The 288,358-nt window shown below is 36.9% G+C and overlaps 2 protein-coding genes and 1 long non-coding RNA gene across 4 annotated transcripts; all 3 read left to right on the top strand.

The window, feature by feature from the left end:
- The first annotated feature begins 87,082 nt into the window (after positions 1-87,082).
- CRIM1 (cysteine rich transmembrane BMP regulator 1) lies at positions 87,083-239,010 on the top strand. Its single transcript, XM_058164607.1, has 17 exons — positions 87,083-87,888; positions 104,905-105,075; positions 176,339-176,581; positions 181,779-181,899; positions 186,852-186,973; positions 191,262-191,444; positions 198,965-199,162; positions 212,621-212,749; positions 214,083-214,239; positions 225,174-225,295; positions 226,911-227,120; positions 228,327-228,542; positions 229,914-230,135; positions 232,569-232,763; positions 234,026-234,148; positions 235,168-235,355; positions 236,224-239,010. The coding sequence occupies exons 1-17, from the start codon at positions 87,534-87,536 to the stop codon at positions 236,398-236,400; spliced, it is 3,132 nt and encodes a 1,043-aa protein (XP_058020590.1). The 5' UTR covers positions 87,083-87,533; the 3' UTR covers positions 236,401-239,010.
- Positions 130,479-136,082, top strand: LOC131188931 (uncharacterized). Its single transcript, XR_009152868.1, has 2 exons — positions 130,479-131,001; positions 135,973-136,082. It is a non-coding gene; the product is annotated as an uncharacterized LOC131188931 (long non-coding RNA).
- A 6,328-nt stretch (positions 239,011-245,338) lies between the features above and the next one.
- Positions 245,339-271,168, top strand: FEZ2 (fasciculation and elongation protein zeta 2). Of its 2 annotated transcripts, XM_058164587.1 has the most exons (9): positions 245,339-245,706; positions 248,405-248,513; positions 249,944-250,060; positions 252,896-253,040; positions 254,552-254,820; positions 260,804-260,884; positions 265,822-265,897; positions 267,887-267,952; positions 270,277-271,168. In XM_058164587.1, the coding sequence occupies exons 1-9, from the start codon at positions 245,432-245,434 to the stop codon at positions 270,291-270,293; spliced, it is 1,155 nt and encodes a 384-aa protein (XP_058020570.1). In that variant the 5' UTR covers positions 245,339-245,431; the 3' UTR covers positions 270,294-271,168. The 2 variants fall into 2 exon arrangements, with proteins under 2 accessions (XP_058020570.1, XP_058020578.1); XM_058164595.1 differs by lacking the exon at positions 260,804-260,884.
- The last annotated feature ends 17,190 nt before the right edge of the window (positions 271,169-288,358 follow it).

The following is a 288,358-nucleotide window of genomic DNA, read 5'->3' as shown; positions in this document are numbered from 1 at the left end:
TAATTGCTGCACTTTTTTAGGAAAAGAGGAAATTAAATTTAAGTGGGTTCTGTCCATGCTAAGGATTGAAAAACCTTCTAGAATAGTTGAAAAATCTAATTTGTTCAACTAGTTGCTTGTCTATATACCAGTAACGATAAAGTGTTGTTAAAGAAAATCATAATTTTTGTTTTTGATCATTAACATTCACTTTAATCAGTCCAGCTTGAGTCTAGACTCTAGGACATTATATCAGCCACATCTTCATAAATCATAAGATTCACAAGTACTTTTTCATTAGACACTGTAATCATAGCATTGATGTGATAGCATCACTGTTTGTATCTTGTCATTTCGGCATTCTCACAGTTTGCTAAGGATGCCATTGAAGCTCTTCTTGGCCTGAACTTGAACTCATGCTTTTGAGGCATGACTTTGCCTGGGATTATTCACTTCTACTCATATTTGAGCATGAACTTTGGATCATCTGCTGATTACTGCACTTCCTGAATTCTTAATTCTGGGTAAGGAGATGAGTTGACATCAGTTTTGAACTTGACTAGACTCATTTAATCACTGCATCTCATATTAATACACAAACACTTCCCTAAAGATGCTAAGCAGAACATGTCAGTTTTCCTTGGCAAACCTAAATGTACTGTGTTCCAGATGTGTGCTGTAACTTCCAAAAGGCACCTAAAACTGTACTCATTTACACAGGGCACCATCTGCAATCACAGCACTCTTGTAGCTCCGAAACTTTTTTAATTATAATAAAAATCTAATGAGGGCCCATGACAAAGAAACATTTGCACATGATAGAGATGAACACGGTCTCCAGTTCTATATTTTTGAAAGGGATGGATTAATGCCATCATAAATTAATTCAGGTAGTATGAGGGGGAGAAAGAACACCAATTACCTACAGTTCTTTGTATCTCATCCATCTTTTTTGGTTTTGAAAATTCTGCTCTATTGCAGCAATTTGCCAAGTGCCACTTTTTTCAAGTAAATAGGAAAGCTGTTCTTGCTTAGTAACATGACTTTTTTAATTATTAAGAGGCCAACCAATGTCATAAGTTTCAAAAGAAATATTTTGTTCCTGCAGACCTGCTGTCTTTTGTATGATTGTGATTGATGCCTACTTGATGTTAAAAATCAGTTTCTCTTTGGTCACGGAAAAGAAGTGAAATTCCACAATTTAGGAGAACTTGGGATGAAAGTTTGGGTTCACACCTCAATCAGGCCTTGAATAAGAAACATTTAGGAAACACTGCATGGTTAATTTTATTTGGATACATCTAGCCTTGCTCAAGAAAGCGTAAGAAGCACTCATAAATTATAGATAACTTAATGTGGCTCAGCTGATTTAAACACACTGATGTTGAGACCAGGTTTCAGAAAACATACTTCCTTAATCTTGGCTTGTTTCCACTGGCTTGCAGTTTGCTTCCAGGTTCAGTTCTAAGATGGTTGCTATTAACTTAATACTGCTAAGTTAGTAGATGTGACTTTATTCTTTTTGAAACATTCTGCCAAGAGCAATCCTCGGGCTTTAACTTCCACTAAAGGTGTCGTTATTTTTATATCATAAATCTTTGCTAGTGAATGAAAAGGAACAGATTTACTATTCAACTCTTGGTGCTGCCATTTGATGTCTATTATGTCAGAACTACATAGTGCTTTTATGAAGACAGCACTATGTATCTTTACACAGGAGCAAATCCTGTTAATTTCAATAGGATTTTTTTCTGTGGGTGAATTTGGAATTATAGTTTTCATGTTCTTGAGGACTTTTTAAAAATAATTTCCTCTACCCCGAAATACACACACTTATTAGATTCACTTGGGTTACTTTTCTTTATAAGATACTTTATAAAAAGGCATTAATTTAACTTCTATAAATAACCCATGACATTTGTTTCTTTCTGTGCTGTCACAGTTGATGAGCTAAATCCCTTGTCCCTTAGAGCATTTACCAAAATACCTTCCTATCTTACAAATGAGTCTTTCCATCATGGAGTTTCCACCTCTTAAAAGAATCTGTCCCTGGTAGATACTCCAGTCCTTCTCTATCAGGGGCATTCAGGGGAGGAATCCTAAGAAAAATTTTAAGGTCTGGATTTGTATGTATGCGTGTCACACACCTTTCAAGCCAAGCTGGTGTCTAGCCAAAAGGGCAGCCTGATGCCCTCCAGATATTTGAAAGTTCATTTCTCAAGGGTCAAAATCCATGGGAGTTGAATTCAATTCAAATGAAACTAGTGAAGGTTTAGCTCTGCCTGGTAAGGCCTGTTATTAAGAACACAAAGCCTGCAATTACTGCAGGTTCGAGCCCGGCCCAAGGTTGACTCAGCCTTCCATCCTTTATAAGGTAGGTAAAATGAGGACCCAGATTGTTGGGGGGGCAATAAGTTGACTTTGTAAATATATACAAATAGAATGAGACTATTGCCCTATACATTGTAAGCCGCCCTGAGTCTTTGGAGAAGGGCGGGGTATAAATGTAAACAAAAAAAAAAAAAAAAAATAAACAAAAAAAAAGCATAGCATAATGTGCCAGACTTAAAAAAATATTCCATTATTCTGAAGTAACCTTCATTCCAGTTTAGATCTTGCTCTACAGCTGGTGAAATTATTCTGAGTTATTGCTTGTAATGGAATTGTATGTTAGTGAGCCCAGCTATGTAAAAATGGGATGAAGCACCATCTGCCCTTCAGCAACGGGCAACCTTGCACGCCATGACATTTTGTGACTTCGGTATAAAGTTAGCAAGTAATCCTGAGTAAATAAACCTCATCTAAAGTTTAAAATACCAGGGGAAGGAATTAAATGGGTTTAAAGAAAACCTCTCTCTTTACTTCTGTTCCTTACTCACTCTCTTTCTCTCTCTCCCTCCCTCCTGTACTGTATGCATTGTTTAACTATAAGTCCTCTTTAAAATATTTGGATTGCCTTTTAGATAAAAGGGACAATCTACTGGGATAGAAGAATAGATATGAAATTAAAGTCATTTGAGATAGCATAAATTAACAGAATGAGATGGTGATAGAATGATTGCATTTGATTCCATAGAAACTTCTGTATTGAGTTGATTAGGTGTATAATAGCCCATCTGTGCCAAATGGGAAAGGGGGGAGCTATTAGGTAATAGTGAATCATTGGGAGGGGGATTGCTGCCATTTGGGAAGCAAGGCGTGGGTGCAAATACACTGAAGGCTATTTTAATCACTATCAGTTATAGATATTCTCTCAAGCTGAAGTCAACCCTCTCAACCTATTGTTGCTTGTTTCTTTTTACTAACCAAATGCATTGTCTTGTTCTAATGGAAATTGTTTTTCTTTAATTTGACTGGGTAGTTATTAGTTTATAGTTTTGTTATTAACATATTAATATTTTTAGGCCCTTAATTTATCTGGTCACTAAGTGATAACCATGACTTGATGGCATATATTAATTAATTTAGTTTTGAATATTTAAGTCTTTTAACTTTGCATTAGTTAAGTTTAAAGTTAAGCTTTTTAATTTTTAAAATGTTTTTAAACACTTCTATCAAATTAGATAGTAAATTTCAGTATAAATTAAATTCTGTCATTCCCTTAAGGATTGTACTAAAGCCTTAGTTTTCATCTACATTTCTATTGAATCTTCTTTTCTTGATTCTTAATTTTTCTTGTTATGGAATTGTATTAGTCACTAGTCAGTGGTCATAATAAATTTGATTGATTGATTGATTGATTGAAAGTGTTGCCTGAATTTTCTCCCTGTTGAAATAAAATACAAGGAAAAAAATGGAGTATTTTAAAGTAAAGTACACAGTTGTGACAAGGTCCTTGCTAATTCATGTGGCCTTCTTACTCCTAATAATCTATTTTAATCACATAATTCTGGTGCAGATTGTTTGGCACGATGTGTCATAGTTTCATAGTATTATTTTCTAATTATCTTGTCTCTTATTCCTTTCATACTCTGAACCATGCCCAAAATAAATTCACTACTTCCTTTGTGTCAGCAGACTAGCCACCCACTTGCTTCAGAAGTGCTTTTCCACTGGAAACGCTAAACCAAAGTTTTATGCATCTACAGTAAGTAATTTTCTGGGGTTTACTTAGTTTTCTTCTACTAACTATCCTATCATCACATTTGGAGGGTTATGAATTTGATTTAAAAGAAAAGCTCCATTATTCCATTTAATAAATGCATATTACTGTTGCAAGGTGAATAGCAAACCAGCCTGTGTGACAGCAAGTTGATATAGAATAGAATAGAATTTATTGGCCAAGTATGATTGGATACACATGGAATTTGTTTTGGTGCATATGCTCTCAGTGTACATAAAAGAAAAAGAAAAAAATGCCTTCATCAAGGTACAACATTTACAACACAAATGATGGTCATAGGGTACAATTTGACCCCTAATGATAGCAACAAAAAGTTACAGTCATACAGTTACAGTCATACAGTCATAAGTGGAAAGAGATTGGTGATGATATTCAATTTGATTGATATCAAAGAATTAGTAGAACTATGTCAATTTCTGCTTCTATTTCTACATCTTTGAGTTTATATGTTATGGATATGGAACACAAGTGGCAATGTATACTTAAAACCGACAACTCGACTTACAACCACAACTGAGCCCAACATTTATGTTGCTAAGTGAGACACTTGTTAAGTGAGTTTATCCCCATTTTACAACCTTACTTGCCATACTTATTAACTGAATCATTGCAGTTATTAAGTTAGTACTATGGTTGTTAAGTGAAACTGGCTTCCCCATTGGCTTTGCTCAGAAGGTCACAAAAGGCGATCACATGACCCCAGGACACTGCAACCGTCATTATTATTATTATTATTATTATTTATTAGATTTTTATACCGCCCTTCTCCCGAAGGACTCAGGGCGGTTCACAGCCATAATAAAAATAGAACAATATACAAATAAAACAAAGATTAAAAAACTTATTATATATCGGCTAAAATATAAAAACAATATCCCATTAAAATTAAACTCACTAAAAATTTTAAAATTATAAAATTTAAAAATCATGAAGCCAGTCCCGCGTGAATAAACAAATAGGTCTTCAGCTCGCGGCGGAAGGTCCGAAGGTCAGACAGTTGACGTAATCCAGGGGGAAGTTCGTTCCAGAGGGTAGGAGCCCCCACAGAGAAGGACCTTCCCCTGGGGCCAATGTTTCGCCCCCAACAGTCAGCTGCAACTGCAGCTGGCTGTACCAGGGTGCTGGCATCCACAGCCACTCCGTCTTGGCGGGATTGAGCTTGAGCCTGTTTCTCCCCATCCAGACGCGTACGGCTTCCAGGCACCGGGACAGCACTTTGATAGTTTCGTTGGGGTGGCCTGGGATGGAAAAGTACAGCTGCATATCGTCAGCGTACAGTTGGTACCTCACCCCAAAACCACTGATGATCTCGCCCAGCGGCTTCATGTAGATGTTGAACAGGAGAGCCGAGAGAATCGACCCCTGCGACACCCCACAAGTGAGGTGCCTCGCGGTCGATCTCAGTCGCCCTGTCAACACCTTCTGTGACCGGTCAGAGAGATAGGAGGAGAACCACCGATAAACGGTGCCTCCCACTCCCAAACCCTCCAACCGGTGCAGCAAGACACCATGGTCGATGGTATCAAAAGCCGCTGAGAGGTCTAATAGGACCAGGGAAGAGGAACAACCCCTGGCCCTAAGCCATGGAGCGCTTTAAAGGTAGTAACCAACACCTTGAAGTGCACCCGGAAGACCACAGGTAGCCAGTGCAGTCTGCGCAGGAGTGGTGTTACATGGGAGCCACGTGTGGCTCCCTCTATCACCCGTGCAGCCGCATTCTGAACTAACTGCAGCCTCTGGGTGCTTTTCAAGGGGAGCCCCATGTAGAGAGCATTGCAATAATCCAGGCGGGAGGTAACAAGAGCGTGAGTGACTGTGCACAGGGCATCCCGGTCAAGGAAGGGGCGCAACTGGCGAATCAGGCGAACCTGATGAAAAGCTCTCCTGGAGATGGCCGTCAAGTGATCTTCAAACGACAGCCGTTCATCCAGGAGAACGCCCAAGTTGCGCACCCTTTCTGCTGGGGCCAATGTTTCGCCCCCAACAGTCAGCTGCAACTGCAGCTGGCTGTACCAGGGTGCCGGCATCCACAGCCACTCCGTCTTGGCGGGATTGAGCTTGAGCCTGTTTCTCCCCATCCAGACGCGTACGGCTTCCAGGCACCGGGACAGCACTTTGATAGTTTCGTTGGGGTGGCCTGGGGTGGAAAAGTACAGCTGCATATCGTCAGCGTACAGTTGGTACCTCACCCCAAAACCACTGATGATCTCGCCCAGCGGCTTCATGTAGATGTTGAACAGGAGAGCCGAGAGAATCGACCCCTGCGGCACCCCACAAGTGAGGCGCCTCGCGGTCGATCTCAGTCCCCCTGTCAACACCGTCTGTGACCGGCCAGAGAGATAAGAGGAGAACCACCGATAAACAGTGCCTCCCACTCCCAAACCCTCCAACCGGTGCAGCAAGACACCATGGTCGATGGTATCAAAAGCCGCTGAGAGGTCTAATAGGACCAGGGCAGAGGAACAACCCCTGGCCCTGGCCCTCCAGAGATCATCCACCAACGCGACCAAAGCCGTCTCCGTGCTATATCCAGGTCAGAAGCCGCAAAGGCACAACACGGTCTAAAGCCCCAGCGCGGCCTGTTCCCAGGCTGCAACTAGTTCTTCAGCCGTGCCATGGGCCAGATCCTCAGGGAACGGCCCAAGCTCCGTCAGCAACCCCTTCGGGTCCATCAGGCGCCTGGGACGGAACCATCGTATTGGTTCAGTCTCCCTGCGGTGGTGGGTAGCGATCCGAAAGTCCAAGCGAAGGAGATAATGATCTGACCATGACAAAGGCTCTGTTACTAAATCTCCTAACTCCAGATCATTTAACCACTGACCAGAGATATAAATCAGGTCCAGCGTGCCTCCCCCAATGTGCGTAAGGCCATCAACTACTTGGATCAGGTCCAAGGCCGTCATGGAGGCTTGGAACTCCCGAGCCGCCATTGAGGACAAGCCAGTCGATGGCAAGTTGAAATCCCCCATGACCATCAGTCTGGGGGTCTCAACCGCCACCCCTGCCAATACCTCCAACAGCTCGGGCAGGGCTGTAGTCACGCAGCAAGGAGCCAGGTACATGATCAACAAGCCCATCTGACCTCTATGGCCCCACCTCACAAGAGGATTCACAACCGGCTATCTGAGGCACAGTGGACTCCCTTAGCTCCTCGGAGAACCAAGGGGCTGGTTGAGATCTACGCCGGGTCAGAGGCCGCAAAGGCACAACACGGTCTAAAGCCCCAGCCGCGGCCTGTTCCCAGGCTGCAACTAGTTCTTCAGCCGTGCCATGGGCCAGATCCTCAGGGAACGGCCCAAGCTCCGTCAGGAACCTCTTCGGGTCCATCAGGCGCCTGGGACGGAACCATCGTATTGGTTCAGTCTCCCTGCGGTGGTGGGTAGCGATCCGAAAGTCCAAGCGAAGGAGATAATGATCTGACCATGACAAAGGCTCTGTTACTAAATCTCCTAACTCCAGATCATTTAACCACTGACCAGAGATATAAATCAGGTCCAGCGTGCCTCCCCCAATGTGCGTAAGGCCATCAACTACTTGGATCAGGTCCAAGGCCGTCATGGAGGCTTGGAACTCCCGAGCTGCCATTGAGGACAAGCCAGTCGATGGCAAGTTGAAATCCCCCATGACCATCAGTCTGGGGGTCTCAACCGCCACCCCTGCCAATACCTCCAACAGCTCGGGCAGGGCTGTAGTCACGCAGCAAGGAGCCAGGTACATGATCAACAAGCCCATCTGACCTCTATGGCCCCACCTCACAAGAGGATTCACAACCGGCTATCTGAGGCACAGTGGACTCCCTTAGCTCCTCGGAGAACCAAGGGGCTGGTTGAGATCTACGCCGGGTCAGAGGCCGCAAAGGCACAACACGGTCTAAAGCCCCAGCTGCGGCCTGTTCCCAGGCTGCAACTAGTTCTTCAGCCGTGCCATGGGCCAGATCCTCAGGGAACGGCCCAAGCTCCGTCAGGAACCTCTTCGGGTCCATCAGGCGCCTGGGACGGAACCATCGTATTGGTTCCGTCTCCCTGCGGTGGTGGGTAGCGATCCGAAAGTCCAAGCGAAGGAGATAATGATCTGACCATGACAAAGGCTCTGTTACTAAATCTCCTAACTCCAGATCATTTAACCACTGACCAGAGATATAAATCAGGTCCAGCGTGCCTCCCCCAATGTGCGTAAGGCCATCAACTACTTGGATCAGGTCCAAGGCCGTCATGGAGGCTTGGAACTCCCGAGCTGCCATTGAGGACAAGCCAGTCGATGGCAAGTTGAAATCCCCCATGACCATCAGTCTGGGGGTCTCAACCGCCACCCCTGCCAATACCTCCAACAGCTCGGGCAGGGCTGTAGTCACGCAGCAAGGAGCCAGGTACATGATCAACAAGCCCATCTGACCTCTATGGCCCCACCTCACAAGAGGATTCACAACCGGCTATCTGAGGCACAGTGGACTCCCTCAGCTCCTCGGAGAACCAAGGGGCTGGTTGAGATCTCGCCGGGTCAGAGGCCGCAAAGGCACAACACGGTCTAAAGCCCCAGCGCGGCCTGTTCCCAGGCTGCAACTAGTTCTTCAGCCGTGCCATGGGCCAGATCCTCAGGAACGCCAAGTTGCGCACCCTTTCCGCTGGGGCCAATGTACCGCCCCCAACAGTCAGCCGCGGCTGCAGCTGACTGTACCGGGGTGCCGGCATCCACAGCCACTCCGTCTTGGAGGGATTGAGCTTGAGCCTGTTTCTCCCCATCCAGACCCGTACGGCTTCCAGACATTGGGACAGCACTTCGATAACTTCGTTGGGGTGGCCTGGGGTGGAAAAGTACAGCTGCATATCGTCAGCGTACAGTTGGTATCTCACCCCAAAACCACTGATGATCTCACCCAGCGGCTTCATATAGATGTTGAACAGGAGAGGCGAGAGAATCGACCCCTGCGGCACCCCACACATGAGGCGCCTCGCGGTCGATCTCTGCCCCCCTGCCAACACCATCTGTGACCGGTCAGAGAGATAGGAGGAGAACCACCGATAAACGGTGCTTCCCACTCCCAAACTCCCCAACCGGTACAGCAGGATACCATGGTTGATGGTATCAAAAGCCGCTGAGAGGTCTAATAGGACCAGGGCTGAGGAATAACCCTGGCCCTAAGCCATGGAGCGCTTTAAAGGTAGCAACCAACACCTTGAAGTGCACCCGGAAGACCACAGGTAGCCAGTGCAGTCTGCGCAGGAGTGGTGTTACATGGGAGCCACGTGTGGCTCCCTCTATCACCCGCGCAGCCGCATTCTGAACTAACTGCAGCCTCTGGGTGCTTTTCAAGGGGAGCCCCATGTAGAGAGCATTGCAATAATCCAGGCGGGAGGTAACAAGAGCGTGAGTGACCGTGCACAGGGCATCCCGGTCAAGGAAGGGGCGCAACTGGCGAATCAGGCGAACCTGATGAAAAGCTCTCCTGGAGACGGCCGTCAAGTGATCTTCAAACGACAGCCGTTCATCCAGGAGAACGCCCAAGTTGCGCACCCTTTCCGCTGGGGCCAATGTTTCGCCCCCAACAGTCAGCTGCAACTGCAGCTGGCTGTACCAGGGTGCTGGCATCCACAGCCACTCCGTCTTGGCGGGATTGAGCTTGAGCCTGTTTCTCCCCATCCAGACGCGTACGGCTTCCAGGCACCGGGACAGCACTTTGATAGTTTCGTTGGGGTGGCCTGGGATGGAAAAGTACAGCTGCATATCGTCAGCGTACAGTTGGTACCTCACCCCAAAACCACTGATGATCTCGCCCAGCGGCTTCATGTAGATGTTGAACAGGAGAGCCGAGAGAATCGACCCCTGCGACACCCCACAAGTGAGGTGCCTCGCGGTCGATCTCAGTCGCCCTGTCAACACCTTCTGTGACCGGTCAGAGAGATAGGAGGAGAACCACCGATAAACGGTGCCTCCCACTCCCAAACCCTCCAACGGTGCAGCAAGATACCATGGTCGATGGTATCAAAAGCCGCTGAGAGGTCTAATAGGACCAGGGCAGAGGAACAACCCTGGCCCTAAGCCATGGAGCGCTTTAAATCAGTAGAACAAATTAATCCTAAAATATTTAAAACCAGCTAAAGCATAAAAATCCAATCCAGTTCAGAGAATATCTCCTTATAGCTTCTATAACCATATAACCATATAATTTCCCCAAGTCCTTCTTACATAAGATCTTTCAAGAATATTCTATTTAAAATTCAATACAACAGATTATAAAATTATAAAATTTCAATAGAGAAAATTACAATATTATTTAATTAATTACAATATCTATTCAACTTTAGTCCTTCCTCATCAAAATCCAGTATATCCAAATATCTAGTCTCTTATAATCACAAATTGCCTTTCGGGACACTAATATTTTGTCTATTAATATTTTAAAAACCCTTTTCTAAAAAACCCCAAAGATTCTTCCTTGACGCATGCCACCTCTCTGGGTCCCAAAACCCGTCAATAAGGCCGGCCCTCGGTAATGTGGAGGGCCATTCCTGCGAGGCGGGGGTACCTCGCAGGCGAAGAGTTCATGTGGCGAATAATGCATGGAATCAACCGACAGCTGACTACATCCCCTTTAGCAGCTGAGATGTTTTCCGGGTCCAGTATCAGATGGAAAAGGTAGAACAGGCAGTCCTTCCTGGATAGATGTAAAGTCCATGATATCCTGGTGAATTAACAGACAAAAGATCATGAACTGTCTTTTTTTTTTTAATTATTCAAAAAGTTTTACAAAAAATTTTTCCCAAAACAGCTGGGTCCAGGGAAGGCTTCTTGAGGAGGGGCCTCACCACCGCCTCTTTCAAGGTGGCAGGGAAAACCCCTTCCAACAGAGAAGCATTGATAATCCCCCGGAGCCAGCCTCGTGTCACCTCCTGTGTGGCCAGCACCAACCGGGAGGGGCACGGGTCTAGTAAACATGTGGTGGCATGTAACCTCCCCAACAACCTGTCCACGTCCTCGAGAGCCACAGGGTCAAACTCATCCCAAATAATCTCGACAAGACGAGTCTCCGTCCTCTCACCTGGATCATCCCAATTTTGATCCAGACCATCCCAAAGCTGAATGATTTTATCGTATAGATAACCACTAAACTCCTCGCCTGTCCCTGTAAGGGGTCATCCCACACCTCCTGATGAAGGAAAGAGCGGGTCACCCGAAACAGGGTGGCCAGGCGGTTATCTGCCGATGCAATGAGGGAGGAAGTGTAGGAACGCTTCACTTCCCTCAGTGCCACTAGGTAAGTCTTAGAATAAGACTTAACTAGTGTCCGGTCAGCTTCGGAACGGCTGGATCTCCAAGCACTCTCTAGGCGTCTTCTCTGGTGTTTCATCTCCCTTAGCTCCTCGGAGAACCAAGGGGCTGGTTGAGATCTACGCCGGGTCAGAGGCCGCAAAGGCACAACACGGTCTAAAGCCCCAGCTGCGGCCTGTTCCCAGGCTGCAACTAGTTCTTCAGCCGTGCCATGGGCCAGATCCTCAGGGAACGGCCCAAGCTCCGTCAGGAACCTCTTCGGGTCCATCAGGCGCCTGGGACGGAACCATCGTATTGGTTCCGTCTCCCTGCGGTGGTGGGTAGCGATCCGAAAGTCCAAGCGAAGGAGATAATGATCTGACCATGACAAAGGCTCTGTTACTAAATCTCCTAACTCCAGATCATTTAACCACTGACCAGAGATATAAATCAGGTCCAGCGTGCCTCCCCCAATGTGCGTAAGGCCATCAACTACTTGGATCAGGTCCAAGGCCGTCATGGAGGCTTGGAACTCCCGAGCCGCCATTGAGGACAAGCCAGTCGATGGCAAGTTGAAATCCCCCATGACCATCAGTCTGGGGGTCTCAACCGCCACCCCTGCCAATACCTCCAACAGCTCGGGCAGGGCTGTAGTCACGCAGCAAGGAGCCAGGTACATGATCAACAAGCCCATCTGACCTCTATGGCCCCACCTCACAAAAAGAGATTCACAACCGGCTATCTGAGGCACAGTGGACTCCCTCAGCTGTAGACTTTCCCTAATAACAACCGCCACCCCCCCCACCCCTACCTTGGGCCCTCGGTTGATGGAATGCTCAGAAACCCGGGGGGCACAGCTCAACAAGGGGAACACCCCCTTCCGTGCCCAACCAGGTCTCCGTAATGCCCATAAGGTCCGCGGACTCCCCCTGAATAAGATCACAAATCAGGGGGGCTTTGTTAACCACGGACCGTGCATTGCATAATATCAACCGGAGGCCCAAGCTCTGAGGATCCTGGCCGCCCGGGGAATGGGTGAAGTCTGAAGGGCCGGAGCACGCGATCGCTTTTAAACAGCAAGCACGTGCTCCCAAAGATCAATGCGGCCCCTCGCTTCCGCCATACCTGCCTCTCCCACTTACCGTACAGATGGAACGACCCTCTAAACCAGGAACATACCCCTCCTCCCCTGCCTTCGGACCCGATAAAGTAACGCCGCGAGCAGGCCCGGGAACTGGACCCCTCCCCAACGAGTTACCCCCCACACCCGTCCTATCCCTCCCCCCCTTTAAAAAACCCTTTTCTAAAAAACCCCAAAGATTCTTCCTTGACGCATGCCACCTCTCTGGGTCCCAAAACCCGTCAATAAGGCCAGCCCTCGGTAATGTGGAGGGCCATTCCTGCGAGGCGGGGGTACCTTGCAGGCGAAGAGTTCATGTGGCGAATAATGCATGGAATCAACCGACAGCTGACTACATCCCCTTTAGCAGCTGAGATGTTATGCTGAGATGTTTTTCCGGGGTCCGGTATCAGATGGAAAAGGTAGAACAGGCAGTCCTTCCTGGATAGATGTAAAGTCCATGATATCCTGGTGAATTAACAGACAAAAGATCATGAACTGTCTTTTTTTTTTTAATTATTCAAAAAGTTTTACAAAAAATTTTTTCCCAAAACTATTATACCAATTCTCCTCTCTAGCTCTGACTTCCTCCTTACATAACCAAATCCTTCAAAAATTAACAATAAACAGTAATAAAATATATAAATCAGGTCCAGCGTGCCTCCCCCAATGTGCGTAAGGCCATCAACTACTTGGATCAGGTCCAAGGCCGTCATGGAGGCTTGGAACTCCCGAGCTGCCATTGAGGACAAGCCAGTCGATGGCAAGTTGAAATCCCCCATGACCATCAGTCTGGGGGTCTCAACCGCCACCCCTGCCAATACCTCCAACAGCTCGGGCAGGGCTGTAGTCACGCAGCAAGGAGCCAGGTACATGATCAACAAGCCCATCTGACCTCTATGGCCCCATCTCACAAAGAGGGATTCACAACCGGCTATCTGAGGCACAGTGGACTCCCTCGGCTGTAGACTTTCCCTAATAACAACCGCCACCCCCCCACCCCTACCTTGGGCCCTCGGTTGATGGAATGCTCGGAAACCTGGGGGGCACAGCTCAACAAGGGGAACACCCCCTTCCGTGCCTAACCAGGTCTCCGTAATGCCCATAAGGTCCGCGGACTCCTCCTGAATAAGATCACAAATCAGGGGGGCTTTGTTAACCACGGACCGTGCATTGCATAACATCAACCGGAGGCCCAAGCTCTGAGGATCCTGGCCGCCCAGGGAATGGGTGAAGTCTGAAGGGCTGGAGCACGCGATCGCTTTTAAACAGCAAGCACGTGCTCCCAAAGATCATGAACTGTCTTTTTTTAATTATTCAAAAGTTTTACAAAAAATTTTTTCCCAAAACTATTATACCAATTCTCCTCTCTAGCTCTGACTTCCTCCTTACATAACCAAATCCTTCAAAAATTAACAATAAACAGTAATAAAATATATAAATCAGTAGAACAAATTAATCCTAAAATATTTTAAAACCAGCTAAAGCATAAAAATCCAATCCAGTTCAGAGAATATCTCCCTTATAGCTTCTATAACCATATAACCATATAACCATATAACCATATAATTTCCCCCAAGTCTTTCTTACATAAGATCTTTCAAGAATATTCTATTTAAAATTCAATACAACAGATTATAAAATTTATAAAATTTCAATAGAAAATTACAATATTATTTAATTAATTACAATATTATTTAATTAATTACAATATTATTTAATTAATTACAATATTATTTAATTAATTACAATATTATTTAATTAATTACAATATTATTTAATTAATTACAATATTATTTAATTAATTACAATATTATTTAATTAATTACAATATTATTTAATTAATTACAATATCTATTCAACTTTAGTCCTTCCTCATCAAAATCCAGTATATCCAAATATCTAGTCTCTTAAAATCACAAATTGCCTTTCGGGACACTAATATTTTGTCTATTAATATTTTAAAAACCTTGTTTCAAAAATAATAAGGCAGAATACAAATTAAAAAAATTATTTTTAAAATTTAAAAATAAAAATGTAATATCTTAAACCACAGTGGAATCTAGGTTTCCAGAAAGATCATGGCAGACATTAAAGTCAATCAAACTTAGTTATAATATCACAATACCTTCTTTCAAAATCTACTTAGACTTTTCCAAACTCATGTCTCTAGTTACCCATCAATGTTGCTTGTATGTCATGGCACCCTATTTAAATGAAATAAATATAAAATAAATAATGTCCTCCTAAATTCTAGGAATTCCTAAATTCTAGGAAACCTAGGAGTTGTATTCTTATATCTAGAAAGTAGTTCTGTACATGCTTTTTCAAAAATGATGAGGCTATGGTGTAAAAACAGAACATCTCTGTTATTGATTAAAGCAGTATGATTTTACAGTCCTTTTTCTACATCATTTTCAAGGTATATAAAACCTTACTAGAAAACATCAGTCTGCATTAAACTCTTAACTCAGCACACATGCTGCCAAAATTGAAAAGGGACATTTTCAGTGAAGATTCTTGTCTTTGTTAAGGTTAAGACTCCTGGGTAATGCAGATGAGTACACTTATGTGTCTCTTTGCAGAGAAGAGCAACTAAGATGATTAAAGGTCTGGAGACTGAAACATATGAAGATTGGTTGCAGGATTTGGGTATGGCTAGTCTAGAGAAAAGAAGGACTAGGGATGACATGATAGCACTATTCCAGTATTTGAGGGGCTGCCACAGAGAAGAGAGGGTCAATTTATTTTCCAAAGCGCCAGAAGGCAGGACAAGAAACAATGGATGGAAACTAATCAAGGAGAGAAGCAACCTGGAATTAAGGAGAAACTTCCTAACGGTGAGAACAATCAACCAGTGAAACAGCTTGCCTTCAGAAGTTGTAGGTGCTTCATTATTGAGGTTTTTAAGAAGAGACTGGAAAACTTGTCTGAAAAGGTATAGGGTCTCCTGCTTAAGCAAGGGGTTGGACTAGAAGACCTCCAAGGCCCCTTTCAACTCTGTTATTCTGTTAAAAACCCCATTTTTCCTAGTTAGCAATGTGATATTACCTCTTCACTTGTGAGGTTACCCTTTGATGGAATTGTGAAAGCAAAGAAATACTGTGGTAAGATTCATATTTTAATACAGAAATAATGATCCTATGTACTATTGAAGCAGGACCTCAATGCTTTATAATACAAGTGCTTTATGTTTATTTGTTAGGATTATAACAAGATGTATTAGAGATAGAAGTCGACGTGTCACATAAAAGTGGAAGTATATTGCTTGGCAGAGGTGTGGTGTTGCAAGCTTTCTGTAAAGAACAGGAATATTTCTACATGCTGTTCTTTGTAACCTGTTCCAGTAACTATATGTGGTAAGAAAGGGGCATCGATAGCAACGTATGTATCAACATAGGTATCCGGATGGTGTATGATAATGGTAGTCCATATATGGGCTTTTGTCTGTGACAACCAAGTAGGATAACTTCTTCTTTTTCTTATGGTGATATCTGTAACCAAAGGTATAAAAAATTATGCTTGAGCCTTGCTCGAGGCTCAGACCTTTGTTTTCCACGTGAGTGGGGGTCTGTGTCCTATTTGCGCAAATAATAAATTAATTCTTGTTTCTCAAATCCTTCGTGGTCTTGTCTCCTCACTTTAAGATGAAAGTTTTCTATTACACTATTACACAGGTTTTGTACCCTTTAATTTCTTAATGTACACCTTGGATGCTTTGAGTTTATGTGTATTTTAACTTTATATTCATGTATAAGCTTCATATAATGGTTGTCTTTAAGTTGATAGATTCTTCCCATACCTTGGCCAGGATCCAGCCTTTCCTACAGATAAAAACCACACAAGTACAACATAATACATTGGTAAAATTGTTTTTGAATCATATATTAAAGTCTGCATTGCAATCCTTTTTTCATTTTAAATATTGTAAACTTCAATACGAAATACAGAGTACATGCTGCAAAAAAAGTTGTTTTGCGCAGATTTTAAGTTGGCATCATGTGGAAAACTTATTGTAACTTTTTTGCACTTCAAAATTTTGGACCTCTGCATACAAGTGGCCTAGTCATTGATCATGTAGGACTTATGTAAGAATACTGTAAGTACTTACAGTACTTTCAAACAATATGGCAATGAATTGCTTGTGTGCATGTATGCGTGTTTCAATAGTATAAAAATCTTACTAGAAATTTATTAAATTGTATAATATTAGTTTTCCTGAATTTTTGGAAAGACAAATGCAAAACTTGAAGTCCACTTCTAAACTTCTGCAAATTAAGTCCTGAATGAAATCCTAGATAGTTTCAACTATTCAAAATTAACAGTTCTGAGCCAACTATAATTTAGCATGTTAGCTAGCCATGTTCCAGATACTACTTTTTTTTTTGAAGAATTTTTTGAAGTTCTTCAAAAATTTGTTTGCTAAGAACAGATTTCCTAGCCCACATTTTGTTAGAAAACCTATATTTTAAAAAAGGAGTTTCTATATCTATAATTGAAGTTGCAGAGTTGGATATTTTCTGAAAAATTTGTTTTATATTATTTGATATAAAATCAGGCAATGTTTTTGTCAATTTTTATTTATTTATTTATTTATGGTGTGCCTCCTTGAGCTGATGGACAAATTTCAAAGATTTGTGCAATATTGATTATCATTATTTTTATTTTTAATGCTGGTGTTCAACAAAGTAACAATAAAGCAACATCAGCCAACCTGTATTTTTTTTATCAATTGTCTAGCATTTTTATCCAAAGCAAAATTTAAAATTGTTCTCATTTTCCAAGGCAATGAAATAAACAGAATGGTGAATTTTGAACCTATGTATCTTTAAAAATCCTAATAATATTCAATACAGCTTTAACTCTGCTAAAAAGACTGTCTGAACACTATAATAAAGAGATGTCATTGGAATGTAAATAAAAATATGTCATAAACAGATTAAAAACAAAATGAGTTATCTGGTTCCCACTATCATGGCTATACCCCTTAGTGTAAGTCCTATTATAAGCCTCAAATGATGGCTAAAGGACAAATAACACTTTGTGTCCTAGATTCATGCAGTTGCTTATCATTATATATTAGTGGAATGGTCATTATTGTGTCCTGCTTTGTTGTTTTCTGCAGCCTTCTCAATGGGGACAGGATACTAGGAAACAAGGCCCTTTAGTTTAATTCAACAAGATCTGTGGTCTTACACAAGTGTCAAGAGGTACTCAAGGTTGCTCTTAGATAATGTGATGGAACAAAGATAAAAAAGCCGTTTCCTTGGTAACCCTCATATAATCAGAGATTTACTATGGTCCTGTTTCTATGTGCATAATTTCAGAGGGGATGATAATCATCTGGAGATCTCCATTATTTGAGTGCACTGACATACAATTAGTAGTTTAAAAGGCCACCGTGTCAGATTGAAGCCAACTGGGTATGTGTTTATATCTTCACAATAAGCTGCTACTTTTCCTCCAGATGGCTGAAGCCAAACCGAGTATGCACTGTATTTCCCATTGGTCACTATATAAATACCTGGGTATGAAAACTGAAGAGCTTTTGGGAACTGGCTGTGAAGGAACATTAGATATTAATCAGATCAGACATTGCTATTCCAGATGAATATCCCCAAGCTACATAATGGACAACCCATTGCTTTCAGTGTACATAAACAAGGAGTTCCTTTTTCATACTATAAATTCCCAATACAATAAATATTTAACCAAGTCTGGCCATTGTCTATCCATTTTGCTAATACTAGCAATTGAAGTTAAATGTTTATGGCTCTAAAATGTAAAGTTATGATATTTATACCCCATTTTTCTATCTGCACTAAGGAACAGAATCAAAAACATCTTGACTCATGAAGCAGCTATTGTAGCTTTTTCCTCTTCAAATTAATGTATGGAAATAGTGTAGGAATGTGTTCTATTTATCATTCATCACATAGAATAGAATAGAATAGAATAGAATAGAATAGAATAGAATAGAATAGAATAGAATAGAATAGAATTCTTTATTGGCCAAGTGCGATTGGACACATAAGGAATTTGTCTTGGTGCATATGCTCTCAGTGTTCATAAAAGAAAAGATACATTCATCAAGAATCATAAGGTACAACACTTAATGATAGTCATAAGGTACAAATAAGCAATCAGGAAACAATCAATATCAATATAAATCATAAGGATACAAGCAACAAAGTTACAGTCATACAGTCATAAGTGGAAGGAGATGGGTGATAGGAATGATGAGAAGTTTTATAGTAATTCAGACTTAGTAACTAGTTTGACAGTGTTAAGGGAATTATTTGTTTAGCAGAATGATGGCGTTCGGGGGAAAACTGTTCTTGTGTCTAGTTGTTCCAGTGCTCTATAGCGCCCTTTTGAGGCTAGGAGTTGAAACAGTTTATGTTCAGGATGTGAGGGCTCTGTAAATATTTTCACAGCCCTCTTTTTGACTCATGCAGTATACAGTGCCTTCAATGGAAGGCAGGTTGGTTTTTCTGCACATCAGGTAATACTCTGAAAATGCATTGTGCAATATTCCCCATATCTTTCTCTGCCCCCCCATCTCATTATGTTTGTTTGTTTGTTTAATTAATTCATATAGCTGCCCATCTCAACAAGTGACTCTAGCCAGCAAATGATGTTAAAAATAAAACCCTAAATTGTAAATCCTTATTTTTGACTGCAAGATATGCTAAAATAAATAGGAATATAAGAGAAAGCAGAACAAATGAAAACTCACTTATTGCATCACGATATGATGATGGTGAGAATGGTGAGCCCAGCACAAAATATTGTGGGCTGTCCCCTGATACCACTAGATGAGGTATCATCGCTAGGACTCGCTGCCTTAGAAGAGTGAGAGAAATTCTCAGGGACGACTCTCACCCTGGTCACCACTTCTTTACCATCAGGAAGGAGATATAGAAGTATAGCCAGCCACACAAAGAGGCTGAAGAACTGTTTTTATCTGTGGGCTGTCAGACTCCTGAATGAGAAATAACATCATAATTGCATAATATGATGGACTGCAGGGCCAGCGCAATGTGTAACATGTTCACACTGGTGAAATAGAACTGGGTGTTTTGTTAATATGATTTATTGGGTTAGGGATTTTCTATCTTCACTGTGAGTTGTATTGTATTGGGGGGGTACACTGAGGGAGCTCAACCAATCTCATTGTACATACATTGTGCACTGACAATAAAGATTTGGATTGAATTTGAATTGAATTGAATTTGAACTAAAATATACAATATGTTAAATATAGCAATAGTACTTATATACCATTCCACAGGGCTTTACAGCAGGGGTCTTCAACTTTGGCAACTTTAAGACTTGTGGACTTCAACTCCCAGAATTCCTCAGTAAGCTTTTCTTAAAGTTGCCAAGGTTGAAGATCCCTGCTTTACAGCATCTCTGACAGTTTAGAATGTCAGCATATTGTCCCCGACAATCCAGGTCCTCATTTTACTGACCTGGGAAGGATGGTAGGCTGAGTCAACCTTGAGACCCATCAGGTTCAACCTCCAGACTCTGGGCAGAGTTAGCCTGCAATACTGCATTCTAACCTTTGCACCACTCGGTTAATCTTTTTTGCAGGATTCAATCTGGGTTGGTCACCAGGACCAGAGATTTAGTCTTCCGAGCTTTTGGATTCATGTTGGAGCCAGTGGTGAAATCCAATTTTTTTTACTACCAATTCTGTGGGCGTGGCTTGGTGGGCGTGGTGTGGCTTGGTGGGCATGGCTTGGTGGGGAAGGATACTGCAAAATCTCCATTCCCACCCCACTCCAGGTGAAGGATACTGCAAAATCTCCATTCCCACCCCACTTTGGGGCCAGCCAGAGGTGGTATTTGCCTGTTCTCCGAACTACTCAAAATTTCCGCTACCGGTTCTCCGAACTGCTCAAAATTTCCACTATAAGTTCTCCAGAACCTGTCAGAACCTGCTGGATTTCACCCCTGGTTGGAGTCCATTCTCAGGGAACTTCTGCTTAACACATTCCAGTAGTCCCAGATTATATCCTGCAACATTATCCTGGGACACATATATTTGCTTTCATTCATTAATCTTTTTTCTTTTCTTTTTTCTTAAGATATATATCAATTTCTATTTATCTGTGCTACATATAAACCATTACTTTTTCCATTCTTATTGTTTCTTTCAGAATTACTATGATATTGCCCTTTTCCAAAATAAGACCACATTTTATTAGGATATCTGCCTTCTCATTGAAATGCTAACTGATTAAAATTTTCAATTATGTAATGAGTCAACTTTCAACTAATTAGCTAATTAATGCTATTCATTAATAAAACACAGTGTAACCTCAAACATAAGCCTATAATATTTTTAAATTCTTTTTCTTAGCTTCTTGTTCATTTAAATGTGTTATTTAGGCGTTCAATTTCACTTCATTTTGAACTCTGATCAATGTACACATGAACATGTTAATTAAGCCAATTTATTAATGCATCTAAACTTCCTATATGCTAATCAGGTTTCCACATTTTCATTTCTTTCATATGTCATTATGTGCCAATTCAAAGAAAAAGAAAAAGAAAAAAGGACATTCATTGGCTATTTCATATAATTACTAGATTTTATCACTATATTTGATCACTGGTCCAGATATATGTCTTCAATCATTTGTAGCATTTTATACTCTCTTTCTTCTGCCAAAGTAACATCCAGAATATGTACAGCATATGAAAACACCAATAAAATTACAATAAAGCAACTGCTAACTGCTATTGTGCTTAAAACTCAACATAAAAGCATGCATAAACAATACTAAAGGCAGTTTTAGAAATTAGGAACATATGTGTGTAAGTCCCCACCTTTTGGCATAGCTCTGAAGGAAAGACTCATATGAAGATATGTATACCATGTCATATATTACATCAAATTACATCCAAATATCATCCCATTGATTCCTGTCCAATGCAGAGCTTAGTCTGATTCCAACCCATTGGCATGAGAGCATCCACATTCCTTCCTGATATACAGACTGCATTTTTTCTGTTAAATCTAAGAACTGGCTGCAGCAGTGCTTATCTATATAGACTAACCAATTGGTTGACTACCCTTCAATTCCAGAATTTTATTGCAAGTTTCCAATCTCACATGGCGTCAGTCAATACTATTTGAGATTGACCCTTGTAGGAAATGTCATAATGGAATCCACTACAAGGAGAAACAGCATCTGAAGGAGATGGGATTGATTAACTTAATCCTTCCTTTCCAAAGACTATTGTTTGATTAGTTAAGCAACATCCTTTTGAGAATCAGTTGAGCAATATCCTTTTGAGAATTAATTGATTATCTATATTCTTTAACACTTGGCCACTTAGTCTAACTCCTCATGACATCCCTACCGCTTAAAGTTTCACATTGTTGAAGGTTTTTTTCTGTTCCCAAACAAAGCACTGGATTGCTAATATCCACCATGAGGCCCAGGTGTGATAAAAAAGAAATAAAGATGATTGATTGATTGATTTGTTTGTTTGTTTAGTTCAGGGGTAGTCAACCTTTTTATAACTACTGCCCACTTTTGTATCTCTGTTAGTAGTAAAATTTTCTAACCGCCCACCGGTTCCATACTAATGCGCCATGTATCATCATCTGTGCATGCCTCTTGCATCATGGATTGGGGGGGGCACCGGCTACCAGCTCTGCTTGTCTGTTACAGCTGGGTGGTGATGGGGGAGATGCGCGAGCTATTCTGGGACGAAGCTCTTTTGTTTGTGGTCGCACTATAGCACCATTTAGTTTCACTTATGTAACGTGAACTAAACTTATGTGCGGACGATACAAATAATATATTTTCAGAAATTTAAATAGTCACGGGGAATTTTATGAAAACCTAATGAAAATGTTTTTAAATAATGCTATGAAAATTTTTTAAGAAGTCAATTAAATTTTAAAAAAGGAAAGCGCTTCAGTGTTGGACAAAACCCCTACTGCCCACCATGAAAGCTGGAATGCCCACTAGTGGGCGGTAGAGACTAGGTTGACTACCACTGGTTTAGTTAGTTAGTTAGTTAGTTTGTCAAGCATATATAAGATAACAGGTAAAAATATAAACATAATTTGAATACATGAAAAGAGTAAGAGTAAAAAGGAACATTAGGACAGGGATGGTAGGCACACTAGTGCACTTATGCACGCCCCTTGTAGACCTCTTAGGAATGGGGTGAAGGCAACAGTAGACAGTCTAAGGTTAAAGATTTGGGAGTTTGGGATGAGACCACAGAGTCTGGTAGTGCATTCCAGGCATTGACCACTCTGTTACTGAAGTCATTTTCTGCAATCGAGTTTGGAGCGGTTTACCTTGAGTTTGTATCTATTATTTGCTCATGTATTGTTGTGGTTGAAGCTGAAGTAGTCATTGACAGGTAGGACATTATGGCAGATGATTTTATGAGCTATGTTTATGTCAGACTGAAGTCGGTGTAGTTCTAAGTTGTCTAAGCCCAAAATTTCAAGTCTGGTAGCATAAGGTATTTTATTGTGGGTAGAGGAATGGAGAACTCTTCTCGTGAAATATCTCTGGACTCTCTCAATTATATTAATGTCCAGTATGCAGTGCAGGTTCCAGGTTGTAAGGACGTAAGTTGAGACAAAAGTCAATCATGCTGTGTTTGCTGTTGGAGAATGGTTCTTTTATTTGTAGTCCATAAATTGAGTTTAAACTGTTGCAGAAGATGAGATCAAGGCAGTTGTTGAGTCTAGTGTTGTTAGTTACTAGTTGATCAAGTCCCAGATTAGTTACAGTATTGTACAGGGTTGCATGCATAGGTTCAGTTGTACATTTGTTAGGGTCCAATTAATAAGTGGTAAATTAAGATCACCAAGAAAGATAATAGGGTGTGGGCAAGAGGCTGCCCATGTTAGTAGTGAAGTTAACTTGTTCGTATGTTCGATGTCATAATCTGGGGCTCTGTAACATAGTAAGAATCAAAATGTGGTATTTAAGGACAGGTTGCAGACGATGGTCTAAGGAAGTGCAAGCTCATGTGTAACTTGAATATTTTTTAGATGTATGAACTTTTTGTAGAAGATAGAAACACTGCCTCCTCTATGGATTTCAAAATCAGACCAGTAAACATGTGGTACTGTGGTAATGGAGTCAGGGAGGGATATATCAGCCATGTTTGACAGAAAAATATAATGTCGAATATAGCCATATTTAGTAAGAGGAGGAATTCAGGTATTTTATTTATGAGGCTTCTTGCATTAAGTAGCTTGCATTTAAGGTCAGTAGTTGTTGTTATAGAGGAAGTTAGGGATGTGCGTGCCTAGTTTTGGATGATGGGGGGTTGGATGGATTATCATTCTTGAGAATGATAACCTACTAAAGTTCACTTCATTTTAAAATTTCTTTAAACTAAACAGCAACAAAATCCCTACTAGCAAATGGAAAAAAAATGGTAAGCATCAATGTTTTGTCTTTGGAATTGTTTTTGCATAAAACAAGATGTGAACAAGTACCTCAGTATTCATCATTAATTAGTTCCAGGAGGTGTGATGAGAACCAAAAAAAAAAGTGAGTACCAAACAATTTTTTCCCATAAAGAATAATATAGTGAGTCATAAGGCTGACACCAACAGGTTCTAGCTTGCTCATTGAGTACCAAACAAACAATGAGTACTGGGGCAAAAATTTCACATCAAAATGCATTGAGTACCAAATCTGATGAGTTTGAATACCAAGGTACCACCGTAATAGCAATTTCAGAGAAGAATATATTTCAAAGGGAAGAAATAAATATATAAATTGAGACTCTCTCCATACAAATGATCTCTGCAAGGTTTTGACTTAGATTTGCAATGTATAATTAATGACAAGAAATATTGGCGAATAGAAAGAATTAATCAATTGGTTGCACCTCTTTGCCCTGTGACTCATGCAATCATATTGTGACAAGAAACCATAAAGAACTAAATGCCAGAAGTGGGCGCTTATTTCTGAAGATATTAATTACCATAAAACAGTGGCTACTAAAAAACAGAACATACCAGAAATAGTATTAATACTCTGTTTTCTTTTACTCATTCCTTCATTTACTCTATTTAATAACTCTCTTTCATTATTACAAAATAATGCCAAACTGGGGCGCTGCACAATGAGAACTATAAACCAAACAAAATGAGAGGGATGTTTTTGACATAATTTAAGTCACCACATCTTAGGCAAGAAGAGGACAAAATGGATAACTTCTTTGGGGACTAACAAAAGCATTATGGGTCAAAATAAAATATTATTTTCCAACGAATGAAAGCTATATAGCAGCTTATGATTCTTTTCTGTGTTTATGAAGTATTTGATGGCACAGATTTGCAGATGGATGCAGAACAGCATTTCCAGGCGAGGAAGAATAAAATATGTGGGCATGGTTTTTTTGCTCCTGTATTGTTTAGATCCATATGTGAATTCTATTCATGGGCCTTGGAGAGAAGAAGAATGCACAAACAGCTGTACAGAGTTAGAACGACAATGCATCTATCTAGACCAGTTTTTATTATTAGTTCCAGCCACTCTTACATTAAGACATCCCTCTCAATGTGAACATGTAACCAAGCCCCTGTTGTTTTTAAATGGATATTCCACAGAAGAAGAAGAGCATGCATTTCCCTCTCATATTCTTTTGATCCCCATGTCTCACATGCAATCTTTTTGTCTCAAACTAGCACTTTCACTTTCTAGTTATTGCAACAAGCTCCTCCTTCCCAGTAAATATAGGGACAACTGCGGAACAGCTTTGGAGCGGGGTGGGGGGCTAGTTGTTAACAGTTCCACAAATTGTGGATAAATAACAATCCTGAAGAAAACGTTCCCAATAATGAACTCATTGGAGCAATTCAGTCTTATGTATGAGTTTAGGAACAATTATTCCTCCTCTCCTATCTGCCCATCTCCTCTTTCAATTCCTATTTTTATAATTCCCAATAGTTCAGATTCAGAAGGACAGAATTAGTGCATTCCTCCATGACGCAAGAGGCCCATCATGTGGAAATTTTATGAACCCAGAAGCATGTTCTTCTCAGTAAACAAAAACAAATGTGGGTGGTGGTAGGGAGGGAACCTCTTCCTCTGAAGAGGACTCTGGAATACATATGGCTTTTACCATCTGGCACGCAGCCTTAAACATAATAAGCATGATAAATCTTCCCAAGTGGAATCTCTTTTATGAATGCTAATACATAAAAACACACATGCGGGAGGTTCTAGGAGGCAGCCCTTAAGCCATAGAAAATGCTTTGCATCATTTTACTGGCACCCAGAATTGGATTGTATTATGGGATGAAATGATAAAAATTGCTTTCGAGTGCACAAATTTAGATCTCTGTCACTTTGGAACCCATAAAAAGAAAAAGGAATAGGGTTGAATAGGTAATATATTGAAACTGAGGAGTCCAAAGGAGGAAAAAGGGAGCGAAAGAGGAGATGGATATAACAGTGTAATAAAGATGAACTTCTATCATAGGTAAAAATGGGGAAAGCATGAATACTCAGTGTGAATGATGAAAAAGCAAGGTCTTTCTGTAAAATTAATAATTTTTCAGTTTTGATTAATATAAAGTTGAAAGAGATTAGATAGCCAATTCATAATTCCCAAACAATCAAAATTCTCTGCAGGCAAATTTACTTGCCTTCAAGGAACAGTAAAGAATTTCTAGTTAAAATAATTAATCTGGTTTCAGGGTTATTCCATTTACTGTCTATACTCAAAATTTAAGTCAAATGTTGTGTATGTGACATGTTCACTACTTTGACTGAATTATTCCTCCTTTTTCTATTATACATCTAATTAAGGTACTTCTCATTCACTCTATTAATTTGCATGAATGCATCCTAATTCATATGCTCGATGAGTCCGTCTGCTCCACAAAGAAATTTGGCAATATTATATGACATTTGTATTAGCCATGAATTTAGAAAAAGAAGAAATTATCAGTACCTATAGATTTCATGTGTTAATGTGGGAGCATACTTCCTTAATTAGGATGAATGCAGTTATAACTGAGAATGTTTGCAAGGCATGCTTTCTAATAGCTTTACGATCTTTCACTTTTACCTGTGACAATACCATAAAACTATTTGATTCAATTGATACAGACTCCAGGATATTAAGAAGGTTACATGAGACGAATACCAAGTCTAATGACAGATGCATCGAAGTGCAAATCTGAGCTCAGTGACTTTTGGCAAGCAGGCTGAAGAATTCTGGCACCGATCAACATGTCTATAACATTCTGCAAGCATAAAAAGAGATAAATATATCTCTTAAATTGTTTTTCCATGCTTCTTGCCTGGGTGCACTCACACAAAAACATGTCTGTGTTTGGGATAGAGTGTGTGCTTGTGTGCATATATTATCCATGTTCATATGTGTATGTGTACTATAGGGGTGTATAATTAAAATTGCATGTGCTAATGTTTTAGGATCTTTCTGTCTATTCAAAAGTGAGTCAAGATAAATGGTACCCTGCCATGTGGAAAATGAACAACTTAGATATTTAAATAATAGATATTTTTGTTCAAAGTTCTATGCTGGCTTATTTTCATTCATTTTCACTACAGCCCTGTGTGAAAAAAATCACTATTATGATGATTCCACTGAAGAAAAACTGAAGGTGTGCACTTTTATCAAATCAAGAGGCACAGAACTTTATGGCATAGGATAAACTTGGAACAGTCACTCATGCACTGATCAACATGCAGATAGAGTACTACAATGCTCTTTACATGGGACTGCCTTTTAATCCTTCCCAGAAATTGCAACTGTTTTGGAACATGGCGGCCTGTGGTTCTCTAACACCAGGCATTGGCAATATATTACTGTGCATCCATAGATTGTGCCCATGAACTGCTTACTGGGTCATTTCCAAACACAATTTAAAGTGCTAGCATTAATCAAAAAAAAAAACACAACTTAATGGCTTGGCACCTGGAGCCATGTTTTCCAACCAGATTTTGCCTATCCTGTTAAAATCATGTCAGGCAGGTCTCCTTGCACATATTTCCCGAGTGTCAAAAGAGACAAAGCTACAAGGCATGACTTTTCCATAGCAGAGCCAACATCATGGAATGAACTTCCCACTGAAATCAGACCGGTCCCCTCCCGTATAGCTTTTAGTATATTCTCAAAAGTGGAGCTTTCTTTTCAGCAATGTTATTTGCACCTCCTGTTATTCATTTTTTCCCCTACTTGTTGTTTTGCATTGCAATGCAGACTGTACCCTGTTTTAATTGCATTGCTATTATTTTCATTGTGACATTGTAACTGCAAGAGTCACAAGACTGCAGTCAGAAAACAATCCAATAAATAAATACGTAAAACTGTCAGAAACACTCCACTATTCTACTATAATCTGATTATTACGGAAAAGCCCCAACAGCCTTTTGTTGCTGCTGTTCCAGGCAACCAAATTAGAACCAAAGGATGGAAATTGCAGAAAGGCAATTTTTAGCTAAAGTTCAAATGAACCTTGTTAAGGCAGGCTTTTCAATTTGGAAGAAACTGTCCTTAGAGACAGTAGCTCTCCTTTGGTGGATATATATTAATTAGAGCTTCCACTACATTCAGTATGATAAAATTCTGGGATTTAAAAAGAATATGAGTATATATTTTTAAGTTTATTTTTAATTCTATAATCCCATAGTTCCCAGCTAGTCTATGCCTGCAATCCTATGTGCATCTACTTGGAGAATTAGAACTAGTAAATTCAGTAAAGTTATTCTGAATTTGATCTGATAGTGTTAAACTAAAAAAAATTCTTAATGGCTTGGCACCTGGAGCTATCTTTTCCAACCAGATTTGGCATATCCTGCTAAACCATGTCAGGCAGGTCTCCTTACACATATTTCCTGACATAAATATGCCATTTGTTTGTACTTCTGTGGAGTTAACTGGGATGGTTGGATGGATGGATGGATGGATGATTTCCTTCTGAAATATCAATCTAGCAACAAATTTAGAAGACAAATAGAATATTTCAAAATATAATTTCTAAATTTCTAACATTTCTAAAATATAATTTTGACAGTTTTTTCAACTTTAAATAAGGAAAGAAAGAGTCACGTGCATTATTATTATGATTCATTGCACAGTCAGCCAGTTGTTTAAACTGGATTGGACATTTTTATCCACCTATCAAGGATCTGGGATAGGCAGGTGTCTTATTAGATTTTTAGTCTATCTATCTATCTATCTATCTATCTATCTATCTATCTATCTATCTATCTATCTATCATCTATCTATCTATCTGTCTACTTGTTTCCCCAAAAATAAAACCTCTCCTAAAAATAAGCCCTCCCCAAAAATAAGCCCTCCCCAAAAATATTTAAACACATACACAGCCAGTCCCCACCATTTCCTCTGGTTAGGGTTAGGGAGACAGAGCTGGAAATCAGGTAAGATGGCAAGAAGAGCCCCATCTTGCTCCACACACCCCAAAATAATAAGATCTCACCGAAAATAAGTCCAAGTGCTTATTTCAGGTTTCAAAAAATATAAGACATATAAGGGTCTTTTTGGAGGGAAACACGGTGTCTGTCTGTCTGTCTGTCTGTCTGTCTGTCTAGCTAGCTAGCTATCCACCTGTGTTTGTGTTTTCAATTCAAGCTGTAAAACATTCTTAATACTCCTGCTTTCTATTTTTCCCACAAAACCTCCTAAAATGGGTTAGGCCCAGGAGTGAAATCCAGCAGGTTCTGACAGGTTCTGGAGAACCAGTCGCAGAAATTTTGAGCAGTTCGGAATACCAGCAAATGCCATCTCTGGCTGGCTCCAGAGTGGGGTGGAATGGAGATTTTGCAGTATACTTCCCCTGCCATACCCACCAAGCCACACCACGCTCACCAAGCCATGCCCACAGAATCTGTAATAAAAAAAATTGGATTTTACCACTGGTTAGGCCAAAATAGAGTGACCCAATCTGCTTTCAGCAGACTGGGTCACTAAAGGACATCTAAAAGAATCTGCTGCTTTCTGGGCCAGCACCTTAATCACTGCAGCAAACTGTAGGTATATTAATATATATTTCTTTCATTTCTTTCTTTTTATTTAGAAATGAAACGTTTTCTAATGGTTAGAAAATTTATTTAACCACCTATGAGGAAAAAAGAGCCATGTCTTAAATTAAGAATCTAATCTTTTTTGCACATAGATAAAATGACTGGCAGTATTTTGCCAGATAACTGATGAAGGGCCTCTGGTGGCTCAGACTGCTAAGACAGTCTGTTATTAACACAGCTGCTTGCAATTACTGCAGGTTCTAGTCCCACCAGGCCCAAGGTTGACTCAGCCTTCCATCCTTTATAAGGTAGGTAAAATGAGGACCCAGATTGTTGGGGGCAATAAGTTGACTTTGTATATAAATATACAAATAGGATAAAGACTATTGCTAACATAGTGTAAGCCGCCCTGAGTCTTCGGAGAAGGGCGGAATATAAATGCAAATTTAAAAAAATTCAATTTAGGATTATGGTCTCCTCTTCTCCAGCAAATTAAGATTCCGACATTAACATTGCATACAATGTCTGATAGCAGCCCAAGAAGAAATATTATCAGAACGGTAAGGATCCTTACTGCCAAAGATGGTACATCCGAAGCCAATCCACAGGCAACACTATCACAATTGTCCCATTTTGGTGACATTGTGGATAAGTGACCATCTCTCCCACTTCTGCAGCATCTTTGGGCGGGGGGAATACTGCACAATTCATCTTTATTTAATCAGTGTAAAATGAACGGGGTTTTGCAGGATGTTGGGTCTTGTTTCAGGTACCCTCTGGGTAGAAGGCAAGTAGAATTGGCTGGCCAAAATAGCTTACCATCTATTTTATATGATGCTAATTAACCTGAACTTAAAGGTGGCGAGGAATCCTAGCTAAGAAAGAAGATTGATTATAAGGAAATCGGTTTTGCAGCTTAGCACTTTGTTTGTGTCACTGCCTTCTATTCTTTGCTTGATAGCAAGGCATTGATTTAAGAGCCAGAGAGTCGTTCTGCCTCTGACCAATTGCTCTTCTCCAGTGCTCCCTTGAAAAGTATTCCCCAACTGGGCCTGCTAGGGGCCATTCATTCTGAGAATGGTACAAATTTTTAAGCGTAAGTCTTGTGGCTCAGATGAGAATAAATGGGCTTGCTGTTTAGATTTCTTGCTAGTATTTGTCCATAAACGTTGACTCTTTAGCTCCAAGATTGCCCTAGTGATCCAAGAACAGCCCCCTCTTTGTTAGCACTAACCTGAATCAATTATCCCTAGCTATCCCGTGGGAAACAGAAAGACAATAAAGAGAAAGAAACAATAGAGAGAAGCTTTCAGCCAGTCCAAATTACACTTAGCACCATCTTGTGGCCACAATAAATATAATGTCTCCACAGCATTATTTTATACACTGGAACACAGCAGCCTTTCAAAGAACTACTGTTGTTCCTGCTGCTACTACTACTACGACCTTTTAGATTTCTATTGTTGCTTTAATTTTCTACCTAGCCTTGAGAAACTAATTTATGTAAAGAAATGACATTTTTGTTAGACAGTGATGTAGTGACAAGGTACTCACTAGTGAGTTCTATCATCTTCTAGCATCATCTAAATATTGTTATGTTGCCTCAGTGATAGCTGAATGGCTATTAAAATATATCCCTAGCACATAAGAAATATCCAGACATTGCTACATTGCTCTGGAGATCCTTTTTCTGATGCATAACGGCCAGAGACTTGATATGCTAAGCAACAAAATTTAAAAAAACAACCAGCTGTTCCATAACAACTGAAAGATTAGGGTTGTGTTTTCAGGGTATCCATAAGAAGATAATCTCCTTTTGCTGGTCAGATTACCTCATTCATCCAGCCCTCCATCCATACATCCCAATCTTATGTGGAAGACTGATAGTTCCTCAAGATCAGGTGACAGTATATTGTTTCCTTCTGAATCTTCTTTCAATAATATATTTCCTGAAGGTTAGATAGCAATGAATATCCCAATAGGTTAACCACCTTAAATATATGTCTCAAAAATAGTCTGGACAGACATTTGATCAGGATCAGTGGTGGGATTCAAGTAATTTAACAACCAGTTCTCTGCCCTAATGATTTCTTCCAACAACCAGTTTGCCAAACTGCTCAGAAAGTTAACAACCGGTTCTCCCGAAGTGGTGCGAACTGGCTGAATCCCACCACTGATCAGGATAATATAAGGTCTCCTACCTTAAGCAGGGGGTTGGACTAGAAGACCTCTAAGATTCCTGCCAACCCTAAGATTCTACATTCTATGTTCTATGTATTTGAATAGAGAGAAGGTATATAAATGAAATAAATGTGGTATGCTCACTGTAGCTGCATTTAATTATATTCATTTTATTTTTACCTTTACTTTGCTGTTTTTGAGAGGGGCACTTTGAAATCTGACTCCAGATCACCATTCAGTGAAAACTTCCAAAAGTTGGAAGTCACAGAAAACTTATTATTCCTGCCCTGGATAATCTTGAGAATTGCAGAAAAGGAGGACTTAGTGCTTGGAAAGAGTTAGATTCAATGTGCATAATGGAGAAAATACCAGGCCTCTCAAGAGCTTCTCCTTAGAAGTGGGGTAAAGGAATCACCTGCAAATTTAGTTCATCTCTGTTTCAAGGTCATTGAGCCAGCACTTCCCAAACACATTTCCATGGTTATGGAGCACTGTCCATAAATACCTATTGGTACCTATTTATCTACTCACATTTGTATGCTAGGCTTGGCAGGAGCTGGGCCGAGGAAGGGAGCTCACCCCATTGCATGGAGCTCAGGTCTCAAACCTAGGCTGCTGGCTTTCCAGCTGACAAATCCAATATCTTAACTAGTGAGTCACCATGCTGCCCTTTAGAGGTGGGGGGGGGGGGAAGAGCTATATTCTCAGACCTAGAATGAATTATTATATGCCTAGCCATTCTTAAAATCCCTTTCCTCAGTTCTTAAAGCTAAAATATGATATGAACATATGTAAAGGTAATGCTGAACACATAGTTACTCTGAACAGGCAGACCTTTATTAAATATTTTTACTTATCTTGAATACAAGTTATACAAGATGATACCATGTTCCTTTTACCAATGATGTCACATCAGACACCCCTAGATAGAGAGTTAGGGAAATGGGTGTAGATATAGACATGGATATGCTCCAATATAATTTAATTGCCTCAGACACTTCTGATGTCTACATACAGTCTGTGTTTCCTAAGAAAGAAAGACCTTAACCAACCCCCCTTTTCAGCAAGGAAGAGGAGAAAAAGCAAAGATGGACCAGATGCTTTTCTCCTACCAGAGAGAGTTCCATCCTCCTGCTAATCCTCATTTGTTAAACCGTTTGCCTAACAATAGATGGCCTGTCATGTAACCACTTGATTATTCCCAACTGATCCTTTACTGTTACAACCCAGTTGTCATAATTCTATATATGAATCATCAGTATAGGAGGAAGAATTTGGGATAATATCATTGATAGCCATGGTGCTGGAAAATCAAGGTCCGGAGGCTAAATCACCTTCTCTTGATTTTGCCCCTAGAGCAAGGGTGCTATTCAGCAGGTTCTGGCAAGTTCTGGACAAACGGTAGTGGAAATTTTGAGTAGTTCAGAGAACTGGCAAATACCACCTCTGGCTGGCCTCAGAGTGATGTGGGAATGGAGATTTTGCAATATCTTTCCCCGAAGTGTGGGGAGGGAATGGGGATTTTGCAGTATCCTTCCCCTGCCACGCACACCAAGCCACGCCCACCAAGGCACACCATGCCCTCCAAGGCACACCCACAGAACCGGTAGTAAAAGAAATTGAATTCCATCACTGTCCTAGAGATTCAAACGTTAGTCATCCAGTTTGTGTAACCACCATAACATTATGGTGAGAAGCTAGAAGACAGGGGTGCACGCAAGTGCTTTGGGGGACATCGGAAGGATGCTCCTGAGTGGCTTCAAGTAATCAAAGGTGATCAACCATCTGTGCTCAGATTGAGACTTGAAACTTCTGACTAAGAGCTCTCAAACACTGAAACAAATTTCTACAACAGCTGTCGTGTCCCACTCCTCCGCTGACGGCCGGGTCAGGGAAATCCGAATCAGGCTTGCCTCTGCAGCTCTGCCCAAAGTCCTAGCAAAGTCCTCAGAGCAGGCAGGAGACCAGTAAGTGACTTCAGCAAAATAAGTTCGACTTTTGCCTGACTCAGAGACTGCCAGAAAGCAGATCCTTTATATAGGCCATGGGGTGTGGCTCCATGACTCAGCACTCATTAAGGCCTGCCCCTCCCTTCCTTCTGTTGCCTCCGCCTATCCAGCCTTCTGATGCGAGGGTCACACCAATCAGCAGCTGTTGGGAATAAACCCTCCTCAGGCTCACATGCTGTGGAGGAGGGGGAGGGGTCTAGCTGCTCCGTTTGCCTGGGCATGGAGTCAGGGCTGGGGCCGGGAGATGCTCCTTCTTCTGCAGTTTGTGTGGGCATGGAGCCAGGACTTGGGCCAGGAGGCATACATTCCTCAGTGTTCGGGAGCAGGTAAGAAGGCCCCGGCTGCTCTGAGGGCGGGCAAGACACAACAACAGCTTTGTTTTGATCTTCCTGTCTAGACCTGGCCAACGCTTTCACCTCAGTCTCTGAACTGAGGCTACTGGTAAGAAACATTGATTTAGCTTGAATTGGATAGGACTGGAACTAAGGCTCTGCTGACTGATTTCATTGGGGGAACCTCCATCACCTTTTATAGCCAGGACATTACAAGAGTTTTGTGGGCCAAGACAAGCAGTTTCTTTAGCAATAAAATGCTTGGATTTACAATTACAAGTCATCCAAAACCTGATTTGGATGACTTGTAATTGTACAGGTCTGCCTGATTTGTCTTTTCTGAGAATAGTGACAACTGTAAGATTTGCTGGGGGTGGGGATGGAAAACCAACCCTGTTGCTTCGGAAAAGTCAAACCCACAAGGAAACTTGTTTAGCCTTAAAATCTGGAACACATTGAACTTCTTCCTGTAAGATGCACATTTGGGATAGGGGAACTATTTGCTTGTGGATACTTCTCAAGCAAGACACTAAATTTGTCAGATAAATTATGTCTCACTTACCAGCTCTCCAGAAATTCCTGTTGAATTGTCTACAGCATAGGTTACACCCATAACTCTATGCAGGAAAAGACCTCTGAGACCTATTGTACTATCCTAGATAGATTTTTTTTTAAATCCCACAAGGTTTGCTCACATTTCTTTCTGTTTCAGTTTATTCTGATGTTCTTTTTCCTAGATTTCATGCTTGTTATGTAGAGTTGGCATTTTCCCTTTCATATGAACACATTACATTCCTTCCTACACAGTTTACTGTGCAGTATGAAAGTTCATTGAAAGATAGATTAGGGGAAAACAACTCTCAAAAACATAAAAATGAATAAAAGCAGATAAAAGCAGGCAAATGTTATTGGTTTATTATTTTGGTTAAAACAAAATACAGAGCAAAATTGACATACTATATAGCCACATATGTTGTCTTGACAATAGAGTGTTTCTTAGTTTTGATGGATGAATGGTCACAACAGGCAAGAGGCTGTCCTTTTCTGTTAACACTGGTCAAAGTAGCAAATGCCACACTATAATTTAACATTTCAGATTTCAGCCTATCTGCTAACGGTTTCGTTTTGGGTCTGGGAGGGCAGGTGTCAAAGCTTTAAAAGAGACGGGCATTTGTTCAGCCACAAAAATTTTAAATGCAAAATATTGAGAAGAAATATTTTAGCTCTACATCAGACTGAAAGATTAGACATAAAAGGCTCGAGTGTAGATAATAAATATAGAGACGAAGAAATGTCAAGCTATAAAGGGTGCACTTGTTCAACAATGGAGATTTAAAAGAGAAAATGGAAAGTTTAACTCTACATCAAGCTGAAAGAGTATTTTTAAAAATGGATGGAATAGCAATAAATGTATTTAAGTGGGAAGATATATAGAAAGTGTACTCAGGCCGGTCTCGCTTATAAATGGGATGGGGAAGTTGTGGCTCTCCATGTGTTAAAGCAGGGGTCTCCAACCTTGGTCCCTTTAAGACTTGTGGACTTCAACTCTGGGAGTTGAAGTCCACAAGTCTTAAAGGGACCAAGGTTGGAGACCCCTGTGTTAAAGTACAGCCTCCAGCAGCCTTTTCCTCCTTCACTGCTTTGGAGTTGTACTTCAGGAATATCTGGAGAGCTACAGTTGCCCATTTCTGATTTAAATCTCTTCCAGTTCTTGCTAAGGAAGGAAGGAAAGAAGGAATCCTGGAAAAATCTTGTGCAATACTTTTGCACTTAATTGGGCCAAAGTAAGAGTTAATATGTTTCGTGAGTGCCATAATTCAGTTAATTATCCCAAGCAGCTAAATCAGATGGAGTATTTTTTATTCCTAAACAACTCCAGGTTGTCAGAGAGTGAATTTTCCACAACCATCCATGTTGTTTAATACCATAACCCAGAATTGGCCTATTTTTTTTTCTTTCTAGTCTGCCAAAGGGAGGGGAGACCCTAAATTTATGAAGCAGTTTAAACAAAAACTTCCTTCACTATTTTGGAAAAGAATGATGAGCAAATGCTGACTGTCTGCAGGCTCCAAGTAAGGTACCAGGCTGCTTGCAAACATGTATCCCACAAATATCACCACAACAGTGATGGTTCCCAATGAGAAAAAAAACCTTAAGATAAATCCCACACACTTGAAAACATTCATACACAATTCCACAGGCTGCCTATATAAATAATGAAACTCTGGCACCAGGTTCATCTGGAAAAGATCACCCATCAGATGTCGGGCAGAGCCACCCTTTATTGTAAGGTACCAGCTGCATGTAGGCAAAACAGCGAGATCTAGCCTGCCTATCATAAATTTCCACCAAGTTAAATTGGAATCTGTATTATTCTTAACTAAACTGGACTGGTATCAGTCCCATCTCGTTATTCAGGCAGACACAATTCTTCAATTCATGGCTGCAACCCTGGGACCATAGCTAGGATGCAAATGACATCCTGGATCCACAAAAACACCCTGACCTTGGTCCCTTCACAGTTCTAGATAACAACTAAGAGAGGTGGCAAGTCATTCATTCCATGGACATCTCCTTGGTTGTCACTTTTCTCCCTCAATGTGTTTTCTCTTGGATCATTTGCAGGTTGGAGGGAACTGATTTGTTGATTGTTGTTGAAGGACAGCAAGGGTGGGAACCTTCTCAGATTATCTTCTGCCCTCTGTGACCATTTTAGGAAAGAGAGAAGAGTACAGAGGAGAGGGGGAAAACTGGCAGTAATAGAGCGGGGATAGGTGCTGGAAAGGTACATAGTCTGCCTGAATGGAAGTCATAATCTTGTGGATTGTTATCACAGACCACAATGCAGCACAGCAGTAGGCAGCGGTTACAACCATCTGCATCTTGAGACATCTGACAGTTAGAAAAGAAAATGCTTGCAAATTCAGCATCCTGAATTATACCAAGACTAAGAATTAGGCCTCTTAGTCCCAATCTAGTCTCGAAGCCTTTGCTGTCACTATTACAAGAGATTGCTTGTTCCAGCACTCCAACACTCCCTCTCATTTTTCCCATCTATTATTTCTGTTTGACCACTGATGAAGGGCTTGTGATATCACATAACACTAATACTGTCCTGATACAGAGTAATAGATTCAGGAAGTGGATAAGAATAGTAACTGAAATAGTAATAGTAAATAGTAATCAATGCTAATGAAGAACAAAAGTAGACTACAGTAAAAGATACTATACATTTAAAGATGTACATAATGTATGAAATAATAGGCCATAAACTGGAATTATGAGATTTGAATTGTTACCAATAGTGGAAAGCTGTAAAAATGGAAATGTGCTTTTAAAACAAAAAAGGTTGAATAAAGACTATTAAAAAAAGAAGAAGAGTAACCTCTGAAGTGAAGACTTTATGGGGTGCCAAAACCACCAATAACAAAAGCTGAGTAGTTAATCACTTACAAATTCACTTGCACAGTGTGTATACAATTTCTGTGTCTCAATCCTGGAAAAAGCCGGTCCCCTTGAAATGCACTCCAACAATTGTTGACGAAAACCAAAAAAAATATTATCGTTTGTCACATAGTCAGCCAGATACTTAAACAAGATATGGCATTTTTATCCACCCATCAAGTCCTTCCCAAGGAGTCGGCATTGGCAGATGTGGATGTCTGATAGTATTAAAGGTATCATCTCAGGATGTAAGCTGTTCCAAGTAAAGCTGTCTTTTGCAATTGACTAATGGTGATTTGTCGAAGCCAATGGTGTTCAAGTGGCGCCTATTACTATTTCCTTTGCTTTGTTTTCCACAGTCATTCTATTTCCATTTGCATGTCTTTTGATTTTGTTGACTTCTCTAGTTCTTTCTCTTCTATTCTACTTTCTCCAGGTATTGCCATGCACACTATCCAGATTTTTTTTCTTTATTTTTCTTTTCTTTTATTTATTTATTTGTCGAGTACGTACTAGATAATATATATAAGTATAAGCATGAATTGAATACATAAAATGAATACAATTAAAGGGAACATTAGGACAGGGATGGTAGGCACACTGGTGCTCTTATGCACGCCCCTTACAGACCTTTTAGGAATGGGGTAAGGTCAACAGTAGCCAGTCTAAAGTTAAATTTTTGGAGATTTTGGGATGAAACCACAGGGTCAGGTAGTGCATTCCAGGCATTGACCACTCTGTTGCTGAAATCATATTTTCTGCAATCGAGTTTGGAGTGGTTTACCTTGCCTTTGTAGTCATTGACAGGTAGGACATCGTGGCAGATAATTTTATGTACTACACATAGGTCAGACCAAAGTTGGCATAGTTCTAAATTGTCTAAGCCCAAAATTTCAAGTCTGATGGCATAAGGTTTTTTGTTGTGAGTGGAGGAGGGGAGGACTATTCTTGTGAAATATTTCTGGACAAGTTCAATTGTATTAATGTCCGATATGCAGTGTGGGTTCCACACAGACTAGCTGTATTCAAGAATTGGTCTAGCGAATGTTTTGTATGCTCTGGTTAGTAGTGTAATATTAATCTGGGGTATTATGTGGCAGGAGCCTGTCTGTTTAAAGCCCAAGAGCACTTACAAAGTCTTGCTAGCAGTCAAAAGGTATTTTTTTTACAGATCTTCCAATCACCATTGTTACTACTTTCTCATGTGTTACTACTTTGTCTGTATGTATTCTTGTAGCAGCTAACCAGGTGGTCCACTGTTTTTTCATTTTCTTTGCAGAGGCACCACTTGCTGTCTGTTGCTGTCTTCTCAGTTGTCATTATTATTATAACATATTATTTTATTTACACAAAATGACAGTATACACAGCAAACGAGATAACTATGCTGGATTTCATATCACAGATCACTAGTCGAACACTTCCCAAGTGTTCCCATAACTTATTATTATTATTATTATTATTATTATTATTATTATTATTATTATTATTATTATTATTATTATTATTATTATTATTATTATTATTATTATTCCCGTTCCCATATAACACAATAGGAAATCACTGCTACTTCAGTTAACGTCTGTTGGCCTTCATATACATTAAGTTCTTGTGACTAGAATGTCATAATGTATCAGCATAGTATACACGCAGATCAATGCAGTGTGTCTTTTTGTAATTGATAGATGGATCTTGCAATAATGTATTGATTTTCAAAGTGCCATTCAAGATTTTTTGGTACGGAACTCAGTATGTCACTAACCGCTGACCACCATGACCGGCTTATGCCATTATCTTTCAACTTTGATTTTCAGATCTTGATAGTTTGTGAACTTTTCCAATTCTTTGCCTTCTATTCGAATGTCCCATAGTATTGCCAGATTTATTATCTACCCTGTCTTTAACTATAGTTAAATCTGGTGTGTTATGTGTCAAGACTTTATCAACTTATGTTTGGAAATCCAATATTTTTTCCTGCTCATTTTCAGCTATTTTTTTCATATCTATGTTCCCATCTATTTTTCATTAGTGTTACATAATAATTTTTACAGATGTTCCAGTGAAATTATTGTTCTTCTTGTTGTTGTTGTAATAATAATAATAAATATTATTATTATTATTATTAAAACTATTGTTTATCAGATCTGAACTCTGGGTAGCTTGCTTAATAATTAAAACAATCATAAGACACAACATAATTAAGCCAGGCAGCCCTAATTAAAAATAACTATTAAAACCAGGCATGATAGCTTCCTCTCCCAACACATGGTAATTAGTTTTTACCTTTCTACATAATATACTGTATTTTGCTTCATTCATAATTGTCTTATGAATTGAGATGAATGAATATAGCAATAATTTTCCAAAGATTGGAAATTTCATAGGTTTTTTCCAGTGAAGGTGAGTGACTTAAAATTATGGACTGACTGTAGAGAATTTAGCTCCAATATAGTGCAATGGACAGGAAAAATTTCCTTAAGTGTAATTCAGCTTCTCTTATACTTCTCTTCAGCTCTTCTGATTCCAAGATCATATACTGCAGTTCTCAGAAATCTAGGAATAGGTTTGTATTGAAATTCAGGCAAGAGGAAGATTCTGATTTCAGAAGAAACCATTCTAGTCTTTTTGTGGGAAAAGCAATAATCTGGGTTTGCTTGAAAGACTAACATGTTTATTATAGCATAGGTTTTTCTGGACTGAAGTTCAGCTCACTAGATGCATGAAGTGTTAGTTCAGTTACAACTATGAATACACAAAGAAGCCGGAGGGTGGGAAACTGTAAATAATGAGGTCAGAGTGAAAGCACAAATACTTATTAAAACTAGTCATTTACAAAACAGCTATTGGATGATAATATATACAACCCTTCTTGGATGTTGGTGGTAGTTAAGAAAGACAGCCTCTGTTTGTTTTTCTAAAGTCTTTTTTCACCTAGGTCTTTTTTCATCCTAGAAGGTGGATGACCTGAGCAACATAATTCAACTATTCTGCATTATAATTGGCCACTGAAAAGTTTTTGCTGCAGAAATACTGAAGACTTGTTAAAGATATGGTAGGCATTGCTGAGATTCTCCCAGATAGCTGAAAATACCCCAGCTGTAGTTTCAAAAGAATTGCTTCTTTAAATGTCAACATCAACTTTTTGGAAACTGTTTTGTATATACCAATTCAGCCTTTCTCAGATAAATATGCTCCAGATGTATTGAGTTATAACTTCCACCATCTTAATCCAACAGCAGGTTTGGAGAAAACTGCTATTAGATACAAGTAATTTTTTTCACATGGGTCAAGTCATTCTTCATTGGGCATTTATCTCAAAGAATTTCAGCCATAATGCTTCTTTCTAGTAACCGCAATTTCTATTTTTGCTTTTGTATGATCATCACTATTCTAGTGAACATTTGCTGTCTCTACAACTCACCACATTTTAAAACTGGTTCCCCCACCCCCGCATATTCTAAACAAATGATTTCTGGAAAGAATAGTTTTCTTTTCTTTCTCTTTTAATTATGAACGTGGATTCTAGTAGTTTAACATTTTCACAAATATGTACAGAATTTGCCCTTTTCATGGGTTTAGAATTAAAGACATTGATTTGCTCCTTCTAGTTAACTAATTAGGAGTGTTTCAATTGATTTTCATGAAAGTAGTAATTGGACTTTAATCCAAATACATTGCAATTGGAGGTAGCAAAGAGGGAGGATTTTCAAGGATTTAAAAGTATCTGGATTTTTTTGAGATATGATGTACTTCTCAGGGTAAAATCTTGTCAGGCATTGAAGATGGTTAGGAAAATCCACATTTCAAGTGTGAATCCAATACCTCCACTGATGAACATAGCCTGCTTAAAAGGCTACCATCTCTGGCACCTGTCTTCAAATATAAGCTACATGCTTTATGATTATTATTATTGTAAAATGCATATACAAACCATTTTGCAGGAAAAACAACAAAGCTATTCACAACGCGTTGCAATTACAATGAAAAAGAAATGACCTTGGCTCATTTTAAAATTCTGTTTTTGTTGTTATTGTTATAACGTTGGAAAACAAGACTCCTTGTTCTATTTTCTGAGCAAATCAAAAAGAAGAAAAAAAGTCAGGCTTGATATCCAGGAAGCTGAACACATGGCAGCCTTCAAAAGTCCCAAGTCTACACAAAACTGAGATATAGAGGTAGTGCAAAATACATCTAAATGATCAGAGAAAAGGAAAAGTAGCATGCACCAATATTAATCTTAAAGAAAATGGGAAATTTGAGTTCCAGAACATTTTCTCCTGGGAGAGTGAAAATACTAATGCCATGATATTTTCACATCTAAAATATACAGAACAATTTATAAGGAAATAACATAAAAAGTCATATTCTTCTTTACGCTTCCTCCATGATATAAATCATTTCGGTTGCAATCCTTGCCTGAGATTAATATCAGAAGATCTTATTTCTGAACAAGTATGTATAGGTTTGAACTTTCCAGCACAATCAGAAGCAAATCTCCCTGAATTTAATGGAGTTCACTCAGAGAGTCAAATGGATATCAGATTGCATGCTGAATATTATTCCTGGGAACCTGATGCCTCAAACCTATTTATATATTAATTTAGTATATTTCTAAACCAACATATTTCTCAACTACTCATGGCAGCATAGAATTAATTTATGCTCCAGATATCTCATTCAGGTGCCTAGTGTTCCTACTAGCACAGTTGAAGATATATGCTGGAAACTGGACATCCAGTGTATATAACAGACAAATTCATATTTCAGTCTATGTCTCCCACAGGACAAAATTAATTTTATATAAATCTTTAGTCCTTAAAGGAAAAATAGAACCGCATCTCAACAATCACAGCAGAAGTATCGACAGGATCCCATGCTTGTCAAAATGATTAAAGCACATCACATGCTTGCAAATTCTGTCCTTTTCATACATTGCAACACATCGGCAAAAGAGGCAGACCTTGAACTATGTTGGCACAATGGTTTTGGTCATTATCCCTATGCCCACAGACATCTCTGGACTACAGATTTCCCATTCTAAGTCTAAGGCCCATGCCATGATGCTCCACATCACTCTGCTCCTTGTACCAGGGAATAATGTAAGACCACACTGGGAAATTTAGGACATTGCAATGACCCATAAAAGATAAGTAAAACTAGGCATTATGAAAAATTTAGCAGAAGCTTGTTGCTGTTTTGACAGATATATTTGTGTTTACAGGGGCAATAACACTTAGCACTTAGATTTATGTATCACTTCATAGTGCTTTAAGCCTTCTCTAAGCAATTTACAGAGTCAGCATATTGGTCCCAACAATCTGAGTCCTCATTTTACTGACCTTTGAAGGATGGAAGACTGAGTCAATCTTGAGCTAGTCAGGCTTGAACTCCAGACTGTGGGCAGAGTTAGCCTGCAATACTGCATTCTAGCCACTGCGCCAACATGGTTCCTAAGTAATGTCAATAATGTCTACTTTGGTACAGAGCTTTTCTTACAACTCTTTTGAGTTTGGTATTATCATAGATTAATGACACCTGGATTTATATTTATCTTCCTGCTCCTCAAAAATAGCTTTAGAAGGTTTTCTTTATATTTTAGCACATACCTATTGCTAAATATAAACAAACATCCAGGATCTTTTCTTCCTTTTTCCTGCTTATAACCGTCAATTTACTAAAGCAGCTTCTTACTGCCCAGCTCCTATTTATTTTATCACAGGAGACCAAATACCCACGGCCATGCATTTTCCATCCCTATACATCCATCAACATATATGGGGCCATGTGTAGCATACATGGCCCCAGAAGAAGAAAAAGTCAGGCTTGATATCCAGGAAGCTGAACACATGGCAGCCTTCAAAAGTCCCAAGTCTACACAAAACTGAGATATAGAGGTAGTGCAAAATACATCTAAATGATCAGAGAAAAGGAAAAGTAGCATGCACCAATATTAATCTTAAAGAAAATGGGAAATTTGAGTTCCAGAACATTTTCTCCTGGGAGAGTGGAAATACTAATGCCCTGATATTTTCACATCTAAAATATACAGAACAATTTATAAGGAAATAACATAAAAGTCATATTCTTCTTTACGCTTCCTCCATGATATAAATCATTTCGGTTGCAATCCTTGCCTGAGATTAATATCAGAAGATCTTATTTCTGAACAAGTATGTATAGGTTTGAACTTTCCAGCACAATCAGAAGCAAATCTCCCTGAATTTAATGGAGTTCAGTCAGAGAGTCAAATGGATATCAGATTGCATGCTGAATATTATTCCTGGGAACCTGATGCCTCAAACCTATTTATATATTAATTTAGTATATTTCTAAACCAACATATTTCTCAACTACTCATGGCAGCATAGAATTAATTTATGCTCCAGATATCTCATTCAGGTGCCTAGTGTTCCTACTAGCACAGTTGAAGATATATGCTGGAAACTGGACATCCAGTGTATATAACAGACAAATTCATATTTCAGTCTATGTCTCCCACAGGACAAAATTAATTTTATATAAACCTTTAGTCCTTAAAGGAAAAATAGAACCGCATCTCAACAATCACAGCAGAAGTATCGACAGGATCCCATGCTTGTCAAAATGATTAAAGCACATCACATGCTTGCAAATTCTGTCCTTTTCATACATTGCAACACATCGGCAAAAGAGGCAGACCTTGAACTATGTTGGCACAATGGTTTTGGTCATTATCCCTATGCCCACAGACATCTCTGGACTACAGATTTCCCATTCTAAGTCTAAGGCCCATGCCATGATGCTCCACATCACTCTGCTCCTTGTACCAGGGAATAATGTAAGACCACACTGGGAAATTTAGGACATTGCAATGACCCATAAAAGATAAGTAAAACTAGGCATTATGAAAAATTTAGCAGAAGCTTGTTGCTGTTTTGACAGATATATTTGTGTTTACAGGGGCAATAACACTTAGCACTTAGATTTATGTATCACTTCATAGTGCTTTAAGCCTTCTCTAAGCAATTTACAGAGTCAGCATATTGGTCCCAACAATCTGAGTCCTCATTTTACTGACCTTTGAAGGATGGAAGACTGAGTCAATCTTGAGCTAGTCAGGCTTGAACTCCAGACTGTGGGCAGAGTTAGCCTGCAATACTGCATTCTAGCCACTGCGCCAACATGGTTCCTAAGTAATGTCAATAATGTCTACTTTGGTACAGAGCTTTTCTTACAACTCTTTTGAGTTTGGTATTATCATAGATTAATGACACCTGGATTTATATTTATCTTCCTGCTCCTCAAAAATAGCTTTAGAAGGTTTTCTTTATATTTTAGCACATACCTATTGCTAAATATAAACAAACATCCAGGATCTTTTCTTCCTTTTTCCTGCTTATAACCGTCAATTTACTAAAGCAGCTTCTTACTGCCCAGCTCCTATTTATTTTATCACAGGAGACCAAATACCCGCGGCCATGCATTTTCCATCCCTATACATCCATCAACATATATGGGGCCATGTGCAGCATACATGGCCCCAGAAGAAAAAAAAAAAAGAGGCAGCAGGAGGTTTCTTCCCATTTGAGTATGTGTTTAAGGTAGCATTTCTCAACCTTGTCAACTTTTAGATGAGTGGACTTCAACTCCCAAAATTCCCCATTCAGCTTGCCAAAGTTTAGAAACACTAGTTTAGACCTTTCCAAACTTCTGATTAAATAAAATGTTTATTTACATGCAAGCCCAACCAGTTATTCTTCATTCAAGAAACCATATTATGCAGTCATAATTTAACATAATTTAACATAATTTAACATAATTTAACATAATTTAACATAATTTAACATAATTTAACATAATTTAACATAATTTAACATAATTTAACATAATTTAACATAATTTAACATAATTTAACATAATTTAACACAATTTGTGAATCAGTGATCTATTATGATTGTTGGATAAGGCATGTTATAGTGCTTGATTCACTCATAATACTAATCCATTGGGCATGGGTATGTTTCCAATGGGCAGAAATATTTTCATTTAGAAAAAAACCCAAAGTTTTTCATCTCATAAATAGAGTTCTAATTTCTTCTGTAAAAGGCCATAGCCAAGCAATGACCAATAACAATACCTGATAATTATATGTTACTTCTTCTTTCCGTCCTCCTCCCCCAACAAACTTTTTATCATGATTTCATTGTGATTAGGAGAACAAAATGTTGTTGCCCACAAGTAGAGTGATTCTTGGAAAGGTGAGGGAAAGGGATTTCATATTGGGTTTATTATTAACTTGGGGAGTAACTGGCCCCCAAGATTATACTTTTTTTCTAAAAGTGAGATAGACATACTAGGCAGCTTGAATCAAACCTCAAATATGATTTATTCTTGGGGCTAAGATTTTCTCACGCTAATTTTTCTCTTAGAGAGCTTATTCAAACAGAAGCAAAAGCCTGTTGGAAGCAAAAAAAAAACAACAACTTAGCACTTAGATTTATGTATCACTTCATAGTGCTTTAAGCCTTCTCTAAGCAATTTACAGAGTCAGCATATTGGTCCCAACAATCTGAGTCCTCATTTTACTGACCTTTGAAGGATGGAAGACTGAGTCAATCTTGAGCTAGTCAGGCTTGAACTCCAGACTGTGGGCAGAGTTAGCCTGCAATACTGCATTCTAGCCACTGCGCCAACATGGTTCCTAAGTAATGTCAATAATGTCTACTTTGGTACAGAGCTTTTCTTACAACTCTTTTGAGTTTGGTATTATCATAGATTAATGACACCTGGATTTATATTTATCTTCCTGCTCCTCAAACATAGCTTTAGAAGGTTTTCTTTATATTTTAGCACATACCTATTGCTAAATATAAACAAACATCCAGGATCTTTTCTTCCTTTTTCCTGCTTATAACCGTCAATTTACTAAAGCAGCTTCTTACTGCCCAGCTCCTATTTATTTTACCACAGGAGACCAAATACCCACGGCCATGCATTTTCCATCCCTATACATCCATCAACATATATGGGGCCATGTGTGTAGCATACATGGCCCCAGAAGAAGAAAAAATCTGTGCTGAACAGCACAGAAGAGACTGAAAGTCTTTTCAATTATAGAGCAAGCAAGGAACATCCTTGGACTTTGGTGCACCATTGCTTAGGACTATTGTGGTTTCAGACCCTCAGCAAAAGAAAAAGGAAGATGAAAACAGGACTGGATCCAAGGCTGGAAATGGCAGGAAAATTGATTTGAACTAAAACCTAAGGAAAACAGAAATAAAATAAAATTCTTATCCTTTACAGAAGCAAGCATTTTACACCTCTCTTTTATGGATGCTAGAACAACTTTTTGCCTTTCAGGTTCTTTACTGAGCTGATAGTTTGACTAGGACCCAATTTATACCTTCTTGTTTCCCCATCCCCACAGAAAAGTTTTGCTGCAGAAATACTGAAGACTTGTTAAAGATATGGTAGGCATTGCTGAGATTCTCCCAGATAGCTGAAAATACCCCAGCTGTAGTTTCAAAAGAATTGCTTCTTTAAATGTCAACATCAACTTTTTGGAAACTGTTTTGTATATACCAATTCAGCCTTTCTCAGATAAATATGCTCCAGATGTATTGAGTTATAACTTCCACCATCTTAATCCAACAGCAGGTTTGGAGAAAACTGCTATTAGATACAAGTAATTTTTTTCACATGGGTCAAGTCATTCTTCATTGGGCATTTATCTCAAAGAATTTCAGCTATAATGCTTCTTTCTAGTAACCGCAATTTCTATTTTTGCTTTTGTATGATCATCACTATTCTAGTGAACATTTGCTGTCTCTACAACTCACCACATTTTAAAACTGGTTCCCCCACCCCCGCATATTCTAAACAAATGATTTCTGGAAAGAATAGTTTTCTTTTCTTTCTCTTTTAATTATGAACGTGGATTCTAGTAGTTTAACATTTTCACAAATATGTACAGAATTTGCCCTTTTCATGGGTTTAGAATTAAAGACATTGATTTGCTCCTTCTAGTTAACTAATTAGGAGTGTTTCAATTGATTTTCATGAAAGTAGTAATTGGACTTTAATCCAAATACATTGCAATTGGAGGTAGCAAAGAGGGAGGATTTTCAAGGATTTAAAAGTATCTGGATTTTTTTGAGATATGATGTACTTCTCAGGGTAAAATCTTGTCAGGCATTGAAGATGGTTAGGAAAATCCACATTTCAAGTGTGAATCCAATACCTCCACTTATGAACATAGCCTGCTTAAAAGGCTACCATCTCTGGCACCTGTCTTCAAATATAAGCTACATGCTTTATGATTATTATTATTGTAAAATGCATATACAAACCATTTTGCAGGAAAAACAACAAAGCTATTCACAATGCGTTGCAATTACAATGAAAAAGAAATGACCTTGGCTCATTTTAAAATTCTGTTTTTGTTGTTATTGTTATAACGTTGGAAAACAAGACTCCTTGTTCTATTTTCTGAGCAAATCAAAAAGAAGAAAAAAAGTCAGGCTTGATATCCAGGAAGCTGAACACATGGCAGCCTTCAAAAGTCCCAAGTCTACACAAAACTGAGATATAGAGGTAGTGCAAAATACATCTAAATGATCAGAGAAAAGGAAAAGTAGCATGCACCAATATTAATCTTAAAGAAAATGGGAAATTTGAGTTCCAGAACATTTTCTCCTGGGAGAGTGAAAATACTAATGCCATGATATTTTCACATCTAAAATATACAGAACAATTTATAAGGAAATAACATAAAAAGTCATATTCTTCTTTACACGCTTCCTCCATGATATAAATCATTTCGGTTGCAATCCTTGCCTGAGATTAATATCAGAAGATCTTATTTCTGAACAAGTATGTATAGGTTTGAACTTTCCAGCACAATCAGAAGCAAATCTCCCTGAATTTAATGGAGTTCAGTCAGAGAGTCAAATGGATATCAGATTGCATGCTGAATATTATTCCTGGGAACCTGATGCCTCAAACCTATTTATATATTAATTTAGTATATTTCTAAACCAACATATTTCTCAACTACTCATGGCAGCATAGAATTAATTTATGCTCCAGATATCTCATTCAGGTGCCTGGTGTTCCCTACTAGCACAGCTGAAGATATATGCTGGAAACTGGACATCCAGTGTATATAACAGACAAATTCATATTTCAGTCTATGTCTCCCACAGGACAAAATTAATTTTATATAAATCTTTAGTCCTTAAAGGAAAAATAGAACCGCATCTCAACAATCACAGCAGAAGTATCGACAGGATCCCATGCTTGTCAAAATGATTAAAGCACATCACATGCTTGCAAATTCTGTCCTTTTCATACATTGCAACACATCGGCAAAAGAGGCAGACCTTGAACTATGTTGGCACAATGGTTTTGGTCATTATCCCTATGCCCACAGACATCTCTGGACTACAGATTTCCCATTCTAAGTCTAAGGCCCATGCCATGATGCTCCACATCACTCTGCTCTTGTACCAGGGAATAATGTAAGACCACACTGGGAAATTTAGGACATTGCAATGACCCATAAAAGATAAGTAAAACTAGGCATTATGAAAAATTTAGCAGAAGCTTGTTGCTGTTTTGACAGATATATTTGTGTTTACAGGGGCAATAACACTTAGCACTTAGATTTATGTATCACTTCATAGTGCTTTAAGCCTTCTCTAAGCAATTTACAGAGTCAGCATATTGGTCCCAACAATCTGAGTCCTCATTTTACTGACCTTTGAAGGATGGAAGACTGAGTCAATCTTGAGCTAGTCAGGCTTGAACTCCAGACTGTGGGCAGAGTTAGCCTGCAATACTGCATTCTAGCCACTGCGCCAACATGGTTCCTAAGTAATGTCAATAATGTCTACTTTGGTACAGAGCTTTTCTTACAACTCTTTTGAGTTTGGTATTATCATAGATTAATGACACCTGGATTTATATTTATCTTCCTGCTCCTCAAAAATAGCTTTAGAAGGTTTTCTTTATATTTTAGCACATACCTATTGCTAAATATAAACAAACATCCAGGATCTTTTCTTCCTTTTTCCTGCTTATAACCGTCAATTTACTAAAGCAGCTTCTTACTGCCCAGCTCCTATTTATTTTATCACAGGAGACCAAATACCCGCGGCCATGCATTTTCCATCCCTATACATCCATCAACATATATGGGGCCATGTATGCAGCATACATGGCCCCAGAAGAAGAAAAAATCTGTGCTGAACAGCACAGAAGAGACTGAAAGTCTTTTCAATTATAGAGCAAGCAAGGAACAGCCTTGGACTTTGGTGCACCATTGCTTAGGACTATTGTGGTTTCAGACCCTCAGCAAAAGAAAAAGGAAGATGAAAACAGGACTGGATCCAAGGCTGGAAATGGCAGGAAAATTGATTTGAACTAAAACCTAAGGAAAACAGAAATAAAATAAAATTCTTATCCTTTACAGAAGCAAGCATTTTACACCTCTCTTTTATGGATGCTAGAACAACTTTTTGCCTTTCAGGTTCTTTACTGAGCTGATAGTTTGACTAGGACCCAATTTATACCTTCTTGTTTCCCCATCCCCACAGTAAAACGGACCCAAATTCAAGGGGATAAAAAGGTGCTTGAACCTTTTGTGATCAGACAAGTTTTCTGTTTTTGATGAGTTCAAACGGCAAAATGGAGATAGTCTTTTTAAAACCACAAGCCCACCCTCTCAAAAATATAATCATGTCCAGAAAAATTAGTTCCAGCCTCACAGTAACACCAGCCACAGCTCTTGTGGGCAGGCTACAAAAAAAAAAAAAAAGAGGCAGCAGGAGGTTTCTTCCCATTTGAGTATGTGTTTAAGGTAGCATTTCTCAACCTTGTCAACTTTTAGATGAGTGGACTTCAACTCCCAAAATTCCCCATTCAGCTTGCCAAAGTTTAGAAACACTAGTTTAGACCTTTCCAAACTTCTGATTAAATAAAATGTTTATTTACATGCAAGCCCAACCAGTTATTCTTCATTCAAGAAATCATATTATGCAGTCATAATTTAACATAATTTAACGCAATTTGTGAATCAGTGATCTATTATGATTGTTGGGTAAGCCATGTTATAGTGCTTGATTCACTCATAATACTAATCCATTGGGCATGGATATGTTTCCAATGGGCAGAAATATTTTCATTTAGAAAAAAACCCAAAGTTTTTCATCTCATAAATAGAGTTCTAATTTCTTCTGTAAAAGGCCATAGCCAAGCAATGACCAATAACAATACCTGATAATTATATGTTACTTCTTCTTTCCGTCCTCCTCCCCCAACAAACTTTTTATCATGATTTCATTGTGATTAGGAGAACAAAATGTTGTTGCCCACAAGTAGAGTGATTCTTGGAAAGGTGAGGGAAAGGGATTTCATATTGGGTTTATTATTAACTTGGGGAGTAACTGGTCCCCAAGATTATACTTTTTTTCTAAAAGTGAGATAGACATACTAGGCAGCTTGAATCAAACCTCAAATATGATTTATTCTTGGGGCTAAGATTTTCTCACGCTAATTTTTTCTCTTAGAGAGCTTATTCAAACAGAAGCAAAAGCGCTGTTGGAAGCAAAAAAAAAAACAAAATTGGAAGAGATCATTTAGATGTAGATGACACTGATGAGCTAAATTGGAAATGGAATTATACATAATCTGAATAAATATACTCATATTTAAAATGGGATTGCAATCAAAGTGTGTGGCTTATGAGAAGTACTAATAAATGCTTTACATAGGAAAGAAGAGAAATCTATACATAGTCATTATTTCAGTCACATTCTAACCCTCTTTCAAACCTAATTATACGAACCATATTCTTTAGGTTACAAATACAAATCATTCCCCTCCCGAGTGACCAAACTAAATTTATAGGCTTTTTTAAAGAATGCATAATATGCCCAAGCACTTTCTGAATGCCGTATGCATTTGTACTTAGTAAGCATGTGGTGTAGAAGATAAGATGAGCTAAATGACAGCTACCAGGTATTCTTTTTTCAAAATCCAGTATTGACTAGATTGCAACAAGAAAAAAAAAACATTATGGAACCAAGGCAAATTTAGCATCCAGATCATGAACCAGGGGGAAAACTAAGAAAGATGCACAGTATAAAATAGGTGGGAGAACCAAACACTTTTGTAATAGGGAAGGAAGAAAACAATGTCCCCCAAAAGAGATATTTACATCATTCATTGGATCTTTTTTGACCAGGAATCATCAGCCTGCAACGTCAGCTCTGTATTATGGAAACAGTAGGCATACACACACCTGGTGGAGTTCATCTCAGAAAATGTTTCACACATGCTTTCCAAATTCCTTATGCTATTCCTACTTGAATGCATTCCGTAATCTGCTAGAATTTCACCCCCAAGAGAAAATGTTTTGAAAGGTCCTAGTTGATTAACACAGTGCTCATTTAAGGTATTGTTTGCCTTGTCTTTACTTAGCTGTTTGTGAAGGTCGAAGAATGGATTATAGAGAAACGAACTGAAAGGCAAGGCTGTAGATTCCTTACAGAATCGTCCGAGGTGGGAAAGGAAGGTGTCTTATCTATTCAAAGCAGATCTTCTGTTTTCCCCTTCTATTTTAACTTGCTGTATTACCAATGAGAGGGTGATCAGGGACCATGCAAGGTCAAAGTAACAGTTCCAAATTAGACAACAATCCACCCCAGAGAGAAAGTGTTGGCCCTACATAAGCTTGTTCTGCTCTAGAGATTCTTTCACCCCTATGACAGAGGAAGGAGGGAAAAACTTGTAAGGGCAGGATTCTTTCACACTATCCATGGGGACAAGGTGTCAAACCAGGCAAGACAGCAGATGCTACATTATGTCCAGATGGAACCTTTCCTCCAAGGAGTGGGTCTTGGATTATGATGCTACATCTGACAACTTGCCTGTTTTGACCCTTTCCCATTGTTGAGCCAGTGTTATTCCACTATTACTCCCAGAAGCTATGTTAAAGTATGGTACATCAGCATACAAATATTGCAAGCACTGCAAAAGCAAATTTAAAGATAGATTATAGATTGATAGATGATGATTGATAGATAGATAGATAGATAGATAGATAGATAGATAGATAGATAGATGGATGGATGGATGGATGGATGGATGGATGGATGGATGGATGGATGGATGGATGGATAGATAGATAGATAGATAGATAGATAGATAGATAGATAGATAGATAGATAGACTGATTGATTTTTTTTTTTTATATCCCGCCCTTCTCCGAAGACTCAGGGCGGCTTACACTATGTCAAGCAATAGTCTTCATCCATTTGTATATTATATACAAAGTCAACTTATTGCCCCCATCAATCTGGGTCCGCATTTTACCTACCTTATAAAGGATGGAAGACTGAGTCAATCTTGAGCTAGTCAGGCTTGAACTCCAGACTGTGGGCAGAGTTAGCCTGCAATACTGCATTCTAGCCACTGCGCCAACATGGTTCCTAAGTAATGTCAATAATGTCTACTTTGGTACAGAGCTTTTCTTACAACTCTTTTGAGTTTGGTATTATCATAGATTAATGACACCTGGATTTATATTTATCTTCCTGCTCCTCAAACATAGCTTTAGAAGGTTTTCTTTATATTTTAGCACATACCTATTGCTAAATATAAACAAACATCAGGATCTTTTCTTCCTTTTCCTGCTTATAACCGTCAATTTACTAAAGCAGCTTCTTACTGCCCAGCTCCTATTTATTTTACCACAGGAGACCAAATACCCACGGCCATGCATTTTCCATCCCTATACATCCATCAACATATATATGGGGCCATGTATGCATACATGGCCCCAGAAGAAGAAAAAATCTGTGCTGAACAGCACAGAAGAGACTGAAAGTCTTTTCAATTATAGAGCAAGCAAGGAACAGCCTTGGACTTTGGTGCACCATTGCTTAGGACTATTGTGGTTTCAGACCCTCAGCAAAAGAAAAAGGAAGATGAAAACAGGACTGGATCCAAGGCTGGAAATGGCAGGAAAATTGATTTGAACTAAAACCTAAGGAAAACAGAAATAAAATAAAATTCTTATCTTTTACAGAAGCAAGCATTTTACACCTCTCTTTTATGGATGCTAGAACAACTTTTTGCCTTTCAGGTTCTTTACTGAGCTGATAGTTTGACTAGGACCCAATTTATACCTTCTTGTTTCCCCATCCCCACAGTAAAACGGACCCAAATTCAAGGGGATAAAAAGGTGCTTGAACCTTTTGTGATCAGACAAGTTTTCTGTTTTTGATGAGTTCAAACGGCAAAATGGAGATAGTCTTTTTAAAACCACAAGCCCACCCTCTCAAAAATATAATCATGTCCAGAAAAATTAGTTCCAGCCTCACAGTAACACCAGCCACAGCTCTTGTGGGCAGGCTACAAAAAAAAAAAAAAAAGAGGCAGCAGGAGGTTTCTTCCCATTTGAGTATGTGTTTAAGGTAGCATTTCTCAACCTTGTCAACTTTTAGATGAGTGGACTTCAACTCCCAAAATTCCCCATTCAGCTTGCCAAAGTTTAGAAACACTAGTTTAGACCTTTCCAAACTTCTGATTAAATAAAATGTTTATTTACATGCAAGCCCAACCAGTTATTCTTCATTCAAGAAACCATATTATGCAGTCATAATTTAACATAATTTAACACAATTTGTGAATCAGTGATCTATTATGATTGTTGGATAAGGCATGTTATAGTGCTTGATTCACTCATAATACTAATCCATTGGGCATGGGTATGTTTCCAATGGGCAGAAATATTTTCATTTAGAAAAAAAAAGTTTTCATCTCATAAATAGAGTTCTAATTTCTTCTGTAAAAGGCCATAGCCAAGCAATGACCAATAACAATACCTGATAATTATATGTTACTTCTTCTTTCCGTCCTCCTCCCCCAACAAACTTTTTATCATGATTTCATTGTGATTAGGAGAACAAAATGTTGTTGCCCACAAGTAGAGTGATTCTTGGAAAGGTGAGGGAAAGGGATTTCATATTGGGTTTATTATTAACTTGGGGAGTAACTGGTCCCCAAGATTATACTTTTTTTCTAAAAGTGAGATAGACATACTAGGCAGCTTGAATCAAACCTCAAATATGATTTATTCTTGGGGCTAAGATTTTCTCACGCTAATTTTTTCTCTTAGAGAGCTTATTCAAACAGAAGCAAAAGCGCTGTTGGAAGCAAAAAAAAAAAACAAAATTGGAAGAGATCATTTAGATGTAGATGACACTGATGAGCTAAATTGGAAATGGAATTATACATAATCTGAATAAATATACTCATATTTAAAATGGGATTGCAATCAAAGTGTGTGGCTTATGAGAAGTACTAATAAATGCTTTACATAGGAAAGAAGAGAAATCTATACATAGTCATTATTTCAGTCACATTCTAACCCTCTTTCAAACCTAATTATACGAACCATATTCTTTAGGTTACAAATACAAATCATTCCCCTCCCGAGTGAGCAAACTAAATTTATAGGCTTTTTTAAAGAATGCATAATATGCCCAAGCACTTTCTGAATGCCGTATGCATTTGTACTTAATAAGCATGTGGTGTAGAAGATAAGATGAGCTAAATGACAGCTACCAGGTATTCTTTTTTCAAAATCCAGTATTGACTAGATTGCAACAAGGAAAAAAAAAACATTATGGAACCAAGGCAAATTTAGCATCCAGATCATGAACCAGGGGGAAAACTAAGAAAGATGCACAGTATAAAATAGGTGGGAGAACCAAACACTTTTGTAATAGGGAAGGAAGAAAACAATGTCCCCCAAAAGAGATATTTACATCATTCATTGGATCTTTTTTGACCAGGAATCATCAGCCTGCAACGTCAGCTCTGTATTATGGAAACAGTAGGCGTACACACACCTGGTGGAGTTCATCTCGGAAAATGTTTCACACATGCTTTCCAAATTCCTTATGCTATTCCTACTTGAATGCATTCTGTAATCTGCTAGAATTTCACCCCCAAGAGAAAATGTTTTGAAAGGTCCTAGTTGATTAACACAGTGCTCATTTAAGGTATTGTTTGCCTTGTCTTTACTTAGCTGTTTGTAAAGGTCGAAGAATGGATTATAGAGAAATGAACTGAAAGGCAAGGCTGTAGATTCCTTACAGAATCGTCCGAGGTGGGAAAGGAAGGTGTCTTATCTATTCAAAGCAGATCTTCTGTTTTCCCCTTCTATTTTAACTTGCTGTATTACCAATGAGAGGGTAATCAGGGACCATGCAAGGTCAAAGTAACAGTTCCAAATTAGACAACAATCCACCCCAGAGAGAAAGTGTTGGCCCTACATAAGCTTGTTCTGCTCTAGAGATTCTTTCACCCCCTATGACAGAGGAAGGAGGGGAAAAACTTGTAAGGGCAGGATTCTTTCACACTATCCATGGGGACAAGGTGTCAAACCAGGCAAGACAGCAGATGCTACATTATGTCCAGATGGAACCTTTCCTCCAAGGAGTGGGTCTTGGATTATGATGCTACATCTGACAACTTGCCTGTTTTGACCCTTTCCCATTGTTGAGCCAGTGTTATTCCACTATTACTCCCAGAAGCTATGTTAAAGTATGGTACATCAGCATACAAATATTGCAAGCACTGCAAAAGCAAATTTAAAGATAGATTATAGATTGATAGATGATGATTGATAGATAGATAGATAGATAGATAGATAGATAGATAGATAGATAGATGGATGGATGGATGGATGGATGGATGGATGGATGGATGGATGGATGGATGGATGGATGGATAGATAGATAGATAGATAGATAGATAGATAGATAGATAGATAGATAGATAGATAGACTGATTGATTTTTTTTTTTTATATCCCGCCCTTCTCCGAAGACTCAGGGCGGCTTACACTATGTCAAGCAATAGTCTTCATCCATTTGTATATTATATACAAAGTCAACTTATTGCCCCCATCAATCTGGGTCCGCATTTTACCTACCTTATAAAGGATGGAAGGCTGAGCTGTCGAAGTGCTGTCCCGGTGTCTGGAAGCTGTACGGGTCTGGATGGGGAGAAACAGACTCAAGCTCAATCCCTCCAAGACGGAGTGGCTGTGGATGCCGGCACCCCAGTACAGTCAGCTGCAGCCGCAGCTGGCTGTGGGGGGCGAGTTATTGGCCCCAACGGAGAGGGTGCGCAACTTGGGTGTCCTCTTGGATGGGCGACTGTCGTTTGACGATCATTTGGCAGCCGTCTCCAAGAGGGCCTTCCACCAAGTGCGCTTGGTGCGCCAGTTGTGCCCCTTTCTTGACCGGGATGCCTTATGCACGGTCACTCATGCCCTTGTCACTTCCCGCTTGGACTATTGCAATGCTCTCTACATGGGGCTGCCCTTGAAGTGCACCCGGAGGCTGCAACTAGTCCAGAATGCAGCTCTTGCGGGTAATAGTGGGGGCAACTCGTTGCTCCCATGTAACACCAATCCTCGCAGCTTGCACTGGCTTCCTGTGGTCTTTCGGTGCGCTTCAAGATTTTGGTTACCACCTTTAAAGCGCTCCATGGCTTAGGACCCGGTACTTACGGGACCGCCTGCTGTTACCTTGTGCCTCCCACCGACCCGTCGCTCACACAGAGGGCCTTCTCAGGGTGCCGTCCGCCAAGCAATGTCGGCTGGCGGCCCCAGGAAGGGCCTTCTCTGTTGGAGCTCCTACGCTCTGGAATGAACTTCCCCCCAGTTTACGTCAATTGCCTGATCTTCGGACCTTTCGGCGTGAGCTGAAAACGCACCTATTTATTCAAGCGGGACTGGATTGAAATTTTATTGGGGTATTTATGTTTTAAGATTTTAAATGGTTTTAAAATTTCGGCCACATTATAATATTTCTTTTAAACCTCTTTTTAATGTTTATATATTGAATTTTTACTTGGCTGTACACCGCCCTGAGTCCTCCGGGAGAAGGGCGGTATAAAAATCAAAATAAATAAATAAATAAATAAATAAACCTAGTGGGGCTTGAACCTGCAGTAATTGCAAGCAGCTGCTGTTATTAACAGACTGTCTTACCAGTCTGAGCCACAGAGGCCCTATATGATGATGGATGGATGGATGGATGGATGGATGGATGGATGGATGGATGGATGGATGGATAACTCTATATTATATAATATAGCATGATCCAATGGATTGTGGATTGTCTAGTGATTTTTAAAAGTGGGAAGGGGGTCAGATAACAGATTGCTCAAAGCCTGCCAGAACTCTCCTCTCCCCTCACTTCTACCAAACAAAATCAAGGTGGGCATCTCTTGAGTTTCTTTTTCAGCCCTCTCCTTTTCTAGGGCTAAGCTGATGTTTACTTAACAGTTCCTGCATTTCTTCTTCAAGGTTACCTCCATACTCTGCCGTTACATTCTACAGTAAATATTTTAATCAGGTTACTTAGCAATGAGGAAAAAAATGTGAATCTAAACTGAAGTATATAAGCTGGCATCTACAGCTCAGATTTCTAAGTGGTCTCCTAATATAGAATTCCAGTGATAAAAAGATTTTTCAAATATGAAGAGAGGCAGGTTTTACAGACTATTTTATCATTGACAAGAATGAGTATCCTTCCAAGGTTGTAATAACTTTCTTTTTCTGTCAGTCATAAAACAATACAGCATATCTTTCCATTATCAAGCTATTAATTTTCAAAACTATTGTTCTATAATTCAGGTAAGATGGACATTTATAAAAACCAGGGTGTTTTCCAGAGCAAAATAATTTTTGCCCCCCAGGAAGACATGATAGCTCAAACCCAGAGCATATGAACTGAAGCCATGTTGCATTTTGAGCACATCTCTCAAAAATTCTGCATTTGATCACTGCTTCCCAAAAAGACACATAAGCATCCAGAGATGCCAATGGCATCTGTGCATTTCACTTCCTTATTTCATGTTTTCTGATGCCCTTGAACATCTCATTTAATATATTCTAACAACATTTTATGAATAATTATTATAGGATTATTTTATGAATTATAAGACTATTTTATTAAATTCTGTAGTATGAATGGAATTTCCAACATGTAAAGTTGCTGTCCTATTTCAAAAGAATGTGAAGAGGGCACTTTTCAAATAATAATAAAAATAATAATAGAAAATCAAGGTCTACATTCTGACCAAGCTTTCCAGAAAATGAATTATCTGCTATTATTCAAGTTTGGGATCTCACAACATATCAATTAAGCAAGGACAAAGGAATCAATACAGAAGAAGGAAGAATTCAATTCTCTGTAACATAGTTGGACTCTTAACAGCTTCTAACTAATGGTTATCAGAAACACTAATTCCAAAATGGCCATGAGGTCATGTCTCTGGTAGGCAAAATTTGCCATTGTTTAGCTAAGAAAAAAGATATATGCTTCATATTAGAAACTTAAACTTAAGCAAGAACATTTTTATCCTGTCTATTCTAAATGGAAAAAATGGGAGGGGCAGAGTACAACTCACTAAAACAATGCATAACATTTCTGAAAATCTATTTTAGGAATGGATAGAAGAGGATAGATAGAAGAATGGATAGAAGAGAATGGCAAAACATTCATATTTTAAATATTAACTTTAGCCCCAATACTTACTGTAAGAGTAATGCATTGATTAGGGCTGTGCAAACCTATTTTTGCTCTATTTGCAATCCTAGAGATGTTTCCATGCTTGTTTGCAAGCTCAAACAATGTGGGGAAATTCTCAGAAGACACTCAAAACCTTTGAGAGACAGAAAGCTTTAACATTTGGAGCAGCAGGTTCAGAGGAGCCCTTCACCAAGACCCCTTTTGACATACTATCAATCAAGGCCCTTTGTTGTTTCTAATAATGACGTATTGGAATTTGAGGTAATCATCTGAAATGTATTTCTAACCCAAGTTAAAGGGCTGCCTCTGAAATACTACTCAAAGGCATCAATTTATATTTAGACCAATTAAATGTCTATAAAAATTTTATGAAACAAAATATATATACAGACACCTATACACAGCCTTTTTATTTATAATAATAAGGCCTGACAAACCCTGACTGTTTGACAAACAAACAAACAAGCAAACAAACGAATAAATAAATACCAGGGCATTCATCAGCAGTAGGCCTTTAGTCAGAAAGTCCTACATCTCATCCCTATCAACCTAAATATTTTCATTAATAAATCAGTGAGAATGTTCATACTAGGTTTATAGTATATGGCTAGGCTGAGTATTTATGGAGAAAAACACAGACCTTGTCACTACACAGTAGGAGATGTTTTACCTGGTCTTTTAGATGGAACACAGTTCTATTTCCTCTCTCCTTCTTATTGCTGCTGTTGTTAAATCTTTTAAATTATATTCCTTTCACAGTACCCCCATTTCATCTGGACTAACCTTCAATTGTTCAGCCTGTCCATCTCAGAATTATTTCCAAGTACTCCAAAGTTTCTATTATCTGCCTGGAAACAATAGAGTAGGAAGAGCTGAATATTATCTATGTAAATAATGACACTTCATGCCCCATTTCCTAATCATTTCCTGCAGAGATTTCTATTGTATACAGAAGATATTAAAAAGCATGTAGGCCAGTCCAGAATCATCTGGCACACCCAGAGATCTTGCCAGACACCTGCAATTACTTTTCAGTGCCAGGCAAAAATCTGTTTCTTCAGTCAGACCTTTTAACATCTTGAAGCTTTTTAACCCTGGGGGTCTAATATTTTACTGTATGTTAAACTGAAGCTCATTCTTATTTTACTTTCTGTCTGACACTCTTTGGCTCTTTTATTTTTCCCAAGGATAAAGGAATTTGACTTGCCTTAGGTTCTTTCCTACCTTTTGCTGATGTTTGCTGTTGTGGTGGTGGTGTTGGTTGTTACGTATAGTATGTTGTATATACTGTGCATTCCTTTAGGTATGGAAAGTACACATAGTGAGTTATCATTCTGGTAAACTGACAATCAAAACTAGATGGGAATGTCAATATCATAGGGGCCAGATCTTGGTGTCATTAATTTTATTATTATTGTTCTCCATTACTGTAGTTGAAGAGGTGTTATGAAGGTTTAAAAAAATCCAAGTGAAGCTAAATCAGGAAGGAATGACTGGAAACCACCTACACATGGGATATAGTCCTTGCCAGATTGATTCCGGACTGTTGAGATGCTTAGAGAAACAGCATACCAAAAGTGCATATGACAGAATTAATATGGACAATCAGATTCCAAATTCCTCTGTTGGACATTAGAAATTGTTAATGTTAAATGAACAGCACAAAGTCTCTTTGCTTCAGGCTACTACAATATGTAGCTAAGATGTGAAAGAGAATATGAACCGGTAATATTTATGTTGCTATACTGTACCCATGGATTATTTTGCTGACCCAACACTATAAATAATAATTGAGCATTTCACTTAACTAGATTGAAACACAAGCCTTTCATTTTATTCTATCACACCTAAGTTGGGGTCTACTTATTCTACTTTTATCTGTTAGAAAGCCAGCTTAAATGTCTAAGAAATCAAGAAATGCTAGTTTGCTTAGATGCCTTCTGAAAATAATCTGTCACCCAAATAAATTTGGGGACATGGTAAATAACAATACTATGAATACAAAATTAGAATCCTCATGCCTGCAATTATCCTTAAAAGCAACTTTCTATTTCAATCCAGAGGCTGTCTTCACAAAAGTGGGTGTTATCCTGTTGTCCTCTTTCAAAGCTGTTGGTGGCAATTCTTTGTGCTTGCCTAAGACTAGGTAGTGGGTTGAAAAAACTTCCTTGCCCTAGAACCATCTAAATATTTATATCTTTACAAGGAATCATGATTTTCCTGAGCTCATTTCTTCCACTGATACTGTTAGAATAATGAATTAATCAATGAATCTACAAAATATTTTGAATTTAGACTGTTTCATTGCCCTGGCACTGTTCTCAAAAGTGAGACTTCTGGAAAGTTGGAATAACATAGAATAATTTTGGTTAGACTAAATTGTGCTCTGGAGTCTAACTACAGCAGCTGAAACAGATGCCAGAATTAAAATATTCTTTTAAAAAAAATAAAGTAACCAAAATATTGGGATATTGCCAAATCTCTTAAGTTTTGGAATTCTTATCTAGAATTTCACAAATTTCAGGTGGAAACATCAATTCTACATGCATTTAAATATTTCATTTTTAAATGAATTTATATTTGTCCTGCAGATATCATCTTAGAGGTTCACTTAGGCTATGCTATCTACAGGATTGCTAATTCTTTATTTTGTGGTGGTTTTCCAAAGTTTTATGAAATTGAGGAATGCATAAAAACAGAATGGCATATATTCTATGCAGATACAGTTGTATGACCAGAGCACTATCACTGCATGAGAATATGCTTTCCATGTGTTTCTCATGTAAAGAGCAGGGGGAGGGAGGGATAGACGGAGGGAAGGAAGGAAGGAAGGAAGGAAGGAAGGAAGGAAGGAAGGAAGGAAGGAAGGAAGGAAGGAAGGAGCATTAATTAAGACAGATTAAATTAAATGAAATTCTTCCCTCCTGCACAATAGTCCTTCTGAAGCTGAAATCTGTATTGAAAGGCAGTAAGAATTATTCCCTCATTTCAGAAGAGAAGAAATATCTGCCACATTCAATTCCACTGGCAATTGTTAAAACCCAATGCAATAAGCCTTATAATTTTTACTGTAGCCTTTTTGATATCCTTTGCCTTCCAAATGTCTCAGAACTTCAAACTCCAGATTTCTCATCTATAATGCTAACATATCTGGAAGACAAGCTATGGAAATCTCCTCTATTCTCTATAACAATCTATTTTAAAATCCTTGACTGCAAAACTGCAAATAAAATTAGAAGGTGCTAGTTAAGTGATGGACTTAACCAAAATTTATAGTAGAGGGACCTAAAAGAGGACAAATTTATAAAAGGATGTATAAAACAAAGCTTAATAAAAGTATAGAAACTTAGTAGAAAAACAGCAAGTCAAGAAATATCACTAAGCTAAGCTCTCCTTTAAACATTTTTATGCTATAGCTAATAATAGTAACAGAAGTACAATTACATATGGAAATATGGGCAATTCAGATTCCATGAACTGACTAAAATCATAGCAAGAATTACTTGGAGAAGGCCAGAATATGCCATGGCTGATGTATTTACAAATTGTTGGAAGAATAAAAACTGACCTCAAAACCAAGGAAGAAAAGAAAATTTTCAAAGAAAAATTACCAAATGTGAAATCGTCTTATAGAATCAAGACCACCTATTAAGGTGTAAATATAAATTGTTATTTAGATATGACATGGATATTGTACAATCAAACATTGTACAATAAAATGGATGCAAAACTTCACAGAACAATCTCAATACATGGGAAGAACTGTGGAACAAATTTACAAAATTCATCTCAAGTGACAGCTTAAGAGAAAACTAGTACAAAATGTTTAATAGATGGTATACAACTCCTTCAATAATTTGCCAAGATAGACAAATCATATAGTAGCAAATGCTGGAAATGCAGAAGGAACATTTTACCATATGTAATGGGCATGTTTTAAAAAATCCTCAAAAATACTGGAAAGAAATACATGATTCAGAAAAATTTGAAACCAATTTTGAATTAAAAACACTTTTCTAATTAGGAAAAATTCCAAGACATATCCACAAAATTGATCACAAGATATACTGTTTGTTCAGTATAACAAGCATGATGTCAGCCCTGGAGACTATTTTTTGTTTGGAACTTCAGGGCTGCCACATTTAGTGCCTGGAAAATTGGGAGGGGGGATTTGCAAGGAGTTGGTGAAGATATATAGCCATAACATTATTTTCTCTGAGAGTCAAGGACATTCAGCCTGCACCTGGGTAGGAGTGACTGGGGGCTGTCTCCAGTGGTGGGATTCAGCCAGTTCGCACCACTTCGGGAGAACCGGTTGTTAACTTTCTGAGCAGTTGGTGAAATGGTTGTTGGAAGAAATCATTAGGGCAGAGAACCGGTTGTTAAATTATTTGAATCCCACCACTGGCTGTCTCTACTTCGGATGGTGGATTGATTGGATCATGTGACAGACATGTGGGTGCAGGGATGGGTCTTTGACTTTCTTTTGAGTGGGGAAAACCTGGGAACTTTCAGATTCAGATTTTCCCCAGATATGCCAATATGACATATCTAATAAAATGGATCTTTGAGGAATTGCTAGCCTCGGAGTGTTCTTTAGTTGGGGGTGTTACTTGGAACCCTGACACACAACTTTTGAAAAACAATTGTTATTAACAATATTGTATCAGACCCAGAACTTAAACTTGAAGAATATGCAGCATTGGAAAAACTGCATCATGTATTGATAAGCCTGACCAAATTCAAGCAAGAATGACTTCCATATATAATTGAAATATTATTGTATTGTATGGTATGGTATGGTATGGTATGTATATTTACATTGCTGCATGGTGTGTGTAAAATAATATATAATTGTGGTGTGTGTGCGTGCATGCATGCGTGTGTGTGTGTGTGTAAAAACCATGCAGCAAGGTAAATTTAATCTTCTAACATAAGGTTTTTGAGTGAAAAATTAATTGGTCAAAGAACTAAAATGAGTAATATTTGAAAATGTTTAATAATCATAAATATCATATATCAGTTGGAGTATAATGAGGGTTATTATACTAACTAACTAAAGTTAGAAACTAAATATTTACCAATAAAGTTTTAATAGTTTTTTGTCTTTCTATATCTTTGTCTCTCCTTATATGTGATTTATCTTTAAATAATAAAATAGGAAATACTGGAATTCAGCCCAGAGATTCAAAATAATCCTAAAATCTTTTTCTTTTTTATTAAATGTAACATTGTGTATTTTGTTTTTTATCGTTATCTGTACAACTTTTGCAACTTCCTTGTCCACTTACTGATATTTTACCTTTCTATCAGTTTTTTTTCTGTCTTCCTTTTTTCACTTATTTTTTTCTTTTAAAGTGATTAATTCAAAACATGAAGCTGGAATGGGGCTTAACATATTTTCAGTTTGAGTTCATTATTTGTCAGCATAATGTACAAGCAGGGCCTGTGGCTCTCAAAGTTAGCTCTCCTGAGGCTCCTGGGAATGTATTTCAGGATAGGTAAGACCACAGGTTCTCCACCAAGTTAGACTGTCTACTTCTAATACAAAAAGTAAATATGAAATTAACACCATCTAACCAGGACACTCCCAATACCATAACAAATTCAATCTAGAATCTAATAGTAGCTTTCCTGATTAAGAAAATAATTTTAATTAGGCTGTGCAAATTGTCTCTTCCATCATTATTTATTCCAAGGCCAATGGGATGAAACACCAGTTTACAGACCAGTACGAACCCTTTACAAAAGAAAAACATATTGTATTCCTGATAAAGAGGGTGAATAATACCCCCACTCCCAGCACAGAAATTAGCTTTGTGTCATAAAATGAATACTTGATGTGAAACCCTTCAAAACAAGTAATTTGTTAAAGTAACAGGAATGAAATCAGAACATTTCCCAATATTGCACTTTCATCATCAACATATTAAAATGTGACAATACTCTGTCAAGGACCTTGGAGTACTCATATCAAATGATCTAAGCACCAAAGCCCACTGTAACAACATTGTCAAAAAGGCATTAAGAGTTGTAAACCTAATCTTGTGTAGCTTCTTCTCCAGTAAAATTACACTACTAACCAGAGCATACAAAACATTTGCTAGACCAATTCCTGAATGCAGGTCCTCTGTCTGGAACCCACATATCGGACATTAATACAATTGAGCGCATCCAGAAATATTTCACAAGAAGACTCCTCCACTCCTCTGCTTGCAACAAAATACCTTATGCCACCAGACTTGAAATTCTGGGTTTAGAAAATTTAGAACTACGCCGCCTTTGGTATGACCTGAGCATAACTCATAAAATCATCTGCTACAATGTCCTTCCTGTCAATGAATACTTCAGCTTCAACCACAACAATACACGAGCACGCAATAGATTCAAACTTAAAGTAAACCGCTCCAATCTCGATTGCAGAAAATATGACTTCAGTAACAGAGTTACACTCCAGGTAGTGCCTGGAATGCACTACCAGACTCTGTGGTCTCATCCCAGAATCCTCAAAACTTTAACCTAAGACTGTCTACTGTTGACCTTACCCCATTCCTAAGAGGTCTGTAAGGGGCATGCATAAGAGCACCGGCATGCCTACCATCCCTGTCCTAATGTCCCCTTTAATTGTATTCATTTTATGTATTCAATTCATGCTTATACTTATATATATTATTTAATATGTATTCGAAAAAATAAATAAATAAAATAAATAAATAAATATTTATTTTCCTGTAAAAAACCAAACCATATATAAAAATCTTCATCTTGGCTCTAAGAGCTATGGGCAATTTGATTTGTTCAAATAGAAATATAATAGAGAAATGTAGAGAAATGTACCATAAATTCAAGGAATATTCACTTCCTTCACTACTCCAAAACTTATACTACCTTTTTGAAAATGAAAATTTCCATTTTGCCAGCCTTTGCTCAGACACCCTCTGCTTACAGAAGTGGTTCTCAGTATTCTGGGAGTTGAAGTCCACAAGTCTTAAAGTTGCCAAGGTTGGAGACCCCTGAGCCATAGGACTTAAAGTCCAACAGCATTTATAGGAACCATAGATCGCCAATCCCGACTAGGGATAAAGTGTAATTTGCATGGGGAAAACAAATCTAAGCATAGTCTCCCTAACATTAAGTGTCTTGTCTGCCATTCTTCAGCACTGATGATAAGGAAGGATCTTCCAAGATAACAAATTATGCACAAGATGGTCTGTGTGACAAATACAGCTCTGGTCTTCAAAGGAAGGGAAAGTGAAATAGGGACTCTGCTGGCTTTTCCATCGAACCATGGGCCTCCGCCTTGTAAAACAACCGCCTACTCATAGAGTTGCCTCTGACAATACCTGACTTAGGCATTGGATATCTACTTGTTGCCTTACAAGGTAGTGAACATACCTCCTCCTATTTTCCCCACAACAACCCTGTGAGGCGAGTTGGATGAGAGGGAACGACTGGCCCAAGGTCACCCAGCTGATTTCCATGCCTAAGGCAGGACTAAACTCACAAACTCCTATTTTCTAGCCTTATGCCTTCACCTGTTCTAAACAGTAAAGGAAATACATTGAGTTTACTTTAAAGTGACCAGATTTCAGCGATGGCAAAGCGGGACACCATTGATGGGGGGGGCTGCACATGCGCGCTGAGTCTCACCACCTAGCTGAAGGAGGAGGAGCGGCTGCTGCTTCTCGGCTCTTCCAGGCAGGCTCGGCTGTCCTCTCGGCTCTTCCAGGCAGCGGGCAATCTCGCGCCCTCTTCTCCGCCACTCTCCCTTCTCCGCCTCCTCCTCCTCCTCTTACGTTGGTGCTTCCCATTTTCAGAATGGGAGTGAAAAAAAATTGGGACTTTTTTGAAATGCCACGGGATGTGGGACAAATTATTAAAAAGCGGGACTGTCCCGCCAAAAGCGGGACGTCTGGTCACTATAGTTTAGTTAGATGAGAGATTTTCCATCATTTTTACTATTTGAATGGCAAGTTTACAAACAGTGGGAAATTGGGGAGAAGATCAGAATGTGGTTGCCGCTTCCAAGCAAGAGAGGACAATTCTGACAGATGAAAGATCCCAAGGCAAACCAAGTATGACTATTAAACTCTTCTTGTTTTTAGCCTCCCAACACTGTCTTCTCTCTGGGCCAGTGAAATGGACTGGGAGGTTCATTCTGGCAAATGAAAATATCGTATAAAAACATCTGGTGCTGAAAAAGAAAGCCTTGTAATCACTTGGCATTTATTCTAGCCAATTGCATTCCTAAGGTCCATTTTGCCAAAAAAGCAGTGGCAGGGCATAGAGAGCATCCAAAGTGAAGTTTTCTCTTCTTGATGACGCCATTGCTGCAGAATTCCCATTTGCAATGGAGCAGAGGTATCACTGTCTCATTGACTTTCATCTAAAATGGCACTGAATAATTCATTGTGTGTTCCCTGCCGTAAAATCATAAGAGTTGCCTTAATGTTACATTTTTTAATTGCCATGGATATATCTGTCAATCTAATTGGCATTTGGCAAAATGTGAAGCGTTTCAGGCATTGCATTTATGTGTCTCTTGTTCTGAAACTGCTTTCCTGCAGTTTGGGCAATGCCGTTTCTATAGGCAAAGTTCCTGTGAAATGACAAAAGTTCCCTTTGGGCCAAATATTATCCAGCCCAGCACTTAACTTGTTTTAGAATCCATATTATTATGCTGTACTTTACATCTTTTCTGATGCAAATAGGATGGTTGAAAATATAAATACAATAGCAAATGCTCCTATTTTTTTCCCCCAAATATTTTGAGCAAATATACTGGTTGGTTTCACATGTAGAGTAACCCAGTCGTACAGATCTGCAGAAAGGAAATCTATGTACAGGGGAGTTTTTTTTCCCCCTCTTATATCACCCTTAGTTTTTTAAGGAAAAAATGTCTTTCTAAGAGGAGACAGATGCTTACTAAATTGACAATTTAAAATCTGAAAGGAGATTTTTCGGGGGAGGGGGAGAGAAATTCTTGAAACCAAGATATATTAGTGGAAATTCAATATTTGAAAGGGTAATAACTTTGATTAACAAGCCTTAAAATCTGTAATGGAACAAAATCTAAGTCACTTAGAAGGACACTTTAATACTAGTGTGTAAGTATTTTAATAAGTATCTTGCAAGTATTAATTATAGCCCTACTAAAATGTTTTACATGGATGTTTTGCATATCTTTTCAGTTTAGCTATGGACCAGATAATTATGGCTGGAATTTTTAATCAAATTTTAGATGCTTTGTTAGATTGTAATACTGTTTCAGCTCAATTTCATTTCTATATATAGAAAGTGTCACAAGTTTATATGTCTGAGTTTAATTTGTTGGATCTGAGAATGAGAACTCTTAACATCTTTAACGTAATGACAATATACTTTTTTCTTCAGTTTTCAGCTTATGCCCACTGGATTATTCTGCATCAAATAAATGCAATATAGATTCTACTGCACTATCCAGTTATATTCTATAATACTTCAATTAGTGTATCATTTAACATAATAGAAGTCATTCTCGTTACAAGATAATATTTAAATACATCATTATTCAAAAATTCATTTTTATAAAACAGAAAACAAGTTTTTGAAGGATTTTTAAAAAATATTCTATGGTAGTGAGATGATGATTTGCACTTGAGTTTTGTCCTCAGTTGCCATTGTATGTTTTAATATGGTTTACATTATTTACTCTGCACTTAATTTTTTACACTAGCTACCCAGAATCACCATCATAAAGAGGGTAGTTATATACATCAAATAAATGCAACAGAGAGAAAAATATTTTTCTGTATAACCTAGATTTCATAAGCCTGGTGATTAAATCCACTTTACATAATTATTATATGGACCTTTTTCTGCTAAATAGTTTTTTCTTGTCACATTTAGCTTATTTTAATCACTATTACACCTATGCATATGTCTGTCTGTCTGTCTGTGTGTGTGAGTGAGAGAGAGAGAGAGAGAGAGAGAGATATTTCATTCTATAATTACTATTTATCTTTTTTTTTTCTTGTAGATGATGTACATTTTTTTAATTTCACCATTAAAAAAAATAAAAATAGTAAGCTCCATCTGGATTCTTTCTGAAGACATATGGTGACTCAAGTAATTGAGAAAGGCAAATGAAAGGCACATTTTTCCAGCGGCATGCAGGTTATGTTGGTAAAGCCCTTTTGGAAATTCAGCTTCAGAAACTCAGATATATAATACCCATTATAGATTTGGGTAGAACCTCTGTGTCCTTCTTTCCCAATTATTCACATAATCAGTATACTTAGGAGGTAAAATGTGGGACAACGTTATAATGTTATAAATAGCAGGAAGGCTTCCAGACCTGCAGACAGTATGTTTTGTAAGTTTGAAAGTCAAATCCAATTTACTTACTCAATTTGTGTGGCTCCACTGAACATGCAAATCTGAGAGGCTAACATCCAGAAATAGCAACAATCCCCCCAACAAAACCCCCAAAAATCAAAATTACATCATGATGGCTCACGTATCTCTACAAATAAAGCTCCCAAAGACAGGGTCAAATAGTCTTCTGGTTCCAGTCTGAAGGAAAAACCAGATTGTCAACATCTTTCAGCTGGTTCTATTGAATATGTGGATTGTGAACTGATGCTAGTTTATTCACATAATGAGAAAATCCAAAGGGTAAGTCAAATAAAATTGAAGCACTCTTGATAGCGAGAGAAAAGGAACCCTGTGTTTAGAATTGGCCAGAGAATAAAATAAATGGTTTCTAACTATACTAGAGAAGAAGTGGTATAATTGAATAGTTTATGGAGTGGCCCATGATGATATAATATATTAAGGCCTGCAGTTTTATTAGAGTCAATCTGGGACTGAACAATAACATGAAGGACAAAATGTCAATCTTTACCATTGTACTTCTGGGTTTCACCAAAGTAACTGGGACCGGCTCATTTTGATAATAAGTTCTGGAACTTTTAGAGCATCTACACTTCTCCTTTCCACAAATATAGCATTTAGTATAGCATTTCCTTTAACAGGTATATATGCATGGGGAGAATTTTAAAAGGGATTCCTGTGCAAAATAACCAGATTCCACAAAACACAGTAGTCTTTGTGTGTATTAGCACTGCTTTTCTTTCCCAGAAATTATCTTCTTAGCTCCCAGATGCATGGACACAACATCCAAAACCTTTGAAAGTAGATGGAAAGCGAGAAGAGAGAATTCCTCCTATCCTCAAGTTTCCCATCTATACTCACACAAAGTTGAATTAACAGAACCAAATTCTCTGAGGTGCCCTATGAAAATAATTGATGCAACAATTCTTCAAATAGATTGGGAAATAACTAGCTTTATGCAAAGACCCTAAGCCTCATGATTTTGTGGACTAAAAAGGCTCCTGAGCCTCTTTAGCCCAAAATATAGTAGTCTTAGCAGTTGCCATTGCAACAGCAGTGACAACTCTCCCAAATGGTTTTCTACCTCTTTGCATGACAAATATAATGGGAGTCCTGGATATAGACAACTACAATCTTCCTCCCTCAATGGGAATTATCTTTCTCACCAAAACCTAAAGAATTTGCAACACGCTGATCTTGACAGAATTTATAATTGCCTGAATGGGTAACTCCGCTTTTACTGCGGGACAGCCTGGACTCAGAAAACTAGAGCTATTCTTGATGATCCACCAAATAGGTGACAACTCATTGTGAGATCTAGCAATTATTACAAGGTAAATGCTCTGTTTGTTTTGGATGGGTGGGTGGATAAGAAAGATTTACAGTGGTTAGTTCAGGATGTGGGGAAGAATGATCAAATCTTCACCGGTTTAAGAAGAATCTGGGTTGTTGTTGTTGTTTGTTGTTGTTGAATTTATATCCCGCCATTCTCCGAAGACTCAGGGCGGCTTACATTGTGTTAAGCAATAGTCTCATCCATTTGTATATTATATACAAAGTCAACTTTTATTGCCCCCAACAATCTGGGTCCTCATTTTACCTACCTTATAAAGGATGGAAGGCTGAGTCAACCTTGGGCCTGGTGGGACTTGAACTTGCAGTAATTGCAAGCAGCTGTGTTAATAACAGACTGCATTAGTCTGTTGAGCCACCAGAGGCTTCTTTGAGTTTCTATCTGATTCTGACACAGCATAACTTGGCATGGCAATGCAGGAGCAATCTGATCCATAGGCAGATGAATGGATTATCAGGGAAGTTAGCAGTCACGGTCTCTATCTAGGAAAGTTGCTTCTCCTGTAAATGGGAATAAGAAAAAACTGTTCTTGCTGTAGAGTAATTGTACCCAGGCAATTGTTCTCTGGAACTTGCCATTCAAACAGGAAATTAAGGATCAGCTTGAATAGATACTTTATTGCAAATACAAGTAACCTTAGGGGGGGAAAGCAGTTTCCACAAAAGGTAAGAAGTGTAAGGTAAAAGTACACTTTTAGCAAATATAGATGTTTATAATTGAGCTTATTTTGCCAAAAGTGGTGCTAAGAATTCAGCAGCACTTTGTGCTAATAGAATAGAATAGAATAGAATTTTTTATTGGCCAAGTGTGATTGGACACACAAGGAATTTGTCTTGGTGCATATGCTCTCAGTGTACATAAAAGAAAAGATACGTTCATCAAGGTACAACATTTACAACACAATTTATGATCAATATATCAATATAAATCATAAGGATTGCCAGCAACAAGTTATAGTCATACAGTCATAAGTGGAAAGAGATTGGTGATGGGAACGATGAGAATATTAATAGTAGTGCAGATTCAGTAAATAGTCTGACAGTGTTGAGGGAATTATTTGTTTAGCAGAGTGATGGCCTTCGGGAAAAAACTGTTCTTGTGTCTAGTTGTTTGGTGTGCAGTGCTCTATAGCGTCGTTTTGAGGGTAGGAGTTGAAACAGTTTATGTCCAGGATGCGAGGGATCTGCAAATATTTTCACGGCCCTCTTCTTGATTCGTGCAGTATACAGGTCCTCAATGGAAGGCAGGTTGGTAGCAATTATTTTTTCTGCAGTTCTAATTATCCTCTGAAGTCTGTGTCTTTCTTGTTGGGTTGCAGAACCGAACCAGACAGTTATAGAGGTGCAAATGACAGACTCAATAATTCCTCTGTAGAATTGGATCAGCAGCTCCTTGGGCAGTTTGAGCTTACTGAGTTGGCGCAGAAAGAACATTCTTTGTTGTCCTTTTTTAATGATGTTTTTGATGTTAGCTGTCCATTTGAGATCTTGCGATATGATAGAACCCAGAAATTTGAAGGTTTCTACTGTTGATACTGTGTTGTCAATTTATCTGTAGACAAAGTAGAGAGGGGATAGACAAAATGTAATGAAAAATTAACATGGAAAAAGAACTAGTAAAATTCAAATTGAACCTGTGTTATTGTAACTCTGCACAAATGTAAACAGAATAATTACATTATCAGAAGAAAAACAAGTTACTACAAGTGACAATTTCCCTCATGTGATTAAATGCCAAACCCAGAATTAAGCTAATCCTTTTGCAAAAAGGCCCAAGTTACAACACCAGGAAATCTGCTACTAAATATAAATAAAGATGAAATAACCCAATCAGAAGAAATATAACTATTACTATTTTCCATACCAATTTTGATATTTTTAGTACAGTCATCAAATATTGAAATTTGTTGCTAAAATGCTTGGCATGCTCATACCAAATATGCCTTACAAATTTTTCCTTGGAAAATGAATGTGTATAATCCGCTTTACTCGGGAACATTTTGAAACTGGAATGCAAACAAGACATGCTTTTGAGTGCACGGATAGATTGCGTGGATCAGTATAAACATAGACCTGAAAATTCAACACACTGACCTTTCTAAATGCAGCATGTTGTATATCTTAGACATGTATCGGACCAATGTGTTCCAATTTTTAAACATTGTACATACCAAAATGTGTTAGAAAATTATTGACATTTTGAGTATACTGAACTATTACAAGCTTTGTTTTCAGGGATATCCTTATTTCTAAGCATGCCTCTCTGTTCAAAAAAAAAAAAAAAGGCTTTATATGCTCAGTCTACACAGCTTTCCTTATTGCATTACTAAAATAGTTTTTTACTAAATCCTCTGAAAATGTTTTATTGGTAATCGCCTTCAATAATTTAAAGTTGCTGCTGTAAAATAATAGTCTAATTTTAAAAAGTGTTCATTCAATACTTTTTTCTGGATTCTGTGTGTGCTAGTTACAATGTGATGGTTTGCAATCCTACAAGACTTTCTTCAAATGTTTACAAAAATTATAAATTGCACTACCTTAATTATCCCCAAATCTGAACATGGCAGAAAAAACATATTTAGGCTTCTGGTTTGTTCTAGTATTTTTATTTATTTATTTGTCACAACAGTATATATAAGCATAAGCATGAAATAACTATACGATATATAAACATATATATAAGCATAAGTATGTAATAACTATATTAATTGGATATAATGAAAGGGAACATTAGGACAGGAACGGTAGGCACGCTTGTGCTCTTATGCACACCCCTTACAGACCTCTTAGGAATGGGGTGAGGTCAATAGTAGATAGCTTAATAATATTTTTTTTAATATTTTAATTTTTATACCGCCCTTCTCCCGAAGGACTCAGGGCGGTTAACAGCCAGATAAAATACAATATACAATATACAATAAAACCCATTTTAAAAACTTATTCAATATGGCCAAATTAAAATGATAAAAGACCTGATATAAAACCCCATTTAAAATCCAATTTAAAACCCATGTCATGCCAGTCCTGCTCGAAAGAATAGATACATCTTCAGCTCGCGGCGAAAGGTCCAGAGGTCGGGAAGTTGATGGAGTCCAGGAGGAAGCTCATTCCAGAGGGTAGGTGCCCCCACAGAGAAGGGTCTCCCCCTGGGGGTCGCCAGCCGACATTGTTTGGCTGACGGCACCCTGAGGAGACCCTCTCTATGGGAGCGCATCGGTTGGTGGGAGGCATATGGTAACAGAAGGCGGTCCCGCAGATATCCGGGTCTTATGCCGTTTGGTTAAAGCTTTGGGGACTTTGGGAAGAGACCACAGAGTCTGGTAGTGTATTCCAAGTATTAACAACTCTGTTACTGAAGTCATATTTTCGGCAATCAAGATTGGAGCGGTTAACATTAAGCTTAAATCTATTGTGTGCTCGTGTATTGTTGCAATTGAAGCTGAAGTAGTCTTCAACAGGAAGGACATTGTAATAGATGATTCTATGAGTTAAACTCAGGTCATGTCGAAGGCGGCGGAGTTCTAAGTTTTCTAAAGCAGGATTTCAAGTCTGGTGGCATAAGGTATTTTGTTGTAATCAGAGGAGTGAAGAACTCTTCTTGTAAAATATTTCTGGACACGTTCAATTGTATTAATGTCTGAAATGAGGTAAGGGTTCCAGACAGGCGAGCTGTATTCAAGAACTGGTCTAGCAAATGTTTTCTATGCTTTGGTTAGTAGTGTAGTGTTTCTGGAGAAGAAGCTACGCAAGATTAGGTTTAACTCTTAAAGCCTTTTTTGCGATGTAGTTGCAGTGGGCTTTGGCACTTAGATCATTTGATATGAAAACTCCAAGGTCTTTAACAGGGTGGGGGTCATCTGTAAGGTGAGCGTGTATTTAGTGTTCAGATTCTTTTTTCCAATGTGTAAGACAGAGCATTTGCTGGTTGAGATTTGGAGTTGCCAAGTTTTTGACCATTCTGACACAAAGTCATGGTCTTTTTGAAGGGTAGCTGTATTGTTGGTGGTGTTAAATAGTTTGACATCATCAGCAAAGAGAACACAATTACTTATAATATGGTCACAGAGATCATTAATGTATAATATGAAGAGTCTTGGTCCAAGAACGCTGCCTTGGGGAACGCCGCTATTGACAGGAACAGGATTTGATAGAGCACTGCCAATTTTGACCACTTGTTGTCTGTTTGACGGGAAAGCTGTTATCCAATTGTGGAGGGGTCCGGAGATGCCGTAGGATTTTAGTTTTAGGAGAAGTTTATCGTGTACCACTGAGTCAAAAGCTTTACAGAAGTCTATGTAAATTGCATCTATTGCTTTGCCTTGATCAAGATTTGTAGTCCAAATGTTTTTGCAGTGAAGAAGTTCTAAATTACATGATAATTTTTGTCTGAAACCAAATTGTTTATTAGAGAGTAGGTTGTTTGTTTCTAGGTGGAGGGTAATGGATTGGTTAATGATAGATTCCATTACTTTGCAGGTGACGCAGCATAGAGAGATTGGCCTGTAATTTTCAACTAGGCTGGGGTCTCCTTTTTTGAAGACAGGAATGACCGTGGCTAGTGACCAAAGTTTGGTAAGGGAACTGGTCCTGAAAGCTTTTTCAAAGATTTTGCTTAGGGGTTCTGCTATATTAGTGGAAAGCTTTTTTAAGAAGTATGCACATAGACCATCAGGTCCAATAGATAGGGATGGTTTCAGTTTGCGAAGGGCTTTTTCAACATTATCTTCTGTGAAATCTATTTGTGTTAGGTCGTTGTACTCATTGTTGGTATGACTGGGGAATGTTGGGTATGAGTCATTACTGTTAACAAAGACTGAGCCAAAGAATGTGTTAAAGAGGTTTGCTTTAACTGTTTCATCATTATATTCTTTGCTGTTAGATCCTTTTAGTTGTGGGATGGCTCTCGAGTCTTTAAGTTTGTTGTTCACAAAATTATAAAAAGCACGATTGGATTTTGTGCGCAGAAGGTCTTCTTCTTGCTTGGTGTGGTAATTGGTGCATTCAATTTTTATTTGGTTGCATATATTTCTGTAGCAGTTTCAGCCATTTTGTTTCTTCTCCAGAGGGATTTTTTTTTGGATTGGAGCTTTTTTATTGATATGGGTAATTTATTTTTTCTGATTTTGGTGGTGGTTTGTGGTACGTAATATGTTATTTTAATATGTAATTTTAATATGTAATATGTAATTTTAATATGTAATTTTAATTTTATTATATGTAATATGTAATTTTAATATGGAAACTACTGAACCGGTTCTAGTATAGTGATTAAGCAAAATTCTGAAAAGAGGCAATGAGAGAGAATGGCTGAAAAAGGAGAATATAGCAAGAGATTCCCTAGGAGAATGAGCAAAGAAATCTCTTATCAACTGGTGCATCCTCTCCTATTGTATACTAAGAACTATTCTTAAATGTTCCTAAGGAGCAAGATGAAGCCTATTCATAAAATAAATAAAACAAAAATGTGAAGAAACAAAAATACACACACACACAAAAAAAAAAATGACAGCAAGCATCAGTCCTATAAAATTTGAAAATGCTATTACATCCTAGGCAGCGATTCTCCATTGGATGAAATTCTAAAGCTAAATGGAATGGTGGCAGATTCTAGAGAGTTCCATTCACCCTTCAGGCTGACGATTTGACAGGATTAGAAGAATGTTGGTTCAACAAGTAAATCCAGCCCAAGCCTTCAACTAAGCTGCAGTTATATCTGGCTGACTATGTTGACTCTTCATCTGAAAGGATTTTGCCTGCTTCACCAGCTTCAGTACAGGTGACATTAAGGTTCCACTGGAGCTCCTGGGTGGAATTCTTCAGACCCTAAGAACAATACATAGCATCCACAGATGCTAAGAGATGTTGGTGAAGAAGAATCCTCTCTTGAGCTAGAGCTCCTGGCACAGGTGTGTGTGCGCACACACGTGTGTGTCAATGCATGTGTGTGTGAGAGAGAGAAAGAGGGAAGGAGGGAGGGAGGGAGAGAGTGACAGAGAGAGACAGAGAGAGAGAGAGATTAAGACAAATTTTGAGAACAATTCCTTCACCAACTGTAATACTAGAGATATTTCAAAATCTATATCTTCATTACCAAAGATTCTGGGGACAAAGACTTGGGTTTTAATAATATTTTTTAGCTTGACTGTTCACTGAAGAAAAGAAGACATGAAACCTGGAATGGTAGTGGTAGAAAGGGACGGTAGAAATCAGCATATAAGTGTTTCATGCTGCAATTCTTCTTCTCTCCAAAGTAGAGTATGTTCTTTGTGAAAAGTCCAAAGACAAGAGTCTTTTATCTTACTGACAAGGGATCTAATACACTCCATCAGTGGCTGGCGGAGTAAGTTATTCTTCTCACTTGTTCAAAGAGTGCATTTATGCAAATTAGTTAGAATATCTGTTGCAGGAACAATGACTCAGTGTAAATGCTAGTCTCTTTCAGTGTTCTTTTCACCAGTGTCACAGCAAGGAAGCTTCTGTTCTCTGTCTTTAATCTTGACATTTTCTTATCTTTAAAAAAAAAAACCCACAAGCCTCACAAGCAACCTTTATAGGTAATCCTAATGTTCAAGAGTGATCTGTTAAGAGCTTAACGATGCTTCTAGACCCACTTCATTCTGAAGAGATAAGATCAACTTTATGTCATGTAAAGTAGAATTCTTTCCATAGGAGAGGGAATTCACTGTGCCAAAGTCAAGTTTTTATAATCACGAAGATAGACTAATAAGATATACTACTAATGCTCTGAAAGGTAAAAGGAAAGATTCCAACTTATATAGAATGTCACTGCATACATCGAGTATAGATAGGAGAACACAATGTTAATTTTGCACAAAATATACAGAATATCCTCTCAGCCCAATTATTAACTTGCAAGCTTTTCATGGTCAGAAATCCATGTCCAAACAAAAGTTTGTATTCCTGTCAAACTTCAGCCGTTGCTTACATTTTGCAGATCAAAATCTGCCCAAAATGAGGACATCTGTGGCGAAGGCCATGAATTTGACTTTAGCTGTTCCTCACTTATGCTATAAATATGATCTGAATGGTTATTCTGGAATTCTGATCTAAAAGCTTTTTGGAGAGAATTTAAAACTTTCTTCTTCTGGAGCCATATAACTTCTAAGTACATGTAGTCTTTATTTGCTTCTTTATGATAGCTATATACAGCTCTATTCCATAAGACTAGTATGTATTAATATTAATGCATTCTGCTATTATGTTTTACTTCGTTGGAAGCTTTGATGAATGACAGAACAATGATTAAACTAAACATTCTGTTATTTATTATTTTGACAGATTAAACATGGTTAATTTGAGATTATTTTATTAAATACTATGTAGAAATAAATTTGCCCCTTTTTTGGTAGAAATGTGACTAGAGAAAATTTTTCTAGGTAGATTTTTCCTTCTTGGGAACTTTACATTTTACAGATTTTTGTATGTAAGGGAATCCTTTCAGGGGGAAAAATGCCTACATAACAATAAGTGAAACACAGGATTCCTTGTATGTGTTTTGTTTATATTTTGTTCTATTGGTTCAAGTAGGGTTTTATTCAAAGCAAAATCTGGCATTAGTACTAGGTATGAAATGGTTATATAATGGCATTAAATAATATAAGCATGTTCTTGAATGAAAATGCAGTTGAAATAGTTAATATAAACATACACTGCATATTAAATTCCAATTTTCACTCTTTTGTCACTTTTTTGTCCAGAGTTTATTAATTATAGGGAGAAATTATTAATTTAATATGTCAAAGTTAAGATATTTCATGCCTGTATAATGTTGGTAAAATGGATTAATGTATCACCTAAGCAGGCTTTTTTTGCTTAAGGAATTTTTCTGTAAAAAAAAAAAGATTAACATATTATATTCCTTAAATTGGTTTACCAAATAAATGTACCCATTAGGCTTGGAAGTCTGCTCTGGAAATGTAAACTAGTTTCATAGACTAGAACTGATATCAAGCATTGACATTTTATTATTACTGTAAAGATAAAACAATCAAGTAATAATGGAGTTAAAATATTTGAATTTTTTGCAGCAATGTCTTAATTTTTATCCTATTGCTGACCCAGCTAAATAGCTTTTAAATGTAAGATCTAAACTGTGGAATGATGAAATAGGTACTACATAGATACTACATAGATTTTCTTTCCATTTAGGTACAGATACCTAAACTTTACACCCATCGTACATTAATTTATCAAAGCTGAGTCTACTTAGACTACTGAAACAGGCTCATGGTTACCAATAAGCCCAGAAGTCTTGAACCATTTCTGATCGGCAACCTTAGAATGTACTTGAAATTCCATATCAGGAAATTGAGGTGGAGGCTTTCAAATATTTAAACACCACAAAGATTAACCAAACTGGCTAAAACAGCCTGCAAAATTGCAGTTCAGGTCAAACCTCTATTCTCCTATTTTATTTTCACAGACACAAAACAGAAACTTGAAAAAAGATATGCATTTGTTATAAAATTAAGAGAATTATAATAAAATTCTAGAAGCCTAACTCATCATCTCCCATCTCCATCTCCCAAGCTTGCCTAGTGCTGCATAATTGTGAAGATTAAATTAGACCATTAGAAAACTAAGCAGCCTTTTTGAGATAGTCTTTATTTCAAGTTTTAGCAAAATCCAGGGTTCATTAAAAAGTTATAATCTCAAGTAGGCTCACACAGAATTGCTGAGATGTATTGTCCATTTAGAGAAGCAGTACTAAGATTCATTTTTTCCCCAGAAGGACTTACAAAAACAAAACAAAGCTCAAAAGAAAACTATTATTTATTTAGCAACAATTCCATCATGCATATTTATTATTAAAAACAATTCCAAAGCAATATTCATTAGAAATTGTTATCAATTAGGTTATATTTACAAAGTGGTTCTTTTTTCTTTTTTACAGAGTTTTCCAGGAAGAGTTTCTTTGTTCTTCTTTGAAGCTTTTTGAAAACTTAGGCAAATATGCAGACTTGCCAGTCATAGAACGATTCCAAGATGAAGCATTAGAGAAGAAAAGCATTAGGGCTGGGCTATAAACATTTATTGCCAATACAAGCCTCCTATTCAAAAATGTTGCTTGTGAGGCAGAGAGTTTGGTATTCTTTAAAATTCTTTAATAATATTAAAGATTTTTTTTTTAAAAGCAACCATTGGACCATGAAAAACTAGTCAGGAGAAAATCAACTTGTTTTGAGCTGTGGCATTGGGGAAGACTGCTGCGCATTCTTCGGACAGCAAAGGTAACAAAGAAGCAAGTACCGGAGCATATAAAACCAGACGCATCACTGAGAGGCAGAATCAGAAAATTCCACGTTACTTATTTCAGGCATGTAATGCAATCAAACTCACTGGAAAAGGCAATTATGCTTGGAATGGTCAGCAGTAAAAGGAACAAGGCTACCCAGCAGTAAAAGGAACAATGGCTAGATACCATCAATGCTGACATCAGCCAGGGCATAAAACAACTGAAAGAAGTCACACAAGATCAGAAAATATGGAAAGAGTTGGTTCATAACATCCACACGACTTGAATATGATATTGAATGAATATGATATTGAATGAACAGCAGCAACATCATAAATATATATGTACATACAAAATTAGGAGTATCCATGAGTGAACAAAACTGGTTCAAGTTTTATTTTTTGTTTTAAAATGATACTGAGCATAGGGTTTTGTTCTTCTATTATAGATTTTGTGCATTTCTGCCTCAAAATTATGGGAATGTGTAACTTCTGGGTAATTCCTTATTTGAACTAGAAAGCAATTCCTGAAAATTATCTCATCCGGTCCTTGTTCTGACATCTTTCAAAATGTTGTCATGGATGCATGCATGTACGATGATACAATTACAATAATGTCATTTAGTATAACCCTTATAAATATCATTATACTCTGCTATATCTAAAGCTTTTGCTGAGCAGCAAAGGAAATAAAACACCAAAAGTTGAGGAATAGAAAAAGACATCAGTGAACACCCCAAAAAGGCAATTGGGTAATCTGTAATACTCCAGATGTTACTGGACTTCAATTCTTATTAAATGCCAGCCAGTTTGATCCAAGGTATTGGAATTAGAATTTGTAATTTAATAACATTGGGAAGTCGGCAACCCTGTTCGAAAGCCAATGCTCTTTCCTCAACTGATTTATGTAAATTAATAGATTGACAGCAGAAATTCACTTCCCAACAAGATTGCTAAAATACTGCTGCTACAGCAGTGGCTCCCAACCTTTTGAGCACCAGGGGCCGGTTCCACGGGCAGAGATTTTTCCGCAGACCGGAGTGGGCATAGTTTCACATGCTGCCTGTACTCCATGGACAGGGCTTCGCTTGTTTGCATGGTCCGGTTGCTGGCATGCCATGGACTGGTGCTGGTGCATGGATTGGGGGATGGGGACCCCTGTGCTACAGAACACTAATTCCAATGGACTAAATACGGTCATGTATCTTTACAAGGCACAATGTCTCAGTTTTGTCTATAACTTGTAAACCACACTGGCATATACTTGCGAACGTTGCAAACAAGGCATAGCAAGAGCAATCTTTCCCTTTCCACCTTGCTCTCTTGGGAACTTGCTACTTTGCTGAAAGCTAATAACAAGGCACTATTTGGAAATATTTCTTCTCTTATTAGACACTCTTCATTGAATGGTTCAAATGTTTAATTGAATTGGGGCTTTATTGCTCTACAGATATATGTATGCCCACTCTTTCTCACTTAATTATTTCATATGCTTTTGTTCCTTTGGAGGAACATTCTGTTTTCAATCAAACAAGAACAGTAGCAATTTGACAGAGAGATTTACTGATAATTGAGAGAGATTCATATTTTTGCTCCAGTAGAGACTGATAATATGTTTGGGGACTACAATTGTTAAGATAAAAGGTTTCCACACAGTATATCATGTACCGTTTTTAGTATGAATAGAAAAGGTGGAAATGTGATTTCTTGTTTAAATGCTAGCACGTACTTGTGGGTATGCTAACAATGTAGGAAATACCTTGTTAGCCATGTAGTAAAACATGTTAGAAAAGGTCTGGCATATGATCTTCTAGAGAATCATACAAGCAGGAAAAATCCCCACACTCTCTGCTTGTTTGTGCAACACATACTTGGGAGAGAATAATCCCATGCTCATGTCAAACAGTGATAATAATCAAGTATATAATGGCTACTTCTTACAGGAATGTATTATCAAAATCAATATTTGCTATTCTGGAGGATTGTGGTGTGGACTTTTCATAAGACTAGTCACATACTGAATTATTCTATCAGAAATTGTTTATGGGCAGCATCACCTTGTTTTCTTAGAATCTTCAACATTATTGGTAATGGGATGTTCCTGGATCATCGAGAACAGCTGAGCATTTAAGACAGGGGTCTTCAGCCTTGGCAACTTTAAGCCTGGCGGACTTCAACTCCCAGAATTCCCCAGAATCTTCTGCACAGAACATGATTGGAGGGCATGAAATCACTATGTCTTAAATCTGGGGTCTTCAACCTTGGCAACTTTAAGCCTGGCAGACTTCAACTCCCAGAATTTCCCAGCAAAGCTGGCTGGGGAATTCTGGGTGTTGAAGTCTGCCAGGCTTAAAGTTGCCAAGGTTGAAGACCCCAGATTTAAGACATAGTGATTTCATGCCCTCTAATCATGTTCTGTGCAGAAGATGGTCTTAGCTATAAACCAATGGTGTTCCCCCAGGTTTTATGTAGGCCCTCATATGCAATAAATAATAAATAGAGTAGTTCATCCAGAACTCTTGAGATGTCTTATCCAAATGAAATTTCAGATTGGTTTATCAAACTTAGGAAAATATGAAAGACTCGATTGCTATAATTTCAATTTCACATCTACAGCCACATATTTTTCATCTTTTTCTAAAGAAATGAATAAAATAATCAAGATTTCCACATTACACTTTTTAATTAGATAGAGGTGCAGTTAAATTACCAGTCTTAATCATACCTGTGCCACATGCTTATTGCTTTTACTGTACGGCTGTAAAAGCATGCATGTTTCTCCTATTCTATTAAAACTGGCATCTCCAATCTAGAGACCTTGCAAGTCAACACACTACGGAGAGATATAGTGAACAATATTGGTGTACATTTAATTGCTTCCTTACTTTATCTCTTTTAATATCTTTAGCGTATTCTTTCTTTCTTTCTACAAGTCATCAAAGAAGTTTAAATGGTTGCCAACCGCTTTATGGACATAACCAGGTTTTTAATTTAATTAGTGCTGGGGGAGGGGGGAAGCGCTATTCCATTCTTCTACTTCCCATTTTCATTAAATTTACTAAAAGGGAATTCGGTTTCGAAATTCTTTCAAAAAGAAGAGTATTTCAGATAAATATTTGCAAATGGACTGAGATGTCCTTGCACTTATTTACTTGATGGCCAGAGCTGTATGTCCTCTTTTCCTCTACAATCACTCTTCCAGAGGTTTGCTACGTCTTTGATTTCTTACATTTCAATTATTTCCCTCACTAGCCTCAGCTACTGAGAAAACATTTAACAATTTCTTCTTTCCTGGAAAAACTGATCGCCCATTCTCTGTCCACAAATTGATAAGTGAAATTCAAAAGGCTATTTATGATCCAATCTAGTTATGAGGCTTGAAAGTCTGGGACAACTTTACTTCCAGAGTTATGCGATTGGTTCAGATTTCAACAATGTAGGATGTTCTGGTTTTCAGCAGCTATTCATCAAACACACAGAAAGTGTGTCCTGTTGTACAGCCTACTAAGCATGGAATCAAATCTCTTCAGATTTGAATTTGGCCTGTTCTCTTTCTATTCATGGGTGATTTTTTTTTTCTCCCACAGACCTTTTTAACCAGACCTTGGCACACTTTGATGAAGTTTTGAATTTATATATGCATTTTAATTATATTTTAATTGCATATCTTACTTCTTTTAATTGCCTGGGGCATTCTGTCAGACAAAAAGGCAGGATATAAATGCACCCATAAATAATAATGATGTGAAAACCATGTCCCTGTCTTGGTGGGGATGGGGTGGGGGGGAAAGGATATAAACTGTATTTAATCAAAGCCCTTTTGCTTTCTAGTTTTATCTCTTGGTTGACATATTTTCCAAACTTGTTTTAAGTTCAAGGAGAACAAGGTTTTCCCATGAATGGGTTCAGTTTTCCAGCCTAGCTGCAACTCTCCAAAGAATCTAAAGGACCACTTTGTGGAATGCAGTGATTCTGAAACCTCAGGTGTCTTCCAGAATGGGTGCAAGAGAGGTGTTCCTTTTCAGATGCTTACTTGGGCCCAGAGTGCAGCATGTACTTTGCATATAGTTAAAAAAAGGTCAGCTGATACTGGGAAGACAAAACCTTCTTTCAATTTGCTTCTGACTCCATCTACTCTCTAAGTCAAGGGTCTGCAACCTTAAGCACTCAAAAGAGCCATTTGGACCTGTTTCCCACAGAAAAGAAAACGCTGGGAGCCACAAAATCTGGGTGGGCATTACCAACTCAACATCACTCCTACCCAGTCACATGACCCCCCTCCAGCCACGCCTACCCAGGTTTTGTGGCTCCTGGTGTTTTCTATGGGAAATAGGTCTCTCTCGGTCTCTCTCTCGGTCTCTCTCTTCCTCCCTCTCATTTCTGTTTCTCTCATTTTCCTCCACCACTCCCTCCTTTCTTTCTTTCTTTCTTTCTTTCCTTCCTTCCTTTCTTTCTTTCTTTCTCTCCCCTTCTCTCATTTGTTTCCCTCTTTTCCCTCTCTTTCTCTCCCTCCAGCTCTCATTTCTCTCTCCCTCCCCCACTTCTGTCATTTTTCTTTTTCCTCTCATTCTCTCCATCATTTTCTCATTTCTCTCTCTCTCTTCTTTTTCTCACCTTTTCTTTCACATTTCTCTCTCTCATCTCTCTCTCTCTCTTTCATTTATCTCTTCTTTTCCCATCCAGAGGACGCTTTTTAATCAACACTGCCAGTGGCACTGCTCAGCTGGAGGAGTAAAGGGCAGTGGGAAAAGGGGGCTGGCCCCATTGAACACGCCCACTCCGGGGATCAAGCTCAGAGAAAGCCAGAGCACCCTCGCCAAAGATACTCGGCCATTAGTCTGTCAATCTGCCTGCTCTGTGCACCTTTGCTGCACTTTGGCCAATCCTGGCCACTCACTTAAGGAGGGTATCCCCACTTGTGCATGCCCTCTTGGCCCCATAAGGAGGAAGAAGAGGGTCATCTTTGGGGAAGCCGCAATGGAAGCTCATGCTTGCTCCACAGCTGTGCACCTTTCCCCCTTGCTATCGTACCCTCCTCCCGGATCCCATTCCCACCTTGCCAGCCCTCATGTTAGTGAGGTTGGCATCGGCCACGGCCGGGTTGGGCCAGTGTCTCTGGGCGGAGAGCACGTCATGCAACCGGGTAGACAGGGAGCTGCAGAAGAGGGGTCAAAGAGCCACATTTGGCTCTGGAGCTGGGGGTTGCCAACACCCGCTCTAAGTGGATTCAGAAGTGAGGAAATGGAGGAAACTCTCCTGAAATCTTCTACATGTGCAAGGCCAATCTTACTAGCCGGGAGAACCCTATACAAAAGCTGCTAGTAGAACAGGAATGGACATCAATCTCATGCATGCTGTACTCACTCCAATTTATATAAAAGTAGCCGGCTTCACAGCTGATATGAAGTCCAAAACTAGGCTATTCCTTCCAGTATGATGGTTCAGTAAGATTCAGCTATCAATCCAAATGGTTACTGTGCATGGAGCTGGGATGAAAGATCATCCTGTACTTTGTCTTAGGTGGGAAAATACCTTTGGCCCATTCTAGGTCTGGATTCATGCAATATTACAACATATAAAATCTGCCTCTGAAGCTACACATTTTGTGGGTTTATACAATACCTTGTACTAACCAAGAGGCTGGTTTCATATAATGTGTTGAGCCATCAAAATAAAACTGAAGTTGAATAATAGTCAAGGTTAGTATGAGTCACCAACGGCAGCATGCTATGCTGCTCTAGCCCAATGGCTCTTGTGTGTGGAAAAAAGATGACAAACAACAGCAAACAGCAGCCACATCCACGTAGGATAGCAACATCTATCCATCAACATGGCTGACTGCAAAAAGTTAAATATGATTGGATTGTGTTAGTACTCAAGATGGGAGGAAGCCATGAAATGCCAAGGCTGAGAGGTTGGAAACGTCTCCTGGAAGAAGGCAGTCGTAAACCACTTTGCCATTCTTGTTAAAACCAAACACCCTGCAGGAAAGAATTAATTTAAGCAGCTGCAATAAGGATTCAGCTGGCAACACATTCCTCGGGTTGTTGCACCACCAGTTCATCCATAATTACAAGATGCACCGCTTTTGGCTTTACCTAACGTAACAAGTGGCAAGCAGTTGTACTTGTCCTCAGTCACAACTGTCTACCTTTGCCATTCAGTCTCACTCTGTGTTCAAGGAATGGGGCCCCCACAACCCTGCCTGGAGTCTGCCGCAACTTAATCCCATCCACAGACCTGGCACCAAAGGAGCACCTGCTCTGGCAATCGCCCACCTGCTCCCCGACCCCACCTCTTCCTCCAAACGGCGACTTAAATTCCTGGTAGCCTCCTTCTGCTACCTCGCCTATGCACCGTTGAGGGTGGGCTGCGCTGACTTGAGGCCAGCCCTCTGCGACACCCAGACGCCGTCGCCAGCAAGCCAGCGCACGCGGTTAAGCAAGCGAGGACCACCACCGGGCCGTCGGGCTCTCTCTTGGCAGCATCCCCAGGAGAAGCGCTCGCCAATCGGGGTCGAGCGCCCAAGTGCGCCGAGGCTGCCTTGTAAGAACAGAGAGGCCGGTCACTCACTGCCTAGGCACTTTCACCTGCGGGCGTCCTTTTGGCGCGAGAGCCGGGGTGAGGACCACCTCATCCCTGGCCCGGCGATGCCCGACCCTGGATGCCTCCAGCTGCTCTCAGGGTATCATTGCAGCAGCCTTCGGGTTTCCTTTTGCTTCGGCCACACCCGCATACCCCCCTCCACCCCCCATTTCTGCTTCTTCTCTTCCACATCAGAGCTGCCCTTGGTTTAAATAGCGCCCCTCCCACCCCGGCTTGCCTTTCCCGGACTGGCTGGGCATCCCGCTTGACCTCCACGGGGCCGCTCTCCGGGTCTCCCTGCCCGTCTCGCAAACCTCAAAGCCACGGGCAGGGGAGGGGCAGAGCGCGAGGTGAGAGGGAAGCCAGCGCCGTAGGGCCCGAACTGCGGCGCCTCTCGGAGAAAGTAAAGGGTGGGCGAAGGGGCGGGCCGAGGCGGCGGAGAGCACCCAATGAGCGTCCAGGAAAGCGGTCGGGGGCCGAGTCGGTCGAGTCGCTATCCAATGACCGCGGAGCAGCCGAGGGCGGGAGTAAAACGTTGGGAGCTGGGAGAAGTCGGAGAAGGCGAAGAGTCCGGAGTCGGGCGGCGAGTTGTCGGCGGAGGTGCTGGTGTTCGCTTTGCTCTCGCTCCGGCGTCCGTTATACTAGCTGCGTAGTCGCTGCGCAGGAGCGCCCGGAGGTTTCCAGGAGTCCGGAGGGAGAGGACCAACCGGAGGAAGCGACTTTCTTCGCCCGCCAGCCTTGAGTAGAACTTCAGCTGGACCGCGGAGCTGCTGGTCTGCAACAGGAAACTTTTCTGGAGCAGCCGGAGGAGGCAGAGCTCCGTCGTCGCCGTCGCCGCAGCGCGGTTGGGTTGCTCCACGCGGGGCTCGGGGAGTGCGAGTGGACTTGCGAGGGCTGCCTCGGCCCTGGCCGCGATGTCCCTGGCCACGGACGCCGCGGGGCGGAGGCGTCGGGGTGTCGGCGGCGACTGGCCCTTGGCCGAGGGGTGGCTGCTGCTCCTGGCGCTGCTGGTGCTCCCGGGGACGCCCGGGACGCGGGCTTTCGTCTGCCTGCCTTGCGACGAGTCCAGGTGCGAGGAGCCCAAGAACTGCCCCGGCGGCGTCGTTCTGGACATCTGCGGCTGCTGCTTCATTTGCGCCCGGCAGCGCAACGAGAGCTGCGGCGGCTTCTTCGGGCTGCACGGCGCCTGCGACCGCGGACTTCGCTGCGTGATTCGCCCGCCGCTCAACGGCGATTCTCTCACCGAGTACGAAGCGGGCGTCTGCGAAGGTAAAACGCGGAAGATCGTGGTCTTTTGCTCCTGTCCCCGGGGCCAGATAGCCGCTCCGCCCCCGCGTGGAGCCAGGAGCCCGAAGCAGCGCGTGGCTTGGTAGGGTTGCGGGGCTCTGCCCCGAGAGAGGAAAAGAATCCTGTGAGCCCCCCGGCTTTACGCTTATATCACCCACCCCAATCCGCCGCTCCCCCTCCCAAATAGTGGCGTTTCGCGGTTTCCTTTCCAGCCTCTCCATTTTTTCCGACGCACAACCGGGGTGTAATGCAGCTATAACTACCTTGAAAACCGGTCGCGAAATTCAAGGAAAGGTGGTAGCTTCTTCGAGTCTGGCGTGTTCGTAGGTTCCATCTCTTCTCTCCCAAGAAATACTTTTCATTTGTCTATGTCATGCTCCTGTATATGCATGCATGCATGCATGCATACATACATACATACATACATATATATATAGTCTCCAGTATTTTTTTTAAAAAAAGAATAAAGGGGAGAGGGGAAAGACGCTAATAATGGTGCGCGCATGTTTCCAAGCACTGGAGGGTGTTCGTTTCTCCTGTTTCCTCTTTTACGCCGCCGCCCCCCCTCCTCCCCCCGCGCCTTTTTCTTGCTGTTTTCATCGGTGTTAGGTTTCAAGATGGATTTTAATTGGACCGCAAAAATAAAGCGGGTTTTTGTGGTATTAGTACAAAAATGTTAATTTGGACATCATTTCTTTCCTCTGACTTCGCTATTTGCCTGCTGGCTTTTTAGGACCGAAATCACGAACGGGCTTACCTGAATGTAGATGGCTGTAATCGACTGACTTTTCAATCCATATATATGAAGCATTTGGTTATTTGATCGTGTGTCATGCGGAACTCAACTTTTACCTAGTTGTAGGGCTGAAGGGTGTCCTACCATTTTAATCTTTCTTAATAAATGTATTTTCAAAACATTACTATGCTCTCTTTATTCAAATTATTTTGGAGTTCTGCTCCCAAGAAGGTTGAAAAGAGCAATTGCCCAATTGCTACTAGTTTGAAGGGATGAGGAAAAGAACCAACTGTCTTGTTTTAATTTCTTTAAAAAAATGTATTCATTCTCTCTCTATATGTGTGTGTGTGTGTGTGTGTGTGTGTGTGTGTGTATGTATGTATATGTATATCAATCACATTTTCCATAAGTATTCTTTATAATTAATATAATTGGAAACATTTACATTTTTTGTCTGCTAGCTGTCTGCCCAAATTGCGTCTGAGTATTCAGTATCTCCATTGTAACTTTTCATTCCGAAGTCTAAGGGAATATAGTGTATATGACAATCAGAATCTTTTATGGAAAATTCCTTTTCACTTCCCTTCCATAAGAATGATCCACAAGAGGGCTGCAGAGAGCTCAAAAATTCTTCTGGAAAAAAAATGGCAGGAAAGTCATCTAAACACTCCCAGCCATGCATAATTTAAAGAATTCTTAATTCCCTTTAATCCCTAAAGATTTCCAGATTTATCCTTTGGGGCAGCCACTACAGTTTATTTTAACCTTAGTTTTGTAGATAAAATGCCTTTTTTCTAATACAGGTATGTTTCAGTTTAGTTTAATTGGCAAGATGAGAACTATCAGGATAGACCTATCAGACTTTTAATAACTTGCTTGGGGTTGTGATTCCTTTGCATGGAAGTTTTAAACTTAAAGGAGTTATAAACAGATTGAGCTGAATGAAATGGCTGTTATGAAAAGTACATGTTTATGAGTAATTATAGAGAATGTTTATGCTAGAGCAAATTCTACCATAACACCTCAATACCCTACTTCATTTTAGTTCAGAGGTTTTTGACAGTTTTAATAATTGTTTAAAAGTACTGATTGCCGGACTTCAGCTGTTACTTTGTATCTGGCATTCCCCTGCAGCAAATAGTACAGGTAATCTATAGAGATGAGACTTCAGGCAGTGACAGAAATGTAATATTTATTCCAGCTTTTCCTGTCCCAACTTCTCCCAAGAATACAACCTGCAGAAATTAGCCAAACTATTTCCAGATAAAAAGTTTACCTACACAACTGTAGTTTCATCTTCAAAGCTTTAAATGATGACTTCGGCTAAGCTCTTGGTAATTATAGCTAACTTTGGATTTTGCAACATGTCTATGATTGAGCTTGTAGATAAGAATGTTAGTTTTGAAGTCTGTTGATAGTTCCAACAATTACATTAAAGTTGTTGGATGAATTACTTGCTTTTCATCTATTAATTAAACATCTTTCAAAATTGGGAACACTCTTGTCATGACTATCGTGTATGGATAAAAGCCTGTTTACCTCAAAAGAATAGGTCTTGTGTTTCCACAGAGCTTCCTCTTTGAGTCAGCTTATTCTGTTATAATTTTTGTGCTGAAATGACCCCTACTGGTCAGTATGTAGAACTTTAAAAAAAAAAAACCTTTAAAAGATTTCGTGACAATCTGACATTAAACTTTGTTTTTTTATTCAGCCAATAAGTTACTGTTTAAGACAAATATGTATACTTGCCTCAAATCTAGTGAAAACAGGATTTTTGAGACAGGAATGCTGAACATAATTGAAAGTATTTAGTATGCTCATAGTTTAATTAGAGAGTTATGATCTATGCTACATATGCTTTGCATATTTTATATAAATATGAAATAGCATCCTTCTGCCAATAGCACAGATGGCAGTTGGGTCAGATTCTGGCAGCTGTTAATGTTATTGTTATTTTGCATGTGATCAAATACCAAAGGAAAGGTGTTCCATACTGGCATCTATAATTTAATTTGCTAAATTATTGAACAAATATACTTTTTGTGGAAATAGCTTCATATTACTAGTAATAAAGAATAACCTAAAAATAATACAGACAAGATGATATTCCTTTAGAAAAAGGATGTTGAGTGTGGCTATTTGGAGAAAAAAAACCTTCAAGATTAAACAACCAAGTAGTGTTTCTCAGTGAAACATGTATCAACAGAAAAGTGGAAGATTTTGCCATGACTTTCATAAAAATACTCAGAATCTGGCCCAAATATCCTAAGATACTGTTTAGATTTTCCTCCCAATCATTGAAGTCATAGGGTCCTTGTTCTGAAACCAACCCTTTTTTGTACAACTTGGTGGTTGTTGTTGTTGTTAGTTGTGAAGTCGTGTCCGACCGATCGCGACCCCATGGACAACATTCCTCCAGGCCTTCCGGTCCTCTACCATCCTCTGGAGTCCATTTAAACTCATGCCTACTGCTTCAGTGACTCCATCCAGCCACCTCATTCTCTGTCGTCCTGTTCTTCTTTTGCCCTCAATCTTTCCCAGCATTAGGCTCTTCTCCAGTGAGTCCTTCTTTCTCATTAGGTGGCCAAAGTATTTCAGTTTCATCTTCAGGATCTGGCCTTCTAAAGAGCAGTCAGGGTTGATCTCTTCTAGAACTGACTTGTTTGTTCGCCTTGCAGTCCAAGGGACTCGCAGGAGTCTTCTCCAGCACCAGAGTTCAAAGGCCTCAATTCTTTGGCACTCAGCCTTTCTTATGGTCCAACCTTCACAGCCATACATTGCAACTGGGAAAACCATAGCTTCGACTATACGCACTTTTGTTGGCAGGGTGATGTCTCTGCTTTTTAGAATGCTGTCTAGATTTGCCATAACTTTCCTCCCCAGGAGCAAGCGTCTTTTAATTTCTTGGCTGCAATCCCCATCTGCGGTGATCTTGGAGCCCAGGAAAATAAAATCTGTCACTACCTCCATTTCTTCACCATCTATCTGCCAGGAATTGAGAGGGCCGGATGCCATGATTTTAGTTTTCTTAATGTTGAGTTTCAAGCCAACTTTTGCACTCTCCTCCTTCACCCGCATCAAGAGACTCTTTAGTTCCTCTTCGCTTTCTGCCATTAGAGTGATATCATCTGCATATCTGAGGTTGTTGATATTTCTTCCGGCAATCTTAATTCCAATTTTTGATTCATCTAGCCCCGCCTTTCTCATGATGTGTTCTGCATATAAGTTAAATAGGCAGAGTGATAGTATACAGGCTTGCCGGACTCCTTTCTCAATTTTGAACCAATCAGTGGTTCCGTGTCAAGTTCTCACGTTCCCATAATTCCCAAAAATGAAAGTTGGAAAAACACATATACACCATATCTTCTGGAAACTTATAGAGAGCCTTCATTGCATTAAAAAAGTAAGTCTTGGGTGCATTTTTTAAAATCACCAAAGAGTATCCATTGTTATTATTTGAGCAATGTATCAACTGGTTTCCAGGATGCATCATCACATTCACATTTTCCTACCTAGGAAAACTTAAGTTCCAGTCTTTAACCTGGAAGTTGGCTGTTGTCAAAGAGATAGTCCACATATTCAGAACTTGTTTGCTTCACTTTTAATTGGGTATATCCAGGATTCAGTTATAATTTTATGTCATAAATTGATTGCTGTTCCTTTTGGTAAAAGTATTGGCATTCCTAAGGCTGAGGAATAAGGCATACGTCTGAATAATATAAAGTGTATTCAGACTTGGATATTGAAAAATGATCTCCTAAAAGTAAATGTGCAGTTAAAGTTACATTGGTATGATAGCTGTTAGAGATCATTGCTGAATTAACATTGAGCCTATATTCTGCAGTCTCCAATTAATTTCAATTTAAAGACAATGTAACTATGGATGATTCAGTTCTTTTCTCATACTTACCCTTCACTTTAATGAATGGGTCACTGTTATGTTCAGATGTCTAAAGAGCTGTAACTTCCTTTTGTTGGTGAAATGATAATTTATATGTTTGATCTGTTTTGATTTTCTTCTTTCTTTTTTTTTTTTGAGAGAGATGAACAGTTGTCATTTCAGATGGTTTTTCAAAGGAAAAGCCAAAACTTTGGACACTTAAGTGGTGCAAACAATAGTGATTCCTAAACCACTATTATAATTAACACTATTATTAATATTACTATTATAATTAAACCACTATTATAATTATGGAGATCTGTAAAGTTGATGAAAGTCTTGGTTATATCTTTATCCTTATAATAGAGTTAGATCTATTTGTTTTGTGCTGAACTCACAAAATTTTGTTTGCGTTACCATACTTAGTTCTTTCTAAAGATATACATAAAATGTAAGTTTATCAAAATTCTGTGGATTTAAAATAGTGCTAAAGTCATTAAACATTCTGCAATTGTTAATGTGTTCTATTATAGATGACTGCTGATATGGCTCTCTTTAAGCAAAAACTGTAGATAAAGCAACATTTATTTTTAAAAAACTGGCAGGATTATGAGGCAGCCTGTTCAGGCAAATCTGTTTGCTATGAAATCATTCTGGCTTAAGCTCTCTGCATCTTTTGTGTGAATACTGCTTGCAATATTTCGAACACTTTCAGCCTCTGTTCAGGCGTAGTTTTTTCCATTCTCTTTGCTTGTATTTGCTTGTAGCTGCTTTTTATATTTAATTTTCAACATGGTTATATGGGGTTTAATGTACTCCCTCTATTCCCATTTCTTCCATATTGCAATAGAATCATTTCAAAAATAGGATACAAATAAGACTCTCAAAAGTGTGTATTCATATTTTGTGCCATGAAACTTTTATTAAAGATTATCATAGGTAGAAATCAATTTACTGTACTTAAAACTTCATTTTTCAAATTAAATTTGAAAGGTTTTCTTCTTGAACAATAAACTTTATCATCTGTACCAAAACATCTGTACTTATTTTTTTTAAATTGTGATACATCCACTGTATATCATGTTCCATGAAAGGTGCTAGATAGCAGATATTGTTTAAAACAAGAGTTACTCCTGTGAATACAAAATTAGTTTATATTATAGCAATTTGAACAAAGCAGTTAAAAGACAAACAGTGGTAGATGCAAGCATTTCATATTGACTGTTATAACAGTCATGTATGATTGTGCCTCCTTTTTAGAGACTTTGTTTTAGCAGTCTAATTTTTGTATCTCCTTATGTTTGCTTGAGTTGTATGATAAAGTTGTGGAAACTAAATGGACATGAATATTGTGTACTTCTATGATTTTAAAGAAAGTTATGTTAGAAGTCTGCTCCAACTATGATACAGTGGTCTGAAGAATGTAGTATCTCTTTCTATAATCCTTTATACAGCACAGGTATGATCCAAAGGTCTGGCTAGACTTCATGTACTAGTTTGTATGTTTAATTCACTCTTTTCCTATTCATAGTCAATTAAACTGAATATTAATAGTATAATGCTGCATGACTAGGTCAGTGAAACTTCTTTTGGTTTCAGGTAGGAGGGTTGTATTCTTTTATAAATGAGGCACAATTTTTTTTGTTGTGAGAAAGTATAACTTGAATTGTTTTAGGCACTATTTATTTATTTATTTATTTTATTTATTTTATTTTGTCATAACAATATACACAAGCATAACACAAAAGATTATATAATATATAAACATATATATGAGGAGAAACAAGGTAGTATAAGCATATATATATATATAGGGGAAGAAACAATAGGACAGGAACGGTAGGCACGTTTGTGCTCTTATGCACGCCCCTTAGAGTTCTCTTAGGAATGTGGTGAGGTCAACAGTGGATAGATTTTGAATAAAGCTTTTGGGGTTATGAGAAGAGACCACAGAGTCAGGTAATGCATTCCAAGCATAGATAATTCTGTTACAGAAATTGTGTTTTCTGCAATCTAAACTGGAGCGGTTGACATTAAGTTTAAATCTGTTGGTAGCTCTTGTGTTATTGTAGTTGAAACTGAAGTAGTCATTGGCAGGAAGGACATTACAACGGATGATTCTATGAGCTAAACCCATTTATACGTATGTACGTGTGTGTGTGTGCGTGAGAGAAAGAGAGAGATGATTCTTTGATCTGCAGTGATAGCAGTATTAAAAATAAGCTATTTGAAGCGTACAGTAAAGTAGGAAATGAGATTACCTAGACAAATTATCCTTAGTTTTACGTATAACTGTTGTGATTTAAAAAGCTTTTTATTTTAAAAAATGAAGTGGTAATATAATGAAAGTTGGATCAGAGAAGCCAAAGATATGCAAAAGCAAAGGGCAAAAAACACAAAGTGGAACAATAAGAACATTTTTAAATATAAATTGTTGAGGCATGATAACAAAGGAGTGAACAAAATGCTCAAAGAGAACATTGTATATTTGACAGTAAAATACTCAGAAGACCTTTTCACTGGAGTGATATAAAAACATCGGTAAAATAAATACCTTGTTCACTCATAACCTAATTGTCTCCCATTGAACAATTGCAATGGCTTCTAGCTACATAAGAGTTACCCTTGAAGAGTATCCAGGAGCAGCTGCCTAAGAAATTATGAGTGCCTCAAGGATGGCACATGTAATACTTCTACTACAGGACCTATCATGGGCCCACTTTGCTTCTGGGCCCAATTCACAGTCATTAATTATTACTTTTAAAGTTCTATAAGGCAATGGGGCCAGATTACCTGAGAAACCATCTCAGTTTGTCACATCAGTCCATAGATGGTCAAGTAGGGAAGGTATGTTATAGAGCCTATTAGTTAAATAATTTCAACTGGTGGAGTCCAGGAAGAAAGCTTTCTCTGCCACTGTCCCCACCCTCTAGAATACCTTCCGTCCAGATATAAGGCAGGCCCCCACTCACTTGGGCCTTTTAAAGGAGTTTGAAGACATGGCTGTGCCAACTCACAGGTCTTACTGAGGAGTACGCAACTCTGGAATAGTTGGCTTTTTGATGGCCTTACCCTCACTTTTGGACTTATTTTTGTTTTTAATCTAACTCTTTTATTGCTTTTTTCCTTTTTTATATGGTTTTTAGGTATTTATGCTGCTGTTTGTAAATTATCCAAAGTCACTCTGCAATTGAGATGAATGGTATCGAAATCTGACAAATAAAGAACATAAAATAGTTAAACCAAAAGGAGAAGAAATAACATAGCACGTAAAGGAACACACCTTGCTGCAGGACAAGCATGGATTCTGCAAAGAGAAATCTTTCCACACCAAACTCTTAATAGTTTTTTAGGGTTGTCCGCATTGCACAGTTGGATTTTCAAAAAGGCTTTGGTGAAATTCCTCACTGCAGGCTCTTCAGTAAATTTAGTAATGACAAAATAAGAAAACTTGTTGATAACCAGTTAAAAATCCAGGCAGCACCGTATAGAAATAAATAATCAGTTTTCTAAAGGGAGAGGTGGAGTCAATCCCACAAAGATTTGTGTTACATCCAGTGCTTGTTAATTGCTAGAAATTATCTTGATTTGGATGCAATCAGTGAAATAGAATAGAATAGAATAGAATTTTATTGGCCAAGTGTGATTGGACACACAAGGAATTTGTCTTGGTGCATATGCTCTCAGTGTACATAAAAGAAAAGATACGTTCATCAAGGTACAACATTTACAACACAATTGATGATCAATATATCAATATAAATCATAAGGATTGCCAGCAACAAGTTATAGTCATACAGTCATAAGTGGAAAGAGATTGGTGATGGGAACTATGAAACGATTAATAGTAGTGCAGATTCAGTAAATAGTCTGACAGTGTTGAGGGAATTATTTGTTTAGCAGAGTGATGGCCTTCGGGAAAAAACTGTTCTTGTGTCTAGTTGTTCTGGTGTGCAGTGCTCTATAGCGTCGTTTTGAGGGTAGGAGTTGAAACAGTTTATGTCCAGGATGCGAGGGATCTGCAAATATTTTCACGGCCCTCTTCTTGATTCGTGCAGTATACAGGTCCTCAATGGAAGGCAAGTTGGTAGCAATTATTTTTCTGCAGTTCTAATTATCCTCTGAAGTCTGTGTTTTTCTTGTTGGGTTGCAGAACCGAACCAGACAGTTATAGAGGTGCAAATGACAGACTCAATAATTCCTCTGTAGAATTGGATCAGCAGCTCCTTGGGCAGTTTGAGCTTACTGAGTTGGCGAGAAAGAACATTCTTTGTTGTCCTTTTTAATGATGTTTTGATGTTAGCTGTCCATTTGAGATCTTGCGATATGATAGAACCCAGAAATTTGAAGGTTTCTACTGTTGATACTGTGTTGTCAAGTATTGTGAGAGGTGGAAGTATGGAAGGGTTTTCCTAAAGTCTACCACCATTTCTACGGTTTTGAGTGTGTTCAGTTCCAGATTGTTTTGGTTGCACCACAAGGCTAGTCGCTCGACCTCTCGCCTATATGCGGATTCGTCATTGTCTCGAATGAGACCAATCACTGTTGTGTCATCTGCGAACTTCAGTAGCTTAACAAATGGATCATTGGAGATGCAGTCATTGGTATATAGAGAGAAGAGAAGTGGGGAGAGCACACAGCCTTGGGGGCCCCTGTGCTAATTGTACAGGTATTTGATGTGATCTTGCTAAGCTTCACATGCTGCTTCCTGTTTGTTAGGAAGCTTGTGATCCACTTACAAGTCTGTTCCGGTACCTGTAGCTGGTTTAGCTTAGTTAGAAGAATATCTGGAATGATGGTATTGAATGCTGAACTAAAGTCTACATAAAGGACCCTTGCATAGGTCTTTGGAGACTCAAGATGTTGAGGGATGTAGTGCAGAGCCATATTAACAGCATCATCTGTTGATCTATTTGCTCGGTATGCAAATTGCAAGGGGTCTAAAAGCGGATTCGTGATGGTTTTCAGGTAGGAAAGCACTAGCCTTTCAAAGGTTTTCATGACTACAGATGTTAGAGCAACTGGTCTGTAGTCATTCAGTTCCTTGATGGTGGGCTTCTTGGCACTGGGATGATGGTAGGCGTTTGAAGCAAGAAGGAACATAGCACATCTCTAGTGATTTATTGAAAATATGGGTGAAGATGGGGCCAATTGGTCAGCACAGACTTTTAAGCAAGAAGGAGTTATCTTGTCTGGGCCTGGAGCTTTTCCTGGCTTTTGTCTGTGAAATAGGTCCTGCACTTCCTTTTCTGTGATCACTAGGGGTTGTGAACCCAATGAAATGGGGTCAGTTGTAGGAGGCTTGGCTGTTGTTGCTGTGTCTGAGATGGGGGTTGTGGAGATAGGTGGCTGTAGTTTCCTTTCAAACCTGCAGTAAAACTCATTCAGGTCATCTGCCAGTTGTTGATTACCTTCAGCCTGGGAAGGAGGTTTGCCATAGCCGGTGATATTTTTAAGAGTTTTCCACATGTTTGCTGGTTCATTTGCTGAAAATTGATTCTTTAGCTTTTCAGCTTCTTTTTGCTGCTCTGATCTCCCTTGTTAGTGCATTTCTGGCCTGATTGTACAGCATTTTATCACCTTTTCTGTAGGCTTCCTCTTTGGAATGTCGTAGCTGCTTAAGTTTAGGTGTAAACCAAGGTTTGTTATTACTGTGTATTCGCAAGTTCCTTGTAGGTACACATAGGTCTTCACAGAAGCTGACATATGATGTTACAGTATCTGTGAGTTCATCCAGGTCTGCAGAGGTATCTTTAAAAATATTCCAATCAGTGCAGTCAAAACATGCCTGTAGCTTTAATTCTGATTCCTCCGTCCAGGTTTTCACTGATTTAATTATTGGTTTTATGGCTTTAAGTCTTTGCCTGTAAGCAGGTACAAGGTGAATCATGCAATGATCAGAGTGTCCTACAGCTGCACGTGGTAAATAGCAAGTTTATGGATAACTTCATACATATATATATATATTGTTGAAGTCTGAACTGTTCAAATCTAATCTTTTTAAGGTTGAAGTGGCTAGTGAAGACATCAATTCAGTGTGTGGCAGCTGTGAAGAAAGCAAATTGCATGCAAGGATCATTAGGAAAAGAGCTGAAATAAAATTGCCAACATTGTAATGGCTTCATGCAAAGTTATAATGTCTTCATCTGGAGTATTATATATAGTTTTGATTGCTACACTTGGCAGAGGTTGTAATGGAACTAGAAAAAGTAAAAAAGAAAAATATTCAGAGGTTTAGACACCTTCCTTATAAGGAACCACCTTTCTTCATGTAGCCTGATTCCCAAACTATGTTCTGTGACAGCCCAGGGTAAAATTTTTGTGATGTCCTTTTGTAGTATCATAACTTTGTAATACTAAGGGTACTGTGAATTAAGAAAATTTGGTTGCTCTGATTAGAACAAAATGATTGGGGGGTTCAGTCAACATATATGAACTCATGCATAGCATAAATAAAATAGTCAAGAATTTGCTTTGCTTCTTCAAGACTGAAAGTTACTGCTTAGTCAGGAGCCCAGCTACCTACAAATACTGTAAGAAACAATGGTGAAGAAGAGTGACTTTATTTTCTGCCTGCAACCACTCCAGAGACATTTGGTTAGTCATTGCTAGAAGTGAAATTTTGGAGGAGCTGTGACCTAATCCAGCAGGGTTGTTGTCATTCTCTTTATGTATGTAGCTTTGTTCTTTCAGCCTGTTAAGTTCAGGTATTCTTCTAAGGTGGGAAGAATCCACCCAGTTGATGTTTATTTCTTTTATGATGGGTGTTTCCTAGTCAATCTGATGCCTTGCTTTATATGGCAAAATGAATCAGCATTTACTTGATTTACAGACATTCTATGCATGGTTATGCAGAGATGATTCATACTTTGCACAGGTGAAGAGGCAAATGTCTATTTACAAATCTTGGTTAATGATATATACTTACTTGGGAAGAAAGCTGCTAACATTAGAAACAAGCTTCTTCCTGCCAGTTACCAGGATTCTTAAGAGTAGGTGCTAGTAATTTCCAGTGCATGCGTGTCCAAGATCTGGCAACATCCGGCAATTTGCAATTTTGAAGAGCCAAGAACAATCTCCTGGCATGCTTTTTGCTGTTTACAAAATCCAGTAGTGTTGTTTCAGTATTATTTTACATGTTTCCATTACACAATTGATTGTATTACTCAATTCAGCGAACCTTTTAGTGCCATAGAACCTTTTGACATTTAAAATCTGGATTGGAAGAATAATTTCCAAAACTGTTTATATGTCACTCTCAAGTGAATGAATATTCCATATAGATTTATTTCATTTTCCAATAGCCAGTGAGATGCTTCAGTTGCAGTCATAATTGTATTCTCTCTTCATTACTTTGACATTTTTCTGTGATTCCATTTCAATCCATGTTATAAAAATGTTCGAAAGACTTCTGTTCCTTTTCTGATTCCAATTGCAAGCATCTAAATACAATCTGGATCAATATTGCTTCTTCAGTGTCTTTAATTTCTGTCGGGGAATTGCGCAGCAGGAGATGCTGACATGAACTTGTAGTTTTATACAAATAAATACATTTTACATCTATATTTACAGCAAATAAGATGGTCAGGCAGGAGCATCATGAGTTAAAACACAGAGCATACGGGACACATGGAAGAAAAAGGCGGGGGGAAAGGGAAACTCCCCCTCCATACCTACAGCAACCAATCACAGCGCAGGTTGCCTAATGCAGGAGCCAGCAGTCTCCAACCAATCAACTATAACTGTGTGTTCTGGCTCACTGCGCAACCCTACTGCTCCAGCTACTAAATTTAAATATCTGAACAATTTCCAATTGACAAAAGTCCCATTAATTTCAGTGGGAATTAAGCACAACCAGCTTTCCTATTCAGCACATAGACACAAAAAATACTTTAAAGAGAAAATCTGACTGAAACTCTGACAACCAATAAGGGTTGTTCTGGGCCAGTCATCAAGATTCTTGAATGTTGGTACTAAAGGACCAATAATTTCTTCTCAATTTTGGATAAGTTTAATTAATCGATGCTGATTCTCCCAAACTTATTTTGGGTACAAAGACAAAATGTCTAAGCCTAAGTACCATAACCTTTTTCAATGACTGAGTCATAAAATGGCATTGGCAGATGTTGATTCATGCTATTATTTATTAACTGTCACACTGCAAACAGAGAATCCCAAAATCCTTTCTAGTATGATTTAATTGTCATACTACTATAGTCATCGTTATCAGAATTAACTGCTGATTTACCTTTAGTGATTTTATATAATTTGTATGTGTAGCTCTTGCTTTAGTTTAATGTTCTGTACATTTATAATAAGTTTCATTCATTTATCTATTATTGCTAGAATTGATGAGACAGTGTTAAGGCATGTTCCATGTATATAGCAATAGCAATAGCTCTTAGACTTATATACCGCTTCACAGTGCTTTACAGCCCTATCTAAGTGGTTTACAGTGTCTGCATATTGCCCCCAACAATCTGGGGGCAACATTTTACCAACCTCAGAAGGTTGAGTAAACCTTGAGCCAGTGAGATTTGAATTGCCAGCAGTCAGCAAAAATAGCCTGCAATACTGAATTCTAACCACTGCACCACCACAGTTTAATATATAGTTATACAGCTAAGTGTACCTTCTGTAAACAGAAATCTTAATAGGAACATGATATTTGATTTGTAGTTGTATGGGCTTGAAAAAGATCTTTAGGTATTGACAAGATTCTGTCTGAATGAATTTGTTAAAATTGTGCATTCCTATAATTCTTCTGAAAAAAGTAATTGATTTTTAAACATTTCTGTAATTGAAACTGTTTATTGATATTAATTGAATACTATTCATAGTGACTAATATTAGAGTATAGTAATAGCCATTATTTTATCGTAAGACCCTTCAGTGCTGTAAGAATCACTGTTAGATCGCTGAACATATTTCATCTTTTCATACTAAGATACAGAGCCAGTGAGATAAGTTTAACTGATCTTTTCTATTTAGCCTACCTGTCTTGCTTATTAGCAGATAAAAGAGCAGTATCATTTTTCTGTCTTGAAAAACATCCACCTAATGAAAGCTAAAACTACTATGTAATTTAATAATTTTTCAATATAGCTAGTGATATGGGTTTTCTGGGGAAAAAAATCATTAACCCAAATGGCTTGAAATTTGATTTAACATGCTTGATTTGCACTTAGTTTTTAAAGTATTATTTTATCTACTTACTTGTGGATGCCAAAAGAAAAAATGCAACAGACAGAAATAGTTGAAGTGAAATAAATTTTCAAAGTGGCTCAAAGTACAGTCCTATGAATTAGTGACAGTGCTAAAAAAGTATTTACATGAGGCCCTCAAAGTTCCAATTGCTTTGTATTGCCACAGTCATGCGATAGCAATTTGTTATGTTCTCTGCCAGTTTCCCACAAGCAAAGTCAATGACAAGGCTAGTAGAAAGACAGAAGTCCCAGTTACATAAAGTTTTCACTTTATTTATTTATTTATTTATTTATTTAATTAATTAATTAATTAATTAATTAATTTGTATACCGCCCTTCTCCCGAAGGACTCAGGGCGGTTCACAGCCAATAAAATACAAAAATACATATAACACAAGTTAAAAACAGTATAAAAAACTAATTCAATATATGGCCTAAAAATTAGAATACAATTAAAAACCCCATTTAAAAACCCCAATTAAAAACCTCAATTAAAAACTACATTTAAGCTAGCCCTGCACGCTGGAACAAAAGCGTCTTCAGCTCGTGGCGAAAGGTCTGGAGGTCGGGGAGTTGACGAAGCCCCAGAGGCAGCTCATTCCAGAGGGCAGGAGTCCCACAGAGAAGGCCCTCCCCCTGGGGGTTGCCAGCCAACATTGTTTGGCCGACAGTACCCGGAGGAGGCCCTCTCTGTGGGAGCGCACAGGTCGATGGGCGGCTACTGGTGGCAGTAAGCGGTCCCGTAGATAACCCGGTCCTAAGCCATAAAGGTGGTAGCCAGCACCTTGAATTGGACCCGGAAGACCACCGGAAGCCAGTGCAGACTGCGCAGGAGGGGTGTCACATGGGAGCCACGAGGTGCTCCCTCTGTCACCCGCACAGCTGCATTCTGGACCAGTTGGAGCTTCCGGGTACCCTTCGGGGGAGCCCCATATAGAGATCATTGCAGTAGTCCAGGCGAGATGTAATAAGGGCATGAGTGACCGTGCAAAGGGAAACCCGGTCTAGAAAGGGACGCAACTTAACCCCCAACGGTCATAAATCTGAACAAGTTGCCAAGTATCTGAATTTTAATCACATGATTATGGGGCTTCTGCAAATATCGTAACTGTGAAACATGGTCATAAGTCACATATTTCAGTACCATTAGAACTTTGAACAGTCACTAAACGAACTGTTGTAAGTCAGACTACCTGCATGAATACGGCACCATATGCAATGTCTACTTGTGCATCAGCTTCAGCAAGGCAGTAGAAATTTCCTATATAACTAACTATAGTGTGAGTTTGAAAAGCTATGCCATAGTGTTTTCACTCCCACTTTAAATTCAAAGTTGATGATAGGTAGCGCAAAAACCCCTGCACATATTATGCTATAATCTTGCAGTTTCCTACTGATTTGGCAGCTATCATATGAGTGTTCTATATATGACTTGTCCATCCAACAATTTAGAGAGGGGAATTACTGAATTTTTATTTTCAACGGTCCACCCAAATATTGGTTTCCTCTGCATTAAAAAATGTGACTATATGAATTTGGGTAGACTTCATGCCTTCAGATAGTTATTTCTGAAGAATCAGCTACTTAAGTCCACAGACAAAACTATGGAATTGTATTTTTTTATTCTAATTTTAAAATTCCAAATCCTTCTACTTATTCTTCTGAAGAGAGGAAAGCACCATATCCTCCAAAAGAGTATTCATTCTGTGGATTGTATCCAATCCTACTTAGGGAAAGAGTACAGACCTTTGTTGGTTTCCTACAGTAGCAAATGAGAATTATGAATTTATGAGTTTCTAGCTCTCACTTGAGTTTGTTTTCCAAATTGTATCAAAACCTACCGGGTTTAACCACAGTTAAATTGGGCTGTTTCCAATGTCAAATTGCTGAATTGAAATCTGCTCAGTTTTGCAGCCCTGCCCACCTTTGTATATGGTTTGTGGTACATGTGACCTGTACCATTTATTTATCTACTTATTTGATTTATATTTTGCTTTTCATTTGGTGTCATACATAAAGCTCCGTCTTATAATTTTTTTTCTTGCAATAATCCTGTAACATAGGTTGGGCTAAGAGAGAGTCATTGACTCATTGTCACCTAGGGAGCTTGCCTTTGTAACTGCTGTAGTCTTACATATATAAGTTGCTGTTTTTCGTGACCATTCATAGTTAAAATGGTAATGAAAAAGTGACTTTGCAATCGGCCCTCGCATTTAAGACCTTGGTAAGTCTATAAAGCAAATGAACATTAAAGTAATATAATGAGTAATAGCACTTTCACTTAGTGACCCCTTTACTTAATGACCAAGTCGCCAGTCCCAATCGTGACAAGGATCAGATGTAGAGATTATAGGCTACTTAGGGCTGCTTTTCCATATCACAGTCTTGTATGTGTAGAGTTGAGATAGTGGAACTAGTTTTAATGAATGTTATGGTGGCTTCTAATCCTGATACATATGCCTTTTGTAACAGTAACTCCATATTGCATGTTAAGATTTCTTTTCAGCTCTGATTTGAGGGATCACTGGGAAAAAATTATATCAACACTAGATGAGGAATTCAAGTGAGTGAGCAGTTAATATTGCTTCAGGGTCCATAACTGAGGTGGCAGATTCAAATTTATTATCTATCTTAATTTACCTGGAGGGAAGAATGTCAGAAAATGACTGCTGATTTATTGCATCATAGGTTGATTGAAATGATAGCATTGTCTTGAAAACAGCTGTGTTAAAACCATCTAGACCTCTTTCACAGGGACTTTTATTAGATGGGATTGTCAAACATCTGGAATGATAGCAACTTCTTATTCAGTTGAGATGACTTGATTGCTACATTTTACAATACAGTAGTCCCCATTATGTTTTGGATTTTTGTATTTTTTATTCTGTTACAAGTGCTAGGAATGCAATTCTTTAAATAAGACACCCAGGGTTCTCAAATTTTGATTTTAATTGGAAAAGTCCAAGTTCACATTTCTTTTTAAATGTGGTTCAATGATAATAATGTGAACTGGGGATATGCTGTTATAGAATCTTGTAACAGGAGCTTTAAATGCTTTAAATGAGTTTAATATTTGTATTGAGATACTTCCGTACAGTATTTGGCAAAAAAAAAAGAATTAAATAAAACAAATCAATAAGTTACCAGTATGATAGTTGTTTCATTTTGGTTTTTAGATGAAAACTGGGATGATCAGCTACTTGGATTTGAGCCTTGCAATGAAAACCTCATAACAGGCTGCAATATAATCAATGGAAAATGCGAATGTGATACTATTAGGACCTGTAATAATCCCTTTGAGTTTCCAAGCCGGGATACTTGCCTGTCAGCTTTAAAAAAGATTGAAGGTAAGTCAGTATTCACTAGTAAATGACTTCTGTATTATTTATAGCATATTACCTTAAATATCCAATATATAATTGGCTGTAAATCACCACATGCTTGTTGACAACAGTTCTAGCAAATGAAGTATTTGTGATTACTAATGGGTTTCAAATGTTTAGGATAGTAATAAACTAAAATATATGCAGGCATGTTTCATACAATGTATGACTACATATCTAGAATAGAAATGATTATGTTTGGTAATTTTCATCATTGAGAAAATCTCATCTGACTAGTATGTTGCTTAGTAAGCACTGTAATATATAATTATAGATATGTTTCAGCCACCATTGGAACACTTTATTTTCTGTCACGGAATAATTAAAACATTCAAAGACAAATTGACCCAAAATTAAATTCTGTCTGAGCTTAGTATGTTTAGCTTAGTATGTTTTCTGCTGGAATGCATGCTGAAATTTCAAATAGACTATTATCCGACTTGAAGAAGATACTTATATTTTTGTCTGTGGGAACAATGTCATTTTCATAGATCTGTAAATGACTTTTAATTAATTATTAAATTTATATACCAATCCACTGGCATATATCCTTAAAGCAGCTTCATGACCCTGTGATCCATACTACAAAATTACGTCTGCTGTTTGGGAAACGTATGCATTCATTCATGTGCATGCACAAATACATAGCCTTGTCCTGCATCTTATCATGAAAGATATAAATAACATTAGAGATGATACAACATTTAGCTATCTGACATGCAAGTATTGTAGAATGTGCAGGCTGGATCTTGAAGATATAACTTTATTGGCTGGATAATATTAAATGCTTTGAGCAACACTTTTAAATAGAAATTATTATTTATCTATAAAATAGATATCCTACTCCAATCAAAACAAATTCTTAGCAGCATATACAATAAAAGACAACACTGGAAATATCTATGATACAAATTAGAAGCAACTAAATGCAATCATATGATTAGAAAGATTGCCTCTAATGAATGCAAGATAGAATGTTCTAGGAAACTATTTGAATTTTCATCATCTTCATGAATGTAATCAAAGAGGTCAATTTAATTTCTTCTGGTGGTTATTTCAAAGCACAACGGCTGCTATTGAGAAGATTGCTTTGAATCTTAGTTGCCTTTACTTCCCCAAAACGGCTTTAAGAAAAATTTCCCAAAATGATCACCAGGCCTATTCTACCTTGAGTAGTTGATCCCACAGATGCCCAGATGCTAAGCCACAACAACTGTATGGCTCAAAATCATCATTTTAAATTTTATCTAGAAGGCAGATGGGACTAGTGCAGAACCTGAAGCACAGTTGTAATATGACCCCACACTGGGTATCAGCACACAGGCCAGTGCATCCTGGATTAACTGTAACTTTTAAGGGCAGAAGTCTTTAAAGGGCTTTTTGGAGCCCTTTGCAGAAGTCTAACCAGACAGCAATGAAGGCTACAGTTTCACCACATAAGGCTGCAATCAGGGTACGGTCCCTCCAGCAGAACCTAAGAGTTCAGAAGAATTCTAAGTCATAGACTTATTTCTTTAGAGTAATGCTTTCTTTGTCAAAAGATAAGTATTTTGTATGTTTAGAATTGCCATTTACATCCGTCTCTCTCCCCCAAGTCTCTTATAAAAGTTATTTTTCTTTATAGAAAATATGGGTCTCACGTGAAACATCTCAAATTCAGTTCCTATCTGTTAAAATTTGAATGATACAGATTGTCCTCGACTTACAACCGGAATTGAGCCCAAAATTTGCATCGGCAAGCAAGGCTGTTGTTAAATGAATTTTGCCTCATTTAATGACATTTTTGCCACAGTTGTTAAACAAATCACTGCAGCTGTTAAGTGAATCTGGCTTCCTCTATTGACTTTGCTTGTCAGAAGCTGTCTAGGAAGGTTACAAATGATAAATACATAACCCAACACAATGCAGCTGCCATAAATACATACCAGTTGCCAAGCACCTGAATTTTGCTCACATGGCAATGGTTACAATTGTTATAAATATGAAAATCCACCATAAGTCACTTTTTTCAGTGCCGCTGTACCTTTGAATGGTCACCAGACAAATGTTTGTAAGTCAAGGACTAGCTGTACTTAATATTCCATATTAAGATGCTATATTAGATGTAATATATGCTTGTTATATGCATATTATATATATGAATTATATAGACCAAAATACCTTTTCCAAAATGATAAAAACAAAGTTATAAAAAAAATAGTGGTAAAATTAAAAATAAAAGCTTTTAATTTCACCTTGTGGTAGTTAAGTATTGTACAACCTAAGTTGCTATTTTCTACAAAAATTAATAATTTAATCATTGATTGTTAATATTAGTACAGTGTTACATGATCTAGTGGGGACAGAAAGTTCTGTAATGGTGCTTAAAAGTTTGTAAACCCTTTTGAACGCTCAATATTTCTGCGTAAAAATGATCTAAAATAAAAAGAACACAGTTAAATAAATGAATCAAAAACATTATACTTTTTCATTTCATTGAGAAAAAATTATCTAAACCTATACATTTATGTGAGGCAAAAATTGTTTTCAGTTGCTGGTGAACACACACACACACACACACACACACACACACACACACACCAGCAATAAGCACAGCTACATGTTTCCAATGACACTTGATCAGCCCTGCACAGTCTTGGAGGAATTTTAGCCCTTTCCTCTTTACATAACAATTGCAACTCAAGGATGTTGGTGGGTTTCCTTGCATTAACTACTTATTTTGGGTCCTCCCACAACATTCCTCTAGGATTAAAGTCAGGACTTCTCCCAAAATCAACTTCTGATGGAACCATTCTTAGATCATTCATGTGCCTTTTGGGTTGTTATCTTTCTTAAGCTGCAGTTCATGGACAAATCACTTGACAATGATGGCAACCTGTCCTGATCCAGAAGCAATAAAGCAGGCTAACAAATTGAATAAAATTCTTATGCTGGAATGCAGTTTTGCTTTTCAACAAATACAATATTTTTCATTCAAGCCAAAAGGTGATTTCATCTATCCACAGAAAATTATTTTAGGAGCATTCTTGCTTATCTGTGTGGTCTTTGGCACACAGTCTATAGATTGGCAGCAATGTTCTTTTTGGAGAGTATAGCTTCCCTCTTACATCTCATGAACAATGTCATTCACCAATGCAAGATGGTTCTTTAGTTCCTCCTTAGACATTATCTTGGGGTTCTTTGAGATCTCTTGAAATATTAAACATCTCACTGTTGGTGTGACCTTGTTTGATTGACTATTCATGAAGAGGATAACAGTGGTGTTGAATTGTCTCCATTTGTCACTCAATCTGGTAAATACTAAACTCATTGGAAATAGTTTTATAACCTTTTCCAGTATGGTGAGCATCTTTTTTCAGAGTTTCTCAGAAATTTTCTTTGTTCATTCTATACTTTCACAAACATATGTTGTAAAGATCAAATTTGTCAGTAAATTTCTAGAATTCTGTTCTTTAAATAAATAATGCTGTTCTTTAAATAAATATCTCACACTCACTCCTGATTATCATTCTATTGATTGAAACATCTGACTCTAATTGACATACTTTTGCTACATACAAATTTGTAGCTTTGGATCATTTGCTCAATAACTAAATGAGCAAATGTAGTGTTTTTTACTCATTTGTTTAATTGTGTTCTCTAGTTTTTGGACTTGTGTGGAGGACAGGGTCATATTTAGGCAGAAATACTCAAGGGTTCACAAACATATAAGTTTCACTGTACTTGCATGTTAAAATACAAGTATCATTGATAAGGGAAGATTTAGAAAAAGAGAAAAATTAAGGAAAAAGCAAAGAATTTTAAAAGAAGCTATACTCTTTCCGTATAGCCAAGGACATAGAGATAGAGATGGAGATAGAGATAGAGATAACAAACAAATGTTTAATTAAGAGCAAGAGATAAAGAAGTTTAATAGCCTGGATTCATGAAACATACCAGAAACATGCATTTTTAAATCCTCTCCTTCAACAGGAGCATCAAGAGGTAAGACATTTTTGAGCTTCATAATTATGAAATGATTTATCAGAGCCATTTGCAAATATCAAAACAAAGATGATTGGAATCCTGATTAAATTATTGAAGCGTCTTCTCTCAGTCAATAATTGTTGCTGTGTTGAACATCTTACTGTGTTATTAGCAAAATGTTATGAGTTTTTTTTTATCCTATTCTTAAAGGTTGGGTTTCTGTAAAAATTTTCCCAACAAATACAATTAATTTGACAAGGAATGGCTGAGGCTTATCAGTTGTATGAAAAAAAGAAACTGGAATGCAGAAAATCCTCTTGCTATTTACCTGACAGTCTTCAGGCAAAGCCAGTACTTTCCAGTTCATAAAGACAACTTTGTGCAAGTTTCCTCTGGAATTCCAATCACATATAAACCCATAAAGAGTGAGATTCTATAAATTCTGTTTTGTCCTGAAGAAGCTTAACAAGTTTTAGTTAATTGATTGTAGATTTCAGTGAACTTCCAAATGAGATGTTCTGCTCTTAGTTGTATTCATTTTGTTACTTAGAGTGTTAATGGTGTCTTTAATAGCCCTGATATTCTCACCTCTTTTTTTCACTAGCTGTCAAAACTATTGCCCTAGTTAGGAAAGATGCTAGCAGAAGTTTTTTGATGCCATTAAATTGATAACTCTCTTAGATTATGAAAAATACAAAGTAAGCACTGGTTCCAGTAGTAGTAATTAGAGTAACAAATAAATTACAATGCAATTACTATAGGAGGCACCAGGAAATACTGATATTTGTCTGACTGCAACACCATCTTAATCAGAAGACATTTTAGTCCCAACATAGTTTTTCAGTGGACATATGGTACATGTATCTGTATTAATGAGGAAACATGCTTTTGGAGCAAGAATGGCTGGGAGAATTGACTTTTTTAGAATTTTATTGAGGAAATGTAAAATCACAGCAATTGGAGAGATTGGAGAGGAGGTGAGAAATGTAGCTGCCAAGAAAATTATTCTATGACAATATTGGCTTCTGGAAGAAACTTGTGTGCATGAAAGAACCCTGAACTATATTTGTCCTTTCTTCTTTTACTAAAACACTCTGTTATCATGGTAATTCTCAAAAGAAGAGTAAAAAAGACTTCCTTACTGTTGTAAAGCTTTGTCAGATAGAAGCTCTTGGAAGTGGGAACAAAAGTGCTGGAATTTATCACAGCAAAATACTTTCCAGAATTGTGTGGAGTTCACAATTAGAGATTAAAGAATAGAGGCACTGCCAGGAATGCATATTGTCTGCCAGTTAAACTTGCATGGGGAAACTGAGGAATTATGAAAACTCAGAGAAAGCTTATTGGACTTAATTCTAAGGCTGCAGTCTCATCAGTTTACTTGAGAGTAAACCTGGTTAAACTCTATATATATTCTGGAATTGTATAGGGGTTAATACATGCTTTTAAAATACTGTTCTAACCTCTGCATTTCTGTTGTAAATAACTCTAAAACTGGTTGAACAAGTGTTGTAGCATTATCTGTTCAAAGAACATAAGAGTATTAATTTTTTTAAAAAAGCAATTCATTTCAAATCAAGTTGCTTAGAGCTCTGAGGTTTTCATTCGTGCTAAAGAAATATTTTTTTCTGGAAGTGTTGTTGAATGTTTGTAAACTAAGGGTTAATCATATACAATTAAAAGAGGGAAAGCTGTTTTGTATTTTATACTACATTCAGCTATATTTAGACACATATTTATTGAGAAAGTTACCCCTTCTTGATAAGAACTTTTCTTTCTTTCCACTAGACCCATATTGAAGCTACCGTATATTTTAATAGAATAGAATAGAATAGAATAGAATTTTTATTGGCCAAGTGTGATTGGACACACAAGGAATTTGTCTTGGTGCATATGCTCTCAGTGTACATAAAAGAAAAGATACGTTCATCAAGGTATAGGAGATCTAGTTCAAATTTGAAGAGTAAAAATCACTGTATGTTAATAATATGTACTTTTAAATTTGAAAAATGTTTGAGCAACATGTTCTCCTGGATAGATCTCCTAGATAGACCAGATTAAGAAATCAACTCCACAGGAAAACTAAAGCTATTTTTATTTTGAGGTTGGATATAATAACAGAATCTTGTAAATCTCTGCTGTATCGCCTCCCTCTTCTTATACTCCAGTGAATTCGGGAGCTATCTGTTTCTGAATTTCTCAGGACTTAAAAATGTTTCAGCCCCTTTTGTCTAGATAATGGTTCTTGCATATTTTCAACAAGGTCATCTTTCATCAAGGTTATATTTTCTATGCTGAATGACAGTCCAGTTTTTTATAAAATTTGCATCATTTCACTTGGTGACAAACATAATTAACATTTCAAGTGTATTATAGTCAGCTAGAAGGAAAACTTTATATTGAGTTCCACAGTCATGTGGCCTGTTGTAGTTGTTCTTAAGCTTAAAGGAATAACTGATATGTTTATTAGCTAATTTGGTAATCAGTCAAGTGTTCAGATGTAATAAGTATGCTTCTGTAGGAATACTTGTAGCAATGAGAAAAGTCGCTGGTCAAATTAAAAACTTCCCAGAACTCTGAAGGTTGCAAAGTTCAGCTATGAGTTGTGATGAACAGTTTTCTTGAAGATAAAGACAAAAGTGAGCTTCACATAGACAAAATTTATGCTTAATAAATAAATTGGAAACATTTATCAAATTCTTAAACTTATGTACACCTATATACGCTTTTAATACCAGAAACTATAATAGCACTGTATATCAAGTTTTTCAATTAATATTCCTTCTAGAAAGGGAAGAGGAACAAAACTTCAACTTCAGAAGGAATGTTTAAAATAACATTGTCTAATAATTAAGAAGGATGAGCAGGAGGGAAGACAGTGATTCTAGTTTTGTGGCAGAACATATACATGTATAAGATCTTGGGCTAGGTATCTAATAACTCCATATTGAAAACTAGGCAAAGTCAGTACAGACAAGGTATGAAAAAGCTGTGCCACATTAGATGTTTATCTGTAAATTCTTGCATTCTTCATTATGGGCTCTAATGACTGCAGCAGCTGGAGGCTGAAACTCAGCCATACCTGAAGAGCTAGAAGATCCCCATATCCCGTGTAAACAACAATAAATAAAATGGATCCAAGATTTAATTTGGCACAGAACAATGAAAAATAAGCATTATTTTAAATTGATTATTTATGATATTTATATTTTTTTTATGTGAACCAAATTATGTGGCATTAGAAAACTTGAAACCCTGACACCTAGTCTGCATTCCTGTTGCTACAGGATGTAAGAAGAATTTTATTCCATATTAGGAGCTTACAAAGATGTCAGGTTTGCTGCAAAATATACAAGCAGAAATGGAAAGTGGGAGTGTTACTATGAGTCAAGATTAAGAGAAATAGCTCCATTTATCTGAAAGGAGAGAAGAATCCTTCAAGGCAGTTCCTTTGCATTTCCAGCTATTGTAAGATATATTTCATGCCATAGACTTGATGTCACCATTGCAGATAGAAGTTGCTGGTTGCCATTAATACAATGTCACTTTAAGTTTCCCAGAACTCTAAATGCTTGTAGGTAAGTTGATAGTTAGGTACATGGGTAATGGGAAACAAAGACGGATAACCATCTGACTGAGATGGTGTAGGGTTTCCTGCCTGGGCAGGGGGTTGGACTAGAAGGCCTCCAAGGTCCCTTCCAGCTCTGTTGTTATATTATATATATTATTATAAAGTGGATCGGAAATGATGTGATAAGTTCCCAGAACCCCAATGTATATCCATTGTGAGCAAAGGTATTTATTTTCCCTTTATTCTACTGGGACCCAAGGTTCATTTTCATGAGTCAATGCAACTGCTTGTAAGTCTTGAAAAATATGGTGTGAATGGTTGAAAGAGAAATCTGAAAATACTGTATAACGTTTTGTAGTTACTTCGTATTTTCCATCCAATGCTACAGTCTTAGCAATTGAAGCATAACTGCTCAGATTGAGTAGGGAGAAGTGACTGTTGAACTCTTGCTGAGATCTCCCATCAGAATTCAGTCCAATACACCATCTATTTGCCATATGAGAAGATGTTTACTTCCTTCAGAACCACTTCATTGATAAATGGCTAAGGCCCTTCCCCCATGCGTTACTCCAGGCATCTGCTGTTGATTAAAGTGGGGAGGGGAAATGCAAGGCTAAATAATACAAATTTAACTTGGCACTGTGATATGGCTCTTTTTTAAATTCAACAGTACATAAAAAATAAATACAAAAATGTTTTAGTTTCCCACATACAACATAGAGCAAGTTTACAGTTTCGTTAAATTTGATTTATTCTTTTGTAATCAACTTCTTACTTATATGAAAGAGATGCCCAATTCACTTCCCTATTAAATGTTATTAATAACAGCTTATTCATGAAAAAGTCAAGTTCTCTTATTGCACAAGTATTACAGCATGAGAGTAATGCATCTGTTAAAGAAAGTTAATGTATAGGTTTCTTTAAAAATACATTAATAGAAAAAGAAAGTAGTCATGAGAGAGGATGAAAATACCTTGGTCAATCAGCCTCATTTTAATATTGCCATGCATATAATAAGAAAAGTAAGAAAAATACATATGAATGATATTGGGCATTTTAATGTATTGTGATTATGAATGTCAAATGAAAGACCTGGAGAGAATACCTTCTATTGGCTGTATTGTAAATAGATAAGGAAATTTACCCCTATAACATCATTACTCAGAAATGCAGTGAAACATTATAATTAACTTTCCAGCCTTGTGACATGTATAATTCTTGCCAGGTTGATGCTTTCTGTATATAAGCAGGAGGTAAGTATGTTAAACAATTCTGTATATATAGAATTGTACACAGTTCATTGTTTTGTAATACTGCACATCATCATGAATGATACGGCATAGTTAGTTTTAAGTTTTCTAATTTTTTCTTCAGCAAAACTGGAAATATATTAGGACATTTAACAGTTCTTTCCGTCTCTGACTACTGGAGAGATCCAGTTTGGTGCAATACAAATAGACCTCAAGTTATGACCACAGTTGAGCCCAGACTTTATGTTGCTAAGTGAGAAATGTGTTAAGTGAGTTTTGCCTTGTTTTACGACTTTTCTTGCCCCATTGTTAAGTGAATCGCTGCAGTTGTTAAATTAATAACATAGATGTTAAGTGAATTCTTCATTGACTTTGCAGAAAGATTGCAAAATATGATCACATGACCCCAGGACACTGCAACCATCATAAATATGAACCAAGCATCTGAATGTAAATCACATAATCACGAGGATGATACAATAGTCATAAGTGTGAAAAATGGTCATAAATCACTTTTTTCAGTGCCGTTGTAATTTTGAACAGTCACTAAATAAATTGTTGTAAGTTGAAGATTACCTGTAGTTAAGGTGCTGTTCAGTATTAGAAAACTAGGAGACCCAATCCTCCTTTAGGCACAGAAGCCAACTTTAGGTTGGTCACTTAGCCTAACCCACCTCATATAATTATCGTGGGAAAAATAGAAAGCAGGAAGTTTATCTACTCCACTTTGAATTGCACCAAATAAAAGTGAGATGTAAATTAGATAAATGAATGAATATTGCTAAGACACTTGGGAATTACATCTGAGAGTTCACAACTTTTATTGTAGTTATATAAGCACTAACATTGCTGTGAAATAGAACTCTCATGGGAAGTAAAAACAGAACTTCGCAATATTTAGAAAACAAAAATTTAGTGCTTTGTAATTCTTTATCTTTTAAGGGAGAAGACTTGGCACTGGCATTTTGCAAATTCCAGTTTTGTGACTTTTTTTGCCACAATAAAAAAACCCTGAAAATTTGTATCTTTTATATATAAAACAACTATGCAAAATATGTTAATTATCTTATACTGAGCAGCAGTCTTTCTTTTCCTGCATTTAGTCCATGGTTCTGCTTTTACTTCCTATCCTTGTTTGCTGTCCAAATATATGCATGGTTACAAGTATGTGTGATCAGGTTTCTCACTTAGTCATAACACAGCAAATGTGATGAGCCTGGAATAACTGAACCTTGCTCATTTTAGTGGTAGCTAACCCTTTCCTGCTCTGCAGTATGTTAGATTGGCTGAAATATTGGAGATAATCAGCTTTCTGCTAAAGAGAGAAGTACCCTTTTTATGTAGTAATAGGATGAAACTAAAGTAATCTTGAATATGGGGGGAATCAATGTCTAACATGTTTGGAAGCCTTCATATTGGAGAAGGCTTGCTTAATGAAATGGTGCCAGTAGTGTTGCATATATTGGACAGTGACAGTGAAAACAGTGACAATATCTAGTGTTAAAGCAGTACTTGTATAACAATACAATTTAAAAAACTCTTTAGTAGGGATGTATGCTTGGAAAATAGTATAGATGTAATCATAGGCGTAATAGGCTTGGTTATTAAAGCCATAAAATTATAGTGCAAACCTTAAATTGACTGTTGTGTAGTATAGTGGTGCTAGTTCCTGAGCAGTTGATTTGTTTGTACAGTAGTTGATTGGTAATGCATAGGTGTAAGGGGAAACATGTAATTTTTTAAACTTTGCCTTTTTTAACTATGTCACAAATGTTTTTGATAAAGGTAGTACTGTGGATATAGCCTATCTGGATTTTAGCAAAGAATTTGATACCGTTCCACATAAGATCTGAACGTATGATTGTTAATGTTTGGACAGAGATCAGTTACAAGTGGTGTACCATAAGTCTTAGATCTTGTTCTGTTCAGTGTGTTTGTAAGTGGTGTAATAGAAGAATTGCTTTTTGCTGATGATAAAAAAGTATGTAATAGAGGTGACTTTCCTAGGGGTATTCATAACATGGAAAGTGATTCAGCATTACTGGAAAATTTGTCAGAAATATGGAAACTGTAGTTTAATGTAAGATTACGGAAAAACAATCCTCTGGCAGTGTTCAATATTGGAAATACGGTGTTAGAGAGAACAACAATAAAAAACTATTTAGGTGTGCTCATAGCAGATGACTGCAAAAGTGAGTAAATAGTGTGGCCAGGCAGCTGTGAAGGCAAACAAAATTCTGGGATTCATAACTAGAGAGAATATCAGCAGAAAAAGGAGATCCTTATTCCACTATATAGGGTTTTAGTCAGACCCCAATTGGAGAACTGGATCCAGTTATAGACCTCACTTAAAAAAAGATATTGATAAAATTGAATGAGTCCAGGTACCGGCAACAAAAATGGTGCAAGGTCTGAGAGACAAAACATAACAAGAAGGATTGGTGGAACTGAATATGTACAACCTGGAAGACAAAAGGGAAATGAGTGACATGATTGAAACTTTTAAATATATTAAGGAGTATGAATAAGGTTCTAGAAGGGAGTATTTTCATTATTAAGCAAAAATAAAAAAAACACTGGGGCCTAATCTCAAACCGACAGGAAGGAAGTTCAAAAGAAAGTATTACTTCACAGAAAGAATAGTGGAAACTTGGAGCCGATTTCCAGCAAAGGTCAAGGTAGTGAATTTAAATATGCTTGGGATAAACACATGTCCATCATCTGAAAAAAATACAAAAATAAAATTATTATTATTATTATTATTATTAATAATAATAATAATAATAATAATAATAATAATAATAATAATAATAATAATAATAATAATAATAAACTGACCACTAGTCAGTTTTCCATTTATACACACACACACACACACACACACACACACACACACTTTCTATTTTTTTAATTGTCTGAATGTAAATCCCATCTGAGCTATCATATTTTTTACTTTCCTATCTCCTACATTAATAAGACAGTTGTCCAGCATGTATAAACTAACCAATTTGCTTTCATTTATCGTTTTCTTAATATGTTCAGAACTGTCAAAGTTTATGGAATGGAAACTGATGATCATATTTAGAATTTATACTTGTAATAAAAAGAAATTAAGTTAATCATAATGTTTAAAGTTCTTTCAATTTTAAGCAGTATTTTTCAACTTGGCAATTTTAGGAGGTGTGGACTTCAACTCCCAGAATTCCGTAGCCAGCATGGTGTTTTGTTTTGTTTTTTGCTGTAAATAAAAATGACCATTGTGTCCAGAATGGATTTTGGATTTTCATTCTGTCATATATGCTAGTGGCTAGACTATACAACTTTACTTTTCTCTTTCAGAAGTAAGCAGTGTTCAATTCAATGATACTTATTACATGATTAATACATAGGATTATAGGCAAAGATTAGTTAAAGGCTACATAGATAGTTTTCTGTACTCCAGAAAGAAATTTTTTAGCAGCATAGCATCTTATTAATTGAAAATTAGGAAAAGGGAATATTGTTTTCACAGTTTAAAGAGCATGAAGGACTTTAGAGAGAGGGGAAATTGAAATTTTATATAAAGTTTATTTATCAAGTATAATCCTGCTTTATTATTATGGTATTGAATTAAGAGTATAAAGCTTTCAAATTTTTAATACTTATAAAGGTCATTTACAGTTTGGGGAAGGGATTGTTGAAGTTTATACTCATTGATATTATAGCTAGAACAATAAATAAAGGAAGGGGTTTACTTTATGGACTTAAAACGTAGGTTTCAATTTTTTTATTTTTCTGAGAAAGAGAAAAAAATGAAAACCTCTTTGGATGAGTGGCAAATCTTTCTTTTTTTTTAAGTCTCCTTTATATGACTAGATATGAGTAATTGATTATGCTTAGTATCTCAGTTGCCGCTAGTGTTTCTGTGAAACATTTCTGGGTCCTTCACTTGTGTATTATTAAACTGGTTCCTTTACATCACCTTATCAAAGAATTAAATTCTCATAAGTTGCATATTAAAGTGTTAGCAAGAATACAGTTTTTAGTATCTTTAATTATGTAGAATGGCTATACAATTGGTGTTTTTTAATTTTTGTGCATATAATACTTTTTTTAAATTAAAGTGTTGCTTAAATGAGAGCTTCTCTTCAACCTAAAGCAGAAACTGTGCATGGTTACTTTATTAACAGGATTCAGCTTTGAATACTCATGACTTAAATTTGTATGCATTAGTTAAGGTATCATCAAATCAGATTATAAAAAGCCTGTAGGAACCCTCATAAACCAAATAATTGAGATGTAACTCTGAACTTTGTATAGATACAGAATTTAATAGAAGAAAATTTCATGTTCATGTTTTGAAACTGGACTGAAAACATCTGGAACATTAAATTTCTTCAAAGTACAATCTCTGTTTGATTCTGCTGTTTTAATTGATTCTATTACTAAAATGCTGCTTTCTTTCCCCCCCATACATTAGTGTAATACACTAAAACTAAACAGATGTCATTTGTAAGTTTTCTCACTGTCCATTTATATACTTGAAAGAACCATAGATTTCTACTTCAGAAACTTTCAGCCTTTGAAAAATTGCTTAATACTGTATTTACCTAAAAGAAACGTACCCCTAAATTTAGAATAACTGTAATACTTCCCATTCAGAATGAAGGCTATATAGAAATAATGTATTGTTAATGATGTCATTGACTTTGCATAATGACTTAAAATCCATCAGGAATGTTTATTTTCATGCATGGTTAGAAAAGTACCAAATCACAAAAAGTTATCTAGCTTAATTTCAGGGTCAGTTTGAAACTACTCTTCTTTCAGTTTATTTTATTTTCCCAATAGGAATAGGTAGAAGCAAAGTTTAAAGCCTGAACAGATAGTTTAGAGTTGATCGGCAAATTTACATCCATTTGTGTCACTGCCATTTTCTGTTCCATTACACTATACTCCCGTTCCAGTACAACTGAAGAAAACTCTTCATCCTTTCATGACTTGCAACATCAGGATAAATATCTGTATATAAATGTGAAACAACCTGAAGTTTTCAAGTGGTTTATTGGGGAAATGTCCCGCAGTTTTCTTTTAGATAGAGTATCTAAATTTAATAGCAAGCATCCCGTTGTTAATGTAAGAATATAATGTATTATAAATGTAGAACTTGTTAACTATTCTTCATATTGTTAAATATAGATCTGTGGTAGCTTTTTTTAAATTTTCATGAAATATTTAAAGTTGAAATGAAGTTATTCAAAGTTGTTTCTATCATTGATTAACTTCCTCAATTTTTTTCTGTGAAATATTTTTTTAACATGTAGACTTGCCATTTTGTACAGGAGTGTTGAACAAAAAATATTGGCAAGAATATTTTAAAATACATCCAATTTTTCTATATAAAGTAAATTTGAAGCAGATTGCTTAACTGAACAGTGATTCAAATGTGTTTGCTACTTACAGATTATATGGCTGGTCTATCCCATTTTCCACAAGAATAGAAATATTCCGGATGGATAAAGATAATTACTTTGAGTGGTGCTTAATTTTTATATAAAGATGGGGTCTAGAGTCCTTGAAACTTAAATCAGATGAATTCAATCCGCATTCTAGATGACTTGAGAAGGACTCATCTCTATAAATCTTGTATTTTGATCATCTTTTTTATTGGGAAATGTTTCAGAGTTTGCCTTTGAACAGAAGCACTTTTGCTTCACAGCTGTCAGAATCAACTCTCTTGCCTAGGTTGAAGCAAATATATTGCAGTTGATCTTCACAGACTGGGTATGAGATGTTCTTCTCTAGATTATACCACTAAGATTTTTACAACTGAAGAAATAGGTAGGTAGAAACCACCTAATCTGATTTTTTTTACATGCGCTTAAATGAGAATCTTGAAGTGGTTGTATACATAGTTTATTGTGACTTATGCTAGTTACTTTTTAAAAAAAATTTGTACAGAAAATGTATCTTAGCACAGATTATATAAATGAATAGGTATATCTATGATATATAATCTCAGGGTTGTAGTTGGAAGATTATTATTTTATATTCACATAGGGATGTTATGGCTCTTCTTCCTTCTGATGATTATGTGTGGTCATTGGGCAACAATTGTGCTATTTGGGAGAAGTCCTTTTCTGTTCTAAAATTCTAATTTCGATTATGGTATGAAATTGATAAATAGATGGAATTGTTACATAAACAATTTTACCTCTTCTCTAAGAATCTACAACTTTTCTTTAATAAGATTATTTAATAGGCTGAGGTGAATTTTAGTGAGATTTTTGTATCATACTCGTTTCCAAAGAAATCTTTTAACTGATGTGGAAGAGGGCAAGGTGATACCCTGTGATGTTCTTGATTGACAATTCTTTTGCTTCCTGGTAGGTGGAGCCATTACGCTTAGTATAAGGACTCAGTTGTAGGCTGAAGGAAGAGGAAGACTACTGTTAAAAGAACTGCTGGTAAGTTTACCTTTCTTTGGTACAGATCTTACAAAAGATGGTGCGGAGGACTTACCTCATGTCAGAACTGAAGACCTTTCAGGATTCATGCCATAGAAGCTATAGCAATGACTTATATCAACATACTAAATAGTCCATAGATTCCTTGATACACTTCTTGGAGAATATATCGGCAGGCTTGGAGATTTGTGAGGATTACTAGTCACTTGTATTTTATATGAAGATGCAGGTTGAAGTACTTTCCTCCTTCATCTTTTGGTTAATAGGAACTATGATGTAGTTAGAGACAAATCTTGAGGAGATAGAGAGAGAGACCAATTGCTTTTCTGTCCATATTGTTTGGTGTGAACATCATGTATAATAAAATAATTTTGTATTTAGATTACTAATAATATCTCTTGCATTTCTGCATGTAGAGTGATATGATTGTTTCAGTGCTAAATATTGGTTCTATTTTCAAAGTTATTTGAATCTAGTCTGTCCACCTTCCCTTTAAAATGTGTCCTATTGGGCAACCTGTGATTTGCCCTATAATATGAGTCAAGTCCTTGATTGACAACCACATAGATTTTCTCCTTTATTCATTTTCTCTAGTCAGTTCCTTATTTGCACTGAATTTATCAGCATAGTGTGCAGTGGTGGAATTCAATTTTTTTTACTAAAAAAAATTGTGGGCGTGGCTTGGTGGGTGTGTCAGGGGAAGGATACTACAAAATATCTATTCCCATCCTACTCTAGGGGAAGGATACTGCAAAATCTCCATTCCCACCCCACTCCAGGGGAAGGATACTGAAAATCCCCATTCCGTCCCCATTCCTGGGGGAAAGATATTCAAAATCTCCATTCCCACCCCACTCTGGGGCCACCCAGAGGTGGTATCTGCCAGTTCTCCAAACTACTCAAAATTTCCACTACCGGTTTTCCAGAACTTGTCAGAACCTGATAAATTTCACCCCTGATAGTGTGGCATTATAGCCTGTTAGTGGCAGAAACCGATTCTCTTCCCTCCCCTAATATCTCTCCTTTCTGTATTGCTTTTAGTTGACAATATGGCACAATAATACCAATTGTGTTTAATATACTAAAACAAGTGAAATCTGTATTCGTTTGATTTTTTTCTTGATGTTCAAATTGGTTGAACTGCATCTAAAAACAGCCTAATGTGAATAGTGTGTCATGGTAAGATTGAACTGGTACGCAGTAACATAAGAATTGTAAAAATAAATGGAAATTGTCTATATTCAGTTTGAGAAAAAAGCATAGCTGGCTTTGTCAGTTATAATGTACCTTGGTATGAAAGAGAAGGAAGAATTGGAAAGTTTTAGCAGGTGTCTTAGCCGTGATGTAACTTCCATTCCATTTTTAAAGGATCACTTAGTACTAGTACAGTACTATTATACTGTATTGTGGAATACAGTATAATCAGTAATATTGGTTCCAAATGTATAAGAAAACATATTGTGATAGAGCAGATTCTAGATATTGTTGAATCTGTCTTGAAGAAAAACTTTCAAAAAGTTATATGGAAATGGCTTAGAAATATTAAGATTTCTTAGTACTAATGTCATTTTTTAAAATGAAAAATCTATGCTTTCATAAAGATTTACTGGTTTCTCCAGCTGTGGTTCTGGCTTCATTTGAAGTCATGTCTGCAGTGACAAATAAAATGGTTATATTTCTAATATCTATCCTTAATTCAGCTGATAAACTTTTCAGAAAATGTATAAATGATCAGATTATTTGATACTGCTCCATCAGTATGTCATCAGATTTTTAACTATGATTTGTTATAGTTTTGTCATTTATTAAATACAACTGTAAAATCTTTCATATCAGATACTGTAACTGTCCATGTCTAGATTGCAGACAAATATTTTTGAGAACCATGACTTTTATACAGGTACCAAAATCCTATGTAATATTCCGGAGGGTAGACTTTATTGCCTTTGCTCCTTTAGAGATGTAGTAATCAGATAGTGATTGGAAGATGGAATATAGCTGAAGATGGAAAATGCTGACCTTGGTACATATATAGGAATTTAATCTGCCAGCCTTGCAGCAGGAAATGGGTCCTGGAGTCATTGTGGTTGGTTCTGTGAGATTGTCAGCATATTATGCAGTTGCTGAAAAAAAAAAGAGACAAACTCAATCCTTGGGGGGGAAAAACTGTTGATATAGCAAGCCTTTATACAAGCTTACACCTGGAGTACCGTATATAGTTCAGTGAATTTAAAACACTATATTAAAAATCTGGTAAAGTTCAGAAATGGCACTCAGAATATCTACCGGGTAAACACATTTTTTTAAATGAAGAAAGACTCCCACTTTCCTGTCTTATGATGTTGATGCATTTTCAGTGGCATCTCTACTGCCTCCATAACTGCTCTTCGTAGATGTCTGGAGATTACGTCATCCCTGCAGTGCTCCTTTAGTAAAGGCAATGTGCTGTTAGGACTGCTTTGGTGCCTACCACTTACTTGCCATACTAAATGAATTCACATTTTCGGGCTCAGATTAATTTTATTCTAAAGTCCTGAAGAATTCTGGTGTATAATTTTTTTCAGAGTTGGTAGCAATAGATGAAAGACTGCGAATGTGCAGTTCAGTAAGGTGAACAAATATTTTTTCCCTTCAAAAGAGTTAAACAGTCGATGCAGCCAATTGTCAATAAATGAGTAGTTGCTTAAAATTGATCTGGTCCAGTTAGCTTTCTAATTAAACAGTCAACTACAGGTAGTCCTTGACTTACAACAGTTCATTTAGTGACCATCCGAAATTACATCAGCACAGAAAAATGTGGTTTATGACTATTTTTCACACTTACGACCATTGCATCATGCATACCCATGGTCTCATGATTTATATTTGGATGCTTGACAACTGGCTCGTATTTATGACAGTTGCAGTGTCCTGGAATCATGTGATACTTTTTGCAACCTTCTAACAAACAAAGTCAATGGGGAAGCAAGATTCGCTTAACAACCGGGTTACTAATTTAACTGCAGTGATTCACTTAACAAATATGGTAAGAAAAGTCATACAATGGGGCAAAATTCACTTAACACATTTCTCACTTAGCAACATAAATGTTGGGCTCAGTTGTGGTTGTAAGTAGAGGACTACCTGTAATAGTATTGCTATATTAATACTATTAGGCAACAATAAATTGAATGATAAGTTGGCTAAAATGAAAAAAAAACTAATCCAAGATATGTGACCTACATAAGGGCTGGAAAAAATGTAACTATCCTGATAAGTCTTATACTCTTCTAAAAATGGAAAAGTAAAGATCAAAAGTATCCAGTTTTATTGTATATCAGTTATCTGTACTTGATTTATTCGGGTTAGTATGCTTCTTGTTACTGATGTGTGCTTTATAGTTTAGGGCAACAGAGTAAAACTTTCAGACTTGTTAAATGTTGAAAACATGATATTATCACTATATAGTCTTTCAAAAGACTTAGTATTGGAGTTCTTTGAGAATTTGCCTTCTGTTTTCCCTCACTTTGCATAGTTACAGACAGGAAGAAATGGTTTGCTTTCAAGTAAGATTATTTGAGGGAATTTAAACTAAATACGTACGGTTTTTGTAGTTGTTAAATATATGGAAAAACAAAATCAAACGTATTCTAGAATGAACATGTATTGATCAAATTCTCAGATTTGAAATTCTGTAAGTTGTTTTCTTTTTCTTTTTTTCATTCAGTGGTGTTCAATTCTCAGACTGTCTGGACAAGTTCCTGCAATTTTCTTGCCAAAGATTTTCAGGAGTGATTTGCCATTGCCTCTTTCCTAGGGCTGAGAGAAAATGGCTCACTTAAAATCACCATGCTGACTTTGTGTCTAAGGCAGCACTAAAATTCATTATCTCTCGGTTTCTAGCCAGATGCCTTCACCACTATACCATTAGCCTGTTCATTATAACGTTGTGGAATTTCTTGTGCTACTTTTCAGATATACTTATTTTCCTATATAACTATGTTAGCACCTGTTTTCTAATTGATTCAAGATTATTAGAAGTGGGTGTACTGAATTATCATAATTAGTAACAAAATATATGCAAACTAAAAATAAGGAAAACATATACAAACAAATTAAATGAAAAATATAAAATTCACATGATGGCAAAGCTATGTTGTGCAAAAGATACTGGTACAATTCTGATTTTGCATTTTAAATGCTTTAAAAACATCAACTCAAAGTACTGTTAATGTGTTGTTTATGTCAGGTTTAACTTAATTTACATTCAGCTTGCAATATATATTCAGCATCATTTTGCTACTTATTAAGTAATTTATTTCCTTACTTTAAGCGATGCTTTAATGCCACTCCTGGGAACCATTTCTAACTTCCCCCTTTTGGTGACTATTACAAATATGTAATTTCATATGTGTGTTGTTATATGTTTGTGAGAGAGGAAGTTCTCTCCATGCTTGGAACTTAGCTTCCTAATCTTTCATGCAAGTTTGTTTAGTTTATACTTTAATAAAAAATACATACATAAAAAGTTTTCCCAGTTAGAGAATTCAATATATACCTTACTAGAAATACCCTTTAGAAATGTACAAGGACAGGAAATGTTGCAATGTGAATTATTTCTGTTCAGCATTCTAGTTAACCATATATATCTTCATTCAGAATATTCATTAAATCTTTTCGTTCCTTTCATCAGTTCCATCCCCCAAAACTCTGGCTTCTGTGACTATCCTTCCTGCTCATTCATTATTACTTTTTTTTTATTTTGAGTGAGGTATCTTGTCAGTTTTTCTCCCTAGAAGCTTGTTGTATTTCAGCAAATGTTGGCTGCTCCAAGCTTACTTCTAACCTCTTGCATTTCAATAGTCTATGTTATCTATGGAGATTGCCAGTGTTCTGGGGGGGAAAAGAATGCAGTATTATGAGGCCAGGAATGTTATTTTCTAGACATGAATCAGAAGTATCTATTTCAGTAGACAGTAACTATGAGGACTGGCAACACTACCAAAAAGTCATGAAAAATAGTAGATCCAAGAATGCTACATGGATTGTTGCCGAAATGCCTGGAAAAATAAAAATAGAAACCAAGTCTTCAAAGCAGGACTGCTTGTATAAATGCTTTCTCTTAAAACACCTAGTGTGAAATCAATCCTTAACCATAATAAGGAACTGGAAGGTTGATTTGCCAACCTTCAGCTGGTGAGTCTTTTCTTGTAGTTTTAATTTAGCTTAAGAAAGACAACTGATGGATTTCCTGGCTTCATTTCCCCATCACCACCACCACTGCCACCCCACATAAAAGTTTACTGTCCAGGCTACTGGTGATGGACAAACTACCAACAGTCACTCTAGATGGGAACTTTAAATGGTTGGTGCTAAGAGTCCAGTCTGTCTTACAGCCAAAACCAAAATGGCCATGAAGAGCAGTGCCAAGGACATGGGAAGGAAAAGGAGGTAACATGCCTGCAGCAGCCTAAAATAGCCAACAGGTGCGGACAGCTCATAACCTCTGCAGGCATCATCAACATCCATCAATGAGATATATTTTTTTTAACTTAAGCTCAGTTGTGTTCGATTCTCAGAAACTGCCTGGACTAATCCCTGCAGTTTGCTTGGCAAGGTTTTTTGGAAATAGTTTCCTGTTGCCTCTTCCTTAGGGCTGAGAGAAAGAGGGAATGATTGGTCCAAAGCAGAATCTTAACAGACTTTACAATATTACCTTACCGGTCACCTATGTCTTCTTAAACATGTGATCCTTTTCTGACTTTGAACTTAGTTCTCTTTTTGTTGTATGATTGCCATTTTTTCAGCAAGAAAAAATACATTGGAATCTTTATCACAAGTATATGTGGCTGAAATGATTTCATGCCTGTTTATGAACTAGGTGAGTTTATTATTGTTGATATTTAATTTTAGTCAATTATTGTGACTTACAAGAAAACGTTTGCAATTCATAACTGTAAGATAAATCAAATATAGTACCTTATGAGCAGTAATGAAGGTTATAACTTTATTACCAATACAAACAGATTTAATATAAAATAATACACTAGTTGAGCATTTTTATCAGTAAATACAGGTAGCCCTCAACTTATAACGGTTCGTTCAGTGACTGTTCAAATTTGCTGAAAGTTTGACTTACAACCATTTTTCATGCTTACAACCGTTGAGGCATCCCCCATAGTCATGTGCTCAAAATTTAGAATGCTTGGCAATTGACTCATATCTATGATAGTTACAGTGTCACAGGGTCATGTGGTCCCCCTTCTGTGACCTTCTGACAAGCAAAGTCAATGGGGAAGCCAGACACACTTAACAACACTGTTACTAACTTAACAGCTGTAGTGATTCACTTAACAACTATGGCTATAGAGGTCATAAAGTGGGGCAAAATTCAATTAACAAATGTCTCACTTACCAACAGAAATGTTGGGCTCAGTTGTGGTCATAAATCAAGGACTACCTGTAATAAATCAACCAAGAGTGACACAATAAATCCAATAAAAAGTTGTGGAGATCTCACATTTCTTTTTAGCCAATGGTTATATATATTAACTGGAAAGGTAAGACACTTCTGTGATTCTCTCAGAACATTTTAGAGGGATTCATTCAAAATAGGTGTTTGACTATAAGATGAATAGAAATCCTCAAGCTTAATAGAGCTAAATTCCATTTCACTTTGAAAATCGTTTTGAATCTTCTGTCTCATATAAAAACAGACCTGAATATGCTGCATACCTTACCTATTCAGCAGCATTTATATTGCATACATTCTATATAAATATGTCCTTTAGGCATTCTGTAACTATAAGTGGTCCTGCATCTGTGTTAGTAACATGCTTAGTAATATTGATTTGCTTAGAACATCTACACTGTCACATGTTTCCTGAGCATAGCTTTCTGAACCATGTATGTAGATACAATGGGTTAGATATATTAAGTAGATTTAAATATATGCTCACAGTAATCCAAACAGGGTGTACGTAGTGAGGAAGCTTTTTACATCCTGCTGTCCTTCAACTATATTGGATTACATCTCAAGTTGTGGATCATTATGGCCAATGGCCATGCTTGTGTGTAATTCACGAAATTGTAATCCAACACATTTGGAGAACATCAATTAGTAAAAGGTTGCCAAATCTTTTTATGCACCATGTTAAATCAGAAGGACTCCTTCAAACTATTGACATTTTACATTTGTGGCATTGTCTAATTTAAATACCTATAGAGGCAACCCTCTACTCTATCACAGCAAGACAAGCAGAATTTTGTAGGGCTTTAAGATTGCCAAAAATAATTGTATAGCCATGAAATGTAGAAATTTATGATTACTTTAAAGTGGACTATATTGTTTTCTTTAACATTGAACGCTTTTGGTGAATAATTAATTTTCAGTCTTCTTTTGGGGCAAGTAGCACATTTTAAGGGTTGTGTGATTTTTTTTTTCCAAAATGACCACTTGCCTAGGGTGGGACACATAACCAATTACAAATCTTTCTCACTTTTTAGCCATGCTTTTGTTTATCCTTTTTCTGGATAGATAGCAAACAAGGCCTTAGGTTGACACATAGGATTTTTATTTCTAAGATACTGTAAATTTGGAACAGTAGTGGGTTCCACTTACCTTTGCTACTGGTTCGGAACTGGAAGCCCTCATTCGCGGCGCTTCTGCACATGTGTAGAACCTTCTGCGTATGTGCAGAGCGTTCATGATGACATTTGGGCGGGTGGGCGGAGCTGGGGCGAACCAGTAGAAACCACCACTGATTTAGAACCTAGAGGGGCTACCTTATAGTTTTCCAGCTTCAAACTTTTTAAATGTAAGAAGTGAATATGGGTAGGCAGCCTGGTGGATACCGCAGAGAGCAGCTACAGTTTCAATAGCAGCCACTGACATGTAGTGTTAATGCCTTTGTACAACTTTGAGATGCACTGAGCATAATGTAGAAAACATAGTGTTTATTCAAAGAAGAAAAGTATTAATGTGCACATTGGTAAAATGGCTTAAATGTGGATGCTTTCAAAACTGTATCCCATTGGACTTCCGGTGGCGCCACCTTCTTCGCTGAGTTCCTAATTAAGGGGTTCCGTACTGAACATCGTAAAAGCCAGGAAAAAGCCGGCTTTAATCTCTCTCCCTGATTGAAAGGGTGAGATAAGAGCTGCGGGGGAGTGGTAGACCTCCCCAGGGGCTTTGTTTTTTATTAAGCAGAGCCCTGAGGGTTGAGTCCCATAAAGGGCCGTGGTGGCTCAGGCTGTAAGGAACCTGTTATTAAAACACAGTAGCCTGCAATTACTGCAGTTGAACCTGGCCCCACCAGGCCCAAGGTTGACTCAGCCTTCCATCCTTTATAAGATAGGTAAAAGGAGGACCCAGATTGTTGGGGGGGCAATAAGTTGACTTTGTAAATATACAAATAGAATGAGACTATTGCCTTATACACTGTAAGCCGCCCTGAGTCTTCGGAGAAGGGCGGGATATAAATGTAAATAAATAAAAATAAAATAAAAAAAAATAAAAAATAAATAACCCTGCCAAGCTCTGACCTTCAGTGCGCTCCTGCAAAAGCAGGAAAAGAAGAAAGTGTCCATCTCTGCTAATTGTCTTATCTTTATGGATTTCTATAAGCAGACAGAATAAGCTAGGGTGAACAACTACTGGATTGCAAGTGTTTTTGATTTCCTGACTTCTACCCTTTTAAAAAGAGAAACTTTTTTTTCTTTGTTTTAACTGACTGTTTAAGATGGTGCCTGAAAGGAAGTGAAAGTGAAGAATGGAATTGTAAACAGGCTGTGTAACTAAGAAGCTAAGAAACGTTATGTGTGGATTTTAATGAAGTGAGCTCTCCTATACTTAAAGGGGAAAAGCGAAGTTTCTAGACTTATATTTTGTGAATTTTAAAAACTGAAATGGCTACTAAACCACCTAAGACTGGGGGTAGAAGGGGTTCTGAACCAGCTTTAGAAGATTTGATTAAAGAGCAAGGGAAAGTGTTTGAAGAAAGGTTTAAGGAGATGATGGATAATAATGAGAAAATAAGAGAAGAAATAAAAGAATAATAAAAAAATAAGAGAAGATATTTTGATGGCTTTCCAAGGTTTGGCAAAAAGACTGGAGGTGGTGGAGGAGGAGGTGCAAGAAATTGCTCAGTCAAATCAACAAATAGAAAATAGAATGGGGGGAATGCAAATCAAATTGGACAAAAATGAAGATCAAGTGGTGGTGATGCAGTATAGAATGATGGAAGGAGCTCTGAGAATTAGGGGCTTGAATGAGGAGAAAGGGGAAGATTTAAAACAAAAATTATCAGAAGCTCTGGCTGAACTTATTGAACTTGATCCACAAGAGGTTGCTTATCAAATTGACAAAATTTATAGAGTTAATTCCTGGATTGCTAGGCAGAAGAAACTTCCTAGAGACATTGTGGTTTATTTTTTGAAAAGAACAGTGAGAAATCAAATTTTGCAAGTTGCATTTCAGAAAAACTTGAAAAGAACAGGAGCTGAAGGTTTTGAAAGAGATTCCTCCCAAGATGTTAAGGGATAGAAAGGACTTTACATTTTTTACACAAGAACTTAAGAAATACCAGATTCAATTTAGATGGGAGGTTCCAGTTGGTTTAACAGTGTATTATCAAGGAAGGAGATATCGTATTGATACAGTGCTTAAGGCCAAAGATTTTCTTTCTACCGTGCTGAAACCTGAAGTAGAAATAATAGAAAAAAGAATTCAAGAGACTCAAATGGGTGTGGAAGCTGAGGTGATTCCAGTAATGTTACCATCTGAGGAACAACCACAAGAACAAAGACTGACGAGGGGAGCCCTTAAGCGTAAAGAAAAAGAGCAACAAACTCAAAGTAAAGTTCAGGATTCTGCTACAGAAGCGGTGGGAGGAGCACGGCCGAAGATACGGGAGGACGATCTTCAGCTGATCGCTCAAAAGCTTCAGCAGGCCAGTAATGGCAAATAAAATCTTGACCTGGAATGTCAATGGTTTGAATTCAGCTCAGAAGAGAAGAAAAATATTTCATTATTTGAAACAATTTAGAAATGATGTGATTTGCTTACAAGAAACGCATATTAAACTATCAGATCAAAAGTACTTAATAAACTCAAAGTTAGGTAAACATTTTGTTGCTCCAGCTTTGGACAAAAAACATGGCATAGTGGTTTATTTGAGAAAAGATATACCAGCCAAGTTAATAGAGGCAGATATTCACGGAAGATATATTGCTATTGAACTTACAATAGAAACAAAAAAGACCCTTTTGTTTGGTATATATGCACCCAATCAGCAACAAGAAAAATTTTATAGAATGTTGTATGATAAGTTGATTCTATGGGATTATAAATCGTGTATTATATTGGGAGATTGGAATGGAGTAATAGATACACGAAAGGACAAGAGAATTTTTTCTAAGAAGATACCTGCACATGCAAAGCTGCCTAAATCCTTTTTTGACATGATAGAAGATTTTGAGTTGAGAGATGTATGGAGACTGCGGAATTTGGAGGAAAGAGACTATACTTTTTTCTCTGATAGGCATCAATCCTTCTCACGTATTGATTTTATTTTAATTTCTAATGATTTGCTTTTTAGGGTGAAGAAAACTAAGATATTTCCAAGATGTTTGTCTGATCATAGTCCTGTTTGGATGGAATTGCAATATGGAAAAGAAGGTAGAAGAACTTGGAGATTAAATGAAAATTTGTTTAGATATCAGGATAATGTAAATCAATGTAAAAAGCAGATGAAAGAATTTTTTGATTATAATTTGAATAATGAAACATCGATAGAAATGGTTTGGGACGCCAGTAAAGCTTTTATGAGAGGTGTATTAATATATATTAATAATAGACAGAGAAATAAGCAACAAAGACAGCGTAGGTATTTAGAAGAGGAAATTTATAAGAAGCAACAATTATTAATACATAACCCATGATCAAAAACTTAAAGATGCAATAAAGTTATTACAGAATCAATTTAATATGATAATGGCTGATCAGGTGGCAACAAATATACAATATGCCAAACATAATACTTTTGTAATGCAAATAGACCTGGTAGGTGGTTAGCATACACCTTAAGGAAAAGACAAAACAACGTACTATAGAAAAATAGAATATAAAGGTAAAGAGAGATATCAACAGGATAAAATTAAAAAAGCTTTTTTAGAATATTATACAAATTTATATCTTAAAGATAATATATTGAACAGGGATATTGATAATTATTTGAAGGAATATAAGGTTAAAAATTTAACTTTAGAACAAACGGATGAACTGAATCGGCCTATAACCTCTGAAGAAATTATTTTGGTAATTAAACAATTAAAAATGGGGAAAACTCCTGGTACGGATGGGCTTACAGTTAGTTATTATAGGAATTTACAGGATGAGATGTTAGGTCCACTTAAGGAATTATTTAATCAGATACAATTAGGAGGGGGAATTCCCCCCTCATGGAGAACCTCTTTTATTTCATTGATACCAAAAGAGGAACAGGATTGTTCTAAACCTGGGAATTATAGGCCAATCTCACTTTTAAATAATGATTATAAGATTTTTGTTAAAATAATAGCTAATAGATTAATGTTGATTTTGCAGCAAAGAATTCATAATGATCAATCTGGATTTATAAAAGGGAGACAGATGAGGAATAATGTTAGGCAGATTGTTAATTTACTGGAGTATTTAGAAAAGAAAAATTTTATTCCAGCAGCATTTATTTTTCTCGATGCAGAGAAAGCTTTTGATCGATTGCATTGGGATTTTTTATTTAAATTAATAGAAAAGATGCAATTTGGAGATGGTTTTAAGAATAATTAGGGCAATTTATGGAGAGCAAACAGCACAGATTATAATCAATGGTAGCTTAACAGAACCTTTTAAGATTGCGAAAGGAACAAGACAGGGATGTCCTTTATCACCATTATTGTTTATTTTAACTCTAGAACCATTATTGGATAAAATACGAAGTAAAGGAGATAGAGGAATTAAAGTTAGACAACATGAATATAAGCTGAGAGCTTTTGCAGATGATTTGGTGATTACTTTAACAAACCCTATAAATTCTAGTAAATCTTTGTTGGAAATAATTGATCAATATGGGAAGGTTTCAGGGTTTAAGGTAAATCAGAAAAGACAAAAGTGATAATAAAAAATATGGTCAGACAAGAGAAAGAAAAACTAGAGGAAATAACAGGATTTGAAATTGTAAAGAAGGTTAAATACTTAGAGGTCTATATTACATCGTCAAATGTGAAATTGTATAAGAATAATTATGAGGTTTTATGGCAAAAAGTTCAGAAGGAGTTGATTGTTTGGAAAAATTGCAATTATCTTTGCTGGGAGAATTGCTGCTATTAAAATGAATGTTTTACCTAGATTTTTATTCCTCTTTCAGATGATACCAATAATTAAGAAAGATAAGAATCTTGAGGAATGGCAGAAGGGAATTAACAAATTTATATGGGAAGGTAAAAAAGCTAGGGTTAAAATGAAAATAATTCAAGATTCTCGGGAAAGGGGAGGTTTAAAAATGCCCAATTTTAAATTATACTATGAAGCAGCTGCTCTCTCTGCAATAAGTGATTGGTTTAATTTAACGGAGGAAAGAATTTTGAATATAGAAGGTTATGACTTGCTATATGGATGGCATGCATATTTAATTTATGACAAAAAAGTGGATAAGGCCTTTAAAAATCATGTGTTAAGGACTGCTCTTCTGCGTGTTTGGAAAAAATACTCTTATAAACTAAATTATAAGGTTCCTATATGGGCAAGTCCTAGACATACAATAGAGAATATAAATATAGAACAGAATCAGGAAATGATTACATATAAAGATCTTTTGTATACTGAAAGAGGTAATTTGCAATTAAAATCTCTGCACGTACTAAAAGAAGAAGGGAAAAATTATACTTGGTTTCAATATGAGCAACTACATGCTAGATGGAAGGAAGATCAGAAAATTGGTATAGAGCAGAACGAGGGAAATTTGGTAAAGCAAATTAGAAATCAGTCTCAGGAGCATATAAAGAGATTGTATAATGTGTTACTTGAAATAGATTCTGAAAGGGACTTGGTAAAGGACTGTATGATAAAGTGGGCACAAAATTTTCAGGAGCCAATATTATTGGAAACTTGGGAAAAAAATTGGGTTAGAAATGTTAAATTCATGCAGGCACAGAATCTGAGGGAAAATTTTTATAAAATGTTTTATAGATGGCATTTAGATCCTAAGAAATTATCGTGTATGTATCCAGATATGCAAGCAAAATGTTGGAGATGTAATTGTGATGACGCTACATATTTTCACATTTGGTGGACTTGTAAGGATATAAAGGCCTTTTGGATAAAAATTTGGTGGATTTTACAAAATGTTTTGAAAAAGAAGATAAAGTTCCTGCCGCAATTTTTTCTGTTGGGAATTATTACGGACTGTACAGTAATTGAGACTAAATTGATTTTAAATCTAATAACAGCAGCAAGATTACTAATAGGACAATACTGGAAGAAAAAAGAAGTACCTACAATAGAAGAATGGATATTGAAAGTTGCCAATTTGGCTGAGATGGCGAAGATATCAGCCTTTTTGAAAGACAATACGCAAGAAAGATACTTAAAGGAATGGAAAAAATGGATTGACTATATTCAAAGTAGATACCAGACTAAGAGTTATCAGACTGTTTTTGAATGATTATGATGTATTATTTTTGATTGTTTTCGGGGGAAGTTAGGAATTGATGATTATAGGGGTATAATTAAGTTGGGACGAAAATTTTTTAGCATATGTTTGTTTTATTTTTAACTATACCTTGTGCTCGTTCCGGGAAGTTGGGGGGGAGGGGGGTTGTGAAGGGAGGGGGGAGGGGAGGGGGGGAAAGGGGGGGAGGAAATTTTCTGTAAAACTTTTTGAATTAAAAAAAAAACTGTATCCCATTATATCCCATAAACATATCCCATTTTCAGACATGCATTATAAAATCTTATGTCGTAGATATGTTTATAGATGTTACATAGATTTTAAATTAAGGGCTTTAATATCATTTTGCTATTTTTGGAACTAATAATTTTATTTTTAAATATTGGCCAATAATTAGCCTGTCCTCCAAATTAAAAGAGATAAAAAAAAGAATGCTAGAATAAAGGGCCAAATCAGTGTTTAAGTCAGAAGAAAAAACTACTTGTCAGCTGTCATGTCTAGAAAGAATACGAAGCCACAAGTATGTAGGGTTGAATGCTTTAACCTACAGCATTGCATTTTTTAAAGTTCTTGCTGGAAGAGTACTTGGTATTCATTGCATTTTAGTAGGCATTTGTATTTGTTGGTAAGATAGATAATTTTGGATCATTATAGCAGAATAAAGAAACAGTACTAGTTTTGCCTTCCAAACTACTTTGATTATTTATGGGAAATTCTTATTACTGATTTACTAAAATAATCATGGAGTAGATGTTTTAGACTTAGAAACTTGCTGTGTCTTCTCTGATACTAAGAATCCTGTCTAAGCTCTCTTGAAATCAACTCTTTATTGAATTGATCTCATTCTGATCAATTCTATTTCTCTGTGCAGTTCACTTTTTTATTACTCGGGAGACAATTTTGGTTGGTAACTTAGGTTGGTAGAATTAGGAAGTAAATGTATTAGAGCAATTTCTAATGGGCACAGAAACATTATCCTTTGCAAAAAGGATAAACATTGAAATTATTTGTGGTTTGAATAACATATAGCAAAGATTCATAATAGAAAAAACTAGAAATCAACTTTGTGGTAAGCAAAATGTTATTTGACTGATATTTTCGCTGTAGCTTTCTACCTGGGGCAGATTATGTTAAATTTATCATCTGTGTGTGAGAGTTTACAATATTTTTCTGGAAATTGTATCTACAATTACCAGCATCCTGATACTTTAATTTAAGAAACATAGTCAATATAATTGCTAAAATAATTATTTAACTCTTGTTTTTATGTGTGCATGAAACTCTGCAGTTACTTGTTCTGATCTAGTCATTCCTTGTGGGTGAGGGAATTAGGTATTTGCGTTATGTATTGATTAAGTCATGTACAGTCTCATCACATTTGCGGATCAGCTTTATTATCTGAAATAGTGAACACCTTCCATATATACTTTTCAAGGCTCCAATTCCTGGAGGTAAAAATTCTTAAGGGCAATGAGATAAAACTAAAACAATATTTTAGATTGTGTCGTTGCTATTATGTGTAGGCTGTGTTTTTAGATATGTGGGAGCAGATAATATCAGTAAAGCATATATATTGCTGAAAGCACATATTTTCCATCACATTCTTTCATTCTTCCTAATAGGGAGGAATTTTTTTTAAAAAAGATTTTTTTTTAATTCATAAATGTTAATTATTGCCACTTATAAATGAGCTGAAACTTTTTTTATTCTGAGTACAGTTTATTAATTGATAACGCTACTTGCAATTGGAGTTTTAATGGAAGGCCAGTTGATACAAAAAGCTACAATATAAGTTTCTTGATAGGACTAGTTTAATATATAAATTTAGTTTAGTTAGCATAAAATAGAGAATTTAGCATATGCCATTCTTAGTCATCCAATGTTCAGATTGGCGAGTGATCAGCTCTTTAAGCTTTCATTCTGTCTCTCTTTCTTTCGTTCAGGTTTTCGCCCCTCCCCAACAACGTGCCTGTAGAGTGGGGCTTCTCCCACTTGGCTGAGGACGTCTTAGCTGGATCGATTGTGGGGAGGAGCAGCAGCAGCAGTTCTGAGGGTGAGTAGAGGCTTCCAGGGTTCAGGCCTGGATTCATGCCTCTCTTCCCCTGCTCTCTTCCTTAATTTAAGTGGCGGGGGGAAAGTTGGTATTTTAAAAACACTTCAACATCCTAAAAGGCCATTGCTTTGTAAGGGAAAAATAGAGACCACAGTTCACCTTTGCTATGGTAGAACCTAAGAATTTTCTTAATGAGTTGTTCTTATACAGTAGGTGGCTTACAATCAATCATTTAAATTTAAAATTGGAAAAACCCTCAGAATCAATATAACAGCAGCCAAGAGCAGCAATCCACAGCAGTCTAGCTGGAGCTAGTTCTTTTTGTTTCCATTTGGGAAGCACTTAAAAAGTTGAAAGTAAACATTTCAATGTTAACAATAATACAAACATTAATTAGAATTTTAAAAAAATTCTAGGGTTGGATCAACTGACTTCAATATAATACCAACATAACAATGATATGAATAAGTAATTAACAATTGCATAGCAATATGTTAGATCTTTCTTTTTGTTCAAGAAGTAATGTTTACCTACATCTTTCAGCTTTAGCACTTTTTCATTGTCCCAGCATCCTAAAAAAATTAAAAGGCTTTCTCTTCCCTTTTTGAGAAATTTGAGAAAATATTAAAAGACGTGACTAAATTTAGAATGCACTGAAGTACTTTTCTTTGAAAATGACACAGAAAAGAAATATGAAAATGTATGATCATACCCACTTGATTAGAGAGACAAGTGGTTTCGTTGGGATGTTGAGCGATAATAAAGATCAAACAGGTTGTTTAAATATTTGGGAATCGGTGGCTTTATTCTCCACTTCTTAAAGATGTTTGATCACCTGTTCAAATATTACTTGAGAGTATGAATGTGGCCTATATTTGATTTTGAATTCAACGTAACTATTGGGTAAAAAGAATATGGAATTATATTAGGTTTATAATTATGATTACATTTGTTCCTTTTTCTTGGTTGCAACAAAGTGATAACGTTTTTGTTATAGGCTCAAAATTTATACTACAGTTGGGGTAGAATAACCTCTTCTAGTTTTATAGGAGAAAATAATTAACATTTTAAATTTTACTTCCTCTTTTTATAATTTTAAGGCTGAGTAAGAGTATCTTATTAAGAACATTTGTACACTAGGCTTGTGCAACGGACAGAAAGATATTTTGGTGAATCCTCCTAAATTGGCAGGGGAATAATTTACTTGGGACTTTTGATCCCATAATCAGGAAATCTTTCTAAAAATTTCATTTAAGGGACAAGTAGAAATGTTCAGGCAGGTTTATTTGAATTGAGGTGGTTCAGATAATTTTAAGCATGATGGCAACACTCTAACCTGGGGGTGATTGTCAGTGATATTAAAAAGTTTATAATATAAGACATTATAATGCATGCAATATATATTTTATGGCTGCTAGTTTTTTAAAGTCTCTCATTTGTGGAAAGTTGTATTATGTGAAAGAAATTCTAGATGCTGACATGATTTAATTTCATTTAAAGTTTTTGATTACTTTTACTTGATTTATTGAAGATATAATACAGTAATTCTCAAGTTGTAATAATGGATGACTTTCTTGTAAAACAGGATAGAGCAGAATTCAAGTTGAATAAATACCTTTAATAATGCATCATGGTTTATTAAAAACACTTTCTTTGAGAACTGTGGATTACTTGTAGATATTTCTTTTGTGGTACTTCTACTTTTATGTACTTAAGAACAGGAATAGTTTGTGATAATAGTAACAATGCAAAAATTAATGCTATTGTTATATTTCAAATTCATGCATCATGTACACTACTTTGGCGGCAGAGCTTTTATGGAGGCCCTTCATATTTTTTTAACCTCATATTAATTATGTTACTTTCTGAGGTATAGGATTTTTTTCTTCCAGAGAATTGCATGTAATATGTTGAAGTGTTTATTTTGGCAAACCAAATACCTTAATTTGGAATTTAAACATATTATGTGGTTATTTAGCTGTTAGCAGAAATGGTTGACCCAAATTGTTTGAAGGGCCACATTTTCCACTCAGAGAATATTTGAGGGATACTCTTCATTTCTTAGTTCATGCATTGTTTGAAGCAAAATGCAGCATAAGTCTGTACTGCCCAACTGTTGAGAAAAATACTGCCATTTATGAAAAAACTATTTCACTGTTGGTTCCTGATAAATTATTTTCTCATTGTTTTGTCAAAATACCAGAGGTCCACTGATAAACAGTCACTTACACCTAATTAAGAATTATTCTTAATAGGATTGTAAGCATACAAACTGACTGTTATGACTAATCTGGTTTCCTAATTAGAATTCTTTAAAACAAGTTCCCTAAGGGCTGAGATAAGTAGTTTAACAAACTGTTAGCTGTTATTAATACTGAATATTTTTCCTGGCCAAATGACATCAGCTTATATATTTAATCAGCAGTAATATAAGTCAGAATGAAATTGTGCAAACAGTAATATTTCAGCTCTGATGTCATCTTAAAGCCTTTGAGGATTAATTAAAATATGGATTTTGCTTAATCTAAGAAGTAGTAACTGATTATATTCATTTGGTAAAGAATTTTCTTTTAGGGCAGATAGATCTTCTTTGAGGTGGTGGGGATATGTGACTTCCCAGTGTGGTTTACACGCAATTTTCTGTAGGCCAGTTGCTTTCTGTTTTCATGCATGAACTGTAGTCATATTTGTGTGTGTATGGGTCTGGTCTTTAATAAAGGCTGCTTTTATAGCATTTAGTCTGGGTTCATCTGCATAATGGCGTAATGCTGGCTTTCTGCTGCTAATTGTGTCCTAGTTCATTGTTATATTTTCATCCTTAAGTGCTATGATAAGAATCAGAAGCAGGGGAAGTGAAAGTGAGCCCCAACCAAAGATGCAATCTGGATTAGGACCAGCCCGCCTTTCCCCCAACATCACAGTGGGATGGTCATTATCATGCATAGCGTTGCCTTAATTTATTCTTTCCATTTTCAAATTTTAGATTCAGAATCTAACATTGGACTCATAATGCCTCTATGAACTGAATTACCTTTCATCTAGCACCAATATTACTGCGTTTTATTTTGCTACACATGCTTTCATTAGCTTACTTGTATTAATTTTGTGAATGTATGTAGTATTAACTATTTTCTTTTACTTATCCATTGCCCTGATGCCACAGTGGTTAGAATGCAATATTACAGGCAACTCTGCCTATAGTCTGGAGTTCGACCTGACAGGGCTAAAGATTGACTCAGCTTTCCATCCTTCCAAGGTTGGTAAAATGAGGGCCCAGATTGTTGGGGAGAATATGCTGATACTGTAAACCATCCTACTTTACAGAGTGCTGTAAAGTACTATGGGGCAGTATATAAGTCTATTGCTTCTTACTGTATTTGTCTATGCTTCCTAAGCACTTGTATTTACATACACAAATTAAACTCTAGAATATGCAAGAATACTGTATAAATACTTCGTTTTTTAAAACATCATTCCTTTTGTTCCTACAAACAATACTGAACAGAACAATTTTGTTCTAGGGTGATTAGTAAATAATTGCCCAGTTGAAGTTTTCTTTGGGTTTCAAATTTTAGTACATTATTTTTGAAAATACATGAAGCTTCCTTCTTTTATAGTCTTAGTTGTTTAATGATATCTGGAAAGTCTGTCACCTATAGAATTTGGAGGAAAAATATGACAAGTTGGGTTCAACTCCATTCGCTTTTGGAGTGTAAAAGGCCATGTAATAACTTCAGAAATACACTGCTCAAAAAAATAAAGGGAACACAAAAATGCTGGAAGACATCCTAGATCTGAAGGAATGAAATATTCTTATTAAATACAGTACATTGTGTTGTTTAGGTGTTCCCTTTATTTTTTTGAGCAGTATATTTTCTAACATTGTCCAAAGAACCACAAAATGTTTGTTATTTAAATTCTGAATGATCAATAAATATTGCAGCATTTGAGCTACATATTTATGAAAAGGAATTTCTGATATTATTGATATTATGATATTCAGGTGTAGACCACTTTGTTTGACCCTGGATATATTTAGGATTATAAGAGAATGTTTGGGTAGATTCTCAAAATGGCTGCCACTGTGGGTATGGTCAGGCATCTAATTACCAGAAGATGAAATAGGGGACCAGAATGGTCTCTATGATTTCAGTAAGAGTTTTCTGGAATCTAAAAGCATTGGGGTAAATATGATGTTTACCACATCTTTTGTTTTAATGTCTTTTAAATTGTTTAAATCATTTTATAATTTTAGAATGTTAAGCCACCTAGGGTTACTTAGTTGAGTTGGGCGGCTATAGAAGTTGAATGAATGGATGGATGGATGGATGCATGGATGATCCTCAAGCCTGTTATTTTGCTTTGTTGTGAGTCATTCTCTCATATATAGGGGTGTGTGCAGGGGTGAAATCCAAAAATTTTTACTACTGGTTCTGTGGGCGTGGTGTGGCTTGGTGTGGCTTGGTGGGCGTGGCAGGGAAGGATACTGCAAAATCCCCATTCCTTCCCCACTCCTGGGGGAAGGATATTGCAAAATCTCCATTCTCACCCCACTCTGGGCCAGCCAGAGGTGGTATTTGCTGGTTTTCTGAACTACACAAAATTTCTGCTACCGGTTTTCCAGAACCTGCTGGATTTCACCCCTCTGTGTGTGTGTAGTATTTTTTAAACATCAAGGTAGAGGGGCAGATGGGCACTAAGAAAAACCTTTGGGGTACACTGTCCAGAAACCCTTATCTGTGAGATAAGCAGCTATATAAATATGACAAAATACATAAATAAAAGATTGTCTAGATCCATTAGCATCAATGAGGAACACATTGCTTCCTCTGACATAATAGTCACATTATGTGTATGCATTAAGGTAATGCTGCAATTTGAGACTCAAAGGGGGAAAGTCTGTCACCTATAGAATTTGGAGGAAAAATATGACAAAATACATAAATAAAAGATTGTGTAGATCCATTAGCATCAATGAGGAACACATTGCTTCCTCTGACATAATAGTCACATTATGTGTATGCATTAAGGTAATGCTGCAATTTGAGACTCAAAGGGGGAAAGTCTGTAATACTTATGCTGAACTTCTTTAAGTTAAACCATTGCACACTGAGTTTTCAAGAGATTGCCAGCAATAAATAGAAATAAAAATAAAAGTACTTTTAAAATGTTGCCCATTTAAAAAAATTAAGTCAGAGCTGGAAAAAAAAATCCACTGAAAATAAAACCTTGAGTGGCTTTTTCTGCACACATGCAATTAAAGCAACAAGAAACTTGCCAGAGCAAAAATATGCTGTATTGCATCTGAATCTGAATCTTGGTTTATTAATCCATTAACAAGCTTACATTTGGAAATGAATGTCCATTGTTTTATTAGACAAAAGATGCTGGCTTTTCTGCTATTTAATTTAACCATCCTTTTTACATGAGTAATTATGTGACAATAATTGTAAACATGCTAGCTGTTTCAGGTAAAAAAGAACATTAATTTTTTGCATATTGAGTTCTTTACAAGAAAAAAATAATGGCTGCGCTTTTAAAAAGGCTAGGCAAATAGCCTGTGAAATAGAAAAAAATAAACGTGTGAGGTAAATTCTCTTAAGTAAGGCTTTCCATAGTGTCATCGCTGGTGAGAGGTAATCTAGGCTGCCAGTAAATGATGTTATGAGTAATGTAGAGATTCAGATATTCAGCTGGAGAGACTTTGAACTAAATTCTAAAAGCTTGCCAATGGCATTAAAGTTTTTTCTGCCCAAATCATTTAGTTGAAAGTTATGACAATAAAATGAAGTGTGAAAAGCCATGAATTCCTTGAATGTGATGCAAACAGGACAGGACAGGACAGGACAGGACAGGACAGGACAGGACAGGACAGGACAGGATAGGATAGGATAGGATAGGATAGAATTTTTTATTGGCCAAATGTGATTGGACACACAAGGAATTTGTCTTGGTGCATATGTTCTCAGTGTACATAAAAGATACGTTCATCAAGAATTCTTGACATTCATCAAGAATTCTAAGGTACAACACTTAATGATAGTCATAGAGTGCAAATAAGCAATCAGGAAACTATCAATATAAATCATAAGGATATACAGTCATAACAAAGTTACAATCATAAGTGGAAGGAGATGGGTGATGGGAATGATGAGAAGATTAATAGTAGTGCCCAGTCATTATGAGTGTGTGTTTGCATTAATAAGGTGTTTTAGATCTTTAATGGTAGATGTCTATAAAGCAGATTTTAGAACTAGGAATAAATTGGGTCTAATTTTCACTCCACCAACTTTCCTGGACAATGTACTCTGAAACTAGTTTATCAGACATAGTAAATATCACACATAATAGAATAAAGTACATATAGACAATCAGACAGTTACAGATCTAGCTATTTTCCTATAATATTACCCAATCATTTGGCATTTGACACTCAATCTCATTAAAACCAATTAGCTAGAATAGGCTTAGAACCTATAGGAATACCTGCTGTGATGAAGTGAGCTGTGAATCAGAAAGACTTATGCAAGAATAAATTTATAAGTCTTTATAGTTCTAAATGACACTGGAGATTAATGCTTTAATGCTTTATAAATGCAGCACAAGGTATTATGAGTCCACAATAATAGTATATTTATTTTCTAATGAAAACACCAGGAAATCCTGTGGGTTGAAATCAAATAAGTGGCTATATAATTATAAACTAACATAATACATAAATATCTAGCTGTTAGATGGTCATATTGATCTTAAAGAAAATGCTTTTTATTTCCACTCTTCTTCTGGCTACTAGCCATTTGGTTTTCCTTTTACTTATCAGGATTCCCAACAGGAAGCTGTGGCACAACAGAATATATTTAAACTAAAATATGGGTTCTTAGCTGCAGGCAGAATAATAACTAGCTATATTAGGGTATTGGTTCTCACTTAAAGTCAAAATTATGCAATAGGACTTTTTGTCTCTGCTTTTGGATGTAATTTCAAGACATCTATTCTATGGGTTGAAAGACACCATTAAATTTAATTGACATGTGTTCTATGATCTTTCCAAGCAGTTTGAAAGCAAATTTGGCTGAAATGCTGATTAATTCACCATTCTCATAAAGTCTAATCACAAAATAACATGGTGGGGTGCTATCTTTGAGAGTCAGTAGGTTGGTATTCTATCTAATGGAATACTTATCTTTCCTTGATACCATATGCATAAAACAATACAAAATGAATTAAGTTAGTCTAGCTTCTGCTACTTTAGAGTATGACACTAATTTTTTATGAAGTACTTGTTTTACGTTTCATGCTAAGAGAGAAAGAAATACTTGTATAGATGCTTAATTTGGATTGGACAGTTTAAGAGGTAAAATTGTCAATGAAAATGGCAGATTCACTTCACTTCATTTTTTTGTAACTTGCAAGACAGGTAAAGTGCAGAACATTTATGAATTGATGGTTTACAGTAATAGATTTAGATAATATTTTTAATGGCAAGAACACTTAAACTTTCTCTCTCGTTCCCTTTAAGAGTTTGTGAATTTATTGTTCCTTTTATTTGAAGACCAGAGATGAAAAATCATACATTTTTTAAAGAAGTTCCAGGTAACAGCTAATTCTAATAACTAATTCTATAACTAATTCTATAACTAATTCTATAACTAATTCTATAACTAATTCTATAACTAATTCTATAACTAATTCTATAACTAATTCTATAACTAATTCTATAACTAATTCTATAACTAATTCTATAACTAATTCTATAACTAATTCTATAACTAATTCTATAACTAATTCTATAACTAATTCTATAACTAATTCTATAACTAATTCTATAACTAATTCTATAACTAATTCTATAACTAATTCTATAACTAATTCTATAACTAATTCTATAACTAATTCTATAACTAATTCTATAACTAATTCTATAACTAATTCTATAACTAATTCTATAACTAATTCTATAACTAATTCTATAACTAATTCTATAACTAATTCTATAACTAATTCTATAACTAATTCTATAACTAATTCTAATAACTAATTCTATAACTAATTCTTCTCATTAGTTATAGAAACCTCCCTTTCCTTTTTTAATGGTAACCTATTAAATGGTATTAAAATTAATGGTAATCTAAAGTCTATACTTTGATGGCAGCATACACAGGTAGTCCTTGACTTCACTGTTTGAAGTTACAACAGCACTGAAAAAAGTGACTTATGACCATTTCATTATCCCCATGGTCATGTGATCAAAATTAAGACATTTGGCAACTGACTCTTATTTATGACGATTGCACTGTCCCGGGGTCATGTGGTCACCTTTTGCAACCTTATGACAAGCAAAGTCAATGAAAAAGATTTACTTAATAACCATGTTACTAACTTAAAAACTGCAATGATTCACTTAACAACTGTGGCAAGAAAGGTCATAAAATGGGGCAAAATTCACTCAACTGTTTCACTTAGCAGCAGAAACTTTGGGCTCAATTGCAGTCCTAAGTTGAGGGATACCTATATTCTGAATATTTTTACTATCTTTATAGATATCCATGCAATTATTAGCCAATTATCTTGCGTAGGCTTTATAAACTATCAAATGATAAGTGGTTGCAGCAATCCTTTCTTTAAAAATGACCTGACCAGAAAAAATGATAATTTCAGATGTACAATCTGTGGGATAGTAACTAATATAAAAAAACCAATTTCATGTATTCATTTCTAAAACATGGCTGTACTTTATGACCTTTCTTGTACTGTACTGGCTGTGATTCCCTTGGTTGTTATTTTCTGACAATTTGTGTATTTTTGCCTAAAAAGAATAATCCAAAATTCTGAATTAATGTATCTGAGCAATATATTGGTCATGTTGGTGTCAGCGTTTCAACTAGCTCCTCATTGCAATTCAGAACTTTGAGGATTCAAGAGCATTGCTCTTTTGCATTCCTCAATATAGGAGCTAAATAAATTGTGGAAATTACAGTATTTCAATCATCGTCTGTTATGTAAGAGCTATATTTATGTTTTGCAGCTAAATTAAAATTTAAAAAAACATAGTTTGATTTGGATTTTAGATTACTGATTTATGTTATTTATGGAAAATAACACAAACATGTTAGAAACATCAATTCAGCTTCTTTCTCTGACATGATTTCTCTAAGCATCCATTCACAGTTCTCTTGAAGTGCAATATTCATTACTGTATATTTGGAAATGTTCACACTGCAAGCAAAGTGTCCTCTCCAAAACTAATCCTAATTTCTAAGAACATCTCTTAACTATAAACCACAAGCTTTCTTAGAAAATAAAAATAATGGGTAATTCTGGCTTAATATATAAATATGACTCTCTATATCAAGGGTGTTCAAACTTGGCAAATTTAAGACTTGTGGACTTCAACTCCCAGAATTCCTCAGCCAGCAAAGCTAGGAGTTGTAGTCCACAAGACTTAAAGTTGCCAAGTTTGGACACCGCTGCTCTATATAAAAAGGGAAGATTTTAGGGAAATATGAACTATCTTGCAGGGGAAATATGTATCTATCTTGTAGGGGAAATATGAACTATCTTGCAGCTGGAAGGAATAGCATTCTGAAAAACTGTCCTTTGTCACCCATGGTAGCCATTTTGTGAATCAAGAGGCAGAAGCTGGTATATGAAAGTATCTGCAAGTTCTGAAAATATTAGCTGTGCTTGCCAACAGAAAGGACACTTGCTTTAACTGCTTTTTAATTAGGCTTTATTGTATTACTGCTTTATATAATACACATCATACTCTCTAGATATTACTTTCTCATGTAGTTTAACTAGTCCTGAGGTAAGGCAGCTGAAAAAAGTCACCTTTATTTGCAGTCAGGTTTTGTTTTGTTTTTTAAAAAGTGGAACTTTTCTGCCTTGTGTATTTTGAGTTTAATTGCTCCTTAGTTTCATTATATAAAAAACATTTAAGTCAGCTGCCAAGAAAACAAAACATGCAAAATGGACTTAATAGATGAAGCTTAATGAACTTTGGCATGCCTGACTTAAATGTTGCAAACTGATGGACGAGTCATTTGCACATACCGTATAAATAACTTACATAGGCATCTAAGTTTGAGTTTCTGCCAAATAACCTGGGAGAGTTGCCATTTTTGCTGAGCTTCCATTAAATTAGTGCTGGTTGGTAGTTAGCACAGATGGGTGTGTACATGTAAAAGAATGTAACCTACCATGTCAGGTATTGGTATGTGAGAACATGCCTTATACTTGACCTGTGTAAGCAAGACCTATAATTTTTCAGGCTTGTCTCAACAGGAAAGCTTTTATTAAGGGGGCTAAACTAACTCAACAGAATGGATGGCAGGAGCTTTCTCCTTCAAAATCTATACTTTCTGTGGTTGAAAATAGCTTTAAAATACTTTATGAACAATCAGATACAAGCAACACATTAATATAAATGCAGAATAAGCAACAGCTATTGAACACAATCTGATAATTTATTGATTCTTTGACAGTAGAAGTAGTATTCATTCTTACAGCTGGAAATAAGTATAAAATCCTTTCATATCAGCATCTTTGCATTGAGCGTAATACATGATATCTATTAAAAACTCCTATAGAAGATATAGTCTGTTTAATTAAAAATCTTATTACTCTTTAAAGTTCCATGATGCCTTTTTTCTGAAAATTCCTTGATTCTCCGCTTAATTTTATTCTATAAACAGATTCATATTTATATTCACTCATTTTTTCCCCATTTTTTAAAGTTTTCATAAATTTGAGCTATAGTACTTTATTATTGGATTTTGCTACAGTATAAGAGAGAGTTATGCCTTAGTGAAACAGTTTTCACAACAAAAGTTCCTGACTACTATATATAGGATCTTCTTAAACAACTGTATGGTAACAATTGAATATAATGTTTAAATTTAATAAATACATATTTTATCATTATATAAAAACATTTAAGTCAGCTGCCAAGAAAACAAAACATGCAAAATGGACTTAATAGATGAAGCTTAATGAACTTTGGCATGCCTGACTTAAATGTTGCAAACTGATGGACGAGTCATTTGCACATACCGTATAAATAACTTACATAGGCATCTAAGTTTGAGTTTCTGCCAAATAACCTGGGAGAGTTGCCATTTTTGCTGAGCTTCCATTAAATTAGTGCTGGTTGGTAGTTAGCACAGATGGGTGTGTACATGTAAAAGAATGTAACCTACCATGTCAGGTATTGGTATGTGAGAACATGCCTTATACTTGACCTGTGTAAGCAAGACCTATAATTTTTCAGGCTTGTCTCAACAGGAAAGCTTTTATTAAGGGGGCTAAACTAACTCAACAGAATGGATGGCAGGAGCTTTCTCCTTCAAAATCTATACTTTCTGTGGTTGAAAATAGCTTTAAAATACTTTATGAACAATCAGATACAAGCAACACATTAATATAAATGCAGAATAAGCAACAGCTATTGAACACAATCTGATAATTTATTGATTCTTTGACAGTAGAAGTAGTATTCATTCTTACAGCTGGAAATAAGTATAAAATCCTTTCATATCAGCATCTTTGCATTGAGCGTAATACATGATATCTATTAAAAACTCCTATAGAAGATATAGTCTGTTTAATTAAAAATCTTATTACTCTTTAAAGTTCCATGATGCCTTTTTTCTGAAAATTCCTTGATTCTCCGCTTAATTTTATTCTATAAACAGATTCATATTTATATTCACTCATTTTTTCCCCATTTTTTAAAGTTTTCATAAATTTGAGCTATAGTACTTTATTATTGGATTTTGCTACAGTATAAGAGAGAGTTATGCCTTAGTGAAACAGTTTTCACAACAAAAGTTCCTGACTACTATATATAGGATCTTCTTAAACAACTGTATGGTAACAATTGAATATAATGTTTAAATTTAATAAATACATATTTTATCATTATATAATAAATAATTTTTACTTCTTCAGATTTTCAGTGTAGTATATAAGAAAAATTATATCTATTTTAGATACTAAACTTGCAACTACTGAAATATTTTCTGTGTATTGTTTTTTTATAATGAATGGGTTAAACTTTATATGTCACATTTGAAGACTCAATTAAATGTCGTTTTGCAATTATGTCTTAACTATAATAGGATGCTACAGATAAGTGTGACGTATTCCTGCCTGTGATGGAGAACAGTGAGATATCTCTGTAGTTTCAGGAGTCTGATTTACTTCCCTTATTTTTTTAGTGAGCTGTGAAGACATTGTGGGTATTGTTAGACATCTTGGTGAGCCTGATGTCTTGGAATAAAATAAAATATCTCCGAATAAAATAAAATATCTCCGAATAAAATAAAATATCTCCGAATAAAATAAAATATCTCCGAATAAAATAAAAATAGCATACTTAGGCTGATTTAATATCAGTTTTAAAAGATAATGTTTGAATAAAAAGTACTAGATAGTAGTGGCAAAGTATATATGGAGAGAGATGTGCTGTTCTATTGTTAGCTTTTTCATTCTCTTTTCCCAGTCATATTGAATAGTGCAATAGGAACATAATATTTATTTTGTTAATGTTTTATTTTATATCAGTATCCTCAGTATTATTTTGATCATCTACTTTTTTACAAGAGCTTCCCACAGAAGAATGAAATTGCCTGTCGATCCATCCAAAGATCCAATGACATACAAAAGTTTATCAATCGTTTCAGAAGTATCTGTAATTTAATTAAAACAACCATAAAACTTAGTACATTTATAGAATCAAAGAAAATTTTGTTTTGTAGTTGTCATGTATTAATAGTTATTGTAGAAATTGATATTAATAGATGTACATTTCAGATGACCAAACTAAGTATAGTAAAGCACCCTATGTAAAGGTTATCAGATCATTGCCCTGCAACTTGGTTTTTTTTAACCATACTAGGTTTTAAATGAACAAAGACAGAAATAGTTTTTCAAAATATAGACCTTCTAAGCAAATAGAACTAGGAGCCATAGACTGCATTATATTGCTTGCATGTTTCTCTTAAGGATTCCTTTATTTCCACAGACAATAAATTACTGTCTTAAATGTAGCCATTATATTATATACCTGTCTTTTGAAATTAGTTAGAAAAAAAAAGTAGTTTCCTTTAATTTGAGGTTGATTATGACTGACTATGAATATATCCCTATAGATTTCTTGGCAAGAGTGTGGAAATGGATGGATCATCATTGCCACTTTCTGCTTTTTGTGTGGTTGTTGTTTTTGTTGCCCAGCTTAGCCTGCAGACCTGGGAGTTCCTAATGATTTTCTTTCTGAGTACTAATCTTGTCCTATCTTGTTCAGCTTCGTTTGAAATTGACCATGATTCATTAGTTTTTAATTATTTGAGATGTTTTGAATAATCGAGAGAGAAGTGATAATTTATTTGTTTGTCTGTCTATCTGTCTGTCTGTCTGTTTGTTTGTTTATTGGTGTACCTGGCATTTTCATAGTGTATGGGAAAACATATTCTTCCATTATGGAGTTTGCAATTTATTAAAAAATCATTATATAGGAAACAGAGAAAGGGAAGGGAAAGATAGGTACAAATAGGGAAAGGTGAGGCACTTATTTCAGTCATACATGTCTAAATTTAGTTTTGTATAAGACAAATTCTATGAGAGATTGTGGGTCTTAATATTCACTGAGTCTTAATACATTCAGATAAGCATTTGAATCATAAGAGGAAAGAATACATATCAGTAAGAATTATGTTTTTAAATTGTTGGAAGATCAAAGGCCAAAGCTATATCACCAGAAAGGCAGCATGAATATGACTCAACACATGGCACAGTATTATACTTTTGCCAATAGTAGTATGCAACACAAGCCTTTTGGTCCTTTTTCTTAGCACCCAGTACTGAGTGGAACATAAGCAAGTTATCATAAGTTCTATGTTCTATCATCACAATATGGATATATTGTGGAGAAAGCGACCATGGTGGCTTACTCCAGCTGCTTAGTGCTTCCACAAATGTAGTGCTTCCTTTTTTTTTTCCTACCAGAAAGTGGGCTCCATCAAACTTAATTTCAAGGATAAATCTGTTTAGAAACTTAATAGATTGACACACAGTTTTGTCTCCCAGGTTTAGCATTAGAAGCTAGGTTGCTATTTGGGGTTAGTGTGGAATCAGCCTAAAAAACTAAATAATTTGTCATTTATTTAATATGTCATGGCTTATTAATGTCGAAATGAATGTAATGTCCAAATGAAATTCTGAGATAGCTATGCATAAAGTTCAGTATTATCTCTATTCAATTGTAAAACGCAATGTTTTAGTTGAGAAATTATAGTTGAATAACATGGCATGTTGAGGCTTTAAAAGCTAGGATTTGCGTAGCTAGAGAAAATTCAAGATTAGAAATCCACAAAGTGGTAACACAAGAGCATACCCCCTGTCAAGAGAAATATAGAAATTGATTATGCATACAGTTGTCAGTGTGATGTGATGGTCCTGAGGGTAATTGGTGTGATGTGACATGAGAAAAAAGAAAATAAAGGTTCAAAAAAAAAGGCAAATTTAATAATTCATTGCTAGGCAGCAACAACTGAAGTATAGTGTCCAGATCAAATATCATTTTTCGTCTCTGTTCTGCAGTAATATTGTATTTAGTTCTGGGCATTGCCTTTAAAAAAATATTTTGACCAGTTGGAGCGTTTCCAAAGGACAGTAACCTGGAAAGAAAAACTTAGAAAGGACAGACAGACAGACATGCCAAATCCAGTCTAAATATCTGGCAGAGTATGTGACCAACTATAATAATGACAAAGAGAAATTGTGGTTTAAATTACAAGAAGAGAGCAGAAACAATGCTACAAAAAGTAGTTTAGAGCAGGGGTCTCCAACCTTGGCAACTTTAAGACTTGTGGACTTCAACTCCTAGAATTCAGCTCCTAGCAAAGCTGGCTGAGGAATTCTGGGAGTTGAAGTCCACAAGTCTTAAAGTTGCCAAGGTTGGAGACCCCTGGTTTAGAGGAGTTCTAAGCCCTCTTGAGTGGCAGAGTCAGCTTGCCGACCTTCTGAAACCACTTCTGAAATCTTGCTAAAAAAACTTAAGGGACTAGTTCAGGTAGTTATCAGCAGTCAACAATGAAGAAAAGGCATTCACAGACACACACTTTTGGCTGGTAGGCAGAAAATAACCCTAAAAGGTAAAGCTTTTCCACATTTCAGCAGACTGCTTCAAAAAATGGTGGATCCCTTCACTGGGGACGTTTAAAGAGAAGTTGGGTGGAAATCTGTTGGAGATGCTGAAATAATTGAACCTGTACTGTCCAGGATTAGAGTTGATTATCTGCAAGCTCCTTTACATATGATAATTCTATGAAAAGTAATGGATCATGGTTAAGTGTGATCAGACCAGTGTTCTCATCTACATTTTAGTGCTTCTCATACAAATAGTATTGCTGAAGGGGAAATACAAAGAGAGCTGGTAGAGCTTTAGTTTGCTTGACTTCATAAATATCTGCATGCCTGTGTCCTCTGTGAATAATTTTTGTATTTTAACAATGAGGTTCAGGATACATTTAAAAATATAAAGAATGTCTATTTGTTTGGGCTAATTTGATCTGCTCTTTCATTTAATAGTATTAAGAACATTCTTTCATTCGTCTCATTTTGATTTTGTTGAAATGACTATATTAACACCATAGTTTATATTAGATAAATGTTGTAGCTTGTATAACAAATGACTCATGTTAATATTGTTTAACCTTAAACCTCTATGAAATATTATTTCAGCTCTTATTGAAATGTTGGCAATGTTTTGCATAATAGAGTTCTGTGAAAACATATTTGCCCCTTTTAGGATGTTTGCATATATTTGCCAGTGAATATTACCAGAAATCTCTGTGGAACCTACTTATTATATAAATGGAGTTTGAGTGATCAAATAACAGTGAAGATTCTTCCATCTATTTCATGAACAAAGCCATTTTACATGTAGTATGTGGGTGCCCAAAGTAATTATTTGAATATTCTTAGCTTCCGTAACTGCTTACACTATCTTTAGTTAAAATTCTGTAACTACCACCAAAATTCTTTCTGTACAGTAATTGTTGATCAGTGTCCTACATTATTATGTAAGAATTTTGTCCCATTATTCTGTTTACTATTTCAATCTTTTCGTAAACTGTTATAGCAGTGATGGCGAACCTTTTCAGCACCGAGTGTCAAAAAGGTCACGCGGAAACATCATGCACGCTCATCAAAGCCATGCTTCAGAAAAGCCGAACTTCCAGGTTTTAGTGTGCATGCACGCCTGATGATCAGCTTGCCGGCGCGCCTGCGCATGCATTTTTTTGGCACTGCCATGCACGTGAAGAGATTGCGCTCTGGAAAAGCTGAAGTTCTGGGTTCTAGCGTGCACGCATGGCCAGCAATTAGCTGGCCAGCACACATGCCCACACCAGTTTTCGGCACTGCCGTGCATGCAAAGGACAGCTGTTCTTCACTCATGCATGCGTGCCAGAAACCCAGAAGACAAACAGGCAAGGCTACGCGTGCTGGGCGACATGGCTTCGCGTGCCACTTTGGGCATGTGTGCCATAAGTTTGCCATCACGGTGTTACAGTCATACTATAAAGATATATAATTCATCAAAGAATGACAATGAGAAATAAATGTCTCTCTGTGTGCCCTCATGCCTTCAAGTCAATACTAACTCCTGGTGATTGCCTGAAGTAATCCCTGCAGTTTATTTGGCAAGGCTTTTTGGAAATGGTTTGTCATTGCTTCATTCCTAGAGTTGAGAGAAAGTGACTTGACCTGACCCAACAGCAGGGTTTTGACTCATCATATGGCTCTTAAAAAAGCAACATCTTTAAGGTGCATAAAGAAAGGCCTGGATATTTTCATTGCTTGTTATGACCCTTTTCTCACACACACACACACACAAACATGCACTGGATCTATATTACATATTTATTTAGCAACTGAAGGCACATTCTAGTGTTCTATCCTGCTATATTTCTTCCCAGCAGTTCTGTAAATTGGGAAAGTTACCAAGTGAGCTGCTGTAATTACAGATGGCGTAGAAACTGGATCTCTCTAGTGTAAGGCAAATACATTTATTTTCATAAAACTGACATGGTTTCTTCCCTTAAAATAAATTCATTTCTCTTTCTTTTTCTTCTCTTTGAGTTTCATACTGTTTAATTTTCAACTTCTTTTCAAACAGTGTAAACCAACCCTTACTTTGGCTGTCAGAGATAGGTATATTGCTCCTGTCTTAGTCCTCAGGAGGTCATGTGGTCATATCTCTGATAATTTGCTACAACTCAATGGAGAAGCCAGCAGGAATTCTAAATTGTTCTGAGGTGAGAAAGGCAACATGCAACATTGTGGTAAAAAAATTTAATAAAATAAAAATATTGTCAGCATAATTATGCCACGGAGAAAGAAAGGTTGGATGCCATAGTTAAGAGATAACACTAAACATCATTGGGATGTGGCACAAGGAGAGATGAAGAAACTAAGGATAAAAAAGCTGCATGTCTCCAAAATTGCACAAAAGCTATAGAATGAAGTGACAAAAGAACAAAGGTAAGATCAACTTGAGAACATGTGGTAAAGTTCCTCTAACATTCCTATAGCCAACTTCAACAGCAAGACTTCAACAAAGAAAGAGTAAGGCAAAATGCACAACTTACACAATGTAATATTTTTGCTGAGGTTGGTTCCATGGCCAAAGTGTGCCCTCACTGTAATGTGTTCCTGGTCCCTGGAGAAATTACGAATTTCTGCTGAATGAAGAGATGAACCAATTACAAATGAACTCAGGAAGAACATCAGACAATATAATTGCCTCTTCCAAACAATATCCTTGATGAAAGAAATAGTTCCAAAAAGAAATGGATAGAATCCTTCTGTGATTATAGAAGGACAAATAGATCATTACATTGGACATTAATGTATCAATAGATTGTTACATTGGACATTATGTTGAAAGAATAAGGACATAGTTTGTGAATAATTTCCCATCCTGTGACAGCTTTTGATGTATACTTTTCTTTCCTCTTGGAGTTGATGGCTAGCATCGTCAACTCCAAATTATCAAGAACAAAAAACTAATAGCAACATGTTACTATGCATATTGAATAATGAATCATGAGAATAAGTCTTAATAACTTTCTAAAACGAGGGCATCTATTCCAACAATATATGGCTGCTAAGATTGAAGGCAGAAGGCTGAGTTACATCCAAATCGATCAAGTGGCCTGAAGATCAACAGCATACAGAAGCCTGAACCATTGAAAGATGATTTTTGAAACACTGGAAGATACATCATCCTTTCTTCAACATTTGTTGACATGTATAATTTCATCTACCCAACATTTATTGGTCCTACTGTTCTGAAAGAACTTTATTTTGGCTCCCCACAATGAAATGATGAGAAAAATCAATTCCACATGCAATAGGCACATCTCTGGAATGATGTAAAAATACTGTTCCTTCAGTGAAGGAGCTAACACTTTTATTTTACAACAGAATTACTTGATTCAATTGAAGTTTCTGGATTGCCACCATATAAACTAGAATTTGAAGTTTGTGTCTCCCATCATTTTAATGAAGAACTTTGCAATGGAACAGATGATCATGAAAGAACTCCACAACAGTCTCACTGTAGCAAAGATATATATTGGTGCATTAAAAAATGGCAGTCATAATTCCAAGAATTATGCTCAATTTATCCAAAGGCGAAGATGTCCTTCTTCAGTGGACATAGCTTCCAAAACAATAATACTTTGCTTTGCTTTAACAATACATAAAGCACAAGGACAACCATGGAAAAAGTGATGGTTTATCTGAAGAATACATATGCCAGCATAGTCAGCTGTATATATGTCACTTTAAGCTAAGGAAAAAGAAGTAAAAACATTGGAATATTTTTACGGAATGACAGATCAACTACAAATCTTGTCATCAAAAGTGTCCTTTGTTAAACAAAAGCATCTATATTTGTTTTTCTTATTTAATACAATGATGTTCTTAGATTTTAAGACCAAAACCATAGGAATCCACCTGTAGGAATGACCAACATGGTCATTCTGTTTCTCTGTTTATGTAAGAAAGTATCTTTGAAAGGATGACCTGATGGGACATGGATTGCCTAGCTTCTGTTCAATTCAACTGCTAAATAAAATTATCTAAATAAATAGCACCTATGCCATTTTCTGAAAGTGTGAAAAACATTGCTTTTCTAGAGGTTGGGTAGTTGTATAATTTAATATTGGTTTTAACCAAAATGTTGTATTGTTTTACACTGTTCTCAGAAAAGTCAACATTTTAATAAAAGGGGGAGAGAGAAACAGAATCCTTAATTAAAGCAAACAGAACCTATTCAGAATGAACTTTAAAAAAACAATATTTGAGAATATTCCACATCTTTATAATGTGTTAGATAAAACATATTTCAAACCTGAAAAATATTTCTAGGTTGCCTCAAATCACATTCTAGAAATATTTCCTGATCGTTGTTATTTGAAATATGGATCCTTCCAATTCTAGTTTTTGCATTATACATTTGGAAGAGCAGATAAGCCTACCGACTATCAGACCATCATACGAGTCAAGAATTATGTTTCAATTTCAAGCAGTGATTCTTAGAAAAGATCAATTACAGAATTACATTTATTAGCAACTGGGAACCCTTATGGACTTTTTGTTGGGAAAAAAATGAATTAATTGATTAGAAAGTGCAGATTAGGGAAAGAAGAAAACTGATATGACCCTATAGAAGGGAGAATACATAAAAGCACTTTTAAGTGCTGTTAAGATAACCAGAAGCCACTTTATTATTCTTTTGTTTGTTTTCCTTCTTTTCTACTTATTTATTTTTCATTTTTCTACTACTTTTCTCCATTTCTCTTACTTTTAATTTTTAAATCTCTCCCTCTCTCTCCCCCTCTCTCCTGCTCTCTCTCTATCTCTCTCGTGTGCAGATGACACACACACACACACACACACACTTTTGGGAAGTTTAAAAACTGATATATAACTGTCCATTCATCCACATATGATGTACGGTTATATCTGGATATGGTTAGTCATATTGCATGGTTAAATCTGGATGACCATAGTCATATTGGGATTCATAACTGCAATGCTCAAACATCTCTACACTTTAAAACCTCAGTTTAATGGACAGTTGTGGAAAATTCTGTTTATCTACTGAATGTGTGTCATTTGCCTTCATTGAACGTTGTCCCACTGCTTTAAACTGAACACAAGTAAAACTGAGGTGGTTGTCTTGCAGTCAGATAAGTTCATTCATCGGGCCTCCCTATTTATGTGGAACCTAGGAGGCAAAACAAACAATAGACTGTTGTTGACATCTTTCATTTATTAAAAAAAAGTTTAGATTCTATTTAAGGAAAGAATCTGTTGGTTGTTGACTATTCGAACATTGTGGCTGTGTCCTGCCTAGAACCGAGGTTAATATTATGATATGTTCTGAGCCTCTTAAAATAGAGGCTCCTTATTTTATATTATGTTAGAATTAATTGTATCTTAGTGTAACAATTGGTGCTATATATTTATATTAATATTTAATATTAAATAAATTAGATTACTATTATTGCTAAGTATATTATATATTACCCTGTTTCCCCCAAAATAAGACATGATAATAAGCGCAATTGGGCTTTTGAGCGCATGGCAATAAGGCCAAGCACTTATTTCAGGGTTCAAAAAAATATAAGACAGGGTCTTATTTTCGGGAAAACATGGTAACTTATATCATTCACACAAATAATGTAAAATTTATGCAAATAACTCAAAATGTCAAACAGAATAGACCTGGAAGGCACCTTGAAGGTCTTCTAGTCCAACCCCCTACTCAAGCAGGAGACCCTATACCATTTCAGACAAGTAGCTGTCCAGTCTCTTCTTAACTAAGAATTCTTAAATAACATAGTGTATGTTGCTTGTAGAGTAAAATCCAAATGGAAATTTGATTTATTACATGTAAAGTACATTAAATACTGTCCAACGTTCTATGTTTTCCAAATGGATGAGTTTCCTTAATTAGACGTTGCTGAGTTTTTAGCTCTTCGGAAGAGTAAACATTTAGTGATATATATGTAAGAAAATCTGTTTTAGTCATGAAAGATGATTAGATACCTAATCATCTTTGTTCAGCATGACTAAAACAATGATTCCCTGGAAGTGAATTCAGCCTCTGAAATATGAGTTTTGTAAACTATAAAAGTTCCCATTATGGTGATTAATAATTTGCAGTCCATTTGGAAATTGATTTTGAAATGATCTCTCTGTGTGTTGAAAAATTATGGTTATGATGTTGCTTATAATTATGTTACTTTTTGGCCAAATGATACAAAATCAACTTAGAAACAACTCTGAAATAAAGAGTTATAATGTATAGTTTCTTTTCAGGATTCTAGCAACTGTATGCTTCCAGACATGTTTTGGTTTTTTCCTCATCCATATTTTCCCAGATGGATACTTTATTTTGTTTTTGTTGTTGTTGTTGTTGTTGTTTTTTGTTTTTTCCTTTACAGCTATACCATCTGTCTTCTATGGCTTGAGCTTTACCTTATTAGCTTGTGTCTAATCGATAATTATTTTCAGGGACAGAACTAACTATCATATATGCATTGCATTCTAAATCTCTGGAAGGAGCTTTCTGAACAGATTAAGATAAATTAGCCTTTCAAAATGAGATGAACTCTAAAAGGCAGTAGGTCATAGCTCAGGTTTCCCTATGCTGCTTTATGGAAATTGACCGAAGACATTAATGTATGTTTGCAAATCTGAATTTAGATCACACTGAAATATTTCTATATTCAAAGATGATGAAATAGATGTGCATACAGACAAGTATAAAACGTACTAAAATGTAATGGAATACAGACATACAGTGCATACAGACAAGTATAAAATGTACTAAAATGTAATGGAATATATTTAAGTAGTGGATAGTTAAACAAAGAGAAAACGATAATAATACAGATAAGACACAAATCTAGAAGATCAAAATCTGGAAATGTAGCAGACCAGCCTGGTTATTTAAAGTATTCTGTTTCAAACCTAGAAAAGTTTTGTCTTTAATTTGCAAGCATTACCGTGTAGCATTGAAATATATTTAACAGTTGTAAGCTGATTTGTTCCTTTTTCAGATCTGTTTTTTGTTATGTTAAATCTCTTTGCATCCATTTGGCTCAAATTCAAGAATTCATTTTTAATTACTATTTGGCATCTTCAGCAAATATTTTATATCAGCATTTATAGGAGTTTGCTGCTATACAAGCAGCAATTATTCTTCCTCTGTAGATTTAACTTTGGATTCTTTGTTGCTGCTTGTATTGAATGTAATGAAATATCATTCTTAATACTGCCATTTGTCAGCATATTTTGAGCCATTCTTTTTGTGGATTGATCAAATGCAAGATTTAAATAGGAAATATTTCAAGTCCTCTGTAATTACTACCTTGTAGCACAATTTGTTTTTGTGAAATTGTTTCCTAAGTAGATTCTAATGAAATCACTCTTTCTCAAAGGCTAATATTCTCTCTTCCAAAAACCGAAGGAATTTCATGTTAAATAATTTGTTAAGGAAAAGGCTAGTGAACCTTTCAGTCTCTCTTTTGTCATATGTGAAATATAAAATGTAATCATTTGTTTGCGGCTCGGATGGTGGCAAATGAGCCATTGAAAAGATCATATAAGTGCATACCTTGAAGAGTTAGCAAATTGTTATTTTTTAATTACTTTTCAAATAGAATATTTAAATAGCCATTTGTTTATCAAGGACAGATAAGGAAGTGAACTATTTTAGATGATTGAAAATGAGATTAAATAAATTTCTAAAGACAGACCTATCCAGTGTTCCTCTGTTTGATGACTGATTGCTGCCTCTATATCCTAGGAGCACTGCCTTGACCTCCTGTATGTGTACTTCTTACATGCAACTGATGGGCTATAATCTATAAGAAATGCTGGCAAGATAGACATAGGCCTGATTTAGCTCATATACTCGTGTTCTTCTGCTCTCAAGTCTAAATTAGGCCTGACTTCAAAGTTAGATTAAACCAAAGTATTGAAAAATACTTTGACACTTAGAAGAGTAAGGAGTTAATACTTGACTGATACCCCAGGTGAGAGATCCATTTAAGTATATATGTTGCCTGCATCTTTTCTGCATGATTTCATCTGCAGAATCAAATTGATTACAGTACAATAAATTATATATTGAATTTCCACTTAAATTTAACCTTTAGGCCATTAACGGAATGTTAAAAATCCTAAAGCTAAATAAGTGGACTATTAAATTTCAACCCAAGTTTCTTTGATTATTATAGTTCAATTTTAACCTAAACTATTTTGAGTTATTGTTGTTACCTAGGTATCAAATCATGAAGATTTTTCATGAAATTTTCCAACTTCTATTCTATTAGTTCATGTAATATAATCCATTGTGATTTATATATGACTTTCAACAATGACAGTTTAACAAGGATTTAAAACATGACAAAATGAAATGCTAAACTATAAATGATATGGTCACAATATACTGTGTCTATAATAAAGAAATAAGAATCTTGCTTTGTGGTTTCAGGATTGCCATATTTTCTTAAAATGTGTGTTTTATTAGGTTCTAAGCAAATAATTATGTGCTTATTTACACCATTGGCAGGTCTTGATAACCAACTTTTCTTTATTAAAAAAGCAAACCTCTGATGGTGTCAGAAATATTACAGCAAAAAATAATAGTAAATCTCTTTTATGTCCTATCTTGAGAAACAATTGTGCTACAACTTCATAGTAAGTTTAGCCAAACATTGAAGTCATAGCTATGCCTGGCCTTTATTGATGATAGGAACAAAATATTCTATAGTGTCTGGAAGATAAATTTCCTGTTTCATTATCTGCAAGTTGGGTTTTCCCTGTAGATAAATTATTGCTGACCATAAAATAGTTTTTAAAAATGTTACAAAGTACCAGTTCTTGCAGAACAGAAGGAATAAAAAACAAGAGCTACTATACCTTTTTACTCAGAATTTATTTTATTGAACATTGAATTGGATAACATTTTTGAAAATTAAGCAGCAAAACTAAAACCAGCTACAGTCATTGTAGGTATGGTGGTGTTAATCTGAGAGAATGCTTGGAGTAAAAGTTTCATCCATATAATTATAGCATTGGTTTTCAGATAGTTTGGATTTTTAGAAAAAAAATCTTGCTTGGGTTATGAATTTGTTTATAGGAATATTGCTAATCGGTGACTACATGAATGATTGTTTTATCATCCATGTGGGAAAATGTGGGGGCTCCTAGAGGATGATCTAAATTAAGGAAATAGCCTGGAAGAAAAAAATGTTAATCATCTCTTTCCCACAGCTATTTCTACCAACAGGTTTTCAACCTCTTTCTATCTATACTGAGTCTTCTTTCTGTTTATGTCTACCTTCCAAATAAAATGTATGCATATCTGGGTACAGTATTAAAGTAGAAGTTATACCACTGCCATTACATCCCATTAGTCACTTTTTGTCAATGGCTGTTTTCTTTCTCATTATCAAAAGGCACCTCATGGTCACAGTAGAGATCAACTAAATTCTCAGCACAGTCTTCCAGCCCAAAGCCAACTCGTACCTGCATGTAGAAGCCTTCTATTTCTTTGGCAGCATGCAGTCACATACTTATTGCACTTTTGACCTAGCAGATTGTAATCTGATGCTAATAAATCAGTCCTATACAGGAGAGGAACAATTTTATTTTACCTTTGCTTAGACTCTTATTTGAGTCTAAGCAAATAGACTGTTTGCTTTACCTCCAACAGTAAGGGAGCCTTATTCAACTTGGCTTTAATTATTATATAATGTAACAGTTTTAGTTATTTCATTTTTATTAACATAACAGCCGTCTGCAAGTCAGGAAATCTTTTGTATTTGACAAAGGATGGAAATTCTTTTGTTTTTGATAGCTGGAGTTTATTTACATTGCAAAAATTAGGGGTTAGTAAACATAATCTCAACTACCTTTGAACAAATCATGCATGCAGTTTGTACCACACTGGACCTAACAATATTTTTCATTCCTTCTAATAGTAAAAATTAACACAGGCATGGCTTGAGTTCGGTCACTTTCCCTACCAATCCTCTTGCCTGATTTCTCACCATGTCTGTCTATAAACCATTTGTGGGGGATTCAGAAGTAGGCTACAATGATAAAAACTTATATTTCCCTTTTGGATTTTTCATTGTTGTTGTTATTTAGAATTAATGATAAATTGAAAGTTGATCAAGCAACTAGCTTAGGTTTTTTAAATAAACATTCTAACTTTTTAATAAGTTTTTATGTAAACTTTTTTAAAAACCCTAAATTTTCATAGTATGTTCCCTACAAAAAGTATACAAACTCATTTTATGTGTGTCTGTATTAGCCAACGTTTGAGATAAGGTGAAAGTATTTGTCAAATTTGCACTTATGATTCTATCCTGCGTCAATCCTGTTACCAGTGGTGGGATTCAAATTTTTTTACTACCGGTTCTGTGGGCTTGGCTTGGTGGGCATGGCATGGCATGGCATGGCTTGGTGGACGTGGGAGGGGAAGGATACTATAAAATCTCCATTCCCTCCCCACTCCAGGGGAAAGTTACTGCAAAATCCCCATTTCCTCCTGATCAGCTGGAAAATGGGGGCAGGGCCAGTCAGAGGTGGTATTTACCGGTTCTCCAAACTACTCAAAATTTCCACTACCGGTTCTCCAGAACTGGTCAGAACCAGCTGAATACCACCTTTGCCTGTTACCCCTCATTACATGACTCTAGTCCTCGCTTGTTTTTTTTCTGGGTTTTCTAATTTAGATCTATTTTCCAACTGTTCAGTTCATGTAGAAGATTCTTTGAAAATATAATAGCTGGCTATAGTTTGCAAATCTGTGAATAATTACCAACATTGATAAATTATACAGTCATAAATGTTGGAAATGACATAAGACAGAAGGAATATTCTGTCAGATGTGATAGACATACAAAAAAACCTTCCAAAATGATGGCACCATTCAGAGAATTTTAAAAAACAAATTCAGAATGAAACCATTCTTTTTACGAAGCATAATTTCAGAATATATCAATAAAAACGCCAGAAATTATTAAGATAATGCTCTTGGCTGTTGACTTTGCGAACTTTGGGAAAAAGACACAGTACCAACAATATCTGATTGTGACGTTAAGTTTTCAATATCTGATTGGAAATATATGCAGCAAAAGTGACCCTAACAGTATATATGGTTTTTGTTGTTGGGTGTAAGCTTCTGAGAGTTTGATTTTAAGAAGAGCGGCTATTCAAATATTTAAAATAAATATATCCATAATAGAAGTTTAATTTTAAGTAAGAATTGCTTCCATATATACTATGTCTCAGGCAGCAAATACTTACAAGGTTCCTAAAGTTTATGTTTAAAAAGCTGTAAATCAGTTGGAAATCAGAAATTAAATATTTATATTATTTTCAGCAAATCTCCCCCCCCCTTTTTTTTTTTAGTATTTATAAATAATAATATAGTGGAGCCGTTGGCACTAAGCTCAAAGAATTATACTTCTTTTCATATCACAAAAACAGCTAAATGAACTTTATCTAGTATGTCTTATCTTTTGTTAGTGTTGTTTAGAGCATTGTATAACTTCATCCTCTTATTGATGTTATCTGTTTTGAAACTATATCTGTTTTAAATAAACAATTTGCTTTGAACTTAAGATTCTAATTTTTATATATTAAATTACAATATTGCATAAGTCCCCATTTTGGATAAGAAGTTATTATTTTTGCAAACAGTGGATCATGATCAGAGATGGGAAAGCGGAAAAATTCCAAAGTTGAAAGTTTATCCAATTTGTTCATGCAAGTTTATGGAAAAAATGCAGTATGAAAAGAAAGACTGTTGTATTTTTACGTACCCAGTGCATACCATAAAGGAAATTTGCATCATTCACAAGTATCTCTGTTCCCTTGAAAATTTATTATTTGATATTGAAATCCAAATGATGGTGTGACTTCAGATACAACTTAGTTCTCTTTCTTTAATGACAATTGGTGCCATGTGTCTTGGGAATAATCATGGATGATTTCATTCTTGTAATTACATTCTAGCAATGGAGGCATTAGATGATGACTTCATTCTGGTTGGAGTATAGTCATCCAAAGTGTAGTGATCTCATTGAGTTCATAGATGGAACCCCATAGAAAAGGTGATTGTCATTCTTAAATTCCAAGTAGAACAAAATTGGTCATGTTCTTTCTCTGTTGGTCACTCTTAGGAAAATCCTACAAAGGATACATCATGCGTAACAATACAGAAGCATTCCCCTGCTCTTTGTGTGTGTGTGTGTGCTATGTGGGAAATGAAAGTCATGTAAAACTAAAATGAAGGCATGGCATAACATCTATACCTCTGTCTAGAGCTTAAGAAGAACAAGATGGGCTATGTATATTTTTAAACGTACTGCTTGTTTATTTTACTTGTTGAATTATACAATTGCTAAACTAAAAGTGATTTTGGTGTTTGAATAGTGGCTTACTATTTGAAGCTGATAAAAAATATAAATAATGTATATTGTACAATCACAGTGGGTTTTACTTGGAAGTGGCTTTTAAGAGTAATGAATTTCTTTCCTAAAAATTCTAGCATCCAAACATGATCATGGTAGTTTTAATATTGTGGGTTAGAAAGTTTCAAACAAAGTATGTTCCTGACATGGAAACCATAAAGAATTATATGTTCTAGCAAACAATACATATAGCAGAATGGAAAGGAGGTTGAATTCCTCCCGTCTCCTCCTTTTCCCTCTATACTCTCAGCCCTTTGGTCCTTAACTGTCTTAGTTTTTTGAGGATTTTCTGTAGCAAATGGAAAAGGAAAGGGGAAGGGAAAGTTACATTATGAGAACCCAGGGTCATTTTCATAATGTTGAATCTCACTTGTAGTCATTGCATTTTCTTGAGTTTTACCCTGTATTTCCTTTGCAAATTGGGGACTATATTAAAACTTAATTCAGGGATGAGATACATTTTCTTACATTTTCTTTCTTTTTTTAATGTAGAGGTAGGGTATCTTTGATCCATGGGCTAAATAGTGCTGGGACACTCCAGTCTGATGTATTATGTTCTCTCCAATGATTACTATCAGAGACTCTCCCCATTTCTAGACTGCCAGGTAGTTAACATCTAATCTTATCCCCCTGTGTATCAGATATCTTTGGTCTTCACTTGTGAAGTCCTTTAGAGCATTGTTCCCCAACCTTTCTGGTTTTGTGACCTGGTGGTGGGGGAGGAGATGGTTCTATGTGAGTGGTAGGTGCACACGCAAGCACGTGCAGCTCCATGAGCTAAAATGGCGCGCACACTCACCCACTACTTAAGCAGCCTGGTTCTGAATGGGCTTCAGCCTACTAGTGGGCCACAGTCCAGGGGTTGAGGACTCCTGCTTTGGACTTTGGAGCACAGAATGCCTTCCAGAGAGTTGGCGATATCTGGAGTGTGCTTTGGATGTTGCATAATTTAAAAGACTCTCTTGCTTAGCATGACAATAAAGGTCATTGAGGAAGGTAGTAGTTTCTCCATGACAGTTCTTTCTCTTTGTAGGTAGTAAAAAAGCCCATTTGTGTAATGGTTAAAGTACCAGGCTACTATTTGAAGACTGTGGGTTTTCGTTCTTGGGTGTGAAATCCAGCTCGATATCTTTGAACACACTCTCTCTCTGCCCTAGGAAGACAGTGGTCCCTAGCCTTGCCTCCCCCTCCCTTCACAATAAAAGTTATTTCTTTGTAATGGAATAATAAATTGAGAATGGAACACTAGACTTCCTTGTGTGGAATAGTGAAGAGTCTTGGGAAGATGCATATTTGTCCTGTCCCCAGTATTCTGATGTCTTCATTTTCTTTCTCACCCACTATATAATATCTCAACTTAATATGGCATTATTTATAATTCATTTAAAACTTAGGTCTATCCATGTAATTGACCATAGTAAACCTCAGTACTGCCCTAACTGGATAGAAGGGTTTTGATAGAACAATCACCAGATCACCAGACATTTTAGCACATAGAGGATCTGTTATTAGTGGGCGCAACATGTGAGGCTATGAAAGGGCTTTTTTGCTTTCATGGATAAAACAGAATGACTAACTCACGTATTCTGGTCTCCAGCACCATTTTTTTCAGCTGCTAGGGGGTCCCATCTGGCTATGATGCTAACTGATGAAGGACACTACGACTTGATGCTTTGGCTTGTACTTTACTTACTTTTCTTGCAGAAAGAATATTTGTAGATAATCAAGCTGGCTGATGAGCAGAACCCCTTTGTTGCACTGATAGTTTTATCATTTCATTCACTTCCTTGGATTACTATAATATTTCCATTATGGAAAAGAAAGTTTAGCACAGCATATTTTATGACTAGGGAATGAAATTCCAAAACTTTGCCATTAAGAACTGAGCAATCATAATATAAGTACAAGCAGACCCTGTGATAATCTAAGGAAATTGCTAAGAATGACAACAATATTGTGAAGGGAGTATTGATAAAATGTCTTTAAGTTCATATATATCATAATGAGCTTAATCCAGGATATCAGTCACTGTGCAGTTATTAACATGGACTAAAATTCTTATACCTTGGCAAGATCTATTGCTCTTGTCCCTGGTGATTAGCAGCTATTCAGAAATAATGAGGCAGATACTATGAATCAGGAAAGAAACATTTGTGGTTCTTCTTTAGTGATCCATTTTGAAACCAAGTTCTTGCTGTGTTGACATGTTATTTAATCAGCGCAAAAGTGTTTTCACCTTCACTGCTTCACCTTCATTAGACTGATCTATTGGTGCAGATTATGTAAAATTGACAGCCTTGGTGGATCGATATGTTTAAGATGTTTTGACTATTAATAGCTAATAATATGTGTTTCTTACCTAGCTCCAAAGATATAACTCCTTTCTCCCTCTGAATATTAGGATTTACTAACCATGATCAGTACTGAAAAGTGGAAGTAGCACTTGGTATTTCCACTTTTCAGTACTTGGTGCTGTAGCAGTCTCCATAGAAAAAGTCAGATGGGATAAAACAAAATAGGCTGGGCATAAGGTAACATCAATAATATGAAAACAGGTAATTGTGAGGTCATTCAAATCAGTTAGAAATTGTGAAAATAAATCTCTCCGTGGTGTCCCCCTTTCAGATTTTAGAGTCCACTTTTAATAAGAACAAATTTCTAGCACGCAGTATATTTCATGTATGTCTGAAATATGTATAATTTGAGATTGGTATCTGCTCACAAATATTGGTTGACATGGTAAATAGTGCAAAACAGTTCAACATTCTGCATACTTCAGTTTTTTTCTTATCTTTAAGGGGAAAATAAATTTGTAAAATTCGTTCTCATGTTTGAATAGAATAGAATAGAATAGAATAGAATAGAATAGAATAGAATAGAATAGAATAGAATTTTTTATTGGCCAAGTGTGATTGGACACACAAGTAATTTGTCTTGGTGCATACAGGTGAAACTCAAAAAATTAGAATATCATGCAAAAGTTCATTTATTTCAGTAATGCAACTTAAAAGGTGAAACTAATATATGAGATAGATTCATTACATGCAAAGCAAGATTTGTCTTGATTTGTCATAATTTTGATGATTATGGCTGACAACACATGAAAATCCCAAATTCACAATCTCAGAAAATTAGAATATTACATGAAATCAATAAAATAAGGATTGTACATAGAACAATATCAGACCTCTGAAAAGTATAAGCATGCATATGTACTCAGTACTTGGTTGGGCCCCTTTTGCATCAATTACTGCCTCAGTGCGGCGTGGCATGGATGCTATCAGCCTGTGGCACTGCTGAAGTGTTATGGAGGACCAAGATGCTTCAATAGCAGCCTTCAGCTCTTCTGCATTGTTGAGTCTCAAGTCTTTCATCTTTCTCTTGGCAATGCCCCATAGATTCTCTATCGGGTTCAGGTCAGGCAAGTCTGCTGGCCAATCAAGCACAGTAATCCCATGGGCATTGAACCAGGTTTTGATACTTTTGGCAGTGTGGACAGGTGCCAAGTCCTGCTAGAAATGAAGTCAGCATCCCCATAAAGCTCATCTGCAGAAGGAAGCATGAAGTGCTCCAAAATCTCCTGGGAGATGGCTGCGTTGATCCTGGACTTAATGAAGCACAGTGGACCAACACCAGCAGATGACATGGCTCCCCAAATCCACACAGACAGTGGAAACTTCACACTGGACTTCAAGCGTCTTGCAGTGTGTGCCTCTCCATTCTTCCTCCAGACTCTGGGTCCTTGGTTTCCAAATGAGATGCAAAAGTTGCTCTCATCAGAAAAGAGGACTTTGGACCACTGAGCAACAGACCAGTTCTTTTTTTTATTTAGCCCAGGTAAGACGCTTCTGACGTTTGTTGTTCAGGAGCTGCTTGACAAGAGGAATACGACATTTGAAGCCCATGTCCAGGATCCGTCTGTGTGTGGTGGCTCTTGATGCACTGACTCCAGCCTCAGTCCACTCCTTGTGACAGTCCCCAACACTTTTGAATGGCCTTTTCCCGACAATCCTCTCCAGACTGCGGTCATCCCTGCTGCTTGTACACCTTTTTCTTCCACACTTTTCCCTTCCACATGACTTTCTATTAATGTGCTTTGATACAGCACTTTGGGAACATCCAGCTTCTTTTGCAATTACCTTTTGAGGCTTTCCCTCCTTATGGAGGGTGTCAATGATGGTTTTCTGCACAATGTCAGGTCAGCAGTCTTTCCCATGATTGTGATTCCTACTGAACCAGACTGGGAGACCATTTAAAGGCTCAGGAACTCTTTTACAGGTGTTATGGCTTAATTAGCTGATTAGAGTGGGACACTTTGAGCCTAGAATATTGAACCTTTTCACAATATTCTAATTTTCTGAGATTGTGAATTTGGGGTTTTCATGAGCTGTCAGCCACAATCATCAAAATTATGACAAATCAAGGCATGAACTGCAACTCAATTTTTATTTTCATTGTATTTTTATTACAAACCCAAATGCAACATGAAAAGAGAGCAGAAACAACATGCAGAAGCATGCAGAGGCAATACATTTAAAGCTAATCCTTGATTTATGACAATCTGTTTAATGATGGTTCAAAGATATGACAGCCATGGAACAAATTACAACTCCTCCTCAAATTTATAACCATCATACCACCTTTATGTGATTGCAATTCAGGCTCTAAGCAATTAGCTTACATTTACAACAGTTGCAGTACCTTGCAGCCATATAATCGCAATTTGCAACCTTCCCAATCAGCTTCTAACAAGCAGAATCAATTGGATAAGCCAGATTCGCTTAGCAACTCTATGATTTGCTTAACAACTGTGTCATTTGTTTAATAGTCAAAATAAAAATGATTGTAAAATCAGGCCTAATCACATGATAACTCATTTAATTACATTATCATTTAGTGACCAAAATTCCAGTCTCAACTGTAGTCATAAATCAAGGACTACTTGTACATCATTCTGATTAGACCCTCTTATATACTTCTGTTCAATTAGGGGCAACATATATGCCCCCACTCTGATTACCTCTCACATATATATACTGAAGCAGCAAGTACACATCCATCTATTCCAATCATCATAAATTCACACAGATGCAACGTATTATTTTATGCAGACAAAGTAAGCATGTCCTCAAATAATATTGAAGAAACCACTGAATGGACTTTATGCATTTTTCTAAAACAAAATAAGATGAAGTCTAACAGAGTCAAGCATTAAATATGAGCATGCAACCTCTGAAAATCTAGAACACTATGGAATTGTCTAGTTTGTATCTGGGCTAAAACTGAATAAAATTAGGAGGTCACAGTTACTTGGCATCATACTTAAATCACAGTAATTTACTTAACCACAGACACAACTGACAAACTGATGTCATAAGTCAGGTGGAGTCACATGAGATTTCACTTTACAAATGCGTCACTTGGCAATTGAATTGCCGATCCCAATTATGGTTAGTGAGGTCTAGTAAGGAAAAATATTTGTTTTTAATAGGATCTGTAAAAACTACTAGAATAATTATAGTGCTTCTGGGAAGGAAGATTATGGATATTCTCTGAAGAATGGAAAATATACGAGGTAAAGAGTAAGGAATCCTCACTCCTGCCATAATTAGACTCTTTGGTACAGTTGAGAATCTACCATCTATATGATAATATTTGTAAATTAATCATTTTTTTTCAAGGAGTTCAAATCATCGGCTGATCTTCCCCATGAATTTTAATTTTATCTTCAACAATTCATACATAGGTATCAGAATATTTTAGGTGTTGTTGCATACATAAATAAAAGTATAAATAGGAAATTTTCCTTGCTACCAAAACTTAATTTAGAATGGAATTAAAGGAAACCAGAGGCTGGAGAATGGAAGACTCAGGACAGTACAAACTTCAGGAGTCATAAAGGGAAGGAATCATTTTTTCCTTCTTCAGATGGGTAAATTATTAACACTTTACAGTTTTAAGCTTTCCTCACAAAAGAAGTCAAATTGGTGACTGAAGCAATATATGGGGTTCAGGTCAAACAGAAGAGAAACCAAGGAAGAAAAATACTGGGCTGGATACTGGGCTTGACTTGCCTCTAGTCAACTTGAGCTCCTGGATATATTTGTTGCTGCACTTGTGACATTTGAAATGTTTCAGGAAACAATATCAGAAAAGGCAAATTCAGTGGTGTCCTGTGGATTAAATAAGGGCTCTTTCAACACCTCATTGTAAAAGAAAGGTCTGCATCCACAAGCTTGTGCCTCCATATAGAGAATACAATGCAGGTTCAGGTTCAGAGGGAGTTGGTTACCTTTGACGTTGTACAGCAAACAGTGGAGCTGAAAAAAAATTACACTAGGCTAAGAGGAATTTGCAGGTAGGACAAATTGATTCTCATAGTTGAGCAAGAATTTGAATTTAGATGTGCCTTTTTAATCAGATTGACAAATCTGGCTACAAATATTAGAAATTTTCAAATCTTACTTATAATGAGGTTTTTTTTAAGGTGGAGTCTCTTTGAATAATTTGAAATATTTTCCCCAGGTTTCTTATTGCACGGGCTGAATTTTCATTTGTAAGATAAATCTTCTGTGGATCTATCTTCTGTGTCTGGTCTTCTTACAACTGTTCTCTCTTCCTTTACTTTCCCAGCCTCTCCAACAATCTCTTTGTCTTGTCAATAGCAGCAAAAGTTTCCAGGGGCTTAAATTAGAATGCTAATTTAATGCTTAGATCAATCCCTGGTTAATTGTGGGACTAGCTCTGGGAAGGTTTGAAATTCAAGTTCAGCCATTCCACTTGTTGAGTGGTCAGTTGGGCTTACTCCATCCTTGTAAGACATTATTTGAGGGGGGGGGAACAAGGCAGAATATAAATTTAAGCATTGTTTCTTCAAGTATGGAAAAGTTGAAGTCAAATGAGTGGACTGATTGACCCTGAGTTAATAAAATCTGTAAATATAGCTCCATTTTGGCTACCTCATATTCCTCACGAGAAGAAAAGCCCTGGGGCAATTCAAAGCAGTCAAAGCCAGGTTTTCAGGAAACTTGGAATGCTTGCAAATTAAGAAGCCTGGAATGTTTGCAAACCCTGTGCATACTCCTGGTGTCATCTTAATATATTACCGAATATGGAGGTTTGTGTTACTTTGTTCATATTTATGTTCCAGTTTGGCAGATCCATTGTTGTCTAAAATCTTTTTATCCTCTTTCTAAAAAGCTAAAATAAATCTCTTTTGAATACAAGAGTCCAGATATGATTTGACAATTAAATAAAAGCTTGGTGTAGTTACTACTATCAGTTCACTTATGAGGGATGATATACAATGTGTATCTAATGCAATCTTTCTTTAAAATCGAATTAACTATCCTTTCGATATCCTAAAAATCCTTTTGAGTATTTTGCATTCCTGTAGGGTTGCCTGTCTGCCTGCTTGCTTCAGCTGGATAATCATTTTTCTTGTTTATCTCTAATCCTTTTAATATTTCCTTCCTGCCCTTGTGTTACTGTACAGTACTTCTATTGTTTGGCATCAATTTCACTGACAGCTGTAGTTGACCTCCAAGTGGAAGAAAGGTGTTTTGTATTAGATTTTAACAATATAAAAGGATGTAAGATTTTAGAAAACATGAAACCATGTTTTCATCACAATATGATGCACAATTCAGTAACTATTAGAGCTGTGGAAATTCTTCAAAAGAGGTGCTTCAGAACAAAGGAGTGTAGAGGAAGCTTTCCCTTTCCACCAGCCGTGCTTTTTTTCCCAGGCTGGTGCAGTTTTGCAAATTGCTCCCAGCTGTCACAGTATATGCACAGCCCCTTTGCTTTTAAGAAATGCATTCCATTCCAAAGCACTTTCTCCAAAGGATTTAGCACAGCCCTGATAAAATATTGCCTGTTATTACAGGTAATCCTTGATACATGACCACCATTTAAACCATGAACCATTCAATTCAAAGTCACAATGGCTCTGGAAAAAAGTACTTTACAACCTGTACTCGCACGTAAGGCCTTTGCCCCTCCCACCACCATACAGTTCTATAATCACAGTTCAGGCGCTCGGCAACCGACTCATATTTATGACCATTTGCAGTATCCTGCACTCACATGATTGCAATTTTTGACATTTTTTTCTGGTTTCTGGCAAAAAAAAAAAAGTCCATTTGGGGAAACTGGATTCGCTTTTCAACCATGGTAAAAAATAGTCAAAATCAAGTACAGTCATGTGATTACTCACTTTACAACCTCCCTGACTATGATAGAAATTCCAGTCCCAATTGGGATTGTAAATCAAGGACTACTTGTATTTAAAATACGTATATAAAATGCTGTGAATGCTATACAGTGCTTTAATACACATTTTATTTCATAAACACTATGATAAAACAAAAGTGTTCCAGGTAATAAAATGTAATATGAAATCATTGAACATCTATCATATTGGCAATTCTAGCATGTTGTACATTAACTAGCTTGTCAAATTTGATCAAAGGTTTAGATTTCAGAACTAGGGTAAGCAAATTATATTTTACTGTAAACATAACTTAAATTAGTAAATGTTAAATACCATTATGCCTTTTCTAAAATATTTGATATATTTGCATATAACCGTCCAATCGATACACTCATTGTTTATTAAGATTATTTCCCAATAATCTTTATTGACAGAAATTGTCAATTGTGATAAGTTGTTGGAATTTGTAATTTTTATTTGTATTTTTTCATTGCTCATTCCAGACCAGTGCATATTTTTTGTGCATATGAACTAGCTCTTAATTTAGATTTGCTCCAGATATGAATAAACATTTGTTGTTGTTGTTTTTCTTTTCTCAAACATCCTCAAAAGTCAGAGGAGAAGAAAAATATGAAAAATAGTAATCCAGATGGAGCAGCCCCATGGGCTATGTATTGCTCTCAGGCTGAAAAATGTTTTTTTTTAAATCATGTTTTCCTCCCTTCTGTTTTCTGTCCATGGATATTTTAGCTTCACTTTCCTGTGGATGATGTCCCAACTTTCATTTCATTTGTATTATAGCTTCATCTTTTCTTGTTTCTTGACACTGTTTCTGAAGGTCTAACACTAGGTAAAGCATTTGTGATCATTATTTCGGTTCTTTTCTTTTCTGTCCTGTTCGTTATTTGGTTGGTTTTTACTTTCATGGTGTTACTGGATTTTTCTTTATTTTTATTATTTTATTCTTTCAATGAAGGCAGCCCATACCATATAACAAAGAGGTCAGCAAATCATGGACTATTTTTTGCTCCTTGAGGAATACCTTAGAACCTCCATATCATTAACAGTAAAAAAAATCACGGAAAGTGCAGTAAAGATAGTTTAAAGAAAGCTAGACTTACGATGGAGAAGGAGGTGATGGTTTCTTTCTGCAAGTTTAGAAGCAATTTATAAGAGCTATAATAATCTCCAAATTGCAGACAGGAGAGTAGCATTTCTGAGAGACAAGTGGAAAGAGATAGATTCCCAAGGCAGCTGTTACATGCCTTCAAAACTATAAAGGGCGAAGAGACCTTTGAAACATGGGACAGGTAGGACGAAGATACAGTAGTTGCCTGCCATGCAGACATAGGACTAACCAGTTCAGTAGTTTGCAGTAAAGATTTTACCTAGCCACACTGTGTCAACTATCTGAGAGATTTATGCAAAGTTCAAAACTAGTTAAGCCTTGTAAAGTAGGAGGTTGCAGATTTACGGCCGTGTCTTCGTTCAGGTGGCCTGATAACATAGAAACCTCTAAAATGCAGTGAGACTTGAACACTTTTGACAAATGGAAGAAAAAATAATTAGCTAAATCAGTTGGGGGGGAAATCAGGACAATATGTAATCAGCGGTTTTATACAGTCTTTGTATTTTATTCTAGTATATTCTGTTCCTAAAGTAGCACTTAACACTAATGCAGGGTGAAAGTAGGGGAAAAAAATCATAATCAGACTACCAAAGAAGGTAAGCAAGCTCCCAGAATTAATTTTTCACTATAATCTTCCCTTCATTAGATGTTATTGTTTAGTCATTAAACAATAACAAGTAAACAGATCCTTATAACATTTCCAAATAACATTCTTAAAGAACTGAATTGTGAAATCGTTGCTGCATTAAATAAATATTTTGAGGTTGTCATGCAAAATTAATTGAAAATAATTACCCTCAGAATGCATGAACCTAAGCATTATGCCCCATTAAAAAGTTGCAGGATTTTTCCAGCCCATGCAGGATTTTTTTTCCAGACTAATGTTTACTAAATCTTTGCTTAGATACCCATGAGCTGCAGATGGTGGCAGTAGAAGGAAGGGTAGGACAGAAAGTTATTTCTCAACCAGTAATTGATGTTCGGCTCTGTAGTCAGAATTTTGACTTATGCTCAAGTCTTTGCCTCTCCATTTGTCTTGACTGCATCCGAAATAATTTTAATGGTTCAGCACTGCACAACTGAAATAAGCAAGAATAGACTGCCCCACTAATTACTCCTAACTATTCTACAAGGAGGCATCAATATATTTTAATATTGTTTATACAGTAACGGGTTTATTAATGTATTTAGTTATTTAAAAAGATTAAATATTGTAATAATTATACTTTTTCGAAATTTAAAATGACTAGGATTCACCTTCTCCCCAGTTCCAAAGAAGGTCCAGCCCTTCTCTTGTAGATTTTGTTCTAGCAAAGATGACAGTGCATGAGTGGGCTTTAGCTAGTAAAAAGTTGAGTGGGGAGAGTAAGTTTAAAAAAAAGAGAATAGCGGCATCTATGATGTGAATTGACAAAAGTGAAAACAGAAAGCCAAGATAATGCAAGATAAGAAACTTATTTGAAGTTTCTGAGAGTTATGAAGGAGTGTTGCTGCAAGCTGTGTGATAGCATCCAGTGCTGCTAATTATATGAGCATTATTTGCATACCTTTTTACAAAATATGTTTTATCAACAACAATCACTATGCATAAGAAAAGCTTTTGTTTTCAAGATGACTTTAAAACACTGCATAATTTGTATGGAAAAGGGGAAATTGCAATTATTAACTGCTCCTAATACCGTATGTGGCCTATATTAGACGTCAGCAGAGTGGTTTTCTGGATTTTTGCAGTCAGATGTAACAAGCTGCTGTTTTCTCTTGATTATTCTTGGTCACAGAATGCCCTGAGAGGGCAATAGATAGAGGATAGACAGACAGATAATGTAAACCATTTTGTATCAATGTGAGAAATGTTAGAACAAGATCTGAATCAAACTAGAGAGACTATTCAACTGTTGTACTGCACTGGCTTATCTCACTAGCTATTTGTCCTTGCTGTGAACCTTTGATTTTTCAAATCCTGTGAATGTGGAAATGGTAGTAGGGAAATTTCTCATGACTGAATCTGTGGATGCCTCTTTATATTAATCCAAGACTACTGTAACAGAAAGTGGTTATTTACTCCTAATCGGCTTTTAAGTATTTTAAGATGGAGAGTGCAAAGGAAAATTAATAACTTCCCAAAAAAGGAGAATTAAAATTTTAACAACTTTTATGCTTAAATAAGCAGCATAATCTCTTTCACTCTGCTGCCATTGGTCAAACTCATTTAACCCGTTAACTTAAAATGATTATACGATCTTATGGAATGTGATAAAAAGTTATTGTATCTGTTTGCATATGAAAAATTGCATTATCCACCTGATTTTAACAGGTTATTTAGCCTCAGTTTTTATTGCTGGTTCTGTTAGTATGAGTTTTATTGCTGGTTTTGTTAATATTTTTGAGACAGTTTGGTCTGATGGTTAAGGCACCAAGCTAGAAAGCAGTGAGTTCTACTCCTGCCTTACCATGAAAGCCAGTTGCGTGACTTTAGGCCACTCTTTCTCAGCCCAATACACTTCACAGCATGTTGTGAGTTAAATAGGAGGAGGAACTTGTGTTGGATAAGTCTGCTGCTTTGAGTTATTTCTAAAAATAAAGGCCAGATACAAATAAATAATAAAAAATTAAAAAAAATATTTTGTATTATTGTTTGAAATAGTAGCTGTTTTATGAACTTCTGCTAAAATGAAAAGTAGTATTCCTTAAAATAATAACTAAAGAACAAATTTAAACTCTTCCATTGGCCGAGACCCATATTGCTGAGAAATCTGACTCAGTTCACAGTAAGCCTTGTGTCAACACTTTTTGAAAGGAGCCCCACGTGTAGTAAATGGTTACAATTCAAATAACTCTCACCTATAATCCACCTGGGAAATTATTTTTTTCTTCAAAAAGATGTTAAGGAATAATGTAGTTTTCACTAAGAAATAGACAAATAGTCCAAATATGTGCAGACATGGCTAGGCTTCTGTCCAACATTTTTAGTGTTCTGGGTGATCATTGTCTTCATCTCTGTAAGGACTACAAGTGATTATCTTGTCTCATGAAATTTTGATTCAGGGTATCTATTGTAAGAAAAAGATCAAGCAAGCAAGCAAACATGCATCTTTAAGGAAACTATGCACACCTCATTTTCATGGGTACTATGTTTATTAGAAATATCCCTTGTAAAACCATCTTCTTTATGAATTTTCCTGTTCTTCAAGAACCACTACTGCAAAGTAAGCTGGCTGGGTAGGTGGCATTGTTAAAAAAAAAAACTTTTTAAAAATATGTGTGCATAGCTTTTCATCACTGTGAAGCTTCAGATATCAGGTAATGTCTTCCTGACGTGTGCTTACCGTCTTGCTTTCAGAAGAAAAACCAGATTGCTCCAAAGCCCGTTGTGAAGTGCAGTTTTCTCCACGCTGCCCAGAGGACTCAATTCTGATTGAAGGCTATGCTCCCCCTGGAGAATGCTGCCCTCTTCCAAGCCGCTGTGTCTGCAATCCTGCAGGATGTTTGAGGAAGGTCTGCCAACCTGGCTATTTGAATATATTGGTTTCCAAAGCATCGGGAAAGCCAGGGGAATGCTGTGATTTCTATGAATGTAAACCAGGTAAGGTTTTGTTCTTTCCTGTTGTGTCCTGGTCTGTCCTGGTCAGTTTTGTCAAAGCTTATATATAATTTAATATGTGTCTGTTCCCACTACTGAAACAAAAGACTCCTAGGCCAACATTTCCATATAACATTGTTGCTTAAAACACAAACACTCTAATAATAAAGTTCCTATCAATAAAATGAGGCAAATATTTTAAATATGACTGGCCTGAACTATGTCAGTTTGACTATGTCAGAATTGTTCAATCTTTGAAAGGAGGCCCCGGGGGGGGGGGGGGAACCATATTGGAAGATCAGATGAGGTAGCAGATTATTAACCTGTGTGGTGGCATATAAATTCATGAGGTAGTCAAATGGTCTTTTTATCTTTTGTTGGTTCGAAAAAAAGAAACTGTCTGCAGTGAGTATGATTGTAATTGGCTTTGAAATCATTTTTAAAGCAATCTGCATCCATGAGTTAGTCAAACTGAAAAAAGAATCCAGCTATCTATTCTAATTTTGTGTTAAGGTTACAGATGGATTTTCCCAATGCTCTTGCTAAATGATGATGGCCCAGAAAAACTGATGAGAGGACTTTTTTTCTAAACACAGACACACAGTGTAATGACTTTATTAGTTTATCACCCTTATCTGTATAATAGAAAATATAGTCTGAAAATTGTATATGGCTAGATTATGATAGTATTTATAGTCTGAGAAGTATTCTCAACTGTTCGAAAATATATCATAGGCGTAATCACAATTGCTTACATTCTGGCCCTTTAAATAAATAAAATATGATCATTGAAATTAAATATTTTGGAAACTCAAAAAAACTGAGGAAAAAAAGTGAGTCACTATGATGCAACAGTAACAGAGTTGGAAGGGACCTTGGAGGTCATCTAGTCCAACCTTCTGCTCACGCAGGAGACCCATACTAGGGATTTGAATTGCCAAACTGCCAATTTTTCTGATCAACAAGCTCAGTGTCTTAACCACTGAGCCAGTTAACACTACAAGTTGTCATTGAGGAAAATCAAGTCCACTTCAGCCACAGGGGCCATTAGGTGACTGGCTCAGTTACTGTGATGGAATGTAGTGAAGAGGTGGATTCCCAGGAAGGAAGGCGTATATTCTAGAGAAGCAAAAGGCAACTCAGTCTAGTTGTTACATGTGAGAGAAGGAAGATAAAGACAGCCCCTCCCTAATAGCTACAGAATATATGGTAGATTCATATAGTAGAGCACTCAGTTTTGCAAGATTTTGTCTACAGATATGAAACAGTTAAAGAATTCAGTTTGGAAGAATCTCCACATATCATTTTTGGTTTGAGGTCTGACAATCACTCTCTTTTGGTTCAACCTATTCCATGAGTTTTTGTTGTGGGAACAATAGGAAGGGGGAGTGCAGTGAATGCCACCTTGAACTCCTATACATAAGGCAGGATATAAATTTAACAAATTAGGATCCGTGGAAGTATGAAATCAAGGAAATAATGTTCTAGAGCCGTGATGACGAACCTGTGGCATACATGCCAGAGGTGGCACGCAGTACCCTCTCCGATGGCATGTGAGCCATCGCCCCAGTTCAGCTCCGCTGCGCATGTGCATGTCCTCCCTCTGGTCTTTGGGTCTCTGCCACACATGCATGGGGGACATGGGGCATGTGGGGGATGCATGCATGCACAGAGGGCGGGGCATGTACGGGGGACCGTGCGTGCATGTGTGCGGGTGGGGCGCATGCAGGGGGACCCTGCATTGCATTTTGAGGGTTTGGGCACACGCACACATTCACACACCCACATGCTTTCAGCACTCGGTCCAGGAAAGGTTAGCCATCACAGTTCTAGAAGATAGGCACCATGATAGAAAAGGCTCTCTTCCTGACACTCTCTCACAAAAGGGCCCCTGTGGATGCTGTCCTACTAGATCTAATAGGGAAGAATACCATCGGGATGGTTCCATAAGTAACCCATAAGTCTCAAGCCATGAAAGATTTTGAAGGTAACTACCTGCATTTTGAAAGAATACTGCTAGCCACAAAACAAATATATATATTTACTTTTTCCTTGTTTGTTTTATTGTTCTATTTTACTGTTGTTTTGTTTAAACTTCCTTTTACTTCAGGTTGTGAGCAGCCTAAAGTAGCCCCATAGTGAAATAAGCTGGAAATAAAATTGTTGATGATAACAAATCCAGTCTGAACATCTGGCTGACTATATGATGGACCGTAACAATAACATACGCCAAATGACCAACGCCCATTACTGTCTGTGCTACTGCACTTTACATCAGCTGAAACTTCCAAATACTTTTCAAAGGCAGCCCGATGTAGAGTATATTACAGTAGTCCAGTTGGGAAGTGACTAAGGCATGAATGATTGTGAGTGTCTTAGTCCAGGAACAGGTGCAATTGGCACACAATACAAAGCTGTCTAAAACTCTCTGGCTATAGCTACCCTTTTTTGTATGAACAGAAGAGGGGTTCTGGTGCATCTCCTCCAATTGTTGTATCTGGGCAGTGCAACCCCATCTAGCTCAAAAAACGGAAAGTTCTCAGAACCAGGGATATTTGTTGATAAATCATGCTCAAGCTCAGCAATAAACCTCAGATCTCCAGACACATTTTTTTCTTGGCTAAACTTGCCAGAAGAGTCCCAGACCCAGCTTAGCTAGATTATAAAGTTTACTGCAGACAAGAATGAAACTTCAAATATAACAATTGCTTACCTGTTGCAGTGTAAAGAAGTCAGAAACATACATATTTGTTCTTTGGAACTGCATCTAAACTTCTCCATCTTGAACTTCCAAATTAATGAACAATTGAATAGCATGAGGCCTTTGGTAGCCAAGATACAATAGACACCTTTAGCTTAGGAACCACTTATTCTCCCCTCACCAGCCTTGAACAGTACATATATAATTCTAGGATTTTGCTAAGTATATATTTTATGTTGCTTGGAATTCAGAATAAGAGTATTAGCACTTGTGCTAATAATGGGCACAATCATATTCCATCACATGATGAAAATGTATTTATGAAAATCTACATGTGAAAAGACCCAGTAAAATATTGAGTATGCTGGTATAAATCTAGACACCTACATACCCAACACTTAATTGTCTTATACCCACCTACATATCCATCATTCTTTCCTTTATGAGATAAGGGAAGCAAAACTTAGAAAAAAGCAGTAACCAAATGAAATTAAGCACATGAGATAAAAAGGAAACCTAGATTAATTCAGTTTATATTTGCATCATTCAATGTAACTCTTTTTATCTTTGTATCGTTGTTAATTGTATTTGCTTATACCAAGTTCATACATTATGCCATGTGTTGCTTTTTCTTCTTTAAACTTTTTAACTCTGTTTTTGAAGAACTCAACTTCATCTCAGAATAAATTTCTCAGTTTTCCAATTAATCTTGATGCATTTACTCTTTTTTCATATATTTTATGAGCAGTTGAATTGTCATTCTTTCTCTCTGTAAACATATTTATTTTGTACTGTCCACTTTGTTTTGGGTCCTGTCCATTATCAGTCATCATGCATTTGTTCGTGACCCATTGTTTTACCACACATTTCTTTCCACTTCATACAATTTACTTCTAGTGTTTCCCCCTACCCAGCTCTTGTTTTCATATAACAAGAAAGAAGAAGCATGTTCCCATTTTTAGCAGCACTCATTCCTTGCAGCAGATCCCTTAACATGCAATGCAGTATTGTTCCATCAGCATTTGTACATCTTAAAATTTCTCCATCTGTATTACTATTAGCAAATGTTCTTGCAAAATTCATCTACTTGCTCTGATTTTTCCCCATTTATATAATATTTCCAGTTGTTAACTCTGTTCCCTTTTCAAAGCATCTTCATCTTTTATTCATTAATTTTCATATTCATTCAACCTTTCTAATGCTTTCTGCAAATTGTTAAGCTTGTCAGCCAACAATACAGTATCATCTGCATTCAAATGTATAGGCATATTCATGGTCCCAACTAGCACTTCTCTAGTGTCATCCAGGTTTTCCCTTTATCCATAAATAGATTTAACAGTGAAAGGAAACATCTCATATCCTTAATCTTCTCCCTGCTCACTGAACTATTTCATTTATTCTCACAGATTATTTTTATTATATAATGCTTTTAACGTATTCAGCAACAAGGCGTAATATTTGTGCAAAACATCCCATTATTCTAGCCTATTAACTTCATCATATTAACTTCCCAAAACAAATGTACAATAAGCTTTCTTTCCCACATTCATACATTTCTCAGTGACCCACTAAATCTAGTCTGCACATCCCTTGCCTGGTATAAAGCTTCACTGCACTTCCCAAATTTTGCTCATCATTACCTATTATATATTTTTAATTACAATTCTGTTGGACATGTTCCCGAGCAAGCTTAACAAACTTGTATAGATCTTCCAGCACGGATAATAGGAACCCAAAACCATGCATCATTTAGCACCTGCATTACAACAAATATGGTTGACATAAATGACTGATTTTTAGGGATGCATGGGTTGGCTCTAATCTGATACAAATCATCTGTCCAATTCAGATTATTGACCTGACATAATTCAGCTATGCAGATCTATTCAAAGGCAGTTAATTTGAAAATAATTGAGTTTGGCAATTCAGTTGTATTAGCCATGAATTAAAAAACTAAATAAAACTTCTCACAGCCCTACTCTTTACATTTATAATAATTCAGCAACTGATTTTAAAATATTATGTGTATTACTTAATGTTTATACAGTGATGTAATTGATTAAAATTTCATCAGGTTGGTGTCAACCTTTAGCAACTATATGGATAGATTTTCTGCACTTGGACTTTTAGGTCTCTTAATGATGCAGTCATTGGTGTCCTAATAGAATTTTATCCAACATACTGCTTGCTATCCTTTTCTTCTTTTTAACTGATAAATAAGCATTATGGACTTCAAGGGAAATATGTCTCCACACAATGGGTCCAGAATAATATAGATGAAGCTATATAATATTTAAATACCTTGAGCGAGAACTCTGGCTTGATTTGTTTAACAATTTATTTGTTTATTTTCCTGGTTATATGTGATATTATTAAAAGTCTTCTCCAGCAGCAGAGTTCAAATGACATATCAGTAAATTAAATAGTTGTACTTTATCATTATACTTCCTAAAAAGAGATTATTTTATTCTTTTCCTTACCTTAATTGTTTCCCACCAGTGTTCAGTGTGGACTGTAGTACAGTGGAATGCCCTCCGGTCCAACAAGTTGCCTGTCCTTTGGATAGCTATGAAACTCAAGTCAGGCTGACAGCTGATGGATGCTGCACTCTTCCCACAAGGTTTGTTATATCTGATGTCATAGTATCACAGTCAATATATACTGAGGCTAAACTTGTGACAGAAAAAGTCAAGTATATTAGTATACTGATTATTATGTTACAATGTTAGCTAATGTTATTTAATAAAGAATATTGGGTTTAAAATGGAGGTTTTCTTAGAAATCCTCCATTTTATTCATAGATTTATTCATAGATTATTCATAGAATAATCATTCTGTGAAGTGTTAATGACTGTCAGCTCTGGAATAGTTTTCTTTCAGTCCTGGGTTTTGAGGAAAATTTATTTTGAAAAAACAAAAATACAGCTTTAATGTGAAACTTTTGTGGCATGTATAAATAGACTTTATGGTGTCAAGTTTGGTATTTTGGGTTACCCTAAAATCTTTGAAGTATTTTGTTGGGTTATCTTAGTACCAAGATTTATTTGCAGCAAATCCTATATGTCAAGGAACTGTATATGTTTTTTTTTAGATTAACAGCTGTAAGATATAACATGGGATGCATTATATTACTCAAATATAATATGTAATTTTAAAAATAGTGTGCTCTTTGTGTGACAGATTATTCAGGCACCACTTTAACCATTAGTGGGGGGGAAAGATAACCAGGAATCTTGAAACTGATCTCTGAAATGTATGGTTGTCCCAATATTCATCCTGACTTTAGCCCTGTTATATACTTGTAGAGTGTTCTTAAGTGAGCTTTGCTAGTATATATTCTGTAGGGAGAAAAAATGTAAGACTGCTTCTACTGTACAATAATCCTCTACCCCTGCTTCTGTCCTTGTAGTCAAGATGAAGACTTTGTCAGCATGTACCTATGCATACTTAAATAATAAAGTATTAACAGAGCTCTGAGTTCATCACAATTAATTAGCCTTGTTTCATTCATCTAAATCAGTTTAAAACTTCAACCTGGGTTCATCATTGAGAAACATGTTTGCAAAAATTATTAAGTTATGCAAAGTTATATAAAATAAGGTATATTTCACCTTGGTGAGTTTCTTTCAAAAAATATCTGATGTGCCTTTATTTCAGAATTCATTCATTTATGCAGTTGCTTCTATTTAGCAATAGCAATAGCACTCAGACTTATATATCGCTTTACAATGCTTTACAGCCCTCTCTAAGCAGTTTATGGAGTCAGCATATTGCTCCCAACAATCTGGGACCTCATTTTGTCGACCTTGGAAGGATGGAATGCTGAGTCGACTTTGAGCCGGTGCGAATTGAACTGCTGGGAGTCGACAGATTTAGCCTGCAATACTGCATTCTAACCACTGTACCACAACAGCTCCTTAAGATTTTTAATATCTTAAGTTGTTTTCAATATATAACATATATTAATAGCAGTTATTATCATACAGTTTGATGTTATTTTTAGAGAGCTTCTTTTGTGCACCTCCAAAAAAAGAAAAATTTGCATCTCTCTGATGATAATTCAGTACCCTCTCTATTAATATTTTTATTTCCTCCAGTGTTGTCTATATCTATCAGGTGATGGTAATATGCTAAAGACTGGAATTAGATATCTGCTTGAAGGATAGCTTAATTAATCATTCCATGAATTTCATAAATCTAGTTGTGTTCCTTTTCTATAAACTTTTAAATAGCATGAAAAGAGCATTAAAAATCTTATATGAAATGTGGATTAAAAAGTGCTAGATCATTTATCATACTTTTTGAAGTAATGTATTTCATTAGATTAGTATAAATAGACTTGCTCTTGATGGCACATTTCAGCCCCACTGAAGAAAACCCTATATAGTAAGCTGTACTTTAGGATCAGCTTTAGCTTGAATAATTTTCATTTAAGTTGCTGTCTTTTGTTTCCCAAAACACAGACTCCAGAAATGTCTGGAAATGGGACAGTTAATTATTACTATTCTTCTATTTTTGACTACAACATTATTGTTCAATTAACCATAGAACACGTTATATCTGTTCCTACCAATGCTTTATTTAATCTAAATTGTATTATTGATACATTTTCTCACTTTCTCAGTATCTAAACATTGAGATTTTGTTGGACAAACTGTTGTTGACTGTTGTAGTCAAACTGTTGACTATTTCATTAGTTACTGCTGTGATTCTCAATGTTTTCATAGCAGTTATAATCAAGATTCCATTTTACAAAATAAATTCTGAGTTTACTATTAATCAAGAAAGAGTTCAGTCAATGCCTTCAAAGAGCCAGTGAAACAAAATAATAGCCAAAAATAATAATGAATAATACTGAAAAATATAGAGGCTGATCTGCCATTCCTCTCTGTTTTTAAGGTTTCCAAAAGTTTAATATCACTGTTTCAAAAATACACTTGTTTAATCTCAGCTGACAATGTTGGTAGGACTTTTACATGATCAAAGTTGAGCAAGAATGCCTAGAAACAAAGTTTTGATGATGTTGTAGAACTTTATTGTATTTTTCGGACTATAAGACGCACCAAAGTATAAGACGCACCTTAGTTTTTGGGGAGGAAAATAAGAAATTGGCTGGTGGATGGCCTCCTGGAATATCCCCAATCAGCTGTTCTCAAAGGTGAACTTTAGCAACAGGTTCATTGGTTGTGAGCTCTGCGTCTTGCTTTTTTTTTTCAGCTTCTGAAACTTTTGTTTCAGAGGCTGGGCGGGGCTACATTAGGTGTATAAGATGCACCCAAATTTTCACCCTCTTTTAGGGGGGGGAAAGGTGCATCTTATACTCCAAAAAATAAGGTAACTTGAACACATTCTGCATAATATTATAGTGGATATTTTTAAATGGGAATATTGATAATCCATTTTTTGGCAAATAATGAAATTAGATCACAAAGGGAGCAAGCAGAAACCAATTGTAAGGGGAAACCAGGCTATCCCACCAGGCTGATATACTTTATGCCATGTAGTAAGGCTCATGAAATAGAGATTGGATTTTTATCTGTGCATAAGAAAATAACTAGAACTATAATTCTTGGATTATTGGCAGAAAACATAAAGAAAATCCTCCATACCATTATAATAGAATATTGTGGAGCACAGTGGTAACTGTAGGAGTTGGAAGAAGGGGAAGTCAGGTTGATAGCAACAGTATCTCAACATTAATCCTATTCTTTTCTATGTGTCTCACAATATCACATGCTCCAAAGACGCAGAGTTTAATTCACAAAGCCATTTCAGTCTTTCTAATGAAATTGCTAAATTGATGTGGATGTGCTAGCTGGACTTCAGGTATAAACACACTATGTGCTGACAGAGCTCTAAATAGTATTGTATTTGTGACAATATTGCTATGAAATGCTGATTGATGAGGTTCGAGGCTCAGCAGGCAGGATACTGCATATTTAGCCATAATTGTGAGCATTATTGCATTGGATTAGGTTTATCCTCAGCACAATCATTTTCACTCGCATTTCTTAATAGTTCTGTCTATTTAGAGATCTTTTTGACCAGAAATATTTCAAGAATTTAAATTAATCTTGAGTGGAAAGTGCCCAGTCATCAAGCTTAAATTAATTACAAATTATTAGAATGGCAAATATGAATTTCCTTATTAAATATAGGAGGAAAAAGAAGTTAATTCACTTCCATGGATAAATGGCCTCCCCCTGTATTTTAAAAAAATTAATGATCACTTTAATCCACACTTTAAGTTTTAGACAATACAAGTTTGTCTTTTCTATATTTGTACAGGATTTTTCATTTTGCTAAATTAAAGAATTTGAAAAGGCATTTATAAATATTAAGCAACCACTGACATATGTTCTTTCTTTCTAATGCTACTTTGCTACCTGTAATCAGAACTCTCGTCCTAAATATTTCTTATTAGTAGATTAAATCTTGACAGTTTAAGGTTAGTTATACAAAAAAGAAACTATCCAGAAAATGTCTGGGAGTATAGAAGCTTTCAAATCTATGCAATTTCCCATGCTAAACCGTCCAACATTAAGCAATTTAAAGTATAAATGACAGGGAAATTTGATAGGTATGTTGTAATTGGAAATAGTAGGAGGCATAGATAACTTGATTACCTCTCCTACCTTACGCATTATCATGTCCTTTAAACCTAGAACCTGCTAGTGGTACTAAACTGACTGGTCAGCTTCAGCAACAGTCTGATTTAGCACAAGCAGCTGATTGGCAGTTGGATCTGCCTCCCAGAATACTGCCTATCAGCTGTTCCAGGCTGCGGGGATCACCACCATCGCCACCCATTGCTGCTGCCACCTATCGCCGCCTCTGTGCACCCATTTTTGGCCTCCACACATTCTGTTTTCATCCTCCGTGCACCCGATTTTCAGCCTGTTATAGGTGGCAGGGATAGGCGGTGATCTTAGGTGGCAGGGATAGGCGCCAACTGGAACGGACCAAACATGGGGTGCATGGAGGCCAAAAACGGGATGCATGGAGGCGGTGATAGGTGGTAGCGGCAATGACAATCCCCCGTAACCTGGAACAGTTGATAGGCAGTATTCTGGGAGGCAGATCCAAACACCAATCAGCTGCTCATGCTAAATCAGGCTGTGCTGAAGCTGACCAGGCTGCTTGCTGCTTGCTGCAAGGAGGCAAGTTGCTAGGAGGCAGAGGCCAAAGGGTGGGGGCCGGCAGGTGGGCAGGGCTTCGGCAACATTCGGTGTATAAGACGCACAGACATTTCCACTCACTTTTTGGGGAATGGGAATTGTGTCTTATACTCCGAAAAATACGGTAATTGAAAACATTAGTGACTTTTTAAAACATTTAGACCTCCTCCAGCTACAATGGGATTTGGAACACCAGTCTTCAGATAAAAGTTGAACGTTGTCCTTTGAACATTCTTTTTTAAAATTGTGTTGTGTTGATAACAGTCATGTTGTCCTTTTATTATGTAACAAAGGAAAACCATTTGGCTTTCACAATTTGCTTTTTTTCCGTTTGTTTTTTCCATCCCATGTGTTGCTTCACTTATTTATGGAGCTTTCAATGCTTCGGTTTCAGGTGCGAATGTCTCTCAGGTTTATGTGGTGTTCCAAAATGCGAGCCAGGCTTCATCCCCCAAATAGTGTCACGTGGAGACGGAACACCTGGCAAGTGCTGTGATGTCTTTGAATGTGTCAATGGTATGTTATGTTGACAGTGTATTTGGACTAAACATTTTGAGATACTAGTATATGAATAATATTGATATCTTCCTTACTATGCAGCAAACAAGTGAAAAATTATGTTTAAAAATGTAATAGGTCCATTTTCCCCTCATAAAATTTATGTTGCAAATCTTTTGTACATAGGTTAAAAGGTTAACCTTTTGTACATAGGTTAATTTGCATTACTGTATGTTTATTTCTTTACTTCATATGAACTCATGGACTTTAGTTTGCTTATAAACTCAATAGTGCTTTCTGAGGAGCATGCTGACACATATGGTTGGAGTTTTGAAAAAGTATGCTGCCCATAGTTTCAGCTAAAAAAATAAGCCACAGGGAAGGGTGTGGGGAACAGAAAGTTTTAACTAAAAGAGTTGTGTTTTTGTGTTGTGACATGAGTCAGATCTTGCAACTACTGATACAGATCTTTCTGTGGAATTGTTTCCTGTACACTCTGGTTAAAGCTTCTGGAATGCTTTCTGAGGCAGGAGACATCACCTCTGTCTCTTTCTTAGGAAGAGATCATTTTAAAATATTAAACAATACTTCAGACAAGTTTTATCTTAGTAGATGTCAGTAATCACTTAATATGTATTTATCAAAGTAGCTAAAAAAATATAACTGTATCTTCAAACCACAAAGCACCAACTTGAAGAAAAATTGACATTTTTCAGCTTTAGCTAAAGAGTTCCATGTAGTGCATTCTACTCCACAGTAGCTGAAGAGAGCAGAAATCAGAATTTGTTTTGTCTTTGTTTTTATACCTGTATTTCTGTTTGTACATACATACTTATATGCACATATTACGCAAATATATTCAGGCGTACATGCCCACATACTTTCTGATTTGCCACTGATTGAGGGCAAGCAGTCCCATTTGAATGTACAGGTAGTCCTTGTTTACTGATCACATTAGAGAATGGCAGTTCTGTTGCTAAATGCCAAGTTGCTAAGTGGAAAATCACATAATCACAAGAGGCTTAAAGCCTCACTTTGTATTCAGTCATTAAGTGAAACATCACATGGCTGTAACTTGTGATTTTATTCCCACCTTCTCCATTTAACTGTTTGTGTCAGCAAGTTGCAAAGCAAAGAAATAGCGATCTTGTGACCACGGGACATTGTAGTGGTCATGAATGCAAAGATTAGTCGCAACTCTTTTTTTTATTACACCAGCGTAACTTTGAATGGTTGCTGAATGAGGCAGTCAGTAAACAAGGACCATCTGAATAACCATTCCAAAATGGGCTAATCAGAAATGGAAACATATGCTTGTGAAGCCTTCCAACATTGCCACTTAGTGCCTCTTGCTGTAGGGAAAATAGTTTATTGTGAAATTAATTAAAATGATAATGTGAATAAGTAGAAATAGTGACATCACATTCTAATAGAATTTATTATCGGCAAAATGGAGTAACTATGCAAAATTAGTATTAAGACTCAGAATGTTTTTGCAAATGCTCATCCTTTATGTCAGTATAGTATGGTGTAATCAAGTAAAATTGGATTTATGGTAATTTATCGGTAATCCTGGGCAAAGAAAATTATTCCAATATTAATGAAATGATAGAGTCAGTTTGGTTTAGTAGTTAAGGCACCAGGCTAGAAACCACAAGACTGTGACTTGAAGGCACATCATCATGGTCATCATCAATGAAATTATAAATTGTACAAGTATTAACACTGAATATCTTTAAATCCATAAATCCATTCTAAAAGTATTTTAAAATCACTTAATCAGTTATAAATAACATTCATTAGATGCACATAAAATTTATGAAAGCAATTAGTATGCAAATATAAATTTGATATGAAAGTTCTAGATTATAAACTAAAAAATCTTTCCTTTTCAAAAGCATTATGCTACTATCTCAAAGCTGTTTTTTTTTATCTGTATCAAAAAATTATTAGTTTATTGGAATATAAAATACAAAGGAAAAGGAAAATAGTGAGAAATTAGGGGAGGGGAAAGAGAAAATGAGAAATTTTGGAGAAGAAAGGAAAATAGAAAAAGAAAGTGTCAGCTTCGAGCTCTTTTTTGCACAGTAGAAAATAATTTATTTATTGTATTTATTTTATTTTATTCAATTTTTATACCGCCCTTCTCCCGAAGGACTCAGGCCGGTGTACAGCCATGTAAAAAATCACATTATAAACATTAAAAGAAATTAAAACAAGCATATTATAAGGTGGCCGAATTTAAAACTATTTAAAACATTAAAATATAAATAACCCCTCTAAAATTTTAAGCCAGTCCCGCTTGAATAAATAGGTGCGTTTTCAGCTCACGGCGAAAGGTCCGAAGATCAGGCACTTGACGTAACCCAGGGGGAAGCTCGTTCCAGAGCGTAGGAGCTCCCACAGAGAAGGCCCTACCCCTGGGGGCCGCCAGCCGACATTGTTTGGCGGACGGCACCCTGAGAAGGCCCTCTCTGTGAGAGCGTACGGGTCGGTGGGAGGCAAAAGGTAACAGCAGGCAAAAGGTAACAGCAGCCATAATCCCATTACAACATCAACTTTTTATTTTTATACAAGAATATATATTATAATCAAGGCTGTCTTGAGTATAAGACTTCAGAAGACAAGAATTAAAGAATACTATACTGATTATTTTTAAATTATTCAATATTTAAAATATTATTCAAAATGCTGAATATTTTTTTCAAAGCACATAAGCATTAATATAACTATACAAAAAAGTAGATAGCTATAGATGAACTGATCCAGTGTCTTTTATCTGATTCTTTTAAAGCTGCCCCAGAAGTATTTCTGTACTTTCTTGATGTAATAATGATAGTAAAGAAAGCAATTATAGCCCAGGATTTTTTATTAATTAATAGTAATTCCATTTAAGTAGTTATGATATATTTGATTATAGAACAGATGTAATATCTGTAAATAGCAAGTTTATTTAAATTTGTTTTCCTGTTTTTTGCTGTAACTAGTACTAATAGGAATGTTTTTTTAAAAAAAATTGCAGTACTAATCTAAGAAAGCAAACTGATGGTATAACAATCTCAAGCTGTGCATTTTCCATTGCCTTCTGATACTACTAAATACTTTATTCTTTTTTGATCGTTCATTTATTTGTAAAGTTTGTATATATTGTAAATCAGAGCCTCTAATTGGATTACAACCAGTATTTATGAAATGGTAAAAAATGGGTATTGTAATGCTGGAACCACAGGCAACTCTTGTATGTATTCTTAGCTTTCTGTGTTTGAATTGTGGGAAGGTAGTTACCATATTTTGACATTTTTCCTGCAACTATATTTGTATGTCTGGTCCTTATGAGCCTTCAAGAAAAAAATCTATTTGCACAATTAAGGATTTTATGCTGCATTTGATATGAAGGCAAGGTGTGTGCAAGCCTGGCTGTTCATGTTCACTTAGAAATTATGAGTCTAACAATGTTACAACTTGTAAGATCAGTGCCCAGTCTCACTGTATAAAAATATAAAAGTCATCATCCAAAGATGCACCTGAGACAAAGAAATCCTAAGAGCAAAAACTCAATAAAAATAAATAAGTTACAATTAGCTGACCTTTCTTGAGATCCTCGAGTTTAACAGCTAAACCCTTCAGGCCACTCTTGTATATTCCCCCCTCCTCAAATTTAAATTACATCATCAAGCTAAATTTGGGGAAATAATCGCACAGATTTCCATTGCCCCCACCTTTCATTATAGAAAGCAGAAGTAGGGAAGGTTAGTCAATTACACCGAATGTCTACTTCCAACTATTAACTATTAATGAAGAAGGTTAGGAATGTGGTACCTGTTGCATTTCTGTTTCCTGGCCAGTTGGAAATATTTTTGTGATAATAGTTGTTTGATTTAGGCTTGACAGGATATGCTATTGCAATATGCATTCTGTACTTTATGGCATACTTTGATGTGTAAATACAACATGTGGTAGATTTTTCAATAAACTTTTCCCTTCCTGAAAAAAAAAGCATATCAAAATTCATAGATTTATTAATTGCTATTAATCATCCATTCCTTTACGAGCATTACAAGTTCCATAAAATCTTTTTTATATACGATGAAGCATGCTCTGAGAAAGAATTGGATATATCATTATATATTTAAATGGAAAATAGCCCAGAATCTCTGAAACTAAAAATCCAGTTTAACAGAAGTACTGATTCTTGTCTGCATTAAGACCAGCTAATTGCACAAAATTTCAAGAACAAAGCCTTCTAGTGTTTAATGTTGTGCAGCATCTCCATGAAAAATATCTTTTCCCTGTTTGCTATTTTTAGAAGTGAAGCCAGCGTGTATATTTAATAGCGTGGAATATAATGACGGAGACATGTTCCGAATGGACACTTGCCGGTTTTGTCAATGCCAAGGTGGTGTATCTATTTGTTTCTCCGCACAATGTGGCGAGCTACACTGTGATAGATATTATGTACCAGAAGGCGAGTGCTGTCCAGTATGCGAAGGTAATTTTTTTTGTTACTTGGCTTCAGGAATTGATAAACCCTAAAAGCTAAATATAATATTTTATAGCAATAGTTAAAAGTTGATATGAAAGAAACTTGACATTGGCCCAACTTAAATAAGTTTGGTTATTTATATATTTAATACATTTATATTTATTTATTTATTTATTTATTTTATTTATTTATTTTGTCACACAGTATATATAAGCATAAGCATGAAATAACTATACAATATATAAGCATATATATAAGCATAAGTATGTAATAACTATATTAATTGGATATAATGAAAGGAATCAATAGGACAGGAACAGTAGGCACGCTTGTGCTCTTATGCACGCCCCTTACAGACCTCTTAAGAATTGGCAGAGGTCAGTAGTAGACAGCTTTTGGTTAAAGCTTTGGGGATTTTGAGAAGAGACCACAGAGTCAGGTAGTGTATTCCAAGTATTAACAACTCTGTTACTGAAGTCATATTTTCTGCAATCAAGATTGGAGCGATTAACATTAAGCTTAAATCTATTGTGTGCTCATGTATTGTTGTGATTGAAGCTGAAGTAGTCTTCAACAGGAAGGACATTGTAATAGATGATTCTATGAGTTAAACTCAGGTCATGTCAAAGGCAGCGGAGTTCTAAGTTTTCTAAACCCAGTATTTCTAGTCTGGTGGCATAAGATATTTTGTTGTATTCAGAGGAGTGGAGAACTCTTCTTGTAAAATATTTCTGGACATGTTCAATTGTATTGATGTCTGAAATGTGGTATGGGCTCCAGACAGGCGAGCTGTATTCAAGAATTGGTCTAGCAAATGTTTTATATGGTCTGGTTAGTAGTGTAGTGTTTCTGGAGAAGAAGCTACGCAAGATTAGGTTGACAACTCTTAAAGCCTTTTTTGCGATGTAGTTTCAGTGGGTTTTGGCACTTAGGTCATTTGATATGAAAACTCCAAGGTCTTTAACAGGGTGGGGGTCATCTGTAAGGTGAGCGTGTATTTAGTGTTCAGATTCTTTTTTCCAATGTGTAAGACAGAGCATTTGCTGGTTGAGATTTGGAGTTGCCAAGTTTTGACCATTCTGACACAAAGTCAAGCTCTTTTTGAAGGGTAGCTGTATTGTTGATGGTGTTAAATAGTTTGACATCGTGAGCAAAGAGAACACAATTACTTATAATATGGTCACAGAGATCATTAATGTATAATATGAAGAGTGTTGGTTCAAGAACACTGCCTTGGGGAACGCCGCTTTTGACAGGAACAGGATTTGATAGAGCACTGCCAATTTTGACCACTTGTTGTCTGTTTGACAGGAAAGCTGTTATCCAATTGTGGAGGGGTCCTGAGATGCCGTAGGATTTTACTTTTAGGAGAAGTTTATCATGTACTACTGAGTCAAAAGCTTTACAGAAGTCTATGTAAATTGCATCTATTGCTTTGCCTTGATCAAGATTTGTAGTCCATATGGGCTTGCTGGTCGCGTACCTGGCTCCTTGCTGCGTGACAGCTGCCCTGCCCGAGCTCCTGGAGGTGCTTGCTGGGGTGGCAGTTGAGACCCCCAGACTTTTAGTCATGGGGGACTTTAACTTGCCATCTTCCGGCTCGTCATCGACAGCAGCTCGGGAGTTCATGGCTTCCATGACGGCCTTGGACCTGACCCAAGTAGTTGATGGCCCTACTCACATTGGGGGAGGCACTCTGGATTTGATTTTTGTCTCTGGTCAGTGGTTGAGAGATCTGGACTTGAAGGAAATAGTCATTGAACCTTTGTCATGGTCAGATCACTCTCTCCTTCGCCTGGACTTTCTGACCGCCATTCAACACCGCAGGGAGACGGAGCCGATACGTTGGTTCCGTCCCAGGCGCCTGATGGACCCGGAGAGGTTCCGGACGGAGCTTGGGCCATTTCCTGAGAGTCTGGCTCACGGCACGGCTGAGGAACTTGTTGCGGCCTGGGAACGGGCCGCGGCGGGGGCCTTAGACCGTGTCGTGCCTTTGCGGCCTCTGACCCGGCGCAGGTCCCAACCGGCTCCTTGGTTCTCCGAGGAGCGGAGAGGGATGAAGCGCCGGAGAAGACGCCTAGAGAGTTCCTGGAGGTCTAGCCGTTCGGAGGCTGATCGGACACTAGTGAAGTCCTATAATAGGGCTTACCTAGTGGCATTGAGGAAGCGAGGCGTAGCTACGCCTCCTCATTGCATCGGCAGATAACCGCCCAGCCGCCCTGTTTTGGGTGACTCGTTCCCTCCTTCACCAGGGGGAGCGGGATGACCCGTTGCAGGGACGTGCTGAGGAGTTTAACGGTTATCTATACGATAAAATCGTTCAGCTTCGGGACGGTCTGGACCAAAATTGCGGCGACTCAGGTGAGGCGTCTGAGGGTGGTCTTGGTGACATTTTATGGGATGAGTTTGACCCTGTGGCTCCCGAGGACATGGACAGGTTGTTGGGTAGTTTGAATGCCACCACGTGTTTACTGGACCCGTGCCCCTCCTGGTTGGTGCTGGCCACTCAGGAGGTGACACGAGGCTGGCTCCAGGCAATTACGAGCGCTTCTTTGGTGGAGGGAGTCTTCCCGGCCGCCTTGAAAGAGGCGGTGGTGAGACCTCCTCAAGAAGCCTTCCTGGACCCGGCTGTTTTAGGTAATTATCGTCCGGTCTCCAACCTTCGCTTCGCGGCGAAGGTTGTAGAGAGTATGGTGGCATATCAGTTTCCCTCACACCTGGAGGAAACTGTCTATCTAGACCCGTTCCAGTCCGGTTTCCGGCCCGGTTACAGCACTGAGACGGCTTTGGTCGCGTTGGTGGATGATCTCTGGAGGGCCAGGGATAGGGGTTGTTCCTCTGCCCTGGTCCTATTAGACCTCTCAGCGGCTTTCGATACCATCGACCATGGTATCCTGCTGCGCCGGTTGGGGGGATTGGGAGTGGGAGGCACCGTTTATCGGTGGTTCTCCTCCTATCTCTCCGATCGGTCGCAGACGGTGTTGACAGGGGGGCAGAGGTCGGCTCCGAGGCGCCTCACTTGTGGGGTGCCGCAGGGGTCGATCCTCTCGCCCCTCCTGTTCAACATCTATATGAAGCCGCTGGGTGAGATCATCAGTGGCTTCGGTGTGAGGTACCAGCTGTACGCTGATGACACCCAGCTGTACTTTTCCACACCGGGCCACCCCAACGAAGCTATCGAAGTGCTGTCCCGGTGTTTGGAGGCCATACGGGTCTGGATGGGGAGAAACAGGCTCAAGCTCAATCCCTCCAAGACAGAGTGGCTGTGGATGCCGGCATCCCGGTACAGTCAGCTGAGTCCACGGCTGACTGTCGGGGGCGAGTCACTGGCCCCGATGGAGAGGGTGCGCAACTTGGGCGTCCTCCTGGATGAACGGCTGTCTTTTGAAGATCATTTGATGGCCGTCTCCAGGAGAGCTTTTTACCAGGTTCGCCTGGTGCGCCAATTGCGCCCCTTTCTAGACCGGGATGCCCTATGCACGGTCACTCACGCCCTCGTGACGTCTCGCCTGGATTACTGCAATGCTCTCTACATGGGGCTCCCCTTGAAGGGCATCCGGAGACTGCAGTTAGTTCAGAATGCGGCTGCGCGGGTTATAGAGGGAGCCCCTCGTGGCTCCCGTATGACACCTATCCTGCGCAGACTGCACTGGCTACCTGTGGCCTTCCGGGTGCGCTTCAAGGTTTTGGTAACCACCTTTAAAGCGCTCCATGGCATAGGGCCGGGTTACTTACGGGACCGTCTACTGCTACCGAATACCTCTCACCGGCCCGTGCGCTCTCACAGAGAGGGACTCCTCAGGGTGCCGTCAGCTAGGCAGTGTCGTCTGGCGACGCCCCGGAGAAGGGCCTTCTCTGTGGGGGCCCCACCCTCTGGAACGAACTCCCCCCAGGACTCCGTCAACTTCCGGACCTCCAAACCTTCCGTCGCGAGCTTAAAACACACCTATTCATTTGCGCAGGACTGGACTAGTTTTTAAATTTTATAGGGGTTTTAAATTGGTTTTAATATTTATACTATTTTTAATAATTTGGCTTTTAGAATAAGTTTTTTAATGGTTTTCTTAATTTGTATATATATGTTTTTTACTTGCCTGTGAACCGCCCTGAGTCCTTCGGGAGATAGGGCGGTATACAAATACGAATAATAAATAAATAAATAAATAAATATGTTTTTGCAGTGAAGAAGTTGATAATTTTTATCTGAAACCAAATTGTTTATTAGAGAGTAGTTTGTTTCTAGGTGGAGGGTAATGGATTGGTTGATGATAGATTCCATTACTTTGCAGGTGACGCAGCATAGAGAGATTGGTCTGTAATTTTCAACTAGGCTGGGGTCTCCTTTTTTGAAGACATGGATGACCGTGGCTAGTGACTAAAGTTTGGGAAGGGAACTGGTCGTGAAAGCTTTTTCAAAGATTATGCTTAGGGGTTCTGCTACATTAGAAGGGGTTATGCTATTTTAAGAAGTATGCACATAGTCCATCAGGTCCAATAGATAGGGATGGTTTCAGTTTGCGAAGAGATTTTTCAACATTATCTTCTGTGAAATCTATTTGTGTTAGGTCGTTGTACTTATTGTTGGTACGATTGGGGAATGTCGGGTATGAGCCATTACTGTTAACAAAGACTGAGCCGAAGAATGTGTTAAAGAGGCTTGCTTTAACTGTTTCATCATTATAATCTTTGCCGTTAGATTCTTTTAGTAGTGGGATGGATCTCGAGTCTTTAAGTTTGTTGTTCACAAAATTATAAAAAGCACGATTAGAATTTGTGTGCAGAAAGTCGTCTTCTTGCTTGGTGTGGTAATTGGTGCATTCAATTTTTATTTGGTTCCATATATTTCTCTAGCGGTTTTTGAAATTTGCTATATAGCCCTTCTTGTTTCTTCTCCAGAGGGATTTTTTTTATATACATACATACATACATACATACATACATACATACGTTTTCTGAGGTTTGTTTTCTGAGGTTTTCGCGAGTGTTTGTATGTAGGTCTTTGGTTGTTCGGGTTTTCTCCCGTGTAAAATTGGAAGTGTCTTGGCAACGTTTCGACGAAGTCTCATTCGTCATCTTCAGGCTTCAGCTTCGTGCTTCTGGGAGCAAATAAGATTACCAAATAAGATTACCAAGCTAATCCAAAAAGAACCCCCCACTAAAATCCAAGACAGAGAACAAGAAAACGGCACAACCCTCCTCCCATATATAAAAGGCACTACAGACAGAATCAGCAAGATCCTCCACAAACACAACATCAAGACAGCATTCTGCACAAACAGAAAAATATCCACCATCCTAAGAAACCCCAAAGACAAAATTGAGTTAGAAAATCAAGGAGTATATGAAATCCCATGCACCGCCTGCCCCACCACATACATTGGACAAACCAACAGAAGAATAAGTGCACGCATTGAAGAACACAAGAACTCATTCAAAAAAGAGGAACCAACTTCTTCCCTGGTCCAACACTTTAAAGTCACAGGACATGATATTGACTTTAAAAAGACCAGAACTATCGCCAAAACTGAACACTTTAACAACAGAATAATCAGAGAAGCCATTGAGATAGAAAAACGCCCACACAGCATGAACAAACGAGATGACACCTCCGCCTACCAGCCATTTGGAAACCCGCCTTATTGACAAACGAGTCCCTAACACGAGGAATGACACCAGACCCACACTCACGAGGTCCACACAGGATGTCACCACCGCACATCCACCCAGAAAGCAGACCCAAACCCACACTGATCATGAAGCACGACCAAGGACCAGAAGCCAGACCGCAGCTGCAACATTAGCCATTTCAAACCCCTCCAATCCATACATGCAGCAGACTGACACCCACTATGAAGATGTAGCACGACCACAAAGCCAAACAACAGCTATGCAGCTCACCAGCTCAAATCCCCCTGCAACACAGACTAAACTGAGCACAACCAAGCCCCCACCAACACAGGACACACCCCCAGCCAATCAGAGCACAAACCCCCCCCATCCAATCAGAGCACAGCCAAGCTCCCACCCAATCAGTTCAAACCCCCACTAGCAGTTAAAAGGAAGAATCAGCTGTGATCACACATTGTTCCCAGAAGCACGAAGCTGAAGCCTGAAGATTCAAAGCACTCCATGGCTTAGGACCGGGGTATCTACGAGACCGCCTTCTGCCACCGATAGCCTCCCAACGACCTGTGCGCTTCCACAGAGTGGGCCTGCTCAGGGTGCCGTCGACCAAACAATGTTGGTTGGCGGCCCCCAGAGGGAGAGCCTTCTCTGTGGCAGCACCCGCTCTTTGGAACGAGTTACCTCCAGAGTTACGCCAACTCCCCGACCTCCGAACCTTCAAGCGGGAATTAAAAACTTTATTATTTAATCGTGCGGGACTAGCCTAAATGTATTTTAAATGTATTTTAATTATAGCTTTTAAATTTTAAAGGGTTTTATGTCGGCTTTGACCGTTTTAGCAATCTGGCCAATTAATATATTTGTTTTAAATGTTTTTAAATCTGTTATTTATATTATGTGTATTTGTGTATTTTTAATATGGCTGTACACTGCCCTGAGTCCTTCGGGAGAAGGGTGGTATAGAAATTGGATTAATAAATAAATTATATATATATATATATATATATTTGTTTTCTGAGGTTTTCACGGGTGTTTGTATATAGGTCTTTGGTTGTTCGGGTTTTCACGGGAGAAAACCCGAACAACCAAAGACCTATATATATATATATATTTGTTTTCTGAGGTTTTCACGGTGTTTGTATATAGGTCTTTGGTTGTTGGGTTTTCTCCGTGTAAAATTGGAAGTGTCTTGGCGACGTTTCGACGAAGTCTCATTCGTCATCTTCAGGCTTCAGCCGTGCTTCTGGGAGCAATAGTCTTGCTCCCAGAAGCACGAAGCTGAAGCCTGAAGATGACGAATGAGACTTCGTCGCCAAGACACTTCCAATTTTACAGACAGGTAGTCGTCAACTTATGACCACAATTGAGCCCAATTGAGACATTTGTTAAGTGAATTTTGCCCCATTTTATGACCTTTCTTGCCCCAGTTGTTTAAGTGAATCACTGCAGTTGTTAAGTTAGTGACATGGTTGTTGTTTAATCTGGCTTCCCCATTGACTTTGCTTGTCAGAAGGTCGCAAAAGGTGATCACATGACCCCAGGGTACTGCAACCATCATAAATATGATTCCGTTCCAAACATCTGAATTTTGACATTGTGACCATGGAGACACTGCTTTAAGTGTGAAAAATGGTCATAAGTCACTTTTTTTCAGTGCCATGCTAATTTTGAATGGTCACTAAATGAACTGTTGTAAGTGGACAACTACCTGTATATAGCCTTGCAGTTATATCAGTAACAGTGTGGCCTTGCAATATATAAATTCTGATCTTGACTTAATGAATTCTGAGAACTTCAACCCATTGTTATCAACATGGAATATTCATTAATCATTGTAGGTGAATTAAACTATTTAAGCTTTGTTTAATTGTAGAGTGTTTTGTTTGTTCTTTTGCTTTCAGATTCCATTTCTCCAATTAGCAACCCTGCAGGATGTTATGCTAACAGTCAGATTCAAGCACATGGTGACCGCTGGAGGGAAGATGATTGTACTTTCTGCCAGTGCATCAATGGAGAGTCCCATTGTGTGGCCACAGCCTGTGGACAAAGTTGCTTGAATCCTGTAAAGGTTCCAGGAGAATGTTGCCCAATGTGTGAAGGTCAGACCATGAAAAAAATTAATTACCTATCTTTTTTGTGGGGAAGGTTGGATAGCTTTGATTATAGTGTTTCTATTTTTAAAAACATAACAAAAGCCCTTCCCTTATCTAATAACAGAAAAACGGATGCCATCAGCTTTAACTGCAATGAATAGAACTCGTTTTGTATGACTGCATTAGACATTAGATAATACAGGCTGCTGCCGTATTATCTGCAAAACAGAAAAATATCCACCATCCTACATATATATATATGTTTTCTGAGGTTTTCATGGTGTTTGTATGTAGGTCTTTGGTTATTCGGGTTTTCTCCGCGTAAAATTGGAAGTGTCTTGGCGGCGTTTCGTCAAACGTCAAAAAAAAAAAAAAAAGGAAGAAACAGCTGCAATCACACATTGCTCCCAGAAGCACGAAGCTGAAGCCTGAAGATGACGAATGAGACTTCGTCGAAACGTCGCCAAGACACTTCCAATTTTACACGGAGAAAACCCGAACAACCAAAGACCTACATATATATATATATATATATATATATATATATATATATATATATATATATATATATATATATACACATATACATATATACATACATACGTTTTCTGAGGTTTGTTTTCTGAGGTTTTCGCGAGTGTTTGTATGTAGGTCTTTGGTTGTTCGGGTTTTCTCCCGTGTAAAATTGGAAGTGTCTTGGCGACGTTTCGACGAAGTCTCATTCGTCATCTTCAGGCTTCAGCTTCGTGCTTCTGGGAGCAAATAAGATTACCAAATAAGATTACCAAGCTAATCCAAAAAGAACCCCCCACTAAAATCCAAGACAGAGAACAAGAAAACGGCACAACCCTCCTCCCATATATAAAAGGCACTACAGACAGAATCAGCAAGATCCTCCACAAACACAACATCAAGACAGCATTCTGCACAAACAGAAAAATATCCACCATCCTAAGAAACCCCAAAGACAAAATTGAGTTAGAAAATCAAGGAGTATATGAAATCCCATGCACCGCCTGCCCCACCACATACATTGGACAAACCAACAGAAGAATAAGTGCACGCATTGAAGAACACAAGAACTCATTCAAAAAAGAGGAACCAACTTCTTCCCTGGTCCAACACTTTAAAGTCACAGGACATGATATTGACTTTAAAAAGACCAGAACTATCGCCAAAACTGAACACTTTAACAACAGAATAATCAGAGAAGCCATTGAGATAGAAAAACGCCCACACAGCATGAACAAACGAGATGACACCTCCGCCTACCAGCCATTTGAAACCCGCCTTATTGACAAACGAGTCCCTAACACGAGGAATGACACCAGACCCACACTCACGAGGTCCACACAGGATGTCACCACCGCACATCCACCCAGAAAGCAGACCCAAACCCACACTGATCATGAAGCACGACCAAGGACCAGAAGCCAGACCGCAGCTGCAACATTAGCCATTTCAAACCCCTCCAATCCATACATGCAGCAGACTGACACCCACTATGAAGATGTAGCACGACCACAAAGCCAAACAACAGCTATGCAGCTCACCAGCTCAAATCCCCCTGCAACACAGACTAAACTGAGCACAACCAAGACCCCACCAAAACAGAACACACCCCAGCCAATCAGAGCACAAAACCCCCATCCAATCAGAGCACAGCCAAGCTCCCACCCAATCAGTTCAAACCCCCACTAGCAGTTAAAAGGAAGAATCAGCTGTGATCACACATTGTTCCCAGAAGCACGAAGCTGAAGCCTGAAGATTCAAAGCACTCCATGGCTTAGGACCGGGGTATCTACGAGACCGCCTTCTGCCACCGATAGCCTCCCAACGACCTGTGCGCTTCCACAGAGTGGGCCTGCTCAGGGTGCCGACCAAACAATGTTGGTTGGCGGCCCCCAGAGGAGAGCCTTCTCTGTGGCAGCACCCGCTCTTTGGAATGAGTTACCCAGAGTTACGCCAACTCCCGACCTCCGAACCTTCAAGCGGGAATTAAAACTTTATTATTTAATCGTATGACTAGCCTAAATGTATTTTAAATGTATTTTAATTATAGCTTTTATATTTTAAAGGGTTTTATGTCGGCTTTGTCCGTTTTAGCAATCTGGCCAATTAATATATTTGTTTTAAATGTTTTGAAATCTGTTATTTATATTATGTGTATTTGTGTATTTTTAATATGGCTGTACACTGCCCTGAGTCCTTCGGGAGAAGGGTGGTATAGAAATTGGATTAATAAATAAATTATATATATATATATATATATATATATATATATATATATATATATATATATATATATATATGTTTTCTGAGGTTTTCACGGGTGTTTGTATATAGGTCTTTGGTTGTTCGGGTTTTCTCCCGTGTAAAATTGGAAGTGTCTTGGCGACGTTTCGACGAAGTCTCATTCGTCATCTTCAGGCTTCAGCCGTGCTTCTGGGAGCAATAGTCTTGCTCCCAGAAGCACGAATATAGTCTTGCTCCCAGAAGCACGAAGCTGAAGCCTGAAGATGACAAATGAGACTTCGTCGAAACGTCGCCAAGACACTTCCAATTTTACACGGGAGAAAACCCGAACAACCAAAGACCTATATATATATATATATATATATATATATATATATATATATATAAACATATACATATACACACACACACATACACACACACACATACATACATACAATTGTATATGCCCTATTGTAATCGCCATTGCTCACAAATATTTCCTATAAAAGCATATTTCTGTTATTTTCTTATGAAAATAGACTACATCATATTAGGTACTACTAATAATTAATTGTCATAACATTCAGAAAAGAGATTTTTGACAATTTTACAGACAGGTAGTCGTCAACTTATGACCACAATTGAGCCCAATTGAGACATTTGTTAAGTGAATTTTGCCCCATTTTATGACCTTTCTTGCCCCAGTTGTTTAAGTGAATCACTGCAGTTGTTAAGTTAGTGACATGGTTGTTAAGCGAATCTGGCTTCCCCATTGACTTTGCTTGTCAGAAGGTCGCAAAAGGTGATCACATGACCCCAGGGTACTGCAACCATCATAAATATGATTCCGTTCCAAACATCTGAATTTTGACATTGTGACCATGGAGACGCTGCTTTAAGTGTGAAAAATGGTCATAAGTCACTTTTTTTCAGTGCCATGCTAATTTTGAATGGTCACTAAATGAACTGTTGTAAGTGGACAACTACCTGTATATAGCCTTGCAGTTATATCAGTAACAGTGTGGCCTTGCAATATATAAATTCTGATCTTGACTTAATGAATTCTGAGAACTTCAACCCATTGTTATCAACATGGAATATTCATTAATCATTGTAGGTGAATTAAACTATTTAAGCTTTGTTTAATTGTAGAGTGTTTTGTTTGTTCTTTTGCTTTCAGATTCCATTTCTCCAATTAGCAACCCTGCAGGATGTTATGCTAACAGTCAGATTCAAGCACATGGTGACCGCTGGAGGGAAGATGATTGTACTTTCTGCCAGTGCATCAATGGAGAGTCCCATTGTGTGGCCACAGCCTGTGGACAAAGTTGCTTGAATCCTGTAAAGGTTCCAGGAGAATGTTGCCCAATGTGTGAAGGTCAGACCATGAAAAAAATTAATTACCTATCTTTTTTGTGGGGAAGGTTGGATAGCTTTGATTATAGTGTTTCTATTTTTAAAAACATAACAAAAGCCCTTCCCTTATCTAATAACAGAAAAACGGATGCCATCAGCTTTAACTGCAATGAATAGAACTCGTTTTGTATGACTGCATTAGACATTAGATAATACAGGCTGCTGCCGTATTATCTGCAAAACAAAGGGGGAGACATGACATTCTTTGAAAAATCTATACATCTGTAATTAATTTGAGCAGTTGTTTGTGCCAATTTTCACTATATAGTCTTTATTTGTCCTCACTTGGTAGAGTTTCAGAACCACTTTAATTTTATTATTCAAACTTTTTTCACTTGGATCTACAGCTTTCATGGAATGGGTGACGGTAATACATTGTCATATGATCAGTCAGATATGATCAGATATCAGCCTTACTGAGGGCTGTCTTCCTTCGGCCTTACTTGTAGCGCTCGAGCTACGACTATATTTTCAGAAACCATTCAAACTTACAATGGCCCTGATTGATTATGTCTAGTCCTCAGAATGTCAGCCATCTCAGTACCCTCTGCAATCATGTGATCACAGTCTGGGTGCTTGGCAAAGTGTTTACACTTATGACTGGTTACCAAGTGCCTTGCAATCGCGTAATCATTTACAATTTTCCCTGTCTTGTGTACTCTCTGTCAGGCGCATCTCCTACACTCTCCCCAATCTGCACAGTGACACGCACACTGTCCCTGACTGCCCTCGCACACCATCCCCAACCCTCCCCTGGATATTTCCTCCCTCCCCAATTACTTGCACACCTCTCCTACGCCCCCTTAAATCCTTCTTCATCCAGCAGCAACCACTTACCTGGGATTTTCAATTTCCCGCTGGCTTGCCCACTGACTTTGGTTGTGGGAAGTCAGCAGGAAATTGCCTCACCTAAACACCATGGAATTGTGTGTGTGTGTGTGTATAAATATTATATGCTGCCCATCTCAGTATCAACTCTGACAATGGCAACTGGGCTTGCAGGGATTGTCATTACTAAGTGATGTGGTTTTTACCAATGGAAATTCCTTTCCCAATTGCTGCTGTAAATGAAGGGTTATCTGTAGTAGGTCTTTTAAATCTTAGATATAAGAAGTATCTAATAAGACTTAATTGGCTTGTTTTCAACATCATTGTAAAACTCTTAGGAAGTGTTCACCAATCCTGAAAGTGAACATAGACTTTTTCTAACTTATCCCCCACATTTTCCTTTTTTCAGGCTTCAGAAAATACATGTTTCAGTTTTCATTACCAGTTATCTTACAGACAGAAATGCTGTACTGCAGCTATTCAGTGACCCAGTAGATGGAAGACTAGTGATAGATCATGAGTATTTTACATTTTTTTTAACCTTAGAACTCCTTCCCTGACTAATCTTTCTCATTGCCCATAACTTGTTACTTTGATTTCTTGCCTGAATGCTTAAAAGAAATTCATAGCAAATTGTGACTTGAGATGTAGCTCATTCATATGGCCTTACAACCTTATAGGCAATCAAATGTAGAGATTGGAATCCAGCAGTGCAGTTTTAAGATATATATCCCTTTTGAAAATGGCAAACCTGCTTTGTCCTTCATATTAAAAACTGAGAATCTGAATGGGCTCTTTCTTTTTAATAAAGAACAGGGTTCAACTAATCTCTCCTCAGAGATTTACTATATTCAGATTTTTTCTAAGAAAGGTTTCCAGAACCCTTTTTTGACCTCTTACGATTTTGTAAACTCTGTACTTCTATTTATTCTGTAAAGGTTTAATTAAAAGATAAAGCTAAGCAATGTAGTTCTAAAATATTTTGTTGCTGCATTAGGAATTTGGACACCAGGAAGGAAATTCTCTACTTCTGAACTTGGAACTGGTATTTTTCATGTAATGAACTCAGGGAAAAGAAAAGCTGTCTGGAATGTGAACTATGAAGATGGAAAACATTTAGTCACCCTTGGAATGATATGAATGTTTTTCCAGGAAGCTTAAGTAAACGCATATTCTATAACGCAGAAGGCAGTATTTAACTTTTTTTGGAAGATTGACAATGTTCCACAAAGAGCACGGAAGTTTAAAAAGATCATTAAAAATAGTTCTGTCAGAGGCAAACAAACTATTGAGTTAGCTAAATATTTCTGCTTATTTTGAGGCATTTGACTTTATTTTAAAATAATGCAAAAATATTTTAGAAATGTTAAAGAAACATTTACAACTATAGCTTACATTTAATGTTACCCTCTATAAAAATAATGTCTTGTACAATGATATATTCCACCTTTTGACTGTGTTGTATATCCTGCTGCACTACCAAGAATTGCTTTTCATGACTTTGGAAGAATGAACAGACACTAGGATTTGGCCTATTTACCATTTTAAACCACAAAACCAGAGTAAGGGTTGGTCTTACAATATATTATTAATTTTAAGCACCCCTTAATAATTATATTTTTACTTCATAAACATAAATTATATAAATTACTTTTTGACTTCCCCTGCCAAAAACTTTCTGTTCTTTTCCTTCTCATGAACAGAAATAATTGTTAGGGAATGCAAAATGCTGTGGGAGTCACTTAATAACTTTCCAGATGCCTGAAAAATGAATACATGTCTGTTTATGTATGAAGTTTTTGCTTGTCTGAATAGGAGAAATACCCTTATGCTTATAGTGGAAACACATTACTGTAGTTTCCATACTTAATGTAACACCAGAAAGCCTACCATAGAGTAAAAACAGAGGAGAAAATTGATGAGATTTCCAGGAAAATTCAGAGTTCAGAATTTTGGTGACATTTGTACTGCAGACTTGCAAAATTTATGATCAGTGAAACCAAATGGCAATATAATGGCCTTTCAAGGTTTTGCTTTGGGTTGCTGATTGGTGGGGGGGGGGGAGCCAAAAGAAGAAGACAACGCTTGATGAATGCTTTGAACTATAGGCTGCACTTGACTTGAGTTTCAAATTGCACCGCTTGCAAATAATAATTCTGGTCACAGTACATTTATTATGCAAAATAGATTACCCAAATGCTTTTCCTATGCAGTATTAGTTAAGAATCAGGTTCTGGAACAAGATTACCAAAGATAGAGGCCAGTGAAAAATCAGCTGATGAAATAGAGCAGAGGAAGCAGGAATGTCAGAAAAAAACTAGAAAAAACATGAACCAGAAGAAAACAAATAAGTTGAAGAAAGAGATGAAATGTTCTCTTTATTGGCAAAAACCATGAGTAAACAAAACTTTTCTTCACACTTATTCTGCTTTCACGTTGAACATTCGGTGTGACAGCAAAAGAGATTTTGTGTATTTTTTATAATATTAAAAGTAAATTAAATTACTTTTAAATATTAAAAGTAACTTTTAAATATTAAAAGTAACAGAGTTTTAATGCTTGGAATACACTACCTGACTCTGTGGTCTCTTCCCAAAATCTCAAAAGCTTCAACCAAAAACTATCTACCATTGACCTCACCCCATTCTTAAGAGGTCTGTAAGGGGCGTGCATAAGAGCACAAACGTGCCTACCATTCCTGTCCTATTGTTTTCCTTCGTTATATCCAATTGATATAGTTATTACAACTCATACTCATATATATGCTTATATATTGTATAATTATTTCATACTTATGCTTATATATACTGTGTGACAAAAATAAATAAATTAAATAAAAAATAAAATAAAATAAAATAAAAGTATGTACATGGTTGCTTAGCAGTGAAAAAAGACAACCAAAATCTAATTGATAATAAATATCAAATATGCTGGCAGATGGATTATATAGTGTTATTGGATAGTTTTAACTGAAATCCATTCAATGAAAGACAATAAAAATTGATGTGTTTTGAAAAGCCTAAATGAACGCCAAGATTAATTAGAGGTGGTTACTGATTAATGCTTCTTTTTGACACAGCATGATCTGGATGATTAGACAAATTATTTGAAGGGTTTTTGACTAAGAATTTTATATATACAAAGGAACTATATGCTTCCAAGGCAATGTATTCGGCCATCCTGAGTTGCATGAAAAGCAATCCTGGTTTACTAAAAATCCTATGAAAGCATAAAGAAGTTGAATCTCTTCTTGTGAGCGCCTTTAGATCTCTTAGAACTCTATAGAATCTGACCTAGTCTTCTAATAGAACTTTTTTCACCATTCTTGCAAATAGATGCAGGCTCTAAAACGTTCAAGATTTTCTGGAAAAAAATATATAGTGTATACAGTGCTTAATGAGACAGAAAGTTTGTCAATTTCAGTTTTAGAAAACAAGGCGAGAAAACCAACTTTATGAGTTATCATGGATAAGACTACAAACACTTTGGCTCTATTAATATTAAATGTTTGGTGGACTACTCAGATAGAATTGTTCAGCAAATCATATTTAAAGAAGGAAAGGGTTAAAATAAAAATTAAAGTTTACTTTTAGCATACTTAAAATACTTTTCTGACACAAAAATCAAATTGCTGAATATTTACAGAAGCAAATATGAGTCCCTGGATTAAAGAATCCACTAACTGTATTAAATGAAACCTAAAACTAAGAAAACGAGTAGTGATTTGAAGTGTTATGTTAATCATCTTAAAATAGCTATAACTTTAAATAAAATAAAAGGGCAACATTAATTTACATTATTAAGTACTGCAGTATGAGTTAATTTTTCCCATTTAGACTCTTTTTCCATAATGTTTTAGGCTTAGGAAATCATTTTAATGGTGTCTCTCATAATTACATTACAGTAACACATTAATAAATTTGTGTGTCTGTCTGTCTGTGTGTGTAATGCTTACTACCTAAATCTAATATTAATATTTTTAATATTAATTATTAATACAATTTTTCTTACATTCTTCCATTTCTAAAATGTATAGCAATGAAAAGTAATTTTCTGTTTATTGTCTCATCATCTGTTCACTCAGGCTTTCTCCTGCAGTTTGTCAAAGACAGCACTGAAAGACTAACCTAGATCACATGACCCTATGGGCTTTTTCAAACTTAACTGTTTGCCTATTCAAATAGCTAGAAGCCTGACTGTAGCTGGCTTTATTTGTTGAGTCTTGTTCAGTGAAGTGAGAAGAGCTGCGGGGGTGTTTGTTTTGTTTTGTTTTAAAAGCTACATTTTTGTGGGGGGTGGGAAATGAAATTATTTCTTTTGTTCTCTTTCTCAGCTTATTAGGACTCAGGCATGCGTATAAAATTGCTGTATCTCAAGAGGTATCTCTATGAATGGAAGAAGATAGTGATAAACTTGTTTTTAAAAAGCATAAAAGGAAAATGAACAATGGAAATAGTTATAGAATATTTCACATATTATAAAGAAAAAGTCTACAATAATTTACCTTGTAGTATAGATAGTCTGACATTATTCAGGGAAAAATATAATGGTTATCTTTCCAAATTTTAGAAAAAGAGTGCAATTGGAAAACAGGAGAATGTTGTGAATGAAAACAGCACTGTCAATGGATGAGGGACAGTTTCAAAGAGCTAAATATATATGGTTCATTTATTGATGATTTATAGATATTAGACTAGTATAAATATTATTTTTAAGATTAAAAATATATATTTTAAACACCATATTGTAACCCAAATTATATGTATATAATTTTATATAATATATTGTATAATGTTATATAATAAAATAGAATAAGCATAGCATCTGGAAAAAAAACTTTCAGTATTGATTTTCTCATAGGGTATATGTGCATTTGGAAAAGACATATATAAAGACATTTTCAGCTGCATAATCTTTTCTCTCCTTCATGGAATATGGTGGAAGAAAGATACTAAAATAAAAATGTAACAAATATTCACTATGAGTGTTAAAAACTGATGTGTAGGGCTACCCAGTGTTTGGATAAAGATGACATCTAGCTCTATGTGTTCATTCCAAAGTGAGATAGTTGATGTGATATTAATAAGAACACCAAGAAACAAAGAAAATACTAATATTTTTAAATGATGTTTGCATCAGAATAGTGCGGAGCCAGGGATTTGGGGGCTACAGTGGCTGGGAATGTCTCAGCTCTGTTTGGTTTACCAGCTACAACCATTCATGGACAATGATAACATGTTTTAATAGCATATTGTTAGATTGTTATAATATCCTTTAATGTTGTTCACAGTTCAAAGATTCTACCAAAGTTGATTACTGAGCACTGTGATATGATTAGGATTTACACATTATCTACTACATATATTGAAAATAAACACTATTGCTGGTTTTAGATATTATTCCATTATATAATACAAGCTCTCCCACATTATTTGATGTGTGTTTATACCTCTGTAATATTTCTTGACTTTTCTCTTTATTTTTTAATCTGATAAGTAATATTAAGCATTATTATCATAGAAATATTTGATATTATTTCCATTTATGTAGACCTGCCATAATAACAACTGATACAATTCATTTATTTCCTAAATTCAAAATTTGTCATGTTTTTTTTTATTTATTTACATTTATATCCCGCCCTTCTCCGAAGACTCAGGGCGGCTTACATATGTATCTTATGTACACTGCATTTCTTTTCAGAATTCATCCACTAGACATTAGCATACTTGCTCATTTACTCCCACATCTTGATTAAAAATTTACCCTTTTAGAAATAGTCCACTTCTTTTATGCAGAGGTTTCTGCAGTACAAGTTAGTGTATGGCTGGTTCATAAAATGTGAGTAATTTATGTTTACTAAGTTAGTTCAGTAAGAATGCAGTACTAAAAATAATCTTAAATTTACCAGTTTAATCTAGAAAATATTCCTTTATTCTACTACTTGTTAGCAGAAATGCTCATATTTTAAAATCAGAACAATTGTATCTGGTAGCAATTAAAATATTCTACGTATTTTTGCAAATGGTAAATGTATGTTATAATGTATAGGTTTGTTTTTCTTAGAAGTACTTGCAGCAGATAGCTGTTTATTTTCTTATAGGAAACAGTTTGAAAGATCAGAATTATTTGGTACCTAAAAACTTAATTGGACCTAAAGCTTCTGTAAATATTTGATTAGTTTACCAACCTAATGCTTCTTAACTTGATTTCAGATTCAGGGAACCTTTTTGTTAACTTTTAGCTTGTTTGATATATACTATAATTTAATATAAATAGTAATTCTAACTTCAAATTAGTATTCTAAAGGATGCTAATGGACAAATAACTGATGCAAACTGAAATGGAAGAAGTAGCCTATACTGATATTCTGTCAATATATTGTAGACTATTACAAGAACCCCTGAGAACTAGGTGAAGCTGGATCATCACTATGGCCATTACTAAGTCAGAAATGATCACAAAGTGATGTGTAGAAATACGACAAGTAACAGAAAAAGAATTGACTATGGTTCCAAGTAAACTGTACCAGCAATTCTGGAGAATACCACCTTGGCCAACAGTTTGCAAAAGGACAATTTATATACAAGTACCCCCTCTTTCCCCCCCCCAAAAAACCCCAAAGGATATTAGAGCATGCAAGTTACTGCTGAATATCCTCAATATCACATGCCAGCAAAATTATGTTTAGGATGATCCCACACAAATTTGAGATCTTCAAACTGATTTTAGAAAAGACCAAGGGACAAGAAGCATTATTGTTGATGCATTCTGGATAATTGAGAGAAATTAAAGAACACTAAAAACAAAGTCAATACAATAAATGTGTCAATCATGTCAAGCTGTGGAATTTTCTTAGGAAAATAGGAATCCCAGAATATTTCATTGTTCTCATAAATACCTATAAACAGGATATGAAGGAAGAATATAGACAGTGTGTGGTGAACCTGAATGGCTCTAGTTTGGCAAAGGAGTGGGATAAGGCCATGTAGTCTCTATTTATTCACCCTGGATACTGAACATTGAGGGTGGATGGATTGGAAGTTGAATGTGGTTTTAAAATTAGAAGAATGATCTGCACTATGGGGATGATCATATTCTGATGCCTGAATGATGCAAGTGATCTTACAAGCTCTAGTAATAAAAATAATGGAACACAATGAGAAAATAGGGCTGAATTTAAATGCAAATATACAGAAACAAAACTAACAACAACAGGGCCAGCAATCAGCTTTAGATTTTGACAATGAAGATATTGAAGTGATAGATAGCTTCTGTCTAAAAAAACAGTAGTCAGGAAATACACCATGGCTAACACTAGTAGGTAACTATGAAAGTTTTGGAAAATATATTCCAAAGCCACAATGTATGTATGGGAAACATGCACCCAACAGTCTTCCCTATGACACCACTGGAAGAAAAGGTTAACTTTAAAAAAACAGGACAGAGTATTGAAGCTTTTGAACGGTGGTATTGGAGAAGATTCTTCATAGTATTATGGGTAGCTAAGAAAACAACTTTTGGATTATAGAACAAATCAATCAGTATTCTCAGTTGGGGCACTTCTGGTTCATAGTTATCATACTATGGGCACATTATGTAAAGATGTAGTTCTGTTGAAGAACCCATAATTCTAGAAAGGATAAGAGAAGAAGATGATTGGCAGCATGGTGGAGAGACTAAATTACACTGGTTAATGGGTACAGAAGATCTAAAGTGCCAGGATAGGAACAAATTATTCTAGTGAAGACCTACCTATGCTTCTGACTTGATGGTAGATAATCACATATCCGGAAGGGGGCTATTTATATGACTGCAAACTGAAATCGTTTCATTTCTGAGATCAATAAATCATCAGTGCTAAGCAATTTTGGGGGATTGGATAAAATAAAATGTTGTCTTCGTTAAAATTCTATCCTAACTGCTAAAATATATATTGTTAAACTGTTCCTATAATTTATTGCAATAATTAGAATGCTAAAGCAAAATTGAAAAGTTTGTGATAATGACTTTATTAATACACTTCCTTTTCTATCTTCAATTTGCAAAAGCTTCTTGTTAGATCTAATTTAATTCAAAAGCTTTAATTTTCAGCATTGATTGGGTCAGTGGGATTTTATTCCTGAATAACTTGCACTGCTCCTTTCTTTAAAAAACTCTTAAGGATTTTAATTACCTCTAGGTTATAATTAGCACATAAAGCATTCTCTTTTTTCATAAATCTGTTACTTGCAATTTATAACACGATTTGTTTGTTTAAAAATACTACTCATTAAAAATAATTCTAATGCAAGGGCAAGGGTAACTCAAGTTTTAAAAAGTACAGCTTTATATGCTACCAATAGTAGCAGCTTAAAAGTTTACAACAAACTAAAACCAATTTTACCCAAATTTTAAAAATGGATAAACAAGTAAGTATGTCCATGCTGCTGCTTAGGTAAAAAGGCATTTCTTAGTTGTCTCAGTCTTAAACTCTGTTGGGCTTTTATCAATGAACATGAACATACAAATTGCTTTGGAAGTAGGTTGGCCATTAGGCCAGTTCTATAGGCATAGCATGTTCCTAGCATTTTAAATCCTATTAGCAATTTTGCCAATGTATTAGTTGCAGCTTCTGAGCCACTTTTCAAGGCAGCTTCTCTTACAATCTATTGCACTAGTTCAATTTTGACAGGAACTGTCATAAATGGTTAACCTAGCCATATTTGGCAAAGAGCTTTAGTCGTAAAACTTGTGTCCCCATTATTAGCAACGGTTTTAAAGAACTCCTATGATAATTACATTTGAGTTTGAATTATGGTTTCAGGCCTTTAAAGGAATAGTCTATATATGAAAGCCTTATTATTTGTTTGTTTTTTGCTTGTTTATATTTCACATTTCTTAACCTCCCTCCCACATTTCCACTAGCGACTTTTAGAATTTAATATGGTACACTGTATCAAAGATTTATAATTTATAACTGTATGTTTCCTTTTTCATTAGAACCAACCTACATCACAATAGGTCCACCTACATGTCCTCCTCTGGTGAACTGTACACTAAAAGAGACAGACTGTATTTATGACTTCAAAGTAGATCAAAATGGTTGTCGCATTTGCCAGTGTAAAACTAGTAAGTACAAATACTATGTTCAGTTACCTTGTTTGAAAAAAATATACTTAAATTTCATATTGGTGTTTTCCTCAAAATTTAGTTGGCTCATGCACAATACTGTTTTTTTATGGAAAATCCTGTTTTATTTTGCGCCAATATCAACATGATGGTGTTACTATCCAAAACATTTTCTCATCCCTGTTACATAAGCTAATCAAGCTGTTTATAGCATAGATACTTCTTGTTAAATACCTGAAGAGTTTAAAAAAATTACAGATGATTTGTTATAGCAGTTTTACGTATTGGAACAAAAGCTATAAAACATATTGGATCATTTGAAGAAAAAAACCAAAAAGCAATACTATCACAATAGCTAACATTGTGGAAAACTTTAACATGTAATTATAGCTGACACTTTTCAAACCTGAGAGACCTTTTGAAAGATTGTCACTTTCAGGCTGATTACTATTAATGCAATTCTGCTGCATTTTACTATCAGTTAGTCCATTTTGAGTTTTGCAGGGAAGAAAAAGTTCTATAATGCTTATCTAATGCCCCATATATGAGCTTCCAGCTGGTTTCAAAATTCTGTCTTCCAGATTCTTTTTGCCTATCCTCAATGCAGGCCATTATTCTGATAATTTAAGCTAATTGTTTATCTTTTTATAACATTGAGGAATATGGCTACTTTGCTCGTTTGTTTTGCATAAACATGAAGTTTCTTCAACAATGCTGTAGTAGGAACATTTAAACTATAATAAAAACATTATTGTTTATATTATTGACATGTCAGTTTTTAAAAAATAATTTCGCATATAAGGGCTATAACTTGCAGTTTTCAGCTCCTTAAAGATGAGACACTGAAAACATTTGACTTCTTAGACAGCACCAGGTAAAACATAGAGCTATCTTAAAATATTGTAGTGGTCAGCTTTCCAATTAGCAAGTTAATTTCCAGTCATTAGTATCAAAATACTAAAAATTTTCTTTCCTTTTATTGCTTAGCTGTCTTCTGAATGGAAAGAATGATCAAGAAAAAGCACAAGGGCAGGGCAATATGAAAATAAAACCTATTGATGTATTTTATTAACATAACTGCCTTGTCCATGAATTTATTTAAAATTGGTAAATCATTTCATGAAACTGTTACGTTGATACTGAGTAGTATATTTTATATTATAAGCCACTTTGAGAATATTTAAAATCTGGAATTTAGATAATCAGACAATATGGCAGAAATCATACCATGTAGGTGACTGGGGAAGATGAAAATTCTCTATCCATATGCCTTTAATGGTTGAGACAAATAATCATTGTCTCTTTTTACTAAACTTTCTGTGTTCTTTTACAGGGGAGGAACGGTGTACTGATCTCATGTCAGATTGTTCCTTGGACTGTGACTTTGGTTTCCAAACTGATGTCCATAACTGTAAGATCTGTCAGTGCCACCCACGGCCTAAGAAATGCAAACCCATAGTATGTGACAAGTACTGTCCCTTTGGATATTTGTACGTATTCTTATTTTAAAAGCATATTTACCACAGTTTTGTATGTCTTTAACATTGTGTAACGCAAAGCCTAGTAACAATTTATATATTACATGTTGAAGACAGGAACTATATAAAGACACACAAAAATTATTAGGTAAAAGTTTTTTACCTTTATTAAGGTAAACCTTAAATACTTTTGAATGAAGAAGTATAGAGTTTCAATGACAGTTATTTTGCTTCATTTATTTAATAAAGCAGAAGAAAATGGAAAAAATGAAACATTAAAAAATAGCCAAAAAAAAGAAAAAGGAATAAGATGCAGTTATAACATAAAATTTATGTAGAAGAGCTTATCATGAATATATAGATGTATATACATGAAGTTTTTATAGAACAACTTCAGAGAAAATAACTATAGTTTAATTAATTATCCATGCATAATCTACATCTATTGGCATCTTGTTCATAAGTTAGAAAATAGTATCAGCTCTTCCGTCCACTGTGTAATTTGCTCCATAAATTTGTCCATTGTTGAAGAACTAATATTCAAGCTTTAGAGAAGGGTACAAAAAATCCATTTCAATTGTCAATTTCTATGCAATAAGTATGTAGTTTCAAAAAATGTATGCATCAAAAATATTTATTTCAAATCAAATTCATAAATATAACAATTTCACAGAATTTAGCAAATTTAGGACATTGCAGCAGCATGTTTACATGAATTATTATTATGGTTTAATCCTCAATAATCCAGTAATTTGCTTAGTCTTCTCTGTCAAATGCAATGGGATCCAGCAAGACCAAACTCTTGTTTTAGTTGTATAAGCAGTAATCTAAGATCCAGTGATGTTTTGGTATTAAAGTTAAAACATTTTCTCATTCTTTAAGCAAAATGGAAGTCTCTAGTTCCCTATTTTAGTCAGTCTTTACAGTTTATATATTAAATTGATAATATCATTATAAGGATTGATTGTGGCTTTTTTGTCTTATACAGTTTAAAGATCACTTCTAATAACATAAGTATTTTATCAATTTTGTGGCCTAGTTTTCTCTACAACTTCAATTTAGTATGAGGAAAAAAATGAACATACCAGAAATAATAACCACAGTTTTTGGATCGATATGATTGCAACAGGAAATATATAAAAAACTATTATATTTGTAATTCCACACAATTCAGTTAACTAAAGATGTCATATACAAATACTCCAAATGGGCCCAAGGAGATTTACGTTTATTGTAATTATTAATCTAAAATTGGTGAACGTGTTTTGGGGACAGTGGAGTCCACATGTCCCCATAGCTGTTCCACCAATAGTTATCCTTAGATTAGATGTATTTGCAAATTAGATTCATTTGGAAACTCACAAGCCTGGACTGGGCAGGGTGGGGGGGTGTATTGTTAGCCTCTTTCCCAGCAGCTAGTATTTAAGGCATGCTATGATTCAGAAAGCAGGGGTCAACCATAAATTTTAGTTATGAGGCTTGCTGCTTCATGAATTTGTTGAGATCGTTTCTAAAGCCATCCAAATTGACTGCCATTATCACAGCTGCTGGCATAGTTTTTATAGGTTTAACTAAGTCTGAGTGACTCTACCTGCATTTAATTTTAATTGATTAAGCTCTTAGTTCTAACTTTACTTTCTCTCCATGTTATCTATGCCATTCATGATATCTCTGTCGTGTCTCACCTTTGCCTCCTTAATTCTAAGCTAATCAGCCATAATTACAAAATGGCTCCATGGTTGTCATTTTTTGTGTCTTTTCATTTTGTACAATTCCACCCTAAGATACAGTTGCCAGTACTCTACACAATGTTCCAAACGTGGGGGGGGGGTTATTCCCCCATTGCTGTGGAATTTATAGAAGGCAGGCTGTATTAACATTTCTCTCTCTATTAAATTCAGTGCAGCTGATAAATGCAGTCATGCAATTTCTTCTACTGCAGTTGAAGGAGTTTTGTTTTCTGTTTTCTACTCTTGGAAATATGTGAACATTTAAAGGGTTCCAGCAATACATGCACCATATTTTACATGAAACTCTTGATATTAAATATTCTTCATCATGACCCTTCTCAAAGGAAATTTCTCTTCTTTTCTTTAGCTAGAATTAACACATTTCAACAACAGTTCAGAACTGGTTTGTAATTATTAAATCCAGATCATACAAAATGATTTATCTGAAGCAGCTAAATTTAAAAACTTCTTCTTTAACAAAGCATGACTTGATCATCCTTTTTAGAATAAATAGCATATTTTATAGACCAAGTGTGATTGGACACACAAGGAATTTGTCTCCAGTGAATAAGCTCTCAGTGTATATACAAACAACAATATATTCAGGTGTTCAGCAGAGTGATAGCAAGAGGAAAGTAGTAGACTATGTCTACTTGTTTTGGCCTGCAATGCTCTATAGCTGTTTAACTGTTAGTTTTTCTTCAGTGGAAATATTAATAGTCTAAATAAAAGTTGAAAAAGCAAAATTTAATCCAGATAAGGTAGGGGGTTCTTCTCCAATAGCATTGCTGACCTAGAAATAAGAATTTAGCTTGTCTTCAGTGTTACAGCATCAACTATGATCTGACTTTGCTCCTGGATGCTAAATTGGCCAGGTTTATGTTTGCTCAGCTGTCTAATGCCTCTGTTCTTGGAAATGTAAGATCTTGCCATGGTAACATATGCATCAGTTATAATAGGTTTGATTATTTAATTGTGTAAGGTTTTCTGTGTAGGGCTGGTTTTGAAGAGTGACTATACGTACAATGTATGCTGAGCCTAGCATATATGATAATCTTATTAAAACATTGATTTCTAGTCTTTTCTTAGGAGGAATTAGTTTAAGATCAGGACATTTAAGAACCTTAATTAAGTTTCGTAGGGAATTTTTTTTATGTCCCAGTAGCTGAGAACCATGTAGCAGTAGAAGGAAATACGTTTTCTGAAACTAGCAGAAAAATTACATGTATTTTTCTAGAGATATCAGTTTTCTTTCTGCTTCGTTCTAAAGGCCTTGTCTTTTAGATTGTTATCTTGATTTCTTTTAGTGTTGAACTATTGTTGCTCTGCTGTCCTCTAGTATTTTAATTTATTTTTTTTATTTTAACTTGTATTGGAAACTGCCTTTAAAATATGTAAAATTAGAAAGAAATTCAAGGTATGTAAGAAATCTTGATTCCTGCTGAAGTATCAGAACACTCCAGTAGATATTTCTAAAATGTTAACCTGCATTAATGTTTCATATATTAAATTGCACCATTTAAAGAAAAAATAGTTAGTGTTTCAATCACTGCACTGATTCATTCAATATATTATTAAATTGGTACAGTTTCAGCAGCATTTTAATAACATACATAGCAAACTTTTATGTATATGTAGTCCTCAAGTTGCGAGCATAGCCATTATGGTCAGAAATTAGGAGGGTCATTAATTGAAGTGCCTCAGGAATCAGAGAGACCCTTGGGGTGGGGGCTAGTGCAGGCACAAGCCCACCAGCAACAGGCCTTCTAAGTCATCCCCCCCCCCATTCCCTGAGGCACCTATGCTCCACTTCCTGTCCCTTTGGGTCCACACAGTCCAATGGGTTTTTACCTTTTGAAGAACTTCAAGGCTCTGGAGGTCAAGTTAGGGAAGAAGGATAGGCCACTCCATTGCTGGAACGCATGGTACAATTGAGGAGAAGAAATCCTGCTGGTTTTCCTTTCATTCTAGGCAGTTTTAACTCCCCCTGTGTTAGCTGTGCTAGCATAAAGCTAACACAGCTAATGCTGGGGGAGCTAAGACCAGCAGGCTTTCTTCTCATTGCTAGCACTAACCTTAGCTGCCCCAATGTTAATTGTACTAGTGCTAGTGAGAAGAAATCCTGCCAGTTTTCCTTTCCACGCTAGACAGCCATTGCTTCACCAGTGTTAAGCTGCACTAGCTTAAAGCTAAGACTCTGGTGAGGAAAGGAAAACTGACAGGATTTCTTCTCCCCAATTTTTTTTTATTTTTTTTATTTTGTCACAACAGTATATACAATCATCAACATAATCATCATCAACTCTCTGATCTTCGGACCTTTCGACGCGAGCTGAAAACATTTTTGTTTCACCGTGCAGGACTGGCCTAATGGGGTTATAATAAGTGGTTTTATTGGTTTTAAGTTCTTCAACCAACTCTAAATTTTCCTTTTAAACTGGTCTTAAAAATTGTACTAACTGTCTTTACTTTGGCTGTAAACCGCCCTGAGTCCTTTGGGAGAAGGGCGGTATAGAAATTGAAACAATAAATAAATAAATAAATAAATAAAAAATAACCCATCATGAGAGAAAAAGTATATATAAGTAAAAGTATAAGTAAAAGTATGCATATAATACTATAATGAAGAGAACAATAGGACAGGAACAGTAGGCACTTTTGTGCTCTTATGCACGCCCCTTATAGTCCTCTTAAGAATGGGGTGAGGTCAATGGTAGACAGTTTTTGGTTGAAGATTTTGGGGTTTTGAGTAGAGACTATAGAGTCAGGTAGTGAGTTCCAAGCGTAACAACTCTGTTACAAAAGTCATATTTTCTGCAATCAAGTTTGAAGCGGTTGACATTAAGTTTGAATCTATTGTTACGCCACATGGCCCAATAATGAAGCAGCCTGTCCTCTTTCCCTACCCCAAATTCCTGAGCTCTGGATATCTTTGAAAGGTAAATGAGCGAACAATGACTGGGGTGGGGTGGGGAGTGTGTGTGGAATTAACAATAAAGCAACCCCAGTTCCTGTGGAGACTTGGTGTGGCAGGATGGGAGGGAGGAATAGGTAATGGGGTGCGCTGCAGCTTCTCTGAGGTTGGTGGTAAAAATGAATGAGCATAGGAGCGTGCTGCAACAGACATAAGTTTGGGTCTGGGTCATAACTACCTGTTGCAGTCTCTGTCATAATTTCAAATGGTCACTAAGTAAGTGACCTGATGTAAGACAAGGACTACCTGTACGGTATTCCATGAATTGCTGATCCAGGAGTGTAACAGAATATCAGTTTCCTCACTTTCTCCATCCAAATATATAACCTTGATTTTTGATTATTTAAACTTCCCTGCTTAAGTATTTTTAGAGTAACTTGCCAATTTTGTCACTCCCCAATGCCTTGGGAGTTATTAAAATATTTCCCAGTACTACCTGTGTATTCACTGTTGTATTTCTGTTTATTTCATCAGTGAACTATGCCCTTTTTCTCAAAGCGCAAAGCACTGAATCAGTTGAGGAGTGAGCTAGACCTCATCTTTTTTTGGGAGTTGGTCAGATTTTTTTTTCCAGAGAAAACATAGTTAGAATTTTAGCACTCACAATGGCTGCCCTCCCAAAATGCTTCCTTACTAGTCAGGTTAAGAGAAGAATTGGAGCCTGAAAGTTTCTCTTTCACATACACAGTATACACACATGTAAAAGAGATATCTCATCTCCAGACCAGTTCTCATTTTTGCTGTCCACAGTCCAGGTCTCACTTGTTTGACTTTTCTGAGCTGAGCCTCAGGCTCTTTGTTTACTCCTCCTGTTATCATAGGTCACCTCCAACCACTTTTTCCTCCAAATCAGACATCTACAACTATGCTACTTTTTATTTGTTCTCACACATTTTAATCCAGTTATTCTTAACAGTGGTGCCAAGTCCATTTCTTTGAATTTCTGAGCAGCTATAAATATTTTATCACAGAGGTTGCCTCTCTTTTATTCTATTGCTCCTGTTAGCATGGAACAAGTCAGTGATGAGATTCAGTCCACCAAATATATGCCTTCCTGTATTAAGTCTTTAACTTCATATAGTTTGAATGAATGAATAATGAATAATGAATGAATGAATAATTTAATTTCTATACTGCCCTTCTCCCGAAGGACTCAGGGCGGTTTACAGCCAGGTAAAAAACACAATAAAAAACATACAATATACAGCTAAAAACCAATTTTAAAAAACCTATTCAATTTGGCCCATTAATTAAAATACACATTAAAACCATAAAAAAAACCATTAAAATTACTAATAGTTTTTAATTTTATGCCAGTCCTGCACGGAAGAATAAGTACGTCTTCAGCTCACGGTGGAAGGTCCGGAGGTCAGGGAGCTGTCGAAGTCCTGGGGGAAGCTCATTCCAGAGGGTAGGTGCCCCCACAGAGAAGGCTCTCCCCCTGGGGGTCGCCAGCCAACATTGTTTGGCTGACGGCACCCTGAGGAGGCCCTCCCTATGGGAGCGCACGGGTCGATGGGAAGCAAATGGTGGCAGCAGGCAGTCCCGTAAATACCCTGGTCCTAAGCCATGGAGCGCTTTAAAGGTGATGACCAACACCTTGAATTGCACCCGGAAGACCACAGGCAGCCAGTGCAGCTTGCGCTGGAGAGGTGTTATATGGGAGCCATGAGTAGCTCCCTCTATCACCCGCGCAGCCACATTCTGGACCAGCTGGAGCCTCCGGGTGCTCTTCAAGGGGAGCCCCATGTAGAGAGCATTGCAGTAGTCCAGGCGAAAAGTGACGAGGGAATGAGTGACCGTGCATAAGGAATCCCGGTCTAGAAAGGGACGCAACTGGCGGATCAGGCGAACCTGATAAAAGCTCTTCTGGAGACGGTTGTCGGATGTTCTTCAAAGGACAACCATCCATCCAGGAGAATGCCTAAGTTGCGGACCTTTTCCATTGGGGCCAATGACTCGCCCCCAACAGTCAGCAGCGGCTGCAGCTGACTGTACCGGGATGCCGGCATCCACAGCCACTCAGTCTTGGAGGGGTTGAGTTTAAGCCTGTTCTTCCCCATCCAGACCCGCACGGCCTCCAGACACCAGGACAACACTTCGACAGCTTCGTCGGGGTGGTTAGGGGTGGAAATGTACAGCTAAGTATCATCAGCGTACAGCTGGTACCTCACCCCAAAACCATGGATGATCTCACCCAGCGGCTTCATATAGATGTTGAACAGGAGAGGCGAGAGAACCGACCCCTGTGGCACCCCACACATGAGGCGCCTTACGGTCGATCTCTGCCCCCCTGCCAACACCGTCTGCGACCGGCCAGAGAGATAGGAGGAGAACCACCGAAAAACGGTGCTCTCCACTCCTAAACTCCCCAACCATCGCAGCAGGATACCATGGTCGATGGTATCAAAAGCCGCTGAGAGATCCAAAAGGACCAGGGCAGAGGAATAACCCCTGTCCCGAGTCCTCCAGAGATCATCAACCAACGCGACCAAAGCCGTTTGTTTCCTGTGTTCTGCATATTGGTATGTAAATAGCAAATTTATGAGCCAGTGTCCCTCATATTAATAAAACAGATCCCATTCCTCTTTTGAGGCTTAAAGTTCTTATCTAAAGATCTTACATGTGAATTTTCTTTTGTTAGGCCCCCACAATATTTGGGTTTAAAGTTAAATCAAGCTTACCATCTTTCAAATACATTTTCCCAGTCCTTGTGGGATGTGATGTATCTAACAACAGCAGTCTCTTCTATAGAAATCATAAGCCACAGCCTCAGAAATCTAGTTTCTCATCTTTCATAACCAATTGTTCTTTTTTTATACTTTCCAATGCTCTTTTATCACTTGAACCCTCAACTATTTGAGCTTTTTGGCCTAATATTTCTAAAGCTGAGCAATACAGTTATAGTTGCTCTTGGCAAAATGATTGGTCCTATGGAGATAAGGAAGAAGGGCTAATTGCTGGGGAGACCTGATGGGTCTTGGCAATAGTTCTGCCCTATTTATTTATCCAAATTTAGGCAAGATAAAGAATAAAAGATATGACAATGATTCCTCCAGAAATGAAAAATATAACCAATGTTAAGACTTGTAAACTAGTAGTTCCACATAAAAGTAAAGGCTCATTCCTTACTCTGTTCCATTAATTATAGGGGCTAACTACTTATTACTCTTAAGAAAATATTGTTAAGACAACCAAGGCAAGATTGAACATGGACATATTTTTTCTTAGAATCAGATTCTATACTGGTACCCCATCTAGTGGATAAAGCAACAGTTGCAGCTGAAAGTTTAAATAAAAGCTGAAGAAAATTACTAATGAGGGAAAATAAAATATAGAGAACTGTAGCCTGACCAAGATTGTAGGAGTCTAAATGTAAATCACATTGTTTCTGTATAGTGCCTGAGATCAGTTATTAGTACACTAGTATTAATAATAACTATAAGGCAATAGTCTCATTCTATTTGTATATTTTTTACAAAGTCAACTTATAGTTGACTTAAATTGCTTATAGTTTGTGTTTGTTGCCATGTTTACCAAACTCTTTTGAGTTCTAGAAATCCAGTTAAGGAATTTATTTATTCACAAAGACTTATAAGCTTTTCAAACAACAGACTTCAAACAACAGACTGAGCAACCTATAACTTCCCTAAATAGTCAGTTAAAACAAATACAACAATTAAACCGTGCATTGCAATGCAGATAAAAAACAGAGGGTTTCTTTCAGTACACTTGGTTCTCAGCTTACAGCGACAATATAAGCTATGGTCATTGGATCACAATTTCCAACATTTCCTAACAACTTCTCACAAGCATAGTCAATGGGAAGTCTTCAATAGGAAGTCAGAAGTCATGGTCACATAAGGTCCTCACTTAACAACATACAATTCTCATTTAACTGTGGTAACTTAATAATGGTAAAATGATGTTGCTAAGCAACATGGTCACATGACATTGTGCTTTATGACCTCATTGACAATTACCATTATAACCCAAAGACTATCAATACAATAAAACCAATGCCTTATTGAAGAGATTTGTACTTGAATCTGACCCAGGTTCAAAGGACAAATATATAAATCACATCTGAAATATTAATTAGTGATTAATTAGCATCAGTGATTTTTTTCATATCTAGTTTAAAGTAGTAGTGGTGTCAGCGAAAATTATGCAGAAATTTACAGCACAGCCCTTACATTCAGAAAAAGAAACCCATGTCTAGTGATGTTTGCTTGTAAGCATATATAGGAACATACAAGTAGAAATACATTATTGCATTTTCTTTTGACTTAAATTTCAGAAATGAAATATCTGATGTGGAGAGGCAACATTGGACTTCATCCCTTTTTAAATTACTGTTTCCCAGTAAAAATGTATAAAAAGCTAAGCCCTTCCAAACAAATAATTCAAATGATTTGAAGAATGAGACCGCTTTGCGTTGTGATTATTGCCTAGCACTGAAGAGGAAAAATTGTAGCTGTTTCAGTGTAAAAACTGAAAGTATCCAATAGCAACAATTACTATCTATTGGCAAGTAAAACAAGAAAAGTTACCACTTATTGTGGAAAATCACTTATCTATAATTTACAGAGATTGTATTTATTGTTTAAAAATATTAACTATCCATTCAAACTATTAAAACATTAATAATTCTTTAACCATGGTGTTTAAACATGCCATCTAGGAATAGTTAGGAGAGCGTTCAAGGATCCTTCAGATTGCTCTTTTCACTTAATAAAGTTAGCTTGAAACTTGACTCTTATTTTGAGCTAGAACTCCCCCTTTCCCTGAAGACACTGGTAAGGATAGGAAGTTTCTCCCCAAATAATACAGTCTAAACACCAATACAGCTAAAACATCAGTCAGCCAACAAATATACCGTATATATGAATGGGATATCCTAGGAATTTCTAAATCTTTCTCATTTGAGGTCCCTTCTAATTCTGTTAGTCTAGACAAATTCCTTATGTGCCCAATCTGTTAGTCTAGACAAATTCCTTGCACCAAGACAAATTCCTTGTGTGTCCAATCACACTTGGCCAATAAAAATTCTACTCTATTCTATTCTATTCTATTCTATTCTATTCTATTCTATTCTATTCTTTACTCAGAAGGATAGGCAAACTACTAGAGAATAAAAGAAGCCCAGACTCTTCTGTAATAAATAAAGTTGGTCCTTGGGTTACTACTGGAATTAACCCCACAATTTTGATTGTTAAGTGATCACAGTTGTAAAGCAGGTCATCATATGAGCAGAACCAGTTTTATGAACTTTTTCCGACAGTTGTTAAGAAGCCACAATTGTTAAAAGTGAGGTGCTAGAGTTGAAGCTAGAACTTCTTGTTTCTCATGACTTGCTGCCACCTTTAATATATAGTGAGAACTCTCCGGTGTGATTATACCCAAAGTCTAACAATTAATTTCTTCATATGGTGTCTTCATTGTTTTTTAGCCTTGGTAAAAAAGCTAATATGTATAGGGAAGTTTAGGTTGGCAGTTGAGCTCAGAAATGTTCAAAGTATCACCTGACCTAGAAGAAAAGAAACCTGGAGGGAGAGAGATTTATTTTGTTTGAACCTCTAATAGTCTATAATTATAGGACTTTTTTTTTTTAGTCTGAGCTGCTTAATTTAAAGTCTGCATTTTAATTGGGATGTTGTGTTATATTGCATTTTAATGTTATAGTTGATTAATAAGTAGTTATAATTCATATTGGAAGGGCAGTATAAAGATATATGGTAATTTGAACATAAAGAATAGGTATAGAGGAATCTGCAGGCTTTTTTTAAAAAAAAGCTTCTCATTATACTTTAATTTCAAAACGGGAATATTCATTACTTGTAATGAAGAGCTACATATCAAGCTTTTCTGCAATAAATGCTTTCCTTCTGTTCATCACTTGCTCACCACTGCATTAATTCATTATAATTAAAATTAAGCATTCAAACATATTAAGGTTGCTTCTGATTAAATTGAGTAAGTTCAAGGTAATAATAGAGCAATTGTACATTCCTTCTTCTTTTAGATTTCTATTTGTGTTGCCGCATTCTGTCCAAAGAACTATTATTTAATTTGATGATAAATATACATTAGATGGATATTGTCCGCCAGACATATGAACTGAAAATAAGGCCTAGGTTTTTGTTTTAATCAGGTTATTCAACTTAAATTTATTTTCAAATAATTCCAGAACAAAATACAATTATTTATGAAAAATAATATAAATAATCTTCTTTATCTAGCAAGAACAAACACGGATGTGAAATCTGTCGTTGTAAGAAATGCCCAGAGCTTTCATGTGGGAAGATCTGTCCAATGGGCTTCCAGAAAAATAACCAAGGATGTAATATCTGCAAATGTGCTGGTATGTGCAACTATTTCAGATGTATTTTTTATGTTCTTTGACATCAAACACAATTAAAATAGTGTTATTTGTAACCATCTCCAATCTATGTTCAACAATCCATTCATTTAATTGGAATATTAGTCAAAATCTTGGAAGTTTTGAATATTGGAGACTGGTGGATGCATTTGGAATATTTAATATCTCGTAGGCATTCTCCCAATGGCTTTCATGAAGGGATGTGGCCAGTCAAAAAGCAATTTATTTTTTTTAAAAAAACTTTGCTCTACGGCTTGAGCTTTCTTTGATAGGACAACTGGCATAATTTCAAACAAGCACTAAACTAAAAATACCAAGTATTGTTAGTTTTTAATAATGCTTATAATCCCATTGGGTCTAAGGGAATTCTTGTAAATAAAGGCTAGTACTTTGTTTTACAGTGCATTTTCCTTATTTATTTATATGTTGTGAATTAAATAATTAAAAAATAAAAATTATTTTACTACAATAGAATATACTTCCTTTTAACAGGGTTTATAAAATTGTAGAATGTGATTCATATATTCATATAATTATGAATTCTACAATGTAATCAGTCCTCAAAGATAAAACGTATCTTAGTGCTGTCTAGTTCCATGTAAGTTTCTCAAAAATATAAATTCTCAAAAATATAAATGCCTCAGTTTTCTGTGTGAAAGATTACAAGTCTTCCCCATAATAAGAGAAAGAAACAATTACACACTCTGCTACTTAAAGCTTTGGTATTTGAAAAGTAGATATTAAGTTAGAAGTAGAAGGATGGTAGCAAGGAACGCGGTGTCTAAGATGCTGAGCTTCTCGATTGAAAGGTCGGCAGTTCAGCAGTTCGAATCCCTAGTGCCACATAACGAGGTGAGCTCCCATTCCTTGTCACAGCTTCTGCCAACCTAGCAGTTCAAAAGCACATAAAAAATGCAAGTAGAAAAATAGGGACCACCTTTGGTGGGATGGTAACAGCATTCCATGCACCTTTGGTGTTTAGTCATACCGCCAACATGACCATGGAGACGTCTTCGGACAGCGCTGGCTCTTTGGCTTTGAAATGGAGATGAGCACTGCCCCCTAGAGTCAGGAATGACTAACACATATGTGTGAAGGGAACCTTTATCTTTACCTTTAGAAGGATGGTGGCACTTTCTCTCTGCAGAAATTCACGACTATTTTAATAGATCTGTAATATGTAAGTTAATAATTCCTCAGTGCCATAGACAGTATTTTATAAAAGAATTCACATTATATATTTTGAGTTTATTTTTAAAACTTATTTTCAAGTATTTCATCATTGGAAAGATTATTCCATTGTTGTTATTGTTATTTTGCTTCCCAAATTTTTCAGTTTTTCTTTCTATGACTTGTGGAGAGAAGCACTTTCTGCCTTCTGTCTCATGTGTTTTGTTAACTTTTTCATGGTTTCATGTCCGTCTAGGTCTTATTTAATTTGATTTTACACATTTGTATGCTGTCCTCACTAAAAATCTGTGTTCTCCATTATAGTGTTCAAAGTTTGACTAATAGTGTTAATATAAAGAATAAATATAAAATATTGTCATTGTTAAAAATAATTATCTTAAAACATTGTATTTTTATCATGGTACAGAGATACCAGCGTCCATAATACCACCTGCTAAGGTAGGAACATGCTTGTCAGTAGATGGGCACCGTCATGAGAATGAAGAAAGTTGGCATGATGGCTGCCGTGATTGTTATTGTCATAATGGACGGGAGATGTGTGCTTTGATTACTTGCTCTGTACCCAACTGTGGCAATCCAACAATACACCCAGGACAATGTTGTCCATCGTGCCCAGGTACCATTTTATTTTATTTTTATTTTTATTTTAAAAAACCTGCTTCTTAACTGTATTGCCCTTCTTTGTCTTGCCAGGGAAGATCTTATAAATTAAAAAAAAAAGACTTAGATACTTACTAGATAAACCAGTTGAAACCTGCATTGCTTCCATGTAATTGCATAGACTTCATAAATTAACACTTGGCACTAATCTTATACATCTTAAACATAATAATTTTAGCTTTCAAAGGCAGAAATATTTTAGTTTTCATACACATTGTTAGTAATTTAATTGAATGAAGAGAATGCATTCTTGGAAGTCCAAAGAAAGGCTAAATACTCTTAAATATTTAGACTGTTTTGATTGCCAGAAAACAGAGAGAAAAATAAAGTAGTTATTCCTGTAGCCATTCCATCTAGTTATGCAAAGTGGAAGAAAAGGGCAAAGATCAAATTTTTTTAATCAGATTTGAACTGCAGGTCAGAATCAGTTTGAAATTAGTGAATCAGGAATAAAACTGAACCTTGTGGATAATCTATATCTTTATATAATATATATAAATATTTATCACTGTGTAACTTCCATTACCTTCCTATAGCCACATATCAATCCTGGGGTCCCCAATCACCTGGCCATGGCCTACTAATACTTGCACGGAACCATCCCCTCTCCTCCCCCACCGCTGGGTTGCCAAGCTGGAAAGGTTGGGAACCACTGTATTAGACAAGTGAAAAAGATTCCACAAAGTATATGGAAATTGTATGATAGGTCTAATTTTAATTGTCCTCTTTGGGCTTTTAAGCAGGCAAGAATCCAATTTTGGTTTGCTAGGTGTTTTTTTGTTTGTTGGATTTATATCTCAAATAATGAACAGATTACCTTCTATGGGTCATAGAGAGATCACAGTATACTTTCAAGTAATCCGTTTATAAAATTATATCTATTTGAAATTTCTGAACTCATCTTTACTCCATCCCCAAATACCTTGTTGTCCCTTACAGTTCAGTGGGCAATCCTGAAAATAAAGTCTGCCATTTTTATCATAGCACTATATTAAACTTATTACTTGTTTATTATGGTGGTAAAAACCAAGATGTTTTAAAATGTGCTGATTTATAAATATAGTCATTTACAATAGATTTAGAAACCATTACTATGATTTGAATCTATATTTTAATGGAAAGTCAATTTTCAATTTCTTTGGGGGGATTCTATTTTTCACAGATGAATCCATTGCACAGAAGCCAGAAATCAGTGGTCCAACCATCTGTTATGTCCCAGGAGGAGAGTATTTTATGGAAGGAGACACATGGAACATTGATTCTTGTACCCAGTGTACATGTCATAATGCAAGAGTCTTGTGTGAAACCGAAGTCTGTCCCCCTCTACTTTGTCGAAATCCTACACGTACTCAGGATTCATGTTGTCCCCAGTGTCCAGGTTGGCCTCATGTAATATATTTTAGCATGTTTGTTAAAACAGTTTAATTTGCCCTATGTCTTTACATCTCAAAAATAAGTATAATCAATAGTATTTGAAAAAAGTCTTTAAAAGCATCCACAGTCCAGCAACAACAGGATAAAATCCTTCATTATTCCTGTGAAAATTCTTGGGCACTAGTGTATCTAACATGTAGACAGAATTGAGCCTCCAAATATAAGCCCGCTCTTCTGAACTTAGACATGTCTTGTTATATAAGATCATCCATTTAAACTTTGTAGCTCTTTATCCTGTGTTTCATTACGCAAGTTCTATTAATCCTAATTATGTATTGTTCACTTCTGGGATTAATACACAAACATATTCCATCTGCCTCTTTCATACACATCACACAGAAAGACTCCACCATCCTCCTTTCTCTTTTTTGTCAGTTCAGTTCAGCCATGACAATGGTTAACTTCACCAGTCAATCTTCAGCAATTCTAGTTAAAAGAAGCTGTCATTATACAGTGTTACAGGCAGTTCTTTCCTCTTTAGTAATACATAGGAGTCTGCCCAGCATTTTTTTTAAAACAGTGTTATTACAAAGTAGGGGTGTGTATATGTTCATAAAAGTGAACTGGGAGTTGTTTAAGCAGATGTGGCTGCTTGTTATCTCCAGCTCAGGGGTGTATGAGCCTAAAGGAAGGTGAGACAAAAATTGTAGGGAGGGTCAAAATCATAGAGGCTACAATTGCTTTTTTCCTCTCTTTCCTTAGGAACAGTGAGATGAAGCTCACAGCTATTGATAAAACAAACCACATTTATAGTTGGGTCCTTTCCTGCTCCTTTTGCATTCAAGGAAAAATATCTGAAGCATTTTCTGACAACCGGGCATAAATAAATAGAAACATTTAGAATATTTCTAAATAAATAGAATATTTTTCCTTCATCTGTAAGTTCTCTTGGTGCTGGACTGTCTTTTCCAAATATGATTTGTCAACATCCAGAAATCACTTGATTTCCACTTGTTCCCGAGGAAGGAGCATTCAACAGAAGCCTTTAATAAAAAATTGTATTCTGAAGGATGTTGCTAGCTGCCAAGTTACATTGCTCAAAGTGCTTCAGTGCTTTCATGAAGAATAGGCCAATTCGGGAATTACAGAATCATAAGCACAGCAGGGAATTGAAAATAGAGCTCCACTTCTAAACAGCATTCCATGTATTCAAAAACCTTGCGCAACCAAGCGTTCCAATACTATAGTGGGAAGTATTTCCAATTCCTCTTCAGACCATCTACATATGTATTTAAATATGTACATGTAAAATAAAAAGTATACCTGTGCCAGTTCCTATCACTCCTATGCTCTTTGTGTGTGTGTGTGTTTTTAGATGAGCCTGTTCAGCCTTCCTTGTCAACCAATAAAAGCATGCCCAGTTACTGCAAAAATGACGACGGTGATATCTTCTTAACTGCTGAGTCATGGAAACCAAATGTTTGTACCAGTTGTATTTGCCTGGATGGTGGAATCAGCTGTTACTCGGAATCTTGCCCACCAGTATCTTGTGAAAAACCTGTTTTGAGGAAAGGGCAATGTTGTCCCTACTGTATAGGTAAGCACTGGAAAGAAGAGAGAAGGATACGATCAGAGTGCAATCTTCTTTATAATGTTAAGATGTTCTGTCAATTTAGGCCTTAATTGTATTTTTTAAAATCTGTGATACATTTAATGCATATATTGAGAACTGTAGTTTAGTTATTACCATAATTATACCATAGTGCTATTTCTTTGTGACCAGGTATTACCACAGGAAAACATCATAGGTAATGTTGCGTAATATTATTGTTAGAATTAAGTAATGAATAAATCTTAGCAAAGTAGATTTATCATACATTTGGGTTTGATCTATTCATAAAGGAAGGAAGGAAATCTTACTACCCTATCTTCTCCCTGTGTCATATAAATATCTTGACTGCAAAATCATTATCTGATATTGTATTCTGCTTGTTTTTCAATTATGCCTTTCAAGTTTTTTGGAAGCAGAGTGATTGTATGTTTTGTTTCACTAGATAATGTTAACAAAAAGGAGAGGACAGGATAATACTGCTGTTTTTTCCATCAGCTAAAATCATGGTTAATTTCAGTTAGAGTCGTATTGGCTCAGGCCATATCTAATGTTTTGCATTTATTGTATTATATGTGAAATCATTCCTTCAATATCCTTATTTCTGCTTTCTGCAAAGATTGTATACATAAGAACTATGAATATCTGGGAAAGCAAGTGACAGGATGTGTGCTTTGATGACTTAATACAAATATTGTTACTTACACACATCTGTATGTAAATTTAATAAATAAATAAATATGTCAGGATAAAAAAATAAAATCATACCAATTAGATGATTTAGATTAGAATATTTTGTTGCAGGTGGTGCTGGGACTTCTTTAATTTCTTATTTTAATTGTTAGCTGACACAAATTATTCAGTGGTTGCATATTTTTCCATACTTAAGTGGGTTTTCCTCTGACTATATGTTGTGTATTTGAGCTGTGTGTACATATATACACACAGAGACATACTTAACTGTGTACATCCTTTCTAACTTTCTGCCTAAACCCTTTTGGCTTTCTCCTAGCAAAACTGAAATAACAAAAAGTGTTTAGAGTTCAGGCAATTGAAAATGAAAATTTTCCCTCGTATTTTCCTCAGTTTCTATGAAATAGGGAATTTTGTTCCCATTTATTGTGACAGAATACAAAGTTCACATCTTGCATATTCTTGTCAGTTCAAGCATGATCTAGGTATCCCAAATGATTTCTTAAAAGTAGAAAACTAATGATAAGATTTAGATTCCAAACAAGTTTGCTTATAATATAGTTAACATTCTAGTTTTGCATGATTAATTTTAGTTGAATGAGTCTCTTCCAACCCATCCCAATCCCAATCTCTATTGCAATACCTCTATATTGCCATTGTGTTTTCCTTATTAATGTATTCATGTGAATTCCCAAGGGAATCAATTCTGAATTTTATTTCCAAAGCAATTCTCAAAGCCCTTCAGCTAGGAATTCATTTTATCAAGGGTCGCAAAGATTCTGCTTAGATGTAAACTCAGAAATGTATGAACTATAATATAATAATCGGTAGAGGTGTTCGATTAATGGAAGAATAATAATTGAATATAAAGTTTCAGAAATTCTAAAAATTGAGTGTAATAGAAGATTATTCTTCTATACTTGAGTCGTGGTGGCACAGTGATTAGAATGCAGTATTGCAGGGTAATTCTGCCAACTGCCAGCAGTTCAGTTCTCACCAGTTCAAGGTTGACTCAGCCTTCCATCCTTCCGAGGTTGGCAAATGAGGACTCAGATTGTTGGGGGCAATATGCTGACTCTGTAAACAGCTTAGAGAGGGCTGTAAAGCACTGTGAAGCGGTATATAAATATACCGTATATACTCGAATATAAGCCGATCCGAGTATAAGCCGAGGTCCCCAATTTTACCCCAAAAACTGGGGTAAACTGGGGACTCGAGTATAAGCCGAGGGTGGGAAATGAGGCACCTACCGGTTGGGGAAACCCTCCCTCCCTCAGCTGAGAAGGCTGGCGGCTCCCCCGCCCCGCCCTCTCACTGCACCGGCAGGGCTTCAGTCCGGTAAAATGTGAAAAAAAGAAAAAAAAAAAACCTCGAGTATAAGCCGAGGGGCTTAAAAAAAAAAAAACTCGCGTATAAGCCGAGGGGCTTAAAAAAAAAAACCTCGAGTATAAGCGAGGACGTTTTCAGCACAAAAAATGTGCTGAAAAACTCGGCTTATACTCGAGTATATACGGTAATTGCTATTGCTATTCTTAATGCTTGGTCCTTTTTTTTTCTTTTGCAAATATACTACTATTGCCTATTTCATTTTGATTAAGCAGATATTTGCAGGAAAGAACAACTGGGCAAGTTTAAAACAAATGAAAATGAAAAGTTTAATACCTGATACACAATCCCAAGCTTTCCCTCTTCCAATTATTGCATTTTTATGGCATGTTCTTTCAACAGAAGACACAGCAGCAAAGAAGGCAGTATGTCATTTTAATGGAAAAACCTATGCAGATGAAGAACGTTGGGACATTGATAGCTGCACTCATTGCTACTGCTTGCAGGGTCAGACGCTTTGTTCCACAGTTAGTTGCCCCTCTCTTCCTTGCGTGGAACCAATTAATGTGGAGGGAAGTTGCTGTCCCATGTGCCCAGGTAAGTTAGATTCTGGTAGTTTATTCAACCAGAATCGTTGTTGTTTTAACATAGAGACATTAAATAATCATTTGTCCAAGATAAGAAGAAAGTTTGGAAAGATAAAAGAATATATTTTCATTAAAAGAAGAACTAAATAAAAGGCTCTGGCTTGATTTTGGGTATCCAGTATTGAAGTCAAGTCTTGGATTTCAGTATCTCAAAAAAACATGTCTACAGATAGTCCTTGGCTTACAACTGGTTACTTAATAATTGCTCAAAGTTACAATGGACTCAAAAAAAGTTACTTACGACCCTTCCTCAAAGTTACAGCTGCCACACCATCTCCTCAGTCATGTAATTCAGTGGTGGGTTCCACTTACCCTCGCTACTGGTTTGCAACGGGACTGCACGCATGCACGCTTTGCTCATGCACATCACTTCTGCGCATGAGCAGAGCAGTGGTGGGTTTCAAAAATTTTTACTACCGGTTCTGTGGTGTGGCTTGGTGGGCATGGCAGGGGAAGAATACTATAAAATCTCCATTTCCTCCTGATCAGCTGGGACTCGGGAGGCAGAGAATAGATGGGGGTGGGGCCAGGCAGAATTTTTACTATTGGTTCTCCGAACTACTCAGAATTTCCACTACCATTTCTCCAGAATTGGTCAGAACCTGCTGAAACCCACCTTTGGCACATAGTGTCCATGATGATGTCTGGGCGGGTGGGCAGAGCCTCCCGCTGCTGCTACTACCGGTAGCAACCCACCACTGATGTAATCACATTTTCAGCACTTGGCAACTGGCTTATATTTACAACCGGTTGCAGCATCCTATGGTCACATGATCACAAGTCGCAACCTTTTTGCCTGTTTATGTATTTTGGCAATTACATGGGAAACAGTAAAAGAACGTCTTTATAAACAGTATCCCAAGACTTTATAGTTTTCAAATATTTTTGTTCTGTTTATAGATGCAGAAAAAGAATGATTTTTTTAACACAATAATTCAAAAACCCATCTGTTCTTAATTATCAGTGATAAGAACTGGGTGTTCTTAATGCTATTAACAGACTTCTTTTCTGCCTCTTTTACTTTATAATTTTATGTAGTCTATTTACACCTAGACCTCTGGAGAGGTAAAAGAAATACTTCATTAATGTATTGCAAGTTTTTAATATATTAAATGAACAGTCCATTTTAAATAGCTTTTATTCACAAACTTTGTTAACAGTGTTGGTATCTAGGTTAGCTAGCTTTCCTATAAGTTCCTTATTGTTTTGCAGAAATGTATGTACCCGAACCTACCAACATTCCAATTGAGAAGACAAATCATAGAAGTGATAAAGAACTAGAAGCACCAGTCTGGCCTACATTCAGTGAAAATGATGTTGTTCATATCCATAAAGGTAAACACCATTTAAATCAATTATCTCTGCAGAAAGCAAAGACAACTTAGGTAAGCTTCAAGCTGTCTTTTTCTTAGAACCATTTTGGTGATTTTAGTATTTTGAAAGGTACTTAGGAACATCAAATTTCACTGTAGGAACTTGGTTTTGTCTAAATGAGTTGAGCTATAGTTCTCTGCTGGCTGGAGATGAGAGGCTATAACACATTCTCAGGATTAGACTGAGGAAGGTTCCCGTGGTCAGAACTTTGCCAGTAGAATGGCTTGTTTGAAGCAGAAGAATAGGATACCTGTTTACAACAATTGTTTATATTTCAATCTAATATAGGACAGAGAATCATTTCTGTAGCCAGCAACTGCACATTATTTAAATTTCCTATTTGCAGCCTCCAGGAGCAATAAAGACATGATCTTGATGCGGTAATTGTAGAGGGAGGGAGAAATAGAGGCAGGAATTCTTCACTAAGTGTTGATGGGCTGTTTTGGTTTGGTTTTCCAGGCATCCAAACCTCTCTTTAATAGATTTATAATAAGAATTTTTTCTTATTTTTTAAAAGTGAAGGATATTCAAGAATAAATTAACAGCAGTTTCCAGCTCCTACTTGTTTAAAAAAAAACAATAATAAAATCACTGTAACAGTGAGGTGGGCAGTATATAAATATAATTAATTAAATAAAATTACATTTTCCACTTAAATTATGCTGCAAAAATGAAGACGTCCATGTGATAAAAACTGAATTAATGTCAGTTTAGTTCTAATACTGAAAACAAATTCAGTAGTACAACAAATGTGGTTTGTTAAATGCTTGTATGAAGCAGTAGATTTGACAAACTTGAAGTTGTACTTGACCTAAGTAAAACTAACTTGAATCTAAATATTTCTTATAGTATTACTTTTAGTTCTGAACACATCATTTGGAAAATTTTGTTTCTTGGGTTATTATGTATGATATCTCACCATGAGCTACTCCGTTACTTTATTTTTTAACTGGTAATGTGCTTATTTTTACATTTTACAGATATGGGTCACCTTCAAGGTGAATACAGAGAAACTAGAGGATCACAGCCAACTGCAGAAGCATCTCTTGACTCTCTTGCCTGGGTAACCGTACCCCTCTTAACAGCTCTAGTTCTTATAATTGCACTTTTGTTTATCAATCAGAAAAAGCAATGGATACCAGTATCCTGCTACAGAACTCCAGCAAAGGTAATGGACTAAATAGCATTTGTACTGTATAAATAAGTAACTGTCTATCTTGAATCAGTTGAGCAGTTACACATACAAGTAAATAAGAACAGACAGTTGTGGAAATGGAGATCTGCAAGTGTCTTCCTTATGCGTTCCCTAAGGTTACATTATCTGGAAGCATTGTTTCTTTGGAAGTTTGATTGCTTTCAGAGAACATGGCTTTTGGAGATTGGGGATTGATTAAAGGAAGATGTTTTCTTTTTCACCTAGCATATAGTAAAACTCTAGAATATACTGCCAACAGTTGGGTGGTTTTAAAGGAGACAGAAAGATTTATAGAGAATAGTTGTTTATTACCCCTCCCCCCAAAAACGGAGCGCAGAAGTGTTCAATACTGCTTGTTGGAAAGCAGTGTTGGAAGAGACTGTCAGTCCAATCTGGGCTTGTAAAATGTATCATGTTGGCCACTGTAACCAAACACACAGGAGTAGGTGGTTTGTGGTTCTATCTGAGAGAACTCTTCTTATGTTCTTAACACTTGCCAATGCCCAGAAGGGTACAGTAGCCATTTGCCTACTGTATCCTTCATAAATAAGAATGTTATTTATGGTAGGGATCATTCTAATAACTGAAGGTGAATGAAGGTTAATTATAATGATTATAACTATCAGTTATTTTATTTGCATACTTTTGTCACAAATGGAGCCCTGACAAAGCCAAAGTGCAAAGCCATAATATATGTTTGTGCTTCTGGCTTTTGAGTCTAAATGATACTGTAGCTGAACTTTCTCTCACCTTTGCAATTAAGAAGACACTGTTTAGTAGGGAATAAAAACATACTGTACCCAAAATGTTCATTTTATGTATTGTGTTTCCATCCAAACAGCCTTCCTGCTTAAATAATCAATTAGTGTATGTGGACTGCAAGAAAGGCACCATGGTGCAGGTGGACAGTTCTCAGAGAATGCTTAGAATTGCTGATCCAGATTCAAGATACAGTGGATTCTACAGCATGCAAAAACAGAGTAACTTACAAGCAGATAATTTCTATCAGACAGTGTGAGAAACTGCATCTCTTACCAAGAACTTAAGAAGAAACAAAGGCTGAGTCTGCTATTCAAATAAAACTAGAATCATGCACTTGCTTAGTGGATTGTATTGGATTGTGACTTCATGTACAGCTCTAAGACCTTGTTGGGATTGACTCTGATTCCTGCAGTGTGCCAGAACAAGCATTCCCACTTCTGACCAAGTGTTTTCCTGGAACCAAAGTTTTAAAATTTGTTGATGTTTTGCTTGTAACATAGTAATCATGATTGTTTGGGAAGAGAAAACTGGGGTGAGCTCGCGTGGTTAGAACAAGAAGCTTCAAAGAATAGCTGGTCAGCTTAGCTTGGAGTCAAAGAATATCGTTTTTTACTGACACTTCAAATTGCATTTATTGCAGTGAAGTATAAGCAGAACCCTAACACAATTCAGATCAGAATATTTGGGGTGCTTATGCTACAAAAGTAAATCCGTAGGATAATCTATTGCATGACAGGTGCAGGATAGCTGCAGCTGTATTTTTCAGAAGCTGCAATAGTGAATGAATGATATAGTAAGGAAAACATTAAAACAAAAAGGGCAAATTTATGGAAGATAAGTACAATCATACATTGTGCTGCTTTTTGTTTTTCATTTTGATGCTAATTGACCAGACTGGCAGTTAGCAAATGTATTAATTCCTGAGAAGAGCACTGGATCTTTTGGAAACAGTATTGAAAGGGGAATAGGAAAAGTTAAACACCGTTTGATTCCAGAACTCTGTTTGGGGGTGTGTGTGCGCGCATGTATGTGTTTCTTTTACTGTCTATCAGTTTCAGGTGGTTCACACACCAAAATATCTTTGAAGAAAATGATCTTGTTGGATGAAGATCTAGCTCAGATTCATTTTTGTATCATGTTAAAAGGGGGGGGGTTCTGTTACTGATTATGCAGACTAGAAGCAACTTTCATGCTAGGAAGCTGCTTAATTTTAATGTATATTACTCAAGCACCTTTTTGGAAGCTCAGAAAGAAAGATCATGCTTCTTTAAAACTTTAGCTTTATAGAAATATCCATGTAAATATTGTTATGCTTAAAAAAAGCATTTGTGTGTCTCTGCGTGTTTAAGTGTTTATGTGTATAGTATTTTATATATACATACACATATGTATATGTGTATGGATATATACATATAAAATACACATATACTCCTACTATATATGTATATATGTATATATACAGTATATATATGCTATTTATATATACAGTATATATCAGTATAATTTTGTATTTTCCCTGTTGAATGTATTTTTAACTGAGATTTTACCCAGAACAGAAACACAGGCATTCCATATTATTACTTAACCTTGCGTGTGTAGAAAGACAAGATGAGGTTATCTCATTTTATCTAGTTCTATTTGATTTGGAAGTGTTAGAATGCAAATGAGCGTGTGTGTGTGTGTGTGTGTGTGCGTGCCCTTGTGTTTGCATACATATCCAGTGTGTGCACAATTTTAGCAGTAAGCATTAGTATCGCTACTTGCTACATTTCAGGAGGGGTGTGTGTGTTTGTTTTTTTATCCTGCATGGCCTTAAAAAGGCTTAAATCCAATGCATTGGCTAGAGACACTGATAATGTATAGGCAGCACTCCTCAATTCCACAGAATAGCAGTATCTGCATTTGGACTTATTTCATAATAGTTGTTTGAAGCAGCTATTAAAATAAAGTCCACAACTCACTGAAGGTTTGTTGCAGCTTGACTTGTAACTTTAACTGTACACACAACTTTAACTTTTCCAAACAGGTCTTGGCACTTTTATACTAACTGCCCAGTTGTGTGTTGCCTCTTACTTTCACAATTGCTTGTCCTGAGACACAGATACCCAATATGTTTAATGTGAAAAGAAAATGTATTTTTTGTAAAGGAACTCTCAAGTATTGTTGTAAATACTTGGTCAGAGATTACTGAACTTTAAAACTGAAAAACCTAATTTATTATATGACCTAATTTATTAATCTGAAGATTATCAAATATCTTGTTTTAGAATATCACAAAGTGTTCTAGCTGTTTGTGTCAAAGAGAAAAGGTAATAGGTGTATCATAAAGACTCAGTGTTTTTTTCTGTTATGAATTCAGTTTCCAAAAGAATAAAAAAAATGTAGCCCCTCTGCCCCCACCACAGCATTATATCCTTAGTATAAAGACACTGAAACAAACATTACTCTCCCATTATTCAGATTCTGTCATGGTCAGTCATTCATTCTTTTCATAAAGAGTAAACAGTCTTTATCGGAAAATTGTAAATGCTTGCTTTGTTTTACAATCAAGGCCATATTCTGAATGATACTTGCAGGATATAGGACATGGTGTAAAATGTTTTTTTATGTTATTATTTTATTATTATTTTAAAGATATTATTTATCCTATGTGCTGTATTCATTACACTCTTTTACTTTGGTTCCTGTTGTGCTCTTGTAAGAGAAATGCAGATACAATTTTCTGAAAAATAACATAGATGCATATTATGGCACTTAGAGTGCGCTGCAATTTGGCAGGTTGCTTGTTTACTTTTTAAAATGTAAAATGGTTTCTTGTAATTTGGCTCTTGGCAGCACAATAAAAATTAACTTGATGAACTTTTCATTGCTGTGAAATGAGTTTTTCTGTATAATATTGTTTTCATTTTTTTTAACTTTCCCAGATTTGTATCTTGACAAAGGTCTTTCTTGCAGAACACAGAACGCTTGTTAAGGATCTAGCCACTTTGAGCTCTGTTTCATAATCTCCATTACCCCTATTCCTTCCCATCTTCTAAGGTTTGAATTCTCTGCCTCTCTATTCAGTATTACAGGGTATCAGTATTAAATCCTTGTGGAGTGATTCCTTGATTCGTTTTTTTAAAGATGATTGTTCTGTTCTCCCTAAATTTAGTCCCCCAACCTTGCTGATATTCTTGTTCAAGTGTGGAAATGTTATTTTGCTTGAAAAATGAGCTGATATTCTCAGCATGCAGTCTTAGAGCACCAGCAGGGTGCCTATAGAGTACAGTAGTCCTCGATTTATGACCACAATTGAGCCCAAAATTTATATTGCTAAGTGAAACATTTGTTAAGTGAATTTTGCCCCATTTTATGACTTTTCTTGCCACTGTTAAGAGAATCATTACAATTGTTAATTTAGTAACACGGTTGTTAAGTGAATCTGGTTTTCCAACTGACTTTGCTTCATAAAAGGTGATCACAGGACCCCGGGACACAGCAACCATCATAAATATCAGTCAGTTAGCAATCATCTGAATTTTGATCACCTGACCATGGGGATGCTGCAATGGTCGAATGAAAAATGGTCATAAGTCATTTTTTTTCGGTTCCATTGTAACTTTGAACAGTCAATAAATGAACTGTTGTAAGTCGAAGTGTACCTGTATATACATCCCTTAATGCTTGTCATCCCCATTTTGCACTTTTATTTAAACTTTTTAAAATAGAAAGTTACCCTGCATCTATTGTCAGTATTGTATATCATAGAGGTGGAAAGGGCCGTTTAGGCCATCAAGTCCTCATTAATTCAGGATCTAAATTAAAGCATCCCTGAAAGTTAACTTTCCATCCTCCTATTGAACATATCCAGTGAATGGAATTCTTATTGCCTCTCTGTTTATACAGCTCCACTGCTAAACTGCTCTTACCAAGGATATTTTTATGACTGTCAGGCAATCATCTAGTGTGCTACATTCTGAAACAACAGGAAACAAGTACTGACCTTCTGTGTAATATCATTTGAAGAGTGCTCTTAGTCATCTCTTTTCAAGGTTAAACACATCCAGCTCCTTCAAAATGTCTTCATACAACTTGGTTTCTAATCCTCTGCTCATCCTTGTCCCCCTTCTGGAAACTCGTTCCAATTTCTCCACCCGGTGCTATACTTAAGATGCAATTTGAGTAATCAAGTGGAACCATTCTGTTGAAAAAAAGTTAATATTTGCCTTTCTTACAGCTGAATCACCTTTTTGACTCAAATTCAGCTTGTAGTTATTCCAAATACTATTACCAAAAGCCAGTTTTTCCTTGGGGAATTTGTATCAATATATGTCTATGCCCCACTCATTCTTCTCAATATGCCATTATTATTATGTCCTGTATTCTTTTTTTAAAATTAAGGATGCCAACTCTTGTCTTCACTTGTAGGCACCTGATGCCTTGGATGGACAAGTTTTTGTTCAACAAGAATACCAGTACCATGCTCACTATCCCCATTTCTGCTTCCTTAAAGAAGTTCTAGTACTCAGATGTGCAGAATTGTGTTAATCAACATATCCTTGATGAAGGACGTCATCACACCCTGTCGCTGCCTCTTTTAACATCACAATTCGAATTCATATTTTCTGGGACCCTGCAAATACCATCAGAGCTCAGGAATTGGCACAGCTACTTTAAGAAGGTGTAGACAGATGCAGTAACCACATTTATGCTCTGTGTGAGCCCAATGCACATCCTCGCCATTAACACGAGGAACAACTCAATAACTACTCCAGAGATATTATCTTGCTGATTTGGTCATGTTTGTGAAATTTAGTTGTCAAATTGCCACATGCATTTCAACTAAGCCAAAAGCTCACATTTTTCCTACTCCGCCTGCACAGAGGAAGAAAAGCTTGGAACATCCCTGATAGAAATTGGGTACTGCATCTACAAGCAAAACCAAAGCCTTGGAAGGACTTTGATCCAGATTTTATATATTTTTCATTATGCTGCTTTAACCCAGTTCAAAACAGAAGTGTGACCTGTTCAATCAGCATTTCATCTGAAGATTCTTAACTAATTAGTTACACCTGTAAAATATTTAAACCACCTGTGTGTTGTATCCATAATATTAAATGAGTGTATAAATAAAGGGTAAACAAAGTAAAATGTATATGAATTAAACCTACTGTGAGTAAAAGTTTGACTCCTGATTGCAGAAGTAAAAAAACTGAAGGCCAACTTTTTTCTTTTTTAAAAATCACCAGGGAAGTTGAAAAGCTGAACATTCATTATACAAAGAGGTCTACATGAACAGCAGGAGAAAAAAAGACTGAGGAAAAATTTCCCAATATGCACAAGAAGCAGGATACCATGTATGAAGAATATACCACAACAGTAGTATTTGGAAATATATGTCAAGCAAGAATATACACACTAGGAAACAGTCCTGTAACAGGAACTGGAGCTGTTATCAGCAGTAACCAATTTGAAATTCTGAACATAGAAGGCAAATTTCAATCATCCAAGATGGTTATATTATTCTAAAATCTCTAGAATAAAAGAAAAGACTTTTTCTCTGGAGGAATCAACAAAGCGGAAAAAAGAATAATTGATTTGAAAAGCTCACTGTTTTGATGACCAGGAGCTGCCATGTACGAATTTTAAAAATATAATGAAAAGTATGCCATTTTCCTGCTGCATGTCTCCAGATCATCAAGGCTCATGAAACTGAACAATTACTACCTACTTCTAATTATTTTTGTGGGCACAGACAACATTGGAGGACAAGAAGAGGATTCCCTTGGTAGGAAGGTGAATAGGAACCCAAGTAGTGTTTTTAGCTAGCTTTTCATTGAAGATCAATACACAAAGGAAAACACAAGATAAATCATTAACTACCAAAATGGTACAATCAAAGATTTGGATTTCTGGAGAAAAAAAACGGTGCACTTCACAAGAGAAAGAAAAAAAATTCTAAGAGGAAAATAAAACCAGAAGGAAGGGAGAAGTAGATGTACAAACCAGGTGTAAAGCAACTGCTAGGCATAAAGGAATTATAGCTGCATGATATAATTTTAGGAGATGACTAGGTTGAGCTCAAGGGAGGGGTCAAGTACATCATAAGTCATGAGTCTCTCTGCAAGCTCACAAGAGATCTAAGTCTAGCCCACCTTGAATACCTTTCTTGATTCTCTCTAATTTCCCTTGACCATTAATAGCTCAGTTCACTGTAGAGCGTGAGTTAAATTTGCCATAAATCTTTATATGCTTTAAACTGTCCGAATCTCCTGATTTCCCCAGTGCTTGACATTAATAGAGATACAAAACAGGGGAAAAAACGTTCTTGGAAATTCCAAATATATGATCGCAGCAATAGGATGACAAATTAGCTGTGACATTCTCCATTGTTTGTGGACCAAATATGGGCAGCTAACAAAGAATCACCCTAACACAGAAAAGTGTTTTGAGCTGATAGTTATCACAGAAAAGTATTTGGCTAAGAGTCATGATCAGAAAACAGAAATTGAAGGATCTTATTTATTCAAAGTTATACAGCCAACAAAAAAGGAGGAAAAAAAGTTCTATACTTAAAGCAAACACTCTCCAAACATACACAGCTTTGTAAAGAAATGTTATGCTTTTTAGAGTTGGGCAGTCTTATATGGGAGATGGGCGACATAAAAATGTAATAAATGTATAAAACTCACAATCTGCAATGGAATGTAATAGGATGGATTCCCAGGTGGGAGGGGGTACATTCCAGAAAAATAAAAGGCAGTTCAGTCTAAATATTTTGTGTAAGAGAAAGAGGATGAAGACAGCCCCACCCTAATAGTTCTTGAAGTATTTGCTTGATGTACATAGTAGAATGTTTTAGTTTGGCAAGACTGTCAATTGGTATGGAACAATAAAGAGCCCATCTTGAAAGAATTGTCACATCCTTGATTTTTGAGCCTGACACTATCTTTAATATCCAAATCCTACAGAAATCATATGGGCAAGATTTAAAGTGACAACAACAACAAAGTGATACAGATCACTTTTTCAGCCCAAGGATGATGCTTTTTTAAAAACGTGCTCACTATATTCTCAAGTGGATAATCTATAATGGCTGTGGGAAACTTCAACTCAGCCAGTAATGTCATGTTGAACTAGAGCTCAAGGGACAAGAGTTTAATTTAATATTTATCAAATTAAAATAGAACTGTATTTAAAGAAATATTTCATGGCTGAGTAGAATAGCTGTCATTGGATGAGAAATCCCAAGGATCTCTCAGTAAAGCAAACAGAATAACCCATTCTTCTTATTGTTTATTTTTATTAGATTTGGGGTGCCACCCATCTCACCTTCTCTTGTACATTTTGGTGAAATTAACTGGCTTCATAACTGGTGGTTGTTCTCATGACTGAAGGGAAGCAGAAGTAATGTGATAAACATGGGAGCCAGTTTGGTGTCATGATTAAAGCTCCAGGCTAGAATCTTGGGAGACTTAAGTTTTAGTTCCACCTTAAATTCAAAGCCAGCTGCAGTGACCTTGAGCCAGTCCCTCTCTCCTAGCCCTAGAAAACAGATAACAACAACTTCCAAAATCCTGCCAAGAAAACTGCAAGGGCTAGTCCAGGCTGTTGCCAGGAGTCAGCACTGACTCAAAGGCACACACACAAAAGTAAAACAATTATTTTAAAAACTGTACCCAAAAGGAAAGGCATATACCATGTGTTTAGGTGGTAAGCCTCTTAAAAGTGTTCAAGCTAGAATGCAAAACTTCCAGATAATATTTTATTTTAGAAAATGACCAGGGTTAAGGAAATCACATTAAACAAGAGAGATTATCATGGTACTAGATAACCGTTTTGCTCTGGTGGTTAAAGCACTGGGCTAGAAAGCAAGAGATGAGTTCTAATCCCTGGCTGGGTGACTTTGAGCCAGTCCCTCTCTCACAGCCCATGGAGTCGAGCAACAAGCTGCTTTGTCAATTCCTGCTGCGACCAAATAGATCAACATTTTGTTGATCCAAAAAAAGCGGAGCCTGCATAGCAGGAAAACACCAGGAAAAAAAAATACACAGATGCAGACACCAGGGTAGTACTACCCAAAAGTTCATTATATCTCTTCTGACTATCTATATTTCTTCTGCAGAAAGTTGCATGATAGAATATCCAGCGATGTGTCTGGTGATGTCACAATCTATTCTAAAGCATTTCCTGTACAGAAATAAACAGCTAAATTTGGAGTGTCCAATTTCATCAGGAACAACCCAGCACCGCTTTTCACTACCATGGGGGAAATCAGCAATCTTGCAACTATTTAATGAGAAAGGAGGTTTCACTGATTCGGTTGGATATATACCCATATGGGTAAATATAAGATAGCACTCTCAAAATGTTCTAATCAGAAAAAAGACAGATTTGATGCAAACTTCACCCTCCTCCCCATACTGCAGTTATGAACTTCTCTCTTCCATCTGCTCTTACCTAGCATTTAAGTTCCAAACAAACCAATCATGAGTTTTTTTCCCCCTAATGGCTTTTTTTTTGTTCTCTACTGAACATGTTCACTGCATGTGGGCTTATTAAAATTAATTCTGATCGTTAAAAAGGGAGTGTACAGGATGTACATATGTTTTAAATGCTGTGGAATTCATGTCATTGTTAGCAGCAGCCTTCCTTTGTTTCGAAACTCGGCCAACTGGAATGCACTATTCATGCCCTTTTGTCCTCAAACGAAGACTAATCCATCCTGATGTCAGATATTTTTGGTGGTGGGAACTTCTAATAACACTTCTGCGTCCACGTGGAAGCGATCCAAGAGAAAACCGAAGAATGGCATCTTATGTCGAATCCCTGGTGTGCCCATTGAGAGCTCAAAAAGAAGTGTTGTTTCAGGTTACCGTGCACAAATAAGCACAGTGTCATATCCTAATCTGCCGCCGTCCAAACGTATTAGACTTTGGGCTTATTAATTAATAAGTATTAATTAATCAAGATATGAAGGCCCCCCCCCCTCCATCACAATGGGCTTTCTCTTTCAAACAACCGGGGCAACGGAATGATATGTAGCGTGTGAGGCTTTCACATTAATATACTAAAACCTCCAGGTTCCAGCGTCAAAGGGCTATTCAGGCCGAGCTCCGAAGGAGGAGGAGGCGTGAGTCACACTGCCGCCCCACCCTTTGCTTTTCCGCCTGGGCAAAAAATCGGGAGCGCGCACCAGCCCGCTCTGAGAGAGAGAGAGAGAGAGCGAGAGCGAGCGAACGAGGGGGCGGGCGCGCGAATGCGCGCGTTGGCCGGGCCCCGCGGCCTCTCGGCTTCTTTCGGCGATGGCGACGGCGACTTCGCCCTCGCCGCGGGACCCGGCCGGGGACTGGCAGGACTTCTCGGGCTTCCAGCCTTCGTCGGAGCCGAGCGGTTGCTGCCTGGAGCCCTCGGAGGCGGCGGGCGTGGAAGGAGGCCCCTGGGACGGCCGGGGCGATCTGGGGACCGAGCTCCCGCTCTGCTTCCAACCTGCTCGGCTGCTGCCCGAGCATTGCTTAGACCCGGAAGCCCTTCTCCCGCCTCAGCCCCTCAGCGAACGGAGCGCTTTGCACGAAGATGAGTGAGTGAAGCGGCGGGTCGGATTCCTTCCTTGGAAGAGGAGGAGGAGGAGGAGGGAGCCTCCCCCCGTCCTCCTCTTCGACCCCCGTCGCTTGGCAAGAGGCCCCTTTGCAAAGAGCGAGGTTCTCCCTTCGGTTGTGGAAAACTTACCCGGGGATTGGGGTGTTCTCCTTGCGAAAAGGGGTGTATAAGAAATGGGGCGCCGGGTTGCAAGGGGTGGGGGTGAGGAAGTAGGGAAAAGAGAATTGCAGCTTTCAGTACACGATTCATTGCTAATGGAGAGCAATCCCCGACGGAGTAATAGGGTGTTCCCTAGCTCTTTGGGGTTATGAGGATCTAATGCCCGGTCAGCCCCGAAGTAGGAAAGCTTCAAGATAGTTTCCGCCTTCACTCCGACTTGGACTTTTAAACTTTCCAGCACAACCAGACTGAACTCTGTAGGTTAGCAGCATTCCACTGACTAGGCGCTGGAATTTGGTGGAAGGCAATCTATCCTAACATGGAATCTGATCCTTTTGTATTTTAAGAGGAGTAGGCCCTTTCTCAGACCACCAAAGGCCCGTTTTGTGTCCAGACCCTCATGTTTTATTTTAAGAACTTGAACTGTTGCAAGTCTAAAAAAAAAACGGAAAAAAAAAACTTTGCAGAGACATAATTGGATCCTTCCAAAGTGCACATTTCAGAAATTGTCTCAAAATGTTCGTTTTTCGCTAGGGTTTTTGGTTTTAACTTGTATTGATGTTTAACTCATTTAGGAATTGGAAACAGTTTAGACTGCAACCTCTGCTCCAGTATAACCATTTGGTATGGGTGCATTCTGTAGTTTGCATCAAAAGCACTTGTATACCCAAGATATAGATTTGATTGAGAGATGGTGGAAACAATTTATTATCCACTTAACTAAATTATACTAATGTGAATAATATCCATATTAATCAAAGGATATATTGATATTTGCACATTGTAGCATAAAGAGCACTATAAGTTTGGCTTATAATGAATGAATGAGTAAACACTCTAGTCAGTTTTGCATTGCTCCCCATACCAGGTGGAGCAGCTAAAAAACTGCAGAAGCTCCTTCCAAGGTTCACATAACCTCAAAACTTAGGTTGGCTATGGCTTCTTTCTCCTATATCAGGAATTGAAAGGCAAGAATAAGCCATGGCTTGATAATGAAAACATTTGAAACCTTTTGTTTAATACATCAAGCCAAAATAAGGGCAAACTATACTAAGGTTTTTTTTCTTCATGGCAAGCTTGAAATAATTATAATAAATGGGAAGAACTTGAATGCAGATGAAGGTCAACAGTAGCTAAAGTACTGGCAGCTGTGATTTCCTGTGTATTATAATCTGTGTCCTGCTTTTTTAAGCACTTAAGAGAGAAAATGTTTTTCTATTACATTTATTGCTAAACAATAAATACTTATATAGTTTAATAATTTCATTCTTTGGCAAGTTGGTATAAGACACGGGTATCAAGCTCGCCGCATCACGTTGCCGTCATGTGACTTTTGTGACGTTTTCCCATTCACAGAGCTGGAGTGGGCGTGGCCTGTCCAGGACACATTGGCCCAGGGGCCACTAGTTTGACACCCCTAATAAGACAACCCATGAGGGTCTTTAGCCAAATCATAACATTCTCTACTTCTTAATGCAAAATTGACTGATGCAAATCAAAGGAAAGAGCTCTAAAGATAAAAGTCAGATTCAATGACGAATATTTTTGTGGTGGGTGATTCCCCATTCATGTCTGAGGCTATGAATCTATATATATATAAAAGCGAAAACCACTCATGCGGTAATCACAAAATCTCCAGAATCATAAAGCCTACAAACTTGAAATTTGCCACATATGTTCCTCTTGGCTTCTGGGTGCTCTCTAAGAAAGGATTTTTTGAAATGACCATCAGAGCATTAGTATTTGCTTATATTATGATTAACACGCTCTGATGCTAAGGAGTTTTACTCCCCCTCCCCACCTGAAAAGAAATCTGTTCCAAATGCAAAACAAGCAGAGTTTCACTTTCAGTTTTACTTTCACAGCAGCAAGCAGGGGATAGGATAGGCTTCTGTGGGACAAGGCTGAGGGAGAGAAGGGGATAAGGTAGGGGAGGCTTCTGTGGGGCAAGGCTGAGGGAGAGAAGGGGATAGGATAGGAGGCTTCTGTGGGGAAAGGCTGAGGGGAAAAAGAGGATAGGATAGGCTTCTATGGGGCAAGGCTGAAGGAGAGAAGGGAATAGGAGAGGAGAGGCTTCTGTGGGATAAGGCTGAAGGAGAGAAGGGGATAGGATAGGGGAGGCTTCTGTGGGGTAAGGCTGAGGGAGAGAACGGGATAAGATAGGGGAGGCTTCTGTGCGGTAAGGCTGAGGGAGAAAAGGGGATAAGATATGATAGGCTTCTGTGGGGTAAGCCTGAGGGAGAGAAGGGGATAGGATAGGGGAGGCTTCTGTGGGGCAAGCCTGAGGGAGAGAAGGGGATAGGAGGGGCTGATCGTAACTGCTAATTAATTTTCAAGCTTTAAGTGTCAATTTATCAAGCCCTGTCACGTAGTTTCATAGCGAAGCACGGGTATCCATAGCATTGACATACTTTACTTTGCAATTAATATGGTACAGACACTTTTAAAAGCAGAAGCTTTACTCACTTTAGAATCTTAGTTTCTGCATATTATAAGGACTGGATATTTTTTTCTTCCAGGATTTGGAATGCTCTGACAGATAATTATGGTAATGTAATGCCAGTCGATTGGAAATCATCCCACACCAGAACTCTGCACTTGCCAACCCTGAATCTTTCTGAAAAGGGAGTACGTATTGCCAGAACAATTTGAAAAATGTTCCTTTTGTCCATTTAAATCTGTGTCCTAGACATTAAATATTACATAAGCCGTCAATTTAATTAAAGCCACATTTGCCATACCATTATTAGCTTTCTGTTTCTATTGGCATAGTGTGTTTTCTTCTTCAAATTTTATCTAACATGTGTCCCAATGTCCAATAAGATATGTTAATTCTAAAATGCAAGAATTACCATTTTAATGCTAATTCCTACATTTGCATCCCTGCACATTTCATTGATACATTGTCAATTCTAATCATGTATAATGCTTTTATTTAAGATATCAAGTAACCAGTAATAGTAGCTGAATAAAAGCAGCCCTCTGTTTCATTAAAAATATATGCAATATATCATGCCTTCGTAGCTGGTATAAGGCAAAAGATAGAAGCATTTAAACTTTTTCAGACTGCCCTGAAAACACTTTAATGCAAAAACTCCCTTGAGCTTGGGGCTAAACTGATAAACCCATGACATTTTCTCAGCAGTGGGGCAGAAGTGGTTCTCCATTACCTCCTTCTGGGATAGTTTTTATATTATTATTTGTTGCTGCAGCTTACAACCCTGAGACTTCCTGGTGACTTCCAACCAGGACCAGCTATGCTAAGCCTTTTGGAATCAACTAAGTTCAGATGGGTTCTATCACTTACTTGGAAAGAGCTACGTGCTGATCCCTACAAATGAATCAGGAAATCCATGGAAGAGTTTTAAGGTTTCTAAAAGAGCAAAACAGTTAAGAAATAATAGGCATTTCCTTTACTGAAGATCTACCCGTACAACCTATCAATGCATAATGTGTTTATTGGCTGGCCTGTCACAGAGCCGGACATTGATTAGGGTTGTGCAGCTGGCTTCCATGCCTAAGGGAAGATTCAAGCCTCAATCGCTTGGCTTCAGTCTAGCACTTTATTATGCCACACTGGTTGTCTTTAACAATTTTGATTATGCATCTTATTTACTTTACAATAATAAATTTGACAGTGGCTTGGGACCTCACAATATATTTAAAAATAGGTTTACCTCTCCTCTGAAGCGAAAATAGAGTCCAAGGTGAGTGCTTTGTTTTAGGATATCAAGTCACAAAATGGATTGTATTAAATTGATCCTTTCAGGAATAAATGTGATCTGTGAACTGGCAAGACATTATCTATTCAGTTCATTTGAATTAAATCAACCTGAATTGCACAATATTGTTTATATGTTTGAACTGGATTTTGATGCATAGGTTGAGCACCACATAGATAGGGAAGATAATAATAATAATAATAATAATTTTGGGATGTCAGTATTTTGAATCCTTAAGCATTTTTAAAGATACCATAGCCTATTATATAATTAAGTGTTATATTTGGTTGATTTCTCTCTTTTTAATAACCTGTTTTATTTTGCATTTTTGTACAGGTTAATGATAATTTGAACCTTGACTTGTCAGATGATGAAGAGTTGAGAGACCAGCTAGACATGCATTCTATCATTGTCTCCTGCATCAGTGAAGAGCCTCTCTTCACAGCCGAACAGGTAAAGTTCAAAAATAAATGTGTGCAATGCAGCATCAAATATTTCATTGTTCAGATATGTTTGAAAGGCTTAAAAACATCCTAGTAAAGGTATGGCCTAATACAGAATAAAATAAATGTTTTAAATGCAGAACAGATGTACTGTTTCATTCTTAAATTAGAACTTATATGGGAGAGCTCCACATTGCCTTTGCCTTCTGTTAGTTTTCCCTCTGGCCCACCAATGTCCCTGGGAGCTCCACCTACTTTTTCTTATAACTCAGTGGGATGAGCAAGAAAAAAAAACATTGTTTTAATTTTACTAGAGAAACAACCATTTTAATTTTTTTTTAAAAAGGCTGAGTTAGGGGAGGAGTAGTTGAAACTCTTTCTTCTCTCCCGTTACTTTTAGCTATGTATGTGTACAACAGAGAGAAAATGGATGAAGTGCATATATATATAAGTGGGTGGGTGTGTTGCAGGCTCGCCCGCTCATATTCTCACTGAAAAGCACTTCGATGGCAAGTGCTAGCCTCCTTCAATGGTGGAAAATATTTCCACATTTGATAAAAGTTACAATATTCAAAGTAGTTTTCCAATATTTTATGAATGGCAGTAGGAAAATAAAGTTGGTCTAAAAAAAAAAAACAGTATGGCAAAACATGATTGAAAATCAGATAGAATGGTTAGTATGGTAATTTAAGTCTAAAATCATCTTTACTTGTATGATTAGTCAGCTTTGTGTATGATGACCCACGTGTAGTCAACTTCAGATATAAAAGACATTTTTGTGTGGATGCACCCATTCAATGGACGGATTTGCTCATTAAACAGATTTTTACTGCAAACAATGCCATTTACCACCGTTATGTAATTCCACAAATCATGAACAACTTGATACAAATGGTAAGAATTTAGATTTAATGAACATTTAAATTAAGTAGATAGCTTCTCCACTTCCTAAATGCCTATTAAATAAATATTTTACTGTTTTTCTATAGCTCAAATGTTTACATAGCTGTGAATTTTTAGATTTTAGCACACATTAGGAGAAGGGAACATTATTTTTTTGAAATGCCATTTTAACTCACAGGATGTCAACCACTCTGCACCAAGCTGTATACATAGAGGACTTTTTGTATGAATGCTTTATTTTGTTTTTATTTATGGGATTTATCTACACCTCAGTCTTATCAGACTCTTAAGATACATGAACAATCGGCCAGCGAACCAGTAGCAAACCGGTTCAGATTTCACCCCTGGATGGAAGGCTGAGTCAATCTTGAGCCCTGTTAGGATCAAACTTCAGGCTGTGGGCAGAGTTTGCCTGCAATACTGCAATTTAACTACTGTGCCACCAGATCTATTTGGGAGAGGATCTACTTAGGAGACGCATTCTCTTAGCTATCTCTGTCTCCAAGCTATATAGGATTGGAAAGGTAGCAACCAATATATTGATTTATACGCAGAAACATACTGATAGATGATGAAGCTCCTACAAAATATGTGTGTGTGTGTGTATATATATCTCTTCATTATATAGATGACTTCTACAATGCTACTGTTTTGTGTTTCTTTTTTCTTGAAGCAATCAGTGAAAAGGAATATCAGAATGGTAGGGAAATATAACAGTTGTGTTCACCAGCTATCCATTCACTTGCACTGGTGAAAGATATTTGTATTGTACTAGCTCATAAATGCACGGCTGCGGCAGTTTCACTTTCCTTTCATGTTATCTGTGCAGCATTATTTAATTTCTCCAATTAGACTACTTTATTAGTCATTCCTTCCATATCAGTCTTCCAGCCATTTAACATCCCTTGAAAAATATTTTATCCAAGAATCCAGCAACTCAGATCAGACCCTAAAATGATAGCCATGCAAAGAAATGAGAAGCTGTAATACTGTTACCAAGTCACAAGTGAACTACTGCATCCTGTACTGGTATTACAGACTTCGGAAAGTCTGCCAAATCGGTTAGAGGTGGATAATGTAGAGACGTGCTTCCTATTCAAATTGGTAGCATTTGTTACCCAAATCCAAGTACAATTGCTGGATTAAAATGCTATTCACTTTGCTTCTCAACATTATGCTCGTGTTTCATAATCCAACTGGTTCTTGCTTTGTTAATTTTTAAGACAATAATTAAAACATGGCTTTTCTGACAGGCCTTTATTTTGCTTCCTTTCAGAGTAGCAGTGGATTGTTTTAATTTTTACTGATGTTTTCTGAGACTTATTATAGTATTTGTGGAATTTATCATTTCTCTGACTTGATTTGTAAATCCCTTGGAAATGTATAATTGTGTCTATATAAGTATAAGGATTGACTAACTGAATAATATGGTATTAATGTATGACTATATTGTTCCAAAGGCAGGAGTGGGTTTTCCATGGTTAATCATTTATAAGCAATTATTTATATATAAATAATAATTAACCTGGAGCAGCACATTAGCCTAGAGGTGGAGCTCTGACCTCACAATCAGAAAGCTGTAAATTCAATCCTAGGTATCGGCAAATATTTCTCTCTCTGGGCACAATGAGTAGTTGTCTGCTGCGAACTTTATGTAAGCATCAGGAAGGGCATCTGGCTAGTAAATGTTCAAGGTCCGTTTAGTCTCCCCAATCCCACCCGATGCAAGGGATTATAGGGTTCTTAAAAGAAAAAATAATTAACAGATATTTCTCTATTTTTGAAAATCATCCCTTGATAATGTTTATTTATTATTAGACAGTTTATACTTATACCTGAAAATTCTTTTAGTGAGTAAAAGTTATTATTAAACAGTCTTTACAAAAATAAATAATCAGTATAATTTTGTCTTTCACTCTCTGTAACTTCATGTGTGTGGAAGGTAATTGAAGAAATAGAGGAAATGATGCAGGAATCTCCCGATCCAGATGATGATGAAACACCAAGCCAGACAGACCGTCTGTCCATGTTGTCCCAAGAAATTCAAACACTTAAAAGGTCTAGTACAAACCACAATTATGAAGAAAGTAAGTAATGTTTACTTGTATCTTCTGTTTGATGTTTGTCTTAGAAACTATCTTACATTTAAAGACTATGCTACTGTTATACACATCTTTTATAGCATATAGCATCTATATATATATAGAATAATGGAGCAGTTTTTAACCTAAGTACATATTGGACAGAATATGTTTATTGGGGTAAGTATTGTTGGAATTAGATTATCATTGTAATGTGCTGTTTAGAGATCATAATTTTTTATTTATTTATTTATTTATTTATTTATTTATTTAATCATATTTTTATACCGCCCTATCTCCCAAGGGACTCAGGGCAGTTTACAGCCAAGTAAAAATACACATAAATACAAGTTAAAACCCCAATTTAAAAAACTTATTAAATATGGCCGAATATTAAAACCCCAATAAAATAGTAAAAACCCCATTAAAACCAAATTTAAAATTCTAGTCCAGTCCTGCGCAGATAAAAAGATGTGTCTTAAGCTCGCGGCGAAAGGTTCGAAGGTCAGGAAGTTGGCGAAGTCCTGGGGGAAATTCGTTCCAGAGGGTGGGAGCCCCCACAGAAAAGGCCCTTCCCTTGGGCGTCGCCAGCCGGCACTGCCTGGCTAACGGCACCCTGAGGAGTCCCTCCCTGTGAGAGCGTACGGGTCGGTGGGAGGCAATCGGTGGCAGTAGACGGTCCCATAAGTATCCCGGCCCAATGCCATGGAGCGCTTTAAAGATAATTACCAAAACCTTGAAGCGCACCCGAAAGGCCACAGGTAGCCAGTGCAGTCTGCGCAGGAGAGGTGTCACATGGGAGCCACAAGGGGCTCCCTCTATCACCCGCGCAGCCGCATTCTGGACCAACTGGAGCTTCCGGGTGCTCTTCAAGGGGAGCCCCATGTAGAGAGCATTGCAGTAATGCAGACGAGATGTCACAAAGGCATGAGTGACCGTGCATAGGGCATCCCGGTCTAGAAAGGGGCGCAACTGGCGAACCAGGCGAACCTGGTAAAAAGCTCTCCTGGAGACGGCCGTCAAGTGGTCTTCAAAAGACAGCCGTCCATCCAGGAGAACCATCCAGGAGTTGCGGACCCTCTCCATTGGGGCCAATGACTCACCCCCAACAGTCAGCTGCGACTGCAGCTGACTGTACTGGGGTGCCGGCATCCACAGCCACTCTGTCTTGGAGGGATTGAGCTTGAGCCTGTTTCTCCCCATCCAGACCCGTACGGCTTCCAGACACCGGGACAGCACTTCGATAGCTTCATTGGGGTGGCCCGGTGTGGAAAAGTACAGCTGAGTATCATCAGCGTACAGTTGATACCTCACACCGAAACCACTGATGATCTCACCCAACGGCTTCATATAGATGTTGAACAGGAGGGGTGAGAGAATCGACCCCTGCGGCACCCCACAAGTGAGGTACCTCAGGGTCGACCTCTGCCCTCCCGTCAACACCGTCTGCGACCGATCAGAGAGAGAGGAGGAGAACCACCGATAAACTGTTTGTTTTCTGTTTGTTTTGAAAACAGGGGTGCAAAAACTGACTGTGTCTGAGTTAAATGATCTCTTAGAAGAGATTGAGGCAGCCATCAAGGACTACTCTGAGGAGTTAGTGCAACAATTAGCCCTACGGGATGAATTGGAGTTTGAGAAGGAAGTAAAGAACAGCTTCATATCTGTCCTGATCGAAGTACAAAACAAGCAACGAGAACAAAAAGAAATGGCGAAGAAGAAGAAAAAGTTAAAAAATGGCACTCCTCAGAACGGAAAGCAAGAAAAAAGCCACCTGCCTGGAACAGTAAGAGCTCTGCATTGTGCCTCCCTTTAAACATTGTTTACATTTTCACTTTATATAATGTGATCTCTAATTTTTGCCCAGTTATTCTTACTAATAGTTAAAATGAAGCAGCATTAATGACAACAAAATCACCTCTTTTAGTAAAGTGGTTGGATTCCACATACTTGGAGGCATAGAAATATACATAATCTTCTATTTTTTTTCTGATCATCACTAATAGTGGTGAAGTTTTACAAGACTCTGAAGAACAACTACTACTTTCTCAGATGATCAGTGTTACTTACTGACAGAGTCTTACTCTGTCCAACCAAATTTGTGCAAGCAGTCTTTTTACTCTTTAGGTAATGGTTACGGAATGAGGGGGAAATTTGGGAAGTGTTTGAAATGTTAACACCCACTTTAAGTTTAGTTAACATCTGCTATTGAAATTAGTATTTTTCATCAGGGCTGTCACAGATGTAGAATTTGTTCAATATATTCAAGTAATTGTTGATGCACAAACGTACAGTTTTTTTCTATCCACAGGCTATTTGAAGTTTTCACATTATTCCTCCTCTCATTAGCTTTGTTTCATCACCTGTGTGTGTAATCTCCCTGATTTGTCTTCTCCATCCACCATAGACAATAGAATCTGCTGGTGCTATTATGGATAGGCTAAAGTGCCAGGATAGTTCTTCCTAGGCTCATTTGCATTAGAGTACTTCTGAGAATTCACAAGAATTTTTTCATCAACATGAGGTTTTCTTGATGTTCGGATATTTTGCAATCTGCTGATTTCATTAAAATCTGTGTTTACCATGTGAGCAAACACATTGTCACTAGAGCAGCAGAAACTGGGTGGAAATTGTGGCAACCCAACTCTCTTAGTAAAGTCCCTCTGAAAAGACATTCACTACAAAGCAGAATTATATAAAAGGTTAAATATAAATCATACTTCTTGTAAATAATAAGTGGAAAAATAACTTCAGTATATTGTAAAAAGTATATCATTTGAGAGACAACTAAGCCAGGCAAGCAAACACTCTTGTTAAAGACTATTTTTCTGCTGTAATTTGTGTTACATAGAAATAATGTGATGTGACCCATAATTTAACCTTTTATTTGCCAAAGTAATTAGGAGGTCCAATGAGTTATCAACTGAACCGAGATAATAAATGGATTAATTATCTTCTACTGCGCTAAGGTCAACTGAAAATACTATTTATTCTGCAGAGCTTTAAAGCTTTGTACAATTTTATTTCTACTTTGTCTTGTATTGTGAATCCTCTGGTAATTTAGAATAGAAATGAAAATAATAAAGCACAGTTTTAAACACATATAAAGACTACAAACCGACAAGCTAAGCTGCATAGTAAAACAACTGGAGAATGTAAATGTAATTTAAAAATCGAATGTAAGAATGATTTAAAAATCAAGAAAAATATAAAAATGCTTTGCCTGGTGCCTACAAGGTAAAAGGATTGGGTGCCAGGCATCTTTTTTCAAAGGGGAATGAATGCATCGTAACGGGGGGGGGGGGGCTTATCTTACTCTAGAGTAAGAGAAGGGGTTTTATATCAACTGAATGCCTTAATGTTCAGACAAATCTTTACAGAATTACAAGAGTGAGCTAATCTGTATAATTGTCTCCCTTGTAAAATTTGCTCCAGAACTGAGATGTATATCTTTTTCAACATAGATTTTCCTTGACACCTTAGATATCCTTATCTTGGAGAGCTATAAGCAGTTTCATCATTATTATTATTATTATTATTATTATTATTATTATTATTATTATTATTATTATTATTATTATTATTATTATTATTATTATTATTATTATTAAATTTGTATACCGCCCTTCTCCCGAAGGACTCAGGGTGGTTTACAGCCAGAATAAAATACAACTACAACACATACAATATTAAAAACAAACATTAAAAAACTTATTCATTTTGGCTGAAAATTAAAATACAATTAACCCTTTAAATTAATAAAGATTACAAAGCCATAAAATCATCTAAAAATTTTAAAAAATCAAGCCAGTCCAGCAAGCCGGAATAAATAAGTCTTAAGTTCGCGGCGAAAGGTCCGAAGGTCAGGTAGTTGTCGAAGTCCAGGGAGAAGTTCGTTCCACAGGGTGGGGGCCCCCACAGAGAAGCCGAAATTGCTTGGCTGACGGCACCCTAAGGAGTCCCTCTCTGTGAGAACGCACAGGTTGCTGGGAGATAGAAGATGGCAGCAGACGGTCCCGTAAGTAACCCAGTCCTAAGCCATGGAGCGCTTTAAAGGTGGTCACCAATACCTTGAAGCGCACCCGGAAGACAACAGGCAGCCAGTGCAGTCTGCGCAGGATGGGTGTTACATGGGAGCTCCGAACCGCTCCCTTTACCGCATTCTGGACCAACTGGAGCCTCCGGGTGCTCTTCAAGGGGAGCCCCATATAGAGAGCATTGCAGTAGTCCAAGCGAGACGTAACAAGAGCATGAGTGACCGTGCATAAGGCATCCCGGTCCAGAAAGGGGCGCAACTGGCGAATCAGGCGAATCTGATAAAAAGCTCTCCTGGAGACGGCCGTCAAATGATCTTCAAAAGACAACCACCCATCCAGGAGAACGCCCAAGTTGCATACCCTTTCCATCGGGGCCAATGACTCGCCGCCAACAGTCAGCCGCGGCTGCAGCTGACTGTACCGGGGTGCCGGCATCCACTGCCACTCCGTCTTGGAGGGATTAAGCTTGAGCCTGTTCCTCCCCATCCAGACCCGTACGGCTTCAAGACACCGGGACAGTACTTAGATGGCTTCGTTGGGGTGGCCTGGGGTGGCAAAGTACAGCTGCGTATCATCAGCGTACAGTTGGTACCTCACCCCAAAGCCACTGATGATCTCACCCAGTGGCTTCATATAGATGTTGAACAGGAGAGGCGAGAGAATCGACCCCTGCGGCACCCCACGCATGAGGTGCCTCGGGGTCGATCTCTGCCCCCCTGCCAACACCGTCTGTGTCTGGTCAGAGAGATAGGAGGAGAACCACCGATAAACGGTGCCTCCCACTCCCAAACTCCCCAGCCGGCGCAGCAGGATACCATGGTCGATGGTATCAAAAGCCGCTGAGAGGTCCAATAGGACCAGGGCAGTTGAATAACCCTTGTCCCTGGCCCTCCAGAGATCATCCACCATCGCGACCAAAGCCGTCTCCGTACTGTAACCGGGTCAGAAGCCGGACTGGAACGGGTCTAGATAGACAGTTTCATCCAGGTACTGGGGTAGTTGACATGCCACCGCACTCTCTACAACCTTTGCCGAAAAGCGAAGGTTGGAGACTGGACGATAATTTCCTAAAACAGCTGGGTTCAGGGAAGCTTCTTGAGGAGGGGTCTCACCATCGCCTCTTTCAAGGCAGCCCTCCCGCAAGGAAGCATTTGTAATCCCCCGGAGCCAGCCTCGTGTCACCTCCTGCGTGGCCAGCACCAACCAGGAGGGGCACGGGTCCAGCAAACGTGGTGGCATTCAACCTCCCCAGCAATCTGTCCATGTCCTCGGGAGTCACAGGGTCAAAGTTATCCCAAACTGTCTCAACAAGACGTGTCTCGAACCTCTCGTCTGGATCTACCCAATTTTGATCCAAACCATCCCGAAGCTGAACGATTTTATCGTATAGATAACCGTTAAACTCCTCAGCACACCCTTGTAATGGGTCCTCCCGCCCCTCCTGTTGAAGGAGAGAGCAGGTCACCCGAAACAGGGCAGCCGGGCGGTTATCTGCCGACGCAATGAGGGAGGAAATGTAAGAACGCTTCGCATCCCTTAATGCCACTAGGTAGGTCCTACTATAGGACCTAACTAGTGTCCGGTCAGTCTCCGAACGGCTGGATCTCCAAGCGCTCTCTAGGCGTCTTCTCCGGCGTTTCATCTCCCTCAGCTGCTCGGAGAACCAAGGAGCTGGTTGAGACCTACGCCGGGTCAGAGGCCGCAAAGACACGACACGGTCCAAAGCTCCAGCCGCGGCCTGTTCCCAGGCCGCGACTAGTTCTTCAGCCATGCCGCGGGCCAGATTCTCGGGAACCGGCCCAAGCTCTGTCAGGAACCTCTCCGGGTCCATCAGGCGCCTGGGACGGAACCAATGTATTGGTTCCGTCTCCCTGCGGTGGTGAGTAGCGGTTCGAAGGTCCAGACGAAGAAGAGAGTGATCTGACCATGACAAAGGCTCGATAACTAAATCATTTAAAATCAGATCATTCGACCACTGGCCAGAGACAAAAAACAGATCTAGAGTGCCTCCCCCGATGTGGGTAGGGCCGTCCACTAATTGAGTCAGGTCCATGGCCGTCATGGAAGCCATGAACTCCCGAGCCGTCGAGGATGCCACGCCAGTTGATGGCAAGTTGAAATCCCCCATGACCAACAGTCTAGGGGTTTCAACTGCCAACCCGGCCAGCAACTCCAACAGCTCGAGCAGGGCTGTTGTCACGCAGGAAGGAGCCAGGTACGTGATTAACAAGCCCACCTGAGTCCTACGACCCAACTTCACATAGAGGGATTCACAACCAGCTATCTGAGGCACAGTGGTCTCCCTCGGTTCCAGGTTTTAATATCTTTGGAAGGATTTGACACAAAATGCTATTATAAAAGGAGCATAATGCTAAATTCATAAATTATAAAACTCTTGCATTGAGTAAGAGTTTATTCTGACAAAAGCTTAGTTGTTTAATATCTATATAAGAAGAATATGAACATATAACGTGAACGTATCTTTAAAGGTCAATGAGATGTTTGCAGATACAATATGCAACTTCTATGGATGAAACTGAGCATAGTCTTTTCCCTGTCATTGTCACATAGGTTATCACACAATGTTTGTTTGTTGTAACCTGTCATTGATATCTTGCACTTTAGGATCAGGAAGTAGCAAGAAAACGCAGTAATATTAGCTTGCAGTACTGATTAGAGTTTGCCTTCAATGATTCCACCATTCATTAAAAAAATAAGGCTATTGGCAGCAAATGATTTGTTCTCTGCTATTCTTCTTTGGACTTCATATAACATACCACTAAACTGTATATAGATTATCTTGTGTACAACAGAGTATATTTCTCACATTTCTGCCATTAAAACCTGAGGTTCCCACACTGAAGACAACTGCAAAGAATAAAAGAATTAACTGGATTTGTTTTGTGTATAGAAACTGAATGTAGCTCACAACATAAACATTCATTTCTTGTATCAAACACTTGTTCATTTCAGTATTGCAGTGTGATTTCCAGTTTCAGTTAGAATTTTCTCGTTTCTGTAGGAGAAAGTTGAGAATACAGTCAGTTGCCATGAGTAGTGGTTTGTTTTTCCTGTCAGGATTTCTAGGTATAGACAAAATAGGTTTTTTTTCTCAGTTTATCCAAACAAAACTAGCATGGAAAGATCCAATGGGCTACCTCATATTAGAATAATGTCTAGTTGAAAAATGAAATATTGACATAGTCTATAATCTACAGATTATTTCAAAAGGAATATCAACTAAAAATTGAATTTCCTGCTCAGAATATATTGTGTTGTTTGTTGCTATTGTTCTATATTTCCCATTTTCAGCCATGAGGAGCAAGGAAATGCTGTTTTTAATACCAATAAAACATTGGATTATTTATCTGTGCTTGTAATGTATAATGGGATTGGGCAAAGAACAAAAAGCTTACAAGGCAATGTGCTTTAGTATGTTCTATATGTGTGATTTAATATATATTTAAATATATTATTTGAGATAATAAGCATCCGCCAAAGATCGTTAACGTTAAAACAATCTTATTCTAGTTATGTATATATGATATTTGGCTGGCTCCATTCCTAAATCCCTAAAGAGCAAAATATTTAAAAGTCAGTGCTTTTCTCATTAAGCTACAGCTATATTTCATTTCTAACATTTACCTTGCTGGCATCCCCCCAAAAAACCTAACTAATACCTTTACATTTTTCTTTTTCCTCCCTTTTCTGTCACGTTCTCACTCCTTATAGCGCTTCAGTATGGAAGGAATCTCAAATGTCATTCAGAATGGCTTTCGACAAACGTTTGGCAACGCGGGTGGAGAAAAACAGGTGCTGGGCTACCCTCTGACTTTGTTTTCCTTGTGCTGTCTTTTCTGTCTCTGTATACATTCCTGTCTTAAAAGTTGGCAGTTCCAGACTTCAGGTGTTCTCAGAAAGGGAGGAAATACATTTCTATGCTTTTTCACATCTTCCCTGCCTTAAAGCTAAGAGCTGTTTACAAAAGTTTTCTTTCCTTAGTAGTTAAAGAAGCAGACAAGCCTTGATATGCACGGGGGGAGGGGAAAATAGAGTAGATGAAAAATTTCCCCTTAGGGTTTATTTTAATTTTTCAAACTAAAATGCAGGCAACAGCATAATACATAGTTGGAGTTAAATACCTGTCTAAAAAAGCAGTAATGAAAGATTATGTCAGTTTTAAAGTTTCAGTCTAGGAAAAGAAAATTGATCAGTAAACAGCATGCCTCATATCTTCTAAAATGGTAAAATCTATTTTATTATTTTTAAGTTACAAGAAATAAAAATCCTAGACATTTTGTATATGTTTTATACAGGAAGCAAATCTCTGAAGAAAATGTGTGTTCCAGAAGCTTATGGAATATACGTATCCAAGTAGTACGTTGCAGGATCCAAATTGGGTTGGTCACAGAGTCCAGATCCCAGTGACCGACCCAGACTGGATCCTGCAACATTATGCTGAGACATGTATATTGGCCTTCCTTCATGAAAGTAATATGTGAAATAAAGGGCAGAACCCTTTATTTTATGCCTCAACTCAACACAAAGCCAGAAAAGACCTTATTTGAATGTCTACAATTCCTCCAACATTCTTTTTTATGATTAGGACAGAGCGCAAATTTCATGGTTCCAGATAATTTTTTTTCCTGATTCTTCCCATCCCCAACTGTTTTGCTTAAACTTCTATCTGATGAAGAGTGTTGGAAGAACCCAAAGCAAACCCAGTAAAATAAAAGTATTGCTCATATGTGGAGCATGGATGCTGATATGAAATACGGAAAACATATTTTACCGTAAATTATTTTATTACACAAATTTAATTCAATGTTACAAGTGATTTGCTAGAGTATGATGTACCGTTGAGCAGATACGTATACGGTAGAGAATGTTGATAAAACCTTGCACAAATTGACATTATTAATATATGCTTTATATGTACGTGGTTTTGATTGGCTTTCATATGGTGGGTATTATTTCTAGATTACAGATAACTTTGGAATTTCTCATATAGTTCGCAGAGAGAAAAATAATTTTTCAGCTATTCACTATTTCTAAAACAATGATAAATATAGATTCTGCATTTGCATGGAGCTCATACATAAATAATATGGAGCTCATACGTAAATAATAAAGATAATATGGACTTGACTCATCTTAAGGCAACATCTAATATATCTATTTCATACTTTGAAGCTACTGATTTTTAAAGATTTTGGAGTTGTTAGATATATATTTTTTCCCTTAGAATACTAATAAATGTCTATGTCAGGATCTGAAGTTATATAAAAGTTGTTGATAGAATAGAATTCTTGAATATAAGTAAACCCTATAAATTATTGCCATCCTTAGAAATTAAAAAGTAGCTATTTAATCAATTATGTAATATGTTGTAGGCCATAAGGAGTGTCTTCTGTGTTCTTTCAAGAAAGCAAAAGCAGTACCCTGCCTCTCCTATAGAACTAAAGAAAAGAGGTGCCTGGATAAGTAACATTGCTTGCCATAAGCTAAGTGCTCTATGGACCACTTTCTAAAAATTAAAGCTTACTTCACCACCCTGCTAGGCCTCAATAGAAAACTCTGTTTTCAAAACTGGAACCTAAATGTAGCACAAGGGAAACCACTTGGGTTTTTTTTTCTTCCCAGTAGTATTTTTTTTTTCAAAATGAAGTCTTTATTATTATTATTTGTTTTCACAGAAAATCTCTCAATTTTTCCAGTGTAGAAAAGTAACATATTAGAGTGGTTTGGAGGAAGAGGCTGAAGGAACTAAAACAGAGAAAAAGAAGATGACACAAAACAACTGGAGACATAAAACAAAATTTTTTTAAAATCCTTATCCTTCAATTTATTGCTTTATAAACCAAAATACCTTGTTTTTCTTTCTAAAAATGTACTAGCCATGAGAATAAAGTGGCAGGAGCATGGGAGCTTAGAGATTGAAAGGAAGGGAACATAACATTGCACCAAACATAATTGAGAATGATGCTGTCTTTCAGCCATGCCAGTGATATACATATTCTGTAAGAGAGATTGAAGGGGGGGGGGGAATACTTGCCTGTGTTATTAAGAACTAGAGAATAGATTATCTGCCCCTAGTCTGTTTTGCAGCTGCATGCTATATTATTTATTTATTTATTTATTTAATCATATTTTTATACCGCCCTATCTCCCGAAGGACTCAGGGCGGTTTACAGGCCGATAAAATACAAATATCAAACAAGATAAAAAACTAATTAATTAAAAAACTTATTTAAATAGGCCATAGTTTAAAAGTACAGATTAAAATAATAAAACCCCATTTCCTAAAAAGAATCAATATTATTAAACTCCAGTCTCTTAGTATAAAAGCCTGTTCTTATTACAGTATTACTCTTTTAATCTTCGGCTATTGGTGAGATACATAGGATCTCAATAAAAGAGATTATTTGTAGTTCAGGGTTGAATTGAGGGGTCCTTAATACTCTCTGAACTTGGTTGTTTTCTTGCAGACGTTTCATTACTCAAACTATGTAACATCATCAATGCTAATCTCTGATAAATTAAGATCAGATCTAGATTTAGATCGGTGCTAGACTAGCACTGATGATGTTACTTAGTTTGGATATTGAAACTAACAAGCAAACAAGCTCAGAAAGCACCAAGCATCCCTCATACATAGGATCTACCTTGTCATCCTTCTAGATAGTACATGTGCTGGTCAACTTTGAATCTCTTTTAAATCTTAAGGAATATATGAGACTTAGAAAGCATGTGATCTACTAAATCCAGACAGTTCCCATTGAAGGATAAGTCTGAAGATTCATGTTCCGCCTTGTATGTTACCAGCCTGTCCACTATAGCCTATGGTACAGTGACTATGTTAATACCTCATTTAAGTGGAAGCCTAGTGCATATATCTCTGTATTTGAATTGAAAAATATTTGTGTCACAATTTGAAAGTGGTGCATAAATGAGGGCTTTTTAAGCCTTCAATAGTACGTAAAGTATGTGATCTGAAGATACATGTATTATACCAATTACAGTCTTGACTCTATTACTTGTGCTAACTTAATAGTTTCCTATCTATTAAAGAGGTGTTCAGCTGCATTTTGCCCTTAATGTACAACATAAACCTACCAAAGTAAAAAATCCTGCTTCAGGAAGGGGCTTCAAACACAAATGGGTTTGATAAACGTGCATAATGTTGTATTTTTGGTTGATTTGTTTGTATTTCTGTGGGATGAATTTTTATCTGTATAGTAATTTCATGTTAGTATAAAACTGCTTTTCCTGATCCTGTTTTTGGATTATGCTATCAGTGTAATACAGTAATGTGGTACCTCATTACTACTCAATGCAAGAATATAATTCCTAAGAAATTAACCACACACAAGAAACCCAGACCCTGGAAGTGCCCTTCATTTTGAAATAAAAAATACTACCCTATTTTTTGAAAAATATAAAATTAGTATTACTAAAGGTCTATGTTTTTCTTATAAATAATTTTAGAAATAGTAACACTATACAGTGTTGACCTTCAGTCTTGGAACAAAAGTATCTTCTTTGTATAGAAATCTGTTGCTGAATCAAGAAGAATGGCTCTAAGATTTTACCAAAAGGGGCAAATGCAAATTTTTAATTATAACTGTTGAAAAATTAAGCTTTGGAAAGTACACACATTCCTTGAGGTTTTTAAATATGAATGTTCATTTAAAATTGGCAGTATAATTTGCTCTAAATTGAGAGTTTATATCCATAATATAGATATGTAAGAAAAATATCGAAGAGCTGGAAACAAAATATTGTTTAAAATAAAATGTAAAACTAAATGGCGCTTATTTCTATTTCAGCAAAGCAGATAGAGTATAATTTCAAGGAATCACATAATGCATATCAATCAGTGCAAGAAATAACAGCTAAGCTCAACTATATGGGATTCCACTGTTGTTCCTAGATGTACCCACTTCTGAGCATAAATTGGCTATCTTGCATGGTCCATTGTCAGAGTTCACCATGAGGGACTTGTGAAGTTGTAATATAAAACTTCTTATCACTGCAAGGGAGTGATCAAAGATGGTCTGGTTCTGGCCTCAAAACTTTAAGACCTGAAGTGACAGACATGGTTTCACTGTCCTGGCATGTATATTGTTTATTCTTTGCTAATAATTGTAGTGCATTGGTCTTGTCTAGAGTTCATTAAACCTCATTTTATGGAATTTCCTGTTGTTATACTTAAAAAAAGTTTTCAGTCATATTTTGGCTGTACAGAATATTTAATGTAAATATTTCTATATGGAATCACGTAAGTGTTCTTTACAATGCAGCAAAATTCTGAAAATAATGTGTAATTTAGAAGCTCAGAAAAAATGTAATATATAAGCATATTTTTAAAATTATTAGTTTTGTCATAGGGATACTTACTTTGTTGATACTTGCTGGGAAATCTTTTAGTTGAATTCACTGTGTTTCACTTTTTCTTAGATGACATACAATAGAGTTGAATTACACATAATTACGTTTTGCAAAGCATACCCTGTTTCTCCCCCAAATAAGACATCCCCTGATAATAAGCCCAATCGGGCTTTTGAATGCATGGCAATAAGGCCAAGCACTTATTTCAGAGTTCAGAAAAATATAAGACAGGGTCTTATTTTGGGGGAAACACGGTAAGTACATGCAAGAACTGTATCTAATATTGCCAACATCAGATGTTTAGTGACTAAAGATAATTAGGAAAATATTTTATAGTAATCATAACTTTTGTTTGACAGTATCTGACAACTGTTATTCCTTATGAAAAGAAAAACGGACCTCCATCAGTTGAAGACCTTCAAACATTAACAAAAAGTAAGCACATAAATATGATTTGTTAGAGAAATAAATTTTCATGGATGTTTTGATGCTGAGGAAAAAACAGCTGATTTTCCAGAGTTTCTTCAGTTGAAGATTACTCTTGAGGGTCATCTCAGTGGTTCTGTTCTAAATTATCCAAGGAAATTTACTTTGCTCTGAAATGTTTGGAATTGATCAGCAGTCTTATGTTTGCTTACTCTTTTCAGATATCCTACAATTATCCATCATTCCTATGTCTTGACTTTTTTGGAAGACTATATTCGTTTATCTCTTCCAGTAAAATCAGCATTGTTTGCCTTGCACAATTGACTGCTTAACAAGAGTGCTGAGACACTAACTAGAAGAGAATAAGCCTGAAAATGCCTCTTTGTTGTGAATTAAGTTTTTTAAATGATACGGCTCGAGGAACTAACACTATTGTTATCCACTGACTAGCTGAAATTTGATCTGTTGGTTGCTCAGGGACAGACTCCCTGACTCTTCTTCTGCTAATGCTGTTGGAGGACAGTGCTCAAACCATTTATTTTAGAGTACCAGAACTGCTCAAACCTGGATATTATTTCAATTCCAAAGAGTAAATAAATTTTGCATGACATTTATGCACGCTCGTAATTACAGATTTGGAATGTGCTCTTTTCAAAAAGATTATAAATTATTTTAGTCTCTTATATTATAGTGAGCTTTTAGATATAAAATTATTTCTCCATTCTTCCTCCGTGAGACAGAAGCTGTGGCTGTTGGCTTTTCCCTGTCAATAGCTCATCTTTCTTTTGGGTAAATACACAGTTAATCCTTGACTTACAACTACAATTGAGCCCCAGATGTATATTGTTAAGTGACAAATTTGTTAAGTGAGTTTTCTTGCCACATTTGTTAAGTGAATCACTTCAGTTGTTAAATTAGTAACACCGTTGTTAAGTGAATTTGGCTTTCCCATTGACTTTGCTTGTCAGAAGGTCACAAAAGATAATCACATGACCCTGGGACACGGCAACCATCATAAATATGAACCAGTTGCCATGCATTTGAATTTTGATCATGTGACCATGGGAATGCTGCAATGGTCATAATTTTTTCAGGGCTGTTGTAACTTTGAACAGTCACTAAATGTACTGTTGTAAGTCAAGGACTATCTGTAGTAGTGATCTAAAAAAATTAATTATACCAAACAAGTTCACTAAATTTTCCAGGTTCCCTTTACTGCAAGGTCTAGGGAGCCAGAGTGGGTGGGTGGGGAGAATGAGAAAATGGAGATTTGAAAAGCCAGGAAAAAAATTGCTGTGCTGCTCTCTTCAACAAGAGGAATTGGGGGTGGGGGAACAATTGGATCTTGTATTTTTTTTTAACTGTCTTCCTTCACAATTTGTGTTGTTGTTTAGCACTCTGTGACAATGACACTTAACTCCAGTTCTAGATCAGTGAGGAAAAATAACTTTTTTTTCCTGTTTCACTTTTTCCAGAAGTGTTTGTTGGGAAAAACATTGATACATTGTTTTAATTCCCAGATCATCACATCCTATCAAAAATGGAAAGTTCTTGGTACTATAGGAATAGTTTGAGTTCATGGGATTCATAGGAATAGGGTTCATAGGAATAATCCATTTTATAAACAAATCTGAATGCATAACAGCTATGTCTACTCAGTATTTTTATATCTCTCTCCCTTTAATAACTGATGAGAAAAGGTTCTGCAGAATAACTTCCATCTTAGTTTTTTGCAGGATCCAATCTAAGTCAGTCACCAGAACCAGAGATTTTGTCTTCAGAGCTTTCGGACTCATGCTGGAGTGCATCTTCAGGGAACTTCTCTGCAATCTGCCTAGGAAGCTCGGAAGACAAATCCTCTGGTGACAGACCCAGGTGGATCCTGCAACAGTGCAACATCTACATTCACCTTCATTCATTAGTTTTTTCTATTTGCATATTTTATTGAAAGTCAGTGAATTCTACTTCTTCCATTGACCGCATCCTCATATTTTATAGTTCTTCATGCCATGAAAGAAGACAGCGAGAAAGTGCCAAGCTTATTAACAGATTACATTTTGAAAGGTGAGTTTACTGATTATTGCATGTTGCATGATTGTAGTTTTCTATAAATATAACTTCCGTGGTGGTGTAGTCATGAACAAAATCATTGGTACTATTTTTGAAGCTACTTCAGAGTGAATCTGATTCTTCAGAATGGTTATGCTGATCTTTCTGATATTAAGGAGATCTTCTATGATCTCTAGAATGTCTCCAAGCCAATTTCCATGGTCTAAAGTGCTCTTTGGAGGTGTAGATGGTAGGAAAGCTAGATTATACAAAAAGCAGCCCCTCTCCTCTTTAATAAAATAGCAATAACATTTAGACTTATATACTGCTTCACAGTGCTTTATAGTTCTCTCTAAGCAGTTTACAGAGTCAGAATATTGCTCTCCACAATCTGGGTCCTCATTTTACCGACCTCGAAAGGATGGAAGGCTGAGTCAACCTTGAACTGGTGAGAATCAAACTGCTTGCAGTCAGCAGAATTAGCCTGCAATATTGCATTCTAACCACTGCACCATCATGAAAAGGTTCAGCATACAGATGATTGCCTCACATATTGTAATGTGTAACATTGCTCATTAAATAAATGTGCGTAGCCAACTTTTAGGATTAAAGCAAACTTTGGTAGCCAATTTCTAGATGGACAAACTCTTGAGTATGTGTTATCAGAGAAAATGTAAATGCTTTCTGTTTATATTTTTGCTTTTAGATCCTTAAACTGTACCATTACAAATCATCATAATAATTATCAACTATGAAGATTTATTTAAAGTTTAAATTAATGATGAAAGATTGCTCCCCATAACAAGGACACCTTTGTAATTTTCAGTTATGACATTTTAAACCTGATTTCTTCATTTGTTTTATATTGTGCTAGCATTGGTTTGAAAGCTGCATTGCTCTGAGGTTTGTGCCTTGTAGATGTGATAAAGGAGTATATAAAGGACATGTCTTGATCCTCTGTATTTTAAGTTGTAGGCTTCAATATCCCGGGCAAGAAAATACAGTTGTCCAGGGGTGAAATCTAAAAGTTTTCCCTACCGATTCTATGGGCATGGCTTAATTGGTGGGCATGGCCAATAATAATAATAAACATAAAATACACAAAACAATAAGAGGTACCAAAAATCCAGTTTCACACTTCACACACACACACACACACACACACACACACACACCAAACAACACAACTGACTCACACGCAATGTAAAACCAGCTTGCACTTGACCCAAAATGGCCCCTGCAACAAGCAAGAACCTCACAGAGGCACAAAAAGCTCAAAAACAAACTTTCACACTTTACACACACACAAGACAACACAACTGACTCACAATGTAAAAACAGCTGCACTTGACCCAAAATGGCCCCTGCAACAAGCAGGAACCTCACACAGCCACAAAAGGCTCAAAAACCAACTTTCACACTTTTTCCACACAAAATGCCACATACAGCTTTGTGAGATTTTGTGTGTTTGTGTAGATAGAGTGAAACACTACAGAAATACACCAAATCTCAGAAAGCTGCACAAATATTTTATTTTGTTATTTTATTTATATTTTAGATAAAACCAACCAAATTTAAAACTTCCTTAACTTTAAATTGCTATTTCTAAAAAAATACTTCTTAAAAAAAACCCCAATTAACTATTTAAAGCTCCCCCGTCAAAAAACCACCCCAGTTACTTACCAAATTGAAGGCACAAGGCAGGCAGGCAGGCAGATTCAGTTGCTCACTGTTGAGAATGATTGCAGCCAGGCAGATTCAGTTGCTAGCTGATGCAATTGATTGCAGGAAAAGTTGCTAGCTGATGCAATTGATTGCAGGAAAAGCGAGCAAGCCGGAAAGAAGCAGCAAATGGGCGACCAGGCAATTGGGTGGGCATGTTGGGGGGCAGCGATTTTTGCTACCAGTTCTCCGAACCACCCGCCGCCATCGCTATGAGATCAGTCGATCTGGTCCAAACTGGGAGCATTTTACCCTTGCAGTTGTCCCTAAATCTTTTGAGATGTTATATCTCAAAGCTCTCTCCATAGATTCTGAAAATTGAGGACTAAAGCTGGTCAGCTTTTCTTAAATTTAAAAATTCTAACCCAGTGACCAAGACATGACCTACTATATAGCTCATTTCTGTAAAATAATAATAATAATAATAATAATTGGCAGTAGTGTGTGTGTACATATTATGTATATATCTTTACAAAAACAGTTTTGTTTATGTGATAAGGGTTGGGAATCATATTTAGTACAGATAATAATTATTGCAACTTTGATTCTGGAAGGTTTACTAATATATTCTACAAAGCATATCAATTTAACGACAGTTATATATAACTATTTTGCAGTTCTGTGTCCTACGTGAAAAGACCTATGAAAAACAGCCTGGCGAATTCCTGTGAAAAACGTTTTTCCATGGATTCTTTCAGACCCGACAGTTTGTTTGCACTGTGTTGAATTCTAATGTATTTGTTACTTTCGTTGCCTACTTCAGTTTTTGAATTCTGGAATAAGTCATCCAGATCATGTAAAATTCATCCTTTCCCCCACCCACCTATAAACTGTTTGAACAAATAATGAATTCTGTACAGTTTTACTCACATGCGTTGTTTTGGCTTTTTAAAGACTATTTTTACATTATATGGCATGAAATTATTTCATTGAACACCTATTTGTGGTTGTGGAGGAAAAATAACATCCGTATAAATAAAAGATGCCTATTAAACATAATGCACTTCTAATATAAAAGCTGCAGCAGGTCCAAGTATTAAATGTATAAAATGGATCAAAAGCTGAGCCTGCACTGCAAAATTCCATTGAAGTTCTTCCTTGAAGGCTCTGGGATGAAGATGTTGATAGAAACAGGAACTGACTTTTAAAGTAAGAATAAAGACAGTATTGTAGTATTGTTTACTGATTCATTTGACTTTCATTAACCTCTTTGAAGTAAAAAGTGGTAGATTATCATTTCCCATCATTGGTTGGCCATTTTTTTTCCCTTTCAAAGCCTAATGTTGGCATAGAGGGAAAGATTTCCAATAAAGAACGCCCTCGATTTGTGTAAGATGAATTGTGCCCCAAATCATTGTCTCATTATTTTTATTTTCTGTAGTTTTTAATTTAAAACTAATGTAGTTTAATAATAGTATTGCTGCTATTGTACTTTTTAACCCATATTAAATGTTTGGTCATCGTATCTTTTGTATGCTTCGATATGTTAATGAACAATTTTAAAACATCTGTTCAGCTGTCTTATTTACTGTAGTAGTGGTAATGCAGACAAGAAACACAACTAAGAGTAATAGCTCTGTCTTTATGTTAAGGTTATATTAATAGAATCCTGCAAGACTAAAAGTATTTCTCCCCTGCTTTTCTTTTGCTCTCTAGGAGTAAAACTAGGGAGGGTCTCTTCTGAAACATTTTCTTTCTGTGGGCTAAGATGCCAGTTGTCTGTTTGGTGGCTCTCTTGGTTACATTTAATTATCATAACTTGCCCAAGTGCATCTCCTTCTAACAGTAAGATTTGTACAACAGCAGAACCAGCTATCAATGGAGGTTATGGATTGAAGGATTTTATCAATCCTCAATCAGATACTAAAATGTTGCTCTAGAACTTAATCTCCTCCTCTTGAGAAAATGAACAAGGAGATTCCTTGGAACATTCCTTAATTTTTCAAAATGTGTATTGATCCTTGAGTTTGTATCATTCTCTGTAGCAATTACATCTTTCTCCCAGTCTATAAATCACACCAGAGACTTAATTATTTTTTCTGTAATATCCTCTGCATGTTCTGGTGGAATTGGTCTAAATCTTAAACCAAATTCTTTTTCCATAAGTTCTGATAATGTCAAATTGTCCCAAGTCTTTCTCCATTTCTCTATAATTTGTGTCTTGCATTCAAAAACTTGCACTTCTAACAACTTATTTTAAATTTGCAGCCAGATTCTTCCATTCTCTTTACTTCTAAAGATTCTTCAATTCTCTTAACTTCTTCTTTCAAATCTTTTTTTCTGCAGATCCTTCTTCCATTTCCTTTTTAACCGCTGCAAGCAACCTGTTGCATATATAAATGATCAACCTTCCCCACAAGGTCTGGTCTGTTAGTCTAATTAAGCTTACAGTTTTAAAAACACTTTTGTAAAAAAAAAAAATCTTCTATTTTTAAAAATCATTATCTTGAAACTTTCTAATACCATAAAATTGTCAACTTTCTAAATTAAAGTCCTTTAAAATAGTTTATTTTCCCCCCTTCTTAATTTCAAAACGAAGATACTCATCATGATTTTTTAATCTTCCCTGCTATTCGGAATATCTCTCTTAGGTTGCAGACAATTAGATCATACAGTGATTAAGAAGAATTAAGCTTTTGCCAATAAAATGCCCTTTAAAAAAAGGTCCTCCACTCCTGGCCTTCCAGAACTGTCTGAAGACCTGATTCTGCCATCTCACACAGCCATGGGGCTGGTTTGCAACCTGAAGACCCTCCCAACCTTTTTAATTTTAATTATTTTATTCTCATTTTAGCTGCTTTTTATTATAATAGCTGCATATAGTTTTTATATTTTGTATTTTTGTATCACCCAGAGATCACAGAACAGCAGTCAGAAAAAAATTAAATTCCTATTTTTTAATGAGGAACAGCTCTTCCAGAGCACAAATGAATACTCCCTGATTTTTCCTTCCTCCAAATAAATTTTCTGTAAGCCAGAAACGAGTCCTAGCTGGCAATTCCATCATTGTGTGTGTCTGCAGAGACATCTAATTGGCCATAACATCTCACTTGGAAGACCCAGTTTTGAAGGATTTTAAGAAAAGCTGGACAGCCACCTCTTACAGTTATTAGTCTTTATGAGCTTATTGAAAAATTGGATGGGTAATTGGTCCCTTCCAACTCCACAATTCTATGATGGGTTTCTGATGGAAAACTCTGAGTTACCTCATCAGTACGCTCTTACTGATGAGGTAACTCATCAGTACACTCTTACTGATTGAACTGTATTCAGTTCCAATTCCATTTTGTTTCTAGTCTATTTTTATTGTAACAGTTGTGTTCAGGAATATCTAGGGTTAGCAGCAGAGGTGGGTTTCAGCAGGTTCTGACCGGTTCTGGAGAACCGATAGCAGAAATTTTGAGCAGTTCAAAGAAACTGTAGTAAAAATTCTGCCTCCCAAGTCCCAGCTGATTGGGAGGAAATGGGGATTTTGCAGTATCCTTCCCCTAGATTGGGGAGGGAATGGAGATTTTACGATATCCTTCCCCTGCTATGCCCACCAAGCCACACCTGCCATGCCATGCCATGCCCACCAAGCCACACCCACAGAACCGGTAGTAAATTTTGAAACCCACCACTGGTTAGCAGCCTCACGTGGAAGAATTTTCTGTCCCATCAGATCCTGCTAAAAGAGTTGGCAGAATCTCAAAACATGGATCTGATTGCTTTTGTATGTATACATTGGCACTGGAATTGTTATTTACTTTATGTCATAGTGAAGACAAAACAGAAATGGCTACTAAGCCTTTGTGACAAAACAACAGTAGCTAAGATTAGTTTGAATGGAGTTGAGGTCTAAGTCTTGAGATACGTTCTAAGATCTATAGCTATCTGTAAATCTTCCCGTAATCAACTGTTAAAGAAGGAAATGCAAGGTCTTTTCAAAGACAATAAAAATGATAAAAACTCAAAGTAAGCAATTCTGGAAGTAATACTATCATTCAATATCTATTTCCAATGGAGGCTTTATGTACAAAAGGTGATTGTGCAGTATTGATGAAGGAAGTAAAATGTAAAGAGAAAATTGAGTTTTAATTCACCTCATAAAAAAGGTGTGAAGTAGCAGTAGTAAACCAAAATGTTTGTCATCAAGGAATGAGACATAAATCAACGAGTATTTTTCAGAATTGGGTATCTTTAGCAGCCAGTGAAAACACTGAAGGGGATTGTTACACAGAAAACACCAATAATGGGGGAAACCTTGATCAAAAATTGTAAACGTTTGGAACTGTCCTCGGCAATTGATCAAATCTAAGGAAGACACACCAAACCAAAAACTTCTGTTTCATAAATGACCTCTGTACTTAATAAGAAAATCCTGTAATATAGTATAATGTGCTATGTACTGGAAATACTTTAATAAATCCTTAATTATGGTGTTCCTTTGGAAGCAATTTTGCTCCAATTTGAAAATTCCCTTAGGCAAAGGTCATATATTAGACCAAAAGTAAAATAAGAGCAGAATGTGCTGGATGCATCTCCAAAAAAAGAAAAAAAAATTCCTCTCCAATTTCTTTATTTGCTTTCAAAATAGCCTTGAGGATATGCAATATTCTCTGGACGCATTTCAGTCCAGTACTATTATCTTGCATGCTTTTTTCTTACAAATAAGATTCTGATTGCAAACTGACATTTTTTAGGAAGGGCAATTATATGGTAATAAACAACAATGCTACCTTCACACAAAAGGAAGTTGCATCCGAAATTGTTTTCTTTCTTAGTGTAGTCCCAGGTGAATTCCAAGGATATTGAAGGTTGCTATTAATTTCAGACAGCAAAAAATAAATAGAACTACTCCTGTAATCTCAATAAATATTAGAAACAAAATAATTCTTACTATTACCTTGTCCATGAAGTGTTCAGAAAAGTTCTACTATCTTAATTTGATAAGCATAGGTAAAACAGAAACAAGGTAATAAGTGGAGGCCGAACATTCCCTTAAGAATATAACAGCTTCTCTGCCTAGCTTTTTTCCTCATAGAATGCATTGTAGATTTATTTATTTTTTTCTGAATTTTTCTGGCAGCCCCACCCAGCCAAATACAGTCCTTCCCTCTAAATGCTTCTCTCTCAGCCCCAAACTGAGTCCAATTCTGCTGTTGATATACAAGAGTCCCAAGCTGGAAAAAAATTAAAATGTATCCCATCAGCTGTTTTATAAGAACAATTGCTGTAGCATATGAACAAAGTACATCCTTTGTCAGCAAAGCTCATATGGCCATTTAATTTTCCTCCTCCGCACTGTTGGAATTGTTTCCTTGCTTCTGTAACTATTTTTTCACATCGCAAACTATAACACTTCCCCGGTGACTTAAGAAAGAAACCCTACTACTTGCTTCATTGCTTTCAGCAATCTAGAAAATAAATTATCCTTGAATTTGTCCAAAATTTGAAAAAAATGAAATGTTTACTCAGACATACCCTAAAGATAACCCTTTTGAGTTCCTATCACTCAGTTTTGGCTGATTGTTCAGGCCATCCGGGTGATGAATTCGTGACTCGTGATGCGTTAGAGAATCTTTCATGCTATTAAATTTCTCTCTCTTTTGACATTGCTTCTTTAGAAGCAGCACAGCTGCTAAAGGGGTGAAATGGCTCCCTGCAAAAGGAAATATATTGAAGAGTATAGCATTATATAGCATTGGGCTATATAAGAGTGCCTTCAATCCACTGAAAATAATTTTCCTAGCAATGCCAATATTTTTATCTGCTGTAGTCCATTTCAGAAAATTCAAAAGCTAGCTCTTCAATCACAAATCACACCTAAAAATGCATAGTTTGGACTAACCAACACAAACTTTCTAGTCAAGCATGACAGAGGAAAACTTTCTAGCTCTTTTATTGTTATTATTATTTCTAGCTCGTACCTTGATGAACGTATCTTTTCTTTTATGTACACTGAGAGCATATGCACCAAGACAAATTCCTTGTGTGTCCAATCACACTTGGCCAATAAATTCTATTCTATTCTATTCTATTCTATTCTATTTTCCAAGCAAAATTCTGAGACTGTGTACATGAATATTTATGATAAACCGCAAAGCTATAGGTCTCTTTATGTTCTTCTGGAGGCCATTTTTGATAAGTTTCCAAACATTACAATATTATAGACAACTATGCATCTCCACCCAGGCAAAACAAATCTCAGGCACCAAGTACTTTTAACAAAACTGAAGTGTTGAGTAACATAACTGAAACAATGCAATGAATGCGTTCCTGGGAATGAATGAATGCGTTTCTGGGAAACGCATGAACCACGCTGAACTAAAGTAGTTGATGGTAGACTGTGGCAAGTCCCTTTTCACAAGATTTGAAGAGGCTGAAAAAGCTTCATGTTATTCGCAGCATGAGGGTATGTTCATGCTTTGGGATGCTACAAAAAGCACTTCCAGACCCAGTTACCTACATAAGCATGTTGATTACACATCGGGCAGAGATAGCAGCTGGTTAAGAAAGGAAGTCAACTCTGAATACTCAATAATTGAGTTTTTGACCAATGTTTGCCCACCTGTGCTTCATCAGATATACTTTATGATGTATCCAAAATTAACCCTCACACACCCCATACCCCAACTTCCATTGTCCTTTAAAGAAACCAAATTCTCTTTTTTAAAAATCATTCTCATTTGCTTGTTAATGCCCCTTTAACAAATTTAGGGACAGCGATGTCAGAAATATTAATTTTTCCATAATACAGTCACACACTTCCTAGAAGATCCTGCTATTCTTTGCAGTATGCCATGTTATGCAAAAGATAAAAAAAGGTATCAGAACCGTAAACAAACAAAGTTCAAAGCAGGGGATAAGAAAGGAAAGGAATTATTACTAAAAGTTGTTTTACAGGTAGTCCTTGATTTACAAACACCATTGACCCTGGAATTTTAGTCATACGTTGTTGCACTCATACGTTGAGTAACCATGTGACCTGACTCAATTTTATGACCATTTTTAAAATGATTGTTATGTGAGTCATCACGGTCATTAAGGAATCATGTAGTTTAAATCTGAATCCAGCTTATCCAATGGGTTGTGGGTTTTATGCTGCAAAATGGCAAAAAGACACAAAACGCAATTATGTGCCTGCGAAATATTGCGACCAGTCGTAAATGCTATTAGCCTTTTTTATTTATTACAACTGGAATTTTTACTCTTCAGAGGACAAGCAAAGGTATTCCCTGTGACACACTACAGAAGTGAAGCTGAAGAAAAAGGCTAGCACTGAGATTTTGAAGATTTTGGAGATGAATCTTGAGAATGCTTTGGCCAGTCAATATAACAAATGGAACTTCCAAGAAATCAGCCCAGAGTTTTCATTCAAGGCTCAAATGAGCCTTCTTCAACACATTGAGACCTAGCTCTCTTCAAAAGGTTCTAATGCTGGAAAGATGGAAAAAAGGGGAAGAGGACAGGCAGCAACAAGGTGAATGGACTCATTTACAGTGGCAATGGTCCTATTGTTGAAAGACCAGGTTAGGAGGACAAAGTTAGGGAGAGATAGTCATGGAGAAAACTCTATTGCTAAAAACTGACACCAACTTGGAGGCATATAATCAACCCTTCATCCCCAAATAGTGATAGCAGAAAACTGTCCCATCTACTTTTGTTTACCAGAGTCATTCATTTCTAAAGAATTAATTCCTATACAATACTAATTACCTTCACAGTTTTGGTTTTCACATTTTTATTTATTTTTAATTTTTGACACTTTGATTGTGTCGGTGAATTCACCCATATTCAGTTTATGCCTTTGCTAACAGCTGGCAAGTTTGTATCAATTGACTACTATTTAGATATGAGTCAGAGCATTTGTATAATGCACAGAGTCAGACCTAAAACTTTTTCTTTTGTGGTCTTAAACATATTTTGCTTTGCTCATCCATTTTTGAGGCAAAATGTCTGTGGAACAAACATCTATTAATAGCAGCAGCATGTTAAATACTTTCCTGTTTTGAAATCCCTCTGCTCAACTCCCTGAATATTTGTCTTGGCATATTGATTCTTTTAAATGGAAATTTTTTAATATTAATTCCATTTTTATGGTGTATATTTATTCTTCAGAGGGAAATCAATGGTATTCACTGTGGTACAACGTGGAAATGAAGTGGTTCTGTACACTTGTGTGTGTGGTGTGTGTGTGTATACACGCAATAAACTCCCACAACAGCCACCAGAGACATAAACATGAGCAAGCAATAAAACTGAGCTTTTATGAATCCTCTGAGCTAATTCAGTGAAAAAATATAGTTGTCTAGTACTCACTTCCATGAAACAAGTAACATCAAAGAAAGGCAAAAGACAATTGAGAATAAAAGAGTAAAAATGCAATTATTAGGAAGATACTCTGTTGGAGAACTTACTGAAGGTAAAATTCAAGGAACACCAAGAGTGGGAATCTTGCTGCAGGCATTGTGAAACTCAAATTTACCATCGTATCTATGGTAATTAATATTGGCTAAGGGTATTGGGAATTAATATGATTAGGAACAGAAAGTGTTAACAGAAAACATAGAACAAGAAGGCCCATTGTTTTAAATCACTTGAGTTTTGCTCAGCAAAAGAAACCAAAAAATGCCTCTTCAGCCGATTGTTGTCCACCAGCCACTGAACATTGCTAGAAAAAAAAGCAACCAACACAGACCATTTATTTCCATGGCAAACTGCTCTTATGATTAAGATATTTTTTCCCCAAGATTCAATTGGAAAATATATTTTAAACCAGTCATTTCATTTCCTGCAATTGCAGAGCATAGGAACAGACCTTGACAGGGGTGAAATGCTCCCGGTTCGGACTGGATCGCCAGATCCGGTAGCGATGGCGGCGGGTGGTTCGGAGAACCGGTAGCAAAAATCCCTGGCCCCACCCCCTGCTTCAGCTGAGCTGCATGATCATCAGAGGGTTTGGGGTTTTTTTACTTTTAAAAGCATTTTTTCTTTGGCCAAAAAAATGCTTTTAAAAGTTAAAAAAAAAGCCTTTGATGATAGAGTGACTCAGCTGAAATCATCAGAACCCTTTAAAAGCTTTTTTTTAACAACCTCTTCGGCCAAAAAGGTTGTTTAAAAAAATTCTTTTAAGAGATTCTGGCAATCAGGCAACTTCAGCTGGGATCGTCAGAGAAGCTTTTTGTGACTGTGTGAGGTTCCTGCTTGTTGCAGGGGCCATTTTGAGTGAAGTACAGCTGCTTTTACATTGTGTATGAGTCAGTTGTGTTGTGTGTATGTAAAGTGTGGAAGCTGGTTTTTGGTACCTCTTATTGTTTTGTGTACTTTGGTTATTATTTTTATTATTTATTGTTATTGGCCATGCCCACCCGGTCACCTGACCACCAAGCCATGCCCACCAATTAAGCCACGCCCACAGAACCGGTAGGGAAAAAATTTAGATTTCACCCCTGGACCTTGGTCATCTTCTGTGTGCTAACCCTTCAGGTTCTCCAAATAACAGCCATGTTTTCTCAAGACTAAATATACTATGTTCCTCAATCTCTCTTCACAGGATTTCATTTTCAGTCCCTAAGTCATTTTTACTGTTAAAATGCTATCACCCATTCTCCAATTACCAAGATCTTGTTTAATTTTGTTTATGTCTCCCAGGAAATTAGCTGTCATTTCAGATTTGGTTGTCTGCAGTTTTAATAACATTTCCTTCACTTTCTCATCTAAGTCATTAATAAAAATATTAGAAAATACTAAGCGTGTGGCACCCCACATGATACTATCGTACATATCAAGAAAGAATTATACCCTAAAACGTTTTCTTTCTATGTAAAACAAAGCCTTCTTTTTTCTCAGCTCATTCTCAGGGTGCTTCCAAAATCCTTTTGGAATTTTTGCTTAAAAAATGGTCAAGGCTTTCAAAGCAGCTGCACAAGAGTTGCAAAAGTGATAATTATTTTAACAAAATAAAGCATGGATATTCAGGGAAATGCTTCACACAAGTTCTTTAATTGGGGGGGGGGTAGGGGAATAAACTCTATTCAAGGTGCACTTTTTAAAAATAGCTACATAAAAATGTTTCGGATACGGAAGAAATGATGAATAATTTTTAGTTATGAAGTGGGGAATTAACATCCTCAATTATAATTAACTATGGCTTATTTAAATCAATAAATTGTGTTTGCATTACACTTTGAACCATAAATCATAAGTTTACCTCATGAACTAAATTTACACAAAATATGATGGTTGTGGTTCATGAATCATGCAAACACTATCAAAAATGAAAAAGATTAGAAACTTCTGGGAGTTGTATTTAGAGAAATGGGTAAAGCAATTGATCAGAAAATGAAAATATATTCAGAGTTAGCTTTGTTAGGAACATTCATGGAAGATAATAAAATCTAGAGATCAGACAACATGCTGATGATAAATGGTGATGTATAAAATTGAAAGCAGAGAATTTTATGCTTAGATGAGTGGTACAATAAGTTTCTCTATGTCACAGGTGTCAAACTTGCGGTGTCATGTCGCCGTCAGGTGACATTTCACAACATTTTTTCCCTTCATGGAGCTGGAGTGGGCATGGCCTGCAAGTGATGTATCCGGCCTGCAGGCCACCAATTTGACACCCCTGTGCAACCCTGTGTGGTTGCAAAGACTTGACACCAACTTAATCAAAATAGTGCTGAGAGAAAAATCTTGGTGGATCTTATGAAAAGGATGTTCAAACGTTGATGGGTCTAAGAAAATTGTCTATGATGGAGTTAAGTAATGTTCAAAATTTACAGGAGATATGTTCCAGAAAGGAAATAGAAGAATGCAGCTTACATTTTTCATTTTTTACAAAAATCTAAGAATTATGATATCACAACAGTTCTCTAAGGAATGTATCCAATGGATATAATGTGATATTTTATAAAATAATGAAATATGTATGTTGGTTCTTGGGACATAAATGGGTTTCAGTAGTATAAAGAGACCTTGGATTTTAAATTTTGAGTACATTTTAAACAGTATTAATGCTATAGTGCTATAGTGAAAGAACGTTATAATTTTTTTTAATCAAATAGCCATTGCTTTGATTAGCACTTGATTTTTTTCCCTTTAAACAAAGCAACCCTTAATTTATCTCAAAGTATAGCTCTGGTTGGGATGGACATTCAGAGTGTAATTATCACATAACCCTCCCTCCTTTTTTTCCCCTTCCCTTAATTTCCTATTTTTCTTTTTCTTTGTTTTACATGGGTAAAACATTAAAAGTTATAAACACACAAAAAAAAACCATTTAAACATAACCACATGATGGCAGTATTTACTTGCAGAACCTTTTGTGGCACCTGAATGAATTGGTTAAAATATTTAGGAACTTATGATTAAAATCAGAGATGCTGTTCAATGAGTCCAGATCTGGGTGATTGATAACTACATAACTAAACAATGAAATCAGTTATTTTGCATCACAGTTATTTTGCTTTAACAAATTGAGTCTCCAAGAACAAATACCAGAGTGCAAATAAAGCAGGCAAATAAAGTGATGAAACAAAAGAACAGACATGTTCATCACACAAAATACAACAATATATTTTGGAATATTTTGATATCCTTCATATATGTTAATTCTGTGATTTGAAATCCTTCAATAAGATGCTCTTACGTCTGTACAAAAAGCATACCCTACATTGCACCATTATAATACAAAATAATAATATATTCATATGGAATATAATATATATTACTATTTGTTTTTGACCTATTACTATTTGATAGATTCTATCAAACCTTTCCCAATCATTCCAAAATAAACATAGTAATATGACTGCTCATAAACCAATTTTTCCTTTTACAATCTCAGTTAATTTCTTTCAATCATTTCTTTTATATGGTGTGATATTTTAGTGTACACCACATACATTTTGTAAAATTTAAATGTACTTGTTAATAGTCTACTTCAGTTTTATGGTGCAATATTTTTAATAAAGTATGTTGTTTCTCATAAAATAATAAATCCTTTTATTAAAAAGCATTATGCAAACATGTCTCACTTAGACCTTTTCAATGAAATATTTCCAGTTTCAAAGTTTGAAAGCTTCATTTTGCAAGAATATATATATATATTTTTTGGTTTACATTTATACCCCGCCCTTCTCCGAAGACTCAGGGCGGCTTACAGTGTATAAGGCAATAGTCTCATTCTATTTTGTATATTTTTTACAAAATCAACTTATTGCCCCCCCAACAATCTGGGTCCTCATTTTACCTACCTTATAAAGGATGGAAGGCTGAGTCAACCTTGGGCCGGGCTCGAACCTGCAGTAATTTTCCTATCTTTACCAAAGTTTTTCAAAGTGCTTTACCAAAGTACTTCATAATCTACTATATCCTGCTTTAAAATGTTCCATTTATGCAGTTTAATTGAAAATGATCCCCAAAAAACATTTGAAATTATCTTTTATGATTTGCAGAGAAGCACTGGATATGAATTCCTAAAGACCCAAAAGCAAGTTACAACATAATCTAACCTTGTCATTGGACACAACAGTTTAACAAGTAAAATAGTTAATAAATATTACATAATATTTATTAAAAACCCAGCTCATTGGTTCATTACTAAAAGCCTTTTTTTAATAACCATAATTAAGCATCTGGCTGTTGCTACTGTAATCTTAGGATTTTCATCTGCAAGTGAAATATTTACATTCTCAGTACCCTGATACTTCTGGGTGTGAATTGCTAATTCCAAACTTTGGTTTGATCAAGAAAATACATTACCAGGAAGAGCTTGAAAAGAGAATTGTGTAGATTATAGATCAAACAAATAGCCTACCCAATCACTTGTTCCTTTACTGTTTATTTATTTAGTATATGGCATCTACAGAGGTCATGCAATTACTGATATACAAATTTAGTTTAAATAAGGCATCAGCAAATACACACACACACGCATGCACACACACACACTGATATACAAATTTAGTTTAAATAAGGCACACACACGATATGTGGCCAATACAATATATTCATTTACTGTTGATGGTTGATCACAAAAGCTTTCCACAACTTCAGTAACTTCATTTTCAATTCTAAGGCTGGTTTGTTCTTTTTATTTAATCTTAATCTCGTTTTTTTCATTGTGCTATTTGACTTTTAGTACTTGGTTTGTAGATCTTTAGCATTTTTAGCTTTAACAAAAATTCATTATTTCTGTATAATTATATTCAACTTTTCTTTATTAATTATGTATATTTCATTTTCAATCTTTTCTTTACTACATTGTAAGCACTAACAATTTTAAATAAAGCTATAACTTCTAGTTCATTGTTGCCATCTGGTGGACATATAGTTTTCACTGTCTTGATAACTGCAGGCTGGAGACTCAAACAGCCATGCATGTCTGGATTGAGGCACTGATGAAATGTAAAATTTGTTGCTACGGGTTCTGTGGGCGTGGCTTGGTGGGGTCATGTGACTGGATGGGCGTGGTCAGGTTTTTTTAAGCATTTTTTTTTTTACCAGTTCAGATGAATAGGTAGTAAAAAAAAAGGTTCCAATGATCACATGGCACATCTGTGCCACGCAATTGTTGGAACCTTTTTTTTAACCTTTATCTTTTTTTTACTTATCACTACTGGTTCGCTCCGGTTTGGGCTTACCGGTAGCAATTCACCCCTGGATTGAGAGAGACAATTTTTACTTCATTTTTTTTGCGGAATTTGATATGGAACATCCTAAACCCACATAGGTATCTTCTGGACAGTCTACATCATTAAGGGCATCTGAAATATCAAATTGCAAAAATAAAATAGCTAGTTGGTGGATCCTGAATCTTGTAATTGTTTATTTAAAAAGATAGCACAACAGATATCTCAAAAGTGTTCTCATTATTCCATCTTATTAAAAAAGGAATATGAACTGGGTCAATTACAGACTGAGCAGCCTGCTTAATCTAATTTGGCAACTATGATTTATTGGTTTAGGGATTTTTTTGTCTTCACTGTGAGTTGTATTGTGTTGGGGGGGTGCACTGAGGGAGTTAAACCAATCTCATTGTACATATTTTGTGTACTGACAATAAAGATTTGAATCCGACAATTGAATTGAATTGAACGTCAGCTAGAAAATGAAAATATTCTGGCAGAGAACCAAATTGATTCCAGACCAGATTGAGTATTTTTCAAGTAAGAGCCCATTTTCATTGGCTGGGAAATGTATCTTCTGACAAGGATACCTTTGGATTTTAAATCTGCTCTGTGTTGCCTATCATCTCATTCATTTATTCTGGTAGCCCTTTCAGAGCTGCCTTATGTACGTAGGTGAACACAAGCATCTTGTCCTTGGCTTGTCAATCAATAAACCTCTCTCTCTCTCTCTCTCTCTCACACACACACACACACTCCTTAATGGGGAGAAATAAAAACAAAGATAGCCATGAAGGCATTTAATCACACAGGTGCCCTGATTTTTCAAGGCATAGTAATCCACATCAAAAAAGTGTATGTTAAAAATTCAGTAGAATGTGTCCACAAATCACTATATATATTTTTTACAAATTATGGGCATTATTTTACAACCGCTATAAAATCTAGTTAAATAATGATTTACAGAGCAATATCTATCTGCTCCAGTTCTAAGTCTGGCTCCCTTAAAAGTATCCCTAAAGATAGTTTCTAAGATCTGCTTTGCTGTTTGCAAATGTTTCTCCAATACAGTTTTTAGTTAGAATCCAGTTTGGTCATGGTAGAGGCCAATGTTCCATTCTATCTTGTTAATACCTCTTCAAAATTTATCTAATCTATGTGCTAGCAAGCCTACAGGAAGGCATGGATTATCAAGTTCCATTTTATGTAAATGCATGCTTCATTTTTCTAGAGACAGTCAGATAATTTTAAGGAGTCAGCCAGGCTGGAAATTTACATCCTTTGTTCCTTTCTTTTTTCAAAAACAACTATTGAACTTTTTTTTTCTTTTTTTCTTTATATTTATATCCTGCCCTTCTCCGAAGACTCAGGGCGGCTTACATTGTGTAAGGCAACATTTCCTATAATGTTGCTAAAATTTTGATATTGTGTATTGCAAGCATAATATGTAAAATAAGTTAATGGTTAAGAATGACTGAAGCACTAGCAAAGTTTTAAACAAACATATATAACATATATAATACTAGAAGTTTTTTAAAAAAACAATCATTCATTTCTGTTACTGACCTTTTGGCTGTCATAACATTAATTATAAAAACATAAATTGTTAAAAATACTAGTCCCTACATTGATTTCTGGAAATTCCATTGGAACTTCCCCAATTTGATAACTATTCATTCTTATCCTTTCCTTTCTACTCTTAGATTCATATCCTATGGGACCACTTGCCCTCTTATCCCACAGTTGCTGAATTTGTTCAAGAGTCTGTGGTAAGGATTTTTCTTCAGTGGCTTTTTTTTTCTTTTGTGGGAGAAGGCAGACTATATTTACTGCATCAGATACTCTACGTCTTGCTGACAGCCACAGCAATGTCTACAATTTGGTACCTGGAAGTGTTGCAAGCTGGAATGTTCTCGCTCAGGTTCCAACCATATTCTTCCAACATCTGGAAAGTTGCTAATCTGATTTGCAACAGTGCAAGGGAAAAGAGTCAAGGCCAGGATGCCAAATTGATACGCTGGACAATATCAATTAAGAGAGCAAAAAGCAGCTTGAAGATTACTTGCTAAGATGGGCAACTATAGAAATCTAATACACAAATTGCATGTTATACACTAGCATTTCTTTTGTGATTCCCAGGGCTTATCCAGAGCATTCGGAACCAATATTGGGATCAGCAGTATGTGTTGCCTGCCTCCACCCATTTTTTCACTCAAGAACTGTGGCAAGAAATTTAAAATGGAGCAAAATTCACTTAACAAGTGTTTTGTTTAATAATGGAAATGTTGGCCTCAATTGTGGTGTTAGTTGAGGATTACCTGTACAAACAAATTTGCTTAGCTCATGTAAGTTCACAGGTTGCAGAATTTAGCTTTTGTTGACATGAAATGGTTTATTTAATACACATAAGGCCTATTCTCTTGTCTTCTTGTGGAGAAACATTTTAAAAAGGCTAGCTGAATGCTGTCTGCTCCTTCCTTGTATGAAATTCCAAGGAGATGAGAATTCAAAGGTGGGAGAGGGCCCATTTCATGACATTTAGCCAGGCATCTTAATAGGATCTGTTATTTCATTTAGACTGTTGGAAGAGAAAATCAATCAGGCTATACACATACTGTATTAAAACAATCAATCACAGGCGATAGCTAATAATCAGTCTAGATTCCAAGCCTTAAACATATCTATACTGGATACTAGGCACAATTCAAAAGCAAAACTACCTAATTGCTAAAACCATTTCAATAAGAAGAATGTATATGATTAATCTGACCACTAGAAGTCTTAAAAAGCAAAAATAGAAACAGATTCACATGGAAGAATATAGAACTGTGTTCTACCGAGCACTTCCTCTTTTGCTTTTGTTCAAAATAGATTAACCTTGTCTCCTGATAGCTGCTGATCAATAAGACAGGAGGGAAAAATCATCCATGGGTCTATCTTTCACATCTTTGGAACATTTGTATTGACTATATACACCAGCCTTTTATTTGTCAACTTCCAAATATTTTGGACTTCAGTACAAGGCTGTGCTGATTGGGAATTACAGAAATTAAAACACACTCCTGGACATCACCAAGTAAGGGTACGTCACTGCATTTTCTTGGACACCACTTTAAAAGACAGTACTTTTAGGTTATTTAAAAAGAAACTGTTTAAACACAGAAAAAAACTTCACAAGGCATAAAGCCGTCCCTACAAAATAGCATCTATCTATCAGATCCCCATCCCATCCCACTCGGTCACATGGTTCATTTTCCTTCACAACTGGACTTTATTACAATGGGTGGCTCCCAATGACCACATCCGTATCACTGAGTATACTGTACTGCAGGGACGCCAACATATCATGACACAAAGCAAGTGTTACCAGAAAGCCTGAATTTTCTTAAAATATTTATTTATGCCCTAAGATGTTGTACAGATATAGGCCTGCACCTTTCTCCTCTGCGCAACAGTGTTTCTGGATAATAATTCCACTGAAAACCAGTCTCTGGGTTACCATGAGTGGCATAATGTTAAGAGATGATAGACTTTACAAATGTCTGTGCGCTGAAAAAGGTAAATGCAGTTATAAGTGGTAGATCAGTGAAGTCAAAAAAAATATGCACAGCTCACTTTGACCTAGCAATGTAAAGAAGAGGAAAAGAGCATTAAGCATAAATGAAAATCAATCCACTGAGCTTAGTAGTACATGTTATATGAACGCCTTTTCTCTGTTGTTACATTTACAAAAATTCATGCGTTCATTTTTTTTTATTTCAAATAGTGGACCTGTGAAACCTGTAAATGATATTTTGAAAGTACCTATTACCAGAGTTATATCTTCAAATAAAATAAACCACAAAATGTATCATTTCTATACGTGTATGCCTACAAATAAGCATGTCTAATTTCAGCATCAATAGTAGTATTAATTTTGTGTCATCTAAATACAGACTAGTAATACTTCCTATTCCAACACATGCACCTATAAACACATGATCATGCACACAGCATTTCTTCCTGCTGTTTGTGGGAAAAGTCGGAATGTACAGAATTATACAGTATTTAATGTTTTAAAATGTATGGAGGTGAGGAACCTTAGCATGTCATTTAAAGGAAAATTTACCATGCATGAGCTCTAAATATCTATACATATGCGTGATGGGAGGGGTATTCTTCTCTCATTGATAAAAACACTGAAGACTGGAAGGGTGATCTAAAAATCAACATCATTTCTCCAGCATGTCAAAAAAGTGAGGTTATTGACCAATGTGCACTTGCACAGAAGTGATTGTGGTCATGGAAAATAAACCTAGCTTCACTGAGATCCCTCAGCCAAAGTTCAAGGGAGTTCCTTCAGTTATTCTTCTCATAGCAGGTAGTGCTGAAGGCAGTCCAGAAGCCCATATAGATCTGCTGGTCAAGCTAGTCAAGTTGCACCATTCTCATTTAGCCACTTTAGGAAACTTCAATGCAAATGTGGTCACCTGCGTGAAAAGGATAAAATAAAACTCCTTCAGAAACACTGATGGAACAGAACTAGAACAGTTATCAGCACTGCTGGTAAACCCTGTAGCAAATAAACATTTTGCTTTTACCAAATAAATTATACATTTACGTTAAGATAAAAATAGATACAATGCAAACAATGTGTACGGTATGCAAGGAAGGTACAAACTATACCAAAAGCCTTCTTGTAGTTTTAAGTGGCCTTGTTTGTATATACCAGTGGTAGTCAACCTGGTCCCTACCGCCTACTAGTGGGCGTTCCAGCTTTCATGGTGGGCAGCAGGGGTTTTGTCCGATACTGAAGCACTTTCCTTTTTTTTAATTTAATGGACTTTTAAAAAAAAATTCATAGCATTATTTAAAAACATTTTCATTAGGTTTCATAAAATTCCCTGTGACTATTTAAATTTCTGAAAATATACTATTTATATCACCCGCGCATAAGTTTAGTTCACGTTGCGTAAGTGAAACTAAATGGCGCTATAGTGCGACTGCAAACAAACGAGCCTCATCCCAGAATAGCTCGCGCATTTCCCCCCACACCACCCAGCTGTAACAGACAAGCAGAGCTGGTAGCCGCCGCCCCCCCAAACCA

This window comes from Ahaetulla prasina, chromosome 1 (genome assembly GCF_028640845.1).
Source record: "Ahaetulla prasina isolate Xishuangbanna chromosome 1, ASM2864084v1, whole genome shotgun sequence".
NCBI classification, from domain to species: domain Eukaryota; kingdom Metazoa; phylum Chordata; class Lepidosauria; order Squamata; family Colubridae; genus Ahaetulla; species Ahaetulla prasina.
This window is presented reverse-complemented; position numbering and strand designations above follow the sequence as displayed.

Bases quoted from the DNA above. Each gene is read 5' to 3' on its own strand.
- CRIM1 (XM_058164607.1), top strand. From the start codon at position 87,534: ATGTCCCTGGCCACGGACGCCGCGGGGCGGAGGCGTCGGGGTGTCGGC. The intron at 186,974-191,261 runs GTATGTTATGTT...TGCTATTTTTAG, and splicing joins TGTCTTTGAATGTGTCAATG to AAGTGAAGCCAGCGTGTATA. The intron at 212,750-214,082 runs GTAAGTACAAAT...GTTCTTTTACAG, and splicing joins CATTTGCCAGTGTAAAACTA to GGGAGGAACGGTGTACTGAT.
- FEZ2 (XM_058164587.1), top strand. From the start codon at position 245,432: ATGGCGACGGCGACTTCGCCCTCGCCGCGGGACCCGGCCGGGGACTGG. The intron at 245,707-248,404 runs GTGAGTGAAGCG...TTTTTCTTCCAG, and splicing joins AGCGCTTTGCACGAAGATGA to GATTTGGAATGCTCTGACAG. The intron at 248,514-249,943 runs GTACGTATTGCC...ATTTTTGTACAG, and splicing joins TGAATCTTTCTGAAAAGGGA to GTTAATGATAATTTGAACCT.